Genomic DNA, 288,358 nt, shown 5'->3' with positions numbered 1-288,358 from the left:
GTCCTGCTCAGGCACCTCATCGATAAAGCCAGCAGAACATTAGCTCTCCACATCACCTAGTTGTGAAGAATTCATAAATTAATGGATATAAAGTTCTCAGTACGTTGCCTGTGACACACAAGGCACACCCAGTAAAATAGAGTGCTACTATCATGTCCTTATGATTTGTTCTGTGGATGGGGACAGAAATGCTCTCCCTCCTTGAACAGCCTTGAATTAGGGCAGAGAAGCTTGCGCTGCGGACACGTGGCCTCCAGGGAGTGGCTCCGGCAGGCAGAGGCCTTGGTGAGCTCCCCTGGCCCTGGAAGGGTTCCTTGAGTGAGGTCTGGCAGGGGCAAAGAGAAGCTGACAAGTTAAATGATTTAGTCTGCTCAGCAAAGTAAATGTGGCTCCAGGAAGTTAGAAGTCACTCGGAATGGAAGCTCCAACTGCCACTGGGTGGAGGAACTTTTTTTTTTCTTTTCCAAACTCTATTTGTTTTCACTTGAGCTGCTTCATTTCATCAACACAGCTCCTTGGAACATTGGCTAAATTCCCTGAAAAAAAAGACTCCTTATTTAAGTGTTTTCTTTTTCTCCCACTCCCTTCTCCCTAGTTCCTCAAATGCAATAAAAATTAAACACTTGAAAAACTAGAGGAAATCCCCCAAAACACTCGGTGTACACCAGGTATATGATTGCTGGGCTGGCGAGGGTGAGACTGCAGGTTTGGAGGTGGAGTTGCCCTCAGCAGCAGAGTGACTGTGGTTAAATCGTTAGCTAAAATGGCCCTGTGACTGATAAATGGCCTTCTCTTCACAAAGACCCTTTCATCCAGGTCATTCTTGTGTGAGGCTCTCAGTGCCTCTGCATTTCAGCCTCAAGAGGAAGGAAGGGGAAGGAAGCAGACCTTCATCTGAAGCAGCACAGAAGCTTCCTCAGTCAAGAGTCTGGGTTGCAACCCACTCTCTGCTCATGCATCTGGGCAGTGAGCACTCACTCCTTTGCTCCACCAGCATGACTGGGGCAAGGGCCAAAGCCAGACCATGTTGGGGAGTTTCCGTCTTTATTACCTGGAATTTTTAAAAAGAGAATAAACCAAAGAACGTCGTTTGTACTGACCAGTGAAAGACTCTGAGATGGCCTAACCCTTCCAGTTCGGGACCTGCTAATTCCAGACCAGCTCTGGTTCCTTCCGAGTATGAAGCATCCCAGTTTTAGTTCTCTCTGCTGGAGAGGAAATATAACATGTCAACAGCAAAAAACTACATAAAGAATAGTTTTCTTTTTCTTTATTTTTCCTCTCTGCTGCCTCTTCACTTTTTTTTTTTTTTTTTTTTTGCCTTTATAAGAACTTGGCAGAGCTGATAAATTAAGCAGATTTTTCCACACAAAGAATATAAAGATTCATTGTAAACTATAATGCAGGCATTAACATGACTATGGTGGTCTAGTTTAGGAAGATAATTTTACTTAATTTTTCTCCCTAAACTATTAGACATTTAATTCCTACAGCTGTGAAAAATTATTTCCAGGGAATAACCAAAAAAATGCTACTACTGTTTTATTGATATTTACAAAGAAACCAGCACTTTGCTGTAATCCACCAAATCCTGTAAGATCTCTTTGTTTAGAGAAAATTGACGAAAAATGTAAACCACAAAAACTAGAGCAAAAACTGTCAGGGTTTAAAAAATAGTAAGTTCTAAGAGGGTAGTTTTAGAGGGAGCCCCTGGGACGAGCAACCATCCGGAGCACTGATCTGGCTCCAGGAAGTTATATGCAGGGGTTAAACTGGGTCAGGGAGGGAGCGTGTTTTACATCATATAATCTGTCTTCCATACCTGCAGGAAAAGTTCCATGGACGCGGCACAGGCTGCTTCCTTTGGGGGCCCTTGGGAGGAGATGGAGGTTGTAAAGAGACAGGAGAAAGCTCTCTGGTACATGAAGACTCAAGTTGCTGTAAAGGAAGGGCCCCTCAGCAGAGGAGTGAACTCAGGAAAGTTTCCACTTCCACACGCCCTTTGTTTCCCACTTGGAAACCACGGTAGCGTGTCTGCGTGGACGGCGGTGTCTGTTACGAGAGTACAGCTCTCTCATCAGAAGTCAGCAGCCTGTGGAACCAGGGCTGGGGCGGCTTCACAAGTGCGGGGAGTTACAGTCCTCTCCCTCGGCTCCTCTTTCCAAACACTGCGCTTCTGTCAACAAAGGAAAAGTTCGATCATCCTGAACTTCCAGACCCATTATTAAAGAAGAGTAGGAAAATCACTCTGATGGTTAGGTTCTCTGACATTTGACATCGTTTAAAGATCTGTCTTGAGTAAAAAGGTCTCATTCACTGAACGTTTTCATCTTTTCCATTTGGCAAACTCTGGTCCCCTCACCTTTCCTTCCATCCAGACTAACTGTGAAAGGTTATCTCATTAAGCACAATATGTACTTTCTTCTGGGACTCCAGCCTCACATATACCCAGAATTATAATGATATTAGCAATGCTCTTTGTCAGAAACTTACTATATGATTACAGCATGCTGTTTGGCAAGCATAACCTTATAGAAGTTCGAAGACAACTCTGAAGTAAACAGTACTGTTCTCAATTAACAGCTGAAGAAACCAAGGTGCAGAGAAGTTCCCATGAGCAGTGAATGACAGAAATTGGTCCCAACCGAGATACGGCTGATTCCAGAGCTTTAATTATTTCACTAATTGCTCCAACTGAGACACAGCCACCAACATGGGTGAAGAATGCAGCAGAGTTCTCACTGCCTCCACCACGGACTGTCTGCTCACGCATCTGTCTGAAAGGGCTCTCATCACCAGAATGCCTCCATTTATTCTATTTACATCATGTTAAGCCCTGAAACTCTTCACGGGCCTGACCCACACCAGCTGCACAACACTCAGGTGGAGGTTATTCTTGAATGACCTCCGCTTGCACTTGGGTTGCTGGGTAATTTGGGGGAAAAATCTTTCAGAATTGGTAAGAGTCTTATTTCATGGTCTCCAACCTTCACTGAGTCTTCAGAGATGCCTAGGAGTCCCACTGTGTTCCTATGGGCAGTGCTTCCCCCTTCTCTGAGGCAGCTGTTTCAAACTGTCTCCTCTTCTCTAAAACATGTGACCTCAGTTTCCATGTGACTTTGCCTCCCACAGAAAAACAGAGGACATCAGTCAAAATTCCTTCCACTTCCTGCCATAAAATTTACACAGTTGCATCTTCACTCATCCCTTTCTCAACCTTTCTTGGTGGCCTGGAAGAAGCGTCCTTTATCTTACTGAAAACTGGACCCTGTTGATTCCTGCCTTCTCAGGGATGTTACTCCATCCATCTCTCCCTCTCTACTGGCCGCATCCCGTGAGCGTGTGGACAACACACTGCGTCCAGTCCCCAGGTCCTCCTCCAGACTCCACATACTCTCTCTTCTCTGTCACTGGAGAAATTTCTCTAAAGTGTATCAAATATTTCCATTTCATCACCTCCCACTCACTCCTCAGACCTCTGTGTCTGGCATCCCCACCTTCACAACACTGAAGCTACACTTGAAAAATCAACTTCTTCCAGATTCATGTGCAATTTTCACCTTCCATCTCACTTGACTTTTCTGTAATTTAATAGCATTGATCACTCAAAGCATTCTCTTTCCTTGACTTCTGGGACAAGGGATTCTATTTAATCCTCCAGCCGTCTGTCTGTCCCTTCCTGTCCCTGTCTTGGCCCATCTTGTTTCCTGTTTCCATCCCCCGTGTTTGGTCTCATCCTCTCTTGTGACATGTTCGTACCCCCTAAACCTGCATTTCTATTTCTGGTCACTTTTCTGGGCTCCAGCTTTTCTGTTCAATGACCTTCCACAGATTGCACCGGGATGTCTCACAGGCACTTTGTATTCAACACTCATAAAACACACCCGCTGCACTAAACCCGTTCCTTTTGTTCCTGCATTTCACTTTCAGTGAGTAGTGCCATCATTTGCCCAGTTTCTCAAGCTAGAAAGGGTGACAACACCCTTGTCCTCTTGTTTTGCCTCAGCTCCCATACATAGGAATGATTGAATTCTACGAATTCTCTTTCTCAGCTGTATCTTGAATATGCCTGCTTACCTCTAGTTTCCATTTCACTCACAGGTCACCACCTGCTCTCTTACTCCAAGTCTCAGCTGCATGTTACCCTCCCTTTGGGTCATTGCCCACACGCCCCCATTTGCTTAACTTAACATTCTTCCATCATATTTGCACTCCGATATTCTCTTTAATAGGAAGTCTTTTGTAACCCCAGGGCTGGCTTGGGTACCCCTCCTCTGTGTACCTGCAGCATCCTGTGATTCTCTCCTTCGTGTCAGTTACACTCTATTTTTAATTTTCTGTTTACGAACCTGTATTATCACCCAGTGTCTAGTTTATAATTTTGTCTTGAACACGTAGCCCAGCCTTTGGCACCTAATAAGTGATCATTCAATAACTGTTCAATGAATGGTGTATTTTTAAACTATAACTTTGTTTTCTGCTAGTTGTGCAGTGACATACACACATGTATTACTCAACGAGAGTATGGCTGTTCTTTTAAAAGGCGGTTTTATTGAATTATAATTTATATACAATAAAATTCACTGATATTAAGTGAATTTCAGTGAGTCTTGATAAATGTGTATAGTTCTATAACTAACACTACAATTATAGTATAGACAATTTCTATCGCTGCAGAAATTTCCCTTGTGCCCCTCTGCAGTAAATCCCTTCCCCTCCCTTGAAGCCCCTGGCAATCACTTATCTGTTTCTATCATCATAATTTTGCCTTTTCTAAAATTTTACAAAATTTGAATCATATGGAAAGTAATCTTTGGTGTCTGGTTTACTTCCATTTGCATAATGTTTTTAAGCTGTGTTTATGATGTGTACATCAGTTCATTCATTTTTATTGCAGACTAGTATTTCATCATATGCATAGACCACAAATTGTTTATCCATTCACCAACGAATGATATTTAGCTCATTTCCCATTTGGGGCTATTAGGAAGAAAGCTGTTATGAACATCCAAGTACAAATCCGTGTGTGGACATGTTTCCATTTCTCTAGGGTAAACACCTAAGAGTGGGATTGAGGGATCACATGGTAAACGCATGTTTAACTTTATAAGAAACTGCCACACAGTTTTCCAACATATTATGCATTCCCACTAGCAACATTTGAGATTCTAGCTGATGCACTTCCTACCAAAACTTAATGTCAATCCTTTTAACTATGGTCATTGTAATGGTTGTACAGTGGTATCTCTTTGTAGCTTATGTCTGTATTTGCCTGATGACTCATGACGTTAAGCTTATTGCCACAGGCTTATTGGCCATTCGTGTCTTCATTTGTGAAGCGTATGTTAAATTATTTGCCTATTTTTATTTAGCTGGTTTTTTTTTTAGCTTTCAGTTGTATCAATATATTCTAGACAAAGGCAATTTGTTAGAGGCACATACTGCAAATATTTTCTTCTAATCTCAAGTTTGCTTTCCCATTTTATTAACAGCATCTTTTGAAGAGCAGAGACGTTTAAACTAGATGAAGTATAATTTATTATTTTTCCTTTAGTAGTTCATACTTCTTGTGTCCTAAGAAAGATTTTCCTATACCAGATAGCAAAGATTTTACTCCTATATATTCTTCACTTTGCGCTATTACATTTAAGTCTATGGTCCACTTCTAGTTGTTTTTTGTATAATTCTTAAGATGGGAGGTTAATTTATTATTTTCTATATGATATCCATTTGATCTAGCATCATTTGTTGGAAGTCTGCTCATTCTCCCATTAATTACCTTGGCACCTTTTTCAAAAAGCAATTGATATCTACAAAGGAGTTTATTTGGGGCCTCAGTTCTGTTCCACTGATGCCTATGCCTCCTTTTATGTCAATAGTCCACTGTACTATATTTGATAGTAGGTATTGAAACCAGGCAGGGTAAGTCTATCACCATTGCTCTTTTCCAGAATCACTTAGGTTATTCTAGGCTTTCCATTTCTTTATGAATTTTAGATATTTTATGTAAAATTCTATTTTAAAAACCATGCTGGAAATTGATTGCTACTGAATTGAACCTATTAATCAATTTGAAGAGAATTGACATCGTATTAAAATATATGATCCAGTAACATGGTACACCTTTCCATTTACTAGTGTCTTTTTATGTAAAATGTTCTGTAATTTTAGTACACAGGTCTTGCACATATTTGGTTGAGTAAATTTACAATTCCCCTTTCCAAATACACATATATTACTTAGAGCCATCCTGGAAGGCAGTATTTTGACCCACATTTTACAGAAGAAGAATTTGAGGCTCAGAGAAGTTCATGGACATGTAAATTTACACAGCCTGGAGTATTCTGTAAACTGTCAGTGTCCTTATGAAAATCCCCTGTGGTTCATTCCCAAAACTCACGAAATTTTTTTCTCTCTCTTTCCCGTCCTCTTTTCTACATCCTCTTGCTCTGGGCCAGAGTTTCTGTCCCATCGATTCATAACTGGACTCAAATCTCTTCCAATGCCCTTCAGACGGATGCTGTAGTTGGAATGTCTTTTGTTTTATGCTGTTTATTTCTGAATGCTGTATTTTGGATTATACTCAGGACTGTGATTTATAGCCCATTAACACTGTTCTCCTAACTCCTTTCTCCATAATATTCAGCCCCTCAGCCTTCAGCCCTGGTCCCAGTCCACATCCAGAAGCCACCATTCAGAGTATTCCAACTGCAAGGATCCAGAACTTGAGCCAGGCGACACCTGGTCTTAGAGCCCATGATTCTCCCTTTTCTCCCTCTGATTCTCAGGACCCTTCTCTGTAAGCAACTTAAACACGCCTCCTAGGATCTCATGTTTTGATATATGTGTCATTTCAACCAAAAAACATGAGGTAGTATGAACAAGGGGAATAATAAAGTGCTTTGTCTTAAGCCTCAGAGTCTAGTTTAGATTTCTGCATTCAGCTTGTACCAGATAAACCTCAAGGTGTGCAGGTGCTAAGGGAGACTTGTCTGCCAGCCCATCCAAAGAGTGAGTGAAGACAACAGCTCTCAGGTCTTCTAAGTAGACCACAACATCTTTACCGTCCCATGTTTTCCTGTAGCTGCCTTAAGCAACCCCTACATCACAGACAACTGCTTAATGTAGTCATGTTTAGAACTGTCCTCATCTATGCAGTGCTCCATGTGACACTGTGATTTATAAGAAACATACATATTGGGTTATTCAAATGACAAAAATAGATTTCTCATATGTATTTGGTCTTTATTCACAGCTCCTGGCTCCAAGCTCCCAAAACCCTTGAAATTTCCTGAGCTATAAGAGCACTGGGAGCATCTTTTGTCATAATATTTAGTCTCTTGTCCTCAGTTCCTGAAAACACTTCAGGGGTGAAAGGCAAAATGGGTGTCTTGTTATTCATAACAAGCTCCTTTCTACCACAACTGGGTTTATAATAATGAAGATGACTTTTTGGAAAGCACCTTTTTAAAGATGGGGGTTGGTTACTGTGGGGAACTAACCAAGAATAGAGGGTCGGAACTTTCAGTCCCACCCCAATTTCCAGGGAGAGGAGAGAGGGCTGGAGGTTGAATAAATCGCCATGGCCAGTAAGTTAATCAATCATGCCTATGTAATGAAGCCTCCATAAAAACCCAAAAGGAAGGGGGTTTGGAGAGCTTCCAGGCTGAGGAACCAGAATGTTTCCACAGCCCACCATGCCAGGTTCCAAATTCCGTGAAGATAGAGCTCCTTCGTTCAAGACCTCGCTCTATGTATCTGTTCATCTGACTGTTGACTTGTATCCTCTTTGTAAAAAATCAGTAATCTAGTAAATAAACCATTCTAGCAAGAAAATTGAACCCAAGGAAGAGATCATGGCAACCTCTGATTTACAGCCATTTGGTCAGAGGTACAGGTAGCAAGCTGGATTTGCATTCCAAGTTGAAGGGAATCGTCGGAACCTCCCATCTGCAGCGGGCAGGTCAGAAGTACAACCTGTGCTTGCGGCTGGCGTCGGAAGTGGAGGGCACTCTTGCAGACTGAGCCCTTTCCCTGTGGAATCTGTTGCTATCTTTGGGTAGATCATTTCAGATTTGAGTTGAATTCTCAGATACCCTACTTGGTGTGGGTAAATCTCTACTCACACACAAATTGGAACCAGAAACGACCCTACCAGTTAAGAATAAGGCCAGAACCAATCAGAAACTGTTTCTTTAGGCCAACAACCAGATTTCTGTGCAGCCCAGTTAATTGATTTTAGTCATTTCCTTCCACGAAGGAGTTCACTGAAGATTAAGAGAGACTATATACGTAAAACCCAGAGAACGGTTTTGTCGCAAAAGCTCTGAACATAGAATTTGCTTTCTCTTTGAGTCTGGGTCTGTTTAAGTTGTGGTCTGCTTTTGTTCTACACTAAAATGCAGTGGGTAGCCAACACCAGGCCACCCTGTCACAGTGGCCACTGAGAGCATCTAGTTCTGCAAGCCACAGTCAACAGCAATTTGGAGGCACAAGCATGACTTGGAAATGGTAACACTCTCAAGAAGAAACCTGGAAAAGACTGCAACTTCATAGGAAACAAGGATCTGCTCTGCCCAGATCTTCCACAAGCGCCATTCATTTATGCCTCTCTAAAGCTCTCACAGACCCCCATGCATCCCACTGTTCCAGCCTGTCACATTTTTGCCTTAGTGATTCCCTGGGTACAAATATTACCTTAAAACTCATTTCCGGGCACCACTTCCAGGAAGACTTCACAGACTTTGAACTGGGACCATGTGTCCCACCTTTGCACAGTCCCTGCTCTTCCATGGGGAAATATGTTCCAAGACCCTCTGTGGATGTCTGAAAACACAAATAGTACCAAACCCTATAAATACTATGTTTTTCCCTATAGATACATATCCACGATAAAGTTTAGTTTATAAACAAGGCACAATAAGAGGTTAATAATAAATAATAATAAAATAGAACAATTATATATTATATATATATATAATATACTGTAATAAAAGTTTTGTGAATGTAGTCTCTTGCTCTCTTTCAAAATACTTTATTGTAGAAACTCAATGCCTTCTCCATGTTAACTAAGCACTTGTCATGCACTGTGACAGTAACTCTGGCAGTTTGAGGTGCTACAGCAAAACCAGCATGAATTTCCTTTTTCTTCTTCACAATTTCACAGACAGAAGACGTGTTCTTACATAGATCTGAGCAGCCTCAGCGTATGATGTTTTTCTTTCCTTATTAAGTTGAGAACTTTTACTTTCTCACCTAAAGTAAGCACTTTACAGCTTCTCTTTGGCGTATCTAGACTGCCAGCATCACTACTCTTGTGCTTTGGGGCCATAAATAAGTAAAATAGAGGTAACTCAAACACAAGCACTGTGGTACTGTGACAGTCAACCTGATAACCAAGAGGGCTAATAAGTGACTAGCAGGCTGGATATACTGGACAAAGGGATGACCCATGTCCCAGGGAGGACAAAGTGAGAGGGGAGATTTCATCACAATACTCAGAATGGTGTGCAATTTTAAATTATGAATTATTTATTTCTGGAATTTTTCATTTAATATTTTCAGGCTGTGGTTGACCATGGGTAACTGAAACCATAGAAAGCAAAACTGTGGATAAGGGGGAACACTTTAATTCCAAAATGCACATTTTTCTCACAGCATCTACCACGTTGTACTATAATTGCATATTTACTTATTTCTCTTTCTCATTGGACTATGAGCACCAGGTAGGCAGGGACTGTATTTTGCTCTTTTCTGTATTCCCAGTTCCCAGCAGACAGGCACACTTTTGGTGATCAACACATGAGTTAGGGAAACCAAGATGAAAAAGGGAATGATATCACAGATGGGAAAAGGAATAAAGATGAAAGGAGATCAAAGGAGGAAGAGAAAGGATAACGGAAGGAAAGATAGGAAAAATGAAAAAAGGAAGGAAAGAAGGAAAGAAAGGAAGGGAAAGGAAGAAAGACTAGAAGGGGAAAGAGGAGGAAGCAAGGAAGAGAAAGAGCAAAGAAAGAAGGATGGTTGATCTTTCATCTCTTTATTCAGAAGAAGCCAACCTCAGGAGGCCCTTCTTTACAGGTTGAAAATACCATTAGATGAGTTTCTCAGCATCGGGTAACTCTTTTGAAAGTCAAAAATGCAGAGTTGAAATAAAAAATAATAAAGCTAAGTATACAAGAATGAAATAATAAATTCAGAATGTTCCAAAGGCACCATTCCAGAGAGAGAAGTTTCATGTTATTTCACTATAGTCTCATCCATGGAAGGGGGCGGTATGGTTTGACCTAGGGTTCAAGGGCTCTATTTTCTACTTAGACCTTTGTCAAAGACTAATTTCTTCAACCAATCTTCATCAATTTCATGTCAACACCACTCAGTAGAGTATGTTGTATGACCTGTGGACGCTATCTGTCAGTATTAACCAACTTGGAAACTAATCCAAAGCACAGAGATAAAGAATCCCAGAATCCGTTGCGTAACAGGAGCTACCTGCCTGTACTTATGAATCCGGTGGGATTTTCAGAGTTGGAGGACAATTCTTTTTAAATTGAATTTTCAAAAACTCTGAACAATCCTATCAGAGTTTGGGTTTCCCAGTCATACCAAGAAGTTTTATTTATTTTCGTTGCATCTGCTTTTTCTTTAAAACCACAGATTTGAAATTGTTTTCTCCCTTGCTTAAAAACCTATCCTTGGCTCACAAGCCTATTAGCCAAAACGCAAAGAATACCCTCTTTGCAATTTGATACTAAACCATAATTTGGACTTTATCTCCTACTGTTTTCTTTCTTGCACCAAACATTCTCACAAAGTGGCCTCTCTAACATGTTATTAAAAATACCAGTATGCTTTTTTTTCATATCATTTCCTCTTCCTGGAAAGTTCCCTTTTCTTTCTCTACCTACAGAATACCCTTCAATGTTTACCTTTTCCAAAGGCAGTTTGGCTTAATGTACTTGGGGGTATAAACTGTGGAATCAGTTAGCCCAGGTTTTGAAACTTCTTCATCATCATTGAATACTCTTAGGAGATTTATAGAAACTCTAGCATCAGATTGTTTCCCTCCAAAATGGTGATAATAATACCTCAGAGAGTTTTTATTACCCCAAATAATGGGGGAAAAAACAGAGAGTTGCTGTCATGATCCAATAAAATAATATCTTTAAAGATCCAACACAGCGTCTTGAAAATAGTGTGTAATGTTGTATTCCTTATCACCACTATCACCATCACCAGTATCTCAAGGTTGTTGGGTTGAATAGAATAATTCAAGTACAGGCATTAGCAGTGGGTTTAGCACTAAGAGATTGATGATAATAGTTACAATCACCATTAGTAATAATTCTCATTATTATGATACTTAATAAACTCCATTTGCTATTAATCAACAACCTTCCTCTGTTACTCTTACAGATATTAGCTATACCTACCTTTAGCATGGTATGCATCATAACATTACGTAACTACCTGTGTAAGTATCCCCTGTAGTCTGTGACTCACTCAGTAACAGTCCTTGTCCAAGTTGGCCATGTACCCCTAGAGTTCAGTACCAAATGTGCGCTTAGCAGATAAAGGTTAAATGAATGAACAGAGTTAACGTCCACAATAAGCCATCTCTGCTGTTTTTTGTTTTCTTTTGCTTTTGGCTGTTTACAACCTATACCATTTATGTGCTAAATGGCTGTCCAAAGTGAAAGGTGTAGTGTATGAGCACTAGAAGGGGACAGAGGGCTCAAATCATTGGCCTTAGTAGCACCATATCTCAAACTGAACTAAGAGTCATCTAGAACTTCCAAATACCCCCAGAAAGTCCCTGATTGCAGCTAGAAGGGTGATTTTGGAGAGACTTGGAGTGTACCCATGAGTCTGCTCCAAGTACTTATTAGCAGTTCTGGAATGAGTTCATAGCAACTCACCACAGGTCATTAAATGATTTCTTTAGCATTTCAAGATTTGGAGCCACCATCCTGCTCCATGGAAAATTTTAGAGGAAATTAGATTATGGTTGGGAACATTGGCCAGATAGATGAAAGTGAAATAAGTGTATTTAATAAATACTCAGCTTTGTGGCTGCTAGAAGCAGTCCACGTTTCATCTTCTACAAAAAAAGGGGAACATATTAACTCTTTGAAAACCTCACTGGAACTAGCCTCCAGGTTTAGGTCCATGTTGCATACCCAAATAAAAATGAGGCTCCAGCATAATGCACAATAAGGTATTTTTTAAGTGCCCACCAAATAAGGTAAATACCACACAAATCTTAGATTTTTCACTTCCTGCCTAAACTCAGTATATTATACTCAAGAAGGAATACATTACTGGATTTAGTAAGGGATTTGGCATCAGGCAGACTTGATTTCAAATCTCAGCTTCTGATGCTTGCATAGATTACTTTGCCTATTTTTCTGACCAATAAAATGGGAACAGTGCTGTTCATAACATGATGAGGAATAACTGTGCTATGCTGGTGAAAATGCTTATCAATGCTTAGCATGTAGATGTTCAATAAATATCAGTTTCCTTCTCACTTCCCCTTGGCTCTTAACTCTTTTCCTAAAAATAAGGTCTTACAAGTCTGTGCTATGGAGAATCTAAATATATTCCAACCCACTTCTACATTAGTTCATTAAAAAGTAAAGACAAATTCCACACAATAGAAGAATATCATTCATGTAGACCCATCCCTGGCTTCAGTGGCAATTCTTTCTCAGAAATAGAAGATTGTACAGAGTAGTTGATACACATGGATTAGGCACCTCTCTAAGGAGCATTGGTATCTGAATATAAGCATTTTAAATCACAAGGGATTATTCACTTTCCAAAAGTCAACTCTACGAAAGGATAAACCACATGACTCACTTTAATGGTGCATTTCCCAGGTGGCTGGAAAGGAAGATTTAATTAAAAAAAAAAAAAAACACTACGTAACTTTCAAGAATTAAGTCCTCACATGAAACAAAAAAATACTTTTATGAGGATATCTAAAATAAAGCCTACAAGGTTGACTAAGTGACAAAAAAAGGGCATGCCAGTTGATGAGACATAGTCCCCTGATGAAAAGCTTTTAGTTTGCCTGGTTAGTGTTAAGGAAGGACAGACTTGTTATTTCTACAAATGAAGTTATTTACATGTGCTAGTGAGGGTGGAGATACAGAAATTGGAAATCATAGTTACGAATTGTCTCTCCTGTGCACCGAGTCTAATCTATGTGTGACCTCATTGAATTCTCCCAACAACCAGGTAAGACAGGTGTCATTATCATCATTACTATTTTGAATATTATCATTTGACAGAGAATGGAATATTGAGAAGTCACAAGCACCCAGCTGGTAAATACTCGTCCCAAGATGCAAACACATTCCTGCCCTGCTCCAATACACATATCCTCTCCTGTGCCACACTGCATCTCACTGCACGGGGCCAAATGACAGGATTTAAATACAAGCTCTCTAGATGTCCAGATGATGGACGTATTATTGTCATTTGGGAATTAAGGAAAAATCTGTAGGGATATGGCATCTGAACTGGGCTAAAAAGAAAGGGAAAATGTAAAAGCACAAAATTTAAAATTTTCAACCATATTCCCAGGAGCCAGTTTAGGTGAGATCATAGATCCTGAACTTCAGCCAACAAAAAACCTAGATTCATTGGCTGGACTTGAGTTCCAGGAATATTCCAAGACTATCAAATAAAAATCATCATTTTTGAGGGAAACGCCGGTTTAGTGGCAAATTAATCTGTTAAAATGTAAGGGGAGGGGAGGAATGCATCATGTTAGCAATTCATTTCTAGTGGCCTTTAATAGACAATGAAGTTTTCCATGTCTCTAGAAACTGTTCTTCTCACACAGATATATTGGCAGTAACATCAAGTCTTCAGCCAAAGGAAAGAGACTGGCCAGACCTCATTAAGCTGCGATTTCAATTAAACATCATAAAGGAAGAGAGCTGACAGCAAGTAGGTTACAATAACAGGAAAACATTCACCACAGGGCAAGCAGCTCAGTCTTCATGTTCTGTCTTGTGCCTGGCTAGTCAAAGAAACCCTTACCTTCGACAAAGTTGAGGCACGTTGCCTGTCAGAGAGGCCCAGAGTCAGGCAGTATCCGAGTTAGTTCGTGAGAGTGCCGACCTTCTCTCAGCTTCAGCCACCAACCAGGACTCCAGGGCATCCGAGAATCCAACAGCAGGTTCCTGCCTCGGAGGCACAAGAGTCCGATGTAGGACATCTTCTCTTCTTTTTTAACCTCTGTAGTATAAAAGTAAAGAAAAATCAATAAGCATTAATAAAAATAACTAGAAATGAGGAAACTGAACATAAGGTCATGAGGATAGAAGAAAGAAGATGTCAGAGCAAGAGTAGGTATTTCTTTGATGGAGTGTAAGAAGAAATCAAGGAAAATGAGACATGCATAAGACAAAAGAAGACAAACCAATGTCTATGCTCCGAAACAGAACTCTTATCTGTTAACCAGAGAGCTAAGATATAAGGAGTGTGTGAACCAGGAGACAGTGTGGGGCTAAACTCTGTTATGTGCCGGCATGGAATTATCATGGATGGCATTAGGGTCTCCAAACCTTGGTGAAGACACAGTGTAGCAAAATGGTCGAGAGTACATGACTTGGCATCAGACAGGACAGGATGAAAATCGCCATTTAACACCTATGCACACTTAAGTAGGTTATTTTAGCCCCATAAACTCCAGTTTTCTTATCTCTAAACTGAGAATAGCACTACCTGTCTCATATGATTTTTGAAAATTTTATGTAATATTGTGTATACAAAGTGCTTAGCACAGTGTCGAGCATGCAGGAAGCCACTAATTTAATTATTATTAATAAAGTGATTTGTGGACGTGGTTGATAGACTTCCTTGATTTACCTGGGAATTTCACTATCGGCCATTGCTAAGATGAGCAGACTAAATGAAGGACATCCAGTTTTTTTTGTTTTTTTTTTTCTACCTAAGAATCCCATTTATTACTTTGAGAGCAAATATAGCACAGCTAATGGGCCTCAAAAAACAACTATTTTACATTTGGAAAAGTGTGCATTTTGGCAATAAAAGTAAAGTGCAGACCAAGATAGAATATGGCTTTTAAGTTCTAGCAAGGATGAGAAAAACAGCAGGTGGAAGGGTTTGGTAGAGAAGAGTTATCTAGATCAAAATTAGAATGTCAACAAAGACAGTAACGCTAGCACAAATCCCCCTCAAAAAATTTTAAGTACAAGAAAAAAACTATAGGCTGCAAAAATCTGAATTAAAAAAATCTTAAGCAAAATACTACCACGTTAAACCTAGTACTGTTCTAAGCCTGACCAGCAAGCATCATGGCCTAAATAGAATTTATCACAGAAAGACAGATATGCGTCACTAAGAAAAAAAAATTATCAAAGTATGATTATTCAACATATGATCAATTTAAAAGAGAAAACGGATGTCTCAGTAGATACATAAAATGTGCAATGAAATTCAACATTTATTTAGGATACAATTCTTAGAAAATTATCAACAGCAGGAAACTTTCGTCTTTAATCTAATAATAAGTAGCGATCCAAAAACCTGCACATATAAAACTTAACGATAAAATTTAGAAGTATTTCTATTAAAGTCAAGAAAAGATAATAGCACAGGCCCCATAATGCACCATTACTAGTCAACCAGATGTCCTAACTGGGCAACAAAACAAGAAAAACAAAGGTGGCATGAGAATTGGAAGCTGTAATTACGTATTTACAGATTATAAGATTATCAATATAGTAAACCAAGAAAAGCTGTAAATGAACTAATGGAGCAACTATGAGAGTTCAGAAGGGCTGATTAACATGCAAAAGTGCATACATATCAGTTAGAGTGTGATGTAAGCATAGTCACCAAGGCAAAAATAATCAAAGTTGTTCATAAATAAAATTTTAAAACACATACGTGTAAAACCTTGTACAGAACATTATAAAATGTTCTTAAGAAACATAAGAGAAGACAAAATAGATGGAGATCTATACCATTTCCATGGATGGAGATGTTAAAAATCACAAAGCAATTAATTTGATCCAAATCATTAATATATTCAATGACATTGCAAATAAAATCTCAACAAGATTTTTTTCTTTACAACTCTGCACACTTATTCTAAAATCCACCTGGGTATGCAAACGCAAAAGATAAACCAAGCTGATTCTGGAAGAAAAATAAAGGAGGTAGCACTTAAGTATGTGTCTATTAAGACATTCACATTTTAAAGCTATTGAAATTAAAACAGTATTACTGAAACAGGAGGAGAACGGTCAGTGGAACAGAATTTGAATCAAATACATGTGAGAAGCTGGCATAAGACAGAGGTAGCATTATAAATCAGCGAAAGGAAAAAGAAAACATAAATGGCAAGATTTTTCCATTTGAAACTCACATCTCCCATGAAAATAATTAAACAGAACCATAAATGAGGAAAATGTTTAATTAGGAGAAAATCTAGAATAATAATTTTTGAATGGGAGAAAAGAACCAGATTTCTTAGCAAACTCTCAAATCAGTAGTTTACAGGACAGCACTGATAAAACTGACTACATCCAAAATTCAACTGTTCTCTGCAAAACATACTAAAGAAAAAAAGGACAGGTTTAGAAAAGATATTTATAATGAGTAAAACCAACACGAATTAGAATCCTGACTAGGTCGAGAAATTATATGCCAGTTTAAACAAATCAACAATATAACTTAAAAGTGGGCAAACGATGGGAGCAGACAATTCAGAAGGGTCAGTGAACTAAGGAAAAGATGATTCCCTTCACTAGTGATAAAGGAAATGCAAATTAAAACAAGAGCGAAACACCATTTCACACCAAACAGCTTGACAGGCATTACAGGGTCTGTCAACACCAACTGCTGGTAAAGACATGAGAAAACGGAACTCTCACACCCTGCTGGTGGGAGTGTAAATTAGTACAATCACTTTGGAGAGAAACTGGCTGAGGATAATAAAATTGAAAATGTGCATATTCAGTGACTTAGCCGTTGTGCTTTACAGAAATGCCTGCTCACATGAACGAGGGCATCCTGGATGCTCTCTGTAGCATTGTTTATTTGTCATGGAGAAAAATTGTAAACAACCTTCATGTCCTTCAATAGGGAGCAGGCAAAGAAACTGGTATATTCATACAATTCACTATAATAAAAAAAAAAACTAAATGAATTAATTAGACCTACGTGGAAAGACATGGATGGATCTCAAGAATACAACATTGAGTAGAAAGAGGGGGAAAAGCAAATTGTCAAAAAGTATCTTGTATGAAATCATTATGTAAAAAGGATTTTTTTTTAAAAAACAGCAACTCCATGTATTGCCTGTTATTACATTTCATGATAAACACAGAAAATAGGGGCTGCAAAATTCGTGCTGGAAATCGCCTCAAAGGGAGGGGGATCTCAGAGGAAAAAAAAGAGCATCACCTTCATCTGCAATGTTCTATTCTTTTTAAATAAACCAATTTATGGTGACTCCACTTTAACAGTTGGGGAGGGCTTCCAAGAGAAAGTCTGACTTCTCCACAAGAATGTAAGCAATAGAAGGAAGAGAGTAATTTTGGTTTGTTTGTTTTTCTTTCTGTTCTCAGATTACAGAAGGCACCTAATCACTGCTGGGTCTCCACTTACATGTATTGAAACCCAGGGTGTTTATAGTTTTTAAGCAGAGGGAAATGCAGAGAGATATTAGATACCAGCCAAGTTTCCAGAAAGCTCAAAATTCATCACTAGACATCACACGCATGCAGGCACACACACACACACAACTTGTGCACAATCACAACAGTGAGTGGCCACAAGCCATAGAGTTAAGGTTCTTCCAAGGCTACAGAGGGCTGTCACCTTGTTCCCTCAATCGGGGATGGGTTTGCACGACTGGTCAGCACTGTCCCAGGCAAAGAGATGCTTCAAGTCACTCCACTCACTTGCCTTCTCGAGTCTACCTGAATGCTCTCCAGACTTTTATTTGGTCCTTCACTCAAGAAACATTTAATACATTTACCAGGCTTTCTAGTAGGTATCTTAGATACACGTGCTCTCTGTTTTAATCCTCAGAATTGCCCTACGTGGTCAGTATTTTAACATCGTTTTATAGGTAAGAAAGTTACAACACGTTGCAGTTAGTGTCTTCTCCACATTCACACAGTTAGTTCGTAATTGGTGTAACTGGAATTCAAGCCTGGGTTTGAATGACCCCACAGTTAAGCTCTGAAATGAGACCTGGGAATACAGCTGATGAACCAGGTTCCTCAGCCAGCGTTTCATTCAGAGCGTTATGCTAGACACCATGGAAAGAATTAGAAATAAATCAGATGTGGTTTCTGCTTCAGAACAGATTGGGGTCCAGCAGTGGGCTTACATCATCAGAGAAATAAGAACCCTCTGTATACAGCGAGGTTATAATTAAACCATTCTATGGGATCTCCAGGCTGGAAAAGGTGGTACACATTTTTTCATCTTTGTACGTAAGTCTTCTACTCCAGGCCTTTGCCGTTCTCACCAGATTCCCACATCCCTTTTGGATTTGGGAGCCAAGAACTGATCACAGCCTTGCAGTGAGGGGAAGACCCATACTGTCTCGCTCCAGCCAAAAGTTCTCATGTGTGGTGTAAGGGAATCCCCTTCTTGGTCTAGCCTGGAGGTCTCCGTGCAATTAATACTGTTTGCAAGTTGCAAGAAGTAACACCTAAAGCCTCCCTATTGATGGCCAAGCCCCAGTGAACTTCTCAGATGTGCTGGATTATTTTTCCTCATGTGTCCACATGCAGTATCTGCTGAGTTCATCAGCAGCAGGAAGTGGGATCAGTGAAAACACCAAGAGAGAGTGTAGGGGATGTGGCCTGTGAGTAGAGCTGGAAGAATAAAACCCAATTTCTCAGTATGTTCTGTCTACAGAACTTTGATTTTAAAGAAGTGAGGTTTTTTTTTTTTTTTTTCTGCATTGACTACCACAGTTGGAAAAAAAAATAACCAACCTTCCATTCCAATGAACCACAGAAGCAATTTATAACAGATTACCCTGGTAGGAAATTAACCATATGTCCTGAAAAAACATGGCAAGGAGTTGCCTCAATTTGTGTGAGGGGCAATCATCCTGGCTTCCTCCCCCTGTGTGGGGCGGTGGTGGGGAAGGGCGCGGGGGCGGCAGTGAGACACACTATGGTTACTGGCATGCAGTGGCGGTGACTGTGGAGGCCCCTCCAAACTCCAGATGCCAGCTTGCATCTGCAGAGTCAGCAGGAAGGACAAAGAACTAGGGAAAAAGTTCATTGAGATGGTTGAGCTATAAGAATCCTCATGGATCTCCTGACCCACAGGTCTCCAAACCTGTTGGACAGCAACTTTAGCTGGGAAATTTTTAAAACAGTGATTCCTGGAGTACACATCAGACATGCTGAATCAGAGTTGACAATCACGAGGCTACAGACGCCTGTTAAACAGTCCCTTTGTCCTAGAACTGGAGAAGCAAGAGCTAAAGAAAGATCATGATTTGCCCACAGACAACAGCAACGTTTGTCAGAAGCCAGAGGATCAGACTCCAGCCCAGAACTCCCTGACTGAAGTCTCTCTTCTCTCTAAACTCTTCACCTCCACCTCCTCCACTGCTCCAGTCTCAAGGAATGGTCCCACCAAGCCCCCAGAGCTCAAATCAGACACTTGGATGCTACTATCACTCTGTTTCACCCTCCACATGAAAACCATGCTCACTCTGGCTAATTTTACCAGTTCATAGTGGTCAAATGGATGCCTTCCCCCTTCCCACCACACTTCTCCATGCCAACCACCACCGTCTCTCACATGAACTACTGCAAGAGCCTCCTAACTCGGATCTCTGCCTCTGGTTTGGCCACTCTGTCCACGCTCCACACTGAAGCTAAGGGGAGCTTTGTAAAGCGCTGAAGCGTGGGTCTGATCTCGTCGCTCCCCTGTATAACACCTTTCAATGGCTTCCAAAGAATGAAGACTTTAAGACTTTGACCAGCTTTCATAACTGACCTCATTTTTTTTTTTTTTTTTGCTATTCCCCAACTCACCTTACATCTCCTGCAACACAAAACTTCTATTCCCTTCTGGGTGCCATTCAGTTTCATTCCTTCACTCATGAATTCCTTCTCAAGTGCCTTTATCCTCATCCTCTCTCTCTGACTGCCCCCCCACACACACACACACTCTAATATATTCCATGGCTTCACTCTACAAGGCTTAAAGTCTCTAAGTGCCCCCCATGAGAAGTCTCAAGAATGAAACACATGACCTGGTATTGTAAGTACTTAAAAGTGTTTTTTTTTTTTTAGGACCAAATCACCTTCTCCTGAACTAGACTGATGGACCTAATCCCTAATTAGTAATTCCTATTTACTCTCCATGCAAACCACTTCCTGTGAAATGTGATTTTGAGAGACCTCAGTAACCCAGCCAATCCTTGGCCACCTGAAGTAATCAGCGCAGCCCAGGTCCTTCGCCCTCCCTAGATGCCCAGTGCTCTGTAAGCTACATTCCAGGTTCATGAGCAGTGCCCTAGCATTGGACAAATCATACCTCCCACCTGACTAGACATTCACCTTTGTGCAGTTATTGAACCTTCACGAACACCTTGAGAGGGAGACGTTACTGTTCTCAGTTTTACATTTGAAGAAATAGGCTTGGAGAGAGCAGTACCTAAGAGTACACAGCCACTGCAGAATAGAGCTAAAACTCGAATCAGATCTGTGTCCCCAAAGAGTGAGTCCTGCCAGTTAGCATCACACCTCTCTGGCTAGTGCATCGCTGGTCACTGGAAAATCAGAAAACAAAGGAGAACTTTAACAAATAAACCAACATGTCTCCCACCCTAGGACACTTTAAAGGGTTTAGCCTAAAACACCAATAAGTGTCCTTCTTTCTTCCAGTGCCTGGGTTCTATCGGGCTGATACGCAGTAAGGGAAGGGGACACAAATTCAAGCTGGCACATTTCTTACAAAGAAGCTCGCCCACGTAGGTCACATAATGAATGCCCCTGGGTAACGAGGATCCCAAGCAGCCGTGTTGAGAGAACCTTCTTGATCAGCCATATATGCTCATTCAGTCATGAAGAAGGCAAAGGTTATTTTCAACTGCAATTCATCTGACCCTCCCCAGCCTTTCCCTCTCTTTGCTGTTGGTACCATCCCCACATACAGCCCATCCCCACATTACAAAGACTCCACACTCAGTGCACTAATATAATCTGAAGTCATAAATTTGCCAATCTCTTACTTTTTGATCTTTGGTGAGAAAAAAAATTAACATTTTGAAACATTTTTATATGCAAAATTAGAATACACATATTCTCCTTAATTCTTTAAAAAAATTAAAATACCAAGAATTGAGGACCATGGAGGGAAGTAAGTACCTTAACGCACGGATGGTGAGGATTCCACACAACCGTTCTAGAGGGTGACTTGACAATACCTAGAAAAATCTAGAGAAGTGTATACACTTTGACTTAGCAGTTCTATTTCTGGGGATTTTCTAAACTAGGGATATCAAACCATGGGGCCACAGGCCAAATCCAGCTGGCTAACTTTGTAAAGTTTTCCTGGAACACAGGCAGACCCATTCTGCTACATGTCATCTATGGCTGACGGTGTTACAAGGGCAGAGTTGAGACGTTCCAACAGAGATCACATGACCCACAAAACCCAAAATATTTACTATCTGGACGTTTATGGTAGAAGTTTGCTGACTGTTGCTACAAGGTCATGAAAACATCACAGGGCCACTGCTGGTTCGGGTCCTTGCGTGGGCCACCCATGTGCTTCTTCTCAGGACAGGCCTTCCACACCTTGGCCCCAAGCCTGTGGCCATAATGTCCTTGGGTTTTCAGACCCAGAGGTCTCCAAGCTCAGCTTGTTCTGCACCATCTGGAGCCAAAGGGCCAAAGCACTGCCGGGGGTGCCGAGCTCAGGGCTCACCTGCCTGCCCGTGATGCACGGCCTTCTTCCCAGCCTAGAACTCCTCACAGGGGTCCTATTTTTCCCTTCCATTTAGATACTTAGAAATAAAAGTTCTCATTTTCCTTCCTTTCCTGAGCAATTTGAGAGAATCCAGATCACCATAACAGACAAACATAAGATCTGCGAAGCTGGTTTCCTCTCACAAGGAGCCCCGATTGCCTCTGGTGGCAGAGCTCTCCTTCCATTCGGGGAAAGGGAGCCGCATTCTTGCCTCAAAAGTGAATCATCATCCTAACTTACCCATCATAGCTTCTGCCTCTTTTTTCACCAGAAGAAACAAAAATGCTAAGTACTTAACATGGCACCCTGCTCTATGTATGTATTCATTTTATAATTGAACAAGCAATAAGGCTATTTCAGAAATCTAATAAAAAAAGACAAGTCTAATTCACAAGGGGTTCTTAGGACCAGTTAAGATTATGCAGACAACTGGCTTTCATAAACTGTAACATGATTTATAAATACAGAGTGAAATTATTATGAATAAAATGAGATATTCTAAAACAAGTGGGGATTATTTGTGTTCAAAAGTTATCTTTATAACCTGCCATAAATTTCATTTAAAGAATTAAGCTCACCCAAAAGCAAATCCCACAAAAGGAATAAACCATATATACAAATAAATGTGTATATATGCATCATTTTCTCCCCTAAAGATGTCTTATGAGACTTTAACAGATAAAACAGATGAAAACAAGGCTGTTCTTTCAAACATAGCCTTCCTAAGTATCCCCAGATTTACTGAACATCTCAGAAAGGCGCTTGAGTTCTGCAGAATTAACAAAAAGAGAGAACCACCAGTTCTATAAATTATGGAAAGCTGACACGGGGAGAAAACTTAGGGACTATTTTGAGCCCCTTCCTCATTCCCCAGATCAAGAACTCATTGCAAAAGGAAAGCAGTGCTCCACTCACAGTCACAGAGAGCTCACTGGTCAATGGAATGAGATTCAAACTTACATCATCTGCCTCCAGAAGTAGACTCTTCCCCACCCCCTTTCCCTCCCCTCCCACTCCCCAAAAAGGAAAAAGCAGAAACATTCCTGAGATGTAAAGTGAGATCCACCTGGAGAAGAATGAAATGATTTTAGGTCAATAAAGGGAAGGGCGACTACCTGACCCTCCTGAGAGCTTTTAAGAGACCAGGTCGCCCTCCTCTGAGCAGGAGGCAACCGGCACATGCAGAGCTGCCAGGCCCTCACACCGTTCATCACTCCCTTCTGAACCACTTTCCAGACATATGCTGGACTCCACTTCCTGACAGGTTGTATACTGTTTCCGTCTCTGAGCTCAGGGCTCATTTTTCTCCCATTTATGGCCCTGCCTTACTCCTTGGCTAAACACTAACCACACTCCCCCGCTCTGCCTGATCCAGCCCAGGCCATGGGCACCGGCACACTCGTCCCCTATGGGTGGTCCTGCCAAGATCGTTACCCTCCCAGCAGGACTGTCAGGACTGACTGCAGGCTGCTCCTGCAAGACCAAAGCCCTCCACTGAGTGAAGGAGAGGCTCAGGCTTCTTGCCTCCCTCCCCAGGAGCACCCATTTACTGAATTTTGCCCTCACAACTGGAGGGTCAGCACCTATGGTGTCACCAGATGATTCACACAACACACGTAAACTGGGGCACCTCCCACTCTGCTGGCAAGATCTGCCCTCACATTAATTTAATATCACTTGGCACTTACGAAAGATCTTTCAGCCCTAAAATTGACTCAGAAGCACATGTTAATTGACTAGACTTGCCGGCTCCAGATATTTTCACTCTACCTCCCAGGCCTCTGGGTGTTTATCCAAGATACACCCATGCTCTGTGCGCAAAGTTCAGACTCTGACTTGGAGAGCAGATGAGGGCTCAGGGCATCCCAGGGTACCCAGCTTGCCATCTGGACCCCAAGAGATGGTCTGAGCCACAGGACTCCCTCTAGCTGAGTCTCGAAGGAGCCCTGTTTCCAGGAGTCTCAGAGAAACAGAGACAGATAGAATTTTAAATTCAGAACGATTGTGTTTCAAAATCCAGAACACCCACTGGAAAAAATACATAATCTCCAAGCCCCAGGTACTTAATAGGCAAAACAGGAATGGTAATACCTGAATGAGCTGATATTAGGATGAAAGATAATCTGATGGCTTCAGGGCGATACCTGGCACCTAAGAACTGATACTTGGTGATCGTCTAATGTTTTATATGGCGTAACTTACAAAACTGTGAGTTGGGTCTAATTGCTACTGTCAGTTTAAGATGGGGAAACTGAGGCACAGAGAGATTGAGTAACACGGATTTGAGCCTGGACAGCCTGGCCTGTGACCTCTGAGGATAGTGGTTCTCCAGGAACGGCAGTGCCAACATCACCGTCGTACCAAGGAGAGTGGTCAGCCCTTCTGACGTAGAGATCGGTGAGGACGCACCCCGTTCCCTGCTGCCCTATGCCTGGCCCCTCGGTGATTTTCTTAAATTTGAACAAACAAAATTTCACATGGGTTTTACATTTTCTAAAAATAATCATAATAAACTATCAGAAAGATAGTGGGGTTTTTTTTTCTTCCTGTTTTCAGTAGTTTTGGGCCATCTGTACGAAGAGAAAAGTCCTGGAAATGGGCAACCTGCTTTTGTTGAGCCCCAGCTGTGCTCTCCTTTCCTGCCTCCTCTGTGGAAACTGTTTTCTCACCTGCAAAAATAGGATCATTGCATCTTAACTCAAGGGGGTGCTGGAAAGGAAAAAGACGATGTTAAGTTTCTCTGTTAACTCAGAAGTTCTCAGATTCCTTTAGCGGTGTGACTTGTGACAACTTCTGAGTGATTTACTGAGACCTATGTCCGTTTGGAGGGAAGTGGGCATAAACTCTCCACCCCACAGGGTCCTGAATTTACCCAAGCTCCCCAAACACTTGGCAGTTCTGTCTCTTTCTCCCTTTTGGCAGAAACGTTACAGCCGTTAACTTGTTCAGTTAACCTGTTTGGCGGAACTAACTACTGCCAGATTCTGTGTGAGGCTATGAAAACACCAAGATGAATAAAACACAAACCCTGTGCGGGAACACCCCCACCATGTGACACACGCAATGGTGGCCGAACTGCTTGGGAAATAGAGTGAATAATCGTGAAGGGAGTCAGGACAAATTTCAAGAAGGCAAACTTCCAGGCTGGATTTTAATGATTGAGTATGTTGGATGAGGGTTTGGGGATCATAGTGAGGGCTGTGCTGGGCTTTCCGAGCAGAAGCAACTGAGCACAGGAAGGTAGGTATGCATGAAGCATCACGATGTAATGAGACAGCCGCTAACACCTCTGTCTGTTAGAGTTAACCACAGCTGGGGGTGGGGCGATGCTAGGCGGGCAGAGCTGGATCTGGAAGGGCCTTGGATGCCCAAACTCACCAGCTTGGAATTCCATTTCCTTCTGTGTTCAGGATGTACAGACATGCTACCTTGCCTGGATCATGGCCCTCTGAACCCTAGGAGCTCCTGGCCCTCTCATACCTGGTTCTCTGACAAGACACATCTCCCCTCCACCAAGTCACCTTCATCCAGGCCCTGAGTGGGGTCTGCCCCTCCCCTCAGCACCCCCAGCACCCCCTCCCACAAGGTACCTGAAGTGCTTACGGCAGCAGAAAGCAGGTGCTCCCCAGAGCAGTGGAAAAATAAGCTGCTGAAAGGTTTATTTCCCTGCTCAGAATATTTTTACAAAGCAAATCCACAAAGCTTGTCACCACACACTCAACTATTTTTAAGCTTCCTGAACAGATCTTCTGGATAGGCCTTTGGGGACAGTAAGTGGCGGCAGGGAGGTGGGAGTTGCTCTTGGCTTTGGGTAGGCTGGGTCTTCTGGGAGCCCTGGGTTTGGTTTGGCCAGGGGACACTTCTGGGGGAGGGAGCAGGGCTGAAGTGGAAGCAGTTACCCGCCTTGTCTGGAGTGCCTTATTCATCTTTTATGACCAACAGGGACCCCAACCCCTTGCCTTCCAAGGGAGCAGGGGCTGCCAAGAGAAATGAAGCTCAGGGTCCGCCTTCTTCAAGGCCACTGTGTCAGGGCCCCGGAAGGCGGACAAGGGGGCTTTAGCTGGTTTTGTGCCAGATGCGGGGCCTGGGTCATGACTCAGCCGAACAGATTGCTCTCTCTTCTCCCACACTGACCAAAGCCCCAGCCAGATGAGGCCGGTGGGCGGATGGCCGAAAAGCCAGTGAGGGCAGAGCTGTGTGGGTGACAGGGCATTCTCAGAGTTTCCAACAATGACGTTTCTCAGCTCCTGAGGTCGCAAAGCCCATCCAAACACAAGGTCAAGGGAATACGATCCAGGTTTTTCTGGGAACTCAGGTTGACTTTGTCACATCTGGTCTAAATAATGGGGAAGAGCAGTTGTTTATAAAAGACAAGAAGTAACAGAACATTCATCAGGCAAAGCAGGGGACCTCAGACTGAGTGGGCGCAGCACTTATAGTATAACAGTCCATGTGCCTGTTTAAACAGGGTTTACAAGATGTGGGCCATGTGTGCTCCTCCATATCACCTGGAGGGGTCTGACACCTACATGCTGCCGAGTGGATACCAGGATGCAGAGCTTCTGAACCCGAGCTAGGACTGTATATGTATGTATCACACAAAGTATGCTGAGAAAGTTTCAGAGAGTATGTCAAGTAACAGCAGTGCAAAGAGCACGGCTTCTCTGAAGCTCAGAAAGGTGATATAAGCTGCTGAATGAAACAAAACCTGTAAATGGCAAGGCCAAGCTTTCACACAAGCTGTGGTTTCTTCCCCCTTACTTATACTGTTCTCTTGACTCTTTTATTTTTTTTAGGTTGGCAGTTAAAAACTCTCTTTTTCTTCTTACCGAAGTACAGTCAGTTTACAATGTTGTGCCAATTTCTGGAGTACAGCATCATGTTTCAGTCATACGCATACATACATATATTTGTTTTCATATTCTTTTTCACAATAGGTTTCAACAAGATATTGAATATAGTTCCCTGTGCTATACAGAAGAAACTTGTCTATCTGTTTTATATATAGCAGTTAGTATCTATAAATCTTGAGCTCCCAATTTATCCCTTTCCACCTCCTTCCCCCTCTGATAACCATTATGTTTGTTTTCTTTGACTGTGAGTCTGTTTCTGTTTTGTAAATAAGTTTATTTGTGTCATTTTTTTTAGATTCCACATATAAGTGATATCATATGATATTTTTCTTTCTCTTTCTGGCTTACTTCTCTTAGAATGACAATCTCCAGGTCCATCCGTGCTGCTGCAAATGGCATGATCTTATTCTTTTTATGGCTGAGTAGTATTCCATTGTATATATGTACCACCTCTTTATCCATTTATCTGTCAATAGACATTTAAGTTGCTTCCATGTCTTGGCTATTGTAAATAGTACTGCTATGATTATTGGGTTGCATGTATCTTTTCAAATTAGAGTTCCCTCCAGATATACACCTAGGAGTGGGATTGCTGGACAGTATGGTAAGCCTATTTTTAGATTTTTAAGAAACTTCTATACTGTTTTCCATAATAGCTGCACCAAACTACATTCCCACCAACAGCGTAGGAGGGCTCCCTTTTCTCCACACTCTCCAGCATTTATCGTTTGTGGACTTTTTCATGATGGCCATTCTGACTGGTGTGAGGTGATACCTCATTGTAGTTTTGATTTGCGTTTCTCTGATAATGATATCAAGCATTTTTTTGTGTGTGTGTGCCTATTGGACGTTTGTATGTGTTCACTGGAGAATTGCTTGTTTAGATCTCCTGCCTATTTTGGGATTGGGTTGTTTGTTTTTTGTTATTAAGTTGTATGAGCTGTTTGTATATTCTGGAAATCAAGCCCTTGTCAGTTGCATCATTTGCAAATATGTTCTCCCAGTTCATTGGTTATCTTTTTGTTTTGTTTATAGTTTCCTTTGCTGTGCAAAAGCTTATACATTTAATTAGATCCCATTTGTTTATTTTTGCTTTTATTTCTGTTGCCTGTGTTTTCTCCTAGGAGCTTTATAGTGTCTTATCTTATGTTTAAATCTTTAAGCTGTTTTGAGTTCATTGTTGTGTATGGTGTGAGGGAGTGTTCTAGCTTCACTGATTTACATGCATCTGTCCAGCTTTCCCAACACCACTTGCTGACGAGACTGTCTTATCTTCATTGTATATTCTTGCCTCCTTTGTTGAAGATTAACTGACCGTAAGTGTAATTTTTATTAGCACTCAAATTTGATATTGTGTTCCCATCTGGCATACTTTTGAACTTTGCTGGGATGTAGGGCACTTACTTGCTCTGAGAAGATTTCTTTTCAGCTAAAGCAGGTATCGGATATTATTACTCTGAAAGGTCATAGGCTGTTGCCCTCCTTCGAGGCTACTTCTCTGCACGTCCCTGCCCCTGCCCACCACCATGCTCCTAGGACGTCATCTTTCCCCTCTACTCATGTCCTCTGTTCCAGGGCCAAATCCTTGCATCCCCAGGATAAATCCCACTTGATGGTAGGGTATGATCCTTTTAATATATTGTTAGAGTTGATTTTCTGGTAATTTGTTGAGGATTTTGCGTCTATGTTCATTAGTGATATTGGCCTATAATTTACTTTTTTTTGTAGTATCATTGTCTGGCGTTGGTACTGAGCCAACAATTTTCCCCTATATGTCTGTCGCCAGCGTCTACGTCCCCAAGGTGAGCCCCAGCCTCTCTAGGAGACTCTCCAAGACCAGCAGGTAGGTCTGGCCCAGCTCCTATCAAATTACTTCTTTCGCCCTGTGTCCCAGTGCATGTGAGATTTTGTGTGTGCTCTCTAAGTGTGAAGTCTCTATTTCCCTCAGTCCTGTGGGGCTCCTGCAATTAAGCCCCTGGCCTTCAAAGCCAAATACTCTCGGGGGCTTGTCTTCCCAGTGCCAGACCCCCAGGAGCCTGACGTAGGGCTCAGAACTCTCGCTCCTGCTGGAAATCTCTGCAATGTAATTACTGTCCCATCTGTGGGTCGCCCACGCTTGGGGTATGGGACTCAATTATGTCGCAAGTCCACCACTCCTACCAGTCTTGCTGTGGTTCCTTCTTTATGTCTTTAGCTGTGGAAGATCTTTTATGGTAGGTTCCAGGCTTTTTCATCAATGGTTGTTCTGCAGATAGTTGTGATGTAAGTGTGCTCGTGAGAGGAGGTGAGCTCAGGGTCTTTTCCTCCTCCCTAAGCTTCTTAACAGTCTGTCAGGGAGGCCAGCTAAAACAGCATTCCTGGAGGCTGGGAAGTCCAAGATCAAAGTACAGGCAGATTCAATGTCTGTGAGAGGCACTTCCTACTTCAGTAGACGGTCATACTCTCAACTGTGTCCTCCCATGATAGAAAGCACAAGGGAGCTCCCTGGGATTATTCTCTTTCTCTCTTTCTAAACATACGGACCCTGGTAGCCCAGTGTGGCCTCTACCTCGTGCTCCTGCCTGTGACCAGGCCTGTTCCCACATTGCCCAGTGTGGCTTTTTCTTAAAAACAAGAAAAGAGTTCCCCAGAAAGCTTCACAACCTGGTCCCATTTCCACCTCTAAACCAATCACTGGCAAAGGGAATGGACAAGAAGAAACTAATAAGGATTTTCTGCTACAGCACAAGATAAGATCACCCTCCCTGAGCATTATGGGAGTGGGCTGACATCTGAAAAAGATCAGAACTGTAGATGCAAGAAAATGAGGAGAAGGAATTTAGTGTACCTATATTCATCACTGGCTGCACTAACAATCTACAAATCTCGGTGGCTTCTTTTTACCAAAATCTATTTCTCATTTACTCTGAGTATGATGTAGGCCTGGCAGCTCTCCTTTATGGCTCTCCCCTCAGGGATCTGGGTACCCAGAACTCTTCCATCGTATGTTTCTGCCAGCTCAAAGCCTCCCCTTCCAGCTGCAAGGATGAAGAGTTGAGGGGAGGCACAACTGAGACTTAACCACCTCCCCTGGAAGAGATTGCATCACTTCCACTCATATTTCATTGGTCAGAAATAGTCACATGGCCAACCCCCATGCAGTGGAGGTTGGGAAATGTTGAGGAGGCACTGGGTATCAGTAACATTAGCAAGTTCCAGGCCAGTGGGCAAGTCACAGCGCCATGAGTGTGTTTCCTTCACAAGAGTTGTCTCATGGGAGTCTCCACTCTTAAAAAAACAAAATTGATCAGATGTTCTGACTTTATAATTAATTGTTCCTTAAACCTACAACTGTTCCATACCAACTCTTCCAATCAGGTTCAATGTATAATATCTGTGCTTCCCTCCTGATGCAATTCCTTTCCTCCAGGGTTTACTTAAAACATAAATGATAGTGTAATATGCAGAGAATATAATTTTTTCCCATTGCCCAAAGAAGACATCAAGGATTAAAGCTTTTTTCCTTGTTATTTACCCATTTCTTTTTATCTGCTTTGATTTAACATCCCTGTATGTTATATTCTAACAGCCTTTAGTCTCAGAATTCCATTTCCCTAAGTTAAAAAAAAACCACAGTTCTCGAAGATTTTTTAAAAATAAAACTCTTCTTCCTCATCATTTTCTCTGTTTTGGCAGACAAGCAAGAATTATGTCATAGGCTTGTGGTCTGGGTCTCCTTGACTGAGGCTTGTCAGAGATGCAGCTAAGAATAAGGAAATTTGGATGTTTTCCAGTTGAATTCTATGGTTTTCTTCCTGTGGTAGCCTTTTGCCTCCAGAAAATTCTAGGGAAATCCAGTGTGGGCCATGCTGACAGGAAATTAAAGGTTCCAATTCTATCCCCAGTAGAGAGCAGGCCTTGTTGCTTAACCACAATTAGTTAATGGAGAGAAAGAGATCTCTTTGCTTGATTCAAAGACACAAGGACATGATCAAGTTCTGAGTGCCCACAGGAGATCCAAGGTCAAGAACTATAAATAGGAAATTAAAAGAAACAGTCTCTAATTCGAATGACTTTTTCTCCAGTGGATTTTGAATTTTCCAAAATGGCACTCTTAATACTTCCCTGTTTTAACTGAAATTACCATTTACCTCCATGAAAAGAGCCTGGGCCCCAACGTCAGACTGAAGTTAATTGGGAAAGTTGCATTTGTACCCAACTTTGCTAAGAACTAGCTCTGGGAACTTGAGCAAAACAGTTCCCTCTGTGAGTCTATCCCCTCAATAGAGAAATTTTAGGTCCTGTCCAATGTGAGGGACCACATCTAGTTTACCTCTGTGTCTCAGCACTTAGCACATGGTCTGATTCTTGACAGTATAATTAATAATTGTGGAACAACAGATGAGTGACATTCATTCGTCTGCTCAGGCTGCCATAGCAGAACACCACAGACTGAGTTACTTAAACAACAGGAACTCATCTGCTCACAATTCTGGAAGCTAGAAATCCAAGATCAAGGTGTTCTTAGAGTCGGCTTCTAGTGAGGCCTCTCTTCCCGGCTTGTCGATGACTGCCTTCTCACTGTGTCCTCACATGGCCTCTTCTCTTTTCAAAGAGAAGGAGCAAATCTCTGGTGTCTCTTCCTCTTCTTATAAGGACATCAGTCCTCTTGGATTAGGGCCCCACCCTTACAGCCTCATTTAACCCTGTGGGTGCCATGCAAATGTCTCTATCTATCTCTATCTATGTATCTAATCTACCTGTCTATCCAAGTACATCTATCCACACACACACATATGTACACTAAAGTTAATACTATTAAAAATCAGAATCAGCAACTATAGAATCAAAGTCACAGAGGGATCTGATGCTGCTAGTTTTGAGGATGCAGGAAGGTGCCACGAGCCAAGGAAGGCAGGATGCCTCTAAGCCAGAAAAGGCAAGGAATTAGATTCTCCCCTAGAACCCCCAGAAGGAACGTAGCCCTGCCAACACCTTGATTTTAGCCCGAGGAGGCCCACATTGGATGTCTCACCTCCAGGACTGAGGCACTGATATGAGCGAGGTCTCACCTGACCCTAGGTTTGAGGACTGCCTTTTTATTCCCTCCTTGAGTCAGAGGGGCTCCAATCGCAATGTGAGGTTTAGCTGCAAAGCCCTTTCATAGATGGAACAAGGCTAATATTACGAGGGCACAGAACCAACAGACAAGCAGTAAGTGGGAGGCAAGTTTTACGCCCTGTGGTTTTTGCCCTTGTAGGAAGACGTGGTAACACCTCTAGAACAAAGGGTTCATCTTTTCATCCAGTTAAACTTCTCAGGAGCTCCCCAGTCCCCTGGTCTTTTTATTAGAGAACTGTTCTCACCTCCTTGGCTCTGCACCCATGTTTTCTACATAATATTAAACAGTAAGCTTTGGGTCTCCCACAAGCCGGTATGCTCTGGACTCAAACCACATTTTTCAAACACACACACACACACACACACACACACACACGACCTAAATCTGTACTGGCTGACTTCTGGCAAAATAGAACAAATTTTAACTGTTAAAAAAAAAGAATCAAAATCCGATCAGCTGGACCCCTGCCCTTAGGGGCACCAGGTAATGCTCTGGTATCCAAGGAGTTGTTAGGCGGGGGAGAAAAGGGAGTGGGCATCAACAACAAAAACAAACAACTTGCAGTGGCAAAGCTTCCACTGTAGCAACAAGGAGCCAGGTTGGAATGTGTGGAGAAGACTGAACTTTAGACAAAGAGCACATTGTACTTGCATCTCAGAGCTCCAGCCTCGCACAGAGTAACCTGGGCTTCCGGATTTCCTAGTGTAGAAAAGCATGAGCAACTCTGCATCATTTTAGACAGACTCTGATTTCAGCCCGTCTTCATGGGCCCCACACTTTACGGGGACACTTAATTCCAAGTTGTATGAACTACCTCTTGAGTTGGTGAACGAGATGTGTTACCAACTATTCATCCTGCTGCTGATTTCCTTTACAAGACAACCTCAGAAAACCACTGCTGAGCAGTTTTAAATCTGCTACTCTCCCGTGATTCCTAGAGCCACTGCCCACTTTCCACAAGCTAGACTCCCCACACGCACAGCAATAATTAAAGGCTGCTGTCGCAGAGCAGATGTAGAAAGATGCCTCCATAAACTCAGAGATGACATCACCTTTTCAGAATTAAACAAAGAAATTCAATGTTTACTTAATAAAAGGCAAAAATATTTCCTGATCTGGCCCCTATTTCTCTTTCGAGCCACATCTCTTGTGACTTGCACATATATACACGCCATCTTCTAGCCAATCTGGGCAACTTATCCTTTCCTGGATACAACACAGTTCATGTGCTTCCTGACTCTTCACGGATGTTCCCTTGCCTTTAGTGCTTCTCTCAGCCCATCACTCACCTGCTTAACACCTACACCTCTCAGTCCTTGGCTCAGGCATATCACTTTCTCTTGGAAGCATCTGTTTACCACCCCCGCCTGGCTCCAAATTGGCTTCATTTTTCTTCCACGTTCTTTGACTCACTTCCTCCATCCCCCATAGAAAACACCTATTACAGAATTCAGAATAGTAGAGATCCCCTATTACAGAATTCAGAATTGAATTTCCTTCTCTGCCATGAATTTCATTCTCTGTCTATCCCACAAGACTTGATGGACACAACACATCTCAGAGCACACGAACTCCTAGGGTCCTGTCTAAGACTCGGCTCAGAGTGGAGACTCAACGTACGCTTGCCAAAATAGTAGAAGAATGAGATGGGATGTGAGAAATACAATTGAGAAGACTTGAGAAGCTCCCAGCATGATCAAGAGGAATGTGACAGATGCTCTGAAATGGAATATAACCCAACCCACCTCAAACAGTACACACTGTGTAAGCAGATTTTCTTCCTCAAAAGCATAGATGTTTTCTTTTGTACTCTTCTAAAGTTTTTATGAGCTAGCTGCAATTTCACTTCTAATCTCAACTTACACTCCACCTCCTCTCTCTCAGAAAATGTTTCAGCCAAACTGGGTTTCTTTTAGTGTCTGGAAGTCGCCATCTTCTTACTGCCTTCCAGCCTATGTACCTGTTCCCCATTCTTCCAAGTTTTCCAATGCTTCCCCCATCCCAAAGTCTTGGGCCTTAGCAACTTCTTTAGAGTTTCAGGTGTTCGCTCAGATAAGCCCTCCTACTGGACTAGAAGCCTTACCCAACACTACAGACCAGAGTTAGATGTACCCTTCTCTGTCTTCCCATAGAACCGCACATGTTCTTTCATAATGTTATTTACCACACTGATTATAATTGTATATTTATTTGTTTATCTTATGTGTTATGTTTATTTTTGTATCCTCAACATCTAACAGAGTATGTATCATATAACTGAAGGGTATGCAATATTTTCAGGAGGTTAAGTGATAAAAATAGGGAGGAGGAGAGGAAGGCAATAACGGGACTTTTTAATGGGATGCTGCCTGATTTTCAGCTAGGTCCCCAAAGCAATAGGTGTCAAAGTCTTGGCGATTTCAAAGTGCGATGCTTGTCCATCTATGCAGGATGGGCGAAGAAAGTGGCTTATAGTCTACCCTAAAGGAATAAACGATTGAAGTTGGACATTAGAGATGGATTGTCAGGGAAGCATACTTTGAGTCCTACCTCCAACCCCATCCCATGGCAGGACTTACCCTCTTTTAACCTCAAGCTGAGTGAGTTTCAAAACCAAAGAGCCTACACATTTTCCCTGGAGTTTGGGGACACTCAGAGGGCTGGTGATTGATCAGATTGACAAGCCTGAGAATTCTAAAGAGGAGGAGGTTGGCGGAAGCAGCCTGTACAGCCTATTAGAGCAGACTGGGAAGTCACTGCACACTGACTCATGATGGGTCCAAGAGAGGGAGCAAGTGAGCCAGGCAGGGGTGGACTGAACAGGCTTTGACAGAGGTGTCAGGAGGGGTGATGAAAACTCAGCAGATTATGCAGAGGGTGGCGGTCTCCTAAGCGACCAGCTAGAGGAGATGGATTCATCTGTGTCATTCATGCAGGAGAGAAACCCCCAGGAAAGAGAGGGGGCAGAAAGGCCTCCAGCTACACGCAGAAGGTGCCCTAAGGGAGTCACTTTTAAACAGCCCCTGAGTCCAGGAGACATTGATGCCAGCTCACAGCAATGCTAGCCTCAAAACCTTTTCCTGCCCAGCTCACCTCTCCATCCTTGACTCAGTTTTTCTCCTGAAGCAATCAGAAACAGAATCTTCTGCAAACGGGAAGGAGAATTTAAAGTGTAAGGTGGAGAAAAAGAATGAAAACAACTGATCACCCACACTCACACCCCTCATCTGCTTCCTGAGCTAAAAAGGGGAGGAAACTTAGCCAAGAGGCACATGAGAAATGCTCAATAAGATTAATTATCAGAGAAACGCAAATTAAAACTACAATGAAGATCACCTCACACCACTCAGAATGGCCGTCATTAAAAAGCCCACAAATGATAAATGTTGCAGAGGGTGTGGAGAAAAGGGAACCCTCCCACACTGTTAGTGGGAATGTAGTTTGGTGCTGCCACTATAGAAGAGAGTATGAAGATTCCTTTAAAAACTAAAAATAGATTTACCATATGATTTAGCAATTCCACTGCTGGGCATATATCCAGAGGGAACTCCAATTCAAAAGATACATGCACCCCAATGTCCACAGCAGCACTATTTACAATAGCTAAGACATGGAAGCAACCTAAATTTCCATCAACAGATGAATGAATAAAGAAGATGTGGTACATATATACAATGGAATACTACTCAGCCATAAAAAGAAGAAAATAATGCTATTTGCAGCAACATGGATGAAACTGCAGATTGTCATACTAAGTGCAGCAAACCAGAAAGAGAAAGAAAAATAACATATGATATCACTTACATGTGGAATCTTAAAAAAAATGATACAAATAAACTTATTTACAAAACAGAAACAGACTCACAGTCATAGAAAACAAACTTGTGGCTACTAGGGAGGAAGGATGGGGAGGTGGAGGGATAAACTGTGAGATCCAGATTTGCAGATACAAACTACTATATATAAATAGATAAACAACAAGTTTATACTGCATAGCACAGGGAACTATGTTCAATATCTTATAGTAACTTATAATGCAAAAGAATATGAAAAGGAACATATGTATGTATATGTATAACTGAAACATTATGCTATATACCAGAAATTGATACAACATTGTAAACTGACTATACTTCAATTTTAAAAAAAGGTTTAAAAAAAAGCCCCAGATAAACAGCAAGGTCCTACTGTATAGCACAGGGAACTATTTTCAATACCTTGTAATACCCTATAATGAAAAAGAATATAAAAAGGAATATATATATAGATATATATATATCTGAATCACTATGCTGTACATCAGAAATTAACACAACATTGTAAACCAACTATACTTAAATTTAAAAAAAAGAAGGGGGGAAGCAAATTTTAATGAAGTTGAGTATTCTGACTGAAGGAAACTGGACATTTGATAACTGAAACAAGACTGTATTGTTATCTGGAATGGACAGAAGACATATTTTCTTTAAGAGAGAGCAGATCAGCTGTAGGGTCACCAGAGATTTTTCACCCCAAGGGTCAGGGATAGAAGAGTCCATGTGGGCTCTACAGGTGCAGCTATGAGAAAAAACACAGCCATTATCTGATTGTACTCCATCCATTCTGCTCATGAAAGATGCTAGGAACAGAAGAAAAGAAGGGAGGGAGAAAAAGTGTTTCTGGATAGACATGGTCCCATCAGGATGAACACACCAGGTTTTGGGTAGTTTTGTCCCTGCCTTGGAGAAGGTCAACCAGGAAGTCATGTCTCTTTCACTTTAGCCAATAAGAACCTTGAGTTGGCCCACTGTCCACTCTGCGTCTTCGAACCACCCTCTCCTTAGCAGAGAGCTGGTTCCCGCTGTAAACATGTCTAGGCACAGGGGAAAGAATCAGCTGACCAGCGGTAACGGGCACTCAAGCCCTTGGGTAATCATCACTCCTCTGAGTATAAATGAGTGAAGTGCTGTTAGTCACCGGCAGACATGTTCGGTGTGAGCGCACTCAGTTGGTCACGGCTGGGGACCTCGCAGAAATGGGGGTACCCTGATGAAATGGAACAGGCGTAGAGAAGCTGGGCCAAAATTCAGGACTCTATTGTTTCATCCCAATGGGCATCTCTCTGAGTCCAATGTGTCCACTTCTCAGATTGCTCACCCTTTAAAATCCCCTAAAATTCTTTTACAATCTGATGGTTTAAAAAAAAAAAATCACTGCCATTTTTAAGGTCCCTTACTTGCCAGGTGCTTTGCTTGTCATCTGTCATTTGAGCATTACAAGAAGCCTATAAATTAGATGTCAGTGTCTCTATTTTACAGATAAGGCAGCCAAAGCTGAAAAGGGTCACGTAATTTCCCCACGAGCTCAGTGAGTGAAGGACAGAGCCAACAGTCAACCGCAAGCCCACTACACCCTGTAGCTTTATGCCATGGACTGTCTCTTTGGCAAGAAGGAGAAAGAGATTTTCTGAATTATGAAAATCCTTTTGTCTTAACTCTAGGATGTACAAAACCTATACCACCTAGTCCTAAGGAGTGGTCTCCCACCCTGCCCCACCCAGCTCAGCAACCTGTCAAAAGCCATTTCACATGTGAGTGGAAAGCCGTGAGAGCTCCAGCTTAGGTCAGGTCAGTTCCAACACGCCATGTTCACCGTTCAGCGGAGAGAAGCTGCTGGAAGCAGCTGAGGCTGGCGCATTGCCCTTACGTAAGGCATTACAGATGCCCAAGATATCCTGGCCTGGTCTACTCGGACACAGAGCTTTCCAAAAGAGAGCTAATTTGCCCTATTCGACAAGCAGGGATACGATTCCAAAAGCTCTTACCTTATCGAAAGTAATTTGGACTCCAGTTTCCAAGAAGACTAGCGTCATACAGATCCCATGGGATATAATTACACTTGATGAAATCCCCTGCCCTGAGACGGTCCTGGGGTTGGCAGGAAACTGCCTACATGTTCCTGTATCTCAATTAATTCTCCTAATGTTAATTGCTTCTCCTTTTATCCCAAATACCTATGAATCATATTGATTGTTGACTTAAACTTATTCCCCGTAGATTCAGGCTGAGCAACTTATATTTTTTGGCAAATGATGTTTTCTGGAAGCATAAAAAGAAAAGTCTGTGTGAGGTCCCATCAGAAAAAGAAAAAAAAAAAAGGTACAATTACTTTCCAATTCACAGATTTTAGAGATAGAAAAGCTGTTTTTTTAATGACTCTTCAATAAGATACTCATGTTGGGGCTGGAGGAAACTTAATCTTCAATGCCCCTCAGAAGAAGATCAGAGACGTAGTATAATCTTCCTGTGGGGTAGTGTTTTTATAATCCAGAGTCATGGAAACATAAATCTATTTATATAATGTCTACTTGTTTGTAATTTATCACCCATTAAGCCTAATATCTACATTGAACAGAGCTGCTTCCAGGAGAAAAGACTCTTGAGGCTAAGAATCTGTAAAAATAAAAACAAAACAAAACAAAAAAGCTGATTTGATGTTCTTAGGCAGAGTCCCAAAATGGCAGTGTTCTTCATGTATTTCTCTGTATCCAGAATCTTCTCTCCCAACTCATCACCCATCAAGACATAGATTAGATCTGCCCACCTGTAGAATTCTTTCCTAAATAACTCCCCAACTGCAGAGTCCCTTCTGAGTATTTCTTAACAAAATAGTAAGAATATGAAAAGGAATATATATATATAGTGTTTCAGTTATATATATATATATATATATATAACTGAAACACTATGCTGTACGCCAGAAATTAACACAACATTGTAAACCGACTACACTTCAATTTAAAAATAATTAATTAATTAACAAAACAGTTAATATATACTGGCATGTTCTATTTGTAAATAATTTCATACATCAGTGAATCTGTAAGTTTCTTGATAGCAGAGTAAAGGAAAAGTACTGAGCTACGGGTGAAGTTCTGCTTTTCTCAGTGGCTTCCCATGTGATGTTAAATGGATCACTTCCCTTCCCGACGATGCCATTTGTTCTCATTTATAAAAAGATTATTTGGTCTTCAAGTCCTCATACAACTTGAATGTTCAATGGTTTTATGATAAACTCTATCATCCTGGTCTTTTATCTCCAACTCTCCTTACCCAAGTTGTAAAGCATGGTTCGCCAGTCTGTAGCCACAGATGAAAACAGTGATACTGTATCGGACTTTTTTTTTTTTTTTTTTACTACCAATGCCTAACAGTGTGTGAGACACAGAAAGAGCTCAGAAGATACTCCACTGAATGAATGAATGCATACTTTATAAATGAATCGACATCTGTTAAGCACATAGATACTCCAGACCTACGTGTGCCCCGGCTATTCGGTCCTCACAGCACAGCCAGAGCAGACGCAATTATTCCAGTTTCACCAGGAAAGACACTGGAGGTTCAGAGAGAACTGGGGATTTGCTCAGGGTGCCACAGCTGGTGGCCGACTGACACCCATGTTGGTCTGGCTCCCACGCATGTCCTTTCTTTCTGCCCCTACACCTCAAGCTTCTAAGCCTGTCCGAGAAACAGCGCGCAGGCCCACGCTGCCGTGTTCCATGCGACTATAAGGAAGGGGCTTATTTATGCTGATCTGAGGGGATGGCAACAGTACCCAGCCCCAATCTGAGGAACAAAGAATTCGGGGAGAGGTTGGGTTTCCCACCAAATCCTCCCTAGGCAAATCGGCAAGCAGAATGAAGTTGCAAAAGGAGCTGGGAAACAGCATGCATGATTAGATGATGGTTCTTTGGGGCTGTGATCAGGAAAGCCTGAGGCTCCTGCTACAGCTGCCAGGCCTACAGATTAAGCTTCTTTCTTTCATTCTTCAAAAGCAAGAATGCTGAGACCCTAAACTTGTTTTCTTTTAAATGCTATAAGCCTTTCAGGAAACAGCTTTCTCTGGGAACCTGCTCATTACAGAAAGCCCCTTGAAGAAGTGCCAAAACGTAGTTAGCAGGGAGGGAGCCAGGGAGGGGAAAATGTTGGGTTGATTCAGTGGAGCCATTTGATGGTGAAAGTGCCTTTATCAAGGGAGCAGAGAATAGCCCGGCGCCTCCTCAGCCATGCAGAGCACACAGAGTCCTGGGAAAGAAACTCCCATTTGGGTGAATGTGGCTGGAAGCAGATTCCTGAAACTGATGGGGATGTGTTGAACTTAGTAATTACAGTAATAGCTCCCATATACTGAGGACTCCAGGCATGGGGCTAAGAGCTTTCAATTGTATTTAGCCTCATACCCACTCTGTGGATAGAATTAATGGCCCTATAAAGGAAAAAGTTAAATCTCAGAGGACAGAAAGACTTGCAGGCGTCACCCAGGTAGAATGCAGTTCATTATTTGAATCCCACTCTGACAACAAAGTCCACATTACACGGCCTCATCTTTCAGAGGCTGAGTACAGGGACCTCTAGATCTGCAAGGCTAATTTGAAACAAAGCACACCCAGGATGAAGAAAGTGGAGAAGCATTTTCACGAGTTAGGATGTTACATGTGACGACTGTGAGCCTACTGCCTTTTAACCGTGAAATAGAAGGAGCCGTAGCCCTTGGTTACATAACTATAGACATCCCCACGCGTTACACCTTCTAGAACATCAGTGAGGAAGGCGGCACTTATTCCTCAGCATCATCCATGTATGTTGGCACCATCATCTCTAAGGAACCATCTCTTGAAAAACTCCGTGAGAAAAAAAAAAAATTGGGAGGGAGGGCATGGGGCCATTAGTGGAAAAGCTAAGAGCCTGGGCTTTTGAATTAGACAATTCTAAGCTGTGCACCCTGGCTCTGACATATATTAATGTGGGCAAGTGGCTTAACCTTTCAGAATCGATTTACTCATCTGTAAAATGGGTCTAAGAAGCATTTGCCTTGTAGGGCTACGGCGAGGTCAGAGAATGTATTAAAACAGTAGCTAAACAGAGTGATCACTGCAAAGCAACTCCTGTGACTACTGATATGTTTCATGATTGTTGTTAACGTTACTCTTGCAGCTGCTATTTTTACTATTTCTATCCCAGGAAAGATCAGCACATAAATAACACCAGCATGGATTGATTTATCAGACTAAGCGACAATTAATGACTTAATTTTGAGTCACAACAGTAATCAAAACAAGGACACACAGTATTTGCTGGGTGAGCACTATGTGACAGGCATCCTTCTATGTTCTCTCACATGCTTTACATTGTGTCATCCCCACAGAAACCTTGTTTGATAGTAAACAAAATGTTATTCACTTAGGAAGTGAGGAAACTGAGGCACGCGGAAGTTAAGTAATGTCTTCCAAAGTCTCAGAGACAGTGAAAGTCTGAGCTTGGAAGAGCCAGGATTCATACTCAGAAACTCAGGCAAGTTTCCACGGGCACTTAAGAGTGGGAACTGTCTACATCACATATTTGCAAATTAGGTTCTGCAGATCCCCAGGGGCTGCCTAAGGTGGTGAGGAACAACCTCTGGAAGACAGGCTCTGTGGCCTTCATACCCATTTCAGCAGAGTTGCTCTTACTCATTTTATCTGTAGAATTTTCATACAGGATCTCATTTAAATAAAGGATGCTGTGGCTGACAAGCATTAAATAACCCGGTTTGGAAAGAGTGTGCCCCCTAGGGTAGAGGTTCATGGGGTGCTGGCACATCTGGGGAACAGCCGCACTTAACACGATGTTGGCTTTCACATAACGTGTACGAGGTCTGGCCCTGTTCCTGCTGGTGTTCACAGGCGAGTCTTCTCAACCGGGACAGAGTATAGGATAACTCAGGTACGACAGCCTTCACCCTCTCAGTGGGGCACTAAGTAGCTCGAGAGTTTCAGCACTCTTTCCATGAACAGCAGCCCTGCAACTGAGTTCCTGAAGGTCTATGTCTAAGAAGGGAAAGGCAGTTTGGGTTCCACAGGTGCTTGGTTGGCAGGCTTCGCTGCTATAGCCAGTTGATATGGGTTAGACCAAACCATCATTATAATCATAAACATCAATTATTCTCTTTTAACACACATAATTTAAAAGTACTTTTGGATACTTCTATGCTTCTTAACATTTTCCCCCAAAATACCCCCTTTTTTTTTTTTAAGAGGATAAGAGTGAATTCTGAGGCAGGAATGGCTTTAAAGGGATGGAAAGATATCCCTAATGTCATCATCTCAGAGGTTCTTTGCTGTCTCATTGTGCATCTTACAAAGTGAAAGAGACCTCCACACGCATCTGACTGAGACTCAGATTTTGGAAACCCAGTCTTTCTTCCTTTCATATTTAATAGTTTCCAAGTAGGCTTTAAAGATCACTATTTTATTCTATTCGGTATCACATGATGAATATTCTCTAGTGTTTGTTGTTGTTGCTTTGTTTTAACTTTTACTAATTTTGTCTGTACGCGTCACCATGAGCAGAACACAATGAGAAGTCTCAATTGACCAAATGACAAGGAAGCCCCCAGATTGCTCATCAAGGTGGGGAGCCATGTCACTGCCAACTTACTGCCCTTTTTCAAGCAGTTTCGTCAAAGTTTTTCCATTGTGTCCCACATACGAATGAATTACTGAAGACCAACCTCACTCCATCCGTGTGACATTGTCCCCTGAGTGCCATTAGTGAATTCAGTGTTCAGTGCTTCAAGGGATGTAAGCAGCACATCTTGATTAGTTTATTCAGAGACAGAAGAATTGAATTCTTTTCTCCATGGGCCCTCAGGACAAAGGATACTCCGCCTGGATGATTCGCCCTAAGAGGGTCCCAAGAGGAGGCAGGGGCCAGAGGTCTTCTCTAAACTGTCCTAGCCCTCCCCAACTACACACTCCCATAGTGTGGAACAAAGGGCCTCAGGTGCTGCTCATTTACTCATTAAATGGATGAATCATTATCTCCCCAAGTCAGCTCCTTCCACTATGTATCTTTTCTCAGTAAGTGGCCCCACTCTGATCCTAAGCTAGCCAAAAAAAAAAAAAAAAAAAAATCTGTAATAGGTGGAGCCTCCTCGATCTCTTCTCCTTCGCCATCCAAATCCACCTGGCCATCTAGTCCACTCTCTTCCCCTTCTGTCCTAGATCACCGCTTGACTGGGTGATTGTTGCAGCGTCAACGTTGCTTTCTCTGCCCACAGGCTTGCTCTTCCTACCCATCCTCCAGGCTGCAGCTAGATGACTTCCCAAGCGTTACTGTGACAACTCATTCTCCAATGTCAGCACTTCAGTGACTCTCCATTACCCAGTGCAGTGCTTCACACACATTTTAAAGTATGGAACCTTTTTTTTCCGAGTGAAAGTTACTACAGAATGGGAAAGAGCTAAAATTAGAACCACTCTGTTTAAATTAAAGAAGAGAAGCAAAGTACTAAAGCATCTCTGCAACAGACACACACACATGCGCGCGCGCGCACGCACACACGCACAAACACACACACACACACACACACAGAGCTGGGCTGGTCCAGGAATAGCTCCTAGAACCCCTAGGGAATGAAAGGAGTCCAGTTGAAAACCCACTGTCCTGTGGCTAACACCTAAGCTTTCAATCTAAGTAAGACACCACACGGGATGTGGCCGACTTCTCTAGTGCCCACTGTCTCCTCCCAGCTCGCCTGTAACTGGTGCCCCCACCGTGCTAGACCATCCCCACTCAGCTGACACTGCTCAGGCCCTCAGCGACTGCTACAATGTGTCTCACTGAACACTGCCCAAGAGCTTGCTTTGATTCACCACAAGCTGGCGCACGGTGCCGGCAGGCACAGCCCAGCGGTGCCTCTGGGACCAGCCCTCAGCTGATGAGGAGAGGAGCCACTGGGTGAATGCTGCAGACACCAGTCCCTCAGGCGAACCTGTCTTTCAGGTGAACATTCTGCAGGGAATTCCGCGTGCCTCTCAGAGGCCCTGATGAAATGGAGCCGTGTCGTTTCATGATGCACCCTCACGATGGCTTTTTTCCCTTGCTTGTCTCCTTTCCCCAGACAAGCTTTAAAACTAAAAGTCTTGCATCTCAGGAAGCCCTTAGGCTGTGGGCAAACCACGATGTTGGTCACCCTATGAGTCCTTTCAAAATATTCTCACCCAAGTCTTTGTCTTGGGCTATGCGTTTGGAGGACTCTTAACTAGGATATATAAGTAATGCTGAAGAGAAAGTCCTGTTGTTAAGACCACTGGAACTGGAATCGAATGAAGTCTTGGGCACTGAAAAACTGTGCAATCGCAGACAATTTACCTTGATTCTGTAAACCTCAATTTCCATCTCTGGAAATATATCTAGTAGATGTAGCTATCCATTCATCCCTTTTCCACAGTGTTAGCAGAGCACCTGGCTGCCCAGGATAAAGACCACATTTCCTAGCATCCTCTGCAGCTAGATGTAGCGACGTGACTAACTTCTAGACAAAAAGGCTACAAGCAAAAATGTGAGGTAGCTTCCAGACAGCTTTCTCAGAACACCTCCAGTATATTCCCATGACCCTGTTTTCTGCCAATCCTTCCCCCTTGCTACTGACAAGAATGCAGACAAAATACCTAGGGCTAGAGTCGCCATATCTGGGCTATGACATGGCCTGGGGCATGGAGATGGAGAAGGCACAAAATAGGAGAAAGCCAGGTACCTGAGACCCTCTTGGATCAGGGCCACCATTATATCCCTGAACTCCAGACTTGTACATGAGAGAAAAACAAATGCATTTCTTGTTTACATCACTGTTATCCAGGGGTAGGGATGTGCAAATATTATTCTCAGCCAAATTTAATCCCAGCTGAAACATTAATTCTTCCCATTTTTGTGAGGATTATAAGATACTTAATGTGTAAACCATTTAGCGTGGTGCATAGCGCATAGCTGGCATTCATTAGTGACTGTTTTCAGTGATGGTGGTGAGAGCGATTGGGTGGGTAATGAAACATATGGATGAAGCCCAACTGAGAGCAGTTTTCCATTATCTCCCCTTCCCTAGATCTGCCCCCAACCACTCTTTCCAGTCCAGTCTGACACTCTCCCCCAGCTACACCAGACTACTCACATCTCATCATTCCCCAAATACACCACAAACACCTATTCTCCCCAGTCTCTGCAACTCTCTTCTCTCTGCCCAGACTCTCCATTCTCATCCACTCCACCTGTTGACTCTGATTCAACCTTCATGACTCTGCCAACCTCACTTCTCCAGCTCCCCAAGAAAGACGAGAGACTTGTATCTGTGCTGCCACAACACACTGCACACCACCTACACTGAATTCCCACTAGCTATGATCACTCCCCTGCCTGAAAGCATTTACTTTCAACACAGCTTTCTTCACTTCCTGGACCCCAACTTCTGTCCATTTTCTCTGCTTCGTCAGAATTGGAGTTCTGAGTATGATATGCATCTTGCAGTTGTGCACCTGGAGCAAGCCTGACTCATACTGGAAAACGGAATGTACCATGCTCATATTGTGGTATTTCTCTGAAAAATGTGACCTCGAAAACCTAATGAGCAGTGTGATGAGATGTTTTAAAAGAACCGCAACTCTGGAAATGCCACCTTGTTTGAATGATTTGCATTCGGAATGAAACCTAGTGGAGGCTAAACACTCTGAACTGTTTTTTACTCACAACCTGTCTGATACCAAATGCATAGTGTCTTTTCCAAAATTACTTCTCCAACTCTCCAACACCAGCGGGGTGCCCTACAGTTCAATTCAATTTTGACACTATCTTCCTAGAGTTAGCATCAGATACCATAACTTAAGGACTCGAGGCCACAAGGCCCCAGTTCAGATGCCAGTTGCAAGTCCCAGATTGTCCCCAGTAATCTGACCAACCAGCTATACATTTAGGGAGGTTACCACAACCAAACCCCTCCTCAGGTTCCATAATTTGATAGAACATTCACAGAACTCAGGAAAGCACTTTACTATTACTGGTTTGCTATAAAGGATACAACTCAGGAACAGACAAGTGGAGGAGCTGGGCAAAGCAGGGGGATGGGACATGGTTCAAGGAACGTCCATGCCCTCTCCAGGTACACCACCCTCCCAGCTCCTTGGTGGGCTCACCAACCCAAAAACTTCTGAGGCTTTTATAGAGGTTCCATTATATAGGAATGACTGATTCAATTATTGGCCGTTGGTGATTAACTTGAGCCCCAGCTCCCCTCCCTTCCCCAGAGGTAGGAAGTGGAGCCAAAAGTTTCAATTCACTAATCACATTTTGGCCTTTCTGGAGACCAGACCACGTACTGAAGCTATCTGGGGGCCCCCAAATACCAGTCATCTCATTAGCATACAAAGGACATGCTTATCCCTCCAGAAATTCCAAGGGCTTTAGGAGCTGTGTGCCAGGGACCAGGGACAGAGACCAAATGCATATTTCTTATTTATCACATTGGCTTACTTCTCCATCTTGGTCCACTAGTATAATTACTTCAGAAGAGTGAAGATCACTCAAGGACAGACAGGTAGTAAAATTCTGAGCCAAATTTACAGCCAGTGCTCACTCTGATGCCAATGGTAATAACACATCACAAGTCTGCCTGCAAGGCGACTCACATCACCATCACATAATAATGGCAATGATAAGAATGACAACCAGAGCTAATATTTATTGCATGTGTGTTAGATGCCAAAAGAGATGCTAAGCACTTCGTGATTATTTCATCTTGTTCTCACTTGATATAAATATATATGACGTAAACTCTTTCTGTCCCCATTTTATAGATAAAGAAACGTATCTGGAACATTTAACGACTTGCCTAGGGTGCCAGAATAAGCAGGTAGGAACTGGGGCACAGCGCCATCAGGCGGCAAAGCCAAAGCTCTCGCCGCGCTGCCAGAACGCATCTCCCTGGATGTCATGTCCAGCTCGGATTCAGCTTTCATTTTCAACCTCGTTCAGGGAGAATTAACTGCCCCCTCCTCTGTGCTCCCACAGTACTGGGTACCCCTTCCTTTCAGACCATTCCCCACGTGGCTACCAGCATAAATGTCTGTCTCCTCTACTCGTCTGAGGGTGCATTAATTTATCTCTACATGTCCAGGGCCTGGCGGGATGGCTTATACACAACGGTCATTCATTCAGCTTAACGAACAATAATGAGTACATAATACATACTCCATGAACTGGAGTGAGTTTTGGTCTCCACCTGTCAAATGGGGACTGTTCTCTCCTGCAAATAGAGACAATTCCCGTTCTTTGATGCCAGGAAAAGCTCAGGGCTTCGTGAGCCAATACATGTGTGCAACTGGCAAGCAGTATCTTGGGAAAATGCTACCCTGTTATTACAAGGCACTATTGAAAGGAGACCAGAAAGAAAATTCCTATTGTCCTAACACGATCCAGCTGCAAGAGACAAGCTGTCATTACACCAGTGGAAAGTTATTGCCTCCAGACTCGAAACTAGCAAACTGGCCCGAAGGCTCAGGGCACAGTCTTTGCTGCATATCACATAAAGTCTAGTCACACTGTGCAAATACCCGCTCTCCCTGCGTGGGGGAAGCTGTCATTGTATCTCCCCGCCAGGTATGCAATCAGCGTCTGGAGGGCAGATTGCCAAGCTGGCCATCTGTGTTGTGCCTGGTTGCTAGGGCACAGGCAGGGAGCCATGTGATGTCTTGCTTTCACCCTAGCTGCAAAGGCCTGGGGCAATGACAAAGCTGCTCAGAGTGCTGGAGCGCCAAGGAAATGTACATATTTGGCTTAATTCACGAGACTTCTATTGAAGACCTGCTCAGAAGACTGGGATTTCTGTCGAGGCTCTGCTGCTGTGAGAGCCCTGATTGGACATGGGTTTCTCTGCGCACGTAAAGTCCTCACTTGTAAATAAGGACCCAAAGCTCAGTGTTTTCCCAAAGAGGGTCTGTGTACGACTGGTGGTGTGTAGAATGTTTACAGGTCGACATGGACAAACTTGTAGACACTTGAGAAGCTCTGAACTGTAATGTGCACTAGAAAATTATTATCATAGCGAATACTTGATATCACATAAGCAATCAATTAGAATGAATGCAAAGTAAAGTTTAGTTAAAAAAATCAACATTAGAAATTATGAATACAGGTAGAGGGGAGTGTGTGGATATTACAGAAACTGGGAAATGGAACACAAATCACTGGAGTTAGGTAAGCTGGAAGAGTGGACTCCTTTTAGTGTTTGGCTCTGCAATTCTATAACCAGTGGCTAATTGGGAAAATCATCTGGACAATACAGACAAAAGTAAATTTATTTTGAAAATGACTCTATTTATATATTCCAAATCTATCTAAAAAAATCAAGCATTTTCTAATACCTACAGAACATCAGATACTAACCAGGCATTACGGACGTGAAGACGGAGAAGACAGGGTCTTGGCACCGTCTAAACAAGGACACACCTGGGGAAATAAATGTCTTTAATTTAGTGTGATATTTACAACAGTGTGAAGTAAGCTGGGAGCCAGAGAAAATAACCCAACTCTTCCTGGGAGAGAGTAACGGCCAAAGAAGCCTTCACAGGGGAGGTGAACACCGAATTAAGCCTTGGAGCCTCAGTAAACATTATCGCAGGATACAAGAAGGAGAAGACCTTCCGGGCAGAAGGAAGAGCATGTGAAAAAAGTGCCAAATGCCAAATCTAACAGGTAAATTATGTTTTCTTACCCTATTTTTTAAGCATTTTTTATTGATTTATAATCATTTTACAATGTTGTGTCAAATTCCAGTGTAGAGCACAATTTTCAGTTATACATGAACATACACATACTCATTGTCACATTTTTCTCTGTGAGCTACCATAGGATCTTGTATGTATTTCCCTGTGCTATACATTATAATCTTGTTTATCTATTCTATATTTTGAAATCTCAGTCTATTCCTTCCCACCCCCCACCCCCTTGGCAACCACAAGTTTGTATTCTATGTCTATGAGCCTGTTTCTCTTTTGTATTTGTTTTGTTTATTAATTTTTTTTTAGATTCCACATATGAGCAATCTCATATGGTATTTTTCTTACTCTATTTTTATGTGCAAACAAAAGCAGCCAGGTGACTGTTGTGTGTATTTCACAGGTGAGAGAACCAGGTGTTGAAGGGAGTTACACGCAACTCCAAACCCATGTTCTTTCTACTCTATTGTATCACGTTTGCCATTCATCTCTGAAACCTCACCAGTGTACAGCTATGAATTCTTATGTATTCTTAATCCACCAAGTGGGAAATAACTGATCAACAGAAGAAGGAAATGATGCTTCTAAAGCGTCAGAATCCTCAATTGCAGGCAATTTCTGGGCTTCACATTACTTTCCCTTTAAAAACAATTCTCTGTAGAATAACTCCCTGAGATATTCTGCATTAGTTATTTTAGGCAAAAGCCAAAAAAGTTTCAAAAGACTCTCCCATGTCCTCCTTCCAGTTTATACACACATTTCTCAAAAGCAAGGATAATGGAAAGATGCCATTCCTGGGGAAAATGTCATTAGCAACAAGGCAGGAAGGATGCTGAGCTATGGCATTAATTAATAAGCCCCTGACATTTGGGGATTCACAGCTGAGGAATGCTCTGTGAGAACTTCAGTCTAGTGAGAACGCTTAATCCAGTCAAGTTAGAGAAACACAGGGCCTCCACAATCCCTTCTCCTGCTCCTGCTCGAGCAACCAAGACAAAATGCCATGAATTCTCTGCATTCAACTTTTTAAAACAAAAGGGCTGATTTGAAAAGAATATGGCTACAGTTTTGTTCTCCCTTTTTACAAACCAGCAGCTATTCTCAGTCAAAGCAGGTATCGGATACTGACTTCTGGTAGGTGTGTTTCACCTGTGGGAATGGGAGAGAAACTGGAATGAACGGAAGCCAAATACTAAAAATGCTGACCTACGCGTACAAAAAAAGCCAAGGAGAGAAACTGCAGTAGTCATCTTCCGGTGAAAAGGAGCACCTTCAGCTTGAAGAGGGAGTTCTACAACAGAGGGCTCAGCCTTACGTTAACGGTGAGAATACTGACAACACAGGACTGTCGGTAAAATGAAGAAAGTTCGGGGGAGGGTATAGCTCAAGCGGGAGAGCGCATGCTGAGCAAAAATAAATAAGACCTAACTACCTCCCCCCACACACACAAAAAAAGAAAGAAATAAAAATAAATAAAATTAAAAAATAAAAAGATGCTAAATTTTATGAAAACAAATATATGTATATTTATGAATGACTGAGAAACTGACACAACAATGTAAACTGACTGTACCTCAATTTAAAAAAAAAATACGAAACTGTAAGAAAACTCAGGTTCATGGGTCAAACTCAGGTACGCCATTCAGAGAAGTAGGGTCCATCCACAATCCATTCACACAGGAAGAGGCATTTCAGAGGAGTGAATTTGTAACTTACAAGTTCTCTCTGTCTTGGAAACATTTATCCTTTCATCTTTAGTTCCCAGAAACTTCTGCACATTTTATTCCCCCTTTTGTTAGCAGAGACACCTTTACAGCACCCATATGTGACCAACATATATTTCATTAAATCAATAATGGCTCGTAATTTTCATTCTAATATTAACACCCCTATCACCAGCCTCCCTCAGCATTTAGTGTTTAAGGCCTTTGTCCTAAAGTATTTTGTCTATAATGGCCTTTCTTCCCTTCCTGTCTTCTGTGCACAGTAAAATTCTGGTAAGGTGACATCTCACCCAGGCTTCCTCTGAGCTCTTCTTGTGTCCTGTGTCTTATCATGAAATTATAATAACATGCAGTTGGATCTCACTGAAAGTAGATATATTTCTTATTTCTCTCTGTATTCTCACTGCCAAGAACCTGATATATATTATTGTTATCTGCATTTGCCAGTTAGGTTGCTTTTAGCAGCAAGTTACAGAAAATCCAATTCAAATCGACTTAGTTAATAGGAAAACGCACCAATTCAAATAACTGAGGGCCAGAAGGTGAGACAGGCTCTAGTTTTGATTTCCTGATGCAGTTCTGAATCAGGTTACACTCTGCATATCTCTTTCATCTCTGGGCATGTAGCTAGATGGCCACAGCGATCATGGAGAATTTTTCTTTCTTCAGTTCTGGGTAAGCCATTCATACAGTTTCTTTGGTGGAGAACAGAAACCAAGAACTAGACATGCTCATAGTGAAAGGAGTGCCACTGTTTCTAGGTCCTTTAATGGACAGAGATAGACACACACACACACACACACACACACACACACACGTCTATACACATAATCTGTATCTGTATTTATGTATGTATGCATGTAAATTAAAAACCGCCGAGTCCACCTCATCACTTTGTTTTAAGCCTCACCACACCACGAGGTTTACTCTAGTCTTATCCATCTCCGTATCTGTTAATACCTTCTCTATCAGTGAAAAATCAAACCTGTAGCATTTCCAGAGTACTCACTCACTTTTGCAACCCCTCCTGTTTATAACCCACACCGAAACAACTGTGAGGGAAAGACCAAGAGACCTCACAGGCGCCAGTCCCCATAACTGCAGGCGACTGCGTTAACACGGGCAGGCACCTAGCTCTTGCTACCTGGAGACACGTCAAAACGCCACTGGAGCCATTCTGAAGGGGTGCCACTGGCCGAGGCTAGGACAGCTGCGCATCAAGGTCAATAATCATATTGACAGGCTGTAACCTTCTGAGTGAAACAGAAACCCACTTGTCTATACTGATTTAAATAAATGGGGGAGAAGGAAAAGCTCCTATTTACAGTAAAAGACTTGATGTACAGATCCCCCAAATGCATTTTTCATTAATTGTTAATTGATGAATACAAAATATAAGAGAAATCTTATAACCACTTTTAACCAAGTGATGATAGTATTACCAGCAGTGGGACAAATTAGCATTTGGTGCCTAATGACATAATGCCGTGAGAATAATTGGCAGATGTTAATGCTAAGAGCTCATAAATCATGAGAAAGCATCATATAAACTCAGACTGAGGGATATTGTACAAAGTAACTGGCCTGGCCTGTTCAAAATGTCAGTTATGAAAAATAAAGAATTACTTGGTAAAAAAAAATAAATCATTTACAAGAACATAACACACAGTACAGGGAATATAGTCAATTTTTATAATAACTTGATGCAGAGTCTAGTCTAGAAAAATAATAAATTACTATGTTATACACCTGAAACTAACATAATATTAAAGTCAACTATACTTCAATTGAAAAGAAGAGACCGAGGAATTGTTTTAGGTTGAAGAAAATTTAAAATACGTGACAACTAAGTGAACTTGGATCACTGGATTTGATCCAGAACATAGAAAGGGCACTTTTCAGACACCAGGGAAATTTCAGTGAGGAGTACGTATTAGAAAGCAGAACTGGGCCAATGCTAACTTTCTTATTTTGATAGTTGTACTGTCATCACATAGGAGATTATCCTTATTTTTAAGAACTACAAACTGATGTGACTTACTCGCCAATGGTCCAGAAACAATGGTATATAGGAATGTGTGTGCTGTGTGCATGGGTGTGTATGTAATGGAGAAAGAATGCTAAGACAAATGTGGGAAAATGTTAATAATCAAGGAATCTGTGTGACAGAAATATGCACTATTTTGCAACTTTTTGGAAGATTTTGAATTATTTCAAAATAGAAAGTTTAAAAAAAGACAAAGAATGGGGATAGGCACGTTGCTTGGTAACCAGGCGTGTTTATGATAACATACATCTCAGGCTTCCCAAGCCAGACCCTACCAAACGCACGGCGCTTCCCTGCATTTCCAAGTGATAGAGGCTTCATCCCTCAGGTGCTCAGATGCAGAGACTGCACTCTGTTACCAGCCTCCGCCAAGCGTCCCTGGGGAAGTTCCGTAAATCCACCCTGGCTGTCACTTGTTGCGTAAACCGGTCGTTTGTCTCCAGGTCACCACCTGCTCTTCCGCAGGTCACTCCTTTCTCCACCGAGATGATTTCACCCGAGCTGCAGCTGCTTCCCTTCATCTCCCGAGCGTGGCCTCCTCACCTGCCCATGAGATCACCGGCATCCTAGCTTGGCCAGGCCCAGCTGTCCTCCACGGAGCTGTCCCACGAGTCTAGGAAGCTCTTCCCTTGGCTGCTGCCTCCAAACACAGCAAGTACCTCCTTTTGAAAGCTCAGTGTCAGAGAGATTTCTCCCTACCAAGACTCTTCAGAGATCCTTGCAACTCTCAGTGCAGCTCTGACTGAATTTCAAGGGGGTGAAGGAGAAAACGGAACTTTCCTAAGGACAACGGAGAGGTGCTTGTTTTATATCTGCAGCAGGGGTGGACAATGCCCCACAGGCCAAATCTAGCCTGCTGCCCAGGATACATGGTTCATGAGCCAAGAATGGTTTCTGCATTTGTAAATGGTTTGGGGAAAAAAAGTCAAAAGAAGAAGAATATGTTATGACCTATGAGAATAATATAAAATTCAAATTTCAGGGTCCTTAAATAAAACAGTATTGGAATGCAGCCATGAGTCTTCATTAATGTATTGTCTAGGGGGGCTTTCCTGCTAAAATGGCAGTACTGAGCACTTGTGACAGAGACCACCTGGCCCAGAGTCTAATACGTTTACTCCCTGGAGCTTTACAAAGAAAGTTTGTCAACCCCTGACCTATGTGATTGAAAGGCCTTCCAACGTGGTACCTCTTCAAACAAGAACAGAAGACACAATCTCCTCTTAAAGCAAGTCCACATCTTTGCCCCAGGAAAGTATAAATGATTTATAACTACTCAAATGACAGCCTTTTCGTCTTACAAGTTATCTTAAGTTTCAGTTACTGGAACTGTGATACATTCAACTCCAAGTTAACATGAATGGAGATGAGATGAGCCTTTAAGAGTCAGGATGTAGAACGTGGCTCCCAGCTGAGTCTCCAGTGCTTCTCAAATAATTAATCCAAGTCACACTAGGGACTTAGTGAGTGACACCTAAGCAGTAGAAGCCCCTACATGGTGGAAAGAGAACAGCTGTGGGTGGTAGGAGAGGAGGGTACCGGGGGCTCGGGTGGAGGAGAGTAAAGTTAGTAGCAACTGAAGATCTGGGTATTTCTCGAGCCCAAGCAACGCTCTGGCTATCACTGCAATGTGTGGACCATATACCAGAGAAAACAATGTCACGTCACCTTAATTCCATTTTGATCATTATTTCCATAGAATAAATTTCTGACATTCTCATTATTTGGGTTGAATTTCATAGTCAAGTATCTACTTCAAAACTGATGCCCATATAATTTTTTCAGTGAATTTTAGTATTTACACATAAGCAAGATTATTTATATTGTTTTCATTAAAATGGAAATGGAAATGAATCCAGAGAGAAGAAATTTAAATCTGCTCACAGCCACCAAAATGTTAGCCTTAGCCATATATCCATAAGGAAGTGAATTCTGCAAACAACCTGGATGAGCTTGGAAACAAATTCTTCTCCAGTCAAGCCCCTGGATGAAAACATACCACAGTCAACACTTTGACTGCAACTTTCTAAGACCCAGTGAAGCCACATCTGGATTCCTGGTCTACAAAAACTGTGAGATAATGTCTGTGTGCTATCTTTTAGCTGATAAATTTATGGTGATTTGTCACACAACAGAAAACTCATACACTGGGTGACATTCCTATGCTCATTTCTCCCTTCTCTAGGATGGTCTTATTCTGCTGCTATGACCGAGGCTGTGCTTTCAAGAGCCAGCTGTGTAAGAAAGAGGCCAGGAACTCTTCTGGACTGATGTACAGAGGTTCTCCTCAGCAGCCAGCTGCAGACTGCTGGAGCACCTGGAACTGAGCAGGGCCAAGAGTGGAGCCTACATGGCCCTCCCCCAATCCCTGCACGAACAGCAGACCACAGTCGGAGACCAACCTATGGGTATAGATGACCAGTACGAAAGGAGAACATGACTTTACATGTGTGTAAAATCTGGAAAAAATTATTGTTTGCAGGAAACATGCTGCTGACATGGTAGAGAAAGAAGAGTGCGTTGCTTGGTGTCTGAACATGGGGGTATTTCAAGACTTGGCTCTGCCGTTTTAGTGTGTGATTAAGGTCTCACTCCAGGAGGTACCTGAGTCTCTTCTTCCCACCGGTAAAATGTACATAATAATAATATTATCATGTACCTGAAACCATTTTGCCACACGCTATTTATTGCACATTGTCAGCGTATATTAGGCATGATACTTGTGTAAGGGACGGATACAGAAGTACATGAAGTGTGGCACCTGCCCTCAAGACTTGGAAAAGATTATTATGTAAAAAAATTAAACTACATGAGGGGAATCAGGCTCCTCCCTTTCTCATCTCCATCATCAGTAGGACCTAGGCTATCACACTGTGATCTCCACTGTGTGGCTACGGAGTGGATGTGTGGTGTAGAAGGTTGTTGGGTGAAGAACTGGTGATGAAACTGTACTTGAGGGAGAAAGCTTTTAAGTAGCAAAATCTCTTATTGGAAATGAACCTGAACATTGGAGGGGGAGGTTTAAGGTACTAGAAAGGGGGAGGGAGGAAGAAGAATAAGACTGAAAGTTACGCTGAAATGACAGTCCATCCTGAGCTATAAAGGACACAGTTACACATACACACACACACTTAGGGTGGGTTCTCAGGAAAGTCTGCTGTCCACAACAGCACATGGGAGTTTGGTGGCGATAAATTAAAAGGAGCTATTTTCCAAGCATTGATGAATGGCAGAGGGTAAGAATGGCTTTGGGGGGGAAGCAAAGAGGTGAACAATGTGAGAGACATGAAACCTGGGCTCAAGGTGACCTGCCTGAGTCCCTGGAGGTCACATGGGACACCTGGGATGCGACCATCATGGAATGGGGCTTCAAGCCAATGTATACCTTCATCATAACAAACGAGGTGACCCCTGCAAGCTGAAGAGCTAGGGGACGTGTCAGGGCTGACACTGAAGAAATGAGACAGTGCGTGGTCAAAGTGCCAGGAGCGCGAGGGAAGGGAGACGCGCCCCCACTGGGGCGAAAGGGAAGAACTGACAGTGGTACCTGTCGTCAGCGGTGAGTTCCTGGAGAGTAGAAAGAAAAGCTGGCAAACAGCATCTCAGTGTCACTTTTTCCCCAGAGAACAGTCAGGCAGATACTGGGAGAAGGAGACTCACTAGGGGACACTGGTGTGGTTAGAACTGCTGGGATCAGGTCAACAGGCAGGGAGAACTCAGTGGGCTCTGCATCCAGGGCTCCTGGACCAGAGCAGCCTGGAGGAGTCGGGGTGGGGGGGCCGAGGGCTGCCTCTCCCTCCAGACGGACCTGCTTTCTTCCCAGAGAGGTGTTTCCTTCACTTCCCTGTCTTTTTTTTTTTTTTTTTTCCTTCTTCTTCTCTTTTTACCTGATGCCTGAGACCTGACTAATTCTTTTCACCGAAAGATCAGGGAAATTTTACAAAGAAGAAAGAAAAAGATAGGAAAACAGAAAAGAAAAAAGAAAGGGCAAAGCAGAACATTCTATGAACGTGAGCATGTTTGCAGGGGCACAGACCCATCTTGGGAAATGATTCTTTAGAAGAGGACTTTAGTGCCAAATAGTTGAGTTGCTGCCGGTCTTTTATGACTCCTCCTTTATCACTTCCCCTCGGATGAGGCAGATCAAGACAAATCCACATTCCTTCCCCTAATGTCCGGGGCCTGCCCCTAGTCTTTGTCAGCTGCCGCTTTGCTGAGGTTCTTGGGTTTGAGAAAACCCGCCGGCAGCTCCACGTCTGTTTGTAGCAGCGCTCCTGCACATGGGGTGTCATCCGGGAGCCATGGCAGCAGGGACACAACAAACAAAAGCAATCATGAGCTCCCACGGGTGAACGGGGAAGCTGTCCCCAGCTCCCCAGCACTGTTTATGAAGTGGCTGAGTGGCCATATATCCCTGGTCCCATAAAGCCAGATAGGGGGCAGCTGTTGCAAATCCTTCCTGAAGAGCTTATACATGAAGTAATTCAGGCTGGGCTTCATCATGGGACCATGTGTGTCTCCTGCTGCCATCTGGCTGTGGCTGTTCCACTGTCCTCATTCATCCATTCATACTTCCTCCCTTCCTCTCTTCCTTCCTCCCTTCTTTCCTTCCTTTCCTCCTTCCTTCCCTCCCTCTTCCCTCCCTCCTTCCCTCCCTTCCCTCCTTCCTCCCTCCCTCCCTCCTTCCTCCCTCTCTCCCTCTTCCTCTCTATCATTAGTTGAGCAACTCATAGATGCTAGATCTAGGATTAGAACTGAGAACAAAAACATGGTCTCCATCCTCATGCTTAGAGCTGAGCTGGAGAAAGACAGACACGTGACCAGCTGGTACGTATACAACAAACATGGTATGTCATCTAGAGGGGTAAGCACACAACAGGGGCTGTGGGAACAAGAGTGACGTACTAATCAAGTAAGGGTCTTCAGAGTAGGCTGCCGGGAGGTAGTAAGGTCTGAACTAGGCCTTGAAATACAAGTTAACTGAATGGAGCGGTGCTGGGCAGATGTCCTCCTGGAAGACGGTACAGCCTGAGTAGACAGGACGGATGGAGAAATCACCAGGATGTTTAGGGAACCCATAGCAGCTCAAGTGTGGGGTATATGCAGTTGAGTGGGAGAGATCGGGCTGTAGACCCAGGCAAGTGCAAGCCCATAAAATGGAAAGCAAGCGAACAGAAGACAGATGATCCAACATGCATTTCAGAAAGACCTCACAGCCAGCAGCACGGAGAGAGATGGAATGGAGGCGAGGAGGGCTGAAAGGAGAAAAGCCATGCACTCAGACTGCTTTTAACTCACCAGCAGAAACAGTTTAGCACTGAAGGCAATAATAGCTTCTGAGCTAACTAGCCACAAAAAGGGAGGGCCAGCTCCTTTTCTGGTTAAATTCGGATCCATTTTTTCATATATGATGAGAATCCATAATGCTGGCTTCCTCCAGTCTTTCAGTATTGCTCAACTTAATTTAATTCTCATTTGCTGATTCCAGTTATGCCAGGCACAGGGATATCATGATAAAACGGACCATACTTTGTACTTTCATGACCGAACAATTAACAGCTATGTGCTATATTAAAATATAGTAATAAACAACTTAGCCCATTCACTAACTGTCCCCACTTTATAATTTTCTTTTTATTTGCAACATCAGGCGACAGGAAAATAAGAGAAAATTAAGTTTGCAGACTAAGTGAGCAGTGGAAATATACATGGTTTCTGTGGAGTCCAAAGTAGCTGGGAGGGAGGCCAATGAGGTCCAGGCTGGGCGCCCGGTGAGAAAGGCCACATGCTGGTATTCTGCTCACTGGGTCCTGCAGTCGGGTTTGGGTGGAGTTCCGAACTAGGCAGATGATGTGGGCTCAGCTTGCTGCTGGGTAGAGGCAGAGGAGGGACAGGCCCTACAATGGGCACTGGGACACCCACGTGGGCCCCGAAAGTAACTCTCGAGAAAAAGTGGTCCCAACGAATTTGGCTGGATACCATCTACCTGAGTTTGCCTTTCAAGCCCCACAGGCTCTGAGCTTTAGAGAATGATCCATTCTAAATATGCCCCCCTCTGTCTGATGAACACATGTTCATTTTCTAATGCTTTTTTTGTAGGACCTCCCCCAAGCCAAGAAGAAAACTACCAAAGCATTTAGTACATTTTCCTTGTAGTATGCAATGTGACATATTGTAGTGTAAAACGCTATGCAAAAATATATAACTAAACAATATACACTACACGTGTTATGTTACAGTATATATTATATATGATATAATGCAATATGATACGATGTGCTATAATTCTTTGTTTCCTTAACTACGTTGGCCATGAGACTGTGAGTTATTTGACTGCAGGGCAACAGCTTACTCACCATTATATCCTTAGATCTAGCAGCATCTGGCATTTGGGAGGAGCTCAGGGTGTGTTTTTGATAAAGGAAGGGCAGGAATGGGAAGAAAAAGATGAAAAGGAGGAAAGAACTAACTTGCAAAGAAGCAAAATCCAGTCTTCTTTCAAAAATGCCCTCCGTATCTCACTAACTCAGACTGCTCTGGCACTTTTTCAAATATCAAGGAAAAAAGTGAGAATGCAGGCTCCCTGTCTTCACAACACCTCAGAGAAAGTCTAGATTCCCCTGTTTGTCTGCCCACACTCCAGAGGAGTGAGATAAGGAAAACAATTCTACATAAAGATGAATGTCATTATGCAAGTGTGTATAGGGAACGTAAGGGGCTGGAGGAGGAGAGGGAGCAGCAGTGAATTCTGTCCAGGAAGATCAGGGCACGAGGAGCATCTGAGAGGGGCTTCAAGGCTGAGCAGGAGACACAGCCGGGGAGAGAGGAGGATCTAGGGAAGAGAGTCTCAGCAGAGTGAATCCTGAAGTTTCCCAGCATCTCAGTCCTGTTTCACCAGTGGGGTTGAGGTGGGGAGAGTTTGGATATTTTCAACAGTAGTTATACTTGTAAATATAGCATCATTTCTTCAAAACCTGTGTCCCTGAGGACTGATGTAGATGGAAGGTGCGATTCATAAACTGAGAGCTCAAAGGCCAACGTGCTCCCTTCACAGTTGGAAAATCTGAGAAATAAGCAGTAAATAGACTGCATAAAATGTAGTCAAGATAAATGGAGCCTGGGCCAGAATTGAAGAATTGAATCAAGAGCCTCTGAAGTCATGAGGGTAACAATTGGGTCCAACAGAACACGCTAGAGGGAACCTCCCCATCCGACCTAGAACGTCGGTGCACATGTCCCGTAGAGACAATGCTCCCTATTCTGCATGGCCTCGCCCTAAAATGAATTTATTAACAACAAAAGCGAATGTAACCAAGCCCTTAGAAGGAAGATTCAAAGTTCCAGGGAAGCATATAAAAAATACACTGAAGTCTGTGCACCTACCTATCCCTGCCCCTTCTCTGTGTCCTCTTATTAATTCACTGCTGCTTCTTCACCTCGTCTGTAAAATGGGAATATTCATCCATAACTCAAAGACCTGTGAGAAGTCCAAGAGATACTGTACGTATGCATAAAAAAATTAGCACAGTTCCCAGACGTAGTGGGCTAAATGATCATGGCCCCCAAAACATATATGCGTATCTTAACATCCAGAACCTGTGATTGCAAACTTATTTGGAGAAAGAGTCTTTGCAGATGTAACTAGGCTAAGGATGTCAAGATGTGGAGATCATCTTGGGTTACCCAGGTGGCCTGAAGTCCAGTGACAGGTGTCCTTATGAGAGACACACAGAGAAGAGAAGGGGAAGGGTGACCGCAGAGGTAGCAACTGGAATGGTGCAGCCGCAAGCCGAGGAACGCCTGGAATCGCTGGGAGCTGGAAGTGACGGGGGCTGTCGTCCACCCCCGAGCCTCGGGAGGGAGTGTGGCCCTGCCCACACCTTGATTTCACACTTCTGGCCTTGAGAACCGTTGAGAGAAGACATTTCTGTTGTTTTAAGCCACCGAGTTTGTGGTAACTCGTTATGGCAGCCATGGGAAGCTGTGACGGTCACCAGAAACGAGACCGTTCCACGGCTGTGTGTAACTTCTCATCGCCACCCGCCAGCAGGGTCATTATGGAAGCACCGCTGATGCCTTTAACTCTTTTCTTTTGCTTTCTCTTCAGCTGGGCAGGACGCGGGATGGGACAATGAGACTTTGGCTCTGCGAGCTCTGCTCTGCTCCAGTATAAGCTCTGCTATGCCTCTAGCGAGGAAATAAATGGCGAGAAAAAGACTGAAATCTTTGTGAAAAACCCAGCCAAGAATGGGGAGGCAGAAGAGAGGAGATGGAAAAAGCAGCATCAACAGGACTTTATTGAACTAATATTAGGCGGGAGGAGGAGAGGCTGTTTCTACACTGCTTCCCCACAGGGCCTTGTTCGGGGGGTGCTATGATGGAAGCACCTCTGGGCTGGGTGCTGCGAGCCCCGGGATTGTGTCTAAACTCTGCCACTAACTCATACTGTGACCACTGCTAATAATTTCTGCTTTTTGAGCTTCAGTTTTCTCTTCAATAAAGTCAATATTTGGTGCTATATAATTTTGAGGAGAAAAATAAAGAGGCAACAATCTATTGTCCGCTTCAAACTGCATCTGGCTAAGTTCACTCTCCCGTCTATCTAGATTTCAAACATAAAGATGAAAAATGATTCGCCCAGTTTTAGAGATACGTGTTTTATTATGCGTTCCACCACCCCCTACTCTGGGTAACAGCTGTGCCCATTATTCTGGCATCTAAGCTTCACATAGTCTCCTCATCACTTCTTACAAATATCATACTTCAGCCTCAATGAATGATTTTCCACTCGATACTGTTTTCCGACACATACGTGGAATCCTGAGTGACACCCAAAACAAGACATCAAGTAGCAGCAGAAATCCTGACGTAGGTCAGTCTTTGCTTTTGCCCAGATTCCTTGCACAAGCAATCCAACACAATCTTAACCTCCAAGAAGCAAATGAGATGCTTATGGGAAATTCGGGATCCTAGTCACATATTCAACAAGTGAATTCTGTATGGTGATTTCCCATTTCATAGCTCAAATCTGATCAGTCTGTATCACAAAATGTTAGAGTGAAAAATTACAGGACATCTTCTCTTTTTGCCAATATGGAAAACCAAGGCCAAGAGGGAAAAGAGCTACACACCATTCAGTGACAGAGGAGGGACCAGACTCCAAAATATCCTGAGTGTATACTCTGAAGTTTTTTTCCCCCAATAGTATGACTGTTCAATGCCCCAGTGGTGAGGAGTTTCAATGTGTACAGGGAGTGGGGGGAATATAAAAAGTTGTAAAACCAGCCCAGCAAGCCACCATTTCCTCCATCCTTTGGGACCATGGGTGGAGAACAGAGAGGTATGAATTACTACTTAGCTGGAATCCATAAGTATAGTTCTTCTTAGGCAGGCATGGGAGAAGATTTTGTTCCCCAGGGAACATTTAATACTGTCTAGAGACATTTTTGATTGTCACAAGGTGGACAGTGAGGGGTGTTGGGTGCTACTGGCATTTAGTGGGTAGAGGCCAGGAATGCTGCAAACACCTTACAGTGCACAGGACAATACCCCATAACAAGGAATTTTCCAGCCCAAATGTCAATATTTCCAAGGTTGAGAACACTGTACTAGTAGGATCTCTCTTCCACCAAGATAGTGGGGTCAATATCCTGGTAACCTATCTCTGCTAGAAACTAAGAAATACTCAGGAGTTTCAGGTATAATTATTCTAGGCTTTCTGATGCCAAAAGGCTCATTGTAGTCGCCTCTAAAGAAGTTAAAGAGACTACTATTAATAATGATAATCTATGATAGTATTTTTTTTAACTTGCTCAAAATCTTTTTTCCTCTTTTTTCCATCTTCTGGTAATATACCTGTGATAGTTAATTTTATGAGTCAACTTGTCTAGGTCATAAGGTGTCCATATATTTGGTCAAACACTACCCTGGGTATTTCTGTGAGGGTGTTTGTGATTAGATTAATATTTAAATCAGTTGAATGAGCAAACAATGCAACCAATAAGAGATTAATTTCCAAAATATACAAAAAGCTTATACAATTCAATATCAAAAAATAACCCAATCAAAAAATGGGTAGAAGACCTAAACTGACATTCCTCCAAAGAAGACATCCAGATGGCCAAGAGGCACATGAAAAGATGCTCAACATCACAAATTAGTACAGAAATGCAAACCAAAACTACAAGGTATCACCTCACACTGGTCAGAATGGCCATCATCAAGAAGTCTACAAATAAATGCTGGAGAGAATGTGAAGAAAAGGGAACCCTCCTACACTGTTGGTGGGAATGTAAATTGGTGCAGCCACTATGGAAAACAGTATGGAGCTTCCTTTAAAAAACTAAAAATGGAGTTACCAGCAATCCCAGTTCTGGTAATATATCCAGAAAGGTAAAAACTCTATTTCAAAAAGATATATACATCCCAATGTTCATAGAAGCACTATTTACAATAGCCAAGACATGGAAGCAACCTGTATGTCCATTGACAAATTATTGGATAAAGAAGATGTAGTGTATATGTATGTACGTATGTGTATACACACACACACACACACACACACACACACACACACACACAAGGAATATTACTCAGCCATAAAAAGACTGAATAATGCCGCTTGCAGCAACATGGATGGATTTAGAGATTATCCTAAGTGAAATAAGTCAGACAGAGAAAGATAAATATTATATGATATCACTTACATGTGGAATCTAAAAAATGATACAAATGAACTAATTTACAAATCAAAAATAGACACATCAACATAGAAAACAAACTGATTTACCAAAGGTATTGAGGATTAACAGATACACAGTAATATATGTAACACAGATAAACAACAAGGATCTATTGTATAGCACAGGGAACTATACTCAAAATCCTGTAATAACCTTTATTAGAAAGAATCTGAAAAAAAAATATATGTCTGTATATATATGAAAAGTATATGTGTGTGTGTGTGTATGAAGCAGAATCATTTGCTGTACACCTGAAACATTGTAAATCAACTATACTTCAATAAATTAAAGAAAAAAAACTGTTGAATGAGTAAAGTAAATAGCTCTCCCTAATGTGATTGGGCTTCATCCAATCAGTTGAAGGCCTGAATAAAACAAGTAAGTTGACTTTCCCTTAAGTAAGAGAATTTTTCCTGCCTGAATTCCTTTGAACGGGGACACTTGCTTGTTTTCTGTCTTCAGACTTGAACTGAAACACTGGCTTTCCTTGGTCTTGACCCTGCTGGCCTTTGGATAAGAACTTATGCCATCAGCTCTCCTAATTCTCAGGGTTTCAGAATTGGACTGCAATTACACCACTGGCTCTCCTGGGTCTCCAGCGTGCTGACTGACCCTGTAGACCTCGGGACTTGCCAACTTCCATAACTGGCCGGTTAGTTACGGTAAGTCTCTCCATGTACAGATGTGTATCTCCTATTGGTTCTGTTTCTCTGGAGAACTCTAACACAACAGCCCTCTGACCCATGTTAAATGCAAAGGGTTGTGATCAAGCCTAAACAATCCTAGTTTTCCATTCCCTATTCCCAGTGACTGGCCCAGGGTTAGACAGGAGATTAAAACAGGGTCAATCAGAATTCTTCCTTGCAGTAAACATATGGGAGAATACTGGGGGCTTTTCTCTTTTTGCTGGCCGAGAATACTGGAACTGTGCCAAGCCTGGTGCCGTCCTCACTATATGCAAAAGCTCTGTGTGGAGACGGTTAGTGCAACCATCAGAAATGACATACATGTGTAAACTGCAAGTTCGAGCTATAATGAGCATCACTTTGGGTTCCCAAAGTTCTAGTTATTCAAGTTCTTCCTTTGGGACCGTGAGCTACCCTAGAATCCAGTTGCAAGTCATTAAATCCTCTTCTTTGGCAATGCTGATTTGAGTCTGTGTTTTGTCACTTGTAATGGAAAGGGTTCTGATAATAAACCTACATTTACAGAGCACTTGAGAGTCAGCTAAGTGTTTTCACACTGCTGATCTTATTCGAGCCTCACTAGAACATATGCTAGAGAGAGAGAGAGAACGGATAGGGAACATTACCTCATTGGCATGTGCGGAAACTGAGACACAGTGGCTGAGGCTGAACGACCGTCCTAATGCCACCCCCGAGATGCTGAATGGTATGGAACTGCTCCCTAGGAGAACTACTGTACCCTCTGAGAGTCAGAATACCACAGTAAGAGGTAGTACAATAAAAATAATAGAATAATAGTTACCACCTTCAGCGCGCTTACCATATGCCAAGATCTACTGTAATAATTTTTTGTATATTGACTTGGAAATCATCATAGCAAACCCCTAACAATAGTTGCAATTGTTTTTTCACATTTTGCAGGTGAGAAAATCAAGGCATTTGAGAAAACTGCCAAAGTCCTCTAGACACTAAGTGACGGCTGGGATTCAAACCCAGCATCCTCAAGCTCAACCATTACAGCCTACTGAGTGACAGCGATGTCATGAAATTTGACCCCAATCCTCCCAACACATGGCTAGGTAGACGAGGAACCAGGATCTGAATCCTGGTCTGACTGACTTTAAGGATTCTAAACTGGCACCCAGGGCTCCATCTCACTGTAGATAGTGAACTGCAATGCCAGGTTTTGAAGCCAGATCTTTATATTCTCCGGCTAGTGCTAACGTGCTGTTATACACTCATTTGATGCACATTTAATGCACACTTACTACAAGTCAAGCCCTTTAGAAATTGTTGTGGAGTGAGGAATAGCCATGATGCATAGCATGGCTGATTGAATTACCAGTCTATTTCTTATCCTCATACTCAAACACAGTTTTGTGGATTTAGGAGCTTGCAAAGGAGAGCCATCTGCATTCTATTAGAGAGGGACAAGAAAGCTCCCTTCATCAACCTCAGAAGCAAAGCTTGAAATATGCTAGTTCACAGTTCATAGCAAAAATTGGACCCATCACACCAAAATCCTTTTTGTTCCAGGAACACATGTGGTGAGGATGGTGAAACTTGTTTATTTTATGGCTTACTAGGAGTAACTGTGGGCTGAGGGTTTGGGGTCTGTCTTCCTTTCTGTCCTGCACACACACACACACACACATACACATGCACAAATCTGTGGGTCCAAAAAAGGTGGTTTTTATAGGGATGAAAAATGTAGGTATCATTACTTTGACAGAAAAATAATATTTAAGGGTGAAATGAATTTCAAAATCTTTAGAAATGTGATAAGAGAGAAGTAAATATAAAGATTATTTCAAAAGCTTTCACACATATCAAAATCCTTTCTGGATCACCTTTTTTAAAAAAAAAATTTTTTAATGTTACTTCTCCAACTCTGGCACCTTCACACAGTACTCTGTCACTGTGATACCAAGACAGAGCAGAAGGAACATCGCACATGACACATATGAAACCCGATGGCCAGTCCTACAGGTGGGGGATTTTCTGAGGCTTAAGACGACCAACAGAAGCAGAATCTTGGCTCAGAAAGGAACATTTGTCAACTTCTAGGACAGAAGCTTGTGTGTTTGTTTCCCTAGAGCTAATGTGAAGAAGGAACAGATGACAAGAGTCTGATAAAAGTAACACCTTGAGCTCCTTGAGCAAATTTATCTTTCCCCGAAAACTACTTATTATTTTCCCGTTCTTAAGTGAAATAAGGAAGCCGCGGCTCAGAGGAGATGAAATCATCTGCCCAAGGTCAAACAGCTAGTGCTGTTTTCAGCCTCCTCCAGGCACCTCAAGTCCATTGTTTCTAGAGCTGAGCATGGTGCGCACTTCCCCCAAAGCGGCAACCCTCCCGTGAGCCCCCTGTTTTGTGGTTGGCAGTGACACCTCCCAGTCATGGTGGTTAAACACCCGGGGTGGCTCATCTCCCTGTTTCAGTCAATCCCAGCTCTGCAGGTCCCTTTTCCAAACTCCCCTGGTGCCCTCTAAGAGCCCAGCCGCCCATCTCCCCCGCCCCGCCTCCCAGAATGCTGCTAACACCTCTGTCTGGTCTCATCTTGTCCCCTCCTTCATGCAGCCATGAGGACGTCTGAAATGCAAACAGCCCCTTCCTACTCCCACATCACCTGCAGGACAAGCTGCAAGCTTGCTGGCCGAGCACACCAGGCCTGTTCCTTCTGGTCCTGCCTCATCCGCCCAGCTCCTCGCCGGCTCACTCTGCCTCATCAGCCGCCGAGATCACAGATCGCTCATGGTCGCCCCGCGTGAGAGCGGGTGTTTCTCGTCTCTGTGTTTTTGCCCAGGCTGCTCCTCTACCTGGACTGCTCTCCTTCAGGCTCCTCCTCCCCATGATGGACCCTCCTCATCCTTCAAGGCTCAGCTTAGCTACTCCTTTTTAATGTTGTGTGTGTGTTTCCAGAAAGTTTTCCCTGAAAACCTCCATGCCCCACTGTGAGGATCCACTACTTGCCTGTGCTTCTCATCACATTTACCTTATTGATTATCCCTGATCTCTTTTCACGTCTGTCTTTTCAGCCAGACTATTAACTCCTTGAAGGCAGCGATGATCCAAATGCTTCCAAGAGAATAAGCCCATGATGAGATCCTGCCCACCTCCTTTACACAGAATTGCAGGCAGTCCACTGGCGAAATCTTCTGTGTGTTAGAAGCCGCAGCAAGTTGTGTTGTATGTGAACGGACAGAGGAAAAACAGGATGACAGGAACACCTCAGCCCCTAGAACTTACTTCAAGTGTATCTTTCCTAAAGTCATTTAGGGGAAAAAAAAAAAAAGAATTGCCAAAAGCAAATCTCCCTGGATCTTGCACTTTTCTGAATCTCTTTGCCCGCCATTCTTTAAGTAAGAGCTTTTATAAATAAAATGTCAAATTCATTTTACAAGGTTCTTTATTTTTTTATTCTTTCTGGTTTTAATGTTCAATTGCCTAAGGAATAAAATGCAAAGCTCCTTAGCAGGGCATTCAAGGATTGGCACAGAGTGACTCAAAGCTTCCTCTCTAGCCCTATATTCTGCCATTCTTTCCCAAGGAATACCTCATACTGTCCCAGCCCCGTGTTTTTGCTTCCAGCTTCCTTATTCCCCCGTCTTACACATACACAAATAACAGATGTGTACGAAAAGCAGGAAACACCTTCCAGAAGCAAGGTAAAATTAGGGGAGTGAAGTCAGTCTACAGTCAGAACTCATCTGATGATAGTATTTCCATCTTCCTATAGGAACAGATAAATAATTCTCCTCCACATAGCATTGCTCAGGTTTTTCTCTAAATTCTTTCTTACTATAAAATCTATTATATGGCTCAGGTCAGGCTTATGTAATGCTCTATCCTCCTTTCTCCATATGTGTATAAGAAAAAACACCACTCTCACTTGGGGCAAGAGAACTGAGACCTACCCTGTCCTACTATGTGCCAGACACAGCACATAGTTTGTGTCATTTAATATTCCTAGCAACCTTCAGAAGTAGGCAGGAGTCCTCTTAAAACAGAGGCAACTAAGTCTCAGAGGAATTAAGGAGCTAAGGTTTTTCAAGTTAAATTAGAGTTGGGATTTAAATATGGTAATTTGACTCCAAAAACCTATTTCTCCTCCTAACAGTGGGTCAGTGAAATTGTAGATTAAAAAATAATAAATAATAATAAAAATTATGGCTGTATGAAATTTCACTGTCACTGTTACAACAGGGTGCTTAAATAAAGTAGGATCCTAGGAGAAGAGCATAGACGTTAGAAAGAGATCCACAGATATCCCTCCAGCATCAGAACTAAAGGATGAGTAAAAGCAATGGAAAATGAAGAAGAAAAAACTTGAGTCTGGAGATGGGAGGTGTCAAATCATGGCGTTCTCTTCCCAAGGAAGGGGGTGGTGCCACGCGGGGCGGCGCCACGTGGAGAGATGCAGGCCCGCAGGAACAGGGTGTGGCTGCACACAGCGAGGGGCTTGGCAGGGTGGTCGGAGGCGCGGCAGGCTTTGTAGTAAATGGCTCTGTTTCCAAGTGTCTGAGCCATGGGGGCATCTGGCCCAGAAGATGTTCTTGGAAGCAACGACTGCAGTAGGCAAAGTAGGGGAAAGCTGGAATAAATCATGGGCTCCATGTGTCGGGGCTTGCAGGAATGCTTTGACTTTGGAGCTACTTTTCACATTGGCATCCGAATTTTCCACAGAAGTCCTATTTCCCAAGCTGCATTTTCTTACTTAAGAGCTATTGGGAATCATGCTGGAAACGGGTTACAAAATTAGAAGACTATATTTTGCCACATTACCTTAAAGGCCAACTCTACTTAATCTCTCCCTACTGGAAGAGTGTCTGTCGGTTATTTACCCAGTGTCTCTCAGCCTCAGGGCTCCCCACCCTCGTCTACACTATGTGATGCCGGAGCTGGGAGTTTGCAAACTACTTTTCCCAGAATCCTTTGCTGGGTCACTTCCCACGAGGGTCCCTCAGCAGGAAGAAGTGACAGGAGACCAGGAGGTGGCAGGATGAAGAAGATTCTCGTCCTATTTCCAGACCCAGTCAGACACCTCCCAGGAGCAAGACAGCTGAGGTTCCAGCTCAGCCTCCTTGAGCACTCCCAGCACGCACCGGGCGATGCCTCCTTAGAGGTACCAGCATCAGGTAGCCCACCAGGGCTGAGCGCAAGCCCTCACGTCCCCGGAGTCCTGGCACTGGCCACAGAGGAGCCCCACTGAGGTCTGAGTGCCAGCCTTGGGGCCCCTCCCCATACGTCTGAGCATTGGCTGCAGGGTGCCCCCTCCCTAGAGTTTGAAGCAGCAGCTGTAAGACACCCCCCCTCCACCCCAGAAGTATGAGAATCAGCCATGCAGGCCTCCTTCCCCTTGTTCCTAAGTTCTTGTAACACTCTCCTTCCATTTTTGTTCTCCCTGCCCGAGGGACAGAGGTTACTTCCTGCAGTTACGAATGTCGGGATTATCTCACATCCCCTGCTTGCTAGTTCGGCTTTCTAACACACGTGTAGTCAATTTCCCATATTAAATCCCGCTATTTGAAATTCCTGGTGTGCTTTCTGTTTTCCTGACTGCACCCTGATGCATACAAAGAGCATCCATATCTTTTAATGCAATGTTGTCAAATCTCTTACGAGGACAATTCTTTAAAAAATCATAATATTAACATCTTTAAAAGGAAACTAACCCTGTCAAGTACTCCTCTCTGTCAATAAGAAGAGAGAACAGCCTAGCCCTGTAGGTACGAGGGTTCTTATTCTTCATTCCTCCTTGAACAAACTCGATCTGCATCCCAGCAGTATGCCAGGTAAGTGTCCCCAGCTCTAGGGACACGGGTTTGAATGAGCAACGATCTCACCCGCTGGGAGCCTCTAAGGGAGGAGAGGTCAGTTATAAGGCCATTGGAGAGGAACCTGCTAGAGCAACTAGAGGCAGCCTGTGAACACTGCTTGTCTGAGTCCTGAAAGATGTATCAACTCTATTGTTGCTGTTGCTTTCCCACTGCAAGAAGCAGAAACCAATTTTAGGCGACAGTCTCATAAAGCATATGTCAGGAGTACGAGAGTGGGTTCGGAGGTCAGGGGAGAAGGCTAATGAAAGAGACTGGAATCAACAGAAGCTGTTGGTTCTGGACCCAGAACCATTGCTGGAATGAAGGAATCCAAACACTTCATGCATTCTCCTGGGGAGAAAGTGCAGTTGGCCTAGAAGAGGTCAATGTCTGTTCCATGACTGCGCCAAGTAGGTGAGATGAAGGACTCAGGAGGGAATTTCTGCCCACAGTCTAGGAGATATGATTCACCAAAAGGAAATTAAGGTGTTCTGGGAAGAGGGAACAGAGGAAAACTAAACCAAAAAATAAAGGATGGGAGGAATAAGACACAGTGCTGTCCACTGCAAAGATGAGCAGGAATCTTCTACTTGGACGAGAAGAAGAGGATGGGCACCCAGGCAGGGAGAGCAGCATGAATTAAGGTATGATGTGTTAATGACACACTAAGGGAACAGAGAATCCTGAGACAGCAGAGTAGGGGTGCAGCTGACAAAGTAAGCAGAGACCAGAGAATGAAGGCCACGTGCGCAGCACTAAAGAACCCAGCTTACGTCTGCAGGACCCAGCACGCAGCATCAGATGGACTTCAGCAGTCCATCTATGCCCTGACGTTGTTGCAAAGGTGTATTTTTGCCCTTATTTGTGGAATACAGTATCTAAACATTGCAACCTTGATAAGAAAATTTTCAGTGGAGTGGAGAGGAGGGGACAGAGCCTGGCTGGAGTGAGCTAAGGAGAGAATGAGTGGTGAGGAGTGGAAATGGGGGAAGGAGACGCTGTATGATTTAGTACTAAATTATTGGCACAAACTTGAGGTTGGGCAGGAGTTCAGGAAGAGCCAGCTCAGTGGAAGCACTAGAGAGAGGATGTGGAGCTGAAGAGAATGTGAACAAAGCTCTTCTTGTCATGAGAAAAGGAGCTTCACTGCCCTTTCCACGTATCAGCCATGGAGACAGGCCAGCCTCAACGCAGCGTAACTACTTTGTGAAAATCTCTTAAAAATAAATCGTAAGTCCTCATAAACTCCCTAGACTTTAGACTCCTGCAGGGCAGTGACCCCGTGTACTTATTTTTGTATCCCAAGTGTCTGATATCAAGCAGGCACTCAAAGCAGCCTTTGGAGTGAATTGATTACTTGGAGGAATGATAAATTTACAAAAGATTGCTCATAATATGTTGTTAGTTATTTTAAATCACCAAAACAATACACAGTATGAAGACATACATATTTAAACAAGTGTGGGCTACTCCGATGACTGTTCTACAACTTGCTGCTTCTATTTAATACACGGTGGGCACCATCTTCTGTCCGTTCAGAGTGGCTTTAAAATCACAAAATTAAAAAGCTGGCGGGGGGAGCCTGAGGGAAGATTACACTTACAACATAGCCGAACCACTCAATGGCTCAGTAAGCTGATGCTCAAAGAGGTGAAATGACTTTCTCAAGGTCATGCAGCAAATTTATAGCAAGACTGGGTCCTCCCGCTGGGTGTCCTGACTTCCTCTGAGGGCCTCTGACGAATGTACCCACCAAGGTTAGAAAATGAAAGGCAACTGCTTGGAACCATCCAAGGGCTGGACTCTGGGGAAGATGAGGAAGGCCCTCCTAAATGCGGGATGGGAGAGCACTCCCTGAGGCAGAGGCGTCCACACCGGGCTTTACAGGGGAGCCTTGGGGGAGACAAGGCAGCTGGCTCACGCACAGATGGTCAGCTTTCACCTGTAAAATGTGGGGCTTTCAGTTGCCCAAATTGTTTGGGCTGCGGTTTCCCCCTGAATCCACTGCAGTGAGCTCTGAGGACGACAAAAGATAGCAGGTGGCTCAGCAAGACCGGGCAGGGTGTCAAGGAGCAAAAGGCACCAACTCGCCGAGCGGGTCACCGGCAGTTCTGGAGGTGGCTGCACACGGAGATCAGTCAGCTGCCCCGCCAGCCACCTAAATGCCAGGGTGGAAAGAACCTGGCACCAGCGCACTCGGGATTTAATCCAACATCCTTTTTTTCTCAAAAACAAATCATCACCAACCAGTCATGAAGGTCCCTGCATTTCCTTTCTTATCTAACTATCTGCAGAATTGCGCTGTCAGAAAACACTGCCAGGGTCAGATGTGGGCGATCTCGGGGAAGGGGCCAGATCAACACTAGGGCTTCACCAGGTAATAACACTGGCTTCAAACAGCCACTTCCCTGAGGGCACCTGGGACCAGAGCCTCAGGGTCTCTCCTGCTGATGAGGCTAGACCTCTGATGGTGGCCTCCTTTCTGAGGGCCAGAAGGGAAGCTGTTAATTTGAAGATGGCCAATAAAATTCTCAAGAGGATGCTAGCTGCGTGTTCTGCACTGTGTTGTGTACTGGTGTTGAAAAGAGGACAGAATGCAGAGTGAGGACAGAATTTCCGTCTCCTCACTTGACCAAGTCACTGCTCGCTCTGAGCCTCGATTCCCACATCCAGAGAATGGAGTCAGCATTTACTCCTGTGAGGGCTTTTGTGAGATAAGAGGAGCAACACCAGCACTCGGCAGGCATTCAGCTAATGCTCCCTGTGACATTATAATTTATAATAAGAAATATATATATATTTGGTTTTCGTTTTTATTTCTGGCACAAAGCTTCTAAAGCCCTTGGAATTTCCTAAGTGATGAGAGCATAAAGGTATCTTTTGTTATGTGAACGAGGTGACTTTTGGAAAGCATCTCAGGTTGGAGAATGGTTGCCAGGAGGACCAACCATGTGATTAGAGTGCTGGGCTGCAGCTGGAGACTGAACTCAACCACCAGTGGCCAATGATTTACTCAATCATGCCTCCGTAATAAAGCCTCCATAAAACCCAGAAAGGACAGGCATTCAGTAAGCTTCCAAGTGGAGATCTGGGGCAAGTGGCATGCTCAGAGAGGGCACAGAAGCTCCAAGCCCTCTCCCCATGACTTACCCTCTGCATCTCTTCCATCTGGCTGGGCCTGAGTTATATCCTTTTATAATAAACTGCTAATCTATAGTAAGTAAAATGGGTCTCGAGTTCTGTGATCTGCTCTAGCAAACTAATCAGATCTGAGGAGGAGGCCGTGGGAACCTCTGATTTAGAGCCAGTTGGTCAGAAGCACGGGTAACAACTTGGACTAGTGACTAGCATCTGAAGTTAAAGAAGAGGGTCATGGGAATCCACACAGTCTGCAGCTCGTTGGTCAGAAGCACAGGTAACAATCTGGACTTGAGGGAGGTTTCTGAAATGGGGAGGGGAGCAGTATTATAGGACCAAACTCTTAACCTGTGCAATCACACTATCTCTGGGTAGATAGTGTCAGAATTGAGTTGAATTCCGGGACACCCGCTGCTGGTGTCCCAGAATTGCTCACTGTTCTGTGGGAAGTTCTCCCAACACATACACGATGGAATTGTGTCCAGCAAACACAGGTAGTTCCCCACTCTCATCCTTGAGTGAATTAACCCAGAGGACAGCAGAGCGACTACCTAGGAAGCACCGAATAGTTTTAGCAAAAGAATAAACAGTTTGTTCTCAGTTTTTAAAGCTACTGAACTTGTTCACAAATAAGCCTAGCATGGGTCATACGGCAAAGTATAGGTAAAAGGTTTAGCCCAAAGTCAAGGGAAGAATGACAAGTTAAGAGACGGTAGGACTTCAGCATCACAAGTACTCTGTTTCTAAAAGTAGCAACTTCTAAAGGAACAGAGATGAGGGCCACCTAGCTCATCTTTCAGGGTTAGGGAAGGCTTCCTGGAGGAAGCGATGTCTAAATGAGGAGCTGAGGGAGACGCAGAAATTAGACACACAAAAGAAGGGAAAGGATGATGAGAGGTTTCATTCATTCATTCAACAAACAAATCCTGAGTACCTAATATGTTCTAGAAACTATCCTACAAACCGAGGCTAAAGTATTGAACATGACAGACAAGGTCTTTGATCTTATAGAGTCAATCCCCCAGCTGGTCAATCAATAATAACTAGTTAACAAAACATCAGGAAGTGGCCCATGACATGAAGGCAGCGGCGGGAAGGAGCTGTCTCGGACTTGGAGTGGTCGTAGGAGGCCATTTCAAGGAGGTTCCATTTCAGCTGAAACCTGAGAGAGAAGAAGAAAGTCATGCAACCATGTGCACAACCGAAGTGTAAGCAGAGAGACGTGCCAGCACCAAGATCTTAAATTCTGAGCAGGCCTGGCATGTTCTGGGCACATGAAGAGGGCACTCATGGCTGTCATAGGGAGCAAAAAGAAGACACAAAATGTGAGAAGGAGGGCAGGGCCAGCTCTGTAAAACCATGTAAGGAACAGTAACACGTGTGAATTGTATACGAAATGTGATGGGAAGCCACTGAAGGTTTTCAGCCGGGAACAGTTGTGATGTGACTTACATATTTAAAAATCACTCTATTTCTTAGAAGAGCATAAAAAGCAATAGAGTTGACCCTTGAACAAAGCAGGGGTTAGGGGTCCCGACCCCACCCCAGTCAAAAATCCACCTATTGCCATCACTGGCTCAAAAACAGAGGAAATGAAAAATGACTCACCCAAGGGCAGAAAGCTGAAACAGTTTACACAGAATCAGGACTCAAAACTCTAAGTTCTCTTGCTTCAAATATTGTGATCTCTATTCAAACACAAACTTTCCCTCAGACTTAATTAAGACCTTTAAAATGAAAATATAGCCACTATGTTTACTGAAAAAAATCTGCATGTAAGCGGACCCACACAGTTCGACCTCGCGGTGTTCAAGGGTCAAGTGAATGTGCAAAAGTTCCAGATAAGAGAGAATATGGTCTATGCGAAGAAAAAAGGGGAAAAAAACCACCTCGTCCAGCTGAGGAAGGGAGTAGTCAGGGATGATCCTGGGATCCACGCTCCAGGGTCTTGGGTACTGTGACAAGGATTTGGACTCTAACCCAATGCAATGGATGCTACAGAAGAATTTACAGAAAGACGTCAGATTTCTGTTTCAGAAACACATCAGTGACAGTGATGGCTCCAGAAACCAGAGCGTGGCTAAAAGCCTTCCTCCCTCACAGGGTCAGCATCTCTGCTGTGTAGGGAACGTGCACACACCGTAGGAGAGCATGAGTGAGCAGAGAAGTGCTGCGTGCGGAAAGAGGAGGAGGTTGGATGCACACAGCTGCAGGAAGAAGTCAGGAACCCCCCAGCGGGACCCCCACGGCAGCTGTGTGGACCTTGCGAGGCTCTCCCAGGCCCTGGGTGCCCTGGGATCCCACAGCCCCCTCAGGACAGTTTCTCAAAGAAACCACGAGCCAGAGCTGGGAGACAGGAGAGCGATGATTATCTCTTCCAGGCCTATCATTTTACAGATGAAATGAGTCTCCTCATTCCCATCAGCCATATGGCTCTGAGGTTAGCTTCTCCAGAGCTCAGCCACAAAGACTGGCTAGATTCTTTTTTTTTTTTAAAGTCTGGAGATATTGGCTAAAAGGACTGTCTCTGTCCCCACCACAAATAATCTGCTTTTGTCCCCCTGTCTGTGAAAGGCCATGGGTTATTTCGATTTCTCATGACATGACTTTCTCCTGCAGCAAACCCAGATCCTGAAAGGCTGGGTCTCTGAAAGGCCTTACCATTGTGCGGTCGGGGGACAGTCTGCCTGGGAAACAGGTCTTGTCTGCAAGGCGCAATTTCCTCCCATGGATCTCTTCCAAGTAAATGCTGCTTATATTATTTGGGGGGTGAAATCCATGGAGCATTGGGGTCATATGTTGATACAGAGCCTAGAGATCAGTTTTAACACCTTTTTATGTCAAATACTGTCTATGCAGTCATCTGAAAAACATTAATGAAGCACCTTCTAAGTGCCAGCTCCTCTGCTCGTCACTGAAGACATGATGATAAAGATACAGCCCTTGCCTTAGGAAGCTTGAGATTAAGTGATTTTTACTGAAATTGAGAAAACATGAAACAAACACTAAAATCCTAAAATACATGAGCCTCAACCTCGATCTTTCCTCAGATAGTCACGAACATTTTATAACTAACTGTATGCTATTCAGAAGGACAAGGGTTGCTTTAGCTCCGAAAGAAATGGAATTTTACTTGATACAAGGAAATTCTTGAGTAGTGAGTCCTTTACTCTTGGTTAGTGGCACATTTCCTAAATGCCCGGTGATTGTCTGTTGCTATAATATATATGGCAGGTCTGGCAAAGGAGGGTTGCAAAGGGGAATTAAGTTTACATGTAAGAATAATGACCACATCCCTAATCTCACTGCAATCATCACTATTAGACCTGGTAACAAAGGAACTGAAATCCAGACAGAGTCAGGAAACTAACCAAGCTTAATCAAGCAGCAATTTCCATCATCCTCAATATTGTCACCTCCAATCATTGATGTAACAGTCAACTACTACAACTACAGTAGTAGCACTCATTCACCTATTTATTAATTGACCAAACACTCACCAAATACCTGTTATGTATAAAACATCGAATAAGACACATGTCCTGCCTCAGGGACTTCCAGCACAATGGTGAATAGAAGTTAGCCAGAAATTATTAAATCTACTTTACAGGTAAAGAAAATGAGACTTTCAGATGTTTTGTAAGCTCAAACATTTATCATCGGTTGAGACTGGAAATTTATACTGCTCTGTCTCAAACTCCAGGGCTCATCAAACTTGACCAGTCTTCCACTTCAGTTCCATTAACAGATGACACTGCAACCCAAGCTCCACCCTGGACTGGCTCCTGAGTCTACTCAGTGAGTGGGTCCGCTCCTGCTCTCTTCCTCCTCGGGAACATTGGGCAGTCCCCCTCTGTTGCCACGGCAACCCCCTTGTGACTGTGGCCCCAAGCAAAGGGCTGCTGTGTCCTCTGATGGAATCCTGCTTACAAGGTCTGATTATCATGTGCAAGCCCCGCTTGGAAGAGCATCCTCAAAACTCAGTTGGCTGTCTTCTTTTTATTCTTCTAATATTTTCTTCTATTACCAAAAAAGGACCTATTCCCATCTTCTGGCCCTCACGGACACTCTTAGAGAACATGCTCCCCTCAGCAATGTTCTCACTCCCCACAATCTGCTTTCCTGGCCATGTGGTACCGGCCCCCTTCTTCCTCCTCAGCCCCTTTCTGTGGCTTAGGGAAGATACAAAGATAGCCTACTTGGGGACACAGGAAAGTGACAGGAGGTTGTAAGAAATGGTCAGTTCAGGATATAGTTTGCTGGCTGACCTACCAGATCCGTTTGATGGAGTGAATGTGGGGAAGGAAAATGAGCAACCAGAGGGAAATCAGGGATCAGGGAAAGACTGGGGGAAGAGCAAGTCTGGGGCTGGTAGAAATCATGGTCTGTTCTGTGCAGGTTAACTTGAGCCTGCTTATTAGATGCCCAAGTAGAATGCAGAAGAGACACTCCAGATGTCTGCAGTTCAGAACATCATGTGAAATAAAGCTCGTCATGAACACATGAAACTTTGAAGGATTATAAATATTTTGGTAAGTCGGAAATGTAGGAGGTATCATAGGAACCACGGAGAGACAGGGCAGGGACCAGGTTGCAAATAGCCCATCGTGGTCAATGGAAATCAAGTGAGGGTTAATTTTGAGTCAATTTGTAATTACATATGTAATTCACAATTATATTTTCTTTGAAAAGGTCTAAAACATCTATTTTTTGGTCTACCTAGAGCAGCAGGGCCTCTGCACCTTGGTACTATTGACACTTGGGGCTGATAACTCTTTGCTGGAGGCGGCTGTCCTGTGCCCTGAAGGACGTTTAGCAGCATTCCGGGCTCCACCTGCTATGTGCTAGTAGCATCACTCATCCCCTCGATCACAACAAACAGAAGTATCTTCAGACATTGCCAAATCCCCCTGGGGGCAAAACCACTCCCAGCTGAGACCGAGGGACCTAGCAGTAACCAGTGTTACCTATTTGCTGTAGAAGTTCAGGGCCTATTTCTACAGACTTACCTGTACATGTATTTACCAATGGTGCATGTTCTTTTTATCTTTTTCACGTATGTTCTCTTATGTTACATGCATCCGTTTTTAAGTTGCTTATTTCACATGGCTTAGTATTTGGGATGTCTAAACATGCCGGTACATAAAAAGCTTTTAGGTTTTTTGGTTTTTTTTTTTCAAATGTGACGTAGTATTCTGTAGTATGTGTATATCACAGTATATCTGTATCTCTACTAGTGGACCTTGAGTTTGTTTTGTATTTCAAACAAATTTGCAACAAATGTCCTAACATATATTTCCTTATATGTGTAAACTTTCTTTTGGGTAGAGAAACATGGAATTGTTGGGTCCCAGAGTATATGCATTTTTAATTTTAATAAAACTACCTCACATAGATTGTTTATAAAAACAGCTGCAAATAATCCCCTCCCTGGATCCGGGCTCCTTTGCAATATGAAATGTGTGGCTCCTCCCCTGGTAAGGTGGTGTGCTCTTCTCCACCTCTTGGGTTTGGGCCTGCTCCGTGACTCACTGATCCACGGAATGCAGCTCTGTACGAAGAGCTGAGAACATGGGGCTGCCCTGGATACAGCATTGTCCTCAAGGTATTGCGTTCTTGACCCAGGGGATGCTCAAGTAAACAGGAGACGAAGCATTACAGGTTCTGAGGTAGTAATCATTACACGGGGAAGGGGGCCAGAGGTGCTGGGGCTGAGGAGGCACCAAGGAAGGGAGTTGGGGGAGCAAGGGAGTTAAAGTGTCCCCCAAGGGAAGCCAGGTCTTGAAGGACGGGAGGGAGACTGCTGATCAGGCAAGTCGAGGGTACACGCAGAGTGGGAACCTTCAGCTTCGGCTTCTCCCAGGACAGAGCTGATCAACCCCGAAGGCTCTGGCTCTCCTCCTCCGTATGGATATGTTACAGGGAAGTCTATCAGATACTGAACACCCGCTGATGCAGTGAGATGAACAAGGGCAAGGTTACGAACTAATTTTCCACGGAGGAGTCCAGCCCTGTGCCAACCTATCAGACCACAAAGGAAGAGGTCTACAGAAAGCATATGGGTTTTTTTCCCAGAACCTAAAACATATCTCAGATAATTGCCTTAAACAGGAATTAAACGGACACATTTTTTCGGGATAAGGAATATGAGAGGCAGATTGGTTTTGGCTGTGGGTCAAGTCAGAGGGTGGGGGGTGGGGAGCAGAATCTTGAGAAGTCTTTGCAAAACAAATCTGGAAGCTTCATCTTTCTCTCCCTCCTGTTGTGCCTGGATGTCTCCTTTGACATTTGAAATACCCTGTTGCGCTATTCTCACTAAAAAAACTTTTTTTGTGAGCTAATGCTCAGCTCCAATCACAGGAGTGGCTAGTAAACCCCTCTTTGTTTTCTTTGCCCTTCTCTTCCTTGCCCCCCTTTTTCTTTTCCCTCTAGGGTTGTTTTCAATAGGAAAGAAGCATTTCTCTAAGAACACAAAGAATCTAGCTAATGGTCTAGTCATTTTGGAGATGAATAACAGCAAGGTACAGACTTGTCTTCCTGGTACAGACTTCGTGTACATGAGGTAATATGTTAGGACAGTCATCGCCAAAGTGCTTGAAATACAAAAAAGAAAAAAGAAAGAAAGGAAAACAAATTAAAGGTCCCATAACACAGATACGGATAAATAAACTGTGATAGATCTCCACAACAGAATATTATAAAAAAAAATCTGACAGCTTCCTACATAGAGAACCCAAAGCACAAAGGTACGTGAAATAAGCAAGTTAAAAATTGATACTTACCACACAAGGGTATTTGTGAAAAAGAAAAACAGAGTAGTATTAACAGAATAGTACATTCGTGAAAAAGAAAAACATAACAGAAACAGAAAACGAACAGAACGTGGTAAATATACCCGCATAGGCAAGTGAACAGAAATAGGTCCCTGAGCTTCTAACAGCACATGGAGGATGCTGGTTACTGCTAGGTCATTGGTTCTCAGCTAGGAGCAGCTGTGCCCCCAGGGGACATCTGGCAACGTCCAGAGAACACTGGCAGTATCACAACTGTTGGGAGGAGGGACGGTGCTACTGGCGTGCAGTGGATGGAGTCCAGGGCACACAGGACAGCCACCTCCAGCAAACACATTATCCAGCTCAACAAGGTTGAGAAGCTCTCAGCAGACAAAGAGGGCATCAGGATTAAACAGACGTCAAAGAAATTTAACTGTAATGTTTTAGACCTTTCAAATAAGATGCAATTGTATATTACTCATGTAATTACAAATTAATTAAAGACTAACTTTGGCAGATTTCCACTGACCACGGAGGACCCTTTGTTACTTGGCGCCTACCTCATCTCTCTCAGGTCCCTCTCATACAGCCTACATTTTTGGCATACCAAAATATTTATAGCCTTTTAAAGTTTTAGGTGCTACCTAATTGCCCATTTTTTTTCCCCACGTGGTGATCCTTCAGCTCAGAAAGCCTCTCTCCTCCTTCTTTGCCTAGTGAAATCCTATTCATTCTCCAGAACCCAACTCAAATACTATTTTCTCTGCTCTTCCCAGGCGAAGCTGCTCCCCTCTTCTTCTGTGCCATCTCTGCGGAGCCCATACATCTGATATTAGACCTCAGCACCCTGACATGGGGAGCTTGGTTCTGTAAAGCCCTAACCTGGCCAGCTGTGAGGGTCCTGGCTTCCTGCACACTCCACCGAAACACACTAAAGGACAGGTCACATGTGACACAAACTGTAACATATGAACCCTGCACAGAATCAGGCCCCCACCTCAAGTCAGTAAGGGTCACACACTCAAACATGCATGGAGGTGCTGGATATTGTAAATGTGTCAAGCAGGTACAGAGGGTACTCTGGCAAACTGGAAAGAACAGCCCCAACTAGAGGGGCAATGTTGGCTGTCTCCTACTGATTACTGAAATGTTGCCAGATCTCCCAAGATAAATTGGAAATTTGGAATTTCATCTTACAATTTCTTACTTCTCAAAGTTTAATATCTAAATCAAAACCCCATGATCATTCTACAAGTGAAACAATTGTGCATCAAAGGATCAGATCTGTCATGAGGGCTATTGATTTTTCAACCCTGAATTATAATGATTCATAAGTGAAATTCCTGAAATGGATCAAGAAATGGAAAATGATGGTCTGGTACAGAGGACAGACACCAAGACACATGAGAACCGAAGATAGCTCACATATCATACAGTCTTTAATATACAGACTCACCCTACAGAGAAACATGGATGGGAAAATCAGACCCTTGTCACCACCAGACAAGTGATACCTTCTCCTGTGGGGAAGAGTAAGAGAAGGGGCCGTAAAGAAGAACCAACTCTTTCTCCCTGAAACTTCTCAGATGACAGAGGGTCCTGTTTTGTAAACTGAGGTGGGTGGGGACATGAGACCAAGAGAGAGGATGTTTCTCCTACAGTGATGATATTAAACTAGATCCCCCTTGAATATGATTCTATGATCCTACGAACCGTGTGCAAACTCCCAGCTCTCAGGTTTGTAAAATGACCAGAAGACAGACATCACAGAGGATGGTTATTCCAGGCTCATGCAAGAAGTTCTCTTTGGTACCAGCTGCCTCATGAACCACACTCCTTGGAGCAGAATCGTAATGGACAATATCCAGATGATCTTTTCATCTCGTGGCCCTCGAAACCCAGCCGATGCTGGAAGCCAAGTGAGAGCAGGAAAGGGTCTTGGGCCTCAGTGTCTGATCTGCTGCAACCTTGCCACATGTCTTTGGAGCCAACTCCATTCTCCTGTGTCTCTAGTGGGATCCGTGGTTTAGGATCCTGGACACTGGCCTCGGGCATTTTTCCCTGCATATCACATGGAAAGAGAAGGGACTGACTCATGATGGAGCCCATTCAGACAAGCAGGAAGGAAGTGGCACACGATCACACTTTCCTGACAAGAGGTGACTCTAAGGTACAGCCCTTCCACATGCAGCATGCTGAAACATGCACCTGTTGCCATGGAAACCCCATAATGCAGGGTGATTAAATGCAGTCTGAATAGATCCCACCCAACAAGCTCGCTGAAGCCGGCTGTATTCAGCCCCTTTCATCACCCTAGCCGAGTCCAGCTGGAGCCAGAATTAGTGATGGGTAAGGAGCTCAAAAGGCTGCTGGTCCCCTTCCAGGGCATCTCCGATTTATGTAAAGTCCCTTGGGATTGGAAGACTCAAGTGGCCGAGCTGTCCTGTGAGAGTCACGACTCCCCTCTCTCTCACCCTGGGCCACAAACTAGCATCTCACTCTGTGTGGGGGGAATGAGGTGGAAGCTAATCAAAGCAGCTTTTAAAAGGCTTTCAGAGTTTGCAAAAAAGGGGATGTTTTGGGTAGAGACAAGAACGCAATTTTACTCCCAGTCTGTTTCCTCTTCTTTCTTAAACACACACAGATTGAGTGAGACTACAGCAACAAGGTTGGAACAAGTGAGAAATTTTAAAAAAGCTATTAAACATGATTTTCTTTCTCCACAGAGAAGCATCAGCTATGGGTCATACATAAATTCTGAGTGCCCAAAGTTCTATTCGAAAGATTTTACATTAATTAGACAAAATAAAAACATGCCCCTCCCTTCCCTTCTCCAGGTGTATCCAAACAAGTTATATGAAGACTTTATAAGCTAGCCAGAGCCCACCTATTTGGCTGAACTGTATTTCTAGGTTCCTAGGATAAAAGAAATAAATGGAGAAGTGGCAGAGGCCATTTAACAGGAAATATCTCAGGAGATTTTATGGACCACATGGAATGATCCATCCCATGGGGACAGCTCAACTGGACTCAGAGAAAAGTGAGTTTGCAAAAACTTTATTTGCTCTGAACTATAATGGCTCCCCCCATCCCCTCCCTTAAATGTCATTATGTGCCTCACACAACTCTTACTGCTCTGGTTCATCTGGACGAGGACAAGTAAGAGATCACATTAGCAGAAAGTCAACAGTCATTTCCTTTCTCCTGAGATGCCTTATAAATCTCAAATTTATATAACAGGTAGGAGAAAGGAAATATTCTTTGCTTTCCCCATTTAGAGCCTTGGGGAAGAAGGTGTTGTTAAATTCTGGATGTGTATTTCTTTAGTGAAGCTTTCCAACTCAATTAGCTGGGGATAAAGTGGAGGAAAATTCAAAATAAAGGCAAGGTGCAGATGTATGGTTTCCCATAGCATTCTGCCTTGAAGGGTGCTGCGGTTCCAAACAAAGGAGGGAAGCAGGGCACCCCGTCACTCTCACTTCACAGATGAGGACAGGGAGGTTCAGAGATGGAAGTACCTTTGTGAAAACCAAGTGGCTTGCCAGCCACTTACCACACATGCTCAAGCACAGGACAGCATCGAATGAAGGCTTATCCCTCATCTTTCCAAACAGATTCAAAGAGGCAAGTTATTTGGCCAATTTATATACTTAAAACATTAGAGATGTGGCTAGAGTAATAAAATGTCTACTTATAGTATTTATCAATGAAGTCACCATATATATCTAAAGACATAAAATTACAAACATTTTTCATCATTGTTTTTTTTTCCAACTCTCCATTGTCATGAACCTCTTTTACACAAACTCTTGACATCAAGATCCATCCATCATAAGTCACCTAAAAGCTTTCCAGAGCCCATTGTCTTTGCTGTTATCCAATTCATTTGAGGTCTAGTTCTTGTTCAATCCACAAGCCACAAGTAGGGATTTCCTTAGCAACAGAACAACTGTTTATTTCTTTTGTAATTCATTCTGTCAACATGTATAGTCTTGAATTCCACAATTAAATCCATCAGGAATAATTACAAAATGTAATAAATATCTTTGCCCCTTGCTTTACCCTTTGGTCAAATGATCTGATACGTAGTCAAACTTGGCTTTGATTTTAATGAGTTAATGTGATTTCCCCAATAATACTTTTGCTATTAAAAATAAAGCAATTGAGAGATTGTCCATAAATCCTCAGGACCTGTCAGACATTGATTATAAGATGGTCCCTGTTTGCCAAGATAGAAACTGGGCGGACAAAAATGCCCTCTCTTTCCATGCAGGCCCACGCTGCCCTGTGGCAGAAGGGGAGGGACTACGGGTCTTTGGCCTCTGGTTGGAAGTTAACACCACTGTGCAACACCATTGATGGCCTGCTTCTGCAGGGCAGGGAAGTGTTTTGTTTATCTTATTCAGGTCCTACAACAATACCTAACACAGAACAGGTTCTCAATAACTATTAAGTAAATAGATGAATAAATGAAATAATTAATCAAAGCATATATTCCTTCAACATACTTTCCACCCTTAAGGAAGGGAGGGAGGTGCTTTAAAATTCTTAATACTACCAGGTCACCCTCTAAATGGAAGTGATGTACTGTTTCGTTTCCTGTGACAATCCTGTGTGGCAGATCCATACTGCAACATCTCAGAGCTCAGGCTCACCATCCCAGCTCACTAAATAGCAGAAGCAACCAGCTCAGAGTCAGTCCAAACACTCAGTGGCCATAGTAAATGGTCCAGAAAGGCTGATGCCAAGAATCTGGCTTGAGAGTTCCCGGTCTCATGGACGGGTCTCCCCAGGAGGACAAACCCTTGTTTTGGTGCATTGTCAATTACAACCCTGCCTTCCAGCCCACAGGGCCCCCAAGAATCCAGTCACCGCGCCCACGCTGGAGCTGTAAAAGACTGCAGCTGCGGCATTTTCTTGGCTTTGCTCAGCGCTGTAATGACACAGGACTGGGTGGGAGAGAGTTAACAGGAAGGGAGCCTAGGGGGACAGTTTCTGAGAACAAAGCTGCCCACTGCTGAAGCTGTCTGGACTTCAGCATCTGAAAAGCCATTCTGGGATCACATTGCTGGGAGGCAAGAAGGAGGCACAGAGAGACAGGGAGCAAATCCAGCTCGGGGCGCGTGTGAAACGGGCCATGTTCATAGGCAGTATTTTCTGCCCTCCCTTCAGGGATGACTCCCCACTCCCAAAGGTGCTGCACCGCTGTCTTTACTGCCAGGAACAAAAAGCTCAGGGGACTCACCAAACCTCGGCTTCTGCCACCTGGCCTGAGTCTCCTGTCCAGAGCCTGGCAAACTGGAGGTGCACAATAGAGCCCAGTTTTCGTTTTCACTTTGTGTCATGAGCTAACTCATATCTGGTTCAGAGCACTTTCAAAGCCATTTTATTGACAGACCTTCACCCTCATCTTTTAGGGTAAGCTAGGCAGGGCTAGAATTCCCATTTTAACGTGGAGATACGTATTTTTCAATGTCCCCTCAAAACTTTCAGGGTAATACTCACCCTGTCAGGACAACCCATGTACTGGCCACTTCCTGGTCTGACCTCTGCCTCCCTCCCCTGATTCTCCTTCCTTGACTCTCCCTCCACGGTGCACTCAGGTCACGCTGATCTGCTTGTGGTTCCTCGATCCCACCATATGGCTTCACACCATGCCTTGACTCATACATTTCCCGACCCCGGGATGCCGCTGTACCATCCTCTGGTTAATAGACGCATCCTGACAACTGCTACGCGTGCTTCAAGATTCAGACCAGTTCTCGCAGGGAAGCCTTCCATGAGGCTTTTTCCTCTCCCAGGCTGATCCCTGGTATTTACCTGCACCGTACCGACCATCTCTCTGGAGGGCATTTGCCTATTCACGGGTTGACTTCTCCCCATCTGACTACGAGTTTCTAAAACTCAGGGACTGTCTTGTTGCAAATGATAGTACGCATGAATCAACATGACCTTAATTAAAAAAAAATTGAGGAGGGCGAATGTATCTGCTCAATAACTCAGTGTGGTGCTGAGGGCACAGCCAGACTCAGCAGCTCAAGTGATTATTACCAGAATTCCACCTCCCTGGTGTCCAAGCTCTACTTTCTTTCTTTCTTCTCTACAGATTTTATTCTCAAGAAACATTTCTCTCCACATAGCAGCTCCTAGAATAGAATAAGCAAGTGTAAAAAGGGCACAAAGAAGTTTGGAGAGAAAGCTAAAGGCTAGATCAAGCAAAGACGGGTGGTCATCTTAAGGACTTTGGGTTTTATAAATGCATCAGGAAGTCTTAGGGATTTAAACACAAGACATAGACATATGCTAAGACAATCACTTTTGTTTCTACTGAAGAAAATGAATGGGAGAGGCAGAGTAGAGCAGAGGTCAGCAGCTATGAAGCTGTTATGAAAACCTAGGGAGCAAAAGTGTGGCGGCTTGAGCTAAGTTGCTGGCAATGAAGATGCAGAAGAGTGGAGAGAGCCAGGACCTACTTTGGAAATGAAAACTGGGAGATTTTATCATAGATTGGATGGAGAAAGTGGTCATGGAAAGGTAGAAACCAAAGATGATTTCCTTATTTAGGACTTGAGCAACTGGTGATGCCAGTTTCTGGATGTAGAGACAGGTGGGAAGAGGACAGCTGAGAGAGAAGGGGGCAAGTTTAGAGGGCAAAGTCAACAGCTCCATTTGGATATGTTCACTGTCCATGGGACATCTAGGTGGACTTCAGTTTGGTTTGTGCACAGAATTGCCTGCCAGACCTGCCCCAGACCTGGGTCTGAAATAGGGTACCTAGTGGTTGACCAGGGAAAAACAATGTAGAAAAGTTGAGGGAAGACGGATACTATGATTGACAAATAGAAATCAACTTTTGAGTCCTGAAGTCTTCACTGGAGGAATTTGCACTTAAGATAACCAGATAACCAGATCTGGGTTCTGTTACCGGTTCTGTTGCACCCTGGCTGTGTGATCTTGGTCAATTCACTGTCATCCCTCTCTGAATCTTAGCTTCCTCAACTGCAAATGGAGGTGATTCTACGCCCCTTACTCTCAGGGCTTTTGTGTAGATCTGCATGTTAGAAGGTATTGTATACGGTGTGATTTCACTCAGATGTGGAACACAAAACACAAACGACAAACCAAACAAAAACAAAAATGTAAATACAGAGAACAGAGCAATGATTACCAAAGGGGAAGGTGGGGGAAGGGTGAAATGAGTTCAGGGGATCAATTGTATGGTGATGAAACTAAATTTTGGGTGGTTAAGCATGCTGTAGTGTGTACAGAAGTCAAAATATAATGTTGTACACATGAAACTTACACAATGTTATAAACCAGTGCTATCTCAATTTAAAAAAAAAACCTCATAGGAACAAAAACTTGTTCAACTTGAATTATATCTACAATGTTTTTATAAAACAAAGAACTATCTTAAAATTTTTGACCAGAATAATATATTGCAAACTATAGAGCAACAAATACCTATAAATCGGCATTACGATCATTTTAATATATACACAGACATCAAAACCAAAGGAATTTTTACATGAAAGCAAGCCACGTAAGAAAAATTGGGTACATTCTTTCTTCAAGCTCTAAACCTTTGAAACAATCCCAAGAACAACCTCAGGCTTCTGGTGTCAATGAAACACTTTGCTTACTTTGTGTTTTAAATTCTCCCATCACCTCCAGTTAGTTACTCACAGCATGTCCCCTGTGGCTGATGCGAAAATGTATTTCTCCCCCTGTATGTCCTAGTTTCTCAGGATAAATCTATTCCATGTGGCTGAAGGAAGAGGCCAGACAATATGTGACCTGACTTCCCTCCCCGCCGGCCACCAGAGAGCTAAGAGATGAGTTCCAGGATTTTGCCAACAAAGGACTGTGGGCTGAAACAACCACCTGCGAACTGAACACTGCAAGTTTATTTATTTATTTATTTAAACAGTAAAGCCTGGGAATGCCCAGGGAAGGGATGAGATCATCCGTCTCGTCTGTGAGCAGCGTGCTCTGCAGGTCTTCTCGTTCCGCATTACATCATGCTGGAAAGAGAAAGTGTCTGGATATCCCTTACGCAATCTGCAGGGGTGCGAAATGAGGGAGATGCTGCTTGCTAAGACTCGTGATTCCCCAGTTCTGGTCACATGGGAGCACACATGCACACTCACTCTGCCAAGGATCACAGAACGTCCACTACGTGCCTGTGGTCTTTAACGTAAAGGTAATCTTGCACATTCATTAACTTATTCATTTACTGAACAAATGTTTATGTTGAGTGTTCACTATGTGACAGGTACTAATCTAGGTGATGGGGATACAGAGGTGAACAAAATGGATAAAATCCCTGCCTTCATGTGGCAGGGATTTTATTGCAAGAGATGGCCAACTAACAAATCAACATGTCACTATATGATCCAAAGTCAGGTAAGTGCTCCGAAGTAAAAATGAACCAGGACAAGAAGATAGAGAGTATAGAGGGCTATTGTGGATAAGATAACCAAGGTAAGTTAAGTCCCTCTAAGAAGGTGACATTTGAGTAGAGGCCAGAATGAATTGAAGGATGTGCCAACAAACACCTCTGGATGAAAGAAAGGGATCTCCAAGCAGAGAGAAGAGAGCGGGCAAAGGTTCCACAGCTAGAAAGTGTTTTTGTAGAGAAGCTACCGGTTTTCACAACCATCATCCTGGAGCATCCCCATAAACCCATAACCCCATGCTAACTCCAGGAGAGAGTCGCCCCATCCTCCAGGTGGCAGAGCTGTGTGTCCGAGATGCTGCCAGACCCCTTCTCTGTAAGCAAGTCCATGTATGTATGTATGTGTATAGGATATATACACACCACAGATTCAGCCCTCACTCAGTTCTGCTTTTAATTCTCACATGTGCTTTCTGCTAGACATTCTTTCTATAGAAGGAAAATTAAAGCAAGAGTTATGTGATTGAGGTTAACAGCAAAGAAAAGCGAGAGGAAAGAATTCTCCCACTTCTCTCTGGTTTGCACATGAATATTGAATGTGTTGCTACATTGGAAGAAAAAATTCTAGACAGTCTATCTAGCTACGTCTTTGGTCGCGTGTCATGCCCCAGCCAGTTGAGAGTTATTCCACTGTGGTGCCAAGGATGACACGAAACCACCATTCTTTCTACGGACTGAAGGGACAGGCTAGCTGCTGCCATCGGCACTCGCATTCAGTGCAAAAAGGTTGCTGCAAACACACTCGTCTCAACTTTTTGTCTTAGTCCTTCATAATCATGAATATCTATTCACTGAGAGCCACTTTCAAAATGGCTTTTACAGACAGACACTGGAGAAACCTTCAAACTCATCCATTTTGCTAATTAGGACCCAGTTTCATGAAATTTAGTGTCTCAGGGCTCTGACTGGGTCTATTAAAAACAAAAAAGGAGGAAATGGCAACAGAGAGCAAAGGAAAGTTAAGCGTGAAGGAAATGGGAAAAGATGAATTCCCATTAATTATGTTGCAGGCACATTTAATACTCATCATAACCACATAAGATGGATATATGTATCCCTATATAGAGACAACGTGAAGTTTATGAAGATTCCAGATGCAGCTCAAGGTCAAAGCTAGCGAATGCCTCAGCTGGGACTCAAAGCCAAGCTGAGCCTCTCTGTGCTCATCTATCTGCTCCTGCCTTCATTTTTCTCTCTGAAAAGTCAGAGATTGCCAAAAAGTCCACGATTTCTGGTGCCCACCACTCTTTTAAAATTTTCAATCATTAAAAGCCCAGGGGAGTGAAATTTTTGCTTGGTATCCCCAAATATCTAGCAGCTCCATATTTAAACAGAGGATACCATCCTTTTAAAACAATGCCTCCAAAGACGTCTGGCCCCCAGCTCCTGGCTCCCATTTGAGGTTATTCAGTGGGGATCCCATAACGGATATAAATAGAACTGACTAATCCTCAAGGCTCCTGGCTGAGTGACCACTGTTGCAGTTGAGGTTTGATGACACTATCACAGGAAGCACTGGAACCAGCTAATGAGTGCCGCGCTGCTTAGAATGATGGTTTCTTCACAGAGGAAGTAAAACTGTCCCCATTAAAAGTATTTCACACGTTACTTTGATTCATCACGTAACTTGCCATGTGGCGATTACTTGTTTACGTGTCTGGCTTTCCATTTGGCGTGCTGGCTACCCTGCAGAACCGGGACCACGACTTAGTCATCTCTGTGTCCCCACAGCATGCCACAGTGTTGGCACTCCATCATATTTTAGTAAATGGATGTCAGTTATCTGCTGCTGCAAAACAAACCACTCCAAAATTTGTGGCTTAGGGCAACAACTGTTTAGCAGGCTCACAATTCTGTGGGTCAGCACTTTGGGCAGATACAGCTGGGCGGTTCTTCTGGTTCCAGCCCGACTCCCTCAGGAGAACGTGGTCAGCTGTGTCCAGCTGAGCAGTTCTGTTTCTGAGTGTGGCAGCCCACACGTGTCTCTCCCCCTCCCAGCACTCTGGACCGATTCTGTTCCCGCGGCATGACAGGGATGCGAGAGCAAGTGAGAGAAACAGAAGCACGCGAAACAGAGCGTCTTACAGCCTAGCCTCACTTCCGTCACAGTCTGCTGGATGAATCAAGACACGATGACCTGGATTAAGAGCATGGGGAGATAGACCACCTCCTGAATGAAAGGGCGGCAACATCACATGGCAATGGATGCGGGATGAGTAGAGAATCCGGGCCATTTTTCCCCACCTATCACAAAATATTTGTCATGAATGAAATGCACAGCATTTTATCAAATTATGATACATGGCCTATTTTCGCATTAAAAATTAATGCCCCCTTCATAAATAGCTTACTTTCTAACCCAGAAAAAGGAGATAGAGGTCGCCAACCGCAAACACGAGATTCTACAGGCAGCAAAGGCCAGAACGTAACTCGAAAGGGTTGATGCTCCAAATTAGAACACTGAAGTTCATGGCTTTTGTTTTGGTTTGTTTTTTTTCCCTTGGGAGAAGGGGAGTCTCCTGACCCAGTGTCTGCACAGATTGAAATGAACAGTGCCGGTTCTCTGTTTCACCCCGAGAGGCAGCGTTAGATGCTTTGGTGAAAAGAACATGTTTTGAAGTCAGACTGAGTTTCAAATTCTGGCTTCTACATGTTCTAGTCTTGTGACCTGGTATGATTTAACTCATTCTTCTGAGTTGGTTTCTTTGCAAGATGGAGACTGATAATAACAAGTATGCGTGCCCGTTATGATTATTCAGTGAGATGGTGTAAGCACAACACTTAATAAAGTGTCAGACACAACACAGGTCACAAATAAACATTAGCCCCCTTCATACCTTTCTTCCTGTAGCCTCTGCACGGCTGGAGGACCTCCCCCTAAATCCAGGATAGGAAGATACTTCTTGAAACGTCATTCTTGGGAACATTCAAATCCAGAGGTAAACGCCAGGCCTCACTTTTACTGGAAGTTAGAGTAAGTCAAGAAATTTAACTGAAGGGCAATTTAAACAAGTATTTCATATAAAAATATATATGTCAATTCATATCTGGCAGGTGTCTAATTAACAAAGCATGTGGCTTCAAAGAAACTCAACGAACACGAGTCCCTTTTAGGCTACACTGTGCATCTGTCCCTACAGCTGAAGGGGTGGTGGAGGGAAAAGCTGCAGAATCAGCAGCGCAGGGGGATACCTACCCAGGGCCCAGCTTGCCACACGGGACGCTTCGGGACGCTCATTTCTCTATTTCCATGCCTGCAATTGAAGAAAATTCCCTCTGTTTGTGCTTCCATTCCTGGTCCTTCATTCCTGAAAAGAAAACTGCCTGACAGCACGTTCCCCTTCGTTCATGTTCCATCTTCCCGCTGAACCTCCCCCACGTCCTCACTCACACCCAGTGCTTCTCCCCCTTTTCCCACATTCCAGACGATTCCAGTGTGATTTGTTCAGCCTTTAGATAAGTCTGACTACACGACGACTGCTCATAAAAGTCTGATGGAAGGGGGATCAGCCACAGTCTGTGATGACTCCTCCCGCCTAGCAGGGCTCCAGCTTTCCAACATGCCGTTTATCTCTTGGCGGTCACCTTCGTATGTCATTAACATCCAGTCCAAACTCCCAGACGTCAGTGCAGATCCATCTCAATCACTACGATCGCCACTGACGTGGCGTGGAGCAAGTCCTGTCCTTTCGACACAATGAGGTCACCAGAGACTAAAAGAACTGGACGAGTAATACCGTTTTCAATCCATTCACAGAGACACCTGTCCAGAGCAAAAGGTTCTGAAATCAGACAGAAAGGCAGCAGGGGTGGGGCGGTGGCTAGAGCTCTGAGCCGGGAAGTGGGGCTGACCTGACTCACGTTCTGCCCCCTACACCGCTGATGAGCTGTGTGGCTTCGAGAAGTCAGTTCATTTCTCTCTGCCTCAGCTTCCTCACTTATGCAATGCAGATAATAATGCAATTTACCTTACGAGACTATTGTGGGGATTCAAAGCGTTAGCTGGGTAAAATGTTTCAAAGGTGCTGGCGTATGCAAAGGTTTGCTTTTCATTAATATCTGCAATTCCGATTCAGTTGATTGCTGTGTGACCTTGGGCAGGTAAGCAAACCTTTTTGAGTCTCAGTTTACAAATGGAGGTAACGATATCTGCCTCAAAGGGTGGCTGTAAGAATTCAAGGTATGGTAAGTGATTAGCATGACACTCAGAGAGTAATAGCTGATATTTTTAGAAATAGCAAGAATCATCATTACCATGAAGTCAGTAAGCAAGATAATGATTGCCTGAGGCAGATGCGGAGTTACTTTAAATATCACATCACATTCACAAATTAAGTCTTAGGAATCTATTGTGTAGAAGGACAAACAGGAGGAATGAGAGCATTGGAGATGACCAACTGGAAATTGAGTCACTAAATCCACCACTTAGCAGGAAAAAGACACATTACTTGACTTCTCTTTGTTTCTTTTTCCTCATCGGAAAGACTGGAAAAATACCACCTACCTTGCAAGACTGTTGTAGGATTAAATGGGATACTGCGTAAAGCACTTGGCACGTTGCTACAGCTCAGTGAACGGCCGCTATTCTAAATCAAAGGTCTAAGACAGAAAAAAATGACCTGTAATTTTTATTAATATGAAGTGAATTAAGGAAAAAAAAAACACCTCATGATTTATCCGTGTGAGCTTGGCTCCAGCTAAGTTAATGAAGATGGAAGAGAGAAGAGAAATGGGGGTGAGAGGGACTAAGTACACAGAGTGGGCAGGGAGTTTCGCTGAGGTTAGCTATAAGGAATTTGTGGTTTGATTCAAAAGACTTCAGTTTTATGAGGTTTGAGGGCCTTTTTCAAAAGGGAAACCAGATGTATCAATGGAAAGTTCATGCAAACAGTGCTATCTTCAGCAAATGCTGCTTTGAATCTAATTATGTTATACAGGGCAGGGGTGCAGTGGAGAGGGACCCTGGGATGTTTTCAAAAACTCATTTGATCCTGTTTTGTAGACCTTCAGTGATGTTATCAAATGCGTCACGAGACCAGTACTTTGTAAGCAAAATCCCCCAGAACCAAGAACAGAGGAATGATTACAATATAGCCCCGAAAGCGGTGGTGTTTCCCATCTCAGGCTCCTGCTTTATATCCTTGAAGAAAACCAGGCTTTCTTCCCTAGGAGTCCAGCATGTTCAGGCCCAAGGCTTTCCCAGCACAGAAAACAGGAACGAGTTGCTTCCTAAAGCCCCTCGTCACTTTCTTCCAAGTCCCAGAGGTAAAGGGGAAACTTCAGACAATTCACAGTGCTTAAGTTAAATTTCTTTGTCACCTAAACTGCAAAGACAATAAATTTTCTACTGAGTTTACGAGGATTAATTGGCAGGCCTCATGAAAAGGCTTGGAATGCTTTAAAATATATAAGGAAAAGCCATCTCAAGATTACCAAGACAAATGCATATAACTATGACGTGGGCACTTTCTGTAAGGTGTGGTGAGTAAACCCGAAGGCCAGGACCCTGGCGGGAGGGAGAGCAAGGACATTAGCAGGAAAAGTGAGAGGTACACAGTGAGTGCAGGTGACGTGGGGATGATGAGGACTGGGTGAGCCAACACTGGGCATGTGCTGGGCTATTTTTTTATGGGGCCCTAGACATACTTGTTGGGACAAGAGTCGACTTTTAAAGAGGCTGCATGGAGGTAGAAAGCCAGAGGAGAGCAGTCAGGGACCAAGGCTAAATTCTTATATCCTCAAGTCCATTCTTCTGCCACCACCTTCAAGGATCAAAGCTGTTGTGACTGTTTCCTTCACCTTACTCGAAAACAGTTTCGGGAAAGGGCAAGAGTAAACGAAATGACAGAGAGCAGACGATGTGGCATGGTGATTAAGAAGACTGAATCTGAAATCAGACAGCCTGAGATATCAACCACAGCAGAGTTCTGAATTGGTATTTTTTTGGTTCTAAAGCACATGCTCTTAGCTAATTAACTCTGCAAATATCCATAGGTAAAGTGTCCTAACTCTGCTGACCCGAATAATACATATAGAAACCTCCTCTTCTCTATCCTGGCTTTAGAAATGATCAGAATAAGAAATCTGATATTTCCATTTGCAGTCAGGAATTCACTGAGCAGTGTTTTAAGTCAACAAAGGATACGGTCCAAACCAGGTTCATATTGTGGTCCATTCTGCATATCCAAACAGGTTTGCCCAACCTTGAGTATGACTCATTTGCTGAAGCAGATATATATCACCTCTGACTCAGTCGTGGGGAAATAGGTTAGAGCCATTTCCTTAAATGGGCCTAAGTAATTGGGAGGGGGGGAGAAGAGAACATCTCCCAACCCCATGGATGGCAGCTGCTTTGGCCTCAAATCTTCAGTCAGCTCCCTATATTCTTGTTCATCGACTATAAGAATATTGAAGTGGTCTCTAAATTTCAGATCTACTTGTAGCCAAGATTGGTAACTTGCTAAATATCCATTCTCCAGTTCCAGTAGAGAAACACAAAACCTGGTTTTTATGTGGGCCCATGTTTGGCCATGTAAAGATCACATTTTTCAATCTTCTTTGTAGCTGGATATGAACCCGTGGCTAATTCCTGATGGGTGGGATAAAACTGAAGTGCCTTGCGCAAGCTTCTGAGACTCTTCTTTAAAGAGAATGTTGAAGCCTTCCTGCTATGGTTTGACTATTTGTGTCCACCCCATGTCCGTATGTTGAAATCTTAACACCCAATGTGATGCTATTAGGAGGTGATTAGATAATGAGAGTATAGCCTTCATGAATGAGATTAATTCTCTTGTAAAAGAGACTCCACAGAGCTCCCCACCCCTTATGCAATGCGAGAACATGGCGCGAGGTCAGCGGTCTACAACCTGGACGAGGGCTGGAAGCCCACCATGTCGGCACCTTGATTTTGGACTTCCTGCATCCAGAACTGTGTGAAATAAGTGTCTGTCATTTACCAGGCACCCACCCTCTGACACTTTGGTACAGCAGCCTGGATGAACTAAGACAATTCCCAGAGTTATCTTCTCATCACTGCTCCCATTTTGCCACCTGGACTATGAGTTTGGAATATGAATTTAACAGCCACATGAGGATGGTTGGAAAGACTCAGATTTCCTGAGAAGAGCCGCTCCAGCAGTCCTGGACTATTTAACTCCAGACTTTCACACGAAAAAACAAACTTCAACTGTCTTAAAACCAGTATTAATTTGGAATTTTCCATTACTAGCAGTCAAGCCTAATCCTAAATCAGAGGTCAATCATGTCACTCTTTGCTCAAAGCCCACCCATGGTTCCCAACTGACCTCAGAGAAAATTCCAACTCCCGTAGCCAAACAGTCAAGGTCCTGATAATCTGTATTTTTTAAAAACTACGTATTTTAAGCTTCCCATTTATGTTTTAACAATCCAGAAATACCTAGTGATCTGCATTTCTCTAAGTAAACTCACAGTTTATCCCGTTTCCATCTCTCTACACATATTGTCAATGTCTGCTTTGAGTGTCACCCTCACTTGTTTCACAGAAAAGGGCCATTCTTCTCTGACAAACCATCTCTTATTCCTTAGGCAAACGTGTGCACGCCTGCTACTCTATTCCAGGTGTACCTAATCAGTCATCCCTTTAACCATCACTTCAACACAAACCGAGAGTCTGTTCCTATTTCTGACTCCACCATTAGACTGTCTCCTAGAGGGATGCAATCATGTCATATGCATCTTTGAAGCCACTTATGCTGCTGGGCACAAAATGATGCTCAGAAAATTCCTGTTAAGTGTAGAAATGTTGATTACCCAGCCATCTCCCAGTATCAATCAATCAAATGCCTCAATATGACTTCATTGATTTCTTTAAAGGAAGACTTTGTAAAATGGAAAAAAAACAACAAGTTTCAACTGTAGAGCACAAGGAGCTATATTCAGTATCTTGTAGTGACCTATAATGAAACAATATGAGAACGAACATATGTATGTACATGTATGACTGAAGCATTATGCTATATTCCAGAAGTTGACACAACATTGTAAGCTGACTATACGTCAATGAAAAAGAATGCAAATCTTAAAAAAGGAAGACTTTGGAGTCCATCTTGATGTGAATCTAGGCTGTGCCACTTACAAGCCCTGTGGCTCTGGGCAACTCTCTTTCTAAGAATCAGTTTCCTCTTCTGCAAATCAGGAGAAGGAAAGGCCTCCTTCATGGTATTTGAGCATCTTTATGTATAATCCAGACAGAACATAGAACATCTAATAATAACGCTCACTAAATGGCACTAGTTATCATATTCTTTAGAAAAGCTTACTCAGGTAAGAAAAGTCACCCCAAAAGCCAACAGGATGCAAAACGGAAAAGACGGCACATGGAGAAGCCCTCAGAAGGCCAGTGGCACAGGCAGCCTATGCAATGGAATGAGTGCTGAATATTCTGATCTTGGAGAGAGCCCTGTCTCAGCCACTTGACTGCTGTGAGATCAGGAGGAAGTCGCCCCCACCCCCCAGGCCTTAGTTATCCCACGTGTGCAGTGTTGAGAGAGTACTCAGATCATATCACAGGACCAGTCTGAGTGTCTGTGATAACTATGAGCAGCTCTTCCTTTGGCCCAATTTCACCACTCTGATGCCATCGAATCATATAAATTTTGCCCTTAGATGGACTGCTCTGAGCGGTCTCCCCACACCCCACACCCCCTACTCACCCCCTGCTTTATGAGAAGCAGGATGAGTTGGTTGCATCTTCAGACTTTGGCCTGACAAAGCATGTTTGTGCGGAGTGGGTGATTGGTTTCGCATGGCCGCACGATTCAGCAGCTGGGGACATCTGCTTGCATTCAGACACAGGCAAACTTTCCACAATCAGGAGTCAGCGTGCTCCTGGCTGAGCAGGGGTTGGCCCCTCAGGGCTGCATAAGTGTAGGCGTTAGACTGGGGTCCTGGATTCACAGGTCAGGAAGAACAACCTAGACATGAAACAACGGAGGTAAGAGTCAGCACTCTGGTATCTCTGGATGCATAAACTGCCTATGGAAATGGGGCAGCTGGACAGGAAGCATCCTATTACACTGACAGGAATGATTAAAGGAGACACTGGAGGATGCTTTGTTCCCAGAGGGAGGTCCGGGCCTTGGGGATATCCACCCACATAGAAAGGGACGGCTACCTCAGAAATAGCATGTGGCCCCTGCTCGTCATGGGACAGGACCATCCAATAAGACACTTCCCTGCAGTCCATTGTAGCAGACACATCGCGTGCTCAGAGGAAGGAGCACTGACCTTGGGATGATCTGGCCTAGGTCTGTCTTCTGACTCTCCCATTCACTCTGCGTATCCTTGGGCAAGTCAGGCTGGTTCTCTGAGCAGGAGCTACTTCGTCCCCAAAAGGAGGCTGCTTGGGATGAAATAAGATGCTCCATGGTAGTGTTTTGTCTCATGTGAAATATTATCCAGATGTCAGGAACTGTTGCTACTATCTAAAGAGTATCTCAAGGTTGTAAAAGCAGAAGTAAATATATCTTATTCTGTCAGCCACAGTAGAAGTCATTCTATGGGTCCTCTGAGAGATGGCTGTCTACTTTGCATATCAATGTCTCATCTCCAGGGACAGGTGGCCACAGCCTTGCAGAAAAGTCAGTTCTGTTGTCTGGGAGCTGTGGTGGTCAGAAAGTCCTGCCAAAGCCCTTCATTGTCCCAGCATGGGAGCCTCCTGGTCTGCTTTCTCTCCTCTGGAGCCACGGGAACAAATGTACTTCCTCTTTCACATGAAACACCTGGAAATATTTGGAAACAGCAAGAGGAGAGAAAAGGCATAGTGCGGTCAAGCAGACCTGGGTTCATGTCCTACTTTTCTATTCTTCATCTGTGTGACCTTGAGAGTGAATGCAATCAACCTCAGTGTTCCCATCTGTGAAGGGGGACAGTATAACTGAGCAGTGAGGGGGTGGCAAAGGTTAAGTCAGATGATGTATGGAGAGCCTGACACTGTGCCGTAGCTTACAGTAGTAGGTCCCCAGTAAAGAACTATTAAGCTGTTGCTCTATTGCTGTGAGTGCCCTACTTTTGCTCTCATCACTGGTATTCCTTGTATTTAAACACACTGGATTCACTAAATGTTCAGGTGGGCCTCCCATGGCTTGGTTTGGGTCATTAGCAAACCAACATTTTGCACCTTTGCTAAAGTGCATCTTCTCTGTCCCAGGCACTGTGCCAGGCACTGTCGAGTATTCAAAACAGGAGAGTTCCAAACCGAGTGAGAAATCACGTTAGACCAGGGCCATGTGTCCAGAGTAACACGCAGCATGGAAGTACAATAGAGAACTTTTTGTTTTTGAAGGGTTTTTTTTTTCCATTTCCTTTTAAAATTACCTGCGAGATTTTATGCTGGGATTTGCTTGGTCTAGACGAGGTCTGTGAAAGAGCAACTCACACCATTGGGACCAACCTACAAAGACTTAAGTAGCTTCCTCACACTCTATAGCCTGCCATCATTTACTCTAGGCCTCTCTCCCCTGAGAGAAGCCTTGCAAAAAAAAAAAAAAATGCCACATAATAACAATTATTTCATAAGAGACCGATGCAACTCCCCAAAGGTTGGCCAGATACTTTCAATTTAAAATATGGTCATGGTTTCTCACAGCTACGAGCATCTAATCCAAGTGGTCACCAGACCTCTCATAACATTGCCTGTGAATCCTTCTGAGCTCACAGCCGACCACTCTTCCCCAGCTATCCCCACCCTCAGCACCTGACCGAATATGCAGGCTAGACTCCAGCTGTGCCAACTTCCTGCAGTCCCCTGAGTAAGCCTTGCTCTTCTACCCCTCTGTGCCTGTGCACAGGCTCGTAGAATTTCCTTCTCCCGGAAGACTTCTCACCTCCTCAGCCTGCATGATTCCCACACATTCTTCTTCAAGGATGAGCACCATCACTGATGTTTGTGAGAAAGTATCCCCAAGCCCCCTCCTCCTTTCGCCCAGTGCCAAAGCATCTGATCCCTGCCACCATCCTGCATTTCTCTACTTTTAAGGGGATAATGTCCTGTTTGCTTCTTGGTCACCAGAATGTGAGTTTTTTGGGAACAGAGGTCATGGCTTATTCATCTCTGTGTCATTGACAATATTCCCTAAATAACTTCTGGGTGGATGGACAGAAGCGTGGACAGATGCACAGGCAACGTCCAGAACAACAGGTCAAAGGAACATCATCATTCTTCTCTGAATCATAATTGCATAAAACCCAGTAAATCACCAAGCACCCTCTGAAATACCTTGGCTGTAGCCATAAAGAAACCCAAGATGGTTGGAATTGATCTGTGAATTGTCAGATTTAATACCGAATAGATTACTCCACTTGACAGCCATAAAAAAGAATAATTATGCCTTTTAATTTTTCATTCATGTCTAGACATTCCAAAAAATCAGCATGACAAATGGTCCTTTGCTACTCACCTTATACTATAACGGCTAATCCTAATCATGTTCAGAATTCTGCTCTGTATTAAATTTTCCAAGCAACAGTAATTCAATTAGGAAAAAAAAGAGAACAAAATGTAGAGAGTGGAGTATGGCTTAATCTCCAGTCTTTTATGGGGATACAGTGCAGTTGTCGGATCCAACGGTAATTGAACTCCAACATTTGGTCTTCGCATGAATTCCTACTGGCTGTTGCTGGGCTCATTAATCTCCCTCCCTCTTTTATAGAAGTCTGTTCTTGAATGAGCCAAAAGAATGTTCTACTGAAAATGCCATAACTGTCCCTCCAGGTGTAACTGATTCCTGGTGTGCAGACACCAAAGGTTGCATTTCTTTACGTCCCAAACACATGTGAACTTCCATCTGGCTAGGTCCTTTCTTTTTGTGAACACTGCCTCCATGACTCTCCAAACCTAGCAAAATTTCATTAACATGAAGCCTCCAATTCCTCCTTGTTTATACAACCTAGGCTGACTTTTTCCTGGCTCTGATCTGGGGAAACATTTGACCCCCCCCCCACACACACACACACACATCTCCACACACACACGTCATAATGTGTGTCAAACTACTCCATGAGGACAACCATGTTCTCCTGTACTTTGAAAATGCAAATTACAAAGCTCTCTTAACTGTAGAGTTGATGGCTACTTCCTCATGAATTCACACCTTTGCTCAAGGAGGTATCCTCTATGTGAGGGACCTCATTTAAAGAGACTCCCTTCCGTCCATATACCTTTTCCCTGCTTTAGTTTGCATCACTGTACTTATGGGAAAAAAAGGTCTAGAGAATGAGAAGCTTGACAGTTGTGTTCATTGTCACGTACCTAGAGTCTAGAATTCCTGGCACATGGCTGCTGATGGAGAGAGGGATAGAGACAGAAAGAGAGAGAGGAATCCCCACCTAGCGCTTCTGTGCTTTTGTTCTTGTAAGCTGTGTGGCCATGGAAAGGAGACTCAGTGCCTCAGTGACTCAGTTTCCTCATCTCATTCCCTCCCCCAGAACCTACAGGACTCTGCACTGTGTGCCAGGAGGAGAGGACAGACTCAGAGAGGAGATCTGAATGTCCCTGGTCAATCTGGCCCCTCCTGACCTCATCAGCCTAACATCTTAACGCACCCTCCACCATCACCAATCACATGGACCTTCCTTCAGCTTCTGGAGCAAGCCGCATCATGCCCACTTCGGAGCTTGGTCTGGGACAGGCTTAACTCTTGTAACCTGGCAAACCCATCAGACAAAAGATCCTTCCTTCTGATTCCTATCTGAAGACCTCCATTTCCTCATTATTCTCTTTCTCATCACTTTGTAGCAGAGTCATTTTGTGGTTAATGTTTTCTCCCCATAAGACTGTAAGCACCAGGATAGGAACTTTTTTGGATCCCAAGGGCCTAGAACCACACCTGGAACATAATAAACCCTCAATAAATATGTTGATAATAAATGTTTTTGAAGATGATCACAACTACCTCATAAAACTGCCTGAAAGTTTAAACAAATCATTTAGAGTAGAAGAAACCATAGAGGTAGCATCAATGAAAAGAAAATTTCTCAGCGTTGTGGCCATAACACAGCACAGTATGTGCTCCATAAATGCCAGTTGTTGTAAATTTACTATTTTGTTATTATTACCATCTCTTCATAAATGTCTCTGGCTACATTTAGCTATTTAGCTCAGATATTCATATCTGAAATTTAAATATTGTGTTAAAAATGAAGTTTTGCTATTTTTGACTTTGACTCCTATTGACAAAAGCCATTTTTCCTGATCCAGACTGTATAATGGAGTAGTTGAATAAGACCCACACTCTTAAGATTTGACTTGAATTTAATGACTTAACCCTTTACTCTGTTCTATGTTGAAATAAGTTTGCGTCAGGCAGTTAAGATCTGAACTAGCTTTTCTATTCCAAATTAGTAATAAACATTACAAGGAACAGCCCCCCTCTCACACCCTCATCCGAGGAAGCATCAGATCAGACAAGAAAGCAGAAGGAGCCTGTGAAAGATGTCCCTGGGTCTTTGTCACTGCTCCGGCTGCTGGGAGATGTGTGCTGGTCTGCATCCCACACTGCAGCACCCCCGTGGTCCTGGCTGCCCGCGCGTGAGCCCTGCCTATGCTCTCTGGCCAGACACTGACTTGGCCCAGCCGCTTTGCTTCCCTGACTCATCGGGTCTGACACCTGGCAGAGCAGACCCATGTGCTGACCCCAGAAAGTAATGAGGAAACTGATTTGCTGCCAGGAAAGACCTTTGCCTTTGCATGCCACCGGGACAGGCTCAGAGAGATCTGAATGTCCTTCTAATTTCACCAGTTAGCATTTGATGGCATCAGCCTTTCCACCATCAGGCCAACTCACAGAGTTTTATAAGCAAGTTGTAAAATGGATTCAAGTCTGAAGCCTGACGTCCTGTATCTCTGCCTCCCTGAAATGTAACTGGTTTCCAAACTTAGAGAGGGGAGGGCATGATGGAGGGAAGCCACTGAGCAGTTTAAAACTAATCAAAAAGGGAAAGATATGAAAATGTGCTTTCTTTATAAAATGTGACTTCACGTATACAATTAACTAGTCCCCCATCTGTGAACAGCTCAGTCACTAAGGTCCCTCGTGTCGCACCTTGGTCCCCACTGTGTCTGTTTCTCCTCTAATAGAATGAGAAGATCAGAGCCTTCCAGTGCTGCAACCCTGTGTTCCAGGACCTGAAAAATGTCTTAGGAAAATACAATTAATTACTAGCTCTGACGCTCAGTGTTTAAACAGGACAAAGAACACAAATGAAAAAACACAGGAATATTTGTAGATCCAGAATTAGCCACCAAACCATTTCATCAAAAGGCTTTAATATGTTTACCTTCCATCCGGTTTGAAAGTTTTGTCACCCAATACTCATAAAAATTCTGCTTCACTGGGTAGACAGTCACCAGACTCCAAGCATTCCTGCACATTAAAATATATCTTTCTCTCTTTAGTACTGGAAAAATCCAAGACATACAAAGCGCAGAAGTAGTTTTTTATAGGAATTGAAAAACATCATACAGCCAAGTTGGGAGGTAGGGGCTGGGGAGTTAGCCAAGGAGTTGAAGAGACTGGGATATATGTGAGTCCATCTGAACACTACATTTGAGCATCTGTGGGGGCCGGAGCATTGTTTGGGGTGCACTCGAAATCACATGGGTGTGAGAACGTGTGCATGTGTGTGTGTGTGTGTGTGTGTGCACCTGCACATTTGTGTGTGCTCTTTCCTTTGGAAAACTGCAGATTCGACCTCAGAGCTAAGAGAGCCTCCAGATGTAAAGGCAGCTGCTTCTCTGGCCTCGTTTGCCCTGGAAACTGCTCGTTAACCAATCTGGCACTGCTGTCTTCTCAACTTCTCAAATTCCTCAAAGTTCCTCTCCTTATAACCACTTGCCAGACTTCCAGACCACCTCTCATGCTGTCATGTGGCCCTTTCTTCAGGTCCTGAATTGTGTTATGGTTGCTCAGAGATCCAGCTGGGGTGCAAACCCCACCTGGAAAGAGACCGGGGAACTGACTCTGTGAAGCAGCACAGGGCAGGGGAGGGCACAGAGGAGTCAGGAGACCCAGGCTCCAACCCAGCTCTGCCGAGTGACTTGAGGAGCACTATGTCCCTTCTCCGAGTTCCCTCAACTGTCAACTTAGGGATGTTGATCCACGGACAGGTCCATGCTCTCAGTTGCTACAAGAGCCCAATGAATGTGGCAGGGATTTATAAATGGTACATCGGTCAATAACCAACAGGCATTACATTAGTAGTCACACTTAAATACTGAGGCAGGCGTTCAAGATGGTTTGGGGGCAGAGAGAGAGAGGGAGTTTTAGCCTCGAAGCTCACTGTGAGCAAGTCTTCCCCACTCAGTTTCCTTTCAACCCTTCTGTCTACTTCAAGGAGAAGGTCTTAGTTTGGTGCCAACTTGCCTTTAACATCCTTTAAACACTCATTCTTCTCCCTCATTAACAAAGAAACAAGATGTCTTAGGGCTAAAGCTTCCTGAGGTGCTGTTCTCTGGACAGAATTAGAGTGCCTCCCCAGCCTCCAACAGGACGCCGATGCTGCAGCCGATTACCAGGGTCTCAGAGCCCCCATCTGGGGCTGGGTCAAGAAGGGTTGGCTGATTCTGAAGACAGATTGTGAATCTGGGGTCCAAGATCATTTGCCCCGTAGGTTGCAAACTGACTGTCCACAGACTGTGTTTGGCCCACAAATCTGTCTGTTTGACCTAAACAGGGCACTGTTAGTTTGTTCTATTTTTTAATGAGTTGCTAATTAGATGTGAAATTGGGATATTTCACATAAAAATCCAGATCTGGGGCTTCCCTTGAAATAATCAGAAATGCTGACAATGCCGGGTCTATGTGTCTGCACAGTAACCATGTGCTGGGGTTATGTTTTGGCTACACAGGATCTCCTTTTGCCATGGTCCCTGCCACCCCTCTGCCTTCTTCAATTCCTTTCTTATTTTCCACAAGCCATTGACCTGACTCCCCTTGACTTAACCCAGCTTTCCCATTTATAGCTGGGCAAACAGAGGCCTTGACAGTTGCCCGAGGCCAGTTGGCTGGGAAGAGGTGGGGCAGGGACAGTGGTGGGTTCCCTTCCTGCCTGAGCTGACACTCTGCCCAAAACGCTTCTCCGCGTCCCTCACAGACAGGCGGGCAGCCTGGCTTGCTCAGCGGAGGCCGCTCCTCCCCTCGCCGCACTGCAGCCTGCACGGCTACCTCAGGCCACCCCGCAGAACAGGGGCTTTCAGCAAGCCGGAACAGGGGAGCTCAGCTCCAGCCCACTGCCTCAGCGCAATGAAGACAATTTTTTTTTTTTTAATTTACACTTATCTCCATTCAAAAGGAGAGACAGCAAATAAAGGACGCAGACAGAGAAAACACAAGGACAAAACCACTCAAGTTCTGGGAAAAGGACTTCCCTCAACATCACAGACATCAAGCCATCCAAACACCAAACGCCTCGCCTCAAATCTTTTAACTTACGACTTATTAGTACTAAAAAATGATTTATTTTAAATCTTCCAAGGAATCTTTTTGCTTCCCTATTTCCTGATCTATATGAAGTCATTATCTTGGCCTATTACATGAAAGGCAAGTGTTTTAACTAGACTGCATATAAAAATGGTGGAGGAAAGGGAGTGAGAGAGATTTTGGCAGGCCGAAGGCTCCCCGTGAGGGACGATCTTGTCAGCCAGGCTCAACATTGGCTCTGGTGATCAATACCCAGAACTCAGATTCCCCAGCACCGTCTGGCTTCGGCCAAGGTCACAGATTGTGTCCAAAGTCACTGAACCAGGCGTGCTTCAGAGAGGGGAGGGATGACTCTGCTGTCCCCACTCCTTTCCCCTGGGGCCCCCGAGCTCAGACTAACTTGCACTTGTGAATCAGCAAGGATCAGCGAGTCCAAGAGGTGGGAGTGCTCTCTAACAACCACCACAGGCCACAGCAGTCCTGGCAAGTCTGTGTGCCCCTCCCCAGCAACACGAAGCAGTGGGGAAGGGATGTCTTCATCACAGAGCACTGGACATCCTGACTCACCTCATCTGGACCCTCCCAGTTCCACACTGGAGTCCCATCTCTTCCCCCTCCATCACTCCAAGCAGCTCCAGATTTCCTTGATGGAATTCAAGGCTGAGCGCTGGGAATGCATCAGCTAGCTGGTGAGGTAGATGGAGTGACTCTTCCCTCCACAAGGCAAGCAAGTCAGGGCTGCCTCTGAAGAGCAAGGAAGACATAAGGTGAATGAGAGAATGTGCTTCCTTTCAGGGATCTATTTTCCTAATATTTACTAGGTGCAGTGGTTAAGGACAGAATGAGAGAGAAGCACAAGGAGCTTCAGCCTAGGAGGAAAGACTGATGAAAAAGCAGTTACAGGGAAATGAGACAAGTATTATCATAGGGGAGGTGGGGGTGGAGAATGAAAGTACGTGGAATGAGGAATAGGGAAGGAAGTGACATTAAAGGGAGATGAGAAAGATCAGGAAGATTAAACACAAGCAAGACAAAGGGTCAAATGTGTATCAGATGAAGAAATAGCCTGAGTTAAAACCTGGTGATAAGAGGAAGCAAGGTGTACGCAGGGGATTAAAAGCAGCTCCATATAAACAGTGGGCAGAAGCCAGGTGAATTAAGGTCTAAAAATGTCTGGTAATGCATTTTCACTTATTCTACGTTCACTGGGGACACAAAGAAACATTATAAACAGAAGGATGACGTGCAGAGAGTTTAGGGAACATCATCTGTCCTGGCAGGTAGGAAACAAAGGGAGAAATCCAGACAAGATGGCGTTGCTCCAAAGTCACAGTAATGACAAGTAACAGTTGCAAAGAGAACTTTCAAACACACAGCTGGCCTCAACCCCGCCATAAACTTCTCTGTGGATGAGAAACAGGATAAAAACAAGGCGAGGAACGGGCTGAAGCTACAGGCCTCTGGGCCTGTAGTCCGAAGCAGGCAGAGGCATTCAGGATTTCTGCTCCCATAGGAAGGACAGGGAATAAAGTCCATTTTATATGAATCAAGTCTGAAGATTGCAGTCAGGCTCCTTGCTGAGAATCAAGAGACTGGGGGGGATCCCCTGTCAATAAAAAGAGATGGAAAATGAGATGCTGCCGTGACCACTGTCTGGGGCTACAGCCACCTGATAAAAGAGACTAGCGTATGCAGACCCACCCTTGAGGCTAGGAATTAAGCTGAATCAAGCCATATGCTCCCGGAAGGAACTGCATCAAAATATCCCCACTGTGTTCACGAAGCAGGAACCCCAAACGGTTGACATAAAACACAGTTCTGGATACTAGACTGTTGGAGGAAAGTATTACAAATCTTCTAGAGAAATGGGAAGTATATCAGAACAAAGCAAAGCTCCTTTTATGAAAGATGATCCTGCAAAACAAAATTACAAAACACATCAAGAAGCTAATCTTAAAACAGAAAGCCCATCATCCAAACAAACAGAAAAACCAAAACTGAATAAAGATTAAAAATAACATCAAACCATATAAAAATCAAGAATCAAAACAATGATCATGAGATAAACTACAAACACAGGATAATTTTCTAATCTAATAAAAGTAGTAAGTAAGGTTGTAATTCTCCAAGAGATAATAAAGAACAAGAATTTGTGAGCCAAAACTAGGTTAAACAGCAGCAGGAACACCAAAGAGAAAAAAGAACCCAAGAGAAAATTTGTAATTAAAAATATGATTAAAGTAACTTTTTAAACCTCAAAGGATAAATCAACATCTTGCTAAAAGAGTAAGAAAAAGAAAGGAAGAGAGAAAAAAAGTTACATGTCTTTTGTCAAATTTAAAACACTATCAACTCTAAAATACATCCTTATTTCATGTACTGTTAAAAAAAGAAGGGAAAATGCTGTGGTGATGACTTTTAGATGTGTCAACTTGGCCAGGCTAAAACAGAATATTCAGATGTTCAATCAAACAGCTGATCTAGGTACTGTTGTGAAGAGACTCTGCTGATGTGATTAAAGTCCCTAATGGGTTGACTATAAAGTAATCATAAGGGAAATTATCCTGGGTGGGCCTGACATAATCAGGTGAGCCCCCTTTTTTTAAAAAAGTAGTTCCTTGAGCCCAGAGACTCTAAACACTTTGTGCCTGTGAGGTTCCAGTCTTCTTGTGTTCTTCCCTTTCTGTGGACTTCAGATTTGCTTAACTAACCCCCAAATTTATGTGAGGCAGTTCCTTATAATCTATCTATCCATCCATCCATCTATATGGAGAAAGAGATAGATAATAGATAGGTAGATAGATGATAGGTAGATAGATAGATAGATAGATAGATAGATAGATAGATAGATAGATAAATAGATATTCTTACGTATCCAGATATGGAAATATATATATACACACACACACACACATATATATATTCTTATTGTAAGAAGACTAGTAAGAAAGCATTGTACCACAGTTTAAATAGCAGCTTATTAGTAAGGGTTTAACCAAAGAAACAGAACCAGCAGTATATTACGTGTATATATGTGTATCCTTCCTTCAACACTATGATCTGACCTGTGACAAATCTGTACTATACACTATGTGACTGGCTAATAAGTCAATTGCAAACCAACTGATTGTATAAATCTTTGTTCTGGTGCTGAAATCTCTTCAGAATAGTCATCATAATCTCAAAGTTTGTTTCAAAAATTGCAAGCATCAAGTGTCAATCAAAACTGGAGGTGAAACACTAATGAATGCTGAATTCGCAGGCTTTATACTTCTTTTTAGATTTTTGGTTCTCTGCTATTTTTACCATATAGTTTCATTTAAATTTCTTACATAGTAACTTTGTGCAATTGAAATAAAATTGCAGTATGTACATATTAAAAATATATATGGATATATATGGATGTTATATTAACAATGAGAGTGAAATACATGAAACAATATTGATGAGTTTCACAAACACAACGATGAGTCAAAAAAGACAGACACAAAAAGAACACACAGTTCAAAAACAAGGACAGTTGATCTATGGGGCTGGATATCAGGATAGCAGCTACCCCAGGTGATAAATGGAGTTGTGACCCTAAGGAGAATTAGAGGGCTCTGGTTAGTTGTTAAAGTCCAATTTCTTCAACTGGGAAGAAATGGAAGAGGCTACACAGGTGGGCTCACTTGGAGAAAAGTCACTGAGTTATACACTTAAACCATGTGTACTTTTCTGCATGTATGTTATTCTTCAATAAAAATTATTATGAAAAGGCTACTGGTTCACACACCGCATTCTGAGGTTCACATGGCTGTTCCTACAGAACTAAGAAGTCATCTCTTTTTGGGGGGCGTGGAGGCTGCTGTTTGAGAAAACCAGAGGGAAAGCATATGTCTTCTGATTAGTACTTTCAGATTTTGCTTTTATAAGTGTCTAATTTGGTATGAGAAGACCAAAGAAATTAGATGTAATTATGCAGTTTTTAATATACAGCCCATTGCATACCATACGGTATATTTAGAGAATGTAACTTCCTTTGTGACTATTATCGTCACTAATTACAGTTGGAAATTATGCCAAAGCACCTTTAAACTACAAACAATAAGATACGAAATCAACAATAAAGAATATGGCTTTTAAAATATTTGTGTGGAATATTTTAAATATACTCTTAGATACCAAAACTTCTGAGTTGCCAAAACAAAAGCAGTATTTAGAGGAAATTTTATTCCCTAAATCACTCTATTATTTAACATTGTCCAAGAGCTGTGGCTAATACAATAAGAATAAACATGTGATTTTAAAAATAGATAAAAGAGAGTAAATGGCCTCAACTTGCAGACCATATCATTAGAAAAATCCAAGAAAATTACAGATAAAGCATTTAAAAAATAAGAGAACTCTAAAAGTTACAAGATCAGTTCACAAATCCATTAGTGTTTCCAGAAAACATCTTTATCAATTATGAAATGTAGTGGAAATTAAAGATATTTTCATAATAGCAAGAAAAATTTCAGGACTCCTATAAATAATTTTAACAAAAATATAAGTAAACTTTTATCTGAATAAATATTTATGGGAGAGAATATTCAGTTTTAAAGAGACCTCTGTTCTTTCACAAAAATGATCTATACATTTGTTGCACTTACAATTGAAATCTCAATAAGGTTTTCATTGAGATTGATTGGCCAGAGCTCATACTCTTCAAACAGAAGAATAAAGAAATAAGAACATTTTTAAGAAAAATAATAAAAAGTATCAAAATAAAATATCAAGGTTTATTCTAACAGTATAATATCCATGGCAATGAGTTATTGATATAAACACAGACAAACAAATCAATGAAATAGAACCAAGCACTTTGAAACATACCCTTGGAAACTTGGCATTACCAGATGTGCCATTATAAATAAACATAAAAGGGACAGACTATTCAATAAATGACACAAGGACAACTGACTTTCCATATGGAAACAAAACAAAATAAAACACTACTTTAGAGCAAAATAAATTTCAGGTGGCCTGAATATCACAATATAAAAAGTAAAACGATAAGAAAACGATTGAAAAATAATTCTTTGATCTTAGAATCGAGAATTCATTGAACCAGATACCAAAGATCGAATCAGAAAAAGGCAAAAAGGTTGATAAATTTGACTACAGTAAAACGAAAAATTTTCTGCATGATAAAGACACCACAAAAAATATAAATGTGCCACAGACTCGGAGAACTTATTTGCAAGTTTTTGTCGGTTTTTAACTGACAAAGTATTAATATGCAGACTCCACAGGGTAAACATTTCTACAAATCAAGAAAAAAAAACACTAAATGCAAGACAAAAAAATAGTAAAGACATGAACAGGCAAAGAATAGTAAAGACATTTTAGAGACAATCCCAGCAGCCAGTAAGTGCATAAAAAGAACATTATTCTAACTAATAAATGCAAATTAAAATGTAATAAATGTGAAAATATTTTTACTAACAAATTCAAATTTAGAAAATGAGGCCCTTGGTCAAATCCATCAGGTTGTCAAATATCTGACAATACCAATTAACCAGCAAGAATGTGGAGAAATACAAACTCTCCATCCTCCATAAAGTGCTGTTGAGAAGGTAAATTGGTACAATTCTGGAGAGCAACTTGTTTTATATCATCTAATAAATATAAACATAAGCATATTATGTGATCTGGGAATTCCATAGCTAAGTACTCGCTCCACGAGAATTTATGCAAATACGCACAGAGGGATGTGTACAAGGATGCCTACTGCAGTGTTGTCTGTAGTTAGGTACCACTGAAACCAACTAAATGTACGCCAACAGGAGAGTGGAAAAATTAAATTATCAGATATTCCCACAAGGGTACTCCATAGAGAAGTTCAAAATGAATAAACTTTATCTACATGTAACTACATGGCTAATTCTCAAAACACAATTATGCTGTTGAAAAAAAGCAATTTACTACAGGATATGTGTAGTGTGATACAATTTATACCACGTTTAAATGCATGGAAAGCAATACCTTATAATGCTGTTATAGATTCATATATGTAATTTTAAAAGTTACTAATCCTAAGCGAATTACAATATATTTCATTATATGACTCAATATTTTTCACATGCTTATATTATTTATAATACATAACCCTTTTTATAAATGAAATGATTTAGAGGAGGCAAAGCTCTAGGCAGGGAGAACAATTAGGTCATTCAATATTTTAGGCGGAACTCAGTGGTAGCCTGGGCCACAGTGGATGGATGGCAGATGGTGGCAGTGTGGGGGAGGGTGTCACATCTCAGAGAACACTGCAAACCAAGACCAAGGGCAGAAAACCCCATCCCTAAACTTTGGGCTTCAGATCACACTGGTAGCAACAGTCAATGTATAAAGTCAGATGAAACATTTCTTTTTCTCCCTCCATCAAAACCAGAGAAATAAAAAGCTCAACAAACATTATTACCAATTTAAAAACATGTCCTGGGCCTTGCCTGTACTAAGAGTTTTGTAAGAATTTCATCAAAGAAGACATTTACTCTCCAGCAAACAGCAGGCAGACAAGTAACTTCTGAGTGCATAAAATTAATACTGTGCTTTTTTTTTTAAATTGAAGTATAGTTGATTTACAATGTTGCATTAGTGTCTGGTGTACAGCATAGTGATTCAGTTATACATATATGTATATTTCAGATTCTTTTCCATTATAGGTTATTACAAGTTACTGAATACAGTTCACTGTGCTGTACAGTAGGATCTTGTTGTTTATCTATTCTGTATATAGTAGTTTATAGCTGCTAATCCCAAACTCCCCATTTATTCCTCCCCCTCCCTTCCCCTTTGGTAGCCATGTTTGTTTTCTATATCTGTGAGTCTTTTTCAGTTCTGTAAATAAGTTTACTTTCATCATTTTTTTAGATTCCATACATAAGTGATATCATATTGATAGTTGTCTTTCTCTGTCTGACTTACTTCACTTAGTAAAAACAGAGTTACCATATGATCCAGCAATCCCACTGCTGGGCATATATCTGGAGGGAACTCTAATTCAAAAAGATACACGCACCCCAATGTTCACAGCAGCACTATTTACAATAGCCAAGACATAGCAACCTAAATCGACAGATGACTGGATAAAGAAATGTGGTGTGTATACACACACACACACACACACACACACACACACACACACAGAATGAAATATTACTTAGCTGTAAAAAAGAATAAAATAATGCCATTTGCAGCAACATGAATGGACCTAGAGATGATCATACTAAGTGAGGTAAAATACTATGCTTTTGAGGGGAGGCAGTAGTAATAAGGGATCCACAGACCAGAAATGCAAGCAGCTTATTTGGAAGGACTCATGCAGATGTACAACATATTCAATTCAGAAAGACGAAGGGAGCCTTAACCTACCGAAATCTTGGATTTCCAAGAGGTCATTTGATCTTCTGCTCAGCCTTTAAGCAAGCAGATCACTGGCTGAACCACTCATATTAGATGTTATCAGTATCGGTAAAGATGTTCCCTTAAATGGTTTCACAAAAGTAGTCCAGCATCAGATAGATCTGTATTCAAATTCTGGATTTGCATTTATGAGCTATGTGGCTCTGAGCAAGTTATGGAAACTTTTTGAGCCTCAGTTTCCTCTTCTGCAAAATGGAAATAACATAAAGCCATCCAGTAAATTACAATTGCTCAATAAATTTTAATTGCCATAATTATCATTGCCTCTGTTCCAGGTAGAAAAGAGCTAAATTCAAAGAGGATCCAATCTACCTTCTGTCCTTGGCAGCTCTCTGTTCATTATATTCTCACTGCCCTAAGCCTTCTGAATTTTTGGTTGCATCCAAAAAAAATGCCAAAAGTTGAATTAAGTCTGCTATTATCTGATTCTACTCTTGAGGTCAGCCTGAGCCAGCAACCAGGGCATAAGCCTCCTCTCTGCAGTCCCTTTTCTGATTCGACATAGAAGCAGTGGCTCCACAATTTTTTAGTGGGTCCAATGCCAGAAACCTTGTCTGTATCTTTTAATACCACATATCTAAGTCCTTAATAGATCCTTTGAAGATTATGGCAGCTTTCTGGGTTCATCCTTTGGGTTTTTCAAATTAAATGTTTAAGATTCATTTGAATAGCCAACTGTAAACTTCCTCTTTGCATTAATTATTTTGCAGACGTTGAGGCTATGCGTTAGGGGGTGGAGGGAGCTGGGAAAATCTGTGCCACTTGTTCTGCATCAGGACATTGTTTAGTACACATATTTACAAGTGTGTGAACTCCATACAAAAGCTTAACTTTGTCCAAAATATTAAAATGTGTTTTCTGACACCTTAGGAAATGGAATTAAATTCAAAGCATCCGAAAAATGTTTAAGAAGTCCATCACACAAGAAGAGGATGGCATCCAAAGGGAGCAAAAGCTTTCCTTATGCAGACACTCTGCTGGGAACCTGATGTGTATTATCTTATTCATTCTCATCTACGCACTAAGAAGTTGCTATAATTATTATCCCCAATTTACAAATGAGAGCTCCTCAGAATCAGCAGGTCGAACTGAGTTGTCTAAGGTCATGCAACTGATGGGCAGCATAGCCTAACAGAAAAGCCAGGTGGTTCCGACTCTGGAGCTGAAGTTCTTTTCTCTACCAGGGCCTCGAGAAGAGCAGATAGGGAGGCGTGAGATGAGCATCTGCATAGGACTGAAGAGCTACCAACTGTTCCAGCTGCTGTGCGGTCCCTAAAACAGCCTTAGAAGGAGGGCAGTATGATTCTCATGAGACCCATTTTATAGGTGAAGAAAGTGAGGTTTGCCCAAGACAACCCAGCCAGCAGGGACACAGCGGGAACTCTAAAGCAGGGCCCAGGCTCTTAGCTACTCTCTGCCTACTGAGAAAAGGGGCAGCACGCGGCAAAGTTACCTCCAAACGTGTGGCGCCCAGAGTCTTTCCGATACTGTCTGTTCCATTGAGAATGGCACCCTTTGGTTAAGCAATAATGCTCTAAATTGTAAGAGTAGAAAAGGCTGCAGACATTTAGCTCAGGTGGGGCCCAAGACTCAGAGAACGGAGCAGTCAAAGGACCTGTTAGCGGTAACGCTGAAACAAGCCTCCAGGTCCCTGGACTCTATCTAGTCCAGGGCATTCTCCAGTGCCCTGTTCACTCTTCTGCTAACTCAGCCAGATGCCTGAGGCTCTGCAGTCATGGAGATGAGGATCAAAGGATGGCACTGCTGCTCTCGGCAGAAATAAAGTAATGGAAACCATTTCACAGGCTGGGACAACGGAATCCTTCCCTCCTCATCACGTTGTCGCTCCAGGCAGAGTCTGTGACTCATCCGGAGCTTTGGGTGTGTCTCCTCCACAAAGCCAGGGTATCCCGGGCAGGGCTCCAGAAAAAAGACAGAAGGAATGGGGGGGTCTCTCATTACTCCAAGGACAGAGAACGTGGCTATCAAGAAGTCCTGAAAGGCCCCTCAAGCCACTAGGAGAGAATGGACAGACCATTTCTTGGCATTTTTTTTCATCTAGTTATTTCAATCATGAGAAAATAAGAGCTTTACAGATGGAGTATTTGAAGTTGTAGAGAAAGAGTGAGTTTTTAAGCCAGATCAATTTGCACTCAAATTCTATTTCCATCTCTTACAAAAGAAACCAGTAATTTAACAAGTGTGACCCTCAGCTTCCTCATTTATAGAATGAACGTAAGAACATATAGAATGAACATACCTCTCTTGCAGAGTCACAGTGGAGATTGATTGAAATAAAGTGTGAAAAATTTCTAATAGAAGAAAAGGCATACAACAAGTGCTTAATAAAGGTTGCAGATGTGTCCTTTTGATAAGGTTGAACCAAAGCCAATGAAAACTATTTGGAGGATAAAGTAGGCTGAATATATGGCAAAGGGAATTTGCATCTGTGATTAAGCTAAAGATCATGATTTGAAGATATTTTCACAAGGTCCTTATGAACAGGGGCAGGAGTGTCGGAGTCAGGGTTTGAGTTCTGTGGGACTGATTTTGGACTTTTAACCTTCAGAACTATAAGATAATAAATCTGTGGGGTTTTTTTTTAAGCCATTAAGTTTGTGCTATTCGTTACATTAATAATAAGGAACTAATACACAAGCACAAGCAAAACATTCACCCCAGTATGAGGGCTCACCTGTACCACAGGACCAGTAGTTGTGACCCAGTGTCTCAGGGTCCAGCATCCCAGGAATAGAGATGAGGTCATACATTCTTCAATGGATGCAAATAGATGCCTGGTGAGGAGGAGTATCGCTAACTCCACTTGCTGGAAATACACAAATCCCAAGTCTGGCTTCTGCAAAACACCCTATTAAGTAAGAATAGATGTGCTCTGCCTCTGAGCACATCTCCTCACAAGGACCCTCTGGGTGCCATGTGTACTGGCCAAAATGATTGTGAGAAGTCAGGTTTCAGGATTTTTCCAGAGGGTCTGTCTTGAATTAAAAACGATAGTGTTCATTACAGATGTTCCCCCATGTCCATTTTCTACTGCACTCTGATTCCTGACTGTAAAGGAACCAGGCCGGCCCAGGATAAACAGAGAGTCTTTTGTAGAAGAGGGTCCTAGAGTAGGAAGCAGCATGTGAGACACTGTGTCTCAGAATATCAGTTTTACTTCTCCACCTGGAGAAGTTCTGTAAGTGAAACGATACTGAAAGTAGCAACACTGGAGTCTCTCTTTCTGATGGTGAGAATAAACACATCATTTTTGAACCTAATATTTATGCAGACTCAGGTACTGAGGTACTAGAAGGGTCTCAAAAACTTAAACCCTCTTCCTTATCCAAGCTCAAAACCCATTGAGAAGTAAGACAGAAGAACAATGAAAAAGAAGGCTGAAACATCACCTTTGTTATATGTATACCTGATACCAGAGAACGTGGCTTCTACCAATGAATACTTGGGACTTCACGATTAGAAAGACCTACCACATTACAGGCAACCCTGGACCAGAAAGTCTCTCCCTCAGTCCCTGAAAGGGCAAGGTAGAACGCACACTCCCTGTGGTCATCTCGTGTCAACAAGAAAGTATGGGGCAGATGCAAAGCTCTGTGGGCCCAGCTCCCGGCTCCAAACTCACCAAGTGGATGGAGCCCCTCAACCCCCTGGTCAGAGTGACTGTGGATGAACAGAGACCAAAAGCACTACCCCAGGGGAGTTCCCTCCCACGAAGCATCACGCCCACTACAGCAGATCATGTTCTTGTCAAAACACCCCCGCCCCTCTCTACCAGGCCCATCCCTCTGAGGGTCCTACCTTCCCCGCAGCCATGAGACTTGCTTCCGTCAACAAGATGTGAGTTGAAATGATATGAGCCAGTTCTCCACAGAGCCCCTGCACGCCTCCGCCATCGTTCCTTTTCTTCTGCCATAGAACGTCACTTCCCAAAGACCGACATCAGTCTTATTTCCAGAATGAGGACAGAATAGAACAGAACTGTGATTGCCCCACAATGGACAGGAGTTTGAATGAGAAATAAATATTTGTGTTTGGCACCAATAAGATTTGAGAATCAATTCTTCTTATCTCAGCTTAATTTACCTTACACTTAGAGATACATGCAGGACCCTCCCTGCCACCCACACTCACAGTAGCCAGTGATTTCCCTTTCTACCTGGGTCTCTATCTTTTCATCTAACCATCCATTCTCTGAGAATTGACTAAGCACCAAAGCCTCGTGAGAGGCACCAGAGCTGCAATAATGTTAAGACATGCCTAGTGGGGGACACCAGTCATGTCAAGAAACAACTCGAATGGAAAGTGGTGAGCGCTGTGTTAGAGGGATGTCCAAAGTGCCAGGAGAGCCCAGAGGAGGAAGGATGATTCAGAACGGCTGAGGGGATCAGGAAAGGCCCCAGGCAGTTTCTGCAGGAGCCCTTCATTCCAGGGCCTCCCCTAAAGTATGAGTGACACAATGAGCACATGTCATCATTGTCCCAGTTCTCTGGGACATAGAACCAGCTGAAAATGCAACCAAGACATGGGGTGAACTGCCTAACACTTCAAGATAGATGTCAAATTCCAAGAAACACTACAGGAATTCAGAGAAGGGTGGGAATCTTCTCATCCTGGATAGGAGGTCTTTGGGGAGGAGGCTGGACTTCAGCTGAGCAGGGGAAGAGAACGTGTGAAGAACCAAAGGCAAGGGGATGAGCTCTATTCTGGAGACAGTGTGTGGAGCAGGGAGGTGGGGTTCTCCAGGGGGGCAGAGGGAAAACAGAACAGAAGGGGCCTCAGAGCCAGATCCTGAAAGCAAGACTAAGGCCTACAGGCCTTGGGTGACGGGCGCCACTGAAGTTTTCTGCTTGTGGAAATGGCACGACAGAAGAGGCGTTTCAGAAACAGCAGGAAAACAACCCTGACGTTGTGGAGGTTGAAATGGAATGGCCAAATGGACATGGGAAAACTAACCAGGCAAGAAGTGAGGGGCCCTGAACTGGGCGAGGGGAGTCAGAGAGAGTGGATGGAACTAAAGTGAGAGGGACTTGAAGGAAGGACCCATGATGAATGGCGTGGGGGTGCTGGGAAGTCATGAGATGGCCATAGCAGATGGCCCCAGGGAGGCACCAGAGTTGAGTCTTGAATAATGAACAAAACTCAGATAACCTGAAGGGAGGAGGGAGAATATAAGGAAGGACAGCACTTCAAGGTGTGGGGACAAGTTTGATTAAGTAGAGGTTTTCTATAGAAGTACCACTGAGGCTGAGGCCAGCAAGTGGAAAACAACAGTGCTATTTAACATATACGGCCCCTTCGCCTTTCTTCTTTCAGTCCTTTTAAGAGTTCTGCGCTATTAACCCATTTTGCAGATGAGAAAATGGAGGCTCAATGGGACTGTATGCAGACTGGCTCCATAATCTGTGGGGCCTGATGCAAAATGAACATGTGCGGCTCCTTCTTCAAAACTTCTTAAGAATTTCAAGGCAGTGACAGCAGAGCAGTGAGCCAAGCACAAGACCCCCTGTGCATCAGGCCCTGTGTGACTGCACAGGTCACACGCCCATGAAACCAACCCTGGTGCTATGACTGTCCCAGGTTCATATAGCCAGAAAGGGTCATGGCTGCCAGTCAAACTGCTCTCAAAGCAGTTGCGGAAGGGGGTTGACATGGAGGCTCCAGCAGCCTGGGTCCCTGAGAAACTACAATGAGCAGAGCCCCTGGTGTAGATGAGAAGCAAATATCTTATTGTTTTAAGCAGCTGAAATGCAGGGGCTGTTTATTACTGAAGCATAACGTGGCCCATACTGTCTGATTCACTAAGGCTCCGAAACTCTCACAGCGCTTAAGGCAGAGAACCTCTGAGGCCCCACGGTCTTTCCTCCACGTGCATGTTTTCCAACCACAGGTTGGAAAGGGTTCATGAAACCAAAGTATTAGGTCATAAGCAGGCTTTTACAAATGAAGTAATTTAACAAATAAAATATAATAGAAACGGTCCTTGGGTATTACACATTGCAGTGACATTTTCCATGAAACCTTTTATAGTACATTTGTACGTTCGGAGGCACAATATAAAATTTACTTCTGGCGATGGATCATTGTCAAAAAATGTTAAAAGCCACTGCTCTACATCATGGTTTTCAGCACAGGAAAGGAAAATAAGTCTACACACGTCACCCCAACGACTTGAGGAGACTCATAATTCCTTTTAAAATTAGGTAAATGGGAGGAAACGTGGCTCCTCGTTGCCAACACAGTTAATGCTTTTGACTTTACAGTTTCCCAGATAAGAAGCATTCTAGATTTTATCCAACATGAAACTCAAACTTTGTAATGTGCCCCTTTAACTCCATTAATTCCCCCACCTCCTCCATCCTGACTCTTACTCTGCCTAAAAAGAATCATGAAGTCATCGTTTTGGATACAGGCAACAAACCTGCATTGTCTTTTAACACTAGCTGACAAATGCTGGGCCCAGATGTGCCCACTGGGGCAACTACCAAAAGGCAGCCCAGAAGCCACGATGTCACCAGCACCAGGCCTGGAGCCAGGCGTCTTCCTTTCTTCAAACCCCGGACAGGGCTGAGCCCCTCCAAAGCGAGGCGTCAAGAAGCGCCAGCGTCTGCCCTGCGAGAAAGCCCCACTCAGGGAAAGAGTCTGCCGGCAACCCTTGTGCTTTGCTGTGCCAGAGGCTGCCAAGTCGTCCTCTCACCACTGTGACTGCGGGACCAAACTCCCGCTTAGGGCAAGAAAAGCATAAGGGAAGAACCAAAAATAGCTTATTTTTAATCACTTGCTGCAAACTCCCAGATGTGAGCCACAATGGCTGTATGGGGCACACATTCAGGTTTTGAGTGTGGACGTCCTCCCCAGATGTCTCCTGCTGCCCAGCAAGTGGAGGCAGGAAGGACATGATTAATCACTGACTGATCTTCACAGGGACAGGGGCATTATTTGCTCACCCTCCGCACCCACGTCTGAGCATGCTGTCCGGTACATTGTACCTAGTAAATAAGAACTTGTCGAGTAAGTGCTAAAGCCCCTTGAAACGAATTCTGATGCCTAAATGCTTGCAAAAGATTTCTTTGGCTCAGGAGCTACTGTTTTCCTAAGAACAAATGCCTACATTTATTTCCCCTATTTTCCCTTGGATGCTGGGGAAGTCAAAGCCCCCAGTGAGGCTCAAATATTCCAGTCCTGGGGACACATGGGGTTTGCAAGTTTGTATTTCCTCTTCCCTTGGTCTTGATTTCCTACTTTCAATTATACTTTCTGAGGGTAGGGTTTTGCCATCTTACTCCACGGTAAAGAATATGACACGATACGACTATGGGATGTCATCTCAAGTCTTCACGGTAAAATCCCAGACAGTAAGATGCGTTAAATTCTTCGAGGAAAGAGGTGGTGGCAAATATTTCTCTCTTAGGTGTCTGGAGGCCTTTCAGCTTCATGGCGTGGAAAGAGGACAGATCAGCTGCTGTGGGAGTCAGAAAGCCTGGGGTGTATGTCTACGCTGTAGAACTCGGCAGGTCACACCGCAAGCCCTGGACTCCTCCCCATTTACAAATGAGAGGAACTCTGTGGTGCTTAATACACAGGGCTGTTGAAACGCTGTGTGACAGCACTTTGTAGTCTGAAAAGCATGCACACAAGCACACACACAAGCATATATGGCTATGATCAAGGGTGGAAAGCTTTGATGAGATCAGATTTGATTTCAGAACTGGCTTATGGACAAATTTGCAAGTGAGTAAAGTTTTCCACTATTCATTCCTTCTCTCCAGCCTCTCCTCCTGCATCACACTCAGAAAGCTGCTCAGCGCTGTCAGGCTCAGAGACCCCCGCTGGGGCACCTCTCCCTTCTATCTCCTATTGTCCTCCATCGAGAACTGTCTGTCCTGTGAAATGTTTCTCTTAAGTCTCCAAAGTCCCATAGATGATAAATTCACCTGATAAACTAATTAAAGCTAAAGATGTCTGACACTGCAGAAAGATAACTGAACAATTAATCAATAGCATGATGATGGCTATGATGAGAGGGGCCCAAAGACGGGGTACATAAGGGTACAAAGGCTTCCCAGTGGAAGGAGGTTTATGCTGAGCTCCAAAGGGCAGCAAGAGTTATCAAAGTGGAGGAGTAGAAGGAAAAGGAGTCTGTGAGTGAGAGGAAACAGTATATCCTGGACACTGGAGGATGTGCACTAACTGTGGCTTGTATTTCTGCCTGCTAGCTCTGAACCACACTGCAGTCTGTATCTCTGATAGCTCCAGAGATGCTGCAGGATGAGAAGATCGCAAGGAGCTTCCCGGGCAAGGAACTGTCAGGCTGCACAGGGAAACATAACGTAGGAAGCATGACAAGGTGGGGACAGTGCTCACGGTACATCCCAAGGCCCGTGGCTGCAGAACTAAGAGGAACTCGCTACTACGTAGAGCTGTCGGGAAAGCTCAGGACTTGTTCAGTGCCTCTTTCCTCTGAAATCCAGTCCTTGTCATCCCGCTGCCAGAAAGCAATGGAGAAATACCTCCCCCAGGATCACCAGCCTAGATCAGGGTAATCCAGCCAGCGAGGCAGGTGTCCATTCCTCCCTACACATCTGGGGGAATAAGCCTCTTACATTTGCTATGAACCAGGCAGCGTGCTTCGGAGAGAGTCAAGCAAAGACAAAAGACCCAGCCTGGCGCTCAAGGAGCTCACAGCCTGGCTCTCAAGTAGCTCACAGCTAGGTAAAGTTCCAAGGACTGGGCGACCTTCCTTCCGCCCACAGCAGCTCTGCCAGAATCTCCAACAAGCTCCTCAGCCCTTCTTGGAAGTTACTTTAACCACATGACCCAGGAATCACTGTCTGTTATAACCTGAATGTTTGTGTCCCCCTCAAAAGCCATAGGTTGAAATTCTAACCTTCAGTGTGATGACCTTGGAAGGTGGGTGGGGTCTTTGGGAAGCGATTAGGTCATGAATGTGGAGCCCTCGAGAAGGAGATTAGCTAAAAGAGACCTCAGAGAGTTCTCCTGCCCCTTCCACTACGTGAGGACGCAGAGCGAAGACGAGAAGACAGCCATCTATGAACCAGGAAGTGGGTTCTCACCAGACGTGAAATCTGCCAGCTCCCCCACCACGGGCTTCCGAGACTCCAGAGCTGTGAGGAAACGGTCTGTTGTTTAAACCACCCACTCTAGGGCATTTTTGTTATAGCAGCTCGGACTGCTAAGACACTGTCTATGATCCTGGGAGCCCCGGGGGTCCAGAGCCCTCCTGTAGTAACTTAACATGCCCATCCCAGCCACCTTCCTGTCTTACATCCTGAAATAAACCATGGAAGCCAAGGACCAGGACAGCTACTTTTCTTCATTTCTCGCAGCACGAGGCACATGCTAGGTGCTCTAAAAACACTTGTTGATCTGAAGTGAGTTGGCTCCATTTGATTCACTGATTCACTCTGTCAGTGTCTGTCAGAGAAAGTGAAGTGTCTTCTGGCCAGCATGTTGCAGCAGAAAGATCACAGGTGCTGACATCAAAGAGGCCTCAGTTTAAATTCCAGCTCTGCCACTTACCCCCAGGCGACTCTGGGTGAGTTTCTTAAATTCTCTAAGTCTCATTTTTCTCCCATTGAACATGACGATAATATCCCCTTTGCAGTGCTGTTTTGAGGACTGAATGTGATAATACACACAGAGGATACTGAACGTCGGGGGTTCTCAATGAGTATTTGTTCCCAATAATAATGGAAGCAAAAGTGGGCTGATCCTTAGTAGGTACCAGGCAGTTGCCTAAAGCATTTACATGCATTATCTCATTTACTCCTCACATTGGCTCTCTCTGACTGGACCGACTAGCATGTCCACTTAATAGGAAGGAAAACTGAGGCTCTGAGAGGTCAAGTAATACTGTCAATGTCACACACTAGTCTGTGTGGAGCCACACTCTCAGCCTGATTCTGCCCCATGTCAGAGCCTGAGCTCTGATCACGACCTTGAGCTGCCTCACATATGGTCTTCACCCGTCCCCACAGCAGGGAACAGCAAGATCACGCAAAGTTATTGACTTACTCAAGGAGGTTGCACCGCAGATCACTGGTCACTGTGCCGGGTTGAGAAATGCATTCTGGTAAAAGGTCGTTCTGAACACCATGGTTAGGCAACAGGGCCCAACACCTCCACTTTTGTTTTATAACTGGAAATGATGTGTAATTGGAATTCATGGAAAGTGTCAACAATGCTGACACCACTATTTTTCTCTTGCCAGTGACTTAGCTTTTCCATTAAGACCTGAGAGAGGAAGAACAACAAAACCTCAACGTGTCCCAGCACCCAGTACGGAAAGCCCATCCCCAGGAAGGCACAGAGGTGTCAGAAAACACGTTTGGGCCCTGCAGCTGGCTTGAGAATAAAGTGGTGTGTGGTCCGGGTCTTGTCTCACCACGTTCTGTCCTAGTACAGAACCTGCAGGTCATGCCCCTGAGGGCATCTGGACTCTGTCACCATCCCCAGCATCTATGCCAGTTTGGACAAGCTGTCAGAGTTAAAGAGTCTTGGAATTAAAGTGAAACTCAGCTGTCCAAATTGATGTAATGAAGACGGAAAATGCAGTATTATCGCCACTAAAATTGACTGAGGCGTCCCTGAGTGACAGTGCCTCGGGGCAGGACTTTGCACCCATTCTTTCATTAATTATGACATCCTCATAGAAAACAAAAAACTCACTTTTATATATGAAAATAATGAGGCTTAATAATGTGCCCAACAATTCTCAGAGTAATATGATACTTTTCCTTAGCCAGTGGTTCCAACTCCCTCCCTTCTCAGCAGATAGCACCCATTAACTGTTATTTATAATCCCTCTCTTGTCCCTTTAGACTCTTTACCCTGGCAGGATGGGTGTTGTGTGAAAGGCACACAGACACATTTTGGGAGAATCCATTCTTCGCCAAGGACTGTGTCAGGTACTCATCACACATCTTCCAAATTATTCATCACAAGACTAGCTAGTAGCATCTCCTTTTTATAGATAAGGACAATGAGGCTCAACGGAGGCAAATGACTTGTCCCAAGGACGCATCTGTAAGCAGGAGCTCCTGGGCCCCTCAGACTCTACATCCATGTTTTTTTTCACTACCCAGGAGAGCAAGAAGACAGTAAAACAAAATAATATAGCTAGACCAAGGGCCTGGGTGATTCACCCATTAGATGATGTATCCTAGAAAAATGTGGCAGTTTATTTCCGCCTGTCAGAGGCTGAAACCAGAAAATGAGTAATAATATGGAAAATGGCAAAGGTTAGAAAAGGTGTTGATTTTCCTGAACCTCCACGTGGCTTTAGATGGGGGAGAGGGCTGCACCTGTTTGAACTGACCCTTTGATTAATTAGTTGGTTCATCCCATCACTCACATTTATTACTTGGTTGCTTTCTGTCAGGCACCATATTAGACCTAAAGATGTGAGAATCTTCAGAACACAGTGTCTGGCCCAAAGAAGGAACTCGTGCACTACTTAAGGAAGGAAAGAATTGAGGGAGAGAGAAAATAAATGAGATTTCATCCCTATCTTTGAAGGGCTCCAAGTCTAGTACCAACCTGAAAAGGAAACACAACGCGTAACAGTGAGTTCAGTTATTAGCTGTCAGTTGTGATACAGGCTATGAGGGAAGAAGGAAAATGCAGATGTCATGCAAGGCTCCCCAGAGGAAGTGGCCTTCAAGTGGAGATCCGGAAGACACATTTTAGTTGAACCTGTCATAATCTGGAGGAACACAGATGGTCTAGACTGAAGTAAGCCAAGGTTCAAGGTGCTGGGACCTCTTCACGGGTTCGAGTATCTCAGAGAAACTACAGTCACGATGGTGGGTCTATGTGGTCTATGTGGTCTATGTGTGGGAATGCAGAGGACAGCACCACTGGAGGCAGGAAGAGACGGGTCAAGAAATGACCCCGGAGAGACTAACAGAGGCTAGGATTTTTAAAATATGGAAAGAGAAACTAAAAATGTGGATTTCCTGGAAGAGCTGAAAGCCATGACAAGATTCCTAGCAGGAGAGAAAAGTCATTAGGTTCGTCTGCTGTACACAGAAAGGACTGGAGCAGTTGGGAGCAGAGAGATGAGAGAAGAGACTATGGCCATAATCCAAGTGGGAAATGTTGACGACCTAAGTTAAAGCAATTTCTGTGTCAGAAGATTCATGTTCCACATTGGACAACTGGAGATTGTTCAGAATATTCTGAAGCCTTAAGCAAGGATTCTGATGTCAGAATTAATGGTGTACTTTTCATAATTACGTCCCTCTGTGCACCGAACTATAATTTTCTCAAATGCAGTAACTATAGTGATAAAAACTCCTTACACTTACATGAATATTGTAAATGACAATGTGTTCCCATATATACCCAGATAAGTCTGCTCTCCAGTAGGTAGTCAGTAAATGCAGGCTTCACTAGATTCTCCAAATAGTTCTTTGAGGTAAGCAGGAGAGCTATAATCAGCATCTCCCTTTTACAGATGGGAAAGCTAAGGCTTGGAGGAGTTAATGAGTGCTTGCAGGGTCCAAGAAAATTCTGGAGCCAGAGATGAGACTAAATCTCATGTGCTCTTAGCCAGGTGTTCTACGTACCTCCATGCTGGAGTCCAGGGGCTTAATTCTTGGCACCTACAGACAGGACTCTGAGTTCATGAGTCTCCTAACACGGTCGAGCTTAAAATGTATTGTCTAGACAGGGTTTTAAGGGAGGACTTGAATGCAAGGTACACAAACACAGCTGAGAGACAGGAGGAAGGGAAGGGAGCCTGAAACACCTTAAAGAAGAAAAACAAAAAACAAACACAAAAACAAAAAAGAGACAGCCTTTCCTCCAAAGCTGAATCTTAACCTGCCTCTCTGTGTGCTAAATCCATATTTGTGCATGTTTATTCTCACCAGCAACAAGGAAAGGTCTGGTCATTGTCCCTGGGCCTGACTCACTCCCTGCGGCCTCTGCAGACAAGCCCCATGCATGCCCCAGTCCTTCCTCACAACTGGCACTTGCCGAGCCAGTGCTGGCAGCCAACAAAAACTCCTCAGGAGTCTCAGCCACCAGCTTCTATATCCTGGGAGCACTTCCCTCCAAACAGCAATAGGAGAGATACAGATCGTGAAATATATCTTTCTACCTCCTGAGAAGCCACATCTTGCCAAGATCTTTTTGGCTCTGGATATAGGCCTTTTCTCTCAGTCTCCTTTCCTGGACCAGGTGGAGATGAAGTCAGCCTCTTGGCTCCTTCGGCTCACCTCTGGCCACTCCGCTCAGCCCACAGCCCTCCCACACTCAGCAAGGTTGATGGCTGGCCGCTAGGAAGATTAAGTTGGGAGAGGTAGACCACAAGGGACAGAGAGCATGGTGAGACCCTGCCCTGGCCCCGGTGACAGACGATATTACTGTGTACCTGTCCTGCGCTTCACAATGGAGGATCATACACCCTCAACTTGCTAATTTTGGCAGAGACATGTGAGTTGCTTTTGCATGAGCAGAAGTGACATGGGTCATTTCTAGGAAGAAGTTTCTAAGAGCTAATGTGTGGATGTCCCATTCTCTGTTCCTGTCGTCAAGGCTGCAGACAGAGGCTGCTCACCCGGCATGGGTCCCAGGCTGAGGCTGAGGTGGACCAAAACCCCAGCTGACTGAGTACGACGACCCATAGCATGACAGACAAATAAACTCTGTGGCTGCACACTGAGATTTAGGGGTCATTTGTTACTTAAGCGTAATCTAAACTATTTTGACTACCTCTGACTCCCTTTTCGTCCTTCTCCAACCCACTGGAGTGGACCATGTGCTCCCTCTTGGGGTTCCCTGAAACAGCCCCTTACTTGTTCCTGTATCCTAACAAGTGTCATAGCATATGTGTAATGTCGAGACTCTGGGGGCTTGATCCGTACCTATACAGTTCCTAACATGTGGACCTCACTTGATAAATGTTTCTTGCAATAACCTGAATTTATGTATCCCTGCAATTAATGCTTTGTATTATCCCTCCTTTGGGCATAACATTGTGCTCTACACTTGAGAGAAACAAGGAAATAATGGAAATAATTGGTATTTCCATTGGTGCCTTCATAAAGCTCCCAGGAGAGCAGGGATGGTGTGGCAAACACTGTTGCTGGCTTACCTAACACACAATCCTGACGTCATTCCTCCTGACTCGTCTCCTCTGTAGAAACTGAAAAAGCAACCAAGAATGGTCATGTAACTTGGTTATAGACAATGAAATACCAGTGAAAATTTGCTCAGTATTCTAGGAAAGTCTTGCTTTTCTGATAAAAAGATTGAGTGTAGATAATGTTCACCCATCCCCCTTCTTCCTGCTCTGAAGGTGAATGAGATGCCGGGAGCTGACTGCCAACATAATATGGTTATGGAAAAAAAACAAACCAACAAACCAACAAAAAAAGTAGACATCAGCCTTGACATTGTCAAGGCGGGACTTCCTGATAGGTAAAAAAATAAATAAATATAGAGTTGTTTTTCCCATTGTCAGGTTCTCTGTCACTAGCAACCAAATACATCCTAACTGATACAGGAAATAAGTTATTCGTTTTTGGAACACTGACCTTTGTCATTTGCCTTCACTGTCTAACTCTTACTGACCTTTCAAGACTCAGCTTGGTCACTATACTCCTAAAGTCTAGTTTGCATATCAGCGCACAAACCCTAGATCCATTCTGCCTGGATCAGTGTGAAACAAGCTCACTTCTAAGAGGATATACCTGCCATGTGAATTTTCTGTGAAGAGCAGAGCTAGTTGTAGTACCCTATACTTCCTCCTAATGACAAAATCTGCTCAGATCTTCCACGTCTGCTAGGTGTCCCCAACTAATCCATTCTCTCTAGATTGCACATTCTAAGCTCTGCCTCTATTGGGACTTGAGCAAACCTTCTGTAAACTGCCAGGAGCCTGACTGTAACCTGGGGCCAACCTGGGACACCAGGCCAGCAGCACGATCTCCAAATCTGTCACATACTCCAGGTTGCTGGATATATTCAGACCCAGAGATGTCCATGAGGATGGGTCTTAGTTGTTATCCACTACTGGCAAATTCCTGAATGTTTCCCCAAGAATATGTTTCTCCAGTTCTTCTTGGCATGGGACTTGGACTAAATGTGCCCCCTGTTTGGCTTCTGCAAAGGCTGTCAATTACACTACTCTCTAGCCTAGCAAACCCTTCCCCAAGCTGGGTCATCCCAGAAAACATCACACGTCTCATTGTGTAAGATGGTCTTAGAAACTCAAGACCTAGGCTCAAACCCCTAGCACAGTAGAACAAAGAAACAAGTGGCACCTCAGAAGGGGAGGGGGCGATGTAAAGACATCTTCCAGATCCTTGGGTATGGAAATCCCAGTATAACCAGGATTAAAGCACAACCTATGGACTTGGATAACCAGGGCTTGGATTTTGGATCCACCATTTAATAGCAGTGTGACCTTGAGAAAGTTAAATAACCTCACTGTGGCTCACTTTCTCATCTAAAGAGTGGGGGTTAGTTACTACACTACCTACTTCATGGACTGCATTCATTTAAGCTAACACACGTAAAATGCTTAGCACACTGTCTGGCACACGGTGATTGCTCAATAAACGTTAGCTTGCTCCATCAAGCTGCCAAGCTCGAGGCAAACTGGTTGGTCTCTAGCATCAAAGCCAGGAGCTGCTGAGAACCTTCTGAACATGAAAAACGCAGGCGAGAAGACAACCAAGGAAAGGAATCAGAGAAGAGAAAAGCATCGTGTCAGTACAAGTCAGACTGGCCAAAACACAATTCTGAAAGCAAACTTGTTAGCTCACAGGAAGTGTCTCTGGCAGGGGGTCAAATAACCTAATTTGGAGAAATGATTAGACTGCAGACTGGAAACAACAATGACTAAAAGGAAAAGAGGGTAGCTCGGTGTCGTAGTTGGGAGAACTTCCTCATTGGAGTACTGTTTTCCCTGGGATGAGCTCAGTTTAGGATTAAGATTCTGGTCCCCTCCACTGAGATGCCAAACAGCTGTAGTTCATTTTCAATTTCTGTCAAGAAAGTTGGATGCAAGGAGCTGAAGTAGGAATGCAAGGACGTGACATTGAGAGAGGCCACATTCACCAGGGGGCCATGGAAATGAGGTAGATACAGAGGCATCCAGGATTCTCAGGATGAAATGTAAATTAGGAAATCTTCAGTGTGGTGAAATGAACTTCTCCGAATACCAGTTTCCTCTGGTTGGGACTGGTTAAGGGGCACTGTGGTTGCATTGGCTAGATGTGTGGGTCTGAGCCCAGGGCTGGGAGCCTGCCACCTCCAGCTATCTTGCTAAGTGACCTGCAGTAAATGCCTTCTCCGCTCTGGACTCAGTTTGCCCTAAGGGTAAAGTGAGTGAGTTGGACCACTCCAAATCTCCTTCCAGCTACAGATGGACATGCCATGTGGCCATAAAGAAACATAAATCACTGACTATTGTTGTGGTTTTAAAGGGCCCAATAAATGACATTCCTTCTTTCTCCCCAAATTCAGAACAAACTAAATAATTGAAATTAGGGTCATATTTAAACATGAGGTTCTAAATGTCCGCTTTGTCAGATAAGAGTCTGGTTGGAGAATGTGGCTTAGGTATGTGAACGCATGGGCTTCCGAACACACTCCTCATCTGTAAAAGACAACTGGAAGGTCTGTGTCCTCTCACCCTTCTCCGCTCAGCCTTGAGTGCTTTCTGTTTTTGCGTGATACAAGTTCTGTGATTGTTGCTTGAAACCCCTTAAAATCAAGTAACTCATTCAGTAAAGCAGAAAAAAATCATGGATGCCTGGAGACGTAGAAAGCTAGGGAAATGCTGGCTGTCAACTTGGCCTTCTTTTCAGCCTAAAGTGATTTGATTAAAGAAGATAAGAGTTGCTCTCACCCCCAGGTATAGAGAAGAGCGCTTTATGTTAAACAGGCAGCTGGAAGGAGTTTAAACATTCTGCCAGCTTTGGAATTTCTCCCAAGGTTGAAAAAGCTAAATCAAATCAAAACGTGTCATCATCAAACATTCAAGAGGAGTAATTTTTACCATGCAATTACTGGGAGAGCATGTTTTCTCTGCCTTCTTAAGGAAATACCTGCTAGGAAGGTTTGGCAATAGGTAAAGAGGAACTAGTAGATGGGACTGCTTTTATCTAATGAAGCAGACATTTGGATTCTCTTGTTTAAATATGGCTTTAATTTCAGTTATGCCACTGGTCCTACATATGGGGAGGAAGAAGGGGTGTCATTTACTGGGCTCCTTAAAACCACCACAACAGGCAGTTATTTATTTATGTTTCTTTACGGCCATAGGTCATGTCCATCTAAAGCTGGAAGGAGAGTTGGAGTGGTCCAACTTACTCACTTTATACTTAAGGCAACTGAAGCCCAGAGAGGGAAAGGCATTTACTCAAGTCCACTTAGCAAGCTAACTGAAGGTGGAAGGCTCCCAGCCCTGGAACAGAAATAGGGAGGTGCCTCAAGGGTTACTTTAAAACCCATTAATCAGATGAGAGTGTGGGGTTGGCTGAGACTTAGCATTCCATGCCCACAGATGGAAGCCAGCTATTGAGTTTAGGCAGAGCATAGAGGCTTGGAAGATATTAGAGCTGAAGCCCAGGCACGGGAGAGAGCATGGTGGCAAAGGGGGATGGAGCCAGTGAAAGAAGACTGCCAAAGACACAGCCCACGAGAAGCCAAAAATGTAAGAGACAAAGAAGAAATGGTCAGAGCTGTCCAAGCAGAAGAATGATGCAAACAGATGCCGAAAGAGATGGGAGTTTCAACAAGGACCAATTAATATTATTCATCTTGGTGATGAGTTCTAGTAAAATAAGAACCAGAAAGATGACCACTGGGTTTCGTAATACAAAGACTGGATTGACCTCGGTGGGAACAGACTCAGGGAAGGGGGGTAGTGGGAGAAGCCTGAACAAAATGAATTAACAAGTGACATGAGAAGGGAGATAGTGATTATTAAATCTGCAGGGATAAGTTTAACAGAGCCTGACGCACGGTATGCGATCAGAAGCATGGGAAGAAAGAAGACAGAAAGAAAGTGATGAATGGAAAACAGAGGAATGTATATTCCAGGATGAGGGGGAAAATGCCGTGCAGGGCACATCAGAAGGGTGAGAGGCTAAGGTTTCCGTGGAACTCTTTTAGGTAAACCAACGCTTATGTATTATTCAAACACGTATCTGTGAATTAAATTACAAGCCTGAAGAGACAACAAAGAGAAAGGTCTCTTCTCCCTCTGGACAGATTCTTTGCATCTTCGGCACATATTCTATTCAGTCTAAATATTTATGGAGACAGCTTTGCTTGGAGTTGCACCATCTCCTGCAAGAGATGTTAGCAACATAACAAAGAACCAGAGAGCTGATGAATAGGATGATGAGTAGGATGGATGGTGAGGTGGGTGGGAGTGCCAGGGTCAGGGGTCCTGAGCACTGCATTTTCCAGAGAGATGTTCTGATGGAATTTGACTTTATGTGCCGGGCACATTAATCATAATCTGTAGGAATGGCTCAAGACGGGCAGTCAGACTGATTCCTCTGCTGTTAGCTTTGCCTTTCTGTGTGTTGACATTGTGATACTGCCTCCTAGGAAGTTAAAAATGGTAAAGCTCTTCTCCGTTTGACTGTCATTTACTTATCTATGACCTACACAGCCCGTGACCTGGTCCTTGCGTACCCCTCTACCCCCATCTCTTCCCACGGTAACCCTCACTAACGCCACTCCACCCAGACCGGCTTTTGCTATTATTCAAATACACCAAACTGGTCCTGACTCAAGCCATCAGTCCTGTTTTTCCCTCTATCTAGAAAGCAGTTATCGAAGATATTTTCAAGGTTCTTCTCCATTTCTTCTCTGATCAAAAGACATCCCCTTGAAGACCTTCCCTTGTCACTCTTTTTAAAATCAGTCCCCAACCTCGGATCACTCTCTAGACCTCTGCCTTGTTATACTCTCCCACACTGCTGCCACTTTGGATACTTTATTTATATGTTCCGGCTCCCCCACTACACTGAGGACTATTTTGCCTTTCTTAGTGCTGTATCCCCTAATATCTGGAAGAGCACCTGGCACAGAAGAGGTGCCCAATACATACTTGGTGAGTGGGTGAAATCATGAATCAATTAAATTCATTAAGCCTCCAGGAAGGCCCTCTATATTCCCACGGTGGGGTGGGCGCCCCTCATCTCTGCTTCCACACCTTCCAGGTGTGTATTTCATACAATTATACAATATATTAGAAGAAGATGTTCTCGTGTTTGGCTCTCCCTCATGTTTGTAAGTTCCTGGCGCTCATGAAGCATGGATGATTGATCTTTGCCTCCCCAGTGTCTCACACAGCACCGTGTTCACTGGACTGAAGGGGAAAGGTTTTACACACTAAATACCAATAACCACCAGCCAGAAAAAGAGGAGTGGGACAAAAGGTGGACTCTCTGGTTCCGGCACTGATTTGCCTAGAGGGAGAGATGGTGTTGTGATAAATTACATTTTAAAGTCAATCAACAAAGTATATTAAGTAACCATTGAGAGAGCACAGAGCACTTTGAACCGAGGGGCAGCCAACTTCTCCTCTGGTCATGGCCTTTATGTGAGTCTGAGCAAGGCCCTTCCCCACTCTGGGCCATTCCCATCCGTACAGTGAGAAGATTAGAACATGGCGTATCTTAGACGGCAGATAATTCCTGTTATTCCTGGATTCTACATACCTAGGACAGCGAATACTGCAATGGCGTAGGAAAAATACATAGAACGCACATCCTGCTCTCAAATAAAGCAATCATGCAGGATTTGGAGTCAAACCCAACTGGGTTTGGATCCAGACTCTGAAACTTACAAACTTGGCAAATTTAGGAGAACGTGTTAATCAGTCTAAGGATCTATAAAATGGAAATAGTAATTCCTAGCTCAGTAACCGTATCTCGCTGTGCATTCCTCGTATGTCCCACGACTGGCCTTTTAAGTCCAGCTGACTTGAGAATCAGTTCTTTTATGGACACCACCCAGCAGTCTGGATCTCTCAAGTGCTGCGGTAGCTTCAGCTGACCCCAGCTCGGGAGGAGACAGCCTCCCTTGCGAGGCTAAAGTTTTCCAGGACTCCCCTTTGGGGCCTCTGAGCAGACTCCATTTGTGTTACCCAGGAAGTTTCTCGAGCCATTTCTTTTGCTAGAATTCCATGGTAAACACTCTTACAGATGACTTACTGCCTGTCACAACACTCTGCATCTCCCGTTCCAGAAGGAATTCCTACAGAATGAGGTCAGGCACTCACTAACCGTGACTTCCATTTATTTTCACCCCTTTTGGTCTTGCCGTTAATATGCTGAGCAACTGTCTCTGGATGCGTCAACGGGTTGCTTCCAACAGCTGTGGGAGCAAAATGTTCCAGCAGTCTAAGACAGAGCCCAGGGGATCCAGGGAGAGAACGCACAGATTCCAAATCCATTGGGGGAACCTCCAAGTTAGTAGATGCAGTAAACTTGAAGTACAGTTAACGGGAGCTCCTAGACATGCTTCTGGAGGATTGGGAAATGGCTAAAATGTGAAGGCACTTTGTCCTCCCATATACATCCTTCGTTCATCAATAGTCCCCTGATGCTAGGAATGATGTTTCTGCTCACTGTGCTTCCAAAATGCTGGAGATCCTTAAAGGACCTGAGCTAAGCACACTGTAGAGTGCATGTAACTCCTTCCTTGACCAGCGGCAGCAGCTCCCTCCCCCTAGGCTCGTGGAAGTATAAGCCAGGGGCCCACTACCCCCTTCCGGAGGCCCATGGACGTCTCAGGGAACCTCAGGCACATGCTCACCCTCATGTTCTCCTATTGCCAAATGATGAAAATCTTCGACACACCACTTTCTCCTTCATCTCAAAGAGCCAGTGCTTGATGCATGATGAGCGCAGAGGTGAGAGCTGAGTAGGTTAAAATAAAGCCCCTCGGCCAACCTGCCTTAGGAAATGGCTCTTATTTCTCTCTCTAGTAGATAATTTCCCTGTGACTTTCTTATTAAAATCTCATTTTAGAAACAGCAACAGAACTCAGTTTGATTCAGTCCGTCAGTCTTTCGGTCAGTCATTCACAGACCTTGACAGCGCGCCCGGACAAGCACAAGCTTGGAAGCCGCATTACCGGGATTTCAGCCCCGGCCTCTTGAGCCTGTTTTCTAAATCACAAAGTGGACGGCGTAGCAACAGAACCTGGCTCCTAGGCTTCCTGGGGGCACTGAGGGTCGACACACGGAAAGCAGTGCACGGCACTGAGCAGGACCTCAGCAGGCGTGAGCCATCACTGCTGGGAGCAGCGGCAGCAGTGTGGGAAGAGCGGTCATGCAGCAGTGGTGACAGCAGTAGGAGTGCGCCCGCGCGGTAGCAGAGGCGCGTAACAGCGTTAGCAGTGCGGCAGGGACAGCAGCAAGACAGCGGTAACGGCGGCAGCCCTGCTGTGGCAATGGTGGCAGCGGCAGTGTAACAGTGCAGCGGTGACAGCAGCCGGCATGATGAAGTTACTCTGCAGTAATGGTGGTAGCAGTGTCATGCCAGTAAAGTGCTAGAAATAGTGTTACACTAGTACTAGTAGAAGTAACAGCATCAAAGCACGGTGGTGATCGTAGCCGTATTTGCCAGGCACCAGACACGAGGCCCTGGTACTCAGGGAGCTCCTACTCCCTGCAGAGTCCCCGAATGTCCAAGGTGAAAGGGGGCTTTGGAGACACGACCCGCACTGTACAGGTGAGAACACTCAGGCTGAGGAAAGTGAAGTGACCCATGTGAGATCACCTGGAGTTAATGGCAGAGTCTGGGCTCAAATTCTAGTCCCCTCACTCTTTCCACAGAACCGCGGGGCCATTTGTCATTCATTTACAGATCTCATCTTGCCACCTACCCATTCACACTCACCCGCATCCACTGTCCTCCAACCCACGGGAAAACTACAGCCCCTTAAACAAGCCACACTCTCTGCTACCTTTGTGTTTTGACGTAAGCTGCTCCCTCTACCTTAGAGACACTTTACCTCTTTGTCCATCCCAATGACTCCTTTTTATCCTCCAACACTTCTCTTTTCTTTAAAATGTTTCCTCAGTCCTCCCTCCATCCTGGTTTCCAGGTTGCATTCAAGCAGCCTTTTTTTTTTTTCTCTATAATTCCTTACAACAAGGTTTATCCTAGCCCCCTTTATTATACAGAATTGGAATCTGTCTTTTAGGTATAGACATTATTCTAAGTACTTTACAAACATTGATTCATTTAATCCTTATAAGAACTCCGTCTTAACTGTTTTCCAGGCCATCTGTTTGTTCCACAAATAATTGTGGAGCACCCACTAAGGCCATACATTAGGCCCATATTTGTAAACAAGGTATCATTGCCCCTGTCCTCAAGACGCTAACAGTTCAGTGGGAGGGGCAGGCAAGGAAGCAGCTGGTTACAACATGATACACCAAGTTTTACAATCAGAGGGGGCCCTGAGAGCCCATGAAAGGGGTGCAAACCCAACTTGAGAGGGGGTGTTGGAAAAGGCCTCCTGGGGGATGTGACGTCTGGGTTTGGACTTGAAGAATGAGATACTTGGCTGGAGAAAAGCTGTAAAAATGTTCTAGGGTGGAGAGAAATGCACGGTCAAAAGACAGAAGGAGTACATAGGTAGGAGAAGCTGGAGGAGTGGAGCGGGGAGGGGAGCAGCAGAACCAGGCGAGCTGAGCTGCAGAGATGGACTGGAGAGGCGGGGCATCCGCAGCACAGGGCTGGGCTGGCCGCATCCCCGGGGCCAGGGTCAGGGCCCAGGGACTCCTGAGGAAGGGGTGCTCTGTCCTTTACCCCTACGCTCCTTGCACCTAGCACAACATCTAACACAGAGTAAATACTTAATAAGGATTTGTCAAATGATTGCTTGAATGAACAAACAATGAATAAAGAACAGAACGCTCTTAGGAGTTTGGAGAAACTCCTTTTGTTTCTTTCCTTTTTTTTTCTTTTTTGGATTTTTGCTATTTCAGAGGGACAATTTCATCCCCAAAGGCTGTACTCTGAGTACAGCCTATTTGGGTCTCACTGTGTCCATAACACAATTTACGGTACTTTTTCTAAAGAGTTCCCAAAAGATTTCCAGTTTCACAGAGCCAGACTGGGGACATGTGTTTGGCATTCCACAGATGGGAGGAGGAAAAAAAGGATTCCAGAGAAACATCAAGCTGAGCCTAAATGATAAAAGAAATGACTGGAGAAGGAACAACATTAAAAGAAACTTTTTGAAAATACTCACAAGTATATAAATCTTTCTGTAGCCATGCTGTCCTGATTAGAAACCCAAAATAGAAAAAAATTATTTTCTTCTGTACTAATATTTCATCGTAACTGGCAGCTCAAAACCCCTGGAAGCCTGGAGTTTGTGGATCTTTGAGTTGGGAGCTGGAAGGACTGATCTCAGAGCATTACCTTATAGCCAATTTTCAGAAAAAACCACAGCCTTGAGTGTGGGCTTCCGGAACCCTACGGAGACCTCTCATTCCAGCAGAGGGTTTCAAGGAGACAAGGCTCCCTTAGGGGGTTGGCTAACAAAAGAAAGAAACAGTTAAAGGATAAAGTCATACCAGGCATGGTGCCAAACCCCAAGTAGCCCGGGGGTCACTGGCTAAGGACCAGGCCGTCAGGGGGCTGCAAATCAGTCATTTATGCAGCACCCTCTGGGCCTATGACTGCACTTCAGACAGCTGAGACCACAGTGCCTGCCCAACACTCAGTGGCACGCTGGGTAGAGAGAGGAGAGACTCTATAGATACGAAGATGTAGATTCAAATGCTGGTCCTACTAGTACACATTGCTTGCCCAAGCTAAATCTTCCAATTCTTGTCTGGAAATTAAAAAAAGAAAGATAGACAGAAAAGGTGGAAGGAAGGAAGGGAGGGAGATGAAAGAAGTGAAAGAAAGGAAAGAAAGGAAGAAAAAGAAAGGAAGGAAGGAGAAAAGAGATAAAGAAAAAAATGCTGTTGTAAAAACTAAATGAAATCATGTATTTAAAGCACAATTCCTTGTACATAACATGACTTTGTTAAATATTCGTGCCCTTCCACTCACTGTCAACATAAGGGTCTTTCAGAATCCCCTTGTTACTCAATTCAGAGGTCCCAAAATTTGTGCAAGGGCATATAAATTAGCCCTACTGTTGTCCCCAAGTGAATAAGAATTTACTAAACACTGAACACTTAGGGTACTGCCCACACTGGGGAGGGCATGGAGGAAGATCTGCTCCTGTTGAACACCTGGAAATGTCTTTGATGGCTGTACCCCTTGCTCCTTGCAAAACCTTTGATATTTTCACTTAAAACTTCAACAAAATCAGAATCCTAGTCATCTAGAAGGTAGGTTTAGGGTCATTCATGCTTAAATGAAAATCTCAGTTCTACCAATTACTAGTGTGTGGTTCTGGAAGTGTTATTTAATCTCTAAAACCCAATATCCTTTTCTATAAGTGAAGATAATATCTATACCTCATAAGGTTTAAATATTAAATGGCATCACATTTATGAAACTGTCCAACACAGGAAGTGCTCATCAACGTCCTTCATTCATTCACTCATTCATGCAACAAATACACATCAGGCACCTCCAGTGTGTCCGGAGGTACCCTAGGAACTGATGATGCAATTCTGAGCTAAACAATGCCTCTGCCCTCGTGAAGCCTTTACTCTAGCAGAAGAGGCAGGCAAAAAAAGGAAAAACAGATTTCTCCCAGCCATAAAGAGTGCTATATATAAAAAAAAAAAAGCAGAGTAATAGGATGAACAGTAGTAAGACTGATGGTGTTAGAAATAAACACAAGATTTTTTCCCCTTTGCTCACACAGTTCTTCTCCTTTTTAATCCCAAACTCTCCCACCCTCTGATCATGGGCCTCCGGGAAGCATGAATAAGAGGTTATAGTCTACTGAACTGAGTCATCTGACATCTTTTAAATAAAGTGGTAGGCACCAATAGAAGAGCACATGGTCAACAGGATGGACAGTTTGGGTGTCTCTTTGGAGACCCTTGGAGACTCACAGCTATGCTGTCTCCGGGCTTGTCATAGTTGACACTACAGAGGCAACTCTTGGGGAATGAGACTTCCCCTAAAAGGAGGCAGTCCTCAATAATGCGACCTTTGTTGCCGGAGAAGATCAGTGACCTTGTTCTGAGCTGGATCCAAGTTGAGGGGAAAGAAGGGAACGGCCAGCTGTGAAAAGATCAATTTGTTTCCAATCCACTTTTTCTTACCGTCAGAGAGGCTGGCTCCCACATTGGCTGGGTCTGTCAGGGACAGATGCCAAGTAGGGCACAGACTGAAGAAACAGCCCCTGTTCCCAATGAAGCAGAAGTATTCAGCCTTCAGAGCACAGTCTGTGGCATTAGCCACCATCCAGCTGTATGGGTTTGGGGAGACACAGGTTGGAGTAGCCAAGATGGATGCCTCATTTCTAATTCAAACATTAATTATTCAAATCCTCCTCTTCACATTTGAAAATACCCAGTGTTAGCTGGATGTGGGAGAGCCCGTACCCTCATATACCATGGTTAAGAGTGTAAATTGGCATAACCTCTTCAGAGACCCATTTGGAAGTATTTATGGAAACTGAAAGTTTTATTTTAGCAGTTCATCTAGGAATTTATCCTTCAGATAAATTCTCAGAAGTGGACCAAGATGAATGCAGGAGGATGTCTATTGCAGCGCTGTTTGAACTAGCAAAATTCTGGAATCAACTGAATATTATGTTGCAGCTAAAAAAAAATGAAGTACATGTAGATTTATGGGGAAAGAGGTCCAAAAGAAAAAGGCATAAAGCAATATGTAATTTTCTATGTATGGTAAAGTCCACTTGTTATAAAGTTAACCCCTCCATCAATGTATCCATCCTGTGTACTTCTGCTATACTTCTGCTCAGTCCCACTCCAGTCCCAAGGTGTGATAACGTCACATGGCAAAGGGACTCGTGTTGGGCTAGGATGCTCGGAATAAATGGATACCACAGACAGGAGAATAAGAGGCCTTGCAAGCCTCTATTAACTCTACTCTGTGGTCTGTAGATCTGTTTTCCTCGGCCAGGGTGAAGTAGACTCAATGGCTAGATAGGCAGTAGTTTGCTTAGATGGTTTATGATTTTTTCTGAGCTCCATTTGAATGGGCAACTAAAACCATCATCTTAGTTTGCTGTTGTTTTTTGTTTGTTTCTCAGTCTCTTCATAATGGATGACCCATTTCTTCTTTCAAAAAATAGCAAGAGACCAAACGTGCAGGAAACTAAAAGCTTCCTGAATGAAAAAAAAAAAGTTCATATTTGTACAATCAGAATCTGTTCCTTTTTAGCTCTAAAACATCCGAAATTTTTTCCAGTTGCAAATGCTACGAAGTTCATAGTGAGACAGGAGGGCCAGGGCCGGGAACAACCATTAAAAGAATGACACAGCAATTGAAGATAGGATATAAACTGGTTAGATCAACTTGGCCCAAGATGGTGGAAGATTTGATTTCCAGTAGACCTTGAGCCTCATTATACGCTCATTGTAATATATTAGAATGCTACATGACACTATCCAGGCTGACTGTAAAAGGCCAAAAAATGAGTGAGGGCCTTCCTGAAAATCCCTGCCCCTTCCCTAAAATAGCTGGACTAATCCTTCCACTTATTAGCATATGAAATTAGCCCAGCCCATAAAAATCAACCACCGCATAACCTGGGGCTGCCTCTCTTGCCTTCTGAGACAGCCTGCATTCTGTCTGTGGAATGTGCATCTCCCTAAACAAACCTGCTTTCACTTTACTATGGCTCGCTCTTGAATTCTTTCCTGCTCGAGACAAGAACCTATTCTCTGGCAACAACAGTGAGTGCCAAATATTGAAGAAAAAATAAGTAATTTTTTCATCCTGTCACTAATTAGCTATGGGATTTCGCTCAAGCTTCCCGCTCTCACCGGGCTCTCGCCTGCTCTTCCATACAATATGGACTGCATGTACTTGGATAGCTCAAAGACGGAAAATACAGAGCACCAGTGCCACTTCTCTCCCTGTTTTCCCCAACAGGCAAGACTAATCGGTCACACCATTCTTTCCGACAAATCCTCTGAATCCTTCTTGATATAGAAGGGTTATATAAGCAGTCACCAACAATTAACCCAAGTTACTATAAAAGATAATGCTTAATTGCCTGCTCCAGACTAGACGATGAAGTTTATTTCATATTTGACATTCTGTTCCCATAATTCAAGGATTAATCTGAAACCTAGCTCATTCATGAAGTCAACCTAGATTGCTAAAACACAAGTTAGTTTTTCCCACTTCTGAATTATGGAATCTGGCTCATATAAGTCAATATGAACTTGACTTCTGGCTGCTTTGCATTGCTGTCTCATTGGTGACACCTGTACAACCATGCTGCCTCTCTGGGGAGACTGAATATAATTATAGAAAAGATACTTCATATAGCAATTTCAAACTGCTGTGCACTGTACCCCCAGAGGTACCCAAGGATTTTCCAAGGGCTCCAGCTGGAAGACAGCTTTACAGAAATTTTCAGATTCTCAACTTCCATTTGCACTTTTTCTCAAGAATCTGAGGATAAGGAGTCTCCTTTTAACAAATGCTTTTCTCCCTCTTCACAAAAGGAGGCCATAAATCTCATTCATCCTGAGTTTCCTTAGGGTATAAGAATCTCTGGGGGAACAAACAAAGGTACAATTCAAAATTCTATTGTAACTGTTGAGAAAGTGAATGACTAATGATCGAGTAATAAATCATTTTGCAAATCAGATGACTTCCAGTGTTTTGGTTACAACAAAACTGAAGGGGAATGTAATTGAAACATCAGTTAAGAAATCATTAAAAATACTTTTTTGATGATTATCCCAATGTAATTTTCGCATACAACCTGGTAGGTGGTTATAACTCTTCTCTAACAAAAAGCCTTTCTCATCTATTTATTTCTGTGAATAGGTTTCTCAGTCATTACAACCAAAAAATGAAAACAAGGAATAGAATTTAAATAACACCACTTCATGCTAGCAATAATAAATAATTCCTCAACATGATCTAATTGAAAGAAATTCATCTCATTCAGAGAAGCATTTCCAATAAAACTTCATGTTTCATGTCATAAGTATTTATCAAAATTTCAATAAATGTATAGTGAATTGATTAACTGAGTAGTTTCAACAACTGATATGACAATTCAATCCATAATAAATCATTTTGTGCTAGAACCTTATACTTACAGAACATTGAAGAAATTTTAATATTGATTTATACACGTTTTGTTTCAGAGAAGTATAATAATGTAATCAAGGAAAGACTTCCAATTATTAAAAAAAAATACTACATTATGATAAACTCCTGTGGAGGAAATGGAATAGAAAAGCACACTTAAGGAGAAAAAAGGAGCTACATAAATTTTCAGCCATTAAGGAAGATCTTATTAATATATATTTTTTAATGAGGAGATGATAGTATCAAATTTAGATTTCATTAAATTAATTTCATTAATGAAATTTAGATTGCATTCAATCTATTTAAAACAGTGATATGACAGTTTTATTTTTAAATGACTATATTTTCAACATGCTGTGAAAGTTATATCCTTTGCCACTATTTATATGTACAATAAAAACCTTTGTCAACTTTAAAAGGCACCTAGTTTTCCAAGATTATTTTAGAGGGTACAAAAGCAACTTTGTAAATGCTACTGTATTTTACCACAATGAATCTCTTCAAAAATTGTAATAGAGCAGATCAAATGGTAGGTGTTCAAGAGGACTGATTTGCTGATGAACTCATCTGTGTAAAGAGGGTGAGGATGACGCGTTTTCTACGTATAAACGTTACCTGTCAAGTTGGGCTAAGATTAGACTTGATTTGAGCCTCTTTGTCAGTCCAGTGTTTCTACCCTTTGTAACTGGGTACCCTAACCTACATTAGAAAACTGAAAGATTTTTAAATCCTGGGTCTTTGTTGAGAGGTTAAAAAATCCCTTTAGCTATGGTACATAATGTTGGTGTCTTGGGATCGATGGCTTATCTGGGGAACACAAGCAAAGCAACAAACATCTGTATTGTTTCTTAGCCTGTCCTTTCCTTCTCAGACTCCAGATGTCCTTCTTCCTGGGCACATTGCTGAGCTGGGGTGAAGGCAAGGTAAGGTGGTGGCAGGAGGGCGGGGGGGAAGCATGCTGTCTATCTATTGCTGCTTCTGTTTTTAAGTGGGGTTTATCAGTTGACTTGTATTCAGTAAGCCTTACCCCAACGCCCACTCTGTACCAAGTCCTAGGTTAGGATCTGGGACTTCAAGACCAAGAAGACACAGGTTCTGCCCTTGAAAAGCTCACAGTTTACTAAGTGGAAGACTAACTCATGAACAAATTATTAAGATTCTCTGTAGGAAGAATTATATTAGAACCATCAAAATACAGGAATCAGGGAAGGCAAGGTGATTAATTTGGCAAGAGGTGGTAATATCTGAGCAGGGTCTTAATTAAGAAATGAGACCTAAAGGCAGTCCCAGAAGAAGGCACAACACCCACTTTGACGGGGAAGCAAATACGATCATGGCATCTGAAGAATGGGAAGCATATTGTGGCTAAAGGAGAGGGTAGAATCAGCACGTAGGAGGTGGGAGCAGGAGACAAAGCACAAGAAGCAAGTTGGGGGCAGGTCACAAACAGGGTTGAAAGCCCTGCTGAGGCATTTGGAGTTTGAACTTGAACTTTTGAGCAATGGGGAGAATGACCAGAGCGGAATTTGTGGATGATAATTTTGGGTGGCCGTGGATTAGAAGACGTGAAAAATGCCTAGCCCAGCACTGGATACAAACTGATTCTCCAAAAATCCCTTGACTCCTTTTCCTTTCTCTGAAACAGCAGAACTCCAAATCCATGAAGCACCCTGCATCCAGTATAAAATAAAATAAAAATCCATGCTTTACACTGAGAAGAAGAGGAAATGAGCCAAGAATAAGGTAAGAACTGTTCATTTGTTTTATCGATATTTTATCAGGTTAACTACTCCCTTACATGTGGTTCTACACAGTTTTTTTCTCTACAACACATCTGTCAAGTAGGAACTATGATCCCCACTTTACTAATGTGGTCACTGAGTTACAGATGGGTTAAGTAACTTGCTTGAGGTCACACAGAAATAAGAATTAGACTGTTTACAAACCCAAGTAGTCTGGTGTACATGCACGTAACTGTCTGTACTGTCTCTCTGTGACTATCATGATAACTGTTACAGACTGTGAGAAAAGAACACACCAAACCAGGGGAGAGTGAGTGCCTCTAGAGGGAAATTCAGCCTATCCTTGGCTCCATTTCAAGTGGGGGTTCTACGTATATGTGCTCCCAGGCTGGGTCTGGAGATAAATGGAACGTGGGCACTGTGTCTTTGCTGAGGCCAAGCTCACCCTTTTGCCACCATTGCCTCTATTCCTGACCTGTAACTACCAGGTCCACACTGTGGTCATCCTCACTCTTCCTCTAATCCCATTTTAGTGACCAGCACCAGCATCCACTGGGCCTCCAGTCCAGGATGCTGCTTCTCTCTACTTCATTCCCCACCTCTGATCAATCACCAAAGCCTGGCAAGCTTGTCTTTAGTATTACTAAAATCTTCCCAATTCCCCCCACCCCCACAGCTCCCACCCTGGTCCACACAAGCAACACCTCTTGCTTAAATGACTATGATAGCCCTTCACTGGCCTTCCTGACTCCAATTTGCCTGCCTTACACTGCAGCCAGGACAGTATTTCTAAAGCCTGACTCTACCCTTGTCCCTGCTTTGTTGACACACTGGAATGGCCTCCAATCACCTACCTACACCAGGAGAGTTCAAAATCCTTCACATGGCTCTCAAGGGCCCCGCATGAGACCCTGCCAACCTAGCCTCTCTCACCAGCGCTACCCCCAGCACTCCCTCTCTCCCCGACCCACACTCCTCCAACACTCCTAGAATGTAGTGTGCTGTTTCTCATCTCCACGCCTGGTAGGGCAGATCCCTCTGCCTCTCTCTGACTCCCTCTCTTCTCCCCCCTCCTCCATAACTCTAAATCATATTCAAGATTCTGTTCAGGTGTAACCCTCTCTAGCAAGCTTTCCCCCCACTCTCATCTACCCAGACCCTCTACTTGCTCTCTCATGGCCCTTGTCACATTGGATTACAATAGTTACTTTACTTATTTGTCGCCTCCTCTGGGCTACATGCCTCTTAAGGGCAAGCCCCTTCATTTCCTCACTGCCTAGAACAATGCTAAATGCACTGCAAGTGATCAGTAACCATGCATTAAATAAATGGATAAATACCCTCCTTGTCATCTTCATCTCATAGTGGAAGCTGTATGTTCTCACCATAGATGCTGTGTGTTTGCACTATTAAATGTTCATTAATTCATTAGCCCCCCCCCCCCCCAGCCTCCCTCTCCCAGGGATGGTAAAGGTGGCTTCATCCCCTCTGTGGGACCACATGCCCTTAGAAGGGAAATGAACTCATCCAATTGATTGGAAACAGGAGCTAACAAACACGCCCCCTGCAGTTATAAAGGTATGAACAGGCCCTATAACTGAGGATGAGAACATGATGGATTTTTCACATCCGTTTTTCCAAAAACAGAAAGGAATCTACTCCAAGCTCTGGAAAAGAAGAGCTCTTGTAACATTTCATTTTTAGGGGGGTGATATTTTCAATAGAGTGGACCCCAGACTACTGAGTAGAAATCACTTCCTCACTCTTGCTTCTTTCTTCCAAATGCGCACACACACAGACACACATACAGTTAGAAACATGTTTGAGGATTTTCTGAAGTCAGGGATTGACTCAAGGAAGCGTTGTGTTTCATGAGCTGTTTCATCAAGGGAAAGACATGCTGGTCTTGCTAAAGGTCAAGAAAGAAGATGCAAAGGCGCAGAACACAGCGCAGGGTGGTTCAGATGTCCAAGCCCTTCCCCTAGTGTTTGCGACAAGTTTCGCAAATCTGATTCTAAAATATATCACGATGTCAATGAACACCCTTTCTATCGGGATGAAGCACAGAACAATACATGTCCTATGGTAACTTCCCTGGCAAAAGCCCAAGATATTTAATGCTCCGACTCCTTGATTACACCACTTTGGGTTTTCCTAGTACTTTTTTTCTAAATATAAAACAAGCCTTGATGGATATTACAATACGTGGGCAGGGAAAAGAAGAACCCCAAGGATTTCAATAAAACATATTCTGTTCCTATCGTTTTCAGGACCTGTTGTGCCAGCCAGGCTGGTGAAACATGCAGAGCCAGATAAAGATATACCTTTTTAAGCTTTCCAGGAGCTTAGCATCCAGGAACTTCCGTTACTTATTTTTAATATGGATCTAGTAACATCTACCCACAGTCAATTTGAGAAGATTCCGTGAAACAGAATGTGTAAAACAATTATCCCAGTGCCTGACACATGCGGGCACATAATAAATGTTACCTTATTTTATAATCTCATGAGGAGGCACATATGGAGGCAATTACTTAGGATCCAGGCAAAGTGGGTAATCAAGGAATAGAGATACAAGTAAAATAGAGAGGGATAGTCTGGGCTGAATATTGAGGAATATTTACAGAGCAGGTGGCATCTGGGTTGAGCATTAGAAGATGACATGGCATTTTAGATAAGATGAGAAAGCCACTTCCCCAGAAGTCTGTGTGTGACTGAAGCACATCACTTGAGACTGGAAACACTTCCTGGCTCAGCTACGTACTATTGTGTCATTTGTTAACATTATCAAATCTTTTCCATGTGGCTCTGCTTCCTAGCCAAAAATAGATTACAAAGAGAAACTGAGATTCTAGTTCCCAGCGCATCCTCATAAATCTGTCTCTTTCATGAATTCTGGTGGCTAGAGGGCATTAAGTATCTATACAGGGACTCTAAGTGACTCAGTCTTCTCCGAAAAATGAAAAGAGTCACCAGTTCTCCGGGAAAGGAGGGAGGAAGGACATCATTTTATCGGAGAGCCTGTGGGAAACCAGAGCGTGTTACGCATGTGGGTAGAGAATCAGTGCCCTCTCTGGTTCCCATTATTGCTGTGAGAGGCTAGAAGTGTAGTAGAGATTACATGTGGACTGCAGCTAGGAGGGCACATGCCTGAAGGAGGCCCCTAGCCCACCGGCATGCACACAGGGCTGGGGCGCTGGTGGTGCTCAGGTCACTGTGCAGAAGCAGCGCATTCTCATCAGGGCCAGCCATGGGCAGTTCCATCACGTACCATGAAACTCCCTGCTCTAAAGTGGGCACTGGCATTTCTGGAAGGTCGGAAAGTCTGAGTAAATGCATACTCCATAGGTGAGCACACGGTACTCATCGTGATCTAGTCCAGCACTACCTTCCTCGTGGATCCTGTGTCCACCACTCCTGAACTGCTCACCACTGCTGAATGCTCTTCCACACCTCTGTGCCTTTGTACATGCTGTGTCTTCTACCAGAACATCCTGCCCAGACTTCTTTGCATTGGGGATGTTTCAAAACTCAGTGTGGAGACAGATCAGCTAATCCTCCCACCAGCCTGGGATAGATGACCCTCACCCTGCATGGACCTACCTCAGTCATAGGCTTCATGCCTTTGGGTTGTAGCAGTCTGTTTCTCCTCTTTTTCACATTCGACTGTAAGCTCTTCAAGAGCAGAGACTGGATGCTTAGATCCCTGCTGCCTAGCATTGTACATAGTATGTTCAAATGAGTGTCTGTGGAATGAATAAATCAATGAATTAATTACAATATGAGCAGATACACATGGAACAGAGATGAGGGCCCCACTGATCCTTCTTTCCAAAGAGTTCTATTTTCATCCTACAAATCTGTTGACCTAGTCCAGTGTTGGGGAGGAAGAAATTCTAGGTTCTTCTGGCTGCTCTAGGAATTAACAGGCAAATTAACAGGAGAAAATCAAACAAGAGTACATGGGAGAGACCCAGGAAAACTGAGCAACTCGCCAAAATGGCTAAAACCCTCAACTTAAATACAATATTCAGCTAAAGACAAAAGATGATGCTGGGGATAGTAGGTTGGGATGTTAAAAGGGAGGAAGGCAATCTACATAGAGACAGAGAAGCGAATGCTTGCTGGGCCCTGCAGAGACAATGGGACACCGAGTGGACTCTGCTTTCTAGGCTTCCACCACATTTACCCCAACTTTGCAGATATCTCTGGTGATAGCTCTATTTTGGAAACAGGCCTTCCATCTAAATTCTTCTAGGTAGTTAGGGAGAAGGTCAGAGATTCTCCCTGAGTCTTCTAGACTTTGACTGTTTTCGGCTTGAAATAATCCACATGCCAAGGAGGCAATTTGGGTGGCAAATTTTGCTCCCTTACACAGCCCCCAGGGGTTGCTCACCCCTTGTCCCCAGCCCATCATCATCACTAGGAGGGAGGTCTATATGTAGAAAGAGTTAAGTCATCAATTGAAAGGTGAGATCTGAGGGGCACAGTCAAATCTCTTACCTAAATTTGGGATTCCCCAAAATCCCTGACCATCTCTTCCAAATTCAAGAGATCTTTCAAGCTTTCAGAGATTCTCACAGCGGAAGGGGCTATCTAACTACTCATAAAATTAACTTCCTCACCTTCCTAAGACAACTAGATAAACCACATTTCCCAGCATTCCTTGCACTTAAGTGTGGCCATGTGATTGGGTCCTAACAATGGGATGCCACTACTGTGACATTCTGGTCCTTAGCCCACCCGTGCAGTCCCCTTCCTCTTTCTGCTTCTGCTGGCTTACTGTGGGTAAGCACGTTCTCTATGGAAGCCAAGCTGGTGGACACATAAGATTGAAACATTCTGGTATTACTGTTTCAAAGAAAGCCAACCCCCTCGCAGGGCTTTATATGAGCAAGATGTAAACTTCCATCTTGTTAAGCCACTGAAAAAAAATTTTTTTCTGTTACAGCAAGTATTGTGACTCCAATAAATACACTCTCTATCTGAATACATGTCACCCTTGAGCCCATGACACTATGAATCAGATAACCATAAAAGCAAGTATTCTGAGAGGATAGGTCACAATGATGGCAGGTAACACCCAGAGCTAGAGACAGAAGGCAGCAGCAATGTGGCCAGGTGCAAATGCAGGCCCAGGTGAGAGACGGGAGGCACTAGGAGCTCACATCACCTGTTTGCTGCAGAGCAATGCCAAGAGGCATCCCAGACCCTTCCGTCGTCACTCTGCAGTGGCTGGGAGGTCCTGTATTAGCCGTGCTTTCTGCCAAAGGTCAGCTCTCTCCTCACTAGCAAGAGGCATCTAGCTAAGTGGTTAAGACCCAGGCCTCCAAGGAAGTGAGGCACGGGTTGGAATCTGGTCTTTGCCACGTAATAGCTCTTGCCCTTTGGGTAAGCCAGCTTTGCTCGCCCTCTGCTGTATGAGCTCTCAAGTGGAGGTGCTAATCCACACATGACTGTCTAAAATTACACACAAAACAGTTCGTTATAGACATAATAATTAGTACCCAAGCTTATTCTTTCATATGAAATACAAACACTTTCAAGATTTCTATCATTTATATATTTCTTCTTAAAAAGTTACTGGATACTCACCACCTGTCATGATAAACACAAGAAACACACAGACAGAAATATCAAGTCCCTCAAAAGAAGATACCAGGATCCGTTTGGTTTTTTTCTATTTCTCAGCTTTCTTCCTTTTAATAGATAGAACTGCAAGCCAGCTCCTCTCCTCCACTGTCTTGGGATGAATTTGGGTCTTAGAAGGTGAAAGGCCAGTGCAGAGAGCTCCAGGCAACCGTGGGTCTCTCCCAGCCAGAGCGGCTGCTGATGTAATCGGATCTGGCCACAGAGACTGTGACTAAGCGAAACCCCATCTGCTGCGAGGTTCCCCTCTGGTCCCAGGAGGGACCACGGCAGGATATGAGGCGGCTGCGATGCTGAGGTGAGGGGTCTGCACGGAAATGGCGAGATCCCCCACGTGCGCTGTGTCTCACCACAGGCCTGTGTGGGTTCCCCTCCACATGACATCATCCTGGAGCTTGCCGACAAGGAACAGGGGTGGATGAGCGCGTATGGGGGGTGTGTGTGTGTGTGTGTGTGTGTGTGTGTGTGTGTGTGTATGAGCGTGTATGGGGTGTGTGCGTGTGTGTGTGCATGCGCTGGAAGGCATAAACTGGCAGTCTCAGCACTACTGACATACTTGTGCCACGTAATTCTTCGTTATGAGGACTGTCCTGCACACTGTGGGATATTCAACAGCATCCCTGGCCTCTGCTCACTAGTTTCCGGAAGCGCTCCCCGCCTCAAGCTGTGACAGACAAAAATGTCTCCAGTCATTTCCAAATGCTCCCTGGTTGGGGTAGCGGGGGAGATCATCCCCTATTGAAAACCACTGGCATAAATTGAAGAATGAAACAAATCAGACCCCTTCTTACTAAAGGCAGGGGGAAGAATTCAGGGGAAAAACAAAATACAGTGAGTCTCCAACTCCTTATCTAGTTTTAGAAGTGAAGTAAAAAGCTGGGAGTTAGCTTTGTTTGATGGTTCAGATGATATTTGCTCAATAAAGAGGAAAATCTAAAAGTAATAATAATTACCAACTATCTGGCAGGTCTGTGTCCTAGCAGGGTACTAACCACGTATCTCACTGACTCCTAATGACCTGAGTGTATGTTTTTATCTCCATTTTACAGATGAAGACACCGAGGCTCTGGGAGGTGAACAGTCTTGCCCAGGAGCATCCAGTTTATGAGTAACTGAGCTGGGATTTGAACCCAGGTCTCCAAGATTTAAAGTCCAAACTCAGAGCCACTGTATTATCTTAGCCCATTATCGTGGAATCTGTATGCAGCATCATACAAATCCCAAAGTCTGAGTTCAAAACCAATGAGTATTTAATGAGAACTTTTACATTCAGCATCAGCCTAGACAGAAGGTGGGTGGATTTGAGTGGAAGAATCAGACTTTCCATGCTCTTACTTAAACAAAACTAACCCACATTTATAAATCAGCATGAGGCAGTACGTACATAATTAACCCCTTAATTGGTGGCACATGTTAAAGGCATAGATGTATGCTGCAGAGAAAGAGTATGTTTTAATGACCATGTTTCTAATCATCTGTCCCTGAATGGGGTGGCCCATATACCATGAGGCTCCTTAGTGAGGACATGCAGTAGAAAGCTCTGTACTTGGCATTGGACGGCTCTGGGTTCTAATCCCTGCTCTGACACTTACCAGCTGTGTGGCTTTGGGCAAAGCACTTTACAGTTGGGAGCCTCAGCTAACTCTTCAGCAAGATGGAGACTAAAACACTCGCTTCTCAGGACTCGGCTGAGACCAGCGCAGCAGGAACCAGTGCAGAGTGTCTCACAGCCACTTGGCTTTTCTTTCATCACACGCATCACTGTTTGTAATTATACGCTTATTTGTGTATTTACACGTTTAATGGATATCTCACCCATGGTTTTGAAAGTTCTGTAACAGTGGGGACTGCATCTCTTTTATTCACTGTCTTTCTAGCCCCTGACATAGTACATGGCACACAGCAGATACTCATTTAAAAAACACTCAGTGAATAGAAGTTAATGCACTATTTCTCTCTGTATTTTCTTCTAAGATAATGAGTATCCTGACACTGGAAGTATTAAAGGAATGGAAAGATTAGATTCTTTATTCCTCTGTGTCCTCATCACCACCTCCTGTGGTGACTTTCACTGCAGCACGTATCACAGTGTGTTGCACTTACGTGTTTCTGCGCCTGTCCTCCCCATGGGTCTGTAAACTTTCAGAGCTGGATGGATCACCTTTTAATCCCTGTGACATGATCCCGAGGTGGGATCCATGTCCAAGTCTAATAAATAAAATTTGTAAAACGAAGACACTGGTGCCTTAGAGGGCATCTGTCAAGCAAATCAGAACTCAGACAAAATTACTCCTCTGATATCTTCCAAGCTACTAGTTCTAGACCTTAGCAACTCTAACTGCTGCCAACTCTGCTCGCACAATGGCCAACCATCAGGAATGAAAGATTGGAGTTGTTATTTTTATTGTTTCAGACAAACATAGACAATCAATAACTCTGTATTCAATTAAATTGGCCGCTTTTACAAAGAAAAACGGTGAACCAGATTTTCCACACTGAACTTTGCACTTCAAAGATGATCAAATTCAACCACTCACAAAACAAATAACTATAGAGCATTTGCTAGGTGCCAGCCACTGTTCAAGGTTCTGGTTAAATCCTGTTGGGTTATTCAAGACTGAGGGAATGATTTTGACATTGGCATTCTTCTCTGTTCCCCAAAGGAAAACAGATGTTCCTATTGGATTGTTTGGGTTAGACAGCAAAAAGGGCTCAGAAATCTTGCAGACAAACTCTTTAGCCTCTGATCTCAGCACCTTTGGGGAAGGGACCATCTGATGCCCAAAGGAAATGGTGAATTAAGTCTCAGGTACTTCCTAGCCAAAGGGATGCTCAGGGATCAGGAAGGCTGGCATACCTGCAGGTATCATCTCGCCCACCGTCATGCAACTTCCCTGAAACAGGAGAAGCTAGTACTTCATTTGTCATTATTCTCCATGGGAAGAAAGAAAAAAACCTAGCTTTTTCTGTAGCTGGCCATAAGCTGGTAGCTTTATGTATATAATCCAGTAGTAGGTACAATACTCTACAATAATAAAACATCTCATTTCTTTATTTTTCTCCGTTTCTCTCAACCATGCCATTCTGCACTGTCCTCACCCAAGTAACTGGTAACTGGTAAAATATAAACAAACAAACAAACAAACAAACAAATACATAGCAAATAACTGGTAAACTTAAATCTCAACTGTGTTGAGAGTTGTTTCTCTTATTCGGGAATCCAGGGGTCTTACGTGGCCCAGAACACCTGGAAACCAGTTACACACCTCGTTCCTCTCTGGCCTGGGCAGGAATCCGCACTGTACAAGCCTGCACCCCTAGAAGTGAGTGGCTCTGCTCTTTCCATACCCCACCATGGTGCTGGGATCTTAGAAAGACCTAAGTTCATTCACTGAACTAGTATCTAAGTGCCATTCTGTAGGTCAAAGGTAGTCAAATGTCAGCAATTTTATATAAATCACCTATTAGATTAAGTGTGCAAGCAAGATTAGAACTTGCTAAAGAACGAGAGCACTTTGACTTCTTTGGAAAATCACCATGTACTACTGATTTCTGCTCATTAACCCGGGCTCCCAGAATATCCCACGTTGGCAATACTGTATCAGCTTAGAGGAGCTACTGGCAGGATATACTTCAAAGTAAGCACCCCTCAGCTGGTCTACAATGCAGCTGTCTCTCTGATTCATCCGGGCCCCCGCCCGCTCCTGTCCATAGGGATTATCAAGTCTTCACCGTAATTCCCATATAAAGTATTTCCATGAAGGAAATCATCTATCATCTGTCTTAAACGATGAGTCATGTATCTATACTCACAGAATAGCACTCCCCATATACCACCATCTGCAAGCCGAGTCCAATCCTGGCCTGGGCAGGTGTTCCAAGGCGTTTAGGAAGCCTTTGAACTTCCCCTACAGAGGCCACTCTCTGAGACAGTGTCTGAAAGATTTGAGACCGCTTGACATCTCACTAAGGGGTTCCTTTGGTCCCCAGATACCACAGCTCCCTCCGATGAGATCACTGAGCAGAATGGAAACCAGAGGGAAGCAAAAGAGAGAGGCCGGGCTTGGAGATTATGCGCAGAAGCACCAGAGGGAGCGGGGAGCCTGGCGTGTGTCTGTTTGCTCGTCTCAGTCACTTTTTTGCATCTTTTCTAAGTAGAAGCAGCTCAGTCTGTGTGAAGGATTTTTTAAGCTATAAACTTTTCTGGGGTTTGTGGGTCTTTCAGAAATCTCAACAAGCTGTTTCCTTCATGTGAAACATTATTCCAAGAACGAGCAGGCATGGGTTTTAGCCTCAGCTGACCACGACTCACAGCGTGTGGGCAAAACCGGCAAGGCTCTGGGCCTCCTTTACTTATCTCTCATTTGAGCTCAGTGATCTCTTAGCTCTTTTCAACTTGACAAAGTGTGCTCTGGGTGAATCCTCAGGGTTATAGATGAGCAGCTACTCCGATAAGCTTGACACTTACTAGAGTCAGGCTGACTCTGGAATGATAAGGATGCAATGTTTTAAGTCCAGCTTCACTCCTCTCCCTGGGCTAAATCACTCAACACTGCAAAGTTCCCACATCAAGAGGCCACTTCAAAACTGTCAGGCTAATGGTGCAGGCGGCAGTTCCCTCCAACTTCCTTCTCCCTGCCTGTCTTCCAGCCAATACCTAAAAAGTCACATGCAAGGAGACGCAACAAGAAGGCATTTGAAAATCTAGTGAGATGGAGCCACCATTTTTAAGGCCCTGTTATGCACAAGGCAGGCCCATTTAGTGCTTGTATCAGTTTCCCATGGCTGTTTTAACAAATTACCACAAACTGAATGGCTTAAGACAACAGAAATTCATTCTCTTATGGTTCTGCAGGGCAGAGTCTGAAACGAGTTTTACTGGGCTAAAACCAAGTTGTCCACAGGGCTGGCTCCTTCTGGAGGCTCCAGGGAAAAATCTGTTCCTTGCATCTTTTAGCATCCCTGGGCTTCTGGCCACATCACTTCAATCTCTGTCCCATGGTCACAATGCTTCTCCTCTCCTGGAGTCAAATCTCCCTCTGCCTCACTCTTACAAGGTCGCTTGTGATTGCATCCAGGATCATCTCCGCATGTAAATAATTCTTAATCACATCTGAAAAGTCGATTTTGCCGTAGAAGGTTAACATTCACTGGTTCTGGGGAGTGAGGACTTGGATATCTTGGGGGGCCATTACTCAGCCTACCACAGTCCTGTCAGCTCTGTGGCGTGAGTATCCTCTCTCCCATTTTACAGACAAAGACACAGATGGGGCTCATAGGAGTAAAGGAATTTGAAACATTTCACACACGAATACATGGCAGAGCTGGGATTAAACTGAAGTCTGCCTAGTTGCAAATCATTTATACCACTGTACCCTCTAAGACGGTCAGGGAGGAGGAAGTTTTCCTCTGCCCTTCTAGGTTCTTCTGGCTGGTCTAAGAATTAAATTGACATGAGACAGATTAACAGGAGAAAATCAAACAAAACTTTAATAACACGTATACATGGGAAAAGACCCAGAGAAACTAAGTAACTCCCCTGAAACCCCCACCTTAAACACCATCTTCAGCTCAAGACAAAAGAGCACGTTGGGGTAGTAGTTTGGAACTTCAAAGGGGAGGAAGGAAATTGACATGGAAATGGAGAAACAAATGTTTGGTAAACAAACATTTGCTCTCTAGGCTCTGCTCAAGTTTCTTTCACCACCACACTTAGCCTATGCTCCTTGTGGACACCTCCTGACAGCTCTATTCTAGGAACAGGCCCTTTATCTAAATTCTTTAGGCCCCTAAGGGGTAGGTAAAAAGAAAGAATTCTTGAGTCTTTTGGGCCTTGATTGTTTTCAGCTCAAAAATAATCTGCATGCCAAAGAGATATTTTGGGGTGGCAAACTATGCTCCCCCTACAAGACTGGTAATATAACACTCTCTACAAATGGTTTCTGCAGTGGAAACCAGAGTCCAGTGTTCCGCACTTCCATCTAACCACACACTGGCTCTGTGACTTTAAGCAAGTCTCTTGACCTCTCGTCACCTGTAACATGGAGAAAGCTTAGGTGTGAGGACTGAAATAGTTACTGCTTTGTAATGTTGCTAGCAATGTAAGTGAGGATAGTTGCCACCACTCCTGCTACTGGGAGGAAAGGAGGACCAAGGCCAGCCCAGGGGACTCCCCAGGCAGGAACGTGATTGCCCTGCCTCTGTGACAGCAGTGCATCAACCCCAGGCCCTGCTGGTGGAGCTTCCAGCTCTCAGGCAAGCAACACCATCCAGCTGGCTCTGAATAGAGGGGAATTTTCCAGCATCACTTGAAGACACAGTACGTGTGAAGACTCGGAAAACAATGGGAGAACAGGGCCCTTAAACCTGCTGTTCCAAAACTGTATGTCCCTTTAGGAAAACACTCACTTCAGTGAGCTGGTGTGTGTGTGTTTGCCTGTGCATAACAGGAAGGAGGTGGTGGGGGGAGGTAATCTATGAAGGATGTTTGAGTAAACAGAGTACCTAGTACACTCAGTTTGGTCAGCCTGGGATTCCCAAGGCCTGTAACAGAAGGTGCTATGGATTTTTTTATATGTTTACACATTTTTTTTCTTAACCCTTTTTATTTTAGTGAGCACATTTCTGGAAGATAACTCCTAGATTATCTTTTCTATCATTTAAAGATGAGAAAATAAAGGCCCAGAAAAGAAAAAAGTTTCTTGCCTAGAATAGCCAATAGCCATCACTTCGAGATTATTTCAGAGTGTGGCAAACATGAACATTTGACCAAGTACATTCCCTTTAATCCTAAGAATGACTCTAAACAGCACTTGTTATTAATGTGCCCGTTTCACAAATGAGGGACCTGTAACAAAGAAGTTAAACAATTTGCCAGGGTCCCACTCCTTTCCCTAACTAGTTCGTGGCTGAATTAGGATGGGAACCAAATTCATGCCAGATACTTCCACAATTCCAGCATCAGCACAGACAGAGGCGGACTTCTCACTGCATCCTGCTGCCACAGTGCCCAGAGGAACGTAAGCAAAGCCCTTCTTGCCTCATTAGGCTGTTACGGCCAAACTCCACAACCACTCAGAGTGGTCCGTCTGAGGCCAGGAATGCCATCCTTGCCTTTGAGTAGCTGTTAAACTAAGTACATAAGGAAGCGCCCCCAATCGTAGGAGGCTGGGGATAGAGTCCACAGCTTGGGCTTGGATCTTCTTGCTGCCATTTATGACTCATGTGTCTTGGACAATTTACTCGAGCTCTCTGTTCCTCACAACTCCCATCTGCGAAATGGGTATCATGACAGTATCCACCTAATGGACTCACTGTAAAAATCACTGAACTCAACGCATGTAACCACTTAAGAAGGACCCACCTATTGGGAACTATTCAATCCACGTGAGCCTCTGTTATTCATCACTGTCCACAAAAGAAATCTAAGAAAAAACAAGGAAGAGAAATAAGGAAATAAGAAAAGGGACAAATTAAATGCTAGTTAATTATCTAACACAGCTGTGGAAAGTCAGTCAAAGAAAGTCAATCTGCACTGACTTCAAAGCTGCGTATTCCCTCTGTAACATGCATTAAGCCCTGAGATGGTTTGAGTCACTTGTGTTTATCACAACAGCCTGGGTGCGCACTAGCAATGACCAAAACCACCTCCCACGCTCTCCCACAATTCCAGACTTCCAACTTAGCACTGGTCACTGCTGGCCTTTTGAATTGTCTCCCTCTTCCCCTTCAGCCTCCAGCTAAGAGGTAGTCTTTAGAAAGTGTAAGCAGACAAGACAGCCCCTGGTGGTTGCTTCAACTCCCTTTTCTCCCCTTCTAACCCCCAGAGAGCCCAGAAATATTTTAGTTGGAAGCTGGGATTCATGCACAATACATCTGTGCCCAGTGTGAGCTTTTGGCTGAAATTTGGGGAGGGAAATCATTCATCATCAAAAAACAAAAATCTTCACAGGGCATCACAGCTGGCTGGGCACCTTTCTTCCGCTCTTACGTGGTCTCCACGCCGACTGTGGGAGGGACTTAAGGCAGAGATATTTTATCTGTCTCACTAATAAGGAATCTGAGTTTCAGAGAAGAGATATGATTTCCTCAAGACGATTCACCTTGTTAATGGTCAAGATGATTGGAACCCAGAACTGCTCATGTCAGTCTTAGGCTGCTTCCATCTTTTCCATCATCTGGCCAATCAGTCATTTCATGGGAAGATTAATTGACTTTCCAGTAATTTGAGATGGAAGGCACAGTTCTCGACCCCAGGGAACTCTCATAGTCCCTTTGGGGAACTGGATGAGTAAAAATCAGTGATAACAATAAGAGCTCTAATCATATAGTAAATCATTTCAAGAAGGTTTATGGTTTACCTAAAAATCCTGCCATAGGTCACATGCCATTCTAAACACCACGATATGCAGGAGCGATATTCACAATTATTAGCTAGTGGCACAGCATGGGCACCAACAATGAACAGCCACTGTCTGCACACAGACGTGTTAGTAAGCACAGGAAAAGGGACGGTGCCTGCCCTCCCAGTGCTCACAGTCTGATGAGCTGAAAAGGCAAGTATACAATGTGCTAAAAAGGAAAAGTAGGAGCCTGGATGAGTATGGGTGAGGCATCCTTCTCTCGGAATGTAAGGTCAGGCAAACTATCTTAGAAGTAAATCTTGAAAAATAATATAGGAATTTGCCATGTGGATAAAGTTGGGGGAGGGTTCGTCTAGGGGCTGGGAATGTACAAAGGCTTTGAGGTACATACAATTATTCTTTTGAATTTTTTACTTAGAATTTTTAAGTTGCTAAGATCCTTAGGGATCACTCATTTGGTAACCAGTACACCTAGAGAGCCAGAGAAGGGAAGAGATTTGCCCAAAGTCACACAGTAAGTTATGCAGCCTCAGGACGCAAATGCAGGACTCTAAACCAAAGCTCCTTCCACTTTGCCATGCTGACCAGACAGCCTCCTTACTGGTTGATTGTACAGCTCATTTGCCCTATTCCACCAAGCAGGGAAGCTCTCTATCTTGCTGCTCATTCCATGACCAATGACATCTTTGAGCTTTTTCATCCTTTGTTGTCGAGGGAGAAGTGAGAAGAGATGGAGAAGAAGAGCACTGAACAAAGACTTGCAGACAGCAAGCCGGGGAACTTTGACTCTACACAAATGCATCTAATTGAATGACTAACTCATTGTGTTGGACCAGGGCTCCTTCATTGCTTTGGGAGAGATTTCTGGCAAATATAAAGTCACATGGGACTTTTGGACGGGAGTTAGCACACTAGATGAATCCCAAGAAGAGGAGGAGGAGGTTGGGAGCAGGGAAGGGGTGGGTAAGTGTTGGTGGGAAGCACGGGGTCCCATGGGAAGTAAATGCTAGACTTCTCAAAGAAATGGATGCTCCGCTTCCCCAGACAGTGCTCGTCCTGGCTAATATTTCACTCATCGGCTGATCTGTCTCAGAAAACAAAAATGTATTACATATAATAGATCTTCCAGGAACTCTTCAGGAGAATGATCTCACATGAGGTGAACTCCCACACTCCCTCTGGCCTCCAAACCTCAGCCTCCACGAGCAACCTGTGAATGAGGACTGCAAACAAGCAACAATAAAAACAGTCTTGGCTGAGAACTCCGAGCAGAGGTAGTGTTTACAAGCACTCAGTCTGTCCTCTCATGTGGAAAAAAGTGCTTATAGTACTGAGAAGAATGCAACCATAAGAGATTGGGTGCCAAGAGGTGGTCTGCCAAGCAGGAGGGTGCATGGTTATTAATTCCATCAGCACCCTCTGCTGTAATGTCTACTGAGGTTTGGTTGCTCAGTTCTGACTGTGATGGCCATCCACATGGAAAGCAGCCAAGGTGGCCTTGGGTAAGTCATTCCTCCTCTCTGGGCCCCCTTTCCTCATCTGTGAAATGGGTGTGTTGGGAAATCTAGTTTCCCTCTTACGTTCTATGGGTGAAAAAAGAAGAATTTAATTACAGAGCACAGCATGTCAAACATTCACTTGTTCCTCCATTACTTCATTCGTTCAATAAACATTTACTGATACCCAACGCTCCGTACCAGGCAAGGAAAAGCAGGTGTGATCACTGCCCTCTAGAAGCTTGGAGTGTGGGAGGAAAAACTAGACATACACAGACATAATTGTACAGGGAAGGAATGTCCTAACAGAGTGACCAACTGCTACGGTGCATGACAGCATTTCTTGTGGAAGACATCTAGGAAGCACCATGGCGAAGTCAGAGCAGAACTGGATGCCAAGCGGGATATGAGGAGGTGGCGTGAGGAGTCTAGGTAGAGTACAGCGTCAGCAGAGGGGCAGGTATTGGAGGGCACGTGCTATACACAGACATGTTTGCCTGGAAGGGACGCTGCACGAGGTCTGGGAATGGCTGGAAACAAGTGCCTTATCTGAGCCTCTTTCTCTCAAAGCCAAGGTATGGCTTAAGATGCCTCATACGTTTGGAGAAAATTCCTTTTACAAGTAGCCTCTTTTAAAGAGGCTAGTAAATAGAACTATTCATCTCTTCTCTATGGTACTGGATTGTATTTCTGTGACAGTTAACTTCATGCTTAATAATATTCTTGTTTGTTTGTTCCACTGGCCTGTTTCCTGTCTAGAGGGCCAGCTTGGTTCTATTCGGCTTTGTTTTCCCTGTGAGAGGTGAGGCCACTTGTGGTATGCCCCAACCAATGACTGTGCCATACTACAAGGGTGGATGTTCCCAGAAGAAGCCAAATACATCGCCCAGTTTTCCAACATGCTCTCATACCACTTATACATACATACAATTGCAAATATATATCGATCGTACATTATATGTAAATATAGTCTATATTCCATATGACATGTATTTTATACTATTCTAATATTCTATTCCCTAACCCAGGAGATAAATTCAGTAGACTTTGGAAAGCCAAAAGAAATGAAAGCATTCACTAATGCTAGAAAGACACAGCCTCATGCTACTACAATATGCTTTGGCTAAAACACAGAATTAAAAACTTCCAAAACAACCAACATTTGAGTCAGCAAAAATGGTTCAAAAGTCCACCGAGCTGTTTTATGACATGACTGTTTATGGGCTTTCTTGCTGTCTGGGAGGGTCTCTTAACCAGAGAATCCTAGAATACCGGAGCCAGAGAGACCATGGGGATGACCTAATCTTGCCCACTTCTTTCAGATGGCAAAACGAAGCCCCGGAGCAATAATAATAACAAGTGTAGTGTTGCTACCATTCAGTGCTGAAAACAGATAATTGAAACCTCTGTTATTAGTACTTAATCTGAAAAATCAAGAATCTCTGAATTAGCTCTGTGGAAGAAAGAAACCTGCCTTCCCTATTCAAATACGGCAGTGATTTTTATACAAGCAGTGTTATGGTCTAATAGGTCATAAAACATTGTTTAAGTATCATCTTACAATGTTTCTGGGCAGTAATGTGTGATAGAAAGAATTGTAGAGCCCAGTGTTACATTCTCAATGCTCCCCAGGTGTATTCCCTCAGTGAGGTTTCACTGCTTCTCTGAACCTCAGATTCCTTTTTGTAAAAAGGGGACAGCATGTATGCCTATCACTTTCTGGTTGTGAGGATGCAATGAAATAAGGTCTGTAGAAGTACCCTGCATGGCACCTAATACAGACTTAATAAAGGAAGGTCCAGCAGTAGCTACAGGTTACCTGATGCCTCATTTCCCTCCAAGATCCTAAAACCACCGAGTTCAAGTGTGGGTGCCCTGGCCTCGCCGCCTGCCCGCTCCTTGCACTGCCTGTGTGTGCCCTGAGGATACCCAGTGCATGCTAACCACCAGACTAATGGATGACTCAGACCTTGGAAAGAATCCACAGCAGGCTAGAGAGCAAAGGCTCAGCTTATGTTTCAAAGATTAACTTGTTACTTTTTTTTTCCTCTCATGGAGGACACCGTTCAGCATTGAGAAGAAACCTCAGAGAACCTTAGGAGACGCAGCTTAGAAGGCAGGACCACGCAGAGGGCAGGAACAGTGTCAAAAAGCTGCTCCCCTGTAGGGCACTGGGACTGGGACAATGATGCCTCCAGCCAGCTGGGCAAGGCTGTGTCCCACAAAAGAGAATCGAGACTGATCTGTGCTCCCAGCGCTGTTCCCACCTGCTGAGAGCTAATCCTGGGTTATCTCTCTGCTGGCCTGGAGAAACCCCAAACACCCCAGGCTTTTGAAAGGCTTTTTCTCCTCTTTCCAGGAATTCGGCTCAGCCCCTCCGCTCTCTCTGAGGTGCCACTAAGCAGCTGCTGCCCAGAGCCCGGGCGATCCCCGGTCTCCTTTCCATGTTTCCAGCCTGCCCGTTTCCAGCAGAGCCAGAGCTGCTGATCCTGCTCTCTTTCGCTCCCTGTGCTTCTGTCTCACAATTAGAAAATCCATTTGGGGAGTAAAGCAAAAATCACACTTCACTAACAGCTGCTCCCTGTTGGGGGCAGGAGGCAAGGGAAGCGGGAATTCCTACTTTTGCAATAAATTGTATGCAAATAGGTTCTTTTCTTGGCAGAGAGCTGGGAGTGAGTGTGTCTTTCATGAGCAAACCCTGTTCCGCTGGGAGGGCTGTTCCTTTAATTCGCCAACTGAAAAAGTGGGAAAGGATGTCTGGAGGCGAGGCGTCCCATTACAGAGGAAGGAGTTCGCTATATAAGCCAGCCAAAGCTGGCTGCACTGGCCACAGCCTGCCTACTGTCACACGCTCTCCCGCGCGCAGACACACACACCCCCGCCTGTCCTCAGCACAAAGACAGCGGGGCTGCGGGTGACACTGGGGGACAGCGCACGTGGGAGCCCCGCCGCTCACATCCAGCTACTTATTCCATGGAGCTGGTTCACTCAAGGATCTAGGTCTTTCCCAACTCCGGAAAGGTAAGTCTGTTTCACCCCCGTCACCAAAGATCATTATGATACAGTGCTTGCATTGCCAGCACTAACTGGGTTGTGGTTTCCTAATTATACAACTTGTGCTTTATCTTCATTGCTGGCAAAATGGAGTATTTGCTATAATCGGATGCACCTTGACTTGTTTTCTATTCGCCTCCTTCCAGTCTCGTAGATTTCTGTTTGCTTATTTTAGTTCTATGAACATTTCCACATGGAACTTTTTGAGAAGTTTTTCTCTGCCGTTCTTCAGAGGGAAAGTAAGAATTTTCTCTTAACTCCCTACCTGGCTGGTTCACCTGTGAATATTTCTGTCTGAAGGTTAAGGAAGTAGAGTTTGAAAGCAGAGTTTGTTCATAGCCTTAATGTAGGGTGGGTTAAGGGGAGACTGACAAAAGGATGGTAGAGAGAACAATAACATTTTACACCTAAACAGCCCTCACCTTATAGTTTACGAAGAGTTATATACCCAACCCCTCATGCCACAACACCCACCCCGTACTCAGACATGGAAAGGGATGAGGACTGAGGCACAGAAGGGAGAAGGTCATGCCTAGGACCAGACGGACAAGTGCAGGCTACAAGGTGGGAGTGGTGGACACCGGCTTCAGTTCTGACGGGCGGGGGCGCTCCCCATGGATGTCTCCTGATTCACTGATCCCTCCCTGGGCTGGGTACCTGTGCATGTTTGCGGGCTTAGAGCCAGCAGTTTCCCATATCCTTCTAGAATCACCTCTCCCTCCTCACCTCTCATCACAGAAAGCCCTGAACAACAACTGCCCCTAGGGATGAGAAGCTCTTCCTCCCTGGAAGACTGTGGAAGGAATTCTTGCTCCCAGCAGCATTGTTAAAGGGATTAAGAGCTCAGGTTTTGTAGCCAGGGGTTCTTTTAGTGTCCCCACCACCACCACCACCACCACACATGTGACCCTGGTAAAACCACGTAATCTCTTTTAGCCTCAGTTTTCACTTCTCTAAAATGGGGACAATACCCTATTGTCTTTACAAGAAAATGAAGTATAAAGAGACTGGGAGAGTGAGGCGGGCTCAAGACCTGGAAGTTTGAGTAATTGTCGTCATTGCCCCAAGCTGCCACCACCTTGGAAGTTAAAAGAGGCACTCAGCCAATCTTGGCGTGTTTCTTGTGGCTTCCTCAGCCCCCACACCCTCACTCCCTGTCTTTTTATCTCACCAGATCTGAGGGCGTCTCACTAGCTGGCAGGCCAGATTCTTGGCTGTATTTTACAAGCTAGAGGTTATGTTGTCACAGGTTGGGAGTAAAGGAAGCAGCTGAGGCTGGATGTAAATGTTGAATTCTGATTCCAGAATGAACAAGGTTTTGAGTTTGGGCATTTGCAGATTCTAAAGCTGTCGGCTATAAAGTGCCACCACACTGCTGCCGGGGACTCTTTAGAAATGCATTCTGTCCAGAAGCAGAGCGGGATGGGGAACCTCACTTGAATAATGAATGACTCTTTCTCATGTTTTTGTGAAACTTTCCCCCTTTTTATGGAGCTTTCCCATATGGAGCTTTAGAAATAAAACCTCCTGCCTTGTCCAACTCAGGACTGGGGAGGGCTTTGTTCAGGGCTAAAGGAACGGGCTAAAGGAACGTGTGTAAAGTTTGCTGGAATTGTGTGCATCCAGCCCTTCACAGCAGAGTGAACATTAAACCTGTGCGTTACAGGAGGTGATGGTGTTTGGGGGAAGAAAATGAATGTGAATATTCTCTGATGTGCTCAGTGTGAAGTGGATAAGGATTTAGAGGAGTGCTGCCAAACTCTAGAGTTGTTTGTTTTTTTCCCTATGCTTTGAAAAACCTAGCTTCCCTATCTCATCATCCACGAACTGCCTCCGAGACCCCCACAAAGAAGCTACTGACCTTCCAGCCCTCAGCTTTGTTGTCCATATAAAGAAGATGACCATCTGTAGCCCACAGGGTTCTTGTGACACTCGAGTGAGATAATATATCAAACTCTCGACACAGCACCTGGCACACAGTAAGAGCTCAATACATGGAGGTTTTTCTGCTTATCAATTTTCAGAGACTTGTCCAAGATTGATGTTCTAAGACAGTGGCTTTCAAAGTTGTTTTTAGCAGTGGAAATAGTCATTAAATGAAATTGAAATGAATTGGCAAAACCCCAATATAGGACAGGTTAATGTGGGGCTGATTTGACTGAAGTGGGGTGGAGGGTCCAAAACTCACCCCACCGCTCTCGGCCTCTGGGACATTTCCACAGACTCTTGAACACACAAGACACAGTTAAAAGTCACGAAGCCAGGTAGTGTGCATTCAGGCCACCGTTCTGCACCTTGACAAGGATTTGTGCCCTTCCGAGTCCCCACATACAATGGAAGTCTGAGCAATTTTGCAACTAGGACGGTAGACAGAGATATGTGTGGGAAGTTTAAAATGCTTAACAAAGGATGATTCTTTCAATTAATGGTGATTATAAACCATAGCCAAAACATATGGAGAACCCATTCTCTAATTTAAAGGCCCCTTGTATACCTCATCTCACTAAACATCCCCATGTCTCTGGGAAAGGACTGTACCTATTGGACAAAGACATGGCTTAAAAAGCAGAGAGAATGAGTAACAGAACTCAGAGAGATGGAGTTGGTTTTCAGACCCAGGTCCCCATGATCCCCCGAATCAGAGGCTCACTCCACCACGTTCCTTCTGAATGCTGCTGCTTCTTGAACTGCCTTTAGAAGGAAAAAAACGTTCTTTTTGTCTAAATCTGCCCCTCCAGCCAGACTGTGGCCACCCATAAATACAGCGGTAGCCTGATCATATAACCAGAATGGAATTTGGAAAGGGAATTCAAGCTGACAGAATGAAAAACATAGCCCCCTTAATCCTACCCTTTCTAATGCTCATGAAGGTCTGAGAACACCTATTCTCTCCTCCCCCTGGATTTCTACAGACAAACAGCCGTGTTTTCTTACAGGAAAAAATGCCCAGCTGGCTTAATGCACAAGTTCCCCCACACTGAAGTCACGGCAGTTTGAAAAGCAGAAAGTAGGGAACATTTAGTTGACTCAGTATACAACTTCTTTGTGATGATAAAACACAACACACACTCAACATAGTTAACACTGAGGGCTAACTACACATCACATATGTGATAGGAGGGTTTGCCTATGGTTGCCTATCTAATTCTCACTCTAACACTGCAAGTTATGAATGACTAGCCCCATTTTATGGCCAGAGACATCGAGGCCCAAGGAAGGAAGTGAAGTGATACATCTGAGGATTTTCCATGAGTGAGGAGCAGAGGTGGTTTTGAACCCAAACTTTTGGGCTGAAACCCTACTATTCTTTCCACTCTGTGGCATGGCCTCCTAAAGTCAGGCTGGGCAGACCTCATAGGGAACGTGGAACAGTGTCTTTCAGTGACCGGCAGAGAGGGCAGAGAAGCCCTCGCCTGGCATTGGTGTCTATTGATTTTGCAGAACAGCCCTGCATGTATCATTTCTCATGGTGGTGGAATTCTCTGCCTGGGAACAGAAAAGTTCAAATTTCAGCCCCGAGAGAGAGAAGCATGGCACTGGAGGCAGCAGTCGGGTCATTACCGCTGAGTTCCATCTCAGAAATGTAGGCACACACCACCCATGTGTGGCAGAGGGGAGCTCTCATTGGGAAAGCAGAGCTGTACCTGTGCTGCACCTTCTCTGAGAGCCAGATGAACTGAGCATCTGGGTTTTAACGGGCTGATTGGGAGATAAAGCGAAATCGGCGTGCCTAGCCTCCGGACAGTGAATCCCAGGACGGCCAGGAAATGGTAGTGGGCGCTGCACCACAAATTCCCCGGGGTTATGGTTCAGTCACTTCTCACTCCGAGAAGATCACAGGGAATCCCCTTGAATCTAATCCCAGGCTAGTATGAACACCTTCGACATGTGGGAAACATTAGGTGAAGGCTCCTTTCCAAGAAGGAAACCCCACCCCCCCCAAAGCTCCTGGAAACTCCAGGCAATAATTCCATCCAAGACAAAGAAAGTGGTGGCCTTGCTGACCGTACGGGGCTGTACCCACCCTGTGACCTTCTTACAGAGCAGAAAAGCCTATGTGCCTACCTGATTCTAACCCTAGTGACCAGACTGTTTTTAGTTTAGTTTTGTTTTGTTTTTAGTTATGCCCTGAAGCCTAGAAATCCTTTTTCTCATTTCTCCTCCCTTGTCTCATTTTTCCAGCCTCTCCTTAACTTTACCAGCAACCTAGTTCAACACTCAATCACTCTCTTTGACCCTCTGTCATGGCATAAAAGTCAAATGCTCAAGTTGAAAGCAGATTATGAATGGAAAATCCTTTCCATGGGTAATTTTAGTCTGTTTGTTAGTGAAAATGAAAAAAAAATTTCATGCCAAGTTGTCTCAGATTTTTTTTTTGAAATGTCCTGAAATTTACAGATCCTTAATTATGCCGCCATGGTAACTCAGATAGCTTTGGTTGGTCCTTTAATGTCCCATATGTCAACAGCCAGAGATAGTTCACAAACTCTGAAAATAGCTTGTTTCAGAATTAACCACTAATCAACTCTTCCTCTGCAGGAGCTGAGTTGGCTGCTACTAACTTCTACATGAATGTGCCCGAAAAGTTCTTTTAGGAGGGGCTGAGGGGATGATGGTAGTAACTCGTATTTACTGAGTATGCTATAGGCATTATGCCATTTAATCACCAACAATCGTTTCCAGCAAGTATACCTGCCCCCTAATTGAAACCTGGGGGACTTGAGGCTGGAAACGTTTAAGCAGCTTCCCCAACACCATGCAGACAGTGATTGCTGGAGCCAGATCTCCAATCCAGTTCCAAGTCCCAAGCAAGTGGTTATAACCGCCATGCTCTGCACTGAAGTTCTGCTCATCTCTGACAACAGACGGGGCTAGACAGGGCAGAGCGGAGAAGAGCCAGAGGCCGTCTTTCAGACCCTGGTGTTCTCTGCAGCAGGAGGCCGCTGTGGCTCTCTCCAATTTGCTCCTCTGAGTCCCCTGCAGAAACTGTAATTAAATGAGTAGGATGTGATTTCTGGTGTAACATGTTTCTCCAGTGGGCTCGAAGCTGCAGGAGGGCGAAGCCTGATCCATACCTCATCCCTCCTGCCAGCCTGACACACACGTAAACCAGAGCTTGCCCGGCAGGCTGGCTTGCACACCCCACTGACCGGTTCCCACAGAGCTCCACGCTGCCCCCACTGACCTCCGCGCATCCTAACTGCCTAGATTATGTCCTCCCGTCCCTCACCTGACTGCACACCACGAGGCCAAGACCACCAGTGAGACAGGAACCGTGTCTGCTAGGGCTCATTTTCCCCAGAACTTAGCCACCTGCTGGCTGGCAGGTATCAGGCCCCCCATAAGGTATTGCTGAAGAAACTCTCTGCTGTCCCAAAGGCAATGAGCAATAGCACAACACCGCTCTGCTTCTGAACTGTGTCCTATGGTGAATGAAACATTTTCACATGCCACACAGATTTTTAAAAAAGCAGGTTACTCGTACATTTATAAATGGATAAAATGGATTTTCTGTGCATCACTCTCAGATTTTCCCAGCAACCAAATATTATTTTACAGATATGAGGCCACGGAAGGTTGTCCGTTGCATAAAGTAGAAAGTGGTGGCATTGGGGTTCCTCTCCAGGAACTCCAAAAATTGCCTGGCTCCCCAAATTGTGCTTCCTTCACTGTGTCCCTGGGGTGTTCAGGTATGATTCCCATTTTCTAGATGAGAAAAGAAGGTAGAGGCAGCAGGTTACTCGCTAGAGGAACATTCACATTTTTAAAGGGTAGTTCGGTAGAGAGGGCAATGCTTCACACAAAGAAGAGAACTGCCAGTGATGGACTTTAGGCAAGGGGATACTTTGGAGGAATAGGAGAGTTTAATCACTCAGGGATGTGTTCAGGGCTATAAAACTATACTTGGTAGGTAGAAAAAAAAAGATAGGAGACCGAATATTGAGTGTAAGTCAGAATATTTTTGTTTAAAGCTCTATGCCTATTGATGCGAAATAGGAAAAGCCTGGCTGATAGCAGTGCCCTGGGGAACGCGGCTAGGCATGCCAGGCAGCGTGGACACGTGTAACCTCACTGTAGCCAGCACAAGGGAACCGAGAGTGTCAGTGGACTCCCTGCCAGCCAGAGACCCTCAGGAATACGGCAGCCCAGGGCAGGCACCAGCATACAAAACAACAGCAATAACAATATTAATAATATTAAAGCCTGTGAGCACATCCAGACAAGGAAGCCATGCCTTTCCACTGAGGGACACGGCAGTTTGGGAGAGGCAAATACTTAAAGAGTTTTGATGCAACAGGAGAAGTCCACCTGCTGGGGAGACCTGGAAGTCAAAACAGGCTCCCGCTGGGTAGATACACCTTTAGTGCTGCCCCCAGGGAAGTGGCCTGCTCTCCAAGGTACGTATGCCTTGGGTCCTGGGATGGTCACACAGAGGTAGCTCTATGTGGAGATGTCACAGAAGATTGCTCTAACATATAGGTGGGGTGTTTTAAAAAACTCCCTACAACCCATAGAATGTTGAAACTAAAAGGGCTCACTGGTAGTCTCTAAGCCAGGGGCTTGAAGACTAGATTTAAAAGGCTGTTCTGAATGGCCGTCATTCAAAAATCCACAAATGACAAATGCTGGAGAGGCTGTGGAGAAAGGGGAAACCTCCTACACTGCTGGTGGGAATGCAGTTTGGTGCAGCCACTATGGAAAACAGTGTGGAGATTCCTCAAAAGACTAGGAATAAACTTACCATATGACCCAGGAATCCCACTCCTGGGCTTGTATCCAGAAGGAAATCTACTTCAGGATGACACCTGCACCCCAATGTTCATAGCTGCACTATTTACAATAGCCAAAACATGGAAACAGCCTAAATGTCCATCAACAGGTGACTGGATAAAGAAGAGGTGGTATATTTATACAATGGAATACTACTCAGCCATAAAAACCGACAACATAATGCCATTTGCAGCAACATGGATGCTCCTGGAGAATGTCATTCTAAGTGAAGTAAGCCAGAAAGAGAAAGAAAAATACCATATGAGATCACTCATATGTGGAATCTAAAATACAAAAACAAAAACAAACAAAAAAACAAAAAACAAAGCGTAAATAAAGGACAGAAATAGACTCACAGACAGAGAATACAGACTTGTGGTTACCAGGGGAGTGGAGGGTGGGAAGGGATAGACTGGGATTTCAAAATTGTAGAATAGACTACACTGTATAGCACAGGGAAATATACACAAAATGTTATGATAACTCACAGAGAAAAAAATGTGACAATGAGTGTGTATATGTCCATGAATAACTGAAAAATTGTGCTGAACACTGGAATTTGACACAACATTGTAAAATTATTATAAATCAATAAAAAAAATGATAAAAGGCTGTTCTGAGGTGTTATGAGGGTTGCTATGGAGGGATGGAGAGGCCAACCACCCCACCTTATTTCAGCTAAAGCCCCAACACTTTAATCTGTTTTGTGCACCAAGCTTCCTCATGAAATGTCATTTAATGAAAGAGTTCTGTGGCCAGAGGGAAAAAAAAAAGGTTTTGGAAACTGCTGACCAAGTTTATGTTCCCTCATTTTAAAGATGGTGACACTGAGACACAGAGGAGGGAAAAGTCCTTCTAAGATCTCATGCCAGTTGGCAACAGGGTCGGCACTGAACCTTAGGTCCTTTGACTGTTGCTCTTGGAAGGCAGGGACAATATAAAAAGTGTCAGAGTTAATATATTCTTTAGAGAGGAAAAATTAACAGTGTTATTCTCTGAACAGCTTTAGTATACATGGACAGAGCCAAGGAGTCCTCTGTATTAGTCATCTATTGTTGTATAACGAATCCCACAAAACTTGGTCATTCAGAACAGCACACATTTATTATCTCACAGTTTCTGTAGGTCAGGATTCCAACAGCTTAAATGGATGTCCTATTTCATGGTCTCTCACGGGGCTACAATCACAGGGTTGGCCAGGACTGGGTCTCGTCTGAAGGCTCAACTGGGGAATGATTAGCTTCTAAGCTTTCTCATGTGGCTGTTGGCTGGATTCAGCTCCTGGAGGGCTGTTGGACTGAGGACCTCAGTTCCTTGCTGGCTGCTGGCCTGAGGCCACCCTCGCTTTCTTGCCACATGGGCCTCCCCAACATAGTCATTTGCTTTAACAAGGCAAGCAAGCCAGAGAGAGCTTGCAAACGAGACTGATACCACAATCTTGTACAGCCTAACTGTGGAAGTGACAGTCCATTACCGTAGCCATATACTTGTGATTAGAAGCTAGCCATTAGACCATCCCACCCTCAAGGAGAAGGAATTACATAAGGATGTGACTAGCAGGGCGTAGTATGGTTGAGGCCAACCTTATAATTTGCCTGCCACTGCCTCTAATACTGCAGTGTCACCAATTTCTGACAACTTCTTATCCATAAACCCATCCAGCCCACCTGTACCTACTGATTAGCAGTCAATACTTAAGGCAACCACTAGGGTAGACTGTGTCTTATTTAAGCTTCCTACCTATTTATGAGGTGGAGTCAGGCATTTTGCATTAGATTTCATAGTTTACTGGGGAGCCAAGATTCCTCTTGAATATAACCCCAGGGTGGGATCTTCCAAGGCAATGACTTCAAAGGTATTTCATTCAAAGGTAAGACATGAAAAGTGATCAAAACTGAAACTCACCCATTGTACCCCCTCCCCAACCTACCCTCTCTTAGCAGGTATTACAATGAAGACTGAACTCTAGGATTAATTCCCTCTCCCTTTCCATTTTTCTGTTACTACCCCACCACACACCAAATCTGTGGACTCCACAGTCTTGACAAGTAAATCAGTTCACTACCTCCCACCCTCATCATCATGCTAGCTCAGGCTGTGGCATCTCACAGATGGACCACGGCAGAAGTTCCCCCACTACCACCCATCCAACCAACCTTCCCTTTCAATCTGTCCTTCAACTTTGGGTTGCAGAAATCAACATTCCTAGGTGCAAAGACCACATGGTTCTCTTTTGGCCATAGGAAGAATTCAAATCCCCAGCCTGGCATTTGGTTTTCTCCATGATCTGGCCCTGGTCTCCAAGCAGACCTTATAACTCGTTATAATTCACGCTTTCCACACCAACCATTTCGTGCTTTCTTTGCCCTTCCAAATGTCATTCCTTCTTTCCTAGAATGTCCTTCCCTATGTTTTTCACCTATTCATATTCTTCCTTCAAAATTCAGTTCAGGACCCACCTCCTCCAAGTACAGTAGATGGCACTCTACTGTCATCCCATTTCACCCCATGTATCTCTCCGTCATCACTTTATCATTCTGGAATTGCCTGTCTGCTCAGAGGTCAACTCCTCCTGCCAATACAGTTTTAAAAGGAGAATCTGTATCTAGTTTATCTAAAATCAAGTACAACTGGAGTAAAATCTGTTGTCTTCTAAAACAGACAGGAGTCCACTGCTGTATCCCATATTTGGACTCCTCTTCCTCACCTGAGTTTATTCAAAAAGCCGAGAACTTCATGGTGTTTGCATGCTTTGCCCTCTAGGTTGTCAACTGTGCAAAGTGATGTCATAACATGTGACAGGGGGAAGCCAGCCCAGCCCTAGGACAGGAAATGGTCTTAGGATGCAGACTTCAAGAAATGTCCTTGCTTTCAGAGGTGGCCCCCAGGATCAAAATTTGCACTGCCTGGGATTTTGAAACGCCAGTACCAAGGACAGAGGAGGCCCATCTGGGGATCTGAGGCTGAGTCACAAAAGATAGTGGGAAATCCAGCAGTTTTAACAAGGATGAGTCTACAACTAGCGGGAAGAAGGAGAGGGTAAAGGAGGGATGAAGACAAGGAGCTCTCTATCTTCGGACGTGGAGAAATTCACAGCCCAGGGAAAGGACTGGGTAATGATTAAGAGCATGGCTTTGGCATCAGAAGGCTCTGGGTTTGAGAGCTTGCTATTTGCTTGCTATGTGGTCTTAGTCAAGCTTCCTAACTTGTCTGAGCCTCATTTTCTTCACCTGAAATAAAGACAAAATAGTTAATACCTATTCCATAAGGTTATTACATGATATGGTGCGAGTGCATTGCTTAGCACAGAAGCTGGCACTCACTATAAATATTCTATGGGGCACTCAATATAAATATTCTCTTGGTGTTGCTGTTACCTATTGTTGAAGTAGTTCTCAGCAGTAAGACTCCACTAGAAAAGCAATTCCCAAAAGTGGGTCCTGTGCAACAGCCTTCCCATGAGATGCACCTACACAAAGTGTTCTGTGGTCAAAAGAGTGGAGAACACTTGACCCTGTGTCCTGTTCTTAGAAATTCATAGCTCATAAGTCCATTGATATATAACTGTAAGGGCTAGAGATACAATGGATAACAAGAGACGTGAGGTCCTTTCAGCCACGGAGCTTATGGGGAAAGAAGGTAGACAATAAAAAGTAATCAAAGTTATAGTACAATTTCCAGTAGATATTTGCTAACAAGAGAACTAAAACAAGGTAAGGGATCAGACAATGACTGGTGGTGAAGGGGGTGCTCTTTTAACTAGGATGAGACATGGGGAGGAGCTCTAAGCAGAGATCTGAATGAAATGAGCAAATGAGCTGTGTGGGCAGTGGTGAGGATTTGGGATTTTATTCTGAGTGTGATTAGAAGCCAGTGGGAGATTTGGAGTGAAAGAGTGCATGTATCTGAGAAATCCTGCAGCATTTCCTTTGTTCAGCTTTGTTTAACCCAGTACCCTCAAACTTATTTGAACACAAACACCCTTTTCCATAGAACATCTACCTAAGAATATCTTGGAACATAGTCTGGTAAATTCTGCACTGGAGCACGAGGTTTCATAGACATTAAAAGTACTATAAATTTGCTCTCTAGACCTATAGTAAAAAGCCAAACCAACCACTTGGGTTGAAACAGGCATGCCCAGAATGGGAGAATCCAGCTCCAGAGGTGGGGACAAGCAGAGTGTCACCCTAACTAGCAGCTCTTTTTGGCTAAGATGATCAGAGAGCACAGCCAGGTTTCAGTAGACTCTGGAACTCCATCTCAGGCCACATAAAACTTGCCAACATCTGCCTAGAATCTAACAAGCATTTGCAAACAATACACCTTGGCTTAAGCATTCTCCAAGGGGGAAGTGTATGAAACTTGAGGTCCAGCCAGAGGCTCTGGGAGAAACACAGAGGTTACATATTTCTGCACTTACACAAGGACAGCCAACAGATTGCTGCTGAAGATCTGGGAAATGGAAGCTGACAGTGTCTACTCTCTTTATCAAGAAGTGATAATTTAAGATTTGACCTTACATGAACTCCGGGAAGTTGCCTGATGAGTCACACCAGTGTAGCAGGTCAGAGCACACATTTTAGAGTTGTGAATCAGGGTCCAAAAGCTGCCTCTGCCTCTTATGTCAGTCACCGAACCTCCCTAACTCTAGATTTAACTTCCAAGTAGGCATAATAATACATATTTCACCAGGCTGTCATGATAAATGACAAAATAAATGATGATATATTTTTAAAAAGCATCTAGCATAAAGCTTGGCACAAAACAGATACACATACAGTAGGCTGTCAACAAAATGTTCGTTTCTCTCCTGTCCATTTCAACCTGTATTTGGTTTTATAAGAGAAGCTGTCGTTTATTAACTAACTACTATATTCCAGTAAGCATCAGCAAACTACTAGGTGGCAGCCTATTTTTATAAAAAAAGTTTTACTGGAACACAGCCATGGTCATTCATTTATGTCACGTTTAGGGCTAACTTGTCTCCTATAGTGACAGATCTTCTGGCTGCAGTCTAACATATTTACTATCTGGTCATTTAAGAAAGTTTACTGACTCCCACCAGTCAGTGCGCTAAATGTACATACGTAATTTCCAATCACAATAACCTAGCAAGTTAGATATTATTATATTTTATGTATAAAGAGATTGAAGCAGAAATAAAGGTTCATCTAGTAAATCTTCCTCCAAAAACATCATGCCAAACTCTATATTTGAATGGAGGTTTGGAAGAATGATAGAAAACTTATTAATTTGTAAGATTCAGCCTTGATTTTCCCCAACTATCTCTGACTTTTATCTCTCTCAGGCTAAATTTCTTGACTCTCCTGCCATATGCTGAACTAAACGATCTTGTCTAGAAGGGATTTCTTCCCATTTCCTTATGTGTTTGTTTGTTCACGTAAGCCATTATTTCAAAAATAAGAGTTGTAATTTCTAGACTCTCCAAAATGCTCTCATGCTTTGACTAATTTCTTGGAAGCCATACACTTTTTTTAGGAAGCTCATAGCATGAGGCCCAACTTTCCAGAAAGGGGAGGTTTCTAAAGCTCCCCTGTCTGCTACTTCTCACTTTATCTCCCTCTCACTTACTCACTTTCTATCCAGGCCAGACTCAAGGAGAGTGGACTGTTTCCAGGGTCTTTAAAGATTTGCCTGAGACATAGAAGTTATAGTGCATTTGGCTTTGTGCCCTCCTTTCAAGTTCAAAACTGTAAATAAAATAGTTATGTGCACCCCAGTTCCCCAACACCACCTTCCCAAGTGGTCTCACTTTAGGAATCCAGTAACTCTCTTTACATCAGTGATGGTGGATTTCCCTCTGATATTTACTGCATAAATATGAATTCTTTAAACTGAACAATGAATCTTGTTTCAAAAGATAACTTGGTGTAGCAGAAGGAGCATAAGGTTTGGAATTAGAAGACTGGGTTCTTAATTCCGAGTCAAATAATTACTGACTGGGCAACCTATTTAACTTTCTCAAAACTTCAGTTCTCTTAACAGTACAATACGAACAATGCTTCCTAACCCATAAGGTTGGTGTCACAGTTAAATGGCATCTCTAAAGTTCTAGACACAGGATAAATGTTCAACTCTTTGTCTCACTCTTACTTTAAACTGCTAGACAGTCTCCAATGTGGAGCTTCAGACTTACCACAGAGCAGGCATGGTGGGGAATATCATGACCCCCATTCAATATATACAGAAATTAAAGAGGAAAGGGTTTAGGATTTGTTCCAAATCCGCACTTTCCCCATCATGTGCCATCGAACCTAATCCCATGACGTACCTCAAAGACAGAATAATCTGGTGAGTTTGGGAAACACTATAAACTCTCCCCTTCTTGGAGATTTCAGATAAACACAAACATATTAAAGACCCTAGAAAATCCTAAAGTAAAGAAAGCTGGGTAATTTGTTTGGTTTAAATAGCATTTGGTTTAAAATAGCATTTTCCAAAAATGTTGAACTAGGGATCTCTTTCCTTTGCATTAATACCTATCAACATGTTGTAAATTACATTGTAGAAATATGCTGCTTGAAGTCATTCAGCTAAATTAAACCCAAGGCAAGGGTTAGAAATATCTCTATTTTTCAGGCTCATGTGCAGTTTTTCTCCTGTTTTCTCTGTAAGACATAAGGGTCTTTCATTGCTGGTAGTTATTCTGGACCCTGACCACCGAGCCCTTCTGAAGTTAGTCCTCCTAACTCAGTCATGCAAATCATGCAAACCCCTCCCTTGACATCATTAAAGGGTGGCAGCGAAGCTGATGGTTAGAAATGAGGTCTCTGACTCGTGAGTCAGCCCACCTGCATTAAATGCCTGCTCTGTCACCTTGAACTGTGCAAGCCTCAGTTTCCTCATCTGTAAACTGAGAAACATAAAGGCAATTACCTCAGAAGACTTGGAGAAGATTCAGTGAGATACTCCACACAAGACAAGTAATGCAGTTCCTGGCACAGATGTGTTCAAACAATGTTAGTTATGATTGCAGCATTTAAATCACCCCATTTTGAGAAAGAGAAAGCAGACAATGAAAGTACTTGCCTTGCCTGCGATCACATACATTGGTTACTGGAGTAGCCTTAGCTTCCCCTGCTTCCAGTCTTAGAGGCGTATTTTCATTTCTGGAGTCAACTTTCATCAAAAGGTATCAAACTTCATTGGACTTGATTCACACAGGCTTTTATAATTGTCAGTGACTCCATCTGGCTCCCTCTGACACAGGCATCAGTCAGGCTGCATTCCTTTCATTTAAATATCAGCACATTGAGTTGGAAAAGATTGCCACAGTTATCTAGTCTTGCCATGCCAAATATCTGGCACACACACCAGCACTCTCCCACTTCTGTATCAAGAGCAGACATTGCTAATCCATCACAGCATCTTTTCCCATTGAGTCTAAACATGGCCACAGAATCTTTCTCAAAGCAGCTCCAGCAGCCATTACCAGCTAATTTAAGTTGACACATAGACTGAAACTTGTCATCCCAAACCAATTCAACCTCTTACCCAATTCTTGAGTGACCTCTACAATATTACTGTCTACTTAAAAAAATTTGTTCAATGTTGAAGAGCTTCCTAATAGGGGAGGACAAGAAGGAAAAGGGGAGAAAAGGAGACTAAACACTAATATCTAGGTAGCATTTGTTGTTAATATGCCAGGCATTTATAACTCCTTATCACATTCTCCAATAACCCTGGGAAAATCTCTACTTTACAATTAAAGAAGCCACAGTTCAGAAAAGTTGTAAGATTTTGTCCAAGGCTAAGCAGATAAAAGCAGAATTTGATTTCAGGTCTTCCTGACTCTAAAGACTACTTTCCTCTCTCTCCCAATAGGGTGCCTCCTTAAGAGTTTTCATAGCCTTTGGAGGCTACATCTCTGGCCTTGGGTGGCTGATAACAGCTTCACAAAGGCCACCATGTCATCCACCCCTTTTCAGAAAATCTTTTTTAGTGTTGAGTTATTAGTCCATCTGTAACCTGTCCTTCCTAGAGAAATCTCTTTAATTGTTTAACCTTGGCTCAAGAGTTCAAAAACCCACTTTCCAAAACTTGTGAAAGAGTCAACTAGATTTCTTAAAATTCTGGATGAAGGCTGAAACAGAGGAGGTCATTGTTCCACTGGGAAATGAATTCAGATCTATTTTTGAAACAATTTTACAGGAACCTATATTGTTGCCACTTGGTCAGATCCACTTTTTAATTTTCTTTTCTGTCTAGGCAAGAAATAGAAAAGAGAAAGCAAGTGCTCTGCAGAATTTTTATTTCAAAAATTGAAACCAGACCACACCAGGGCAGTTTGTGGTCTGAATGTATCAATGGATCTAGTCATATTTCATCTGAGCTTTTCTTAGGTATACTAAACCACAAATATGAATCTCATTATTGTGTCTGGGTGGAAATATTTTATGGATTAAGATTTGTGGGCTTAATTTGGTTGGTAATGAAACGTATGTTTGGGGGACCTGGGGGATGGGAGGGAGAAAGCCATGAAGCACTACTAATGCTTGAGCCAAATGACTAAAGAAAGAAACAGTACTGGGGAGTTTGTTCTTAATACTGGCCATGTGACTTGGGTTTAAAATGAAATCCAAAGTTAAGTTCAGCAGAAATATTGCCGAATCAGCAGTGGACCGCACATCACTAAAACAAAAGAGACCCTAGAATTTGAGCCATACACAACTGCTTGTTTTACAAGAGAATCTGAGGCTCCAGGAGTGGATGTGACTTTTCGCAGAGTGGCTGGCAGAACTGTGGCTCACGGCTCATCTTATGGCTCTTTAATCTACTGCACAGTCTACTACATGGCCCCATGGGAGCCTCAGATCTCCAGGAGCTTACCTCATCTGCAAAGTGAGAATAAAGCTACTATCTCATATTACTTTGCAAGAATTTAAAATTAGAGGTTTAAAATGCTTAGCACAGGCTCTGGCAATTAGGCACTCAGTGAATGACAGTTAATGATGTCTTTATTACTTTTATTATCATTGTTAATATTTCAATCTTCTCCTGATCTTTCAAGGCCTCTTCAATCAATAGTTGATAATCTTAAACACTTCCTCCTCCAGGAAGCCCTCTGTGAACTTCCAAGCTCAGAGTGACACTTCTTCCTTCAATTCCTTCATTTAGACTAGCACTGCCAACAAACCTTGCCTGTGTATGTTCTAGTTTATGAGATTTCTGGAAACAGAACAGGTCCTTACTCTGCCTAGTTTCCCTAGCATGTCATGCAGCATACAGTGAGTAAACAGCAGGTAGTTTTTGAAAGAATCTTAATATTTCTACTCTTGCTGTTGGCTTAGCGGTGTGCACCATGTTCTCAATCTGCAGGGGCACTTAAGAATATCACAAATATTAAAGCCACAATACACAGAGTTAAAATCAATTCCATTTTGTGACCTTTCCAGAGAAAACTGTAAGCTTTCTGATAACAGAGAACATGCTTATTTTCTTCATTTTTGTATCCTTCATGCTTAACTCTGGGCTTGGCACACGGGAGGTGTTTAATAAAGTCATACTGAAAAGATAGATGGATAGATGGATGGATGGGTGAGAAACTGAAGAAACCCTACAAGACCAAGAAATCTGGAAATAAGAATCTTAACACAGATGCTAAAATCCTCTTGCTGATACTTCCTTCTGGGGACCATTACAATGACTCCAGACTAAGAATGACTAGGAGCCTTTCATATGCACTTATTGCTGAAGGCCTCCCAGCGGTCTTAGTCAAATTCATTGACAAAAAAAATTCATTGACAAACTAGGATGTCTAGGTTTTAATATTTGCTTTGCTACTAATTGTCCAGTGACTCTCTCTGGGTATTTCGGTTCGGTTATTCTCTTACATGTCATGTACTACTTTTCCTTAATTCAGTGTTGCTGCCTAAAGTGATATATGCATAACAATTCTGAAGCGGGGCTCCAAAGAAGTGTGTGGGCATCAGTTAGCAACGTCTGCCATGTGCACCAGAAGGACGTGTGTGGTGCCACACATTTACCATCCTTGGACTCAGTGATCTTCCACAGTTGCTTCTAAGCTTGCTCAAGTCTGATTTTGAGTCTATAATTCGATGTCTGTCTGTGTCCATGGAAAGTGCTGAAAAACTGAGCCAAGCATTTCCCGTCAGAAGCAACGTCTTGAAAAACTAAACCACAGGCAGCCTGTTCTGGAGAAAGACCTGGCTGAGCAGCATGGACAACCACCCCAGTAGCAGCACCGCCCCTTGGCCAGGGGACTGACCTGCCAGAAAAGCGCTCCACTCTGGGCTCATGGGCTTGCTTTTCTTGCTACTGAATGAGAATATGTAGGCTGGGGGGAAACAAGGGCTATAAACACAGCCCCCTCATTGTCCTAAGGATTTCAGAGTATCCCTGTCACTTGACAAACTGAAACACTAACAATTATGCACTCCCATGGAAAAAAGCAACAGTGGACTGGGGGTGGGGGTGGGGGGCTCCCCCAAATTCCCTTAGGAACCTCTCATTCTTCAGAGAGTAGCCTTACACTAACTGCCTTCTCCAAACAAAAGATATAAATCATCACACAATAATAATACACCAGTTACTAAGAGTTCCCTCGTGTTAGGCACTGTCCTAAGCATTTCCATGTATTATCTCATTTAATCTCATTTTTTTCTCACTTGCAGTTGAAAGAAGGTCATTGTGAGGTTTCTATGTGTTGCCATTTTACAAACAAGAAAGTTGAGGCTCAGAGAGGCAATGTTATATACCTAAGGTCATAGGTGCCAGATGGAGCCATATGAAGCTGCCCCTGTCCAACTTTACCTGACCCTCAAAAATGACAATTCCACATGGTTCAAACCAACAGCAAATGGCAGTACCAGAATCCATAGTATTTGGCCGATTCTAGAGCAGATATTCTCGAACGCTGCACAGACCCTCCTTGGAAATGTGTCAGTTTTAGCATTTATCATCCTTCCCTGGAGCTGTCTTTATTGTCTGTTTCCTTTACTAGACTGTGAACTCACTGAGAGCAGGAACCATCATCCCTCATTCATCTCTGGAACACCTTGCTACCTCTTGAGCTATCCCATAGCCTGGTCTAAACACTAATTCGACTCATCTCTGTTAAATGCAAGAATAAATGATTTTGACAATGAATTAATTCCCAGGACTCTGAAATGATCACTGGCTCCATTAGTGTCCTAACTCGGTGCCAGTTACATCGCTGTACTACCTAAACGGATAAGTGCTTCTTGGTGTTGGAATCCCAACACCTAGGGCTTGGAGAGGCTTTGGTTTGGCAGGCAACGTTTTCTCGATTCCTTTAAGACACAGGTTGTGCTAGACTGGCTCAAGTGCAAGGATCAGATGTCCTCGGAAAAAATCCACACTTAAGGCTGTTCCTTGGCTCCTCTCTCTTCCTGACACATTCCAAGAAGGAATTTATGGATGTTGGGAAGGACAAGGGGTGAGGAATTTCTAGAACCTTTAAGAATGCCCATGTTAGCAACTCCATGCTTAACTGACAATAAAAGCAAGCAAGAAGAAAAATTTGGTGTGAGCCACCTTAGGTATTGCCAAAGTGGTGTGGAGAGAAATTCATCTGCATTTTTAAACAGTAAGAATCTTCCTTGTTCCCCCAAGCCTAGGCTAGTTGACGTAAATGCCTAAGTCCACAAGATAAATATATTCCATGAGCTACTAAAAATGAAGTCATAAGTATTCTTAAATATGACTCTAGCCAGTTGGAAGTTTTATCTTTATCTAAAAATGAAATTGTTTATTCTCCAGCTGTGACCCGGAAAAAATTCAAACATTGTTGATTCCTTCTTCTAGCAATGGTCTTTGTCCTGCAGCGAAGTGCCTAAAAATAACCATTAATTTATTCCATGCTGCTTCCAAAAGCTTACTACCAAATACCTCTACTGGAAGAAACGGAGAAAAGGGAGGATTTGAGGCGCCTCAGAGTATGCAATTATAAACCAAAAAGCTCCTGGGACGTGGCTGCCATGATACTGACCATGGTTTCCCCACCTGCTAAATGAAGTGTTACCTCTGAGTAATGTTCTGAATAAAAATCTATAATGCCAGAATCTGGGGATACTATCCTATACTGGCAATACCTAATATCAAAGAATCTGCAGCAAGAACTAAGTTTTATCTTTCATCAGTCATTAAGTCCTAACATTTTAACACCTCCTCCCACCAAAAAAAGAGCCTTCAGGGCCATTGTTTTTTGGGGGCTTTTTTGTCTTTTCATTTTTATAGGAGGCAGACACCATAAATGTGCCAGGTATTTGGAGACCAAGGGACTAAATACAGTAGCTTATGCTTTGCCTAGTCTTCTCAACAGATGACAGTGTGAGCAATCAGGCACCTTGCCTTACAACAATGCTTACTGGGCTCAGTACCAGACCTTCACAGAGACCTTTGATGCTCCTCACTGGTTCTCCCACCTCTACGTGCTCTCTCCTCTCCACGTCCCACACATCTTATACACCCCTGTAGAGCCAGACTGTGAGAATTCCATACATGTTACCGGCTTTTGCCTACATCAGGCAGCCACAAAGGGAAGCTGCTGTCATTTCTGTCATCTTCCTTGTCCTCCTCATCACCCATGCATTCCAACTCCCTTGCCTTTTCTCATGTTGTCCCCTCTTTCTAGATGTCTACTCTAGAAGGGCAGGTGCGTAAGGTTCAAATTCAACCCACCTGCTCAGTGTATCATTCACTTTTTGGAATCCCACCCATCCTGCAGGTTCATCTCAGGTGCCACCTCTTTTGTGGAGTCTTTCTCCAGTCCCTCAAAAGAATGCAGCCATGCTCTACTTTGAACATTAACAGACCTAGGTGGGCCAATCTCTTTTGCTACCTAGTATATCATCATTATAGTCGTGATGTAGCTTCCTGATTCTCTCTTCCCTTCTGGATGCAAACTTTCCTTTCTGATCTGCTCTCTCTTTAACCAGTGTCATTATAATTGTTTCTACTATCATTAGCTACCATGTTAAGCACCTGCCATGCACCAGGCACTGTTAGTAGCTTTATATATATCTTCTCATTTTATCCCATCCTCCCACAACTCTATGAAAGAGGCATATATACAGCCATGCAGATGAGGCAGGTGATACTCAGAGGGGGAAGTGAATGGCCAGAGGTAGCAGCTACTAAGTGGAAGAGCTGAATTCTGACATAGCTTTATTACTCTGCAAAGGCCAGGCTCTTTCTCCCAAACTCAGCTTCTGCATCAATAGAATTGCTTAGACTGCTGAAGGAAACAGACTTAGTCCCCTCAAAAACTCTGGAGCAAAGTAGTGCAGGGTCAACAGAAGCAGGAGAGCCATAAGTTATTTTTGACAAGCTCCACCAGCTCCCAAGAGAAAGGTGAGGAAGGCCAGGATAAGATGGCGGGTGTAAGCAGATTGGTTCCTGGACGATTTATCTTTGGTTTGATTTAAGGAGAAGAATCTCATGGAGAAATTTGGTTTCTAAGGTATATAGAGAGAAGAAGATGAAACATTTTCTATTCCAAGTGTAGGATGGGGGAAAGGATGCTCACCTGGGGCAAGGTCTCTGTCCTTTCAGGTTTGAGGAGGACAAAAGCTGTAAAGAATACTCACTTATACCTGGATACATCTGAACATGTAAGGTATGGAAAGTACAGTGTGCATACATATTTGCTTATGTCATATTATGTTAAAAATAAACATCATCTTCTCTCTCTAGTCTCCTGGCATCTGCATGTGGGTTACTCATTCATTTCCATTAGACAGGAGACTTAACAATGTTACAGCTCCCCTTTTGCAGACTCTCTGACCTCTCTGAGCCTCAGTTCCCTCACTTGTTCCATCAGCTTAATAGCACCAAGCAGAGCTCTGAACCAGTACTGCTCAGCAGACCGTCCTGAAATGATGGAAGTGTCCTTTATCCACACTGTCTGATATTACAGCCACTAGCCACACTGCTATTAAGCACTTGAAATGTGAACAGTACAACTGAGGATGGAATTTTTAATTGTATTTCATTTTAATTCATCTTAATTTTAATAACCACTTGTGGCTAGTGGCTGCCATATTGAACAACACAGCTTTAGACCCATGAATTCAAAATTTTTGCTTTTGGGCTTTTTTTTTTTTTCCCAACCTCTTCCTAAATGTTCTCTCTCTTGAAGAAATCTTTATGGGAGATTTTTTTCTCCATATTAATTATGTTTTGAGAAGTCTGCAGGAAAGAAGGCGCCAGAAGAGTCACAGACATGATCAGAACAGTTATTCTGGCTCTAAACATTTCTTTGGATAAAGATGGAACGCAGAGGCTGGGCCACACGTGTGTTTCTCTACATTTAGCATGCATGCCGAGACAGGGTACAGAGCAAGGCAACGTGCACGACTTGGACAAAGCCACTTCATCCTGGATGTGTGACCCCAACAATCTATGTATTGAGCCAATACAAAGGCTGTGTCTCTCCCAGCTGCTTCCTTTGCAAACATTGACGGATACTTTAATCTCACCATAAAAGATGGATGATAGACAACTAGACAGACAGACAGACAGACAGACAGGCAGGCAGGCAGAGAAGCAGAGCTGCAGTTACAGACACAGACGTGGACATGGATGTAGGTATCGGTGTAGACGCAGATACAGATACAGTGTAGACACAGGTGTAGATAAAGGGTAGATACAGATAAAGAGACAGATACCTCCCAGGACATGTTTTCCTGGGAGCTCTGAGAGAGGGACATCTTCACTTCACTGCAGAACTCACCCTTGCTCTAAAAAAAAAAAAAATCTGTGTATGCCAGGATAGGAGTTTCAAGAGTTGGGAGAAAGAAAATTCTGGAAAAAAACACTAATTGAAGTCCATATTTTTCACAAAAGCTTCCCTTCGTTGAGCTCCTGCTGATGCCAAAGACTATACCATCCTCGTCACACATTATCTCGTGCACTTCCCACCACGTCCTGTGAGGACGCTCGGGTCACGTTTCATTGATGAGATGACTCTGGCTTGTGGTGTAGATAGTGCTTTGCCCAAGGAAGAGGAAGTGGTTGGACAATGACTCAAACTCGAGACAGTCTGTCTACAAACCTGCACTCTTCAACAGTATTCTGTTCACATTTCAGTGCCTTGGAGTTTGCTGTATTCTCAATTTATTGCTATATTATATCCTTTCTATTGGATAATTCCAATTAGAAACACATCTCTCCTGTTGTGCTGAAATTTGCCATCTTGTAACCAACTCTTCTCTCCACCCCTAACATATACACACATTGGTGCTTGTTCTGTCCTTTGGGGCCACAAGGGACAAGCCAGTTCCTGCATCCCCAAGATTTGCACATGGTAATCCTGCTCCTCTCCACCTTGGCTTCCTCAACTACAGAACAAACACGTACAGGTTCGCACTCCTTCCTCCTACAAGGTATTTTCCAGACCTTCCGTGGCCTGATCACTTCCTATAAAGATAAGAATCTGCTTGTGCTTTCTAAAGAATCTCTACACAGTAAGTGGCTCATTCCCCAATTTTAAAAGCCTCTACTGTCAGAACATGATCCTTCATGTCTAACCTAAATATCACAAACTGCAGTCTACAGTAGTTTTCCCTAAGTCCATCCTCAAAGGAGATATTAACCGGCCAGTTGTCCACGGGAGACTATTTTACATTCTTAAAGGTTATTATTTGCTTTGTATCTTTTGCCTCTCTGGTATAAATATTTCCAGTTCCAGTAAATTCATCTTCATAAGGTTTTCTCCCTCACTCGTCGGTGATTTCTACAACTTCTCTTTGATCTAGATCCAAGCTGCTGCTGAGTTTAGGATTGGATTCAACAAGGAGATCAAGCTTAAGCAAAAGGAGGCTGTTGGCCTGGACTTGAGCTAGGCTCAGTTTCTCTGAGTACAACAAAACAGCAGCTGCTTTTTAACGTCTGCCTGTTGTGGCTTTGACCCCATGCTGGGTGTTTTCTGTGCAGATCTCTAATTCATAATTCCCTCTGGAAGGATTTTAACCTTCATTTTACAAGTGAGATTATGGTTTAGAGAAGATAAACAGCTTGCCCAAGTCACAGAGCCAGTGAGTGGCATTTGAACTCGGTGTGTCTAATTCCAAAGTCCAGGCCTTTTCCACCACATGGAAGATACGGTGGGTCTTTCCCAAAGTGCAAAAACATCCACTTGCCCTGAGATCGCCATGAGCTAATACAGGAAATACACAGTCCTCAGGAATCACATTTCCCTCCTCCAACCAGTGCAGCATTTGGCTGTGCCAGTGCACGTCTCGTACGTACACAGTGAAAAATCCTCACTCAACCCACACTCTGGTCATTATTACCCCAGACTCATTGCCTTAGAGTCTCAACCAACAACTCTAACGGCCTTTTAGATGGAAATTTAAGTCATTTAGCAACACACACAAAAGTGCTGGGTAAAAGTCCAAAAGCATTTCAGACTTGGCCCATATCCCTTTCTTATTAAAACAAAACAAAACAAACAAACAAACAAAAAAAGAAAAGAGAAGAAAGAAAGAGCGAAGAATTGATGGGAAGAGGGTGAGAAGGAAGGACTTTGTGGAAGGCAAAGAGAGTTAACGCAGTTGCGATAGACTATGCAATCAATAAATATGTGCCCAGAAAATGACTGAGATGTGCTGTGCTGGTTTGAGAGAAGAGAACTTGCCAAGTTCTCCTCTTCATAATAATTTTCATTCAGTGGGCTTGCCTACATCACAGATCCACAAATTCTTGTTTAGGGAGCTAATTTGAGTGAGAATGCATACTCAGAAGAAGTTTTTTGTTTCTTTTTGGTTTGTCTTTTGTTTGTTTGGGTTTGGGGGTATGTTTGTTTCCTGGGGGGAGAGAGGGTTGCCTAATCAAGGAGTAGAAACCCTAAGTAGATGTTACATAGAGAGTTGATAAAATATCAAATAATATTAATAATTGGGATGTGACATGGGTAGAAAGTTCTTGATTAAAAGCACAGCGAGTGCTTTCTAGGTCCCCAGACCCCTCCCTGCCCAGTCCTACAGAAATGCTTCTCAGTTCGGTTTTCCCTACCACAATCCCTCTCCAGTTTTTGCAGACTTTCTGCCCTCAGGAAGGATCACTTGGGATCATGTTGATACATTCTATTATTGGGATAAGATTTTCCTGGGGCAGGGGGAAGTTGGAAAACCTCTTTTAGAATAAGGAATCCAAATGCCACATCTAATTGACAGCAATCACTAACGTAGAATGTGTAAGTGTAAGAGTAGCGTTAAGCATAGGAAAATATGAATGTATGACACGACTGGCTAAAAACCAAATAGTTCTCAATTATTTTCTTGAACTACATTCAGATGTAATTCTTATCTAAAGAGGACTGTGAGTGACTTCATACTATGTATAGACTATTCTCACACGCATGCAAGGCATATTTTAGTCAATATTACAACCACCTAAAGTTTAACCGGGTCTTCTTATCTTTACTCATTAATTTCTCAACCGCTTTTGACAACTCCCTGTAGTGTAAACCCTGACAATTGGGTTTTTATCTTTTTTGCAATGCAAGTACCTGACTTAAGATTTGATTGCCACACACTCACTTCAAAGAGGCATCCACTTCCAGGATGGCTCTCTGGAATAAACACATCGCCAGCCACACGGCTAGGTAAAGAGCGAGGACACCTCTCCAGACTGAGACTCCTTTGTTTTAGAGATCTTGGTTGATTTTAATGACTGACCATTTGGGCCACTTGTTTTTTCTCTTCTTGGGCTTTAAACTCCTGCTTTTGTGTTTTAAACTCACCAATAAAGAGTGAGCCTGGGAACCCTAAGCCTCCAAATCAAAGCAGAACCCTCTGCACCACCTCCCACCCCCACCACCCTGTCTCACTCTCTCGTTTTCTCTCTACCTCACTGTGTGGCCCCAGGGATGCCATGTAATGTCCAGGTCCTATAAGAAATGAGCTTTTTTTTTTTTTTACAAAGTTTCCTGATGGTTACTGCTGAAAGGTGTCTTGCAATCATAATAACAACCACAAGGGCTGGTCCAGTCACAACACTGGTTATTGATAGGCTAAGACACAACACCTGCTTTCCTCTACTGCCTGAATCCCGTACAGGCAAACAGCCGCCGTGAGACCACCCAGCAGAGTAAGGCCTGCCTCATTGAGGCGTATTCTCCTCCACACCGTTTGTATCTAATCCTTTTTATTTTTTAAACCTCAGCTTAAATTCCATCCTTTCCAACAAGCCATGTCCTATCACTTGTTTGAAAATTCCTTCTATTTTTTTCAAACTCCATAATCTGTTAGCATCTATAACACAAATTATTTGCATTTCTTCTCGCTTTGTTCCTTGAGTATTGAATAGACAGTTCCATTTTCTTATTAATTGTATTGTTAAACCCTTTGAGGGTGGGCACTTGGCCTTATATTTATTTCTACCACCCACAGAACTCTGATTATTGTGGAAAACTCAATGGGCTAGTCTGCTCGGGCTGCCATAGCAAGATAACATGACTGAGTGCCTTAAACAACAGAAATGTATTTTCTCACAATTCTGGAAGTCCCAGATCAAGATGCTGGAAAATTCAGTTCTGGTGAGGTCTCTCCTCTTGGCTTACAGATGGCCACCTTCTCAGTGTGTCCTCACATGGCCTTCCCTCTGTGCACAGAGAGACAGAGTCAGAGATCTGGAGTCTCTTCCTCTTCTTATACGGACACCAATACTATCACCAGATTAGGCCCCCACCCTTCGAACCCTCATTTAACCTTGATTACCTCCCTAAGAGCCCTGTCTCCAAATATAGTCAGACTGGGGGTTAACACTTCAACATATGATTTAGGAGGAAGAGAAGACATGATTCAGACCAAACACTCAGTAGGAATGGTATAAGCACCTGTTAATTGCAGAAGACATCAAGGATTCATGGACATCCTTTCTGAGCCACCTCTTGCCCTGGGTCATAGTCTGGACAACTGGTTCAAGAATATTCTGTTCAGCTCTTTTAAAAACTTGACCTTTCAAGGTTTTAGAAATAAATGAAAAAGAAGGAAAACTGAGGTTCAAATAGGTGGAATACAGTTCCAACAGCTACATAACTAGTAAGATCTTCAGCTGGAATTAAAATTTAGTTTGCCTTCATTTTGAACTCTTGTCTCCCATAGCAGAGGAGAATCAGCAGATGGTGTTAAACTCAGATTGGAGGGTCAATAATTAGAGGTAGGAGTTACTGAACATCCCTGGGACTATGGACTTCCTATCACTAAAATGACTCAGTGTGTTCATCTAGTAAATACTGAAAGGATCCATGAATATATGAATGATTTCTACTTAATCTTTTCACCTACATCATTAGCCTTGCATTAGCCATTATGATCCTCAACGTACAGAATTAAAATAAGACGAATAAAAGTCATATAACTCACTCAAAGGCCTGGAGCAAGATCTGAGATCCAAGCCCACAACTGGCCTGCCTTATTACAAAGTTTTGCCCTCGCTGTTGTCCCCCTAAACTTCCAAACATTGAACAGAGTGAAGTCATTCCTTCAGGATTGTAAAATTCTTTTAGAGACCATTTTATGTCCACGCTGCAGTGAATACTGAAGGAGTATCAGGAGACCTTCAAACACAGGAGATAAAATATCAAAATCCACTTGGAATTGCAGAAATTCAATACATTCAATTAGCAGTAGATATTAACAAGCTTGTTGTTTCCCTTTGTTTACTTGCAGAAGAGAGTTCCTTCAAAAAGACCAGGAACAACTGATTTGGATTCTACTCTGTGCTTCCAAATCCCCAATTCTGCCTAAGACTGAGACACCCTAGGACCAAAAAAACCCCGGAAACATTCAGCCAAACCCACCTCCACCATGGGGGTCGTGACTCAGCTGTTGGGGGGCGTCCTCCTAGCTTTGCTCGCCCTTCCTGCTGAAGGTGGTGTCCTCAAGAAAGTCATCCGGCACAAGAGGCAGAGCGGGATGAATGTCACCCTGCCAGAGGAAAACCAGCCAGTTGTGTTTAATCACGTCTACAACATCAAGCTGCCTGTGGGGTCCCAGTGCTCGGTGGACCTGGAATCAGCCAGTGGGGAGAAAGACTTGGCCCCACCGTCAGAGCCCAGGGAGAGCTTCCAGGAGCACACAGTGGACGGGGAAAACCAGATCGTCTTCACGCACCGCATCAACATCCCCCGCCGGGCCTGCGGCTGTGCCGCTGCTCCCGACATCAAGGAGCTTCTGAGCAGACTGGAGGAGCTGGAGAGCCTGGTGTCTTCCCTGCGGGAGCAGTGCACCACAGGAGCAGGCTGCTGTCTCCAGCCTGCCGAAGGTATGAGCTGGTGACGGGCCCCGACCCTCACCACGGGGACTGGAGGAATGATGAGCAGGATCCATCAGTTGTTTCCAAAGCGGGTTCCTTGGGGAACTAGCCTCACAAGGTGTTCATTCAAAAGAGATTTTATGCACAAATAATTGTAGAGAATGTAACCATCTCTATTCTGCTCTTGGAGAGTCTTAGCGACAAATGTTTCTCAGTTTGAAAAATCCTATTTTACTTTAATTACTAGTTTCTTACGTGACAATGAAATCTACCCATTCTCTACCCTAAAAACCTATGAATGTATTTTGAAATCCCTGACCCAAAGATCACTCTCTGAAAGGTAGTGATATAGCCCCATCACCTCATTGTACAAATAGGAAAAACTAAGGCCCAGGAGGAGGGGATTCCTCAAGGTCTCGCCATAAGTGGCCAAGTCAGGACTTAAACCATGGTGTTCCACACCCCGGTGTTCTTACCAAATTACAGTGCTGCCTACGGTGAGGCAACATCTGTAGGAAATAGAAAAATGTTCCAGCTTAACAGCAGCAACAGTGATGATCACAATATGAACTGAGCCCCTTTACCTCCAGCACTGTCATTCACTCTCTCATTTGATCCTCCCAACAACCCTCTGAGATAAGGTTCAATACCCACATTCTACAGAGCTAAGAACTGAGACTCACAGAAGTTAACCAACTGGCACAAGATGACATAGAGTAATGAGATGGGAGCTCTGAAGGTGCCTGTGTGTCTCCAGAATTCACGCTGTCCCAGTGATGCTCTGTCTCCAGGTGCATCCTTTTTAAAGGAATTTTGTCACTTTGGAATTTTGTCTTCATCTCCATTTGTCTTTGTCTCCATCTCTAAAGTTGAGAGAGCTACAGAGGTTTCATCAGCTTCAAATCGGAGATGAAAATCTCTATTTCTGCCACTCAAAAAAAAAAAAAAAAAAAAAACCTGGAAAAAAAACCAGAAAGTATTCTGACAAATTATTTCAAGAGTAGCCCACATCACCACAAGTGGAGAGTGTACTACAGGACATGCCTTAGGCTTCCAAGGCAAAAACAAAGTTTTTGCTTTATGCACAAATTAGTTTATCTCCTGCTTCTGTCAACTCCCCGGTAAAATGCAGATGGGCGCTGCACAGCAGGATTAAGGCTTAAGAACGGGTTACAATAACTGGTCAGTGCAGCGCTCCATTAGAACAAATGGACATAATCTTAACTTTTCCAGTAGTCACATTAATGAAATGAAAAAGGAACAGGTAAAAATGACTTTAGTCATCTATTTCATTTAACCCAATATAACTAAATAATCTACCAGCTTGGAATCAATACAAAAATTATTAATAGATATTTTACATTCTTTTTTTTAATGTTAAGTCTTTGAAATCTAGTGCGCATTTTACATTTAGAGCACATCTCAATTCAGACTAACCACGATTCAACTGTTAGAAGCCACATGTCTAGTGGCTACCATACTAGACAATTAAAGTTTTGATTCTCACTTTCCAAACCAATTTTTTTTTAACTGACTTCCTTCCTGCTGTCAGGAAGGAGATAAAACATATTAATTCAACTGCATTTAGATGCAGAGAAAAGGGACTGGTTTTGTTTGTTTCTTCTCCTTGGCTCCATGGAGACCACACCAGCCACTGCTGCAAGTTGAGCCAAGACATTATAGAGACTTCAAAGAGCCGGAGTCCCGTCAGCCCTGACCATGCAGTCCTCAGATTCACCCACTACTGCAGCCTCCAGGATTAGACAGGAAAAAGGATGGAGGCAATGTGTGGCAGAGCAAAACTGAAAGTTGTACTGACAGAATTAGAAAGCCACTCCTTAGCCACCTCACTTCAATCATGGAAAATTCAGAAAGATTTGGTCACGTAAACACATACACCAACTTGAGTCAACCCAAAACACTCCACGAGAGAAAATCACAAAAAGGGCGGCAGTGGGTCCCTAATGTCCTCATTTAACCCTGATGTACCCCAGGGAAGTGGGCCATTGGTCCCACCTGGCCAGCGAGGACACTGAGCTCCAGAGTGCTAAATCTTCTCCCACATGCAGCACAGCTACTGAGTTCAGGAGTCAGAACTGAGTTCAGGTCAACAATTATTTCTTGGTGAAACAACTTTGTACGGGAGAAGTAACAACACAGCTCAGCACGATGCATTCCACAGGCAGTGACCCTTGGGGTCATGGGAACGCTTGAAAATTTGATGAAAATTATAGATCCTTTCTTCGGAGGTAGGAACACTCACACACTACTACACACATGAACACACAATCTGCATATAACCTGCAACTGCAGACAGTACAGGTTATGAATTCCTACCTGGTGTCCTTGGATGTGAGCCCCATCTGATTTCACACAGTAAGCCAGGTGAGGCCTGAGGGTGCAGCCTGGCTTTGGCTGAATTTGAATCTAGGTTTCGTGGATAGAAGGCAAGAAACCAGGCTGCCTGTACTCAGTCAAGAGCCTCTCTTCTCTTCCTTGCAGGCCGACTGGACACCAGGCCCTTCTGCAGTGGCCGGGGGAACTTCAGCACTGAGGGATGCGGCTGTGTGTGTGAACCTGGATGGAAAGGCCCCAACTGCTCTGAGCCTGAATGTCCAGGCAACTGTCACCTGCGAGGCCAGTGCCTGGACGGGCAGTGTGTGTGCGACGAGGGCTTCACGGGGGAGGACTGCAGCCAGGTGGCCTGTCCCAGCGACTGCAATGACCAGGGCAAGTGCGTGAACGGGGCCTGTGTCTGCTTCGAAGGCTACTCGGGGGAGGACTGCAGCCAGGAGACCTGCCCGGTGCCCTGCAGCGAGGAGCACGGCCGGTGCGTGGACGGCCGGTGCGTGTGCCAGGACGGCTTTGCTGGCGAGGACTGCAGAGAGCCCCTGTGTCTCAACAACTGTCACAACCGCGGGCGCTGCGTAGAGAACGAGTGCGTGTGCGACGAGGGCTTCACGGGCGAGGACTGCGGAGAGCTCATCTGCCCCAACGACTGCTTCGACCGCGGCCGCTGTGTCAACGGCACCTGCTTCTGCGAGGAGGGCTTCGAGGGGGAGGACTGCGGCCGGCTCACCTGCCCCCACGCCTGCCGCGGCCACGGCCGCTGTGAGGAGGGCCAGTGCGTGTGCGACGAGGGCTTCGCGGGCGCGGACTGCGGTGAGAAGCGCTGTCCGTCCGACTGTCACCACCGCGGCCGCTGCGTGGACGGGCGGTGCGAGTGTGACGATGGCTTTGCCGGCACGGACTGCGGCGAGCTCCAATGTCCCAATGGCTGTAGCGGCCACGGCCGCTGTGTCAACGGGCAGTGCGTGTGTGACGAGGGCCACACTGGGGAGGACTGTGGCCAACTGCGGTGCCCCAACGACTGTCATAGCCGCGGCCGCTGTGTGCAGGGCAAGTGCGTGTGCGAGCACGGCTTCCAGGGCTACGACTGCAGCGAGATGAGCTGCCCCAACGACTGTCACCAGCACGGCCGCTGCGTGAACGGCATGTGCGTCTGTGATGACGGCTACACGGGTGAGGACTGCCGGGATCTGCGGTGCCCCCGGGACTGCAGCAACCGGGGCCGCTGCGTGGACGGGCAGTGCGTATGCGAGGATGGCTTCACCGGCCCCGACTGTGCAGACCTCTCCTGTCCCAGCGACTGCCACGGCCAGGGCCGCTGCGTGAACGGCCAGTGCATGTGCCACGAGGGCTTCACGGGCAAGGACTGCGGGGAACGCAGGTGTCCCGAGGACTGTCACGGCCAGGGCCGCTGCGTGGACGGCCAGTGCGTGTGCCACGAGGGCTTCACGGGGCTGGACTGCGGGCAGCGCTCCTGCCTCAATGACTGCAGCAACTGGGGGCAGTGCGTCTCAGGACGCTGCATCTGCAATGAGGGCTACTCTGGAGAAGACTGCTCCCAGGGTGAGTGCCCGCGCTCCGGCGAGCGTGATGGTGGCCACGCCTGAGCTGACGTGGCTGGATAACTCTGCGTTACAGTAAACACACACACACACAGACACACACACACTCTTACTCTTTGAAGAGGCTCTGGTCATTCACCTGTTACAGAGCTACCTATTTGAGGGCTCAGAAGCTCAGAGAGGTTCTGAAATTGTCCCCGGGGCACACAACTAATACAGCTCAGAGCTGGTATCTGAGTTTGCCTAGGTCACCCACACTGAGTCTCACACCCAGGGCTCACAATGAAGTAGATTAAATGATCACCTCCCTTTCACTAAACATCAGCCTTCTTTCCTACTCCCCACCGACATCAAACCAATAATAAACAAAATCCCTTTATTGAGATGTAAGTAAAAGTTCAGCTAAATTGAATGGACAGTGAGATTACATAAAACAAAGTTTTAAATGCATACTCAGCTAAAGATGAAATGCTGATCACCTATAAGTCATCTTTTTGTTACTGTCTTTGATCCCAAGGACTGTGAATGCCTTAAAGGAGCATTATCCCAGCAGTTAGTACAGGAATGTATTCAGTTAAGTGCTCAGTAAACACTGGCTGAGTGAAAACACAAGGAAGACTGATAGTGCTCATGTTTAATGAGGGTCTTCTTTGCCCTCCTCTCATCCACCCTTACATACTTGTCATAATGGAGAACTTCTGCCTGGATTAAAGCTATTGGTACATGAGAATAAACGCAGGGCTCTGTTTGACATGACCAAGCCAGGGACGCCTGGTTGGAAGCAACACCAGGCTGTCCTGGAGGGGATGTGAGTTCCAAATTTGATGAGTAAGCGAAGTTGGGCAAGTCTCTCTGCCTCACTCACATCTAGAAAAAAAGAGTTGGACCAGGTGAGCCCAAAATATGCTTCCAGTGTGAGGCTTGGAGTTCAGAGCAGAAGGCAAGGCTCAGGCTGCACCTTCCTATGCAAATGGCCTGAATCTGAACTAGGGTCCAGGGAGTGGAGGAGTCGGAGGGGCCAGTCCACAAAGAGCCCTGAAGGCCACATGGCAGACCTAGAACTTCGCCCTGTAGGCAAGGGACAGTCACGAAAGGATTCGAAGGCTGGGGGTCATCAATGAGTCTGCATTTTAGAAAATGGAAGCTGTGTTCCAGGCTTCTGTGACTGGCAGTAGAAGAGTCAGGTCCAGGGAAACAAACTGAGAGAGAATGTATAAACTGCAAAACTGACGCTGTCTGACCCAAACCGTCCTTTCTTATTCCTGCCAGTGTCCCCTCCCAAAGACCTCATCGTGACAGAAGTAACAGAAGAGACCGTAAATCTGGCCTGGGACAATGAGATGCGGGTCACCGAGTACCTCGTCGTGTACACACCCACCCACGAGGATGGCCTGGAAATGCAGTTCCGTGTCCCTGGAAACCGGACATCCACCACCATCCAGGAGTTGGAGCCTGGTGTGGAGTACTTTATCCGCGTGTTCGCCATTCTGGAGAACAAGAAGAGCATTCCAGTCAGCGCCAGGGTGGCCACCTGTGAGTGAGCAGGGTCCCTCTCGGCAGCCCCCAGTGCCCTCTGCCTGTCTAGTGCATAACCCGCCCCATGAGTTACTGCCTCACCTCTGCCCCACAGCTCTACAGCTATCTTCATGTAGTTACACCAGTTAAAACCCTGGAATCCCATTAAGCCCACTGAATATTTTTTAAAGAAACTCCTCACATACTAACTCATTCAACTCACAATAACCCTATGAGACAGGAGCTACTGTTAACCCATTTTACAGATGAGGAAACTGAGATTCTGAATAGTTAAGCATCTCATCCTGAATCACAGAGTTAATAAGTGGTACAGATGGGATTTGAACCCTGGCAGTTGGCTTGCAGATTTATGCTCTTAAGTACTGTATTCTACTACTATCTTTCTGTGGAGCTCACTGTCTGTAAATTTAAAAATATAAAAGTGGAAACATTAGGGTTTAAGTTATTTCTTTAAGAGTCCAACATCAGAATAATTACCTCCAGTCCTGAAAAGCAAGTTATGGCTAGAAATTGGTCCTTTTTTTTTTGCTTAGTAACAGTAACATTGGCTGATTTTTATTAAATTTGTGCTTCATGCCAAGAACCATGGCCAGCAGTCTCTATGGGATATATCACTCAGTCTCAAAACATTCCCAAGGGGCAGGCATACTTACCTCCTCTTGAGTAAAGAAATTGTGGTTCAGGGCATTTTGTTCAACTCAACCAAGCACACAAAATTTGTAATGATGGAGCTTAGGCTCCAGCTCATCTATCTGATGCTAAAGTCTGTGCTCATATTAGGTTTAAATACATGAAATTGCTTAACACTTAATCCTATGATTGGTCCTAATATTAATTTCCATACTGTCTCATAGCAGACACCATCCTAGAAGAACCCTTAAGTAGAGCCCAACTCTGACAATCAGCCCTGATGACCGGCCCCGTGGGGTTTACTGGAATCATCACCCCTACCACACATGTAGCCATCCTTACTTCCTCTCTGTGCTCTTCCTGACAGACCTGCCTGCACCTGAAGGTCTAAAATTCAAGTCCATCAAGGAGACATCTGTGGAAGTGGAGTGGGATCCTCTGGACATTGCTTTTGAAACGTGGGAAATCATCTTCCGGAATATGGTAAGGAGCAGAGTGGAGTGGGCATAACTGACCACAAGAGCCTGAAGATGGTCACAGGGCTCTGCAGACTTTTGAATCAACTCTGTTTCCTTACTTCTGGTGGAGGACAGGGCTCTAATTAGCCCCTAGGTGTCTGCATCCATTTTTAAGTGACTTTAAGAAGTCAGTAAGCACAGTACTTACGGCTGAGAGCCTAGACAAATAGATGGGAAGTCACCTCTAGGGTCTGATTACCCCTCATAGTCTTGCAAATTTCTACTCAGAGGCAACAAAGATAAGAAATGGTCTCTGTCTCAAAATGCCTCCAGGCATATCTGAGACTGAGTGTACCTTCTCTCTGTGCCTAAAAGCACATGCGAGGCAGCAAAGTGGGTCCCCAGGCTCAAACTCAGGCTCCCTCATTTACTAGGTGTGTGACTACGGGGCCATCACCTGACTTCTCTGATGAAAGGAAGGACTGAGCTTGTGACTCCAGAGTTCCTTTGGTTCTCACACCTGTCATTTGACTTTAGTGTCAGAGGGGTGTGTAGAAAGGTTTATGGGAGGAACTTGGAAACAAACTTGAGAAATGTGTTTATTGTCTCTGTATCCTCAGCACCTACCATGCTGATCCGATGCTTACTTAGTGCCTAGTGAATAGACAAAAGAATGAACGAGGAAGGAATAAGCAGCGAATGAATGAACCACATAAATGAAGATGCTGGCACCTCCCTAGGTCTTACAAAGGTGCCTCTGTATTTCAGAATAAAGAAGATGAGGGAGAGATCACCAAAAGCCTGCGGAGGCCGGAGACCACGTACCGGCAAACTGGCCTAGCTCCTGGGCAAGAGTATGAGATATCTCTGCACATCGTGAAAAACAACACTCGGGGCCCCGGCCTGAAGAGGGTGACAACCACCCGTGAGTATCATCCTTAGCACCACTGACGCAAGGATAACGATGACTGTGCCGCAAAGCACCTCTGGTTGATAACATGCCCTCTTACAGAGCATCTGTATCAATCAGCTTATGCTACAAAAAAAAACCAAGCCCCAAACGTAATGACTTAAAACAATAATTTTTCACATCAGTGATTTGAGGTTGGATAGTTTTTCTGTTCTTGGTTGGACTCATTTATGCACCTGTGTGGGCTGGGGGCTGGTTGAGCGAGGGTGGTCTCAGCCAAGACGGTGCCCTTCTGCCCCACATGGTTCCTCAGCCTGCAGTAGGCTAACCTAGGCCTGAGCTCAGCAGGCTCACAGCTGGCACTGTGCCACTTCTGTCAAAGCAAACTCAAGGCCAGTCCAGATTTAAGGGGTGGGGAGTCAGATCCATCCCTTCATGAGAGAAGCTTCACAGTGACATTTCAAAGGGGCACAGACACAGGAAAATAAATGAGACCATAGCAAATAATCTGCCACACCATCTGATTTAATATTAGTATCCAGTCCTATGAAAGAGGTAGGGCAAATATTAATGCTACTATCTTTCAAGAGTGGAAACCGAGGCTTAGAGAAGCTAAATCAATTTAACTAATGCCAAATGGTTAATACTAGCAGGGCCAGGATTTTAAGCCTGGTTTTAGCTTTATAACTTTAACCCCATTACCAGTAACATTGACTAGGCTCTGGCTTACGTAGAGTGTTGATTCCATGTCTTCAACAGGACCCTGAATAAAATGTGACTCAGAACTTCCTTCCTAGGGGTAGAATAGGATTTGACACTGCCAGATCATTTGGGGGTGGGGGGGGGGAGAATCCTGAATTTGGAGTTGCTCTACCAAGAAGTAGATTTTTATAAATAAATTAATTAAATTATTTTGCACTGATGTTTGGGAAAATCTCTTTTATCTTCTTCAAGATAGCGTATGTGCCAATTGTTCAAGGAATTGACTCTTCTTGGCAGAGGGTTATTGGAAAAGTTAAATCTGTTGACTGATGACAAGAAAGAACATATTGCATTTAAATATTTGCACATTTTGCTTAGCTCAGATCCAATTCATAAGACTGTCTTTTTTTATAAGCAAGTGTTTTCCATCATCCTGACAACATCCCACTGTGGTAGGTAGAAGGCGGGAACCAACAAGAAAAATTGTTAGATCACCAGAAAGGCATAGAAAAGAGCAAGCAAATGCTTATTTGCTAGAGAGACAGCACTCTGAAAACACAAAAGACATTTCTTTCATCTGCCCTTTTCTTTTTAATACAAATTTGGGGACTGGCTGCTTTATCTTCTTCTTGCAGGACAAACATTCCAACATTTGAAGTTTCAGAATCACATAAATATCAACACTGAGATGCAGATACTTACGTTTATTTTGCTGATACCTGAACTTTTTCCAGGTTTAAAGGACCTTAAAGTTTTCATTTTTAGCTCCTTCCCTCGCAGCTCTGTATAGAGACTGCATGACAACCATTCCTGGCAGGTGAATGTTTCTGAGAGGCACTTCCATTTAAAGGAGAAAGAGCATGGGCTTTGGACACAAACCGTCCTGAGTCTGAATCCCAGCGTCCCTGCTCACCATCACGTCACTTTGGGCAGAGCCACTTCTTTAAACCTCAGACCCACCATCTGGAAACTGGGTTTATAGCCTCCTCCTATGGGGCTGTCTTGACAGTTGAGTCGTAAGTGACATAGCGCTGTGCTTGGCACATGGTAAGCACAAGACACTGTGAATCTCCTCTACTGAAGGGTTCTGGATCCAGGGGGAGATTCACATCCCACACTGAATCCCAACCTCTTTAATGAAAGGGCTGTTAAATAGGACAGTAGGTGTGGTTCAGGTGTTTCCTAGCGCCTCTGAGAACACAGGACGGAGGCCTCACTGTTGGGTTGCAGCATCATTTTCGCTGTGCATTTTATGGGTTCATCATCTCTGAGCTGTGAGTGGGCAGGGTCCCTAAACCTAGAATTCAGAGAGGTACCAAACCCTAGAATTCAGAAAACAAACCCTGCAGGCTTCTCACAATCAGCCGGGAATTACTCCTCCTTCTCGTTTTGTTTATGAAACCTAGTTCCTTTCATTTGCTATTGTTTCCTCATCCAACGCTGAAAAAACCAACTTAACTATTTTAAAAAATGAAGAAAGAGACATTGACTGAGTGCCTTAATATCTTAATTTTAGGCTTTTCCTGAATGCCTGATGTGTTTTAATGCATTAAATTTCTTTATATAATTAGAAAAAAATAGGACATAAATGACAAAGCCTGACGCTATGCTGGAGATTAAAAACGGTCAAAGACTCACACTTTGAATGAACGAACGGCCAAATCTAAATTGTATAATGCAGTTTGAATAAACTGTAGAGGAATGTGTTACAGGCTAGAGAGAAAAGGACACTATTAGGAAGCTTTTATTTTTAATTGTGGCAAGAACACTTAACCTGAGATCTAGCCTCTTAAAGCACTTTTAAGTGTACAACACAGCACTGGGCTATAAGCGCAGGGTCACACATCCGATCTCTAGAACTTAACCACCTTGCAGACAGAAACTTCATGCCCACAGGGGAGGGAGTACGTGTTTATCTGTTTGCAACAAGGTAAAAGGCGGCTTCTTGTTAAGGAGCAACGTAAAACTGGGATTTTTGAAGGACGAATAGGAGATTTTTAGAGGGAGGGGGCAATTTCAGGACAAAGAAACGAACAGCAAGTGCAGGGGCCCGGAGGTGAGAATCAACACAGAGTGCTCTCGGAGGAGAAGCACGCTGTCAGAGCAGGAAACACAAGGCCGGTGGGGCGGGAGGGGAGCGGCAAGGCAGGAGGAAGGCCAAGATGGGGACTCAAAGAGAGGCAAGGCTCGAGGTAGCCATGACTTTCCTGCCTGAAATCTTTTCATCAAAATTAACTTGCCATACGTTGTCAAGATAGTCATTGCCTCCCTTTTCTGCCCCATTATTCTTATGGAGAAGTTACCAGTTAGGGAGTTTGCCTAATTAAAAAGCCAGAGCAACTAAGTCAGTGTTTTTCAAGTGAAGTAGCCCCTAAGTGAGCTTCTTCAACTTATGAGAGTAATAATAATAACATAGTCACAACCATTTATCATATAACTACATGTTGCAGGCTCTGTGCTAGGGGTTTTGCATGCATTATTTCCTTCAATATTTGAAAAAACAACAAAACCTACAAGGTAGCTCTGTCATCATCCCCACTTATAGCTTATCAAACAGGAAGTTGAGGTTCCAAAAGAAAATAAGGCCAAGTGGCCAGTATACACCTAAATGTACACACACGGATCTGAGTGGCTGCAAGCCCCTTCTCTGCCCAGCCCCTACACTGGCCCGTATCTCTGAAACCCCTCTGTCCTCTACCTGTCACAGGGTTGGATGCCCCCAGCCAGATAGAAGTGAAAGATGTCACAGACACCACCGCTCTAATCACCTGGTCCAAGCCCCTGGCCGAGATCGACAGCATTGAGCTCACCTACGGGGTCAAAGACGTGCCAGGTGACCGCACCACCATCGACCTCACACACGAGGAGAACCAGTACTCCATCGGGAACCTGAAGCCAGACACTGAGTATGAGGTGTCCCTCATCTCCCATAGGGCCGACATGTCCAGCAACCCTGCCAGGGAGACCTTCACAACAGGTAACGGGCCCCCCCTGCTAACAGCACCAGGAAAGGGAGGACTGTGAGATTCCCACCCCCACTCCATGTCAGAGCGTCTGCCAGGCTCCTTTTACAGTAGGAAAAACAGAAAGGAGATTTTCATTCCTTTAATTTTATTTAAAAATATTGCAGCAATTGGACTAATTTTTCATAGAAAAAAAATTATCCCAAATAACCTTCTAAGGCAAAAGAAAAAGTTTTTGCCTACACAGAAGATGCTGGCTTGACATTCAGACATTTAGGTTAAAATAAAATTCAAATAAATACTTTAATAATAAAATGCAGTATATGGAAAACATGAATGACAAAAATGCTTTCTAACCTCAGCCTATGGTATTGTTTTAAAAGTACCAAAGTGTCAATCATTCATTCACAAAATATTTTTTCAGAGCACAGTGAGCTCCATGTGAGTTATTAGAAATCCAGTGATGGAGGCAACAAACCTGTTCTTAGACTCAGAGAGCTTATTTGTAAGTTCTGGTACCTTTTTTATTAAGCACAAAATCGGTGGAAAACATGAATGATTGAGATATCACACACTTTAATAGTGAAGAAAGTGTCAAATGTGTAATATGTGTTTAGATTTGTGCATTAGCTACTGAGCCAGAGGGGTGTGGGGGCGATTTTGTCATTTCTCTCCAATGACAGGCACCTTCCATGTCTCACCTTCAACGGTCAAGCACTCCCGCTCTTCTGCTGCCTGGTATTCTCAACACAAATGCTCTCTCCCAAACAGGCCTGGATGCTCCCAGGAATCTCCGCCGCATCTCCCAGACAGACAGCAGCATCACCCTGGAGTGGAGAAACGGCAAGGCGGCCGCTGACAGTTACAGAATTAAGTACGCCCCCATCTCTGGAGGTGACCATGCCGAGGTTGAAGTCCCCAGGAGCCAACAAACCACAACCAAAACCACGCTCACAGGTCAGCCCTGCTTCCCCCGACCCCACTGGCCCTCCAGAGACAGAGTAAAGGCAGTTCCCAGCAATCCCTCTCACTTGGGCATCAGTGAGTCAGTCTGTGGAACATTCTGGATGTTAAGAAGTCGTAGCCTTCAGGGACTAGCTCAGGGCCATTTTAATCCAGCTTTGGGTGGAATCTCAACCTGTGCATTCTCTTTTAGGTCTGAGGCCAGGAACCGAATATGGGATTGGAGTGTCTGCTGTGAAGGGGGACAAGGAGAGCGACCCAGCCACCATCAATGCGGCCACAGGTGAGTCCTAGATTCCCACCGCTGGGCTGGCACCAGCAGACATGACAGGACCTAGGAGGCAGGAAATCTATTTAAAAAGAAACAGTAAAAGCCCAGAGGGAAAAGGGGCTTCCAGGATTATCTAGCCCAGGTGAACTCCCCCCGTAAATGGTGCCGACATTACTCTCTGTCTGCAGGAAGGGGTACAGAGGACTCTTTTACAAAAAATTAGAAACAGACTTCACAAGAAATCTATACACTTTTAAAAGCTGGTAACCAAGTCAATTTTTTTAGAAACCATAGCCTAATCACAACACATCTGGGGCATTTTCTCTTAGAAAACAGTTAACTTGTGTTATATACCCTCGTCATACAGATTACAAGCGGCCGCAGCAGAGTTTAAGGCAGTCTTTGCTCTTACTCACTGCATCCTGCAGCTTCAGCTTCTGGGTGAGGATGATGAAGGGCTGTATGATTTGAAGTCACTGATTCTTGCCACAAGTTTGTGTTTTTTTTTCATCCTGGAAAATTTGTAAAAAAAAAAAAAAAAAAGAGAGAGAGAGAGAGAGAGAGAACTCTTTACTTTCTGCCAGCTTCCGACAGTGATGAAAAGGGAGGCTGATATGCAAAGAGTGTCCTCAGGCATCATGCTTCATCAAGCTTCCTCATTATGCAGGATTCAATGCTGAGCGCTTACATTCATATCCTTTTTTAAAATCTTTTTATTTGGAGGTAATTGTAGGTTCACATGCAGTTGGGAGAAATAATACCGAGAGATCTCCTAAGCCCTTCCTCTAGTTTCCCCCAGTGGTAACATTTGTGTAATGGCAGAACAATATCACAACCAGGAAACTGACATTGACACAACCTATCAATGCTATTCAGATTTCACCAGTTTCACACAGCACTCGTGTGTGTGTGTGTGTGTGTGTGTGTGTGTGTGTGTGTGTGTGTGTGTGTGTGAATTTAGTTCTATGCAGTTTCATCACTTGTAGATTTTGGAATCCACCCCTACAGTCAAGATGCTAAATAGTTCTATCACAAGGATCCCTCTTGCTACAAGTTTTTATAGTCACAGGTACCTCCCTCCCTCCCCTTCACCCTAATCTTCACCCTAGCCCTTGGCAATCACTAATCTGTGTCATTTCAAGAATGCTACATAAAGAGAATCATACACAACCTTTAGAGATTGGCTTTATTACTCAGCCTAATTCTCTTGAGATCCATTCAAATTGTGTCTTGTGTCAATAGTCAGTTCCTTGTAAATGCTCTTAATTGAGTATGATTTCATGGCATAGATATACCATTACATTATTTTGATCTTTCAAAAACCCAGTGAGGTAAGGTACAACAATGGTATTTCACCAAGGTGAAAACTGAGGCTCAGACAGGTGAGCTGCTCGAAACCACCCAGCCCCTCTATGGCAGACCTGGGACAGCAGCCCACGACCAGCTTTCAGCCCTGGAAGCAGTCCTGTCCCAAAGCCTGAAGGGTGTTCATCTCTCCACTTTCCTCCCAGACATCGATGCGCCTAAGGACCTTCAGGTCTCTGAGCCGACGGAGACCGGCCTGACCCTGCGCTGGAGGACGCCACTGGCCAAGTTTGACCGTTACCGCCTCAACTACAGTCTTCCCTCCGGCCAGCCAGTGGAGGTGCAGCTTCCCAAAGACAGCACTTCCTACGTCCTGAGAGGCCTGGCACCTGGACAGGAATATGCCATCCTCCTCACAGCGGAGAAGGGCAGGCACAAGAGCAAACCCGCACGGGTAAAGGCGTCCACAGGTGAGGCCAGCCCCTGAGCTCTCTCCCCACCCGCTGTTGGCTCTGAGACTTGCAGACTCATCAGCCAGGTCGTCTTCCAGTGAGAAAACCAGATGGGAAGATGTGTGACTTTCTCTGCTCATGAATCCTCTAAATGCCATTTGAAACAGCTACTTACATACCTTTTCCTCTAGTCAACTGACTCAGCAAAGGTCCCCAGCTGGGCAATGAATAGTGGTTTTTAAATATTTTTTCCTAGGAGAACTTAAAGCGTCAGAGTTTGTGTTTGTCTTTGGTTCTTTTTTTTTTTTTAAACTTTACGCATTTTATAGAATCTTTAATTTTTATATTTTTCTTTCCTTCCTCTTTAGCACAACTAATTAATTTTTCATTTTATTTCTTTTCAAGATGACCAAGATGTTGGGAATAATTCTTTGGTTATTTCCCATTAAATGTTTTTATTCCAGGTCTTTTGCTTTCCTCTAAGGTTACCTGAAAAGTTGCACACGGTCTTTTGCGCCTTCCATGGTGCCCTGCGCATTTTCTCTTTTCTGTTAGTCACTAAGAGGGGAACCTTATTTTTCCATGACAGCTTAAGTCCTGACCTCCAGTATCCCTTCTAGCTGAATTATCCTGTTCTTTGTACCTGCTTCCACATTTTCTCAATGGCTAAATTAAAAAAAAATCAGAAAAAAAAATCAGTTCTTCCTATGTGAAAAATATGTACATTTAGTTTTGGCCCCCAAATATTCTAGAAGTATAGGTGGAAAATGTTCATTCATTGGGTATGACAAGTAGTAATCTTTAGTTTCAATTTAATTAGTAAATACTTATTAAGAACCCACTGAATACACTGCTGTACACTGATATTTGAGGAAAAAGTGGATTACGTACTTAGCAGTATTATTTTTGACTCAAGTGCTTCTGCTCACAGTCCTTGGGGAAGACCAGACATTCAGAATGTTTGACGGAACGCAGTCAAGGAAAGGGAGCAGCCAGAGAAAGTGTCATAGCAGAGATGCTACTCCAGCTGAAATCTCAATAAGAAAAGGGGCTGTAATCATGGGCATATTTGGAAATTCCTTGCAGAGTTTCTGTCATTTATAAACACTTTCACGTGCATATAACTGAAATCTCCAATTTTTAATAGCAAGATAAAAGTTGCTTTCCTCTCTCATAAAGTAAGAAGTCTGAGGTCAGGTGGGTCAGGGATGGCATAGCAGTTCCAAAGTACCAGGGACTTAGGCTCCTTTTATCTTTCTGTTCCATGAGCCTTAGTCTTTAGCTTCCAGTCTCAAAGTCACCTCCATGTCACAACATGGCTGCTTCAGTACAGCCTTCTAGGCAGCATGAAGGAGGAAGAACCAGAACCAAAACCAAAAAAAATGTACCTCCTAGATCAGTCTTTCTGGAAAGACTCACCAATGATTTATGTTTACATTTCACGGGCCAATTCTAACCAAGTCATTCTAGTAAGTCTAGGAAAGGTAGTCTTCTGGCTGAGTGTGTTGTTGCCCACATAAAACTGCGGTTGTTTGTAACGAAGAAAGAGAGAAAGGGTATTTGTTTGGTAGACAAAGAGCAGCCTCTTCAGAAGAGTCTAATGTGAGCTCAGGTAGTCAATTCTATTGACGTGCATGGACTGCTTCCCACCCAACTGTGAGACGATCGTCAAGGATGCTCTGGACGGGGTGGCTTAGACACAGATGAGAGAGAGGAAGAAGAAATCAGGAAGAAGAAATCTACGGCAGAGATGTGAATAATTCAGCTGTATAAACTCGAGCTTGTTACAAGTGTCAAGGAAAACAAACGGATCAGAGAAACAAAAGGGAATTTCTTCTTCCGCCTCCCCCTTCTCCCCTCCCCGCTCCCTGCTGTCCTTCCTCCCTCCCTCTCTTCCTGCCTCTCTCTCTCTTTCCCTCTCTCTCTTCACTTTTCCCTGCTTTTTTCAATCAGAAGAGCTCCGCATCCCCACTCAAACATTTGTCCCTCTGGCTATAGCCACTCTACTGCCTGTCTCCAGTGGGGAATCCCCAGGTCTCAGCAGCTCAGGGAGATGAAAGCTTTCAACTGAACCGCAGGCTGGAATTACTTTGTCTGTGACTAAGAGCCCAGTTTTGGTATCCCAAGGGCTCAGTGGTTTCATTTTCCTAGTCATGCCTCTTTAACACTGTTTCAAAGAAATCACATTGTATATTTAAAGACATTCCTCATTACAGGAAAAATGTGCAAAGTCTCCTTTATGGGCTCCTACCCCATTGTCTCTGGAATATTTCTCTCTATGGCTTCTCCATAGCCCTATTTTATTTTATTAAAAGTGAGGTGGACATTTCTTTCCTTTACCTGAAGTCCATCTTCCCAATCTCCTACACCTACTCAGTCCGTAGTGTGCCACAGCCGTGCTCCGGGCGAGGCTCTAGGGGTACTGGAGCAGTTAAGACAGGTCTGTGCTTCCAAGGAGCTCACTATCTAGGAAACAGACAGACCCACACAGCACTTCCCTAGCTCTAACTGCAGGTGTGGAGGGTACAGCAGGGGAAGCACAGGATGCCCCTGGGCTCAGAAAAGTCTTAAAATGGGAAGAAAATTTGGACAGAACAGAAAAGACAAACAGGAGTGTGCTGTGGAATAGGTAAAGAAGAAGTCCAGGCACCTGGCCTTGGTAAACACATGGGGAGGAAGAATAACAGGAAAAGTGGGAGTGGGAGTGCATGGGTGAATGTACCATGTACCTGTGAGTCCTGAAATGTCAAAGGGCTGTAGGTTCCAACGTCAGAAGAAAGGGTCTCCCAGTTCTGTGTCACTAGATTCTTAAAAGCAGAAGTCTGCAAAGTGCCACCTGTTGTCTATGGGTTTTACAGAGAAGATGTCAAACTGGCTGCCCCAGAGTGCTTTTCCCAGAGAATTCCAGGGCCCTAGCCTTGGCATTACCTAGCTGCTCATCACGCCTGAAATAAAACCCAAAGACCAACCACAGGCTGCACAGCCCTATAGAATCTGGTCCTTCCCATCTCTCTGACCTCACTCACACCACTTGTCCCCTTGCAGTCACTGGCCTTCTCACTGTTCCTTAAGTATGCCAAGCCTGCTCCTACCATAGGGCCTTTGTACATGCTATTCCTGCTGCCTAGATACCTCTCTTCTCCCAGTTCTTCACATGGCATCTCCCTCATTTCATTCAGCTCAAGTATCATCCCAAAAAACTTCTTTGGCCACCAATCCAAAGTGGTGCCCTATCCTGATTTATCCTTTCATGCTGCTCCGGAGTTCCTCATGACACATACCTGGCCTGATATTATTTAGTAGTTGGTTTATCTATGGCCTGCCTCCTACTACTGACCAGAATGTAAGGACTTTGTCTCCTTTATCCAGTGCTGCAGCCCCAGTACCTTGAACACACACACACACACACACACATGCACACGCACACGCACACGCACGCATACACACACACAAACACGTGGCATGCGCTTCATAAGGATTTGGGGACCCCAGCTCCTCCAGAGGCAGTGTTTCCGTTGAATCCTCCGGTCTTTTTCTTTCATCTCTGTATCAACAGCCCAAATTCTGTCTCTCAAGGATTAAGGGAAAGAGAGCCATTCTCTAGTCTTCAATTAAGCTTACTCCGGATAAAAAAAGGAAGGAAAGAAGGAAGGATGGGAGGGAGAGAGGAAAAAATGGAAGAAGAAACAAAAGAAGGAAAGAAATGAAAAGAGGCACTATCCCTGTTAGCTCTGAACAAAATCAGTGTGTGCCAGGCATCTTCCCCACCCCCACCCTGCATCTGTATTCTGATAAACTCAACGAAACCCTGCCTTAAGTGGAGGCCATGAATTTGCTATAGCAGTAAGGGACATAAAGCAGGGATGATGTATGGAAACACAAGGCCAATAAAGCATCTTTCCATACCACACAAGACTCAACAGTGATACCCCAGTAATTCTCAAGGGTTTGGGAAGCAGAGAGGTGGAGTTTTGTTTTTAGCCACAGCTGCAAGTAATAGAAAACATTCTACTCTAATTTGCCATTTTGATTTTCCCTTGGAGCAAACTGAAATTTACTCAAATATTTATCCATCCAACAAATATTTATTTCTTACCTGCCATGGGTCAGGCAATGCTGGTACTGAGAACAGAAAGACGCAACCCCTCCTCTCAGGAAATCATGCACGTTGCAATGAGAATGAGAGAACCAAAACCAAAATTATAAGAATGCAACGAGTCTGTTTAGAGGAAAGTGTGGGAAGCTACGGGAGCACAGAGGCAGAAAGCCATCCCAGGCCTGAGCAAAGGGGATGCGGGTTATCAGAGAAGCCTTTTTGGAAGAGGTAATATTTTGCTGAAGTGGGGAAGGGAGTAACAACATTTCCAGCTGGAGGAACAGCATGTGAGACGCTCAAAGGCGTGAGGAACTTTCTGTTGGTGAAACACCAGACGTAGAGTCCTGCTGTATGATAGAACAGGAGACAGCAGGGGACGAGGCACCATCGGGACCATCACAAAGGACAGTGAGTATCATGCTAAGAGGCTTGGGTTTCATTCTTTACAGTATTAAGACTCTGAAAAGTTTTCAGGCAAGCAAGGCTTTTTATTTCAACTATCTTAACTTTACAAGATGAGATCAAAGAAATGTGATCGACCCTTGGGGGTCCTCAGGCTAGCTTTTGGCCATCCCCGCTGCTGTTGGAGAATCACTCTCTCTCCCACCAGTGGACACTAAAAGTGGTTTCCTCATCAGTCAGCACTTGGTAATTACTATCTACATGATGGTGGAAATCTAAAGATTTAAAGCTGGCACAGCCAGAAATTCCTGCAGGCCAGCTGGCCAACCCACCATGAGCACAGAAACGGGATTTTGAAATTCTGATTTCCCAGGCCCACTGACATTACTCAGAGGGTAGATGCCAGTGCACAGCTGAAAGGAAAAGACAAGAGCCTTTTCATAAAGAAAGGCCAAGAAATTCAGTGTGGAACTATACAACGGAAACACTGGGCTTCTGGGACAGTAAGCCCACAAGTGTGTAATTTCCCATTGAAATGCAGAGTCCGCATTAATGTGAAGTCTCTTGGAACCCAATTCAACTATTGTTTGCTGTATTTTTATTCATATTACCCCTCTCTTTTCATAATCCTCACCCACCTCCCTTTAACTTCTATGCTGATTTTATTCCTTTATTCCTTGAAGTTACACCTCTTACTTATCTGACTAGCATTTGCTTAGTGAAGGGCTTTGGGTGGGGCACCAGGAGCACCCACCCAACAGCAGTCACAGTCACAGCACTAAATACAAACTGATGCTCTTCCTTGATCTGCCTACCCCCACCCCCCAAGAAAAAGTCGAAAGTCGAAGTATCAGCACCATGATTATGACTGTTTATTGAGCAACATGACATGATATGAAAATTACTCTATCAACTGTATGAAGAAATGAAGTGGGAAGTGAGGGACCTTATATAATGGTATCCGTGGCATATGAAAGAGCTGATTCAAAGAGGAAGGATGGTTTTCTTGAGGAAGAGACATTTTCTAATGTGGACCTCTTCCTCTCCTCTCTCTATCCATCTTTACTGCAGCCATTTAACAGATAATCTGTAATCCCTCCCACCGCCCAGTTAGGCAATTCTCCTCATATCTCTTGCAACCTGGTACCTGAAATTACTTTCATGGAAAAAAATGTTTTGTGTCATAATCAGACAGCTTAAAAGGCAAGTTACCTGGAGAGGAAACACTGACTTAATTCACATAAAGGGGGTCGACTGTCAATGTCAGTTAAGTTCCTAACAAGCAGTTTTGACAGCAGGAGGAAAAAAACAGAGGGAAATGGGATAAGAAAGAGTTTACGGACCACAGGACTGATTTCTTTGACTTCACAGTTTTGCTTAGATTGGTTTTTGTCCGACATCTCTTTATGCATGAGGACTGCTGGAATTTTTAAAAAGGACACGCTCCTGAGTTTAGTTGTGCTAAGATCCCAAGGTCAAGGAAATAATTGTTATATCTGGAGCACTGCTCCTGGGCTCACAAGGGCCACTGGGTTAAAAGATGGCTCACCTTTTTCCCTTTTTGTCCCCCAAAAGTAGATATATCACTTTGAGCTTGGGGTTCCCTCTTGCGTGCCTAGACCATGTTTGTGTAGTTAAGAACTGCTATGGGATCTTGAGTGAGGGCTCCAGGACATGGATTTGGGTTAAATGAGGAGGCCACGGAACGAAGGTCAAGGTCAGGTATAGCAAACATTTTCTGTAAAGGGCCCGACAGTAAATATCTTAGACTTTTCAGGCCATATGGTTTCTGTCTCGACTACTCTACTGTGCCTTTGCAGCACACGAGCAGCCATCAACAACACATAAACGCACAAGCATGGCTGTGTTCCTTATTCATGACATCAAAATTTCAGCTTCATATATATTCATCTTTCATTACATATTCTTCTTTGGGTTCTTCTTCCAACCATGTAAAAATATAAAAACTGCTGTTTGCTCACTTATTCCCAAACAGGCTAGCAGGCCAGATCTGACCCTCAGATTGTAGCTGGCAGACCCCTGTTCTAGATCAAACGAGATCTGAAGGAGTGTAAGCTCTGCCAATGTGAAGCAATTAGGAAGAACATTCCCCTGGAATGCGGTAAAGTTTGAATCAAACAGACTTTGGAGAAGAAATATTCTCCCCTCTGAAAGAGTATCTTCAAAGCAACTGCAAGCTAAGATTTTCGAGTAAAGAGGTCTGTTTTAATAAACACGTAGGGCTGATTTAAAATTAGCAGCCAGTGTTAAGGCACACACAGAGAAACAATTTGTTCTCTTAAATGAGCTCAAGGCCATTCTTAATCTGTTGTTTAGAGGATCTATTTCCAGAGAAAATCCTTTCTTTCTAGATGATGCAAATTCCACCAGGCTCCTCCCTGGGCCAATTTTCACCTTGAAGGCATATTCAGACAAGTGAGTGTTTTGTGTTTTGCTCATTTTAGAGATAAATGAATAGAGCACATTCTATTTTAATTGAGCTTAATAAACTATTTCTCCCAGGGCCTCAGTCTTTCCTTCTATTCAATGAGAGACAGTTTTGCAAAGACTTGGTGCCTTCCTCAGGTCAGCCTTACTTGTGCTGTGCTAATTTATCTCTGACCTTTCTGAAGCGGTTTATGTAATCTGATTTGAGCCCTGGAAACTGACAAAAGCCCCAATATAAAACAAACCTTCCAGAGGAGACTGAGGACACACAAAAAGGAAGGGAGTCTAACAGGAATAATTTTCTCAAAATACAGAAGGTTGGGCAGCTCAGACCAAGGATCCTGAGAATAGCTGAAGGCTGTTCCTTCTGCTCTCATCCTTAAGATGAGAGACACTTCAGCCAAGACAGAAACTGCAGCCCGGAGCAGTACTAACCCATACATGTAGCATTTTCTAAATCCACAGGACACTGATCAAGAGGAAAACACCATTTTCAAAGGACAAACCCAAATATGCAACAAGGCAAAATAAGAATCATATTGATTTTCTCTTGGTATTTCGATGGTAACAGGACTGCTCAGGGATGCGGTGAGTGATGGCTCCAGGATGGCTTTGGGGCCTCCACGGTCTCCCAGCCCTGGCAGTGGCTTTGCCATTTCTGAGCTCACAGATGGAAAGCGTTTCAGGAATGGCTTAACTGACCCCATCTCTGTCATTATTCAGACCACGCCCCTGAACTGGAAAACCTCACCGTGACCGAGGCTGGCTGGGATGGCCTCAAACTCAACTGGACCGCAGCCGACCAGGCCTATGAGCACTTTGTCATTCAGGTGCAGGAGGCCAACAGGGTGGAGGCGGCTCGGAACCTCACGGTGCCCGGCAGCCTGCGGGCTGTGGACGTCCCGGGCCTCAAGGCTGCCACCCCTTATAGAGTTACCATCTACGGGGTGATCCGGGGCTATAGGACACCAGTGCTGTCTGCTGAGGCCTCCACAGGTACCTTGCCTTTCTGTCTATAGCTTCTGCTTTTCCCAACAGGAAACTGCCCAAGGATAATCAGACGTAACTGGCTTTCGAACACACTTGAATTCCCCAAGTTAGAGCACTGTGGTACCTAATAATGGGAAGAAACCAGGCTGTACCACTCCTGGGGCAGCTTTCACATGCACACCATGTGAATAACACCCTTAGGGGCTGTACAGAGCCCCCTCCTGGGGACTATACACATGGCCCCCAATGGCAGGGACCTTTGGCTTCACGAACAGGCTCCCTCCTGGTGAGGGATGTTAAGGCAATTCCTTAATAAAATAAGATCACAAATGCTTTCCTATACTTCGCTCTCTTACTTAGCTCTACTTCTCAAATTTAGGAAGCTGCGTGATGCACGTTTATCTAAAGAAAGTCATTTTTTTAAAGTGATATAAAGCCTATTCTTTTGCTAAGGAGTCCCTGGATCTTGGTGTGTGATTTGATCATTAAACTAGTTCTCTGTCCTTCTCCAGGAGAAACTCCCCATTTGGGAGAGGTCACGGTGTCTGAGGTGGGCTGGGATGCCCTCAAACTCAACTGGACAGCTCCGGAAGGGGCCTATGAGCAGTTTCTCATTCAGGTGCAGGAGACTGACACGGTCGAGGCAGCCCAGAACCTCTCTGTCCCGGGAGGACTGAGGTCCGTGGACCTGCCTGGGCTCAAGGGAGCCACTCACTATACCATCACCATCCGCGGGGTCACTCGGGACTCCAGCACTGCCCCTCTCTCTGTTGAAGTCTTGACAGGTATTCCACACTAGTTCACTAATTTGCTTTTTCCCACTGCCTGCTCATGAGGGATCAAAGCTCTTCCCTGCTCTAAGCTGGGTTCAGCCCCTCCCACATTGGAGGGAATACCAGTGAATCATCCCTGCTTCCATCCAAATGTCCTGTCCCTTATTTGGCCAAGTCCTAGCCTTAGCATGGTAGCCAATTCCAAGGAAAATTCCATCTATTCTTCTTTTACATAAATTAAGAGGTGACTCCTCTTTCAAAGCAAGTTTCAGTCACAGTATCTAAGAAGTTGGAAAGCACATTCTACAAGTGGAAAAAAATAAAAACATTGATCTGAGCTCATTTTAAAAACACAACAAAAGACTCCCTATAGTCCCATTTATATGTCAAGAATAGAAGTTATGAACAATTCCTAGAACTATCTTGCATTCCCAAAGGCTGAAGAGAAAAACCCTGGCTTTAGTGCCAACAATTAGAGTGTGCTCAACACCTGCTGTAAATCAGGCATCTGTATCAATGCTAGCCGGACAACTCATCCCAACCATATCCAAAATGCCATCTCACCTGCATCCCAGCTTGCCATTGCCTTTTGTAGTAACTCAGCAACTCTCTGTCCTTATGCAGAGCAGGTTCCAGATCTGGGAAACCTCACGGTGAGCGAGGTTAGCTGGGATGCCCTCAGACTGAGCTGGACCAGCCCCGATGGGATCTATGAGCAGTTTGTCATTGAGGTCCAGGAGGCTGACCAGGCCAAAGCAGCTCACAGCCTCACGGTTCCTGGCAGCCAGCGCTCCGTGGAAATCCCAGGCCTCAGGGCTGGTACCCCTTACACAGTCACCCTGCATGGCGAGGTCAGGGGCCACAGAACCCAACCCCTTGCTGTGGAGGTCATCACAGGTATACAACCCTCCTCCCAGACCCGAGACGTGATTGAACCAGCCTCTCCTTGGAACAGAGAGGACTCCCCATGTGTCAGGGCCTTATCGCAGAGCTCTGGGCAGGCAGCATGAACATGAGCTCTAAGGTCTAGTTTGGAATTCCACCTTACTGGCCACTCTTGGGTATGCCATTCTATATCTCTGAGCCTTAATTTTCTCAACTTCAAATTGGAGATAATACTCCTACCTCAGAACACTGTCATGAGCAATAATGAACCAAAGTGCTTAGCAAAGCACCCATCCATAGTAGATTGTGAATGGCAAATAGCTAAATTTATCAGACAGTTACGTATCATAGTATAAATAGCATGAACAGGAGGACTGTGACACAGAATAGGGTCTGAAGTTTCTGGAGAAATTTTATCATGAGTGGTCTTAGAGTCACCACCTGCCATCTGTCTTGCGGTCGGACCTCCACAGAATAACCTTTGAAAAGATCTATCATCTTCTGCTGAAATTAGCCAAGCCTTTCTCCTTAACAGACCCCTGAGACAGGGCTATTTCCAAGAAAGGACGGCCACATTTGACTTTAAAGTTTTTGATTCAGTTGGAGAGGAAAAACAATTCATCTCAATATGTCCCCTGAAAATATGCGGCTCCATCTGTTACAGAAAACTCTGTGCTGGTCCGGAGGCTTCTAGAAACAGGTTTTAAAAGGGACATGGGAAAATGGGCCTGATATGGGGGAATAGGGTTTTCATGTTGGGCCTTAAACCCATGCCCTTCTCTCCACACATCCTGTGTTTTGAAAACGCCACCCAAATAACCTAATCAAATGAATTGGTTTTTCTTGCTCATATATACCAAATAAACCTGGTCCCTGCTAGAAACTACTCACAATTCCCCAAATAAGAAAAGTAATGTTGTAATACACCTCAACTGGCCAGCTTATCAATGGCCTGTGCTCCTTGGAATATCGTCCAACCAAACAAGAGCAAAAGGGGCCTTTGAGACCTGTGAGATCTAGGTATAGCATGCTAATGACCTCCATCTGTAGTTTGTAAACTTTCGTTTTTAGGAGAATTCCTTCTGCATGTGGAAGCTTACAAGGAACCCCACTATATGACAGATAAATGAACAGCTGTTCTTGTGAGCTGGGAAGGAGGAGAGGGCTGCCTGCCTCCATGTCCCCAGCTCGGTTCTTGCACAAAAGCACCAAGTCTGTGTGGAACACAGTCTGAATACGGCCCCTCCGAAAGGTCAGGTTTGCCCAGACTCTCCTGGTGCGCTGAATCCTAGAACACCTGAGAACAAGTGCATCAGACCTTTTCGGGCTGAAATCTTGCAGATATTTTCTTTTATGATGTCAAATCCATGGCCACCCCAGCTTTAAAAAGAGAGGTAGGGAGACTGCATTTAACATCCAGAATCCAAACTTTCTAAATCAGCAATGACTACCTTAAATTTACTTCCTCCACTGTACAAAAATGAATAGCTGGCCCCACTCAATGCCATTTGCTATGCAAAACATAGTCACTTTTAATTAAGAGCAGGCCCTCATTTCACACAAACAGCCTTGCTTTATGATGCAGACATTCCTCATTCAGACACAAAGTACAATCAGGAGAAGGTGGGAGGGAAATTGCCAAGCCAAAAATCTAATACAGAACCGATGATCCCTGAGAGCAAAGTCCCGAGATAAAACATCAGACTTGCCCAAACCTGATTTGCCATATGTCATATGCCCAGTAAGATAGTCTGTGGCCAAAACAATGAGATGATCTCTCAAACGTCAAGTAATGAAATGAAGCAGGTAATTCTCTCCCACATGACCGAGAAATTCCAAGGGGAAACATAAAAACAGTGATATACAGTCAGTTCTCCTATCCGGGGCATCCACATTCACTGTTCAATCAACCTCAGATTGAAAATATTAGGGAAGAAAATTCCAGATGGCTTCAAAAAGCAAAACTTGAATTTGCCATGTGCTGGTAACTATACACGTAGCATTTACATTGCATTAGGTATCATAAGTAATCTAGAAATGACTGAAAGTGTACAGGAGGATGTGCATAGGTTATCTGCAAATATTATGCTATTTTATATACATCCTCAGGTTGTTACTTTTGGGAGTCCTGGTACCAATCTCCCAAAGATACCGAGGAATAACTGTATATGTTAGGCTGTCACTTGTCCAGCTCTCACTCTGTGTCACGTATGTGTCAGATATAAACTCAGAGGTTTACAAAAATTATCATTCAATCATCATACACCCCAAAGAAATGGTACTGTCAGCTCCAATTAAAGGTGAGGAGAGCAAGGCTCAGAGATGAGCTGGGTGACATGCCCAAGATGACGCAGCTAACGAACACCAGTGCTGGAATTCTAACCAAAGCTCATTTGCCCTCAATGCCTGTACTTTTAACTAATTCCTACTTCCCTTACCCTGACCCGCAACCCACCTTTTTTATGTGCCCTTTAGATGCTGGTCCTGCGTGATGCTCAGAGACCTCCCGGTGGGTTGTCAGTGGTCCTGGGGGCCCTGCCACCTCAAAAATGAACAATGTAGATGTCCCCCTTTCTGACCGTCTTCAACTCCTGAAGGCGGCTGTGGCCAGATTACCACAGCTCAAACTGGAAATGCCCCAAGACCAAGAACATCCACACACACACACACACACAAGAAACTCTCTTGCCCCTTTCTCTCTTCCCTAGAGCTGGGCTGTGGGACATGTAGTTTCCTCGTTCTCGGTTTGCAGGACTGACAAATTCCTCTCTGTCCTTCTTCAGCGGAGCTCCCCCAACTGGGAGACTTAGCCGTGACCGAGGCTGGCTGGGATGGCCTCAAACTCAACTGGACCGCAGCCGACCAGGCCTATGAGCACTTTGTCATTCAGGTGCAGGAGGCCAACAGGGTGGAGGCGGCTCGGAACCTCACGGTGCCCGGCAGCCTGCGGGCTGTGGACGTCCCGGGCCTCAAGGCTGCCACCCCTTATAGAGTTACCATCTACGGGGTGATCCGGGGCTATAGGACACCAGTGCTGTCTGCTGAGGCCTCCACAGGTACCTCCCCCTCTCTGTCAATGATGCTTCCTCTTCAAGAGATCGTGCAGGGCGTCAGCTTCTGTCCGTCTCTAAATCCTTTCCATGTGCTGCTGCTGCTGCTGCTTAGAGACATTCCTACGGGCTGCGCCTTGGTCCAGATGCCTGTGACATCTCAGGAATGAACGTGCAAATGCTGCCTTCTCTGACCTCTAGTCTCTCCCAGACTGTACCTGTCCAATCCTATAACTACATCTCTTCTGAATGATGGCTTTCCATTTCATGAGACAGCTTGATGATTTTAATTCTCTTCTCCAGCGCTAGGATGTAACTAAAAGTCGATCCTCCCCGCGTAGGTGAGTTCTGGTGGAGCACAGATTATTTACTTTAGGGAGTCTTTTTCACTATTTGGAAATGGTGCTCCACTATCCCGAATCCCTCAAGGGTATAGGCACTGTGGGTCTTGCCTTTACAAGAAAGGTTTTAATTTAAATGTTTCTTTAAAATGCATTGAGTATAATAAGAGAACTGAATTACCCTCCTCCGGGCAATTCTCTCAGATACTGAGTCATTGTTAGAACATCAAATTAGCAAATAACTAGACATAAAAGGAAAAAAAAAATCACACAATTATGACTGGAGACGGTACCAAAGAAAAGGCCATTCATTAGCAGAAGTACACACAGCAGCATTTGAAGCAAGGAATAACCCCGGGCTATGAATGTCAAAGATCTGATGCCCTTTTTGCTCCTTTAATCGAGAGTTGCTCCCTGGACCACTGGCCTTTGGATGGCAGCTCCCAGCCGAGGCCCAGGAGGGTGCATTATAGTTTATTCATCACTCTGCTCCAGTGACAAAGCATTCAGTGTTTCCCCAGCACTGGTTTCCACGGCTCATCTTCCCATGCGCCTCCATTGGTTTGAAGCTGGGCAGAAGCTTTGCATATGCCTGCCCACTTTCTGATAATTACTGCAGCTAAACTTTCATGCAGACCTGTATGTCCTAGCTGATTCTAGCAAAAGCATAGCTCTGCACTTGGGCCTCAATCGTTTCAGTAACTCTCGCTGAGACAAACATACAGCACAGGCAACTGCCTCATGAATAGTGATCCTGAAAGGCCTAAAAATCGCAGCTGAGGCTGCCCTGGAGGGACCCAGGGCTCTTTTATCCGACATCCACAAACCATTCTTTCTCAGACAGCAGAGAAATCACCCATCATTTTTGATCTTTCCTGCAGATCTTGTGGTTTGGTTGTTCTTAGTATTTTTATGTGTTTTTTTTTTTTCTTCTTCATAATGATAGCAACATTCTTGCTTCTGACCAGTTGGTCTGTGGGGAGGACAGGCCATAATTCCATCTGACCTGCATTCCACCAGATCTCTTGGGATGGGAAGGACTTCTCCTTCCTTGCTAGGGAAGTAGCACTAGACTTTCAAACCCTCCTGCTGCCTGCCTTCTGCGTTTTATTCCTGTTACTCAGAGGAGCACTGGTAGGATCATCTCTGAGACAAAAATGTTATTTCTTGGCCGAACAGGGTTCCCTGAAGCCCTTGTCTTGGCTCAGCTTTGTTGGTTGGCAATGCAATGCTAGCCTTGGCCCACAAAGAAGCAGTTAAGAAAGGACAAGCTATTTAAACAGAATATGAGAACAGCTGGCCCTTGTCAGAAGTATGATGGAAATACCAAGAATTACACTGACAAATTGCCAACTCCCTTTAAGTCACAATATCAGAGGCCTCGAGGTACCACCTAGGGAGGGTAATGGCGTCAGAATGATTTAGTCGTCATCTGAATAGATGGGAGATCCCTGAAAGCAAAGGATGTCTGCCGGAGAGAGCCAAGTACTCGTGGTCTCTGGAGTGCAGTTCCAGAGACTGGAAGCTGCCAGTGCTCATATCTTTTGACCGATGGCCAGCATCCCTGAGGTGCAGCTTCCAGAAGCATCTGGGCTTCAGCAGAGCAGTTCCTGCTGCCATCACTCAGCGTGTCTCCTCACATGCTGGATCTCGGCCAGGCCCTGATCATGTGTGGCAGCTCCAGAGCAGGGAAGTCTAATTGCCATGCCTTCCTTCTTGTATTTTTCTTTTTAACAAATCCCCGTTTCCTCTCCTATTGGCACTGATTGGTAACATTGCTTCATTTTGCCCTAACCCTGAACTGTCAGATCTTTCTACCCGGCTATGGTTCTATTAGCAAGTACAATCTTAAAACACAAGCCCAGTGATTAACACAGATTTATTTGTTTCTTCTCTCGTATCCCTCCTTTTTCAGCCGGAGAACCCGAAATTGGAAACTTAAATGTTTCTGACGTCACTACTGAGAGCTTCAATCTCTCCTGGACAGCTACTGATGGGGCCTTCGAGACCTTTACCATTGAAATTATTGATTCCAATAGGTTCCTGGAGACGATGGAATATAATATCTCTGGTGCTGAACGAACTGCCCACATCTCAGGGCTACGCCCTAGTAATGATTTCATTGTCTACCTCTCTGGACTCGCTCCCAGCATCCAGACCAAAACCATCAGTGTCACAGCCACCACAGGTACATGCACGTTCCCCCATTCCTAACACCCTCTCTCTCTCCAGAGTCTTCTTTGCAGGGTGAAGCCACTCCTTACACCCTCTGAAGCACAGACCACAGGACACTAACTGTTCCATGATACTAGGCTGGAGCTCTATTTAACATAACTCTCTTCCAACAGCAGCCCAAATGGTGACTTTCCTGATTTATCGCTGACCAGGACATTTACAGCATAAAATGTAGTTTGGTCCAGACTGCCATATGGAGAAAAGAATTCTCTCCATCAGTAACACAAAAGTCATAAATGAGAACTGTCCTTGACTTGGAAAGATGTCTATATTGGTAAAAGAGGCCTTAAAAATTATATTTTGTGTTATCCAACTATCTTTGTCTTCCTAGTGCCTTTGAATTCTTAATATCCAAACATTTCAATGATTTAATGAAATTAAATTGGTGCTGTTTTTTTCCCCTAATTGGGAAAGTGATGAGAAAGGGCAAAGATTATTCATTCATCACATGAGTGCAGGATGAAGCCATGCTTTCCAGACCTCCCCAGTTCCAATGCCACCGCTAGAAGAAAAGACCAGAACATGCTGGCTTGCTCCCAAAACAGTGAATGGTAGATGGCAAAAATAAAAGTAGACTAGGCATGTTTAAATAAGGAACTTGGCTAACAAAAGAGTGAAGTGCTCTCACTAAATCTGTGGTATCTGTGACACACACTGTCGGAGATGCTCTCTGGAATGCAACAAAAGAGAATTCTGTATGAATTCAGAAAGGAGAGCCTTGTCTACTTAAAATAAGTCTTAGCACATTTTGGACAATGCCCTCTCTTGATAGATAAAGTTAAACATCACAAACTGAAGCAAAAAATAATTTTTGGAATCTTACTAGGAAATATTTAATTATTTAATAAATAAATATTATATTTACTATATTAAATATTTATATTATGTATAGTTTTATTATAGTAAATTAAATGTTTTATTATATTTATTATATTAAAATATTTATTTAAAATATTTTAAATAATATATTATTATTATTTGTGAAATAAACACAGGAAAGTTTCTTCTTCTTGATCACAAAAAAGGGTTTCCAATTCTAGGGGAATTCAGAAAAAGGGTTAACATTGTAGTATCAAAATTATCTATCATTTAAGTCACCCACAGCTGAGGGAGGGTCTGTCCTCATTCTACGTGAGACTACAAACTGTCATCAGTGTGGGCCACAGGAGAAGCAGAGAGCCAGCATTACCAAGTTCTCATTTCAGCCAGATGAAAGGATACCAAAGCCTAGGGAAGAAAATTAGCCAGCCAGATACATTTGCTTCTCATGGCCCAAGTTGATTTTCAAACTACGGCAAGTTCCTTTACCAGAGGGTAAAGTCTAAAACTTTATGTATTTAGTCTTAACAAATTTCGATTTTGACTCTCAGTAAGTGTTCTAAATTGACTCGCTTTCATGTTTTTTTCTTCTTGCTTTAGTAGCCGAACCTCTCCTTAGCCACCTCACTGTCTCAAATGTGACCTCGGGCAGTGTGTCCATCTCGTGGAAAGCTCAGGAGTCTGCCTTTGATAGCTTTCTTATAGACGTTAGGGACTCTGACCACCTCCAGGAGACGGTGGTACATTCTGTGCCTGCAGCGTCTCGCAGCTTTGTCATCACCAACCTCAAAGCTTCTTCTAACTACACTGCCCGTCTTCAGGGGCTGATTGGCGGGCAGTGTGCTCAGACCCTGACAGTCCAAGCAACCACAGGTATTTCCCATGATGGCTTCTTCATGCTCCTTTGAACTTCCTCTGAACAGTATTCCAAAAAATCACCCCCTGCCCATTTTTCATCCTCCTGGTTCCTCCCGATCCTTCTCAAATTTGAGAGAGCCACTCAAATCAGGGCTTCAAAGTTTTGAAAAGAAAAACTCTCCCCCCAAATTAAGGAACTTCTGTGTCAACCTCTTTTTCCTAAATATCCACTCACATCTGGAGTTGCTCTGTTTGTTTGTATAAAGTTAACCTGACTTGCTTTGGTTGAATTTCTAAACCATCCTTTCATCTGATCTTGAATAATCTTTTCCAGTTCCCATTATCATCTGCCTGTGGTTGTTCTAATCAAAGTTTGCCTATGTCATATTCAAAGGGGTGTGTGCATGCCATCATTGGTTCCTTGGTCAGAATGATCTATCTTCTCTTTCTCTCCACCAAGATTTTAAATGTGGTGTCACTAGCATGCAGAGAAAGAGACCCCAAAGTACACCCCAAGACCCACCTGAAAGGACCCAGTGGTCTCATCTTATTCTGGAAACTTTCATTTGCCTGCATTCCCTACAAGCAGATATCTCTTACTTGACATTTACTCTATCAGCATGTTTTGTCATCCACTGATACCTGTCACAAAGTGTCAGAGTCTTCCTTGTCCAAATCTTGGTGCATGTGGTGAACATTTAGAGCATTAAGGTTTTGAAAAAGTCCATCTTTCCTGGAAGCAGACAGCATGTCAAGGAATTGTTTCAAAGGGTTAGAAAAGGTGAGAGAAAAACACCCCCAGGTTGCATGGAACACTGACTGGACCCTAACCACAATTCTCTGAGGTTCCTCTTGCATCTTGCTTTTCATCTTGGTTGCATCTTTTGGGAGACAGCTAGAGAGTAAGCTGACCTTGAGAACCTAGGCCTTACTCTGCATGGTAAATGTGTCGGCACCGCCAGTCTCTCTGGTAGCACGAAAAGAGTCCTAACATGCATCCTTAATTCGGGAGATTCCTTCCACAGCAAAATATAAGGAAAAAGCAGATGGAGTCCCATTTGGAGGATTTCACTTTTTGTGTGATGGAGGTAATCAGCCAATGCTGTGGCTGAAAATTATAGCATCACTAGTTTCTTAAACTAATTGCTAAGCAGGAAATCAAATCCCATGCCATTATTTACGGCTATGTTCTGCTTCTGAGCCAGATTCGTTTGTCTTTGGAGACTTTATGGCATCGAGTTATGCTGTGCAGTTGCCCAGGTAAATTTATCCAAATGAGCTCTTTCTTTCCTCCAAATACTGGAGCTGCAGCAAAACAACTCCCAAGTCCTTGGAAGAAATAATCTGCTTCTTCCCAACCCTAAATCCTAACCCTAGTATCTCAGTCCTCCAGGACTGTCTTCTGTCTCTAAAATATAGTCTGGACTGAACTTATTTTAATGTCAGCATTATTTGATAAATGTGCATTTAGGCAGCCAAACCATATTCATCCCAGTTGAAACTAGCAGTATAGGCTGCCTACATTAAAAGTGAGTTGCTCTCATCACTGATTATCTAGATTTTAACGGTTAAGAGAAACTTAACCTCAGTAGAACCATTCATCTGTCCAGATTATCCAGTAAGTGAATTTCATAATCAGAAAATGCAAAGCCTAACTTCAAGCTTTCCTTTAATTTTTACATATACCAAGAATTTTTAAATGGAAGACATTTTCAATTTTCCAGTATTTACGGTGAGATGTAGCTTTCTCTATGGATTATACATTCGGATTTCTGAATACCACAGAGAATTTCTCTTGTGTGGATATTAGCCTTTAATTTGTACAGTCCAATAGATCAAAGAAGACCAAACCAGGAAACTCCAAAGTAGCATTTTCTAAGGTATGCTAGGTGGCGTACCAGCAACGTGAGATGTTACAAGAATATTCCTCAGAAAGAGTATCCATTAATCAATAAGTTTATGAAATGCTAGGCTAAGCAAAATTAAGTGGGTTTCTTTACAGAACCAGCATTCCAGAGCCTTTAAAATGCTAGTACACTTTGTGAATATGGTGAGATATAAAATTCAATATAATGTGAACCTATATTTTCTTGGAACATCTTACAGAGCTAGTGTCCCACAACAAACCTTAGAAAATGTACTCTTAATACATCTGTACATTTACTCTATCTATTGCTGTAACGGCTTCTTCGCTCTTCCACATATGTGACTAGCAAATGGTCATGACTCTACTTAAAAAGAATGCGAATCCACACCTGCAGAGAAAGCACTAAATTCCCTAGCATTATACTCAGTGCAGGTGTGGACACAGCCTAATACACTGCCTTTCTGCAAATATTTGGAGGGGTTGATACTTTCATGCTCGGTGACTACATTCTGGAGAAATCCTCTGCTTCCTCTAATAATGTCTCTCTCTCTCTCTGCCCATGTTCCCTCCCCTTCAGAGCCAGAGCCACAGTTGGGCACGCTAAACCTTAGCAATATTACTCCTGACAGCTTCAACGTGTCATGGACCACTCAAGCTGGGCCTTTTGCAAAGATTGTTATCAATGTTAGCGATTCTCACTCGCTGCATGAGCCCCAGCAAATCACGGTCTCAGGAGACGCTCGGCACGCTCACGTCACGGGCTTGGTGGAGAACACTGGCTATGACGTTAGTGTGGCAGGGACCACCTGGGCTGGGGATCCCACCAGACCCCTCACTGCCTTTGTCATGACAGGTACTCCTTCAAAGGTTCTCGCTTGTCTGTTCAGAATTCTAAGCCGGAAAAAGGGAGGAGAGGGGAAATTCTAAAGGGAAACTCAGCCTAAAATACAATCTCCATTCCATATGTAAATTTCTACGTGAAGAAAGAGCAGACACTCTTGTAAACAGGGACCTTCCATTGCCACTCTTAGGCAACGGATATAGTAGGCTCAATAGTTGTACAAAGCTGCCGAGGAGTTCTGGGCCCAGTTTTACAGGGTGTCTGAATCACAGTTTGGAGACTCTGGCTGAAGAGTAAGTTCTAAGTTAGCAATGGCCTAAGGCAGGAATTCTGTCCATAAATCATGCTAGGTAAAGCAGTTCATAAACCACCTGCCCCAGAAGTAAAATAATTTATCTTTTTCTTCTAAAACAATTACTTTTTCTTAAAACTGGCATCTGTTAACAGATTAATGAAGGTTCAACCTAAGATAGCAGATAAATCGCAAGTTAAACCATACCCATTCATTAGACTCAACTTCTTACTTTTCTCTGAATTACATAGAGAAATGGTTTTCTATTTCCTTTCCTGAAATTATCCTAAATCAATGGCAAAGGCTGCAAATGGTGTCAATTTACCAAATCTCTAGCCTCAAAAATATTTAGAAGTCTCTTGCCTTCCACTAATGATAATTTTTAAGAGACCAACTCTGCTGGCTGATTTGAACATTAAACCCCGCCTCTCTTGAGGTCTAAATGGCTATAAATCACTATTTATCTATATAAATAAAATCTTTTAATAAGTTTGATTAAGTATTTAACTGGAGGCAGCATGGTGTCCTAGAAGAGTGAGGATTTTGAGATCAGGCCTGTGTGGTTTGTAATCCTCTCCCACATCTTTTTAGCTACACAACCTTGGCTGGTTCTTCAGTTCTCTGAATCGCAATTTCTTATGTATGAAGAGAGGGTACTCACAGGCACCTCTGGTTAGCCTTGTCTCAGGGATTAAATGAATCTGGTAAAATCCAACCGCCTGGCGCCCAGGAGGCATTTACAGATGCTGGGTCCTTCCCCTTCCTCCGAACAGGACGAGGAAAGTGGGATTCTTAAATACAAGCACCAAGACTAGACAGAAACAATAGACCTCTGCAGTCTTGACTTCCCTATTATTTTCAAGAGAACACTGGACATGTTTCAACTTAAGATCCAAGAGTGGTTATATTTTCTGTCCAGTTATCTAGTGTGAATTCAGTTGTTTAGACTGTCTTCAAACGTGGAACAGGGTGGGGCAGGGCGGGGAGTAGCCACGAGGTGGGAACTCACTGCCCAGGAGGGGAAGCATGGCCGGCCACAGGTCCCACCAGGCCCTGACTTGTAGCCTCTTGCAGGACCTCCCACAGAACAGAGAGAAGAAAGGGAGGCTGGGAGAGCTGGTCTTGGGAATCCTAGATCCAGTTACAGCATTGTCTCAGCTAATCCCCGATGTGAAAAGACTCTGCATTCTAAAGGAAGCATATTTTTAAAAGAGAGAGAAAAAAAAAAAAAACCTGAACATTAGGGACTATAAATAGCAAGCTTTTGATGGACTAATGAGTCTGCACGCCCTCCAAATTCCCTGCTTTGATGGCGTGGAAGAGTGTAGAGGCCAGTTATCAGAGGAAGGCGCCACTTATCTAAACAAACTCTGCAACAGAACTCGACACCCTTGTACTGCAGACAAAGAAGCTTGTTTGCACAGTATATGTGATTTCATCTTTGCCTTTGATAGAGTTATGATTTAGGGGAGATCTTTATTTGGTTAAAAAAAAACAAACCTCAAAACAAATACCACGTAGTTCAAAATAAGTACAGGAAATCCAAGCCACGACAAAATTTAAGTCTCTGCATAGGGGATAAGGGCATTCATTCATTTGTTCATTCAGTCACCAAACATTTCTTTTTTAAACTTTTTTTTTTTAACATTCCACTGATTAGACTCTGGGCATTAGCGTAAGGTCATTTATCTCTTTGAATGCTCCTATTTAGCTGTAATGAAAAAGAAGACTCTAAACTAGATGTGGCTAAAGCCACCTTGGCTGTGGAATTCCCATCCTCCTCCCCCCTCTGATAAAAAATAAACACATTCACCACTACTGAATTTTGTTTTGCTAGAAGGGAGGAGCTGGACCTTCTCCACTAATCCTGCTTATGCCTCAGGTTTTGCCAGCACGGATGGCGCTGACTAACTAGACTTTTGCTTAGGGTATGGAAAGAACACTAAACTTGGAGTCAGATGACCTGGGCTGGATCCCAGCTTAGCCACCTAGTGGATATGTGATCTTGGATAAATCATTGACCTCTCTGTCTCCTTTGCTGTCATGGAGGAGAAGAGAGGGTAGTAGTATCTAGTTACAGTGTCATCGTGAGGACTCAACTGGATTCAGGACATGAAGCCTTGTCAGTTGAGAAGTATGGACAGAAACTTAGCTGATATAAGCTCACTTCTTTGAGGAATCCCAGTGTGTGAAAAGACCCCTTGGCACCTATGAAATAAGAATGCCTGAGACACAGATGTTTGCTGCATGATGAACAAATGATGATGACAGAACTTACTCAAGATCCAAGCATGTCCTTATCTCCTAACTTTATCCAGGAAAATAATCAGCAAAAGAATTAGCAAATCTTAGTATTCCTTACTAGGCCATAATTATAATTGATTCATTTGGACACCTGAAAATCTCACTTCCTCCTTGCATCTCAGCTTGTGAGGATGTATGTCACTAATTGGCCTAATCAACTTAATTCAAAACATGAATCAGATGTGAAATAGAAACATACGGAACACACCGAAAAGGAACTACATTTAAAAAAATAAGATTAAAAAGCTGATTTCCTTCAAGACCACAGGTTAGTGGGAAATAGACAAAAGGGTCCAAACCCAACACAAGATACTCAGTTTAATAAGGAAAAACTCATGACCTTTGGAGTGAGACCAAGCTAAATCCCTGCTCTAACACATACTAGCTCTGTGACTTTGGCCAAGTCAACCAACTTCTTTGAAGCTCAGTTTTCTTACCTGTATAATGGGAATAACATCTATCTCATAGGCTTGTTAAGAGATCTACATAAGACAGCATCATCTGGCACCCAATAAGCTCTTACTAAAAAAGCATACAGCACGTTTGATGATTGATGGGTATCTGTCAGTGCTCGTGGAGGCTTGTGCTTTCTCAGTAGAGTCAGTGCTGCTAACCTGAGTTGTTTTCACTCCTCCCTTCTTTCAGAGGCCCTGCCCCTTCTGGAAAACCTAACCATTTCCGACATTAATCCCTACGGGTTCACAGTTTCCTGGATGGCATCGGAGAATGCCTTTGACAGCTTCCTAGTAACGGTGGTGGATTCTGGGAAGCTGCTGGACCCCCAGGAATTCACACTTTCGGGAACTCAGAGGAAGCTGGAGCTTAGAGGCCTCATAACCGGCATTGGCTATGAGGTTATGGTCTCTGGCTTCACCCAAGGGCACCAAACCAAGCCCTTGAGAGCTGAGATTGTTACAGGTATTTTGGCTCAAGTGAGCCATTTTCTCCTCTTCCTGGTTCTCTTCCATGTAATCCATCTTCCAGATCATCATGGTTTTAACATCCTCGTCCGTGTTCCCTACTTAATCCACAGATGTGGCCTATTCTTTATGTTCCCCCGACACTCTTTCTTGTCTTGTGTCTCTAATGAGCACGCCCCTTTTCCCATTCCAGAAACGAGAAGGTCGAAATGTTTCCACTTGGTGTCCCGAATCCTTCAGACCATGTCTTGCCTGTAGCTCTGTGTGCTTATTCCACGTCCCCCTCGTCTGTGTTCATCCTGGCTGGTCCCCAGCTACATTTCAGCCTTCTCAAAAGAAATATACCAATGAGTATATTTCAAAAACTTACTACGTTTGTCATCTCAAAACCTCAAATGTGATCTTGACAAACTTACCAGATGGGCTTGTCATTGGAAAACCAACTATGAACTTATATTGGTAAACACTAATATCACGGATATTCTTCAACACAGACTAAATCCATAATTTTCTCAACACTAATAATTCCTAAAAAAATACAGCATTAACAACTTTAACAGCAAGAATCTGTGTTTCCCAAAGTCTCTAGAGATTATATCTCCATAGAATTTTCAAAGGTTCTACTCAGTGAAGAAATTCCATGTTCAAATAAGTTTTGGAAACAGTGAGTTAAACATAGTTTAACAGGGCCCTTGACCACAAGCCTTTACAGAACATCCTAATGTGCATGCTTCTCTCTAAGAGGGACTTACCCAGGCAATATTTCCCAAACTTATTTGACAATAGATACCTTTTAGGGAAGATGATCAAACAGGAAGATTTTGCTCTGAGTATACTTTGGGAAACTCAGTTCTAAATTTACCTTGACATTGAGTTTTGTCTAGTTAAGGCAATCCAAGACTATACCCTGGGTCTGAAGTATGTAGCACAAGAAGTTCCAAGTCTCAGTTCTACCATCTGAACACTTACTGAATGGTTAACAGAAAGCAAGCCAGTCAAGAGTAGAAGCCTTCTTTAGTAAAGCAGCTCCAAGAAAAAACCAAAAAGAATATAACATTTATAACATTTTAAAAGCCATTTTGCTCAGGATCAAGGGAAATATAATTAGCAGTATCATCATGAGCAGCTCTACAGATCGTTAATGCTGGTTTATTTATCTTTTCAAAAAGAAAAGAAGAAGGTCTCACAGAGGATGGGCACTCAGCCACTGGAAGACAGAGAGCAAATGTAAACAAGTCTCTGGCTTTGAACTTGTTTAATAACGCATGGGAAGGGCTATTGCTGAGTCCAGATGTGGATTTATAGAATTGCTTTTAGACAAAACTCACATATGCAAGCAGCCACTTGGCTTGTATTGAATGTGTCAACTCCATCTTTCCCCTCTTCTAGACCTACTAAATATGTTCTTATTGAATAATTTTATTTTTGGCATCTCAGGACATTTCTATCTCTGAGAAGCAGGGCATCACTGCATATTGATACCCCACTGGAGAGAAGACTGCACAGGCTGGTGAATGATGTTCTCTCTCCTCCTTCCACCATTTTCTCCCCCTCTAGAAGCCGAGCCGGAAGTTGACAATCTTCTGGTTTCAGATGCCACTGTAGACGGTTTCCGTCTGTCCTGGACAGCTGATGAAGGGGTCTTCGACAGTTTTGTTCTCAAAATCAGAGACACCAAAAAGCAGTCTGAGCCACTGGAAATGACCCTACTTGCCCCCGAACGTACCAGGGACATAACAGGTCTCAGGGAGGCCACTGAATACGAAATTGAACTCTATGGAATAAGCAGTGGAAAGCGATCCCAGCCAGTCAGTGCTGTAGCGACAACAGGTACCGTACATAAACCGGAGAGAATAGAGGAAAACTCTCTTTTCTTATTCTCACAGGGCTGGGAAACTACAAGAGCTCTGTATGCAGACAGGCGTGCATTTGAATATTGACTCCTGATTACTGACTGTGTGACCATGGATAATTTGGTTAAGTCTTTATGCAAAAAGAGTATGATGCCACTGACTTAATAGTGTTTTGAGGATTAAATGAGATAATTCATGGAAAGCCCATAGAGAGGGCCTGGCACAAAGCAAGGGCTCAGCAATTGAGAACTACTAACATTTTCATTATTGTCATTAAGACAATCATTATAATCATTGTTTGTTTGTTTTTAAATTCCAAAGACCCTTCCGTCTACCTATTATGTTTTATCCAGAGATGTACTTCCTTATTCTTTGGTCAAATGTTCACACTAGGCAGGGAATACTGGAGAAGTGGTATCCCCACCTATAAAGATTAAAACTTATAAAATGTTGTATGTGAATAGTCAGTACCCTGATCAAGAAGCAAAAAAGAAGAAGCTGGCAAGGCTGACAGGCTGCTCTTCACGAAGTTCACTGATTTTATTTTATACTCATAGCAAATCTAAAAGGCACTAAGGGAGAAATGAAAATCCTTGCCAATATAAGCTGTTTCAAGGAGAAAAAAAAAAGATGGCTAATAATATGACTGTTTAGAATAATAATACTAACATGACTCTTTAAAGAGAAAAGGAAAGACCTTCAAAAGGGAGGGTGAATTCCTTCAGGAAACTGAGGGAGAGAAGGAAATACAGAGTTCTCAAGAAACGGCTGCTTCAAAGAGGAACCAGAAGAAAGAATCACAAAACAGGGAGAGGTAAAAGGGACCTGAGAAATGAAGTAGCCCAGATTCTTCAGTTTAGGCACGAAGATCTGAGACCCAGAAAGATGAAGTGATTTGCCTCAGGTCACACAGCCAGATCTCGGGTAGAACCCAAACACCAACTGATTTTAATACTATTAAGTAGAAGCAGGCTGGGTGACAGACAACAAACAAACATACATGCTTGCCATCTCCGACCGGCACAGAGCACTTACACTACCCAAAACCTTCTTCCCTTTGTCCAGAGATGAGTATTTTGTGATTTCAAGTTTCAAGACCTAATAAGCTCCAGGAAGCCACCTGATATCAAGAAGCCATAGTGATAATCAGTATTTGCAGATGTGGAGGAAATGCTGAGATCCAGGCAGCAATTCAGTCAGAGGAAGTACCCTGCTTCTTATTAACACTGACACCCTATCTCTGGGACACAGGCCCTTGTCTCCTCCTCCCCGTGGGCTTCCCATAAAACTGCAGATCAGAGGCAGAGCCTGATTTTGACCCTGGTTTATAAACACTGTTTTTCAAAGTTTACTTCTGATCACTGATTTTGTTTGGCTTATCTTTTTTTCTAGGCCTTGCAGTTCTAAAGCGGAAAGAGAATGAATAATCATAAGATTTTTTTTTTTTAAGAACAAAAGAAAAGGCTCTTTAGGATAGCCCTTTCTTTGATTTATTTCTCTGGGGCCTTGTATTTCACAGCCAAAGAGAAGTCTGTCTGTGTCTGTGTGCACATGTGTGCCTGCATGCCTGTGCTCTGGTACTTGGAGAGGACAGGAGAGGTGACTCTTGAACACGGCAGATGTCTAATTCACCTCATCAGCTTCACAGAGTTTCCATTTTGTTTTTCATCCTTTCTCCTTGTAAACCCTCCTCTGTGATGTTCTGTTCCTCTTTCTCCTTGTAACAGCTGTTTCAGGTTCTCCTTTCACCCCCTGAGCACAAGCTGCCAGCCCTGAGTGCCCCAGGGGCAGGGAGGTTGGTCAGAGGCAGTGCAGCCTAGTGGTTAAGCCTGCAGCCTCTGGCCAGATCCCTTGGAGTCTAATCCTTGCTCTCCCTCTTACCGCTTACCTCTCCTTTCCCCTCTGAGCCTCGGTCCCCTCATCTGGCCAAAAGAATTAACTCAAAGGTCTGCCATGAGGTTTATGTCAGATCATGAAATGTCGAGTATTTAGTTTCCTTGCCCATTGTAACAGTATTAGCTATTATTATGTTTGGGTGATTTAATGTAAATTTCATTTTTTAATGGCCCACTTGGTTCAAAATTCAAAAGTTAAAAAAATGATATACAATGAAGTGTCTATTCTACTGTGTCCCTGCCACATAGTTGCTCTATCTAGAGGCAGCCACCGTGGAAATAGTCTATACAAACAGACAAGGTTAGACAGAAATATATGTTCTTTTTTTCTGACCTTTTTTTTGGCACAGTGGTTAACATACCTACTCTTCCACCCATCGGGGTGTATGTGTGTGTTTCTTGCTTATTAACAGATCTCAGAAAAATCCCATATACCTTATTTAACTATTTCCCTATTGACGGACACTTAGGTTGTAAGTTGTTTGTTCCTCTATCGATCTCTGCATTTTTCAGTGGCTCCTCTTCCCCTCCATGATTTGAGCCACTTCTTCAGAATAGCCATGGTCCCTCTTGGGGAGCCCAGAGTTGCCAGGAGATTCTCTTGCCTCTGGGGAGTTAAATGCCAACATGCCTCTATGTACCATCTGGAGGATCCCCAGAATAGACAGAAAATAGTTCAAAATCCAACAACAGAATAAGATGACTTTGTCATTCTCTTCTGGAGGTTTCTAGAACTCACCTCAGGGTACTGAGGACCCTGAAATGCTTCTTTAACTGGCCCCATCGCCACCCCCAAACATATACCCCTGCCACTCCCTTTTACCAGCAAGGTCAAGACAGCTATCAAGGCCCCTTCTTCCAGCTCCCAGAATGTGCCCCACTCCTGCCTTACTTCACCTTCCCAAGCCAGGCAGCCTCCCAGCCCCTCCACTCAGGTCCAGTTCAGATGCACTTGAAACCAAACACCACAGAGCTGCAATGGCATTGTGTCTGCACAGACACCTGCCCAGTAATAAATGAACTAGGCTCTTTATGCTTAGTGCCTTTGACTCTGACTCTCACAAACTATAAAGATGATAACCACCAATTATAAAGCACTTGCTTCCTGCTACATACAGCTGAAAACTGACACACTTTACCTCACTGATTCACATGACACAGACAGACCCAGGTGAGTGCCACATTCAACCCCATTTCACAGATGTGCAAACTGAGACCTAAGGGACTTTTTAGCTGGTAAGGCCAGAATGAAATTCAAACCCAGGTTGGTGTACCTCCAAAATCTTTCTCTTAAATCACACCAGCTACAGTAACTGTCCCCTTAGTTTAGCACAGGATTCACACATATTAAGTATTTGATAAAAATATGTTGAAGGAAAAATAATTTTTAAATGATTGTCAATGGTTACATTATTAAAGATATGTACCCCAGATTTTGGGAGGCAATGTTTTATGCCAAGAACAGAGAGAAGTCCTTTTCAACCAGCTAGAAACTTTTGAGCAACTCCAAATGTTTCCCTAATGGAATTTTTATTGACAACTAAAAGAGTTCACTTGGAAAGAGAGACAAAGGCATCACCTCTCCTGGATCTCCTCAACTTTTCAGTAGGTATGATTTAGTTGCTCTGTGAGGCTAACATTCAGTTTCCCACTGACCTCCATGGTAGTGCTAGAGAATTGTGGTCCCTATTTATGGCAAAGGGACACATGCTAAAATAACAGACTTCCACACCTAGGAAGGCCTGTTGTCCAGAAACACCATTGCCCCTTGAATTCCACCACTACTGTGCCACTCTTCAGATTACACATGGCTATCTTTCTGCTGTCACTGTTGTCAAGCACATCCCTCAGGACTGAATGACAGATGCAGCTACTGATTCTTATGGTTTCTAAGACAGGGCAGATGATATCACCATTTTGCAGATGGGAAAACCAGGATCTAGAGAGGAAAGCTGTGGCCACAACATACATCTTCTGCCCTAGTGAGGCTCACAGTCAGTGAAGGCCTGAATGGACCAGGCTGGCAGTAGCAGTGTCCCAGTGCCTGAGTTTACATACCTCATTGGGTTTTTTACTCAGCTTTCATCTAGATATTTCCTGGGGGCTATCTCAGATTGTAGGTGGCGAATGGAGGAAAAAGTCATATGGGAAAGGAAAAAAGAGAGAGAGAGAGAGAGGGTGAGCATGTTTGCTGAATTCTTCCAGAGTGCCAGATTCTATGCTAGGGGTTTTACATCCATTATCTCTACTAATCCTCAAAACATTCCTGAGGATGGGCACCACTCTTCCCAGGGGAAAGATGGAGCAACTGAGGCTCACAGAAGTGAAGGGAACTGCCCCAGGGTTAGGGGTATCTGGACAATCAACATCTTCCAGGCTCCAGAGTGCCTGCGGTTTCCAAAGATTTCCAAGGAGAGGACAAAACCTCAGGCAGCCCCAGAGTCTAGGGGTGGCTACCAGACCACAGGAGAACACCATAGGAAGAGAGAAAAAGACAGCGATGGAGAGAGAAAAAACTCCCTGAAGTGGGCTGTGGGTTTCAGAACTTAACGATCAATGTGGGTTGTAAGGGAAAAGATGAGGAAATGAGCTCCCTGGAGACCTGAAAATTGCTTCCTGAATTCTATGGTTAAGCATAGTCAGCTGAAGAGGGCAAAAAGCTAAGCCAAAAAATACATAGAGAAAAGCCAAAGGAAACTGGTTTGCAGGGGAGGTATTTACGTAGCAGAAACTGTCCCCTGGGCATGGCTTTTCCTGCAGGTAGACCCAATGTCCATGCGGTGTTTGCTTTGGTGATGGGTCTGAAGTTGCTCCTCCAGCTCTGGACCTCCATCCTGTTCTGGGAATGGGTTTGTCGAGGCCAGTTTCCATGTGAACATTATTTCCAGAATCGGGGCTGTGCTTGGGGCTGTGCTCAGTTCTGCTTCCCAGTCCTGGCACTTAGAAAGGTCATATCACAAGAATGTTCACTGGAGAACTGGGTCTCAGTTTAGCCTTCTGTAAAATGACTACAACCATACGTTCTCAGTGGTTTCCAAGTGAGAGTTAATCCTTAGAAATTGCAAAGAACTGCACAATTGTCAAGTCTTGGTATCATTTAATAAAAGAAACTAAAGAGCAAAGGTTGAAAAATGCTAAAAATCAAAAATTAAAGGAGGATGTATTCCAAGCTGTGAAACCACTCACTCACCCTCACTTCCTTAGACGTCAGCTGTGGTGCTAACATTCTTCTTGAATGAAACCAAATGGCAGCCCTACAACCCGGGCCCTGTACCTAAATGAAAGAACAATTGTTCCCACCAAGTCATAACGTGACCACAGATCACCACGTTCTCCGTCCTAAATTAGCTCAGATACGAACTGGGGGCTGAGTTCTCATGGATAAGAAATTCTGGAAGAATCACGGATGAACAGGATAGTTAACTTTTCTGGGCTTCTCCTGTGCTCTCTCTTTGGCAGCCATGGGCTCCCTGAAGGAAGTCATTTTCTCAAACATCACTGAAAACTCAGCCACTGTCAGCTGGATGGCACCCACTGCCCAGGTGGAGCGCTTCCGGATCACCTATGTGCCCATTTCAGGAGGTATGGGGATGTGGCCGGGGAGGGGGGTGCATGGGGAGGAAGAGGAGCTAGAGGGTTTGAGTGGGAAAGTGAAGAGACCCTAATAATTCCAACCTTCCGAACATCATGGCCAAAGAAAAATGCTTCTCTATATTTGAGATCATCTGGATAGACTTCATTTGTAAAGTACTATGAGCTGTTTGGAAGAAACTATTTTGTGAAGGATCATATTATGAATGAAGACTGTTTCCAGTCTCAAAATCCTAAAATTCTACGATTAGTAGTTCCCCAATAATGTTTTCACACAATGACAGACTCTAAATCCAGTGGCTTTTTTCTCTTTGAACACGCCCTTCTGCATGAGTGTTAACCTGGATATACGTGAGGTTTTGCCTGTGGGTCCCAACATCTGTCTGCCTCAGCGCAGGATGGGGAGCAGTGACTTAGCAGAGTCAGGAGCTCTGCTTCAGAGCACACGGCCTGTAACAGACACCACTGGGGTCAGGGGAGCACAGTCAAATCCATCTAAAGACATTCTGGAAGGTCGTGAGTTCCCTGTTACTGGAAGTGTGTACAGAGAGGATGGCTGACAACCTCTTCAGAGAAATGCTGTAGAATCTCTGTGGGGAGTTTGGCCAGCTCATACACAAGCTCCTCATTAGCCCCCAAATTCTAAGAAATAATAAATTTTGGACTTTTTAATAAATGTAAGAGTACAGACTTGACCATGACCGTCTTCTTCAATAGTAGAATCTTTGCTAATAAGGGGGGGGAGTCTACATATTCCTAAGCTAAGACGATGGGTTAAACATATCAGATATACATTACACAGTGAGTTTCCCATATTCTTTGTGGGAAAAATAGATAAATAAGATTTGTATAACATGCCAGCTCTCTACCGAACGGAAACTTGCCATTTTTAGCACATTGTGACCTCATGTTTTTCCCTCTCCTGGCTTGGTTTTTGGCATCCGCATGGATGGAAAAAACATTATACAAAAAGTAAAAGCTCTTCTCTTATGCCAGAGGGCAGGAGCAAATGAGAAGTCAAGAAAATGGTACTGGATAAAGATACAGTTCCATTGCCAAATCGGATACACCCATTCTTGGGGCAACGGTGAATGAGTTTCAGTGAGGTTCACCATTCCCCACTTTGCCTTGCTGTGTTCCAGGCACACCCTCGGTGGTAACTGTGGATGGGACCAAGACTCAGACCAGGCTGCTGAGACTCTTACCTGGAACGGAGTACCTGGTCAGCGTCATTGCCGTGAAAGGTTTTGAGGAGAGCGAGCCTGTCTCGGGGACACTTACCACAGGTGTTTTTCTCACCTTCAGCATCATTTCTCATGATTCAGCAGCTAGAAAAAAGTTTTTATTTAGGAAACTCTAGCAGAAAGTGGGCTGGATTTGGAGCACCTGAGGCTTCATTTCTGGCCCATCTCTAGCCTCTCATGAGCTAGGTGACCTAGACTGCATCCTCCACCCCCCTGGGCTGCCGCTTCCTGGGGTGCTGTGGGAACAAGAGCACAAGCTGGGAAGTCATATTGACCTGATGGAAATCCCAATGCATGCATCTAGATACATGAGCTGTCAGTTAATTTCTCAAGGGTCTAGTTTCCTTCCCTGTAAAGTGAGTGCAATTCTGCTTCCTGTGCAGGATGCTATGAGAACCATGTGAAACTGTATACGTAGAGCATCTGTAACTATAAATGACTGAATGCATGAATCCACCTCCTTCCCTTCCCAGATAGTGCCAGGACCACTGCGAGGATCCTTTCTCGCAGATGCTTCACACAGACACATAAGGGGTCACTACAGCTACAAAGTAACTGCTCTCCATTTGGCAGCTACTGTATTTCAGGCCCTTCCCATGTAATCCCCATAGCCGTCATCCTTCCCATTTTACAGAAGAAATAATTGAGACCTGCGGTAATTACATACTTTGGCCAAGTCCATGTAACTAGTAAATGCTAGAAGCAAATTTGAACTTAGGTCAGTCTAACTCCAAATTCTGTGTTCTTCTAAATTAAAGGATGATTTTCCTATTATGACCTGATTTGTACAGCACACTGTAAGGAGGAGGAAATAATGAATTGCATTGAAGGAGAGTGAAGTGGAAAATTTCTCTTTGGGCAGCCATGTCTCTAAACAATTTATCCTTTGATATATGAGCAATTATCCAGCCTAATCCATTACGGGATCCAAAGAATGGGCCTCATAGGAAACTTTAAAAATATCCTAATAGTCTAAAAGGGTTGCTAACACGCAATTAAAACCACCCATCTGAACCCAGAATCCTGTCCACCCTGCCACACAGTCCCTTGCTTCCCCTCTAGAAATCTTTCATTCACGGTTCTCCACGGCAACGGACTGCAAACGCTGGATGTGTTTCCTCCGGAGGCCCCATTGTCCTCATTCATTAAAGCAGATTCTGTACGTGCAAGATGAAACAGGAAGGAATTTAGAGTGGTTGGTGTAGGCTTCCCAAATTACTCTGCCCCCTCCTGACTCTAAGGCCAGTCATTTCATCCCCTGGGGCTCAGGCCCCTCCTCTGCAAAGTGAGCTGATGACAGCTGCCCTCCATCCTCCCAGGGCTGTCATCGGAGTAACTGAGTCATACGTGTGAATGCACGAGGGAACTAGTCATATTCAGGTTGGTTTCTAAGAAAGGGATGTTGGGTCGTAGCAGAGATCAATTAAAAAGGCCAAGGCCCTGTGAATATCCATCCCTTCTCGATACAAGTCACCTGGAAACCGTATGGAAGACTCCAAATAACTTTAATAGGCATATTACTAATAACTGCAGTTATTAAGTGCTCCCATCGCACATTTCACAGACATTGACTAGTTCGTTCTCACAGCAGCCACCTTCTGACAACTGAGAAAGTGAGGTTTGGAGAAGGAAGGTGACACAAGGGCACAGAGATTGCAGACACAGGAGCCAAGGTAGAGCCCGGGACCACTGGCCAGGCTCCGTGTTATCCACAGGCCACCTAACCAGAGATATCGTTCAAAGCCAGAGAAGCTGCAAGCAGCCTTTACTCTGTACATGTCCAGTTTTTTAAGTCCTTTCTCTGCGGAAAGTGATATGAACTACAATGACAGTCCTGATCGCGTGTTCAGCCCTCTCCCGTTCATATAGCACCTTTCCACCTATAAGGTCGTGGGAAAATCAAAGCAACACCAAAGACAAAGCAGGACAGAATTATTATCCCTATTTTACAGGTGAGGAAATAGAGACCCAAGGTGACCCAGCTAGCAAGGGAAGGAGTCATGACTCAAACCCAGGTCATCCTGGCTCCAAGGTCAGGACTCCGCCCTTTCCATGCTTCTGACACTGTCCCACACCAGGAGTCCAGGAGCAGCACAGACAGCAAAGCAGCTGTGGTCTGATGTCCTACCCCGACTGCCTAGCTCTCCAACACATCTCCATCTTCCCTTGCAGCTCTGGATAGCCCATCTGGCCTGGTGACAGCCAACATCACTGACTCAGAAGCCTTGGCCATGTGGCAGCCAGCCATCGCCCCCGTGGACAATTATGTCATCTCCTACACAGGGGAGAGAGGTAAGGTCGTGTCCAAGACCCTCCACACTCAGAGGAACGTCTGTCCTGCTGTAAACTCTTCCCATTTCTCCCTTCTTCCTGCCACATTTGGTACATAGTGGCAAAAATGCATGGGTAGGTTGGAAAGTCCAGCAATGTCCTTGTGGCTCTCGACTGCCACCTCAGAACAGACTCATGGGTTGGGTGGGTGGGTGTGGAGGGGCCTGTTCAGGTGGTGGCAAGGGAGGCCCCACCCAGTTCCTCTGCTTGTCATCAAGTGGAAGAGCCTCAGCACTGTGGTGATATCAAGGGAGGCCAGCAGGCCATTCAAAGAAAACCAGACGGTGCACCTCCAGCCTCCGCACACTTCCCCAGCCTGCGCCTGCGCCTGCTCTCCTGCTAGTCCCTCTGCCGTCAGAGTGAGTCACCCTCTCTGGGCAGCAGCTCTCATCTCTCACAGAGAAGGAGTCTAGAATCTAAAATCTTAAACAGACTATTTCAGGTGGCTCTGGGGAGCCTGGGTTTCTCGGATGCCACAAAGGAGGCCAGTTAGAGCAAATGTGGTTGAAAAAATCAGTAATTATTTCCTTGTCGTTGCACTATCTGTGCTAATTTACTCAACTGGCAGATTAAAAACTTGTTTGGGGCACCAGCAGATTACAGCCACCAGAACGCAAAATTAAATACAAATAAGAGAGAAGAAAAAAAGAGAGATTCCTTTTGAGTGAACAAATCCATACTTTTGTCATAAGCAAGACAAGAAAAAACATGTTACTAATTTTAAACTCAAAGTATATGTGAGTTTCACATTTTATGGTTCAGTGTTGTTTTACTTTCAGTGACAACATGCGAGGGCACCATAATCTGCACTGGGGGCTCTGAAAACCCTAACTCAGCCCTGGCAACCACTTACAAGAGCTCTCTGAGAGGACGGAGCAAAGATGTGGTCGGGTCAGAGGGAAGCTTGGGTTTACTCTTTCAACTTTTCAATTTTTAAATATTCCCTGTGAACAGGAAATATGATGTCAGGAAAGATGATGTTGTATCACCTAAAATAAATTAGAATATAGTTCATGGGAATCATGGAAATTGTGGATGCAGGCATAGAAAATACCCTAGTCCAGAAGTAGGGGGCAGGGGTCATGGATGATGAGTGAGTAACCAGTTCATTCCAGTTTGCCCAGGACTTTTCCTGGTTTTAGCCCTGTAAGTCCTACAGCCTGGGAAACCTCTTAGTCCTTGGCAAGCCAGAATGGTCGGTCACATACAATTAGGAAGTAAACATACACACCTGGGCACCATGGTTTGGTGTCCACTGTTGGACCTGACTCAGTGGGACTGAGAGGCAGTAACCAGGCTCTGGTGTGTCTGCATTGCCTGATTTTTGTGATCCCCCAGCCTAATGATTAGACATTTGGCAAATTATAAAAGGACATGAGAGGAAGTTGAAAGAAAGAGAGAGAGAGGGAGAGATAGAGAGAGGGGGAGGGGGGGAGAGAGAGAGGAAGGAAGGAAGGAAGGAAGGAAGGAAGGAAGGAAGGAAGGAAGGAAGGAAGGGAGATGAGCAAGCAATGGGACAGATTAAATTTGGGTAACCTGAGGCTTGGAGTTGTTACCTGTGACTCTGACTCTCTTCTAACTGGTTCCAAGGCCTCAGCTGCAAAGCTGTCTTAGCAGCACCGTGTGGAAAAGTCTCCTAACCCCCAGTTCCCCTTCCTTCTGATTTGGTGCCTGGAAAAATCCAGTCTCCACATGATAAATCCTTTGTATATGAAATGAGCACTCAGAAGAGAGAAAGGGGTATGAGTCATCTCAGAAATCAAACCTGCTTTTCTGCAGGGTCACTGAGAGTTTCTGTGTTACAAGAAGGTGTGTGCATTGTCGGCCAAGTCCTCTGACGGCCCAGACAGGGAGAGGTAACTGCCCTGCTGTGTATATTTCCTGTTTAGTGCCAGAAATTACACGCACGGTGTCTGGGAACACTGTGGAGTACGCGCTGACCAATCTCGAGCCTGCCACGGAATACACGCTGCGGATCTTTGCAGAGAAAGGGCCCCAGGAGAGCTCGACCATCAGCACCAAGTTCACAACAGGTACAAGGGCACTCAGAGCTGGAAGATGCCCACCCACAGCCTCTGTCTTTAACAGTAACCTTCCCCAACTCTTGTTCCTCAAGTCAAATCCTTGAAATATGATGACAGTCAGTATCAGCTAAATTCACCAGTGCCCACTCAATCAAGGCCTTAAGAACCATTTCCTTTTGAACTGAAATGACCCTGCTCTCCCCACGGGCCAGGAAATGATTTTAAGAGGAAGGCTTTTTAAGTGGAAAACCAGTCCCCACTGGCCCTAAACCCAAGATTTAATGATCCATATTCTAGGCAGGGAAATATGTTTAACAGAAAGATTTTAAAGGCAACTTTTCCTAGATGTTCATTGGGTTTTTATACATTGAGATCTTTTTACAAATTGCAGCAATCAGACAAATGGAGGAAATGTCTTCTGAGTAGAGGTGAGCACCAACAACAGCATTCATCCATCCTCTTCTTCAGAAAAGTAATGATGCTGTAACGGTGTTCTCAGCTGTGTTCTCTTCCTCCCCAAATCCAACCAAAACCAATCAAGATCATATTGGGCTCAGGAAAATGTGGCCCTTAGGATGAAATGAACCACAGAGAGTGTAAGTCTTTAGAAATCACGTGGATCAACCTCTTCATTTACAGATGGGGAAGGTTTTGCCCAAGGTATACAGGTCAACGGTAGGGAAAGAACTTGAACTCAGACCTCCTAATACCTAGTCAGGGACTTTCGTCCTACATGTGCTAACATATTTGATATTAAATGTCTTATCTTCTCCAGACCTCGATTCTCCAAGAGACTTGACTGCTACCGACGTTCAGTCGGAAAGTGCCCTTCTCACATGGAGACCCTCCCGAGCCTCTGTCACCGGTTACCTATTGGTGTATGAATCCGTGGATGGTACAGTCAAGGTATGTTGAAGTATATAAACAACTCCCCACTGCTGGGTGAAACATTTACATGGTCCTCAAAGTAGGGAAGAATTATCTGGATGCTATTTCTCCTACCCCAGTGCAACTAGGGGGAGCTGGAAAAAATTTAGTAGGAATTGGACATCATGCCAGACCTTCTGAATCATATGCTCCAGCCTCCCTGTCTCATTTTAACCAGACTCCAGTTTTGACAGCCAGCCAAGGTCAAGAGCCACTGCTCACAAGATTTGAGGAGATTTTAGGAGCTGGACGCTTTGTCCTTTAATGTTTTATTGAGCAAAGACCAAAAGCTTCTTCTGCATCTTTGCCATATATATTATCTCACAGATGGCACCATTCCATTATATACTGAACTATATATCACCACGTTCTTATGACATCAACTGTTTACAGCTATTGTTATTTATTTTCTCTATCTATGAACTTTTTTTCTTTTTCTTTTTAATCTGAACTAACTTTAGACTTTCACACAAGTAAAAGAAATCTTCTAACCTTCACCTTCTAAACTTGTTATTGAATTTGTAATTCTGGTCATCATCCTTACATTTCCAAGATCTTTTACTTATTTTCTGCACCTTGATCTTTTTTCTAGCATATTATTTGCATTTCGTCTATCTTCTTCTCTTCATCTCTAAGAATAAATGTTCTTGACATTTTATTCTACAGTCTGCACAGCGTTTCCTCCAGGGTCTTTTTTCTGGTTCACTGCTGCTTGGTTTGGGTCTCCATCTTTCATGTTGGAGACCTCCACCTGATGTCTGTTGGTCCTTCTGTGCTGGAGCCAAGAATGAAATGGCTGGCTGGGAGCTCTCATTGCATAGACAGGGCTTGTCCACTATGGGGCTCGCTGTAGAGTGACTGGGCAAATACCCAGCAATTTTGTTGGGGGTCTCCCAAAAATCAATACTGTGAGCCTTTTCTCTCAAACTCATCAGTCTCCTTGGAGAATCCTCCAACTTCTTCAAAGTAGGCTGCCAGGAGCCTACCTGGAGAAGGAGCCTGGGCTCCCACTCTTACAAACCTTCACTTCTTCTGTTTTCAGTGCAGCACCCCAGCCCCTCCCCCCAAACCCCAGCTGGGCCTGATGGATTTGAATCCACAGACTCCTCTCTGGCTCAGCCTCTCCAGAGAGGAGACCTCAGCCCTTCATCTGGGCCAGGAAGGACAGCCATGCAGACTGTTGGGGAATGGACAGAGCTGGGGATTTGTTTATTACACAAAGTTTTAAACAAATCTTTGTTCAGCCACGCCCTACACTGGCCTTCAAAGGAATCTTTGCTTTTGTATACATGCCATTCCTGAGCTTGCTGGGCTCTGTGGCACTCATCAAACAGCCTCTGACTGACTCCACCCACTAGTTAATTAGCTCCCGGCTTTCTCCATTTCGCTGCCTCAGTTGTCACTCCACCTCACACTTTCCGTCGATCAAGATTCTGGTGATATCACATGCCTGCTGCTGTCTCCTCTGCCATTTCCCTCATCCTCGTGGGTTTATACTTTATATCCCTAAAATTAGTGGGTATCAGAAGCATATAAACTGGCTTGTTCAATATGCCATGTTTAACCAGAAGTGGACAAACATTTCTAGTTACTGTCACAACTTTCTTGGAATGGTTATAACAATGAACTAACTCACTGTGTGAGCAGAGGCAAGCCTCTCATCTTCTTTGGGTGTCAGTGTTCACATCTGTAAAATGAGTGCATTGGACTCACCAGTTTCTAAGGGCCCTTCCTGTTCAGGCATTCTAGGATTCACTGTTTACCTGAAGTCATCCGTCTCATTTCCATCTACCCTAAATGCCTAGAAAACTACTTTGCACACCAGTTTAGAAAGCTGATAGGTTATTGTATCCCCAAGTAATTCAAGGAACCCAGCTTTGTACCTGATCCTTCCCCAAGGACCAGACCTGGGGGCCATACAAAGGTCACTGCGTCACTAGTATCAAATGGGCACTCACCAAGGTTTACTTTCCTGAATGTCCAGTCCCCAGCTATATCTATTTCACTCAAGAAAATCAGCCTGGTGTAGGAGGAAAGAGTCCTGGACAGAATATTAGGAGACAGGATGCAGAACCATCCTCTGCCACCAACAATTTATGGAGTGAGTGTAAGTCTCTTAGTCCTCTGAACCTACCTCCTGCTCCACTATTGGAAAAACCAGGATAACTTCACTTTCCCAGTTGTGAGGACGAGGAAGAACCTTCAGGGGCTTCCACACTGACTCATTATTGCCTAAACCCAGTTGGTTATGTTCACAGGTTGTAGAAAGCACTGGTGTGTTTGGTTTGCTAGAAATGTAGCTTGAATTCCAAGCCCCTGATACCAAGGTCATCTGCTAAAAGGTGATTTCACAGGCACCTGAAGCTTGAAAGAGGATTTGAAAGGAAAGAGGATCTCCTGCAAAACTGAAACCAATCAGGTCCTCTGGACAGCAGCACAGTGGCCAGTCATAATCTGCAGGCGTAGTCAGAACACAGCAGCTCGCAGCCACCATACACATCTGCCTCTCCTGGACATCCCTGTTCTAGAAAAGAGATGTGCGGGGTCAGCTCATGCTGCCACCATGCCATCCGTGCCCCTGAGCTGTTGTAATTACCTCCTGACTCAAGAGAGCCCCAAGTGACTGTGCATCAGAATCATCGGGGAGCTACTTAAATATATCCCTGGTCAGGCTCCACTTCTGACTCTTGTGATCCAGTTGCTCTGGGATAGAGCCCAGGCACTGTTTTATGGTAGAGCTTCCCAGAAAGCTGTGAAAATGAGCCATACGAGGGACCACTGACCTAACTGGTCTCAAAGTCTAAACTTTTGCCCTGGGTGTGATTCATCTTGCTACCAGGTTAGGCTAAGCTCATGCCATTCACTTTTTCAAAAAACCTTCAGGAACCTCCGCTCCTTATAATGATAAACTTCAAATTCCATAGCTTGGCCCTTGGTAATCTGATCCTTGCCCACCTCCTGTACTGCTCCCCTGACTGAAATGTGGCTGAGGGAGGGCACTGCCTCCTCGTATCACTTGAGTTTGCTCTGCCCCTTCTGGCCCCAGGAGCTTTGCTCATGTTGCACTCTCCCCATCTCTGACATCCCAGAAGTGAACATGGAATCTGGCACAGAGTGGGGCTCAGTGGATTCCTCTTGAATGAAGAAATATGTGGATGGGTGAATGAATGAATGCACCGTCTGTACTCTGAGGATTTGTGTAGCCAAAAGCTATTATATTTTCCTTCTGCTCTTAGGAAGTCGTCGTGGGTCCAGACACCACCTCCTACAGCCTGGCAGAGCTGAGTCCATCAACCCACTACACGGCCAGGATTCAGGCACTGAATGGGTCCCTGAGGAGCAAGGTGGTCCAGACCGTCTTCACCACAAGTAAGGGGCTCAGGAAGCAGCCAAGCTTTGACATCAAACTTCATGAGACTAAACCAACCCTTAACTTCTCCTCCAACTGTTACTTTACATGTTTCCACCAAATCTCTGAAATGAATCAATTCACTGTTTCTACCTAAAAGCTGGAGGACCGTGAGTGCAGGAGGTTACAGGCCTCATGGCGAAAGGGGAGGAGGGCCAGTGGTGAGAGCATCTGGGTTCAGTCCCTACCTCCACTACCTGCTCTGAGTGATTTAGGAAAGTTATTGCCATTCTACAAGCCTCAGTTTCTTCATCTATATAATGACATCAATAACTATCCCTTCCTCACAAAGACCTCTGAGGGTCCTTGTAGTGTATTTGAACACCAGCCCAGAGTGTGGCCCACTGTGGGGCTCATTATAAGCTGTGTCATTTTCTCTCTCCTGCAGCATGTCAGCATTTACAAAGGATGTTCATAATCAAAATCACAAACAGTCCTCCCACAAAGCTGGTACAGTGGGCCAGGATTATCACGCCCAGTTTTCTGGTGGGGAAACAGAGGCTCCCAGAGACAAACTGACCTGCTCAGGGTTATACTGTGAATTAGAGTCAGCCCTGGGCTCAGGTGTCCCAGGACCAGGGAACCATCCCTCCACCCTGCCACTGGATGTCCCCTGCAGATGGCAGACATGCAAGTTGTTCCGTTGGTGGAGAAGAGGAAGGAAGCATCCTTTTCTGAGGAAGGGAAGAGTGGGCCTCTGGACAGCCCTGACCCCGGGATACACCAAGTGTACCCAGCGCTGCCCCCTACACTTCACACTGCCCTCTAGTCACTCTGCACACACTCTGCACAGATCTCTTTGCCAGATCTTACTCCAGGGGCTGGGGACACAAAACATAAGTGTGCCCTAAAGATGCTCTCAGAGCAGGCCCACGAAATAAACAAGAAAATAGCTAATGATACAGCCTCAGGTGAAAGTAAAGTACAGTGAGGAGGTCAGATCAGAAAAAAAGAAATTCTATGACCATCAGTTCTCTGGCCCACCTGCTAAGCCCCAAGATCATCTATTTCTATCAAGCTTTTAATTTTTTGCACCACATTATTGCACTTGGAAATTCCCCAGGCATTCTTGTGCTCATAGCAATTAAAAGACTTCTCCAGAGTCTGAAGGCAAGTTAGTGTCAAATTCAGGACTAGAACCCTTATCTTTGGCTTTAGAATCCTCTGAAGAGACAGAGATGCATCCAGCCTAACAGAGTGCCCTGACCCACAGTGTGCCACCCACTGGGTGCTGGAGACTCTGCTACCCTGGCCAGCACCTGGGTTTTCATCAGGTGCTGCCTGGCTGTTCCAGGTAGATGAAGGTCAGCCTGACACACGCTCCTCACAGTGACCCAGCTCTCCTCCCACTGATATCACTGGAGCTTCCATCAATATAAGAAACTGAAATGGGCCCCTTATATCCATAACCTGTAAGCCTCACTGCACCCCTGCAAAATAGCTTTTATCTCAGCTTGCACATGAGAGGACAGAGCCTCAGAGAGGTTGGGCTGCTTGCCCACAGGCGTCTAGTCAATGAGCCCCTGAGCTGCAAGTTGAAAGGTCCTACTCCAGTCCTGCTCTGCGAGAGTCACTCTTTCTTCTCATCCTGCAGCTGGACTCCTGTACCCATTCCCCAGGGACTGCTCCCAAGCCATGCTGAATGGAGACACGACCTCTGGCCTCTACACCATTTATCTGAACAACGACAAGGCCCAGAAGCTGGAAGTCTTCTGTGACATGGCCTCTGACGGGGGCGGATGGATTGTGAGTATCATGGAAACGGACTCCAGAGCTCTCAGGAGTTGGGGGTGGGGGCAGAGGAGGGGCAAAGGTCTTCCCCGTGCCCTCTGACACTAATGTGCATGAGGTTTTGCAAGACAGTGCCTGTCACATGGAGACACAGGAATTCTCTCTTAAACAAACACATGGGAAAGAAGCTGAGGATAAAGCACAGTTCCCTGTTTTCCTGTAATTTATCTTATTTGATCCTAAAACATCTGTGTGATCTATAATGGCAGCGGTCAGCAAGCCCATCATGGGTACCACCAGCATGGTATCCCGCACACCAACATCCCGCACCAGCGTGGTGCGTTTGTGACAACTGATGAACCCACACTGACACATCACAACTACCCAAAGCTGGGCGGTAGTTTTCAAATCTGTTTTTCAGACGAGAACACTGAGACTCAGAAAGGGGAGGTGACATGCACCGAGTCACGTGGCAAATTAGCGGGACACAGGCGGGGATGAGTGCTTCTCCCACAGTGGATGCTTCTTCCTCTCAGAAAGATGTCTTCTCTTCCTTCAACAGCTTAAGCACACTTGATTCATTGGTTATGTTTATAGGTATTCCTGAGACGCAAAAACGGACGTGAGGACTTCTATCGAAACTGGAAGGCCTATGCTGCTGGGTTTGGGGACCTAAAAGAAGAATTCTGGCTTGGTAATGCAGCCTGTATGCTGTGTCCCAAATGCCCCTTTCTGCCCTCCTTGTCATTTGTCCTAACCTACAGCAACATGTGGGAGAAAAATGGATTACGAGGAAACAATAGCTTGGGTGGTCGACACAGAGTATCAAATTCTCAATGGAAGAGACTAAATTCTCTGGCTCATTAAAAATAAAAACCTGATCAAAGGAGAGCCAAAAGCCAGGCTTTAAGAATAAACCTAGCCTTAAGTCCGTCACTGGACCATACACAGAAGCAACCTCACTGGTATCCTTTACTACTTTAGTCCTGTGCTGACATAGGTCCCTTATAGCCATAACTTCTAAGCCTCACAGTGCCCTCACAAGGCACAAAATTCCCGTCTTGTACATGGAAAAACAGAGCCTCAGAGAGTTCACGTTGTTTTCCATAGGAATCTAGTCAACAAAGAGTTAAGCTGCAATTTGAAATCTCTCAAGCCAACACTGTAATGCTATCATCCATCCATCCATCCATCCATGCAACTCACATTTTCCAACAACCTATCTGCACAGGGCACTGTCCTTCATACCAGTGCCTGGACCAGGGAATGTCTGGCCATTGCCTTTCACCTGTAAGGAGCTGTAGAGTTTAAAAGGAACATTCTCCACCTTATCTCCTTTCATTGTCACAATACACTAGGAGGCTGGCAGGACAAAGATGTCAACCCAGTTTTCCTAAGGCTCAGAAACAGCATACATCTCACCCGGTGGTGTAGCAGCAAGGAGCAGACCAAGCTGCTAGCCCAGGTCTGTGTGATGCCAACCTCTTCAGGGTCGCTGTTCTTACAGGGTGAGTAGAAATGACAGCCCTGGTCACTGCACTTCTTTGGCAACCCTTGCCTGTCATCCACAGGGCTGGACAACCTGAACAAAATCACAGCCCAAGGGCAGTATGAGCTCCGGGTAGACCTGCGGGACCACGGGAAGACAGCCTATGCCGTCTACGACCGGTTCAGCGTGGGAGACGCCAGGACTCGCTACAAACTGAAGGTGGAGGGGTACAGCGGGACAGCAGGTAGGGGCAGCCGCACTTAGAGCCTCCGGAACCACAGAACCTTCTTGTGTTTCCAGCTACTTCCCCCAGTCATCATTCCTTCCTTCATCAGTCCATCCATTTGTCAACAAATATCTGAATCCCTACTAGGTGCTAATCCAGCAGAACTATAACTGTACAAAGTTGGGTGGATGTTTTGGTCACTGAAACATGAAGCGGGTTGGGAATTAGGACAATCAGGGTGGATTTGTGGCTACCATTGCTCAAAAAATACATCTTTTTCTTATCTGTTTTGAGATATCAGTTTTAGACTGAGAGAAAAGCAGTTGCTTGGAGCCTTAATTCTCACCTACTTTTGTGCTTCTCAACTTTATTTACATACATCTGACTCGGGTGGGGAATCTTACTAATGTGCCAACACAGTACGTCTGGGGTGGAATCCAGATACTGCATTTCTTACAAGTTCCCTGGTGATGCCACTGTTGGTGGCATTGCTGGTCTGCAGCTGCACTTTGAGTAACAGACAATCCACTCCATCACCTGACTGGATGAATCTCTTCTACAACATTCCTGCCACGTGGCCATCCAGCTTCAGCCTGTACCCTCCATGACAGAAGCTCACTACCCCACAAGCAGTCCTTCTTTCCTTGTCTGGTACATAACCTAGTACAGGTTTTTAAAATTTCTTTGATTTAAAATGGCCTTTGTATGGTTTTCTGGCTCCACGTTAAAGGAGAACTAAATAAGGAAACAACATGCATTCAGGTCCTCAGATATTTCACATGCATTACCCTCTTTTAATTCTCATCAAAAAACAACAAAACAACAACAAAAACATTCCAGGAAAATATTGCTATTACACAGATGAGGAAATTGAGGCTAAGAGAATCTGGCGATTTGCTCAAGATGTAACAGCCGGCGGAAGGTGGGCCTGGGGTGCAAGCTTGGCTTCAGACCGGTGTTCCTGGTAACAAAGGGGGGATCAGGTGTAAAGGTGGGACCACCTCACACCACCCCTGCCCAGTCCGGGTGGCTCTCAGTTACCTTTATGAAAACAGAAGAGACTGATGCTATAGCACATCCCCAGTCTCTCAGCCCTGGAAGAACCCACCCACAATGGGGAAAGTCTCCACAGTAAGATTTGCCAAAAGCCAGGCTCAGTCTAAGGAGAGACCAAACTCTTTAGAGATCAGTCTGGTGGCAGTGAAGAGACCCAGGGGCACAAATTGTTTTCATTCTTGCATTCTTCAAAGAATCCTGACATTTTATTACCTGGCAATAAATACCTTTTTTGTTGAAACGGCTTCAGGCAAGAAGGATATTGTTACACAGCAAGCAAAGGCACTGAGCTGCAGGAATGTGGCCTCCATCCATCTCTCTCTGTATTTCCAACAGAAAATGAGCCGAAATATGCCCCTTCACTGAGCTAACCCTTGGAAGCCGCACTCTCCTGTGTGCATTGACGACAAACAGCCCCTCCACAGAAGGGTATCTCATTTCATCAGTATCTAACTGCTCTTGGGTAGCTTGCTCAGTTAAAAAGGCACCCAAGTTCCTTTGACGACTTGCTCCAAAATGATAGGATAGAATGCCTCAATGCTCTGAAATTTTTATGCACAGCATTAGTCAGGGTTAGGAGTGAGGGGACATAGAAAAAAAAAATGGTGCTTAAATGCTCCTAAAATTCAATACATTAAATTACAAACTAGATTTCCATATAGCACTGTATACAAATAGGCTTCTTGTCTAAGAATAAGGGAAAACTGGTCCCATAAACACTTTGAAAAATCATTGTATGATACACAGGATATTTGGTGACATCTAATGCCTGAAAGGTTTAATTATAAGCATAGCTCTAAATACTTGTACTAGGGGGAAAGCACACCATTATTAAATACAGATTTCCCACCTTACTCTCTGAGCTCCTTTGTGGAAAGAAAATGCAAAAACAATCATAAAGATAACAACAGTCGTGACCGTTAGCATACCATACTATCTGTTTAGCATATACCTTCATCGTCATTGTTTCAACAGCCCTCCGAGGTGGACCAAATCAATGTGCTAGTTCCATTTTATAGATGGGAAAACTGAGGTTCGGCAGGAGCTTGACTTGCGTGAGGTCACAGGGAGTGAGAGATAAGACTTGAAGTTGGACCCTTTTTCTACCACCTTATGCTGCTTCTATCAGAAATGAGTCTGGGGTGACACGTCCCATCCAGGCCCGTGTTTCATCCTAAGTCTGAGCCCAATGTTCAAGGCCGGCCCACCCCAGGGCCGTTCAGTTGTCACCCTGGCACTGCCTTCACGGCCCACAAGGAAGCTCCAGCTGGTTCTCAGTCCAACCCTCTCTCTCCCAGGTGACTCCATGGCCTACCACAACGGCAGACCCTTCTCCACCTTCGACAAGGACACAGACTCAGCTATCACCAACTGTGCGCTGTCCTACAAGGGGGCTTTCTGGTACAAGAACTGCCACCGTGTCAACCTGATGGGGAGATATGGGGACAATAACCACAGTCAGGTGAGCAGACCATGAGGCCCTGAGCAGGGCTGAGACGAGGAGGCAGGGACCTCAGGTTTAAGACAACATGTTTGTTCAAAGTGAGGAGAGAGCCCCCTGGCATTGCAGGTCAGGTAAAGTCACAGAAATAGCATATGTAGCATATGTTAACCAGGAAGGTCCCAAGGAGAACCACTGGTCGAGGGAATTTCAAACACAGAAAGATTTCCTCAGATTAAATCTTTGTCTGAACCCCAAAAGGAAACATGAAGGAAGAGGCTGTCTGGGTGAACTGGGGGTCATGCTCCCCACCAGGGCGCTGCCTCCTCACCCTGGCCTGGGGGCACCTCCAGGATCCCAGAAACATCTCAGGACAAAGACCACAGATTCCAAGTCCCCTCCTTTTATGAATCATACGATTGAGGCCCAGAGAAACATGACTTCCCTGAGGTCACAGAGTGAAGCTGGAGGCAGAGTCAAGCCTCCCCCTTCCAGCCCCCTCCCCCTGCATTTCCCTGCACCACACTGGAGGCTGTGACACAATTTCTGCAATCATAGAAACAGGTTTTGTCCACCCTCTTCAGAAATAGGTGAGCAAAACCAAATTCAACCATCACCTTACACTGAGCCCTGCCTACACCAGCAGGTGCCCTCAAAGTGGATGAAGTCAAGTGGGCTACTTAGTCAGAGGTCGTCCCCAGCCCAGGAAGGAGGGACGGGTATTCACACAGAGCCACCCAGCCTGACCCCTGGGCCTCAGGGAGTCTGACTCAGTCTGTAACCCGGGATCCCAGGGGCTTTATGCAAAGGCAAAGGCCCAAGCCGTGGCCAGCAGCCCCAGGGATCCTGACGGGTGGTCTCAGGGGGGTGTGGCGGCTCATCATCCTGCCCACTTAGACTTTATTGTTGTTGGGTTTTTCTTTCTGCTGCTGTTGGGTTGTTTTGTTTCTGTTTCCGACCGGCTTCTCTCTGTTACCAGTGATTTCCAAACCTGTGTTTACGGTGAGTTAACTGCCAGCAAGTGGTCACTGTGACCTTAAATGTAGACCTTACCTTGACATAGTTTCTGACACTTTTCAAAGCGCGCTCGCCTTCTCTAGGCCATGTGCATGCCACCTTTGCCCTGCCAGGGGCCCAGGACACGGCTTTTCATGCCTGTTTTACAGAGGAGGCAAGACCTGAAGGGCACCTCTGCACATCATCCTGCGTCTTCTCCGTCGTAACACTTCCGCTCTGAGCATTACTGTACTGCCTTTCTCTCCTTGTCTCCCTAACACCGGTGTAACACAAAGTCCTTCCAAAAAAAAAAAAGTTACAAGCCAAAAGGAAACCTCTTTTCCATCTTTCCATCCAATTTTGGAAAAGGGAGATGACACAAGAGGCCACAGAACAATAACAGGAGTATGGTCCCAGCTCTGTCTCTGCTCCAGCCACTGTGCGGCCTCTGTGAGGTTGCTTTCCCTCTCTGGCTTCCATTTCCACCTCGGTACAAGGAGGGCTTGCTTCCAGCTCTGAACCTCTAGCAGAGGGAAGAACAGGGACAGAGGAGGGCAGCACAAGGATCAGCCTGAGTAATTACAAACACACTTGCCTATGAGGTAAGTCAGCTGTTCTCAAATCCAGAGACTGCCCAGTATCAGTCAATGCCAAAAAAATTAGAATTAAATAGAACGTCTACTTTTCCCCTCATTGCACCAGCCATTAACTTCTCCACGGACACATTCCCTCACAGCCCCACAAAGCTTAAAGAGAAGGGGGCTCAGCACACGGGGTGGAGGCCTCAGAGGAGGACCCTCTGAAGCTGACCCCCACCCCTAGTAGGACAAGGGGGCTGAGGGATTCAGTGGACAGGTTCTAACATCATAGACTTTGCTAAAAACCCAAACATGGAACTAGGAAGCCCAGAAATAAATAGTCTTGTCTCTTCTTTTTTTTTTTTTTAAATAGTCTTTTCTTGAGGAAAATTTTGGCCAAAATTCCAAGGACATTTCTCCCTACTTGAGACTGGGGAAGTAATATTTACTGAACACCTACGATGTGTCCAGCGCTGTGATAGCTCCTTTACAGATTCATTTAGTCTTCACAGTATCCTTTCAAGTTTAGCATTATTAGACCTTAAGAAAATAATAGTGAACCTGAGGGCTCAAATGTTTTGATAACTTATTCATGACCATCTACCCATAAAGTAAGAGTACTAAGATTTAACCTTATACATCAGGTTGCAAAACTCGTGTCCAACTATGTTCCTCCTGCCATTCCATACAAACCCCAATTAATACACTCCGTAGGAATCCTGAGAGTTATAGACCCCCCTGCATATAGCTACTCAACTCTGTAACCTCCAATCATGACCTGATTTGCTTCAGATCAAAGCTCAATGCAAACTCAGGTTACTTCTGCCTGAAGTTAAAAAAAAACAAGTCCAATTCAGTCAGCCCCTTTGAAAGTTTTCACTACACAGATCAGCAGACAGACAGGCAAGAGACTCCTGTGAAATACCAAATGGTCAAGCTGAAACAGAACTCGTTTTGTCCCATCAACTGAAGAGTCACGGTCAGCGACCACCTCGCGTAATGGAAACCAATTTAGAGATCTCCTCTTTTTCACAGGGTGTTAACTGGTTCCACTGGAAGGGCCACGAATATTCAATCCAATTTGCTGAAATGAAGGTGAGACCCAGCAACTTCCGAAATCTTGAAGGCAGGCGCAAACGGGCATAAATTCCAGGGACAACTGGGTGACAGAGGAGTAGGGCCCAGAGAAAGAAAATAGTTTTACCAAAGCATCGATGCAACCAGTCCGACCATCAAGCCACACCTGGGCATTTGGCAGGAGTTCAAGGTGACCATGGATCGTCGGGGCCAGTGGCAGCAGCACCGGCCTCACCCACTCTGCGATACTTCCTTCACACCAAAGACCACAGTGTCCAACAGGCTTCTATTCTGATTCAGCAAAAATCTTCCAGTGACAGCATCACAATGACTTTCCTTCTCTTGGGTGGCTCTGGGAATGGGAGCGGGTAGGCTGTACAGTGGTAGTTTGTTTTAGAACCAGCTGTATTGTACACAAAGCTGTATAATTAATTATCATTATTTTTGTTAGCAATGATTCAATGTGCGTCTTGAATCCGTCCCTTTTTTTACATTTCAGAAAGGCAATACTATTTCAATTTTAAGGATATGATTAATATTATTAATATAATAATAATGATGATGTTGTAAACTAAGAATTTTTAAAGAGATCTTCCTTTCCAAAACACATCTGGACAGTACCTGATTTTTTTTTTTTAATAAAAGCACAAGTACTTTTAAATTTGTCTGCTGGTTCTCCTTTAATTGTTGAGCCTAAATTCCATCAAAACCAGTGTATTTGAACAAAGGAAGGAATGTTGGAAGGGAGAGATCGGGGGGATGCTGGTCAAGTGGGAAAAGGGAGACTACAGGCTGGGAGAGGAAAAAACCATCTCTGAACAAAGATGAACAAGTTTGGGGAAAGCTTATAACTTAAGATTCAGCTTTCTGCTCAACATTTCCAGGGCTAACAGTTTATGGTTTAAAAGCTGTTTTTATGCCCACTTCCTAATGCAATCTCCTAAAAATTCTATGATATGGATGAGGTGACAACTGTTATCCAACAAGGGTTAAAACCTCCAGAGGCAGACTGCCTGAGTTCAAATCTTGGCTCCTCCATTCCTTAGCTCCCTGACCTCTCCGTGCCTCTGTTTCCTCATCAGTAAAGTGAAGACACTCACACTTCTTAATTCCCTAGCATTTCTGTGGAAAATAAATGACAGCATCCCCATGAGGCGCCCCCGCATGGTGCCTGGCAGATACTAAGTGCTCGTGAGTTGGCCATCACTACTACCACTTTATAGATAGTGGACTGGGGTTCACAGGAGTGCACTGACTTGCCCGTGGCTACTTACCCAATTAATAACAGAACCAGGGCTCAAACTCAGGCCTTCTGGCCCCAGTGTCCTTGCTCTTCCCCAAGCTCCTGATGAAAATCTCTCCTTCCTTGAGGATACTGTGTCATGGTGACAGAGTACAGATTGCAGAATGAGGGGTGTGGGGAAGTTACCTAGATCTTTCATCAGGCTCTACAATCCTGAAGTCTTGGAATTAAAAAGAATATTAGGAACATCTCCTTCTACTTTACTCGATGCCCCCTGTGTTGCCCACTCAGGCCTGAACACATGTAGTGATGGAGGGAACTCACCACCCAGAAAAGCAGATCTGTTTACACTCAGTGACTGTGAGTCAGAATCACACATTATATATACATTTCTCTTTTAAAACAAGGATGGAGCGGGAGCAATTCTCAGTTCATTCTCTTAGGGATTTTCAACAAATCGACTTATTTAATGAAAATGTCTGGGCTGATCGGCCTCACTCAAATGGAATGTGATGGCTCCGAAGCGAGGATCAGAGGAATCTATGGCTCCAGCCAGATTCTGTGCCGCAGAGTTTATCTTGCTTTAATAAATGCTGTCATGTTATATACACAATTTGCTGTTCCAGATCATAAGACTTGTTGCTTGCAATCCAGCCATAGCAACACTCGCCTTGCTGTGTAAACCCAAACAAACGGGCTCCCTGTAACAACCAAGCCTTACATGGGAGGCTTAACCCTCTCCTGGCTGCTGACTCAGGATTTCCTGAACCCCAACCTACCCCCTCCAGAGGAAGACAGATATAATAAGCTGCTGAGGCATCCCCTGGAAGCCACACAAGAATCAAATTCCCTTGGTGAAGAAACCACATCAAACAAGAATCCTTAAAATCATGGCGTTTGGAAGACTGTAGATGCCTCCACGTGGGGACCTGATAGGCAAAAGGCCCGAGGCCATGGCATTCAAAACCTCCACGGCAGGTTTCCGATTGCCTACACTACCCAAGTTCTGGTCAGAAGTGTGAGTTCAGTATTTCTCACATACACCTTTCAATGGCTGGCTCTGTGGCTTTGTTCAAGCACACTCCTCCATCTTGAAAGGCCTCCCAAAACTCTACGCCACCTCAAAGTCCAAGTCCACTTCCAACCCCATGACACACTCCATAGCTCTCCACTGTAAATTAGTTTCCAGGGTGTCTGGTTTCCCCTTTACCCCTCCCCCGCGGGCTCTCCCCCTTCTCCCCGCTCTGTATCTTTATGGCTACCCTGTGTGAATTCGACCAGTGGGCTCTGATGCCCTCTGGCTTCCAGTTGGTATCTAAATGGGCAGCACGTGGACACTGAATGGAGGAGACGGGTGCAGATGGGGTGGTGGAGTCAGTCAGGGTACTTGTTTCCCAGCTCCATCCCTATAGCACCATGGCAGGCTGGCCATCACGTTGAGTGAGGTTTCCTCATAAGAGTCACAGCGCCTGTCAACTGGCTGTCTCCACACAACTCTCTCCAGGTTCCAGGTAACTGCTCCTCCCACCTGCCCCTCCAGGCCTAGGGGAGGCCTCTGCACATCAGCTGGTACTAGACCTGAGGAACCAAGCTAGCCCTCGTGGTCCTCTTCCGGCCTGCCCGCATCGCTGGAAACAGTCCCTCTACTTAAACTCCCCTCAGAGACCCTAACAGGCACGCCCACTCTGGGGGATACCCGGGCCCTCGGTACCGCTGTTACAGCTGCCTGCCTGCCTTACCCCTACTAGCACCTCTCTCCCCGTGTAGTGGACATTCGTCATTTAATGGCTTCCCAGCATCCAAACTCCTTTCTAGTTTTGGAGACTCTCCCAGTGGGTGAGGACCCTGCCTCCCACCATGAAAGCCACTGGGGAGAACATTCTTTCCTCCTCCCCATGGTGGCCGGAGCACAGGCACATAACTTGAGCTCTGCCCACTGGATACCTGCAGAGAGAGTTTCAACCTTCAGCAAGGGATGCAAACCGAAGAGCCTCTGAGGCCCGCTTCCCCACAACCACCATCACAGTATCTGTCCACACAGCCCCATCCTTTGGGACTACAATCCCTCCCACCTTCTCCTCTTACCGGCTTGCCCCACCCAAGCCATCCTCCTTCCCACCTCACCAACTCCAGGGTATCCAGGGGGCGCTCCTTGTGGGCTGTGCTGACTGGTTCTCTTCTCCCGGGGTTCTCACTTCCCTTTTCACTTATAAATCAGTACTGGGTAAGCCCTATGTGCCCAGCACTGAGTGAACAAAATAACCGTGGGCTCTGCCCTCACGCAGCCTCCATGCCAGGGAGAGGATGCCAATGTGAGTCACACATTCATATCACACAAGCGAATGTATAATTGCAAACTAGGGCATTCTTTGGAAGCAGATACAAGACACTAGGAGAACATCTAACAGGGACCTGACCAGGAAGGCTTCTCTAAGGAAGGGCAGGGGAAACGTGATTTAAACAGTAAGTAGGTGCTAACCAGTGAGGGATGTAGGAGAGGCAGAGAGCAGAGCATTTCTATAAGCCCTGAGCTGCCAGGCTGCTCAGGAAGAAAGCCAGGAGCAACGGAAGCTACAGTGGTAACAGCAACCTGGTTCTGTAGCTTCTTTTGGTCCAGAATAAGGATTTTGATCTTTTTCCTAAACACAGTAGGAAGCTAATAAGGAATTTTAAGCAGAGGAGTATTATAGTCATGTCTGTTTTTTTTAAACCATCTTTCTGTTGCGGTCTGTATTTGAGCCAGAAGATACAGACAGGAGAGAGCTGTAAAGAGGTCCCTGCAGGAGTCTGGGTGAAAGGCGACGGAGCTTGCAGAAGTATGGTCCTGGAGGTAGAGTATATGGCTCTGAGAGATGTTTAGAAGGTAAAACCCACAGGACATGGGGTCCCAGGGAGTTGCTCTATGTCTACACCCCTGTTCCTGAGCTACCCTCAATCCCTACAGGGAATTTTCCCTGTCATTTCAAGTAAGCCAGCCTAACTAGGGATGTGGGGAGCTGGGCTCATGGCCCATTAGCTCCAGGAACTGGGAGGACTGCAGGGTCCTACAGCCATAGGGTGCTGCGCTTCAGAATTTGGGTGGGGTGGGTGAGAGACTCGGGGAGGCTCCCCTGGGGTTACTCTCACTAGAATGAGAACTCTGATGATGTGGGAGAGGTGGGGGGGGGGAGCTGAGGCTGGATGCCAAGGGTGAAGCTGGTGCAGGCCTTGCCTCAAAGGCTTTGTATCCTCTGAGCGCAGCTGAGAGTGCTGAAGGCACTTACGCCAGCAGTGACATAGCCAGCATCGCCCTTGGGGAAGCTCACTTCTGCAGCAGAAAGGCATCTGCCCCTCCACCCCGTCCTCAGCCTCGCCTGGGTGCATCTTGCCAGGATTTGGGCTGGTGTTCGATATGAGTTGCCAGCAGAGGGCTCACTCCCGCATCCTCCTCCATCCCCAGAGAGCCCTGCAAAGGAATTTAGAGCTTGGAAAGGAAGCAGGGAAAAGCTGTCCTCTTGAGAATCACTCCAATCCTATCAAGACTGGAAAATAGATTTCAATGTGTTATGGAAGGAAGACACACACAGTCAAAATAAGTAGCTCCCACATTAAGCCAGTACATTTGCAGTTACAGGTAAAGAAGCTGTGTTTCAGAGCAGTGAGATGATTTCCCCAAGTTCACTAGGCTTGAAGTGTTAGAGTCAGTACTAAAGCCTAGGTTTGCTGACCCCTTGGACGGCAGAGCCTTGAGGAGCACCCACCTGCACTTCTGTTCCTTTATTCATTCCTCCACTCAGCACACACGAACACCTGCCATTTGCCAGTTCCCTCTGAACACTTATAGTCTGCAAAGCCAATGTGATCATAACAACTGCTTTAAAGTAATTGTGTGTGTAGTCAGAGCTGAACTTGAATTCCAAATTTTCCAATTACTAAATGATCTCAGTCTAGTCACTTAATTTTTCTAAGCATCCCTAAAAGTGGGAATGAAGAGGACTGACGCTCATGAAAATTTGGTATGAGTTAAAAGAGAAAACAGGCAGCGCCTGGCCTGGAGAAAATGCCAACACAGGTCTCTCTAACGTTGCAAAGACTTTTGTCCAAAGCGGAGCATGTGGGTGAAATACTGAAGTCAACCAGTAGATGGCAGCCTCCCCCGGCTTTAGGAGAGCACAGTAAGGCTGCGTTGATGCGGTGCTGCCAAGGGCTCCCCGGGCTCACAGACACTTTCAGGAAACAATTTCATGGCACTCAAACCCCTCTTTCCAGGAGTGGCTCACACCTAGCCCGAGACGGCAGGGGGTGGCAGGAGCCTCTTCTGTTTTTGACTTCCCCTTTGCTACACAAAACCTCCCGTCAACAACCACAAACCCTCTTGCTCAGCACCTCTTGTACACTGCGGGGGGGGCTGGGGAGGACAGGCGCGTGGGGACATGTCCAGTCCCCACTCAGATTCTGCAGAGAGCTGGCAAGGACCTCCCCCTTCTCTGGTCTTGTACTGATGTCCCATCACTAATTTTCCTTTGTGTACTAAACCCCTACTGCCACCTGCGAAGGCCGAGTTCACACGTTTCCTACTGCCAGTGCTTGTTCCTTTGGCTTGCCCCTGGCCCCTCAGCGACAAGACTCCTGACCTCCTTCCTCACTGCATCACTCCACTGCAGAGGGAGGTGGGTCCAGAAACGGGGACGCGTTCCCGTTGCCTTTAGTTGCTGCTGTTATACTTTCCCGTAACCTCTAAAGCCTGCTTTAGACGACAGTCCCTCCACATAATCCTGAGGAGTGTGGGTAGCTCTGAAAATGAAGTCAAGGGCCCTCTGTCTGCAGGGCTTGCCTCCCCGAGCCAGTCTATACCCCAAAGAGGTACAGAGTGATCTCCTGAAACACCAAGTCCTGTCATCTCATTCTGCTGCTCAAAGCCCTCCTTCCAAAGCTTGCCTCAGGCTTAGAGCAAAGCCCGATGTGACAGTGGCCTTGGAAGCCCTGATGCTTCCCTTCTTCGACCTCTCTCTCATGATGCTCTAGGCACAGTGGCCTCCCGACTGTTATTCAAGCCCAGCAAGCACCCTCCCACTGCAGACCCTTGGCCTGGAATGCTCTCTCCCCCACTGCTCCCCCTTCCCCACTCCATGCAGGGCTCACTCGCTCACTTCCTGCAGGCGGCCTCTCAATGTCACCTCCTCAAGGAGGCTTTCCCTCACCTACTGCGTAAACACTCACGTGCACAATCACACATGCACACACGGCCCCCCATCCCCAGTACTCTTTACTTTTCTCCATGGACATATTGCCACTGGACACACTACCAGTTTACTTAAGTGTGTCCATGTTTTCGAGAAATCAAGCTTTGTGAGGAGGGGGGCTTTATGTGCGTCTCCCCTCTGCTGCGTCTCCAGCACCTAGAATGGAGCCTGCTCTGTCGTTTTTCAATCACTCCATGTTGACTGAGCATGTGACCAGACCTGGAGGAGAGGTGAACGGTCCCTACTGGCCTCACCTTATTTTCCTAGTCAATTCACTGAATGTTGACTTTGTTCCCAGCTCATTATTTTAAACAGAAGCAAACTCAGAAACAAAGTGATTTTCCCAAAGTGGCCACGTAGTCAGTATGGACTCAGATTCAGTTCCTGTCCAGCCATATCATTATCTTGACCGATCAGAACCTAATGGTAGGATTTAAAGCAACAGGAAAGGTGCTGCTCTATCAAGAGCCCCAGACAACAGCCTCTCCCAGGGAGGAACAAGCTATGGGCTAACACTGTCTCATAGCCAGGGAGGGAGAAATCCAATAGGACATTTAAAGGGGAAAGAAAAAAAAAAAACAACACCATAGATATCAGTCATTTCAAAGACAGAGCATAATATATGCCCAAATAAAATCACTCCTCTGGAGACCTTCCACACACATTGTCTCTTGGAGCGCATCCCCCCAATTCTGGACAGAGGCCCCACCGCCTCGGCACACAGTGGACCATCACTTCTCAAAGATTGATGGGAAGTGGAAAATGCATCTGATCTCTCAAGCCTTTTATTTACAAGCATTAACTTTAAAAGGTTACTAAAATAATAGAAAGAGAAGGGAGACAAATTTCCAGTTATGGCAGAAACATCACTAAACTGGATTTACCTAGTTATGGGTTCAAAAGCTTCTCCAGAACTGCCACTAGTCCAGTGCAAAATGAGGCCTGGAGAGAGAGAGAGAGAGAGAGAGAGAGAGAGAGAGAGAGAGAGAGAGAGAGAGAGAGAGAGAGAGAGAGAGAGAGAGAGTGTGTGTGTGTGTGTGTGTGTTTTCCCCGCAATCAAGGCCTTCTAAGCAATTAGCAGAGGAGAGAGTGGAGCAGACCCCAGGAGTGTGAAAGGAATTTGAGAGAGAGGAGCACAGGAGACCCAGCTCAGTGGAGACAGAAGACCACATTCCACCTGGATACCCTTCAGGCAGCACCAGAGTCAGGTCTGAAAAGGCGTCTATCTCCACCCAAAAGCCCAGTTCAAGGCAGCAAAGAGCTTCCAACTCAGTGCAACACGGGGTTAGCGTCAGAGCAGGCTACAAACTCCACGAGGGCATGGGCTGTTCTGTGTGCCCATTCACAGAGCGTAGCGCGTGAACACAGCAGCTATACAATTAAGATTTCTTTTTTAAGAAATACATTTATAATAGTTGCCTGGAAATTATTGGGAAGGACTGTGAGGTCACACCCAGGCTTATCTGAAAAGAGGGTTGCCCTCAATTAATAGATGCTTCAGTATATCTTATAGATGTTTTAACATATTTGTCATTCTTAGAATGGTACATACTTAGACAATCAAGATAGTGAGACGACTAGAAACCCCACCTCTTTAGAGAGAGGGAAATGGAATAATAAGCAGGGATGTAATCTCTGTCTCAAAATCTCTGAAGGTCTGTCATGGAAAGGAGAGAACAGATTTATCTGTTGGGAGGCAGAGGGAAGAACTAGGGTCCAATGGTGAAGTCTACATGGGGACAACTGGCACTCAAATAAGAAGAGAAATTCTAACGAGCAAAGCCATCCAGAGAATAGGCAGCCACAGAAGCAGTGAGCACCTGATACTGGAGGGATCCTGGGGCTTCGTGGTAGTTCAGACACTAAATAGTGGTGTAGTGTCCCTTCCAGGCCCAAATGGACTTACTCTGCACCTCTGGTTCAGTTACTTGTTTCATCCAAGGTGTCTAAAATGTTTCTACTCCAGATTTCCAGTGTCCAGCCGGAGCCCCAAATACAACAAAAGGAAGGGCTATCATGAAACAGCTGAGACAGCATGAAACACAGATATTACTCTTAAGAAGAAGGTGGCCCTTTACACGAGAGGTAATAAAAAGAGAGTGTTGATTGTCTCTCTGCACAGACAGAACCCCTCCTCCAGGGAACACCCTGAGGAGGACCCATATTTGCAAGATGGCAACATCATGAACCTCCTAAAAAAATCTAGTTTCATTCATTTCTGCGAAGCAAGCTCCTTACAGAAAAAGAAATCTGCAACCCCAACCATGACCTACTGCCAGAGACTCTCACTGCCTCCTGGGCCAGGATATTGGCTACAAGAGATTGCTCAAGGCCAAATTTCACTGTCTAAACTTCTCTTGGGAAGTTACAGGAGGCTTGCTCAAAGTCACAGTCTCCATAAAGAAGATCTTAAGTGTAAAAAAAGAGATCATATTATCATTCAGCTCCCTATCTCAGACACCACTTCATCCTTTCTTCTGCACTCAACCTAAATAACTGAGAGCATTCAAATGGAATTTAAATGGCTTCATGTACAGCATACAATACTAAGGCTTAAGATCGATCATAACAAGACCACTAGGGAAGGAGGTAGAAAACTGCCTCCCCAACCAGAAAGTAGGTGTGGTGGGGACAGGAATCATCTCTTAACAAACTCTGTATCAGCAGCATCTGGTAAGGAAGATAGACATATCCTAAATCAATGAAAGAATCAATTGGTTTCAAGCTCTGGCTCTGCTACAGAATTAGCTGTGTGACCTTCATTAAGTTACACAACTTCTCTGAGCCACAAGTGCTTTCATCTTAAATCAGAAATAATAATAGCTACACCAAATGATTGCAATAAATGCAATAATGTGTATAAAGTGCCCTAGAGAGTGTCCTAGAGACACAGATTTGCGCCCAGTAAATGGTATCATCCTCCTAGTCCCTAGAACCGTATTTCACGTAGTAACATTTGTTCACCCGGTAAACATTTGCCTTGGCTGATCTGTAGGTGGAACTGATATGAATGCTCTAGGTTAATTTAGGAGAAAGCAGACAGGTGAGTTCAGGTGTCTTGGGTTCAGGTAGCTGCTCCACAGAAGAGTTTGGGGCAGAGGGAGGGAAGGCAATCTAAAATTTAAGTGCCTCTCTTCTAACTGTGAGAGGCAGCTAACATTCGTATGTGTCTTCCGTTTACACTCTGATTTCTAACTTGGTATTTCAGCTCCACAAAGCAGAGTCCCCAGGTCTTCCAGGGGATTCACATAAGATTCACACATTTTATGGTTTTTCCATTATTAAAACAGGATATATAAACACAGTAAACTCTACTCAGAGAATCATTTATTCTTAAAGGAACCATATAATAAATTTCTATTGTGTCTGGTCCCCACTCCCTGACCCCAATGAGTTTACTTCTGCAAATGGACCCACATTGGATGCTGTGATCAGGAATGAAACATATGCCACCCCGCATGTTCCCTCACTACCTTAACTGCAAGGAAAGTAAAGACAAATTCACTGCCATCACAGCTCAGGTCTGGGGCATAATCTATTCCTTCCAGATCTTTCCACTGGTCCCTGTTCTCTTTTCCATCCTAATGATTAAATTTTGCTTCTGTTTAATCCATAAACCACTTTAAAAATTTCTGTAGAAAAGTAAGATAGAAGATCATTAAAATATGAAACATACACAGATTCCCAGTGTGGGCCCCCTAGTTTGAAAGCAATACCTGATTTCTTTCCCTCAGATGTAACCATCTTTAAATGAGTGATGATGCTAAAAAATAATAATATCGAACACTTAAAATAGCTCTGGATGGATGCCAAGCACTGTTGTAAGTGCTTCCCATGTAGAAACTCATGTAATCATCACAAAAATCCTGGGAGGTAAGTAATACCGGTATGCCCATTATACAGAGAAGGAAACTGAGGCATAGAAAGGTTAGGTAACTTCAAAATTACACTTCTGAGGAGGTGCTTTATTTAACACAGTTAGGATCAAAATGGAACACTTTAACCTAAAACCTCATCATCTGGGAACCATGAAGATGACTGTGACCCTTGAACAATGCAGAGGTCGGGGCACCAACCTCCCCCCAGTCAAAAATCCAGGTATAACTTTACAGCCAGCCCTCCATGTCTGAGGCTCCACGTCTGCAGATTCAGTCAACCACGGACCCGGCTGTACTAGAGTTCACGTTTGAAAAACTTCTACATATACATAGGCCCGCACAGTTCAAATTCCTGTTGTTCAAGAGTCAACTGTATAATCAATACACTGCAAATGCTGGTGATGGAGCCAGCCCACACGGTTAGGACACTGATTTTAACGATAAGGAGTGTATTTTCCCTCTACCATTCAGGTTTCACTCTCAGGAACTGCAGACCCTGGCTGTAGAAACAATGAAAACCAAGAGACTGTTGTAACTGGGTCAGAAGGGAAAAAGATCCACACGGCGTGAGGGCATGGACCCTGACGTCTTCTCGGCTGACACGGCAGACTTGCCGTTCTGCAGGCTCTCCCCAGTGTGGTGAACTGAGACAGGGATCGTGAGGTCATTGTGAAAAGAACACTTCCAGCCCCAGCTCCTGACCACAGTCTGTGACTCACACCGTGTTCAGGCGAGCTGGTCCTGCTGAGCGGGTCTGTGGAGAAGCAGCTGCTCTCATCTGCGGCTCAGGAATCTAGGGTCAAGGGGAGGCAGTGCCCTGCTGTTCCACATCCCAGAGTCTCCAGAATTCTAGGGACCACTGCAAGCTGCTTCTCCTGTGGACCAAGATTCAAAAAGACACTCTCTACAGGTCTTAGAATCCCTATGTCTTCAGGGTTTTGAGATAATCTACAGGATAGAAATGTAACTTCACTGACATGTGTATACAAGTCGTCACTTTTCCCAACCTTGAATGACATCATCAGTATGGCCACACTGAGGGAAAGAAACTCAAATACAGGAAAGTGCTCTTTAAATGGCAAAGCAGGACCAGGAAGCGCATTTTGTCCATTCCCAAAAGAGCTTCCTGCCGGCCCGACATTGTCTGCAGAAATAACACTGGACCTCTGGTCTCCTCCTGAGCCCCACTTCCTACTGCCTGGTCCTTCCCTTGCCTGCTGTGCCTGACTCTGACATCTTCTACCCAAACCTGATCATCAGCCAAAGCTTTAGCACTCCTTTGACATCCACTCCCTGGACCAGGGACGTTTGACCCCTATTTTTCTATAACGACCCCTACCCAAGCCTGCTGCAAGTCTTATTTGAACTTATCCCGTCACTCAGACACATGAACAAGCTGGTAAATTTTAAGTTACACTGGCCAGGCTGTCAGAGAAGGATCATGGAAAGAAAAATACCATGGGATGGAGCAACCACAGGCAGGCTCCTTCAGTTAGGATGACAGGAAAGCCCCTTTTGAGAAGGTAACATTTAAACCTAGACCCTCAGTGGGACCCAGAGCACAGCCAGTGCGAAAGGGCCCAACTGGGAAGCACCTTGCTGAATGAAATGGCTCTGGCAGACACTTCCTGTATCCAGCATCATCTCTGCCATCAGTGCAGCTGCAGCAGACAAGCGGTCCTTCAAGCACATGCCTCTAAGCCTCTCCACCTCTCTGCCTCAGGGCTTTCTTCAGAGCCTGGAAAGCCCACTCAGATCTAACCCAGGAACATTTTCAAAGTGGGAGGTGGGACCTCCCTGGGACCCCTCAACCAGTGAGGGACAGGAGCCCTGGATGAATGTTCAGGCTCCTCTCCTGCAACAGGACAATTCCGAGGCTCGTTTACCATGCCTTCTCACAGGAGCCCCTGAGGGATGGAGCGGAGCCACAGCCACCCACAGCAAGAACTGAATACCAGAGCACATATGGTCCTTCCCTTCTCCCGGTCTCACCGTGCCCACACCCTCACTCCTGCACCCTGGGATCATCTGCAAGCTCTTGCCTCAGGCTCTGCTTTCGGCCTGATGAGCTGAGGTGGAAGCTCATAACGGTTACAGTGAAAATCAGGAGGGCTATATGAGATCAGGTCCTTGAGGTCAATATGAGCCAGACCATGAACGGGCCACAGAAAAGCTTTAGGTTTTAGACTGCACTGCCTGGGGGTCAAGATGGTGGAGCCCAGCCTGGGAATCCAGCCAACAGGCCCTCAGGTGGCTGGAGGTCCGGCCTGACTGGATCCTCTGCTAAGCCCTCTAAGATTCGGGGAAGGAATTGGGACAGGCAGGGAGGGGACACTGAGGCAAAAGTCTGCTTATCGAAATGGGGCCATCAGGGAAGCCACAAGGTAAAGTTCTGACTCAACTCATATACTAGTGCCCAGAACTCGTATCTCTAGCACGTTGGACATGGCACAAAGACAACCGCAGCTTTCCTGACTGCTGCCTATGCTCAGTCTGCTCAGCAGTTTTCATAATGAGCTCACTTAGCTCTCAGAACAGCCGTGTGAGGCATTCTCCCCACTGAACAGACGAGGAAAGGGAGCCCACTCAGCACTAGAACCAAGACCTGAATCCACTTACTGGATTCCAAATCCCATGCTCTGGCCAAGCAACTACCCCGCCAGGGTCCCGTGGCGCTGCTGCCCAGGCTCAAGGTCAACCACTGACCCTGCTGCTGTGAGCTTGATGGCTGCAGGTGGGAGGCGCTGGGAGAGGCAGGCACTGATGCCCAGAGGCAAAGCGCCCACACAGCAGGGGTTCACCGCGCCGCCTGGGGAGAGATGCTCCCTGTGCCTCAGACTCACAGCGGCAGTGACCGGGTCCAAAGCGGTCACGCTGTGGCTGTCTTTCCATCCAAGAGGAGCGTGCCTCACACTTGTCATCTACTTTCAGGGCCTGAATGAAAAAAACTCTAGGCCAGGGTGAGTGGGATACTTAGTTCTTTGCCGCTTAGAAAAGAAACCACAGCCAAGCTTATATCTGCAGGGCACACATGCCCATTTATAAAACACATTCAGGGCTTGAAATCACAATGTTGAGGATGGGCAGAGTAGGCTGTGTGATTCCCGCTTACAAGAGGAGCAAACAGGAGCAGGGATGCTGAGAGACAGGACAGTGTGGCAGAAATAGCCGCGGGCCATGGAGCCAGGAATGCCCTCTCTAGCCCAATCTCTACCCCTGACTGGCCTCGACTCACCAGTCTCCCTATTCACCTTGGACCCTGACTTTGCAGGCTGTGGACTGAAGAGGGCAGAGTCTGCAGATGGACTCTTGAGGACTCTGACTCCCCAAACAACCCCATAGAGCAGACATCAAACCCACCAGGAGCACTGGCTGTGTGAGCAACTATAAACGTGTATAGCGTTCTGACACAGAGCCTAAGGGGTTGTTTGCTGCCACAGTTAGCCAGCCCTGGCCAATATGGTCCCATGCAGTCAAGACGGCTCTCTCCTCTGACTTCAGTCCAGCGGACTCAGCATCACTTATCCTTCCATCTGGTCCTTACCAAGCTGGACTTCACTGAATGCATGTTGTCTGGCTTCTGTGATATTGGTTCCTGCCTCCAGTTCTTGCCCCCATGCCCTTCTTCATTGCCCCTGAAATCAGTTAGACAGCAAAAGCCATATACCTCGCAGCTCTCCTCCCTGTCAGAGAGGAGCCTGCCCCATCAGATAACCCAAAGGCCAGATCAAAAGGCACCAGACCCACTCACAGGAGACCCAGTACTGTCTTGAGCTTGGCTTCTCATTCGCTGTGTCACTCTGAGCACATTTCCTCGGCTCCTTGGTCAAGCTTTCCCATTATTATGGGAATTATGGGGTTAGCCTCACTGATACAAAAGCATCCCGCTAACATTTTAAGATCCTAATATGTATACTCAAGGCTTGAGAGAGAAGGATGTAGGTTAATTAGTCAAAGCTGTGGGATAATTAATGAAGGTGATTTCCCCAGACTCTCAGGGAAAAAAAACCTCATTGAAGTGGAGAGAGCTGTAGAAGCTGATGTCCTGTTTATGAAGGCAAAGACCAGATCGGTCCCACATCAGCAGATTCCACTGTTGGAGAAGCAGCGGGAGGATGGACAGGCTGCAGGCTCTGGATCTGGACAGACCTGGGTTCAGATCTCTCCTTTACTCCAACTGACTGTGACGGCAGGAATTCACTTCACATTTCTAAGCCTCTGCTTTGTCACTTGTACAATGGTGTATCTCAGAAAGTTGTGGTAATTACATGAGATAATCGGAGTAAAACACCTTGTGAGCTGTGGCAGGGACTTCCCTGTACTCTCGTCATGCTAGGGTGAGGAAGGGAGCTGGTTTGGGAAAGCAGGGGGAGGGATGGAGCATTTCATTCATTCGTGTATCTATTCATTTATCTCCATGTTATGTGTCAGGCGCTGGCAATACAGAGATGAATAAAGCACAGCCCCCAACCTCAAGGAATTCAGCGACGAGGTGGAAAGACAGACACACACAGGTTACTGATCCCCTAGGGTGAGAACTACCTCCTACACGTACAAGAAAGCCAGCATTCCACTTGCAGAAGCACACCACAGAGACACAAACATGTGTGTCCAAGCGAACACGTACAGCAGTCCTCCCTTATGTGGGGGGATCCACTCCAAGACCCCCAGTGGATGCCTGACACCGCGGGTAGTACCAAACTCTATATATACCATGTTTCTCCAGCATCACTGCTCTCATTGTGGGGCCATTATTAAGTAAAATAAGGGTGACTTGAACACAAGCATGGAGACACCACAAAAGTCGATCTGATAACCAGGATGGCTGCTAAGTGACTAATGGGTAGGATACACTGGACAAAGGGGAAATGAAGCAGGACGGCGCAAGCTTCCAGCAGAATGGCCTGTAATTTAAAACTTATCAATTGTTTATTTCTAGAATTCTCCATTTAATATTTTTTTGGACCCATCAATGAACACAGGTGTCTGAAGCTGCAGAAGGCAAAACCACAGAAAGGAAAAGCACAGATAAAAGAGGACAACCAGACAGAGATATCCACTGAAATCCGGCTATAACTTTTTAAATTAGGAAAAAAAAAATAATGCCCATCAACAGGAGAGTAAATAAAATGTAGCAGACAGGTAACTAGAATCATTAATATGTAGTCTCATTAAGATTGAATGAAAAGTGCAGTTATCAAATTTATATATATATATATATATATATATATATATATATACACACACACACATACATACAGTTGTGTACCATCTGATTAGATTTTAAAACACACACAAAATACTTTGTATTTTTCATGGATGTGTATGTTCGTATATATAAAGGTATTTTTTAATGGACTAGAACATACAGCAAACTCATGAACCAGTCTGCTTCTGGGGAAGGTAGGAAGAAAATGGGTCTAGGGATAATGGTCAAAGGGGACAGTGATTTCATCTGCGATGTTTTACTCATGTCTGAAAAACTAAAAACAATATGACAAACCCTTAGCATTTGTTAATTTGGACGGTGGTAATGCGTCTGATACCACTCTTTATACCTGTCTGTACTTTTTTAATTTCTCAAAGTGAAAGTAATTAAAGCAAAGCAATGCATTGTACATAGGATGATGAAAGTGTCCTTCCCTCCATTAGCCTAACTTGACCTTGGAGTAGAAGTCAGAAGGCCACGGCCAGAGGGCAGAACTAAGGCTGGCAGGAGTTAGTCAGTGGTGGAGGAGGCTCATGGAGACTGTCGGTGAATCATGGTGACGCTGTCTGGGAGTCAGCATGAAACTTTGAAGAAATGAAGACCCAGTTTTCACCCCTGGATTCACCACTTACTAATATAATAAGGCCACAAATGTAATCACACATCAACCCTGAAATGTATTGCTTTCTCTAGTGAATTCAATTCCTCATGTACATAAAATGTGGACTTCAGATTTTATATAATACATATTTAGTTTGAGCCAGTAATTTAAGTAAACCCTCTAAGAACTTCTCAGTTTCTCTAAGAGAATAAGGTCCAATTTCTAAAATGAAGGTCACCTGCCACCCCCAATGCCTCTTCAAGACGATGCCTGGATGTGGTTTATGCACGCTTAGGATGGAAGGGCAACACTGGAGCCCTGAGGCACAAAGCCAGTTGGAGGTCGGTGTCAGAAATAACACCTTTGATCCACTTAATTGCAGGCTGACCTGCTAGTGCTTGCAACTGAAGTCTGCAACAAGTGAAGCCTGAGGTTTGCTGTGTTTCTCTCTCTCTCTCTGCTTTGGACAAAGTCTGGGCGCTCCCTGGCTCACTCAGCCTTGCCACCTCTAGATATTTCTGAAGTCTGGCTCCCCTCTCCTTCTTCCCTCTTTGTCTTCTTTCCATAAGAGCCTACGCTGGTGTGATGGTTAATTTTATGTGTCAATTTGGCTAAGCCATGGTACCCAGATATTTGATCAAGCATGTCCAGATTTTGCCGTGGAGATATTTTTTAAGTGAGATTAACATTTAAATCAGTAGACTACAGTAAAGTAGATTGCCATCCATAACGTATGTGGGCCTCATCTAATAATTTGAAGGCCTCAAGGAAGAGGGAGTTCTCTAACAGACTGCCTTCAGACTCAGGCTGCAACATCAACTCTTCCTTGGGTCTCCAGCCTGCTCACTGCCCTTTTTCCCTCTAAAAGGCCCTGTTTTCAAGGCCTTATTAGGGGAAGACAAGTACCTGTCATCTGAGATAATGAACTTGAAGGAGGTAGGAGACTACAAGGAAACCATAGTTAAAGGGGAGACGTTTAAATTTGCTATTACAAATTTTCATCGCCATTACACTATGTGATATTGAACAGGTCTTTTCACATCTCTGAGCTTCTATTAGTCTCACAAAGTTGCTCAACTAATCAAGATATTATTATTATCTTTAGTAGTAGTACTCATTTTTGGAGACTCCACCAAGCACCAGTCACAATGCAAAGTTTAACTGGGATCATGAGTGCTGGAGTTTGAGGTTTTGCAGAGGCAGGGTCCAGATGATGAAGTCAGCATTCAGGGTCCACAGTTAGAGTTGTAAAGGATAGACGTACACCAGGGAAGTGCTAGATGGCCAAGTCATGGCTGGTTTATAAGATCCAGGTGGAGGGCAGAGTTGAGACTAGCACGTGGTCAGCTGTGGTAGGACCAGTGATTTAGGGGCAGTGGGATCATAGCTGAGAAACAGAGAGTGATAATGACTACTTTTCCCATATCTTTTGTCCCAAATGAAGGGATCTAACTAAGTTTGTCTTTGATCCCCCAGAAAAATCTGTGCCAGAGTCAGCTTCATCTTCTGCCTTGCCAGGTAAGGAGTAAACGTTCTAGCAACTTCGCCCATGGAGTTCAAGAAGGATGGGAAATTCCCCTGGAAGCCCAGAATGAACTGGGGCCAAACTTGGGCTTTTTCTGAGCAAACATTTGAGAGAAACCAAAGTGATGATGATGTGGAAGAGCGACCGGGGCTGTCCCCTTACACAGAAGCAAGGTTGATGAAAACACAGGGATTAGTAGAGATGAATCATTGCCAGTCCTCTCCCTGAGAGCATTAGCTGCTGGCAACCCAGCAGATACCTGATCTCCGAAAGCGCTGACAAGTCACCCACCAGGCCTGGGAGTTAGAGAGATCGCTTCCGAAATTGGTGGGAGGAGAAAGCGGGAGCGGAGACACGGGGGCGTATCCCCCTTCCAGAAATCATGTTCCTCCTTTTGGTAAGATAAATTTCCTACTCTTTCAAAAGTGTGGGTGATTCTAGAATCTAGATGAATGGTGCCAGCAATCCCAACCTCCCGTCCCTCCAGTGTGGGTGGGAATTCATGCTCCTCTGTGACTTCTGCCCTTTGACAGCAAGGAGAAGCGTGCTTGGAGGCAAGGGGGGCAGCTGCTCTCATCTGGTTAATAATAGTGAGGACAAACTAAAAGTCTTTGGAGCTCCTCCTCAGACAGACTCTAGGGTGAACAGAGCTTTAAAAGAGGCAATATTCTGTTTGGTGTCTTAACTGTGATGATGGATACAGAAATCTACATTTGTGATAAAATGTATAGAACTAAATGCACACGTGCACAGAGATGGAGAGAATGAGAAAGAGAGAGACAGAGACAGAGACAGAAAAATGAGTACAAGTAAATTTGGGGAAATCTAAATAACACAGTGGATTGTATCAATCTCAACATCCTGGTAACAATATTCTATTATACTATACTTTTGTAAAATATTACCATTGAGGGAAACTGGGTAAAGGGTATGCAGAATCTCTTGGTATTATTTAAAAAAAAAAAGTTTATTGAGATACGATTCATGTAACATACCATTCACTCACGTGAAGTGTATGATGCAATAGCTTTTAGTATATTCAGAGCTGTGCATTCATTACCACAGCTTTAGAATATTTTAATTATCCAAAAAAAGAAACTCTGCATCTTTTACCTATTACTCCCCCAATCCCTCTATATCCCGAGCCCTAGGAAACTGCTAATCTACTTTCTGTCTCTATAGATTTGGATATTTCATATAACTGAAATCATATAACATAACTGAAATCATACAATAGGTGGTCCTTTGTGACTGGCTTCTTTCACTTAGCATTTATTGCAGCATGTATCAATATGTCATTTCTTTTTATTGATGAACACTACCCCATTGTATGGATATACCACATTTTATTACCTATTCATCATTTGATGGGCATTTGGATTGTTTCCACTTTTTGGCTATTATGGATAATGTTACTATGAATATTCATGTACAAGTTTTTGTGTGGACATATGTTTTCAATTCTCTTAAGTGTACACCTAGGAATGGAATTGCTAAATCATATTCTAACTCTACATTTAACCTTTTTACAAACTGCCAGACTGTTTTCCAAAAAGTTACACCATGTTACATTCCCACTAGCAGTGTGTGAAGGTTCCAATTCCTCCATTTTCTCACAAACACTTGTCATTTTCTCTCTTTTTTAATTGTAACATCCTACTGGGTGTGGAATGATATCTCATTGTGGTTTTAATTTGTATTTCTCTGATGGTTAATGAGGTCGCCCATCTTTTCATGTGCTTATTGGCCATTTGTGTATTTTCTTTAAAGAAATGTCTATTCAAATCTTTTGCCCCCTTTCAGAGTTCTTCATTTCATTATTATTGATTTCTGTATTATTTCTAACAATTGCATATGAATCTACAATTACCTCAATACAAATTTTAATTTTTTAGAAGAAAGAATATTTGGGGAAAATGGAAGGGTACTTGGGGGAAAAAAAGCAGCAAAGTTTCAACAAGGAGGATATACAGATGGCAGCCAAGCACGTAAAAGACATTCAACACCATTAGCCATAAGGGAAAAGTAAATCAAAACTACAGTGACATATAACTGCACATCTGTTACATTAGCCAAAATAAAAATTAATCAAAACCAAATGTTAATGAGGATGCAGATAAATGGGGTCATTCATACACTGCTGGTGAGAGATGTAAGAGTACAGCCACTCCAGAAAACAGTCTGGCAGTTTCTCGTAAAACAAACACGCAACTGCCCGACAATCCAGTAATCACATTCTCAGGCATTTATTCCAGAGAAATGAAGACTTATGTTCACACAAAAACCTGAGCAAGGTTGTTCACAGAAGCCTTATTTGTAATAGCTAAGAACTGGAAACAACCAAGATGACCTTCAACAGGTGAATGGACAAACCATGGAACACTTCTCAGAAGTAGGAGGAACAAACTATTGACACACTGAATGACGCGCATGAACCCCCAGAGAATTAAGCTGAATGAAAACAACAATTTCAAAATGTTACATACTGTGTAATGACATATAGGTAACATCTTTGCAGTAACAAAAGTATGTAAATGGAGAACAAATGAGTGGTTGGCAGGAGTCAGGAATGGGATGGGGTGTAGGAAACGGAGGTGGATGTGACTGCAAAAGGGCAGCACCAGGGGACAGATCCATGGAAATGCTCTGCATCTTGATTCCATCAGTGTCAGCACCCTGTTGTGATATGGTGAGACAATTTCACAAGATGTCCCCAATGGGGGAAAGTGATCATCAATCCAGTAATACACCCAGATCTCTTGGATCTCTCTGTATTATTTCTAACAGTAGTGAATCTACAATTATCTCAAAATAAAAGTTTAATTAAAAAAAGAGAAAGGCAGGCAAACAACCTAAATGTCCATCAACAGATGACTGGATAAAGAAGCTGTGGTATATTTATACAATGGAATACTACTCAGCCATAAAAAAGAATAAAATAATTCCATTTGCAGCAACATGGATGGACATAGAGATTGTCATTCTAAGTGAAGTAAGCCAGAAAGAGAAAGAAAAATAACATATATCACTTATATGTGGAATCTAAAAAAAAAAAAGACAAATGAACTTATTTATAAAACAGAAATAGACTCATAGACATAGAAAACAAACTTATAGTTACCAGGGGGGAAAGGGGATGGGAAGGGATAAATTGAGAGTTCGAGATTTGCAGACACTAATATATATATATATATATATGTATATATATATATATATATATATATATATATATATACATATATATATATATATATACACACACACACACACATATATATAAAATAGATAAACAACAGGTTTATACTGTATAGTACAGGTAACTATATTCAGTATACTGTAGTAACTTACGGTGAAAAGGAATATGAAAACAAATATATGTATGTTCATGTATGACTGAAGCATTATGCTGTACACCAGAAATTGATACAACATTGTAAACTGACTATACTTCAATAAAATATATATATACAAAAAAAGACAGAAAAGCAGTGCCTTCACAGATCTACTTACAGTTTTACCAATTATTAATTGTGTGATTTTGGACAAATTAACATTGTAAATTTTTCCACCTGTAAAATGGAGATAACGTCTACTCATGATGGTGGCCAGGATCAAATAAAAATAAAAATGAAAATAACACTTATAACTAACAAAGCATTACTGCTACTACTGCTATCACCACTATCACTAGAATAGTCTCTGTCCTCAATATGCATCCCTTAGTGGATGCCTAAGTACCAGAAATGTCCACTCATCATCATTTGCCTTCTCTGTTGATAACGTAGCCATGGTGAGAAAGGTACCAGACCACAGCAATTCATACTCAGGTGGGAGTGTTAGCGGTTGCTAACATGAAAGCATTCAGGTGCTCTGAAGGGCTCATGATTGGAAGGAAATAGGCCATGTTCTGGGCACTCGTCAAGGCCTCTCAGAAAGGACAGGCAGGAGAGAAGCCAAGCTGGAATTAGGTCACAAGTCTAATGGACTCTGAGGGCTTGAAAGCAGGGACTTGGGACATACCTGCCTGAATATAAATTTACTCTTAGCCTTGTGGCCTGGGGAAGACCACTTCTCCTCTCTGCCTGCCAAGCAGGAAGAACCACCCTCTCTTACAGCGCATGGTCTGAGGACCACCCACATGAGATACTTCCGTGTTTCCCAAACTCCAGTCACTCCTGTACTAGCACCTTCATTTCTACCAAACTCACCAGAATTGTCATTTATTTACTGTTTTTCTTCCATTAAATCAACCCTCCTCTTTACTTAAATAACTTTATTTGGTAAAGGAAACAGAAATAGATGCATGTTTGTTCATATTTTAACATCCTGAAAGCAGCATGCTTCTTATACTCAGTGGTGTATGATAGTTAATCAGTACAATTATTTTTCTTTCTTAATGGAATATATAATAATGATGTTTGTATAACCAGCAACATTTAGATTATATTATATATGCAATGTGACTTCTTTAAGTAGAAAATCAGGTTGCTTATTAAAAATAGAAGGAAACATTTAAATAAATAGATTTTATTAAATTACATTTTAATTGGATTTCCAATGTAATTAAATTTCAGCTAGAGTGTGCTGCCTGCAAATGTTAGCCTGAAGCCTGCTCCTGACCTATTTAAAATGGTAAATTTGGTGAACAAAGAGGGCTAGCAATGTCTTACTAGCACCAAACCGACAGGACATTTGTGATGCAATACAGTCTGTAACTCCATGTTGCTAACAGTTACGCTATGCAGCACCTAAAGTGCTCTCTATGAGCACCAAGTGTCTGCCTTTACAAAGCACTAGAGAGTCAAAGGTTACCAAACATCTTCTAATTCCTGATTTTTTAAATAAAAATATTTTTAAGTTATAAAATTTAAAAAAAAAGCACTAGGAAAAAAGCAGTGAGTACCCTAGCAGACAAGACCTGCATCACTGCTTCTGGGACTTGGAGGCAATACACTTATCATCCCTAGCAGAACAGGAAGTATAAGCGGTCCACACCGAGAGGCTACGTAGCAGTTGGAAATGTCAACTACAAGCACATCCACTGAAGTGGACAGAGTCTTAAAGTAAAATATTGAGTGAAGGAAGAAGAAACTGAGTAAGACATATAAGATGGCATCATACAGGTAAATCAAAAGCTTACACATTCACTGTAAACACTACACATTTAAAAAATATACACATATCTCTATGACGGAGCCGGGGGAGAGCAGGAGAGGGGACTGAGGGTGCAGGGAAGAAAATAAAACTAATAAACTAAAAATAAAACAAAAGAGGCTCTTTGGACCACCGCTGGTGCTACACCCCAAGGCAGAGTGTGCGAGGAACTCCACCGTCCATGTAAAAACACAGCTGGAAGCGTAAAGCTCCTACCAGCGTCACATGGGCGCACAGCCGGTGCTCAGTGAATGCCAACTGCTTGACTTTAGGGTCGTCCATAAAGACCATCTGGGGTGTCTTCAAGAATTCCAAGTGGTGCTGAGTTCCCAGCAGCTTTTTCTAGGCTGATGTCACACATCCTCCTAGCAGTCCCCTGGATTGGTCCCAAACCCCCGACTCCTATACACACACACACACCCTCACACACACACATCCTGGACTCCTCTAGTGCAGGATGATCCACCACTAATAATTCACACCCCCCAACACCGGGGAGCATCCAAAGCCAAGCTGACTCCCCTGAGACAGAGTTACAGACCCTAAGAGCTGATCCAGGTGGACGCTGCTTAGGGACTGAGTCCCACTATCACATTTTACAGACGGAAATTGAGACAGAGAGGGGCAGAGACTTGATGGAATCACACGACGAGTAAGAGGCAATTCCAAAACTAGAATGAGGTTATTTTCCTTCTGTACGTGCATACATCCTCCACTTCTCCACACAGTCTGAAATGCCCTTTATCTGACCTACCAGTATAAACCAGTGGCAAGGCTGCTGAGGTAGAATTTCCATCCTATATGGGGCAGATATTCATGTCTAGGGTGCTGCCCACCAGCCGCTGGGGGACTCAGATAGCAGGAGGCCAGGAAGTTACTACGGGGCCATGAGTACCCTAGCAGACTAGACAGAAATGATAACAGCCAATGGTGTCACTATTATCTCCTTCTTACAGATACTAAGAGACTCTGAAAGGCTAAGTAACTTGCCAAAATTATTCATAAAGCTAGGGAGAGGCTGAAAAGGGATTTCACAGAGTGTGTCTGTCTCTAAAGCCTTGGTTTCCTATCTCCTCCCCACCCCAGGCTGCTTCCTTAAGACCCTAAGAAGACAGAGGTGCTGTGGAGATTTAGAGAAGAAGGAGCTGAGGTCTGGAGAGAGGGGCAAATCAGATGCCATGCCTCCACACTCGACATGGGTCTTAAGTGAAGAATATGATTTGCACAGGTGGATAGGGGAGGCATTTCAGGTGGAGAGAATGGATGGCAGAGGCATCAGCACGGCGCATAACTGGTACACCAAGATGTGGCAGGACCAGAACCTCAGATGAGTGAAGCAGAGTAGAGACAGGTGGGTGTGAGGGACGGCTCCGTGCAGATGAAGGGAAGCGTGGGTCTGTAGGACGACGGCTCCGCGTGCACCCACGTGCACCACAGTGGACATTGCAGAGTCCAGTTCATGGAGGGATGTTAAGGTGGAGAATGGCTAGAGCAGTTCTCCATCCTCCCCGAGCCTCTATGGCTGAGAGAGGAAGGGGTCAAGAACACAGGTTTGGGGTCAAACTGACTTGAGTTTGAGTCCTAACCTTGCAATGAAATTAATCTTGGGCAAGAGGTTTATCCTTTTTGATAACACTTAGAATAGGCCTGGCACATAGTAAATATTCAATATGAGCTAACAATGATGATGATGGTAATGATGATGATGATTAAGAAAAAGGTAATGAGGACAAGAAAGAAGGAGGAGGAAGGAGAGGAGGGGGAGGAAGGGGAAGAGGTGAGAGTGGTAAGAATGTGTTGTGACACAGAGTGGGGGGTGGCTCCATAAACCAGGACTTACTGAAGAATAAGGTCTTATCAAGTCTGTCCAGCTGGTGGGATCCTGAGAAATGGTCTGGAGACATGGTCAGGAATCTCTCCAAGGACAAGAGTCTTGTCTTCTGCTTTGTCTGTTCTGTGATAGTCCCCAGCACCTTGATGCACCTATATACAACCACAGCAAAGGCACATGAGAAACCCCACATGCTAACCACCATGCTAGGCGCTAAGAAACCCTAAAATGAACCAGATCCCTCTAGGAGTTTGCAGTCTAGAGGGTGGGGTTGGGAAGAGGCACAGACATAGGGGCAACTGCCTGGAACAGAAACTCCTATCACCTGACTGCTAGGTAGAGCTTCCAGTGAAGAGCAGGGTGCTGAGGGCCGAGGGAGGGGAGGGGAGGAGGAGGTAGCGGGATGGGGAGGGGGGAGAAGGCACTAAGTAAAAGGCATCCAGGAAGAAAGAATAGAAGCTCTGTGAGTCTGGTTCACAGAATCTAAGAGAAGACTAAAAAAACCAAGTGTGAAAAAAACCCAGAAAGTGGGCAGTCCCAGGGTTCTAAGTAGCAGGAAATAACCAATAGTTCTGACCATACCTTGAAATGAATATACTCCAACTGTTTTTCCATCTTTATCTCTTTTGCTTGGGATTCCAAGTTCTGGAAGTCCATCTTTTGGTTTCAGGAAGGCAGGACATCAGGAACTTCTATCACTGAAGCAGGTTCATTTCCAGAAAGAAAGACAATCTGATTAGTGTTGCCCAAAGTGAGGAAAAGATACAGACGGCCAAGAAGAAGTAAATACTGACTACAGCCTGGGCAGACCCAGCTAGTTTACCACCCAGTCTCCTCTGATTTGGTTCAAAGAGGCAAAGTGCCCAGTTTAAAATCCTCTCGCCTCCTCCCGGACATTCTTGCAACTAGGAGTAGCGGTAAGATCCAGTTCTGGCCAATGAGATGTAGGCAGAATCCCATGGCTGGAACTCGTGGGTAACCTCTTTGAAAGGAAATACCCCCTTAGTCATTTGGTCCTTCCTTTCTTGGCACCTGAAACTAGCTGTGATGCCTATTGGAGCAGCAGCCAGGCATCCTGCCGCCTGTAACTGAAAGCAACAGTCAAGGGCTGCAGATGGGAGGGTGGAAGGAAGGAGTCTGGGTCCTGGATGACTCTGTAAAACTACTTACTTTATAATGGAGCTATAAAGAAAAAAAACTCAAGCAGTCTGACTCCAAAGCCCACATTACAGTTATAGTTTGGCCAGTGTTTGTGGTAGGGTTTAGGGGAGGGTGGTCTCCTTTCACTTGAGCTCAGCTCCCAAATGACTCTATGCAGGAAGCCTTGCAGACTAGCTCAGGATCCCCCCATAGTGTAGTGTGTGGCTCACCAGTCTTTTCCCCTGGGCAGTTACCACTATTATGGGTGCCGCTGTTTGTATGATGCCTGTGCCCATTACCAGATTCTGAGCTTTGCAAGGGCCCAGTTGATATCTGTATCCACACCCATATCCACACCTGCATCTATACCCACATCCATGTCTATATCCCTATCAATATTCACACATCTGTTATCTATTTATCCTTCTACCCAAAACCATTATGTCCCTCGTGCCCAGCACAGTGCCATGTATAGCATAAGTCCTCAAATTTTTGTTAAGTAAGTGAATGAATGAATGAAAGAATGAATGCACTGGATGAAAGCCATGAGTAGGAACCATATCTTCAGGCTCTGCCATCACTTTTATTTCTATTAAGAAGAAACATATGAATAAACACATTGGGGATTCCTTGCTTCTTTATAAGAGCACAGACACTTCTAAAGATTCAGGGGCTGACTATTCAATATACCGTCTTCCCAGGGACTTCCTTTGAGTATCACTTGGCTCCTTAGGGTGCACACAGATTTTAAGGGTATGTTTGTTTCCCTCTTTAAGAGCTTTGGTGGAGTAGAGGCTGGTCCCACCTGAAGCCTTGGGATCAGGTGGGTGTGACTGAGGTTCATGCTCTCTGACAATTTCCCTAACTGTCCCCTACCACTGTTCAATCCCTGGGGTTGGTGGCAGAAAGCAGCAAGCATTTCTGCAGCTCTGAACCAGTGCTGCCTGCATAATGTGCCCTGTCAAAGCCACATCAAAAGCTTGAGGTGGGTTGCCGGGTCTACACTGAAAGCCCTCGGGAGCCAAAGCTCAGGGAGGCTCGGGGTTCCTGAAGCAGTTGCTGGCTACCTGGGGGACCTGGTACTTTCCTGAAGAGAACGCATCATTCAGCTCTTCCTGTGCTTTTACTGTAAACTCTCAGTTTATTACGCACCTAAGAGGAAGGACAGGGGGAAGGAAAGAGAGAGACAGACAGAGACAGAGATGCAAGGGAGGTTTGATCTGAAAGAAGTGCAGCAAATAGCAACGGATTCTCACGCGTTGAGAGCCGTGAGCCACGAGCCCCCATGTGAGAAGTGAAGACTGAAGCCTGAAGAGGGCAAGAGATCACCCATGGACTAGGAGGCTGAGAGGGCAGGAAGGAAAATCCAGGCCTCATGATGCTTTGTCCTGTGCTCTTTCCCCACATCTGTCCGCCACTCCTCCTGACACCCCCCCTAGAAGGAGCAGAGGCAGCTCATGGAAGAGGTGCACTTAAGTGTCCTCCATTCTACCAGGTGCAGTCCCTGCATCAGGCATCTTAGAAAACACGGAAATGAAAAACACAAGGGCTCAGTCCTCACAGAGCCCCCAGTCCAGTTGCGGAGACAGATACACGCACAGCTCAAGTCAACGCCAGGCTGACTGGGATAAGGGTTAGAGGTGTACAGAGGAAGTATCGAGGGTCAGAATGGGAGAGATGCAGTGGGCCAGGCACCAATGAAGGGCTGCTGGTCTTCGGGGTGAGTATGTGTTCACTGGAGGAAGAAAGGTCACCGCAAGCAGAGGGACATGCACAGCAAAGGCCCCAAGTGGGGAAGTACGCAGTGTAATCCCAGTGAGTCACCCCTGTGATGAGGCTTAGCTTTTTTGCAGGGCACAGTTGCAGCAAACTCACTAGGAAGGTAATTCCAACCAGTCCTAAAACTCCCAAAGCCAGGAACCTGGCCTTGTTCATGTCTCAGTGCCCAGAACAGGGCTGGGCACAGAAGAACACTGAATGAATGTCATTGGGGTCTGTTTGTCAAAACTTTGGGCTTTAATGAAATGTAAAAGTGTGTTAACAACATTATCTCCTACTACCTGGAAGTTTGCGCAGAAGTCTCTCTTAAAGACCACCTACAAATAAGTACCTATCAAATACCCCGTGTCCTGAAGCATAGATATTGTATGTTAAGACTTGAGGACAGGTGGCCAACATGACCCCATCACTCACCTGGAGGCTTTAGGAAAGGGCTTGCAATTCATCCTTCCAGAGGATGAAGAGATCAAAGAACCGGGGCCTTTTTAGAAAAGGAATTTGCCAGGGTGCTCTGCTTTCCTTCACCCATCCCATCATAGAGGAGGGGAAGGGAATGCACTTTTCCCCCACCTCAAACCAAATGAAGGGTCCTTTCAGAAGCTACTCAGAGAGCTCCCCCTGGGGTGCCTGGAGTGTGATGATTTTGAACTCTCGTAGGGAAAGGAAAAACCTATCTACTGGATTCTTCAAATCTCAACTTATTCTATTCTTTGTATGTCTGAAATTGAACATAAATAGAACCATTCGGAACATATTTGCAACATGCTTTTTTCACTCATCAAAGTGATCTGGAGATTTATCCTTGAAGATGCATATAGAGTTAGCCATTTAGTTCTAACTGCTGTGTGGTCTGCCATCATGTTTTATTTATGCATTCCCTGCTTTATTTTCTTTCTAAAATACAAAAGGTATGCATGATCAACATAGAAAACTTGGAATATACAAGAGGGTTTTTTTTTTAAAGCCTATTACAGAGAGCAGTGATTTAGACGAATCAATCTAGAATCAATCTGTGGAAGTGCAGCGTGGAGGTTGGATCAGTGAGGCAGAGACAGGAGGCAAGGGGAGAGAAATCCTGGTCTGAGACAACAATAAACCAAGTCACACAAGTGATGACTGGGAGCCAGGCTTCAAAGCCCAATTTTTCTCAGACTGCGAACTCCAAGTTTTTTTTCCAGGATGTCACGTAATATATCAGCAATAAGGTGCCTATCAAGACATCAAACAGTGTATCTGTTGAATGGATGAATTTTAAAGTTATGATAGCCATTCTTCCATTTAGATATGGAAAAAGAAATCCTTCAGAAAAAAAATGCTTTCTGGGATCCCTGAGTTACTTAAACGTAGGTGATACTGAAGCACAAGGAGAGTCAGAACAGAATCTTGTATTATTGTATCAGAACTGTTACTTCCAGAGACCAACAGTATGCAAAGCAGCTCACTGAGAAGGAAGGGTCAGTTTACATGAGGAGTATAGGGTCTTCTGGGAGAAAGTGACAAGGACTCCATTGCTGCTCACTGAGATTCAATCAGTGGTTCATAAAAAGGCAACAGACACCAGAAATAAAATTACCTTTAGGAAAAGGAAACACAAACTAGCACATACATCTCAAGCCAACACAGGGAAAGCTGGTTCAGGTGCAGCACTCAGGCAGAGCGAAGCGAGGTGGGCAAAAATGCCTAGGCTTATGGATGTAACTGAAAAGGACAATTACTCTGGAGACCAAGGAAGATTTTCAGCCTGGACAAGGACCTGGACCAGCAAGCACATGATTCCAGAGAGGGAAACCAACTACAGGGCTCCGCAGGACTGAGCTACAACAGCGCCACCAAGTGGCAGAGAGAAGCAGGTGCTCAGAACCCAGCTTTCTCCCTAGGCTTGACATTAGAAAAGGACTGATCCCTCATTGAACTGAGTAAGCATCTAAGGTTCCTAGAAAATCAGAAGCGGGGGGAGTCTGAAAAAAGGAAATACTACATCTCCTTCTAGTGGGCATGTAGGTTTACAAGTAATAAATAAGTGTGACCCTTTTCATATCCTGAGCAGGTCACAGGGATTTTAGAAAAATCTTTTCCCCAAACTATCAAATTCTGTTTTCACATACTCTCCCCAGTTTGTATTTCAAAAGTCAAAAAAGTGGGAAATTATTTCCTAAAGTCATCCTCACCCCCTCATTCAAAAATAGCTTTAAAAATATAAGAATATTTAGTTATTTTTGTGAATTTCATGTATATCTCATTTGGTTAACACTGGATTATGACATTCTTGGATTATTTCATTCTTGGGATCAAAATATGGAGAGTGGTGGGGGAAAGAAGTGAAAGCATTTAGCTCTAGGAACTGCCTGATATTAATGTAATTCACTTTTATGATGATTTGTATACATGAGCATTTTGCATCATTATGCATAAATTCTGCTCATGTGGAAGAATTAAGATCAATAAACATTAAAGTTCTCATTTCAGAAGAAATGAGAACCTTCTTTTGCCCTCCGCCCTCTTGCCATCTGCAGTTGATATAAAAAATTTATAGTAGGAAACTAGTATTGCTGTAGTCCCACTCACGGGGTCAATCTACAAATCCCAAATGTCTTTCCTTGCTCAACAGAATAAGGCAGAATGGAGTTTATGCAGCTGAATGTGAATTCTTGCCCTCCCTTTGATAAGCTCTGTGACTTGGGGCAAATTACTTAAACTCTTGAAGCTTGTATTGGGTCACACAGACCTTATACTAGCATCAGCCCTGGGTATTAAATGAGATAGCATTTACTAGAAGATGGTGGGAACACAGTAAAAAATAGTGGATGCAGAAGATGCTGCACTTATCCATCTGTTCTTTCCTCATTCTCCTCATCCCTCTTACTCCACCCTGTAAAATCCAACTAGTGGATTATGTGCTAGGCGTGAAATACTAACGAGGGATGGTAAGCAGCTGTGGCAAGCATTCCTACCTGTTCTTCCTAGGCATGCTCTCAGCGGGCACACCTAGCACCCCCACAGCCCTGGTGGAACTAGGCTGCAAGCTGGGGGTGGGGGTGGGGTCTCCAGCCAGGACCCTGGTGCTATGCCAGGCCACGGTGCTTCAAATGTAAGATAAGGTGGAGATCCCCAAATGCTTATATCTCTGTCTCAAACAATCCCACAGAGTTAAATAGCCCTGGCATTCAAATTCGGTGTGGGCTGATTGTCTTAATCTATGTCAATAGCAATCAAGGAGACATCTGAAAAATTGAGAGGTAGTCTCACACCATGTATTTAAACTGTTTTCTAAACATGTATATAACCATTATCTCCTTTGGTCTTTAAAACAAACTCACGAGGTTCATGGGAAGGTACAGGTATCTCACCTTTGCAGGTGAAGAAACTGTAGTCAAAAAGTGAAGCATTTGCTCACGGTCACAGAATTAGTAAGAGGTACAGTGGAAGCCAAACCCAGAGCGGTCTTCTGTACAGTGACGCACTGGATCAAGGGTATCCTAGTTTCTACATCCATCCGTCCACGTGCCTGGGTCTCAGCACTATGATTTACTTTAGTGCCTGGTCATTGTATCCTGTCATATGCCCCACAGCTCAACCACCTCATCTCACTGCTAAGTGCATTTACTAGTAGCCAAGAGATTGCGAAAGAAATGCAAAGAGGAAAAAAGGGGAATCACAATCCTTTTCATTCATACTTCATATTAGTACTTGCTACAAATGATAGACTCCCAACTCCGTAGTAGATTCTGAAGCCAAGAGCCTGGCGCTGTCAGTATATGGTAGGAGAAAATTATATTATTTCATCTAAAATTCTAACAGTAATTACTTAATGAACAGGTAGACATCTTCACTAAGAAACAAATGTTAAATACAGAAAAGTTTAAAAATGAAATATTCCATAATTCCAATGTATATATATATGTGTGTGTGTGTTTGTTTATGTGTGTTTCTAAACTTTGCCTTTTTTCAATGCTCATGAAACTTGTGACCTTAACTCTATTCCACTTATACTCACACTCCTTGGGCAGGAGGATCATAAATCCTCCTGTCGCCTCCTTTCTACCTATAGAGTGCAGTGTGCATACACCATGACTAGGAATTTTATGTGGCCAAAGACGCAGAAAAGCTGCTGTTTCAAAACTTCCTCCTGATCTTTCTGTAAGCGTCATCAGGTCCTGCATTACGCCCCTCTTTGAAAGCAGTCAGGCTCTGAGGGATTGCCAGTTCCCCCAAAGATACCTCCTTCCACCAGGCAAAGCTGAGTTATTACTGGTCACACTGGGGAGGACACCACCTCGAGAGGGTTCTGGTGTGTCTCAGAAAAGGGAGGCAAGAGGTGACATTACTAAAGGATCCTGGGGTCTGGGGGTCTGGACTTGAGTGTTTCAGGCAGGTCTCTGTCTGAATAGTTTAGGACTGGAGGACACAGAAAGGCTGGCATCCTGAAGGGAGTGTCCGTGAGTAAATGGTTGTCTGATGAGTGAGAGGTTTCTCCAGATGAGCAATCTACTTTTCTAAGAAGGCTGATGTTTGCCCAGGTGAGCATTCAGTTGTCCTGAGAAGGATAAATGGCTTTTATGAGCTGCCTGAGGTTAAGAATGAAGTTATTTACTGGTCTACAGCTTTGGCTTCCTGGAACAGACGGTAAACCCATGTGAAGTCTCAGCTCCAAGTCCTGATCACTGAGCTCCAAAGTGCAGGCATCTCCATCATAACACTGGAAACCAGAGGATGAGCCAAGAGAGAAAAGACTGCTCTGCATGCTCACCAAGCCCTGCCCCCACGGGGGGAACGCTCCCATGGTGGGAGCCCACAGTGCACAGAGCCTGAGCTGTCTCAGAGAACTGACATCTGTGTTAATGTGAGGGTATGAAGATGTGTTCAGTGGTACGTGTGTGCATGTGTGTATGAAAGGCAGGGCGGGAAACCAAAAAGAATCCTCAATTTCCACCTCTCGCCGGCAAGAATAATTTAATAATCATCAAACTTGGACATCCACCAAACTGGAGGAAGGAGTGGGTGGTTTAGTTCCCAAAGCGATATTTAGCAATGTCTGGAGACATTTTTGGTCATCTCAACTGGGAGAACAGTGCCCCTGGCATCTGGTGAGGAGAGGACAGAGCTGCTGCCCACCATCTGACGAAGTACAGGACAGCCTTGCCCCCGCCTGCAACAAAGAATCAACCAGCCCAGGAGTGCTGAGGTTAAGAAACTCTGAACTTTAAAAAAATAAAGATTCACTCAGGACATATGAAGAAGGAAGGGAGAAGTGGGGACTAGAAGGAAGGCAAGGACAGGAAATACAAGGGGAGCCTCTGGGAAAGACTCAACTTAAAATGAGGGTTAGAACAATATCGTACATGTTGTTTGTGATCTTTCATGGCTCAACACTGTAGTGGAGCACTTCCCAACGTCATTAATATTCTTTGAAAACATGGGTTTTAGTGGTTTGATAATACCCTGACATAGGCCTGTACCGTAACTTTTTGACTATTTCCTTATTTTTTTTTTACAGCCAGAGTATTTTTAATTTTCTGGTGACGTCAATAATAGAGCAAGGAACATTTGAATAAACAGAACTTTGTGAACGTCAGACTGTAGTAGAGAATAACCTTTGTTTTGTTGGAGGTTTACAGGGACACCATGACCTGGCCCACGGGGATGGCTGCAAGAACAAAGAATGCCTGCAGCAAGATTACAACAATCAACCACGTCCCTTCCCTTGTTTTCCCTCCCCCTCCCTTATTTTTTGTATAAAAGGAGCCTGTATTCTGACTAGAGCAGGATGATTCTCCAAGACATTAGTCTGCCATCCTCTTGGTCTGCCAGCTTTCCGAATAAAGTCACTATTCCTTGCCCCAACACCTCGTCTCCCCATTTATTGGCCTGTCATGTGGCGAGCAGAACGAATTTGGACTCGGCAACAAGATCATCTCCTTAAATTCTTAAACGTAAAATTGTTACATGAACATACTTTATGTCTCTTGATACACTTTGTCAATTGGCTTCCCGAGAGATTCCTCAATATACACTTTCAAATACACACTTTCATCAGCAATGATAAAGAACTTTTCCCATCCTCTACGCTAAAGGCCCAGTCACTCCTAGAAGAGATATTTCTACCTGACCCCTCCCACTCCTTCTTCCAAAGAACATGTCTATTTACAGATATACCACTATGGATGTTTCAATCTCCCAGATTTCTCTCCTTTATGGAAATAGCTGGAAGCTGAGAAAGCAATCATCTCCCTAGTCATACTCTAGAATGTGACTATTTTAGTTTTAGTTTAATGCCAAGTGGTTTCATTAGAAAAGAAAAAAGACAAATTAATAAACATCAAATATACCACCTCCCCCACTTTCAAAGTGGGAAAAGTAAGAGATAGGACAAGACTGTTAGCATCACAGAGTCAGGGGAAAGTTGAAGCTACAATCCAAATCTTTTATTCTTAGTCCAGTGCTATTTCTACTGAGTCCAGTTTCCAAAAGACAAAAAAAATTTTTAAAAGATATTTCAATATGTGCCATTTCACAGGTAAGGACCTTGCACTCAGAGGAATTAAGCATCTCATTCTTGATACACAGCTGGTCAGTGGCAGATCTAGGTTCTAACCATTTCTACCTGACCTGGCTAGTTGGTATGGACACCTGGTTAGACCTTGGCTGATCCAGAAAGTAAATAGCCTATGGTCACTTATCCATAGGAAAACCTCAGGGGAAAAGATAATGTTCTTTTTCATATTCATGAAGACCAGAGTACAGTGTTAAATCTGCACTAACTAATTAGCAGAGCTCCTTCATAACAAAGTAACTAACATGCCCATACAACGGTTCTGTTGTTCTAGTAGGTACAATCTACAATTGTGTTGTCTTACAGGGCGGCCACCAGCACGTAGTTACTGGAAATGCAGCTAGTTCAAACTGAGATATGCTGTAAGTGTAAACTACAAATTAAATTTCAAATACTTGGTGTGAATACAGGAATGTAAAATATCTTATTAATAACTTTTTACAGTGATTACATGATGGGCTTAAATAAAATATATTATTAACATTAATTTCTCCTGTTTTCTTTTGCTTTCTCCATTGTGACTATTAGAAATTTTTAAATTTCTATGTGGTTCCTTTTATGTTCCTATGGGACATCCCTGGTCTAGGTGACTTGCTGATCAAGGCACCTTGACTGTCATGCAGTGAAGAGGGCCTTAAAGTTGGAGGCTGCTTTGATATCTGATCATCCAAATTGTAGGTAACATCCAGAATCCTAGACTGTTAGGTCTAGAAGGAATCCACGGCAGAGACTTCTGATCATTCTGGAATACCTACTCCTCAATCAGAGCAATGGAACTCTAGTTCTTAGCTGGCACTGTAGCCACTAAGAATAAAAACTATACTCCACACTTCACTAGGCGTGGCCACTTGACACAGTTTAACCAATGGGATTTGAGGCAAAATGTCACGTGCAGCTTCCGGGGTGTATATTTAATCATTAGGGGTGGTATCCTCTTGGCTCTTCATGCTTTCCTGCTTTCTGGAAAGACGAAACAATCCTGGGTCCTTCAGAATTTCTTGGAGTAGCAACACCTATATCCTATCTTGAGACCTCCACATGAGGAAAAAGGATATTTCTGTCCTATTTAAGTCAATGTTTCATAAAGAGGGGAGGATATAGCTCAGTGGCAGAGCACGTGCTTAGCATGCACAAGGTCCTGGGTTCAATCCCCAGTACTTTCATTTAAAAAAATAAAAATAAAAATATAAAATAAAATAAAATAAAATAAAATAAAACAAACAAACCTAATCCTCCCGAAAAAGCTTAATTAAAAAAAAAGTTTGGAAAGGACAGATTGGGATTTCAAAATGTAGAATAGATAAACAAGATTATATTGCATAGCACAGGGAAATATATACAAGATCTTATGGAAACTCACAGGGAAAAAAATGTGACAATGAAAATATATATGTTCATGTATAACTGAACAATTGTGCTCTTCACTGGAATTTGACACAACATTGTAAAATGATTATAACTCAATAAAAAAATGTTAAAAAGAAAAGATGATCAGTACATTTCTTAGCAGAAACCTTGTAGGCCAGAAGAGATTGAAATAGTATATTCAAAGTAATACAAAAAAAAAAAACAAAAAACTATGAAACAAGAATGCTATACCTGACAAAGCTGTACACCAAAAATAAAAGAGAAGAAAATACTTTTTTTAGATGAACAAAAGCTGAGGGAGTTCATTACCACTAGAACTGCTTTAACGAAATACTAAAGGGAGTGTTTAAAGTTGATAAACAGCAAAAAGAAAGCATAGTATGAAATCATAAAATTCACTGATAAAGGTAAATATACAGACAAGTACAGAATATTGCAGCATCAGTGTGTAGACTCCTTTTAATTTTAGTATAAAAGTTAAATGATGAAGAGTATATAGATTGTTACAATTATAAGATCCTTATGTAAGCCTCATGGTAATCACAAAGAAAAGATACATAAAAAAGCATATAAACTGAACTCCTTAATCAAATTAATAAAGTGGCTGAATGGAAAATAATATAACAAATAAAAGAGAGCAGGAGTGACATTACTTATATTAGGAAAAATAGAATGTATGTCAAAATCTATCAGAAGAGACAGAGAAGGACATTATAAAATGAAAGAAGATTCAGTCCAGGACAATCAACATTAGAGTACCTAAAAACACAAGGCAAACATTGATAGAGCTGAAGGGAGAAATGAACAACAACTACAAAAAAAGTTTCATACAACTAATTATCTTAATTAATACAGATGCTGAACACCATTTTTGTCTAACACTCCAATATTATGGGACAATTATATATCAGAGAAAGCTAGAAGGTACCCAAATTCACACAGCAATGTAGAATGAGAGCTGGGTCTTGAACTCAGGACATCTAACTGCTTACCCTTACTACCCATACATTGCACTCAGCTGGCTCAACCAATTACAGCCTATAAAAATACATTCCAGAAGACACATTGAATAAATGAACTATTCTCCTTTGGATCCTGGAGATAAGAATCTGCATTTGCTCATATAATTGGTGTTTTTAACTATTCCTTAAAAACCTCAGTGATTTGTATAAGCTACCCACGATGCAATAGCACAAAATAAACGTATCAAAGACATCTTGCTGGAGGCACCAAAACAGTAAACTACAATCCTGATGTCACTTGCTCCCTCCTGCCCTTTAAAATCCAGATAAAGTTGGCTCAAATCATTAAGTCCATGCTCCATGGAAAAGCAAAAATCTGTAAGATTTCTGCAGATTTCCAGGGAGGGATTGCATTCTGATGCCTCCAAAACTGGGTTCCTGATTCTGGAAGTGCTGTTTATTCCACATTGCTACAAACCAGACAAGAAATCTAAGCCTTCTTCAATTTCCACACACACATTCACACACATGTGAGTCACCTTGCACAAAGAGCTGGTAAGTATAATATACTTACTCGAAGATTTGCATAGGTGATAGGAAAGGGGTTACATACCAACAACTTCAAATTGAACATTAGAGATCTCCTTGGTGAAACTCTCCTTTGACCAACCTGCCACAGGGGAATTCCCATGGAATGTTTTTCCCAGGGTCACCTCTAGGCCATAGGCGCACCCCCTCCATGTGCTCACAGACCAAGGGACTTGGAGAGCGAAGTACTGGTTTCCTTGCAGTCCCAATCTGCCCCGTCAGCCAGTCAACTCGTGCAATGGAAACCTTCACAACGTGCATATGATGGCTCTGGCTTTACCTCACGGAGTCCTCATAGACCATCTCTCTGGTCCCTCCTCCCCTCACTCCCTTACCAGCCCTGGATTGCTCCTCTTCCTCACTGACACAGAGATACAAACACATCTCTAAATCCCTCTTATGTTCCCAAATTGAACAGCTTAGCCAGTTTTCCTTTTGCTTCAGCTCTTACCACTCACTTGGGGTCTTACCTGCCACTCAGAGTGACTTGACATGTGAGCTTTCCAAACAGGAACGATTCCTTCATTGGTGAATTCTGGTACCAGCTATTAAGATAATAAAAAGTTTACTAAGTTAGGAAGCAAAAATATATAGTAACTCCAAGTCATTTCTTTCACAGAAGGAGATACACAAATATATCTCCCTGAAAAGCTGGGCCAGGAACATTCTTGGGGTGGAAGGGATCAGAAAGTCCTGTCAAATGGCCCATCCAGTAGTTGTCTCTCTTTATCTACTTCCAAAAAGGGGATAACCAGCCTCTGCCTGATGGAGAGTCATTCCTTCCCAAGGCACTACTGACCCACTGAACCTGCCATCACTGGACCTAGTTCCATCA

The 288,358-nt window shown here is 44.0% G+C and overlaps 1 protein-coding gene and 2 long non-coding RNA genes across 14 annotated transcripts; 1 reads left to right on the top strand and 2 right to left on the bottom strand.

Annotated features, from left to right (window-relative positions):
- Positions 1 to 938: 938 nt before the first annotated feature.
- On the bottom strand, positions 939 to 91,773 carry LOC123617444 (uncharacterized). Its single transcript, XR_006725574.2, has 6 exons — positions 91,078 to 91,773; positions 90,719 to 90,843; positions 14,053 to 14,250; positions 8,698 to 8,826; positions 1,823 to 2,176; positions 939 to 1,208 (listed from the first exon to the last, which is right to left on the bottom strand). It is a non-coding gene; the product is annotated as an uncharacterized LOC123617444 (long non-coding RNA).
- Positions 91,774 to 160,085: 68,312 nt separating this feature from the next.
- On the top strand, positions 160,086 to 251,138 carry TNC (tenascin C). Of its 12 annotated transcripts, XM_074362088.1 has the most exons (30): positions 160,086 to 160,311; positions 186,798 to 187,392; positions 189,886 to 191,295; positions 192,564 to 192,827; positions 193,828 to 193,943; positions 194,687 to 194,843; positions 198,238 to 198,507; positions 199,265 to 199,450; positions 199,650 to 199,739; positions 201,239 to 201,502; positions 209,154 to 209,426; positions 209,933 to 210,205; positions 210,818 to 211,090; positions 213,862 to 214,134; positions 216,385 to 216,657; positions 218,124 to 218,396; positions 220,826 to 221,101; positions 224,331 to 224,603; positions 226,163 to 226,435; positions 231,813 to 231,935; positions 233,087 to 233,230; positions 235,361 to 235,480; positions 237,409 to 237,552; positions 238,319 to 238,449; positions 241,707 to 241,839; positions 243,474 to 243,625; positions 244,208 to 244,304; positions 245,182 to 245,343; positions 247,680 to 247,843; positions 250,432 to 251,138. In XM_074362088.1, the coding sequence occupies exons 2-30, from the start codon at positions 186,936 to 186,938 to the stop codon at positions 250,540 to 250,542; spliced, it is 7,155 nt and encodes a 2,384-aa protein (XP_074218189.1). In that variant the 5' UTR covers positions 160,086 to 160,311; positions 186,798 to 186,935; the 3' UTR covers positions 250,543 to 251,138. The 12 variants fall into 12 exon arrangements, with proteins under 12 accessions (XP_074218189.1, XP_074218192.1, XP_074218190.1 ...); XM_074362091.1 differs by lacking the exon at positions 210,818 to 211,090 and having other exon boundaries at positions 160,088 to 160,311; XM_074362089.1 differs by lacking the exon at positions 218,124 to 218,396 and having other exon boundaries at positions 160,088 to 160,311.
- Positions 199,746 to 288,069, bottom strand: LOC123617448 (uncharacterized). Its single transcript, XR_006725578.2, has 4 exons — positions 287,994 to 288,069; positions 275,719 to 275,834; positions 275,146 to 275,288; positions 199,746 to 200,239 (listed from the first exon to the last, which is right to left on the bottom strand). It is a non-coding gene; the product is annotated as an uncharacterized LOC123617448 (long non-coding RNA).
- Positions 288,070 to 288,358: the final 289 nt, after the last annotated feature.

Source organism: Camelus bactrianus, chromosome 4, assembly GCF_048773025.1.
Source record: "Camelus bactrianus isolate YW-2024 breed Bactrian camel chromosome 4, ASM4877302v1, whole genome shotgun sequence".
Lineage (NCBI taxonomy): Eukaryota > Metazoa > Chordata > Mammalia > Artiodactyla > Camelidae > Camelus > Camelus bactrianus.
This window is presented reverse-complemented; position numbering and strand designations above follow the sequence as displayed.

Bases quoted from the DNA above. Each gene is read 5' to 3' on its own strand.
- TNC (XM_074362088.1), top strand. From the start codon at position 186,936: ATGGGGGTCGTGACTCAGCTGTTGGGGGGCGTCCTCCTAGCTTTGCTC. The intron at 201,503-209,153 runs GTGAGGCCAGCC...GTCATTATTCAG, and splicing joins ACGGGTAAAGGCGTCCACAG to ACCACGCCCCTGAACTGGAA. The intron at 235,481-237,408 runs GTAAGGTCGTGT...TTTCCTGTTTAG, and splicing joins CTCCTACACAGGGGAGAGAG to TGCCAGAAATTACACGCACG.